This window comes from Excalfactoria chinensis, chromosome 1 (assembly GCF_039878825.1).
Source record: "Excalfactoria chinensis isolate bCotChi1 chromosome 1, bCotChi1.hap2, whole genome shotgun sequence".
Taxonomy (NCBI): Eukaryota; Metazoa; Chordata; class Aves; order Galliformes; family Phasianidae; genus Excalfactoria; species Excalfactoria chinensis.
In genome coordinates this window covers 71,528,013-71,815,270 of record NC_092825.1, presented here as the reverse complement: position 1 = coordinate 71,815,270, position 287,258 = coordinate 71,528,013, and the positions used below count along the sequence as shown (strand labels likewise).

General features: G+C 42.1%; 7 protein-coding genes and 1 pseudogene across 15 annotated transcripts; 5 read left to right on the top strand and 3 right to left on the bottom strand.

The window, feature by feature from the left end:
* The first annotated feature begins 7,443 nt into the window (after nt 1-7,443).
* LOC140249761 (solute carrier family 2, facilitated glucose transporter member 3) lies at nt 7,444-18,167 on the top strand. 2 transcript variants are annotated; one of them, XM_072331879.1, is made up of 10 exons: nt 7,444-7,766; nt 10,645-10,740; nt 11,924-12,084; nt 12,313-12,553; nt 12,701-12,863; nt 13,470-13,657; nt 14,025-14,129; nt 14,530-14,631; nt 14,886-15,083; nt 15,531-18,167. In XM_072331879.1, the coding sequence occupies exons 1-10, from the start codon at nt 7,755-7,757 to the stop codon at nt 15,750-15,752; spliced, it is 1,488 nt and encodes a 495-aa protein (XP_072187980.1). In that variant the 5' UTR covers nt 7,444-7,754; the 3' UTR covers nt 15,753-18,167. The 2 variants fall into 2 exon arrangements, with proteins under 2 accessions (XP_072187980.1, XP_072187988.1); XM_072331887.1 differs by having other exon boundaries at nt 7,607-7,766; nt 10,702-10,740.
* A 16,692-nt stretch (nt 18,168-34,859) lies between these two features.
* On the top strand, nt 34,860-46,599 carry LOC140251503 (homeobox protein NANOG-like; annotated as a pseudogene).
* Nucleotides 46,600-52,110: 5,511 nt separating this feature from the next.
* On the bottom strand, nt 52,111-56,641 carry LOC140257858 (homeobox protein NANOG). Its single transcript, XM_072347525.1, has 4 exons — nt 56,355-56,641; nt 55,684-55,952; nt 54,644-54,733; nt 52,111-54,207 (listed from the first exon to the last, which is right to left on the bottom strand). The coding sequence occupies exons 1-4, from the start codon at nt 56,503-56,505 to the stop codon at nt 53,791-53,793; spliced, it is 927 nt and encodes a 308-aa protein (XP_072203626.1). The 5' UTR covers nt 56,506-56,641; the 3' UTR covers nt 52,111-53,790.
* A 44,256-nt stretch (nt 56,642-100,897) lies between these two features.
* Nucleotides 100,898-113,556, bottom strand: AICDA (activation induced cytidine deaminase). The gene is made up of 5 exons (XM_072358084.1): nt 113,478-113,556; nt 102,205-102,352; nt 101,480-101,750; nt 101,236-101,351; nt 100,898-100,951 (listed from the first exon to the last, which is right to left on the bottom strand). The coding sequence occupies exons 1-5, from the start codon at nt 113,486-113,488 to the stop codon at nt 100,898-100,900; spliced, it is 600 nt and encodes a 199-aa protein (XP_072214185.1). The 5' UTR covers nt 113,489-113,556.
* A 67-nt stretch (nt 113,557-113,623) lies between these two features.
* On the bottom strand, nt 113,624-134,369 carry MFAP5 (microfibril associated protein 5). Of its 4 annotated transcripts, none has more exons than XM_072336271.1 (9): nt 134,239-134,369; nt 126,094-126,156; nt 123,449-123,496; nt 120,743-120,778; nt 118,836-118,871; nt 118,073-118,108; nt 117,313-117,400; nt 116,779-116,852; nt 113,624-116,099 (listed from the first exon to the last, which is right to left on the bottom strand). In XM_072336271.1, exons 2-9 carry the CDS (start codon nt 126,152-126,154, stop codon nt 115,972-115,974), a joined length of 507 nt encoding a protein of 168 aa, XP_072192372.1. In that variant the 5' UTR covers nt 126,155-126,156; nt 134,239-134,369; the 3' UTR covers nt 113,624-115,971. The 4 variants fall into 4 exon arrangements, with proteins under 4 accessions (XP_072192372.1, XP_072192365.1, XP_072192388.1 ...); XM_072336264.1 differs by lacking the exon at nt 134,239-134,369 and adding an exon at nt 126,522-126,644; XM_072336287.1 differs by lacking the exon at nt 118,836-118,871.
* Nucleotides 134,370-140,853: 6,484 nt separating this feature from the next.
* On the top strand, nt 140,854-174,479 carry RIMKLB (ribosomal modification protein rimK like family member B). Of its 3 annotated transcripts, none has more exons than XM_072336232.1 (7): nt 140,854-141,383; nt 142,650-143,109; nt 149,430-149,650; nt 164,534-164,764; nt 166,750-166,836; nt 170,240-170,443; nt 171,815-174,479. In XM_072336232.1, exons 3-7 carry the CDS (start codon nt 149,476-149,478, stop codon nt 172,276-172,278), a joined length of 1,161 nt encoding a protein of 386 aa, XP_072192333.1. In that variant the 5' UTR covers nt 140,854-141,383; nt 142,650-143,109; nt 149,430-149,475; the 3' UTR covers nt 172,279-174,479. The 3 variants fall into 3 exon arrangements, with proteins under 3 accessions (XP_072192333.1, XP_072192352.1, XP_072192342.1); XM_072336241.1 differs by lacking the exon at nt 140,854-141,383 and adding an exon at nt 141,446-141,748; XM_072336251.1 differs by lacking the exon at nt 142,650-143,109.
* A 2,575-nt stretch (nt 174,480-177,054) lies between these two features.
* LOC140251965 (alpha-2-macroglobulin-like protein 1) lies at nt 177,055-244,411 on the top strand. 3 transcript variants are annotated; one of them, XM_072336194.1, is made up of 40 exons: nt 177,055-177,075; nt 183,167-183,235; nt 188,458-188,614; nt 206,141-206,470; nt 214,832-215,154; nt 215,418-215,601; nt 216,802-216,964; nt 217,313-217,365; nt 218,235-218,252; nt 218,760-218,919; nt 219,718-219,802; nt 220,201-220,315; nt 221,157-221,268; nt 221,662-221,771; nt 222,199-222,366; nt 222,743-222,973; nt 223,368-223,431; nt 224,193-224,338; nt 226,197-226,346; nt 226,781-226,897; nt 227,481-227,628; nt 228,076-228,193; nt 230,712-230,937; nt 231,072-231,198; nt 231,474-231,598; nt 232,073-232,127; nt 235,948-236,031; nt 236,441-236,617; nt 236,805-236,886; nt 237,240-237,396; nt 237,589-237,663; nt 238,615-238,777; nt 239,207-239,421; nt 239,604-239,819; nt 241,578-241,702; nt 242,339-242,429; nt 242,884-242,952; nt 243,163-243,265; nt 243,358-243,403; nt 244,093-244,411. In XM_072336194.1, exons 5-39 carry the CDS (start codon nt 215,096-215,098, stop codon nt 243,396-243,398), a joined length of 4,332 nt encoding a protein of 1,443 aa, XP_072192295.1. In that variant the 5' UTR covers nt 177,055-177,075; nt 183,167-183,235; nt 188,458-188,614; nt 206,141-206,470; nt 214,832-215,095; the 3' UTR covers nt 243,399-243,403; nt 244,093-244,411. The 3 variants fall into 3 exon arrangements, with proteins under 3 accessions (XP_072192295.1, XP_072192310.1, XP_072192302.1); XM_072336209.1 differs by lacking the exons at nt 177,055-177,075; nt 183,167-183,235; nt 188,458-188,614; nt 206,141-206,470 and adding an exon at nt 209,547-211,627 and having other exon boundaries at nt 214,844-215,154; XM_072336201.1 differs by lacking the exons at nt 177,055-177,075; nt 183,167-183,235; nt 188,458-188,614; nt 206,141-206,470 and having other exon boundaries at nt 209,547-215,154.
* A 4,643-nt stretch (nt 244,412-249,054) lies between these two features.
* LOC140251986 (alpha-2-macroglobulin-like protein 1) lies at nt 249,055-283,631 on the top strand. The gene is made up of 37 exons (XM_072336220.1): nt 249,055-249,122; nt 249,733-249,916; nt 251,691-251,735; nt 252,058-252,202; nt 252,907-252,959; nt 253,263-253,283; nt 253,367-253,526; nt 254,013-254,097; nt 254,495-254,609; nt 255,913-256,021; nt 256,847-256,956; nt 257,749-257,913; nt 259,637-259,867; nt 261,573-261,636; nt 262,152-262,297; nt 264,906-265,052; nt 266,351-266,518; nt 267,546-267,651; nt 268,198-268,306; nt 268,396-268,621; nt 268,815-268,941; nt 269,080-269,201; nt 269,370-269,421; nt 269,730-269,813; nt 270,401-270,577; nt 271,429-271,510; nt 271,594-271,750; nt 273,424-273,498; nt 273,711-273,864; nt 277,633-277,814; nt 278,233-278,448; nt 278,872-278,993; nt 279,667-279,757; nt 280,420-280,488; nt 280,774-280,876; nt 283,055-283,096; nt 283,510-283,631. The coding sequence occupies exons 1-37, from the start codon at nt 249,055-249,057 to the stop codon at nt 283,515-283,517; spliced, it is 4,320 nt and encodes a 1,439-aa protein (XP_072192321.1). The 3' UTR covers nt 283,518-283,631.
* The last annotated feature ends 3,627 nt before the right edge of the window (nt 283,632-287,258 follow it).

The window sequence follows — 287,258 nt, the reverse complement described above, 5'->3', positions numbered from 1 at the left end:
CAGGGCAAGCCCAGCAGCTGTGCTGGTGGCCTGAGTTTTGCAGCAAAAAGGAAGGCAAATGAAGCAAAAGCAGTCGATGTAAGGGAGAGGCCCACTCCAAGCTTGCTGGTGTCCAGGATGGGAGGGCACAATTGCTGGGGTGGAAAGGAGGAAGGACTGTGTGCCATGATGCTTTCTACCTTCTCCCTGGTGGCTGACAATGTGGAGCTAGACTGGTGATCTAAGGTGGCCCTTCCTAGTTGTGGTTTACCCTTATTCTTCCTGGTCCACTGTGCATGGAGAGGAGCAATGTGTTGCGCTTTAGAGTACTCTTCACATCACTGAAACATACCCAGTAAAAGAAGAGAGCTTGTGTCAATCCTGTCTTCTCTGAGTTGAACTCTTCCAGTTCAATAGCAGCTAATTTTAAACAGCAGCAGTGAGGTGAACAAGGCTGCAGAGCAGAGTGGTTATCCAAAGGCTTTATTACCTTTATTTATTTGTGAATCTCCCTACTGTAATTACACATGGTCTGCCTGAGCCAGTTTTCACAGTGCCCGCTCTCTCCCCCCAGGCTACAACCTTGCATGGAACTGCTGGGAAATACCACGTGATTCAGGCCATGTATCAGGGAACAGAATATATGGCATGATGAGAAATATCTCCAGCTGTAGTATTTGTGAATCTGCAGTTCTGCTTGGGCCTAGTTATGTGAGTGTGTTTTGTCTGAGCTGCTGTGTTAATATACGTATTTGCCTAATGCATGTAATTGTGGGGGAGTGTGTGTGCATAGTGGGTGGGTTTGCCTCTGCATACTGCGTATGTACTGGCTGTATGCATAGCTTTCTGTTGCTAATGTTGGGGTGTGCAAAGTATGCCTAAATGGGGACAAGAGATAAAGTGGCTTACACTGCTGAAATGTCTCCACCCCATGCCATGGTGTGTGGGCCAAGACTGGCTCTATGTGCCAGCAGACAGCATGTCCTGGCATCTACTGCACTTCTGGATTGGCTAGGCTAGGCATAAAATGTACAGGAAGAGTACATCAAACTTCCTGTCATCTCTCTTTTGGGCTTGCTCAGTGCCCTGCGTGGACTTGAAAGGTTTTCTTTTTATGTCTTCCAGAGAAAAATTGTTTCCCATTAAGAAATAACTTCCCCCTGCACCCCCCTTCTGAATATACTGTTTTCTTGAGAATATGAAATAAAGATTACTTTGGAGAAGACTAATTAAAAAAGCCACATTCATTATGCTGCTGTTCAGTGCTCAAGAAAAGACGGAAATGGTCTCAGCAGAAGGCTCAACTGAATTGCAACCATTACTTACTCATCTGTCACCTTCTATTCCTCTTCTGGTCTCTTTATGACTTGATCCCCAACCCAAACACTCTACTGAACCTAGTGTGCTTTCCTATTGCTATGATGCTGGTCTGGACTTTGCTAGGAAAATAACTTTTTAATTTTACTAGTCTGAACTTCTTTTTTTCTCCATTTACAATCATGTTTTTAAATTGAATTTAAATAGCCAGTATGTTTTCATCCATTGCCTCTCAAATTCAGTTTCTTGATCAGGGTAGAGAAAACTATTAAGATCCAATGGCTGTTAAAAATCTTGACATAGATATTTTGGCCAAAGCCCTTTTTCTTTTGTGCTGCAGCCTCCTGGCAAATTACCCCTGAGCTGCCAGCACAGCTCTACCAGTGCCTTCTACCTCCACAGCCCCTACAGCATCTCCATCCTGAGGAGCTTCTGAGCAATTTCAGACAGCTCACCTGTTTCCTATAGACAACAGAAAAAAAAAAAGGAGGACAAAATGGAGAAGAATCATAAAAAGGACTGTTAGTTATAAAAACATTTGCACAGCATTCTCCATGAGTCTCATCCATATACTTAATTATTGCTATTCTTAGATATAGACCATTATTAAAGACTGATAAAGAACGGTATAAGGGAAAAACAAAAACCAAACCAGAACAACAACAACAAAACCAAACAACACAAAAACACCATCATCAACAATAACAAAAACAAATACAGAAATATGAGGCTTCTATCTATGGTGGAAAGCCTGGTTGCCTTTGCAGCTTTAATCAAAAAAAGAATAGGTAGGTGGCTTAGAGCCAAAGAAGTGGATGAAGCATGAAGTGCTATGGGAGGTGGGACAAAGAAACCTCGAATGACTCTGGGTGTTGTCACATCTCTCTCGTAGTGCAGAGCTGGGTGCAGGAAACAGCTCTCACCATGATGCTATTGCTCATGATTTACTCTCCTGCACGTTGGTTTCTGCAGGCATTTATTTATTTATTTATTTATTCCTCGGAAAAGTTACTTCCCCTTTGCAAATGATCGTTAAAGCATTAGGAGCTTTTGACTGTAATAATTTGATTAACAGACTAGGTTAGTTAGGTAGGTTTTAAGAAGCCTCAGGTAGAGGTTAAAGAAGACTTTGGATTAATGAGAGTTCTATGCTGTGCTCTTCTCATTGGTGATTCCACAATTTCTTCCTGTACTCTGCCTGCTTGTGCTTGACTTCTCTATCACCTCAACTAATATCCTTTTTCTCTCCTAGTCTGCTGCTGCATTTTTCTTTATTTCCTCTTTTATTTCCCTGCTATGTTCCTCTAATCTGTTTCTCTTTTTTTTCACCTTACTATGCATTTTCGTTTATTGGTTTTTTTTTGTTTGTTTGTCTTCTGTCTCTCCCTTCTCTCTCTCTCTTCTCACTCCTTTAACATCCTGCTGTCTACAGACCAACCTATTCCTCACCCATCATCTTGTTTTTCCCTCTTATCTTTCCTTCTTTCTCCCACCCTTTCTTAGCTCTTCTCAACAATGAAAGTTACGGTTAGTGGGGGATGCACCTGGCCCCTGCTGGCTCTTCTCTCTCATTTTGTTCTGAATACGCTTTTATTAGAAATACAATAGAAAAGCGCAAAATCATCTCTGAAGGCAAATGATGCATAATAATTCTTGTTCATTCTCCTCTTATCTCCGAAGAATTTGTTCTCCTGGCAAAACAGAAAGAAACATGAGAGGACTGACGGCAATCCTTTGGAATCTGAATACAGAACAAAGAGGGGTGGTAAGTAACTTAAGGAGAAAAAGAGGCTGGAAAGAACTTAATGGAACGTTCCCAGTTGACTGAATACTGAGCAGATGTGACAAAGCAGCTAGGCTAAGGTGAAATTTATTTTGCCAGGATCTTGCTTGCACAGCAAATGTAATAATGCTAAGTTGATTAGTTCCTGCTAATCAGTTCCTTTTCCCAATAAGTTGTGGAGGCATGGATGATATAAAAAATATTTTTTAGCACTCAGCATCCTATGTCTTCTCACTGTACATTCTGAGCCAAGACCTTGTGTATATGAAATGTGTTTGCCAGAGAGAACCATGCCTTTTGGAGCTCCACTGCTATGCTCAAAAAGCCAAAGCAAGGTGCTTCTGGCTGGACCACTTTACAGCTCCAGCCTCTGTGATAAAGTATGAACAGGCTTGCTTATTGTTGGAGTTCTTTATTAATGCTGAGTGAACATTCTCTGATAAAAACATCTGGAAAATGTAGGTTACTTGGTAATGAAACATTATTTGGCATGCACTGTTTTAGTTATGTGAGAGTTCCAAAGGTAAAATAAATGAAGCTTCTCAAGTATACAAGTCTTTCCCACTTCACATTTTTCTATGGGTAGAATACTGGTGTATCCTACTTTGGGGCAGTCAGCATGAAGTTCTGCCTGGCCCTTTCCTTGAAAATATGGCTGTCTGACAACTAGTAACCTGTAGTGGGCTTCCATCTTCATGCAATTAATACACTTGCTCTCTACAACTATCTGAAATCAGGTTGTGGTGAGGTGTGGGATCAGTCTCTTCTCTAGCCTAACTAGAGATAGCACTTAGAGGGAATGGCCTCAAGTGCTAAGGGAAGTTCAGATTGGATATTAGGAATAATTTATTCTCTGAAACAGTGGTCAGGTGCTGGAATGGGCCGCCCAGGGTAGTGGTTGAGTCACAATCTCTGGAGGTGTTCAAGAAACATTTAGATGTACTAATGCACATGGTTTAGTGGGGAAATATTGGTGGTAGATGGACAATTGGAACAGATGATCTTGTAGGTCTTTTCCAACCTTGATGATTCTATTATTCTATGATTATATTCACATACATAAAACAACAACACACACACATAAAAAACAACAACAACAACAACAAAGAAACAAAAACCCAACCCAACCATATTAAGTGTGTAGTTTTAGTTGGTGCAGTATCAGGTATCTCTGCTAAGGAAGTGTTAAAATACTTCCCCCATAGCTACTCAAAGGATGATCGTTATAAAAACAATCTTCATAAAAACAATGTGGGAAGTAGATATGTGTCAAAGGACAGAATCAAAAGTGATAGTTAAGAGGAACAGACTGTGATGCCAACTTCAAAACTAAGTATTTTAGTACCATCAGAATGACTGGAAGAAAACTGAAATGGGAGGGTGGGGTATTTTCTCTGCATTTCATAGGGAAATTTGGTTCTCTGTGATGGATTTTCAGCTTCTGTCTTTTTTACTGCTGTTTACTCCATCAGATCTATAAAGATCATCCAGTTTATTCTGCATCTTGTATCAGAGACATAATTTTCAGTTAAACTTGTATTGCTTCTAAGTTGGACTAGAAGCTAAACATGTATTTAAACTAATTTAATCAAACTTCATGATTAGATTAATGTAATCTTGAAATGTGGATTTCCCAGCACTTGCAACTGAGTCATGTGGGCCAGGGAGAAAATAGGAGTGATGCAATTTGAGCAGATTTTTTTCTGTCCAGAGATTTCCTCTGAAATTTGGAAATGCTGAGACTCTCTTCAAATATAGCAACTTCACAAATTAATCAGTAATTGAATATATGCAGAGCTAATGCCAGAGACTGAGACATCTATGTAATCAGATTCAAGGTGGAGTTTGTTATGCTTGCAATTAAGTGGAAAATAAGCTGAGAACAGGAAAATAAATGTGAGCCAAGATTAGTAGAGGGTGTTAGGGAGCTAGGACTAGATCTGGCAGCCTGGTAGAAGCAAGGATCTGCAGCTCTTCAGTTCCAAATGCAACCAGGCCTGTGTTCCCAGTTATGACATGTACATGAAGAGATATTTACCACATAAATACCTATATATGTGACCGCCCCACAGACACAGCATTTACATGAGCACAAACAGCACCTCAACCTGACATCCCCACTATTCTCCCTGAAACTGAGTAGCATGTTTGTCCACTAGTAGGAAATGTGAGGACTACTCCAAAAGTAATGCATATTCAATAAAATCCTATTTTATTACGTTGGCCTGTGCTGTCAGAGGTGGATGTTGCTGGTATGGGAGTAGTCTGAACCTTCTTGCCAATATTCCTTTACATTCTGATGCCATGTGACAGATGGCAGTAGAAGGGCAGTCTGACAATGCGGTGTCTGGTATGTAAGTGTGTATGTGAAGGAACTGAATTCCTCTACAAGAGAAAAAATTGCATCTGTTGACATTCATCAACACCTGCTGAGTATTTATGGAAACTAAACAGTGGATGTGAGCACAGTGGGTGGTACATTTCAACAGTGGATCACCTCTACTGGTACAGATTTTCACAAGCACAGGATGAAGACTCTTATTCGCCCCAGGTGAAAATGCATAGCTGATAGTGGTGACTATGTTGAAAAAGCGTATTTTGTAGCTGAGGATTTGCTCTGTCCAATAGTGTTATTGTGCCATTTGTATCTGTTGGTGGGAGTTTTCATGGAAAGAAACAAAGTTTTAACTTTTGGAGCAACCTACATACATATACAAATACAGATGCTCAATCCATGCCTGAATCACAGTCTCCCCTTTTGCTGGCACCTGATATTTGAAACCTGAAGCCTGCATCCATACTCCAGCTGCTGGCACAAATGGCCTCACTGGCAGCCATCTGAGACTTTCCTGGTCCTTCTAAGAAGCAGCTCCTCCTTTATATTCATTGCCTTACAGCTTCCTGCACACCTGCGCTCATTTCACCACAGGCACGTGGGCCCCTCTGATCCACAGTCCTACTGCAGTGACTAGTACTCAAGCTCCCATGCATGCACCCCAAATGGGGTGTTCATCACCTAGGAAAAGAGTTAGAAATGAAATTTAATGTCAAGTTAGGACGGACTGCTGGTGAGGTGTAGGCACTGGTCAGCCAGAGGTTTAGATGGGACAAGACCTTATTTTCCCTTATTTCTCCACTTTCCCACACTTGTTCCTCCCCAAATGACCAAGACTATTCCCTTCTTCCACTTCCGATTCTTAGCCTAATTGTAAGTCGTGCGGAACGTGCGTCCCCATCCCGGCTTGAAAGGCGCCCCGATATCGCTCAGGGCGTTGGGCATCACACCTGGACAATGGGGCAGCCCCGGGAGGGGCCCAGTCAGGTGATATTTCCTCTAAGCCCCCAATTCCTTTCCCATCTGCCATTTTGCCCCTCTGGGCATGTGGAGATGAGACTTTGATGTGCTGATGGCTCCGGTGATGGGCCGAGGAGGATCTGGGCAGGGCTTTATTGTGTATTATTCCCTCTCGTCGTTGTCTCTCTGTGCTCCTCTGTGGGAGTGCAGATGAGCTTTTATCATGTAACCTAAGCAAGAGGAATTTGCAGTCTTCCTTTTACACAACAGCGCTTTTGTTGTTATTTTTTCCTCCCCTCCTGGTGGCGTTATTATTTTAACACAAAAAGGCCCGTGAAATGATAAGCGCGCCCCAGATAATTTTCGTTGCCATTGCAAGGAAATGACATTATGACAATTTCCTCTGACTGCAACCTCACACCCCTTCCCCAGTCTGAGCTTTTACCATTCTCAGAACGTCCGAAAGATTATGAATTCAGTGTAGATGGGTGTTGAGAAATATATATATATATATATATAATATATATATTGTACATATATATATATATTTGTCTTCAATTAAAAGTACAACTTCTTCATTGCTCTCCTGGCAGAGACATGGCAATTTTCATTTATTTATTTATTTAAACCTGAAGGATGGGCTGCAAATGAATTTATAATATAGGAGCCAGTTCGATTGGAAAGAGTGCTAGTGTGGGACTAAGCGCAGCAGTAAAGACACACCCCAGAGTTTATCCCCATGGCAGTTTTTTTTTTTTTTTTTTTTAATATATATCTATGCGAAAAACAAGAAACAAGAAAAACAAAACAAAACAAAAAACAAAACAAACAAACAAAAAAAACAACCAACAAACAAAACAAAACAAACAAACAACAAAAAAACACCAACCACGCCCAAGCATCCAGAAGTCTCCTCTACAAAGTACGAGTCAGGAACCCTGCATCGCTTCTGTTTTGCTCGCGTGCTTGTTACCGTACCCAAGCATTTCTAACTATAGTTTCAAAAACAACATTCTCCATGCAATCCAGCGGTGCGTATTACCATCAGCTGATGCTTGCGCAGACCCGCAGTGAACTACAGGAGCTGCCCCGCACCCTCACCACTCTTCCTGCAGCCGAATACCATCCACTCCTCCCTGCACATCCCCCCAACCGCTCCAACGTGGGGTGAACCGAGGGCCCGCATCCCCCGCTGCCGCAGCCACTCCTCCCCCGGCTCCTCCCCTGTCCCCCACCCAGAACGGCCCATAAAAACGCGGGTGCCGGGCGGTTGTAGGGTGCGTTGTCACGTAGACGTTGTAGCGGTGCGTGCGCGTGGGCGGAGTACTGGTTGAGATCTGTTAGGTTGGGTCTGGGTGCTGTTGCCGTTCGCCGCAGGAGATGGCTGACAAGGTGAGGAATGCGGGCGGTCTCCTCGATGGAGCTGATGTAGAGCTGGGGCCGCTGCCCGCCTGTGCCGGGAGGGTCGTTTTCACGGAGTGCCGGGGGCTCTCGTCGATAGTGTGGGGAATACGATCGCGGCTAGCGGTCGTGGTTCATCGCCGCAGCGCTAACCGCCGCCATCGGCTTATGGTGAGGGGAGATGTGGCGGGGCTTGCGGGCCGCGGTTCTCGGCTGGCGGCTCGGCGAGCTCTTGTCTGTTATGGAAGGACGGGGAAATTATCTGGGAAGATTTGATGTCGGCCGTGGCGTTTATCTGTTTTGGTGCGTGCGACTGGCTGTGTGGCGCCGTTCGTGCTTAATTGGCTTCGATCACAGTGTGCCTTTTGTTGGCCGGGTGGTGGTCATCTGCCACAGAGTTAATGTTAGCGGATTCGTAATACTAAAATGAGAGTTGTTCAAACAGGCGTTTCGTTGGCGGCGTTGCGGCTTATGTTAAAACTATCCCTCGATTTCTGGAGGAAAATAGAGACAAGTCCTTTCCCTTTTCTCCTGTAGAGAACGGGAGGAGAGCCTTTGTCGATTCTCGGCCATGAGTGGCCTGTGGGCCCGCGGGTTTGTAGCGTGTCTAGGCGCATCCAGGGAGAGGAGCCGCTGTCCTGGAGCGGGTCGCCGAGGGATTTCTACTCAGCGGGAAGGGAGACTCGTGCTCTCGCCCCTGTGTTAATGGGAGATGGGGGGAGTGTGATATAGCTGAGATATAAGGAGAGAGAGAACTGACGAAAGTCACTCGGAGAGTGGCAGACTCATCTCGAGTTCGGTTTAAAACGTTACGCTCTGCTGCTGAGGTCGCTGCCGGTAAAGGAGAGGGGAGCTGTTGCTGGCTAGATGATTTGCAAGTGCTGCTGCTGAATCCTGATGCTGCTGGTGGTCAGAGGGAGGAGTGTTTGAGCATCTAACCACTGTATAGGCCTCAGCCTTGGGCCTTTACATAAGGTGGGTGCTGTAGTGTTATTTCTGAGAATCTCCATTTTGGGCAGTGTTCTGCTAGCGGTTAACAAATGGTCAGTATGTAAACTGTGGACTCACAGTGGAGTGGCTGGTTCAGGCTGTGTGATATCTTAAGTGGTATGAGACTGGATGGGAGTTGAATAACTGGCATTAGTCAGGAAAATGGAGTATGAAAGGTGATGAGAATGAACTGACCTTGTTATTACTTGCTTCAAAACGGACCATTTAGGCAAGAGGTGATCACAATGCAAGTGTCTTATGATTCCTGCTGCATCCAGAGGAAAAGGGTCAAACTATGACTACTACAAGCAGGGCCCTGAGAGGAAGGATGCTTTTGTGTCAGTTACTGTGTTGGAAGTATGGATAGCTGAACTTTGTTACTGTACCTGCTAAGGGGGATAAGTCTTGTAGTCTTGAAAGGGCTTAGATGTCTTAATTGACATCTGGGTGCTTTGGAAGATCGGTTCTGTGTCAGAATTTCTTGCACCAAAAAGGAAATGGTCACATGATGGCAGATAGAAGGCTTACCTTGTTTGGAGTATGTTCAGCTGTGAATCTTAGCATGAGAATAATCTGCTCAGTGCAGGAATATAAGAATATATCCCTTTTCTCCAGCATTAACCTTATCAGGAAGAGACCTTAACACAAGATATTAAAAGATGTAGCTGAGGGAAACAGTGCACTAATTTACTTTCTTTTTATTGAGGCCTAACTGGTAGCTTTGTGGGGCTGTACTGGCCAGAAGCACTTGCATTCCTGAAAGTCTGGTACGGGTAGCATGAAGACTGTCAGCTTTCTGGAGCCAGTTGGAAAATGGGAGCCTGGAGGAGCTGTGGCAGCAGGCCCCATGGAGTGCTTCATCCTCCCCTGCCAGACTTAGGAGAATAATTGGAAAGCCTTGTTGTACTTTTTGAAAGCTTTTAATTGCTCCTGCAGCAGGAACATGTTATTTCCAAATAGTGACCCTCAAGCACTGACTGTATAAGTTCCAATTCCGGAGTTGCTTTCTCCCTCCTGCCTCCTTGTCTGCAAAGCTTAAGCAAGCTGTCTCCTCCCCACCCCCCAAAACAAAACCCTGGGAAATACCAGATGCTGACAGTTAAGTCTGTCTGTCCCAAGGACTTTTGCAGGTTGGAGCTGCTTCCTCTACAGTGTTGAGTAGTTATTAAGTTAATATATATATTGTGTGTGTGTGTGTGTGTGTGCGTGTGTGTGTATATATATATATATATACATATATATATGATTCACATGTACTCAAATTCCAGGAGCTGTGCTTTGCTATTGACTCAGTGACAAGAAAAATAAATGAGGAATGCTGGCAGCACAGCCTTTTCTGTGAGGGAGGCTTCTGTACCAGGTTCTTTTAGGGGTAGGGTTGGGAAAATTCTAGCCTGGGAAAAGCAGATCTGCTGCTGAAGAGTGCAAGTTTTCTCTGTTAGATAAATGACTGCCAGTGTAGATCTTATGTAGATTTGAGAAGCTGTGTATGGGACTTTTGTCAGTTGGCAGGAGGAAGAGTTTGGTCTTTGTTTCATGACATGTCGGAGATCAGCACAGCTTTTCAATAAAGCAGATCAATCTAGAATAACAGCTGCTGATGAAGCTGTTATTAAAAAGCTGAAAATAGTCTAATATCATGATGTATGGGACCTGATAGGCTTTCCTTCTGATCACAGAACTGTTACTGTTCAGTTGCACCTGTTTCTAGACTCTGTTGGTACCTACCCTCACTGGATAAAAGAACGTTTGTTCAACTTTTGTCTCTTTGTTGCAGTTAGCCCAGTTGTCTTCTATTTATGTTGAAGAGAAACTTATTTAGAAAGCGTGAACTGCCAATTAACTAAACAATTGCATTCTTTTTTTTTAATTTATTCAGAAACTCACTGCACCCCTTATTTATGCTGTTTCTGTTGCTGCCATTGGATCTCTTCAGTTTGGGTACAACACTGGTGTCATTAATGCTCCAGAGAAGGTGAGAGCTGGGGAATGTGTTGGGGAGGAAAATGTATGAATGTGATGGGGAGGAAAAGGAGTATGAAGGAGAGGAGCTGTCAGGCAAATAGTTTTGGTTGTGGTGTTTGAATTAAAGGAAAGAAGGCATTCAAAGGACGGGAAAGTTACTGGGGAAGAGAGATCAGAGAGAATGATTGAAGTGCAGAGTTTTGCTGAAAGAAAGGGATTCATCTGCCATTTCCTGGAATGTCAACTACATCAGGGACTGTCATTTTGTTTCTTAGTAAGCCTTGATCTTCCCCCTGCCCCTTTAGGGCACAAAAGGAGAGGAAACGCAATTCAGTTATTGTGTTTTAATTTCTGCTATGTGCTATTCTGTTCCTAACTCTGACAAATTGAGTAAGGCTTCTGGCCTGTTGCACCAGATCATGAGATGAAGAAGGATATTCTGAGTCAGAATGAACCAGCCGGGGCAGAGAAGATATGTAGAGAGTAGTGTACAGAGATAAGCTGAGAGGGTTGGTAGGGATTACAGTTGATTTAGTTTCTCTCGGGGCCCTATATTTCTCACTTGTTCATTTGTTTTTCTCTGTTAAGTGTCAATTCATAGTCTGTTTAAAAAAAAACAAAAAACAAACAAACCAAAAAAACTTATGCGTATACCATCAGAAAAAAGAAGAGATGAAGAAAATGAGAAATGCAGTTTTCTTGTAACTATGATGTTGTTTTTTTTCTCTCAGGAACTGAGTCACCAATACCACATCCTCCCCACCTCCTGGAATAGATGTCACATCACATGCTGGGGGGGGGGGCGGGGGGTAGGGTCCTTTCTAGCTCATGTCCTGCTGCCATCTGCTGGGGGCTGGCATTCTGAGGCCACATCCCTTTCAGTTCTTGCAGTGCTTTGCTCATTATCAAAGAGGATACCTCAGATCGAGACACAACCCTGTTCTGTGCCATCTCATCTTGTCCTAAGGAACAGTGAAGGATTGTTTGTATAATGCTTCTGCTTTCAGGCTTAACTTGGAACTTCCTTTTTCATTACCTTGATCATTCCCTTGTGTAACTTGCTGCTTTCTACTGACTTTTTTAATGACTATTTTTGCTGCACAACTTGAAAATAAAAAGACCATCCAATTTTTTTCCCAAATTCCTTCCCATGGGATTGGAAACCTTCCTCACCTACCTGGTTTCTCTTGCAGATCATCCAGGCCTTCTACAACAGGACTTTATCTCAGCGGAATGGGGAGGCCATCTCCCCAGAGCTTCTTACCTCGCTATGGTCCCTTTCTGTGGCAATCTTCTCAGTAGGAGGTATGATTGGCTCCTTCTCAGTCGGCCTTTTCGTCAATCGATTTGGCAGGTAAGTTGGGAAGACAAATACAAGTTATTAGTGAATTTGTGCTCTGCAGTGGAATTTCGGTAGGAAGAGAGCAGAGGTGAGAAAACTGTTGCAGGCCAAGGCAGAAGCTGAACAGTAAATATTGTTCTCTCCCTGCTCCCAATATAAGAGTCATGGGTAGCTTTCTCTACATGGTTTTCTTGCTTTGTTAACAGTTAAAGCTCAGCCTTGGTATTTCTGTCTTGGCAGAAGGAACTCCATGCTGCTGGTGAACATCTTGGCTTTTGTTGGGGGTGCTCTCATGGCCTTATCCAAGATGGCAAAGGCAGTGGAAATGCTGATAATCGGGCGCTTCATTATTGGCCTTTTCTGTGGTCTGTGCACTGGCTTTGTTCCCATGTACATCAGTGAAGTCTCACCCACTGGCCTTCGTGGAGCATTTGGAACACTCAACCAGCTGGGCATAGTTGTAGGCATCCTGGTGGCCCAGGTAGGCTTGACAAACTTCGTGGAGGAAAAGGGTATGTGAAAGAAGGCTTTGTGGGCTTGAGATCTTGTGATCTGCCTTTGTCATCAGGAGCAGTATCTTGTCCTCTCATACTCTATTTAACAACTTTCTCTCAAATTTTTGGTGTAGATTTTTGGCCTCAAGGAGATAATGGGGACTGAAACATTTTGGCCACTGCTGTTGGGGTTCACAATTGTCCCAGCAGTTTTGCAGTGTGTGGCTCTTCTTTTCTGCCCTGAGAGCCCCCGTTTCCTGTTGATCAACAAGATGGAGGAAGAGAAAGCAGAAACAGGTAAGAACTTGTCTCTGAAGGGGCAGGACTGTATTATGAATCTGCTCTGAGTTTGAGTGGAAGGTTGAGGTTGTCTTTAGAATCTGTGGTAGACAAGGATGTGATTCCCGGAAGGTACTAAACTTTCTCTCCCATCTTTTAAATTGTACCAGTGTCAGGAGTTGACAAACTTGTAATCCCAATGAACTCCTGGTGGGATTAAGAAGTTAGGAATGGCACCTGGCCTGGTGGGATGTGGCAGTCTGAGCTGCTGTGAATGTCAGCTCCATCTGCAGCAGATTCAACAATGAATCAGGAGGGATCTACCCCTACCACAGAGACCTGGAATTGTCTCTGGAAAGTGTGTGAAGTGAAGGGGTCAAATGTTTGGAGCACAAATAACGTGTCTAGTGTAGAGTTGGTTTCCATGGTGATCACAGCTCCCTGAACTGTGAGGTAAAAAGATGAGCAAAAGCTGCATGTAGCAGCTCTGTCTGTGCAACAGAGCAGGCCCAAGCACTGACTTCTGTCTTCCCATTATGCTTTCACTCAAATAGCAGAATGGGCTGGGGGAACTTAGTGGTTGTGGGAATGTTCCATTTTATGCTTTTGGATTCTTTTCTACAGTTCTCCAGAAGCTCCGTGGTACACAAGACGTATCTCAAGACATCTTGGAGATGAAAGAAGAGAGTGCTAAAATGTCTCAGGAGAAGAAAGCAACTATACCAGAGCTCTTCCGCTCTCCAAACTATCGTCAAGCCATTATGATTTCCATCACGCTACAGCTTTCTCAGCAGCTCTCAGGCATCAATGCTGTGAGTCACCTTTGTCATGTCTATTGGACTTCTGGGTCTATCTGTGCTTCAAGGTAGTTACTTACTATTGTTGAGAAAATTAGTTTTTCAAAGACATCTTTTGTCTGGAAAACATTTGTGATAGTGTAGAGGTTGTGAAGATGGAAGATGGCAATCATTTTGGTCTTTACTTCTCCTGTATATACCCTGGCAGGGCACTAGAGAGATGCATCAAGCGAATGGAACTTGACTGGAATTGTGCTGTTTTATACCGTTAATAGCTTCTATACTACTGAGTGCTTTTTGGGATTGCGCCATTAAGGAATGAGGAATATGCTTTCAGATATTAAAATTGCAATGGTGTCCAACTTTTTGCTTTTCTTCCTAGGTATTCTATTATTCTACAGGGATTTTTGAAAGAGCTGGCATCAAAGAGCCTGTGTATGCCACCATTGGAGCTGGAGCGGTAAACACAGTCTTCACTGTTGTGTCAGTAAGTACAACAGGGCCTTCTTGTGAGAAAAGTGACTTGTCTGCATGGGATCTTTTGAGCGATGGTGTCTGAAGACAGGTAGTTGTGCTGTTGTATAGCAGTGCTTCACTATTGGCCTATAAAAGCAAAGGAAAGAATGTGTTAAAAGTATTGTGGGAAAGGAGAACATATATTTATGAGGGAAAAATGAAAGTAAAGGATGAAAATAAGTGTGTTAGGGGAGGTAGAAGATGAGGGAAGGCAATAAGAAGAGAAATACTTGTACCTGAGCAACCTGATGACTTGACATTGAGGACTACAGGAAAATGGAAAAGAAGTGTAGTGCATGCTGTCTGAGGGAGCATCTTCTGCTTTTGCTACTTAAGTCACTGATTTTCTTATTTTTCCCCTGTGTTTTCAGCTGTTCCTGGTAGAGCGTGCAGGACGCAGGACCCTCCAGTTAGTTGGTTTGGGTGGCATGGCTGTGTGTGCTGCTGTTATGACTGTTACTTTGGCTCTGAAGGTGAGTAATTGGCTGTTTTATCCAGGTTGACTCTAGTAGGGGATCTGTAAGACTAGCAGAAGGCAGAATTTCAGAGCAAGGCATTTATAGTTGGGGCAAGGGCTGATCATGAGCTGTGGCTAGAAGTACCGTTTCCTTATGGCAGGAGCTGTGCCATAGCATTCATAGTACAACTAAGAGAACTGACAATGAACATTGTGCTGTGCCATGTTTGCTTCTTTGGTTGCAGTTAACTATATCTTGTTTCCTTGCAGGAAAAGTGGATCAGATACATCAGCATTGTTGCCACTTTTGGCTTTGTTGCCCTTTTTGAGATTGGCCCTGGACCTATCCCTTGGTTCATTGTGGCAGAACTTTTCAGTCAAGGCCCACGGCCTGCAGCCATGGCGGTGGCTGGTTGTTCTAACTGGACCTCTAATTTCTTAGTGGGAATGCTCTTCCCCTATGCTGAGGTAAGGACTCTGCAGAACACTTCAGGAGAGCTGCAGCATTGTCAAGGGTGTCCAGAATGGCTGAGGAATTTTTGTTTTTAACAGCCTGATCTCTTCAAATTTTAGCTCTGCTTTGGAAAGATGGCTGAACCCCTACAGAACAGGGGTCCCCAGTTCTGTATTCTGATATTGAAGGTTAAGAGTGTGTGTAGCTAGTCTTGTATTCTACTTTGTTACTTCTTGTACTTCTTGTACTTTTAATGTTTGCATTTTCCATTTAAAAGCCTCAATTTTGGTCAGTCAGAACCAGTATTATTTAATTTCAGAAGTCCACACAAATGTGATCTCTTGAAAACTGTCTTTGTGTTGAGGACAAGTCAATGAGGATATTGTTGGAGAGGGAAATTACTTTGCTTTTATTTTTATTTTTTCAAATTAAAACCTCCCTATTTTTATTTCTCACTGCAGAAATTATGTGGCCCCTATGTCTTCCTTATTTTCCTTGCTTTCCTGGTCATCTTCTTCATCTTCACATACTTCAAAGTGCCGGAGACCAAGGGCAGGACATTTGAAGACATCTCCAGGGGCTTTGAAGAACAAGTAGAAAGAAACTCTCCGTCCTCACCACCTATAGAGAAGGACCCCATGGTGGAGATGAACAACATAGAACCTGACAAAGAAGCTGCCTAAGACTCACAACACACTCTTTTCTTTGACTCTTGCATATTCATAGTTATTAAAGGAATGAGCAAAGAAATAATGAGAACTGTAACAATTTCTTTCTCTAACAGCTGCTATTTTCTTCTCTGTACCTACATATTCCCTGTTCCCCCTGTTCTGACAGGCTTACCAGCGTTAAGCAAATCTGATATGGGTGATCTCATTTTCAAATACTGGAAGGTACTTGGCACTCTAGCAAAAATCTTATTCTTTGCCATGAACACCAGGTGAACATGTTGATAATATTGTTACTTTGCTCACCTGTAGTTGCTATTTGGAATTAACATACTTATTTATGCAGTGACCATAATGTAATTTAAATTCTATTTTTGTAGCGAGTTAAAGTTGCCCACCAAATAAGTCCCCTGCCTTTTGAGTCTATTCTGTATGTGCAGTGTTACATTGGAATTTAACAAGCCTACCAAAAAGTCATCTCCTTTTTTCCTTTCCAGTGTGTACATTTTCAGCTTCAGGAAAAGGGGGACCAAGTTGCATGCTTTTTTTTTCTTTTATTTTTTTGTATAGACAAACAGAACATACTTTTACTAAGTTTATTTATTTGTATGTCACTTTGTAAATATTTATTTTTTAACTTGTGTACAAAAATGTACAGATAATGAAGTTGAAGATGTTTGACAAATAGTTATTCTAACAGAAGATGCTGTAGACTTGAGGTGCAATAAAACTGTAAACTAGAAGAAGGAATACTGTACCAAGCAGGAAGTTGGGTGCTTTAGATGGTAGAACAGAGCCAATTGTGCACATCACCTTTTAAAGTTAATTCTGCCTTCTGAATGAATTAATGCTGATGAGAAGCAGTATATTTGTCCATGGAAATTTCTATGCAATTTGGATATTTTTGGGTGGCAGCTTTAAATATTGCTCCAAAATATTATTTGGAAAGTGATATTGCAGCAAAGGGGTGTTATTACTTTACATTTTCAGCAACAGTTAAGCATTGTTCAAGATGACTGAGAGTATTTACTCCAAACCAAAAGGTGACTTATTTTTCTTTTTTGCCTTCTCTTGACTTTTTGGCCTCTCTGCTGTATTCTAGTAAGCCAGAAAATTTGAAGCTTGCAGGTAGTTACTTGAGGTGCATGGAGCTAAAAGTTATTTTCCGGAGCTGTTTCACAATTACTTATAAATACTGGAGGTAAAATTCACCATTTGTGTCTACAAGGGTCTTGCTATGACACATGTATATACATAGAGATGCAGAATTAGAGACGACTAGAGCTGCTGGAATATGCTAGTTTAGCAGCTTGAAAAATTCAGTCTACTAGTTTGGTTGTAGGACAAATGCTTTTGTCCCATGTCCTCTCTGGAAGAGGCAGTTCCTAGCATTGTTTGCTGTTCCATGCAAATCTGTTGTATTACCTCTGTTATACCTAACATGGCAGACACAGGGAGCATTATGCAGTAGGTAATGCTCTCCCCTCTTTCTCATTGCTAGGTGTGTATATACTCACGGTTATGGAGCTAAGTGTAAGCAATCAGTTCAGTTTAGGAAGGGGGAAGAAGTAGTATATGTGATATTTTGGGGACTGTTGCTTCCTGACTGTAGTGTTGAGTTTTGGCTGGTATAAGCTAGGAAAAATAGTGGAGTGGGATGGCTAGGCTCATTATCTTAGGCCTGCATTTTTTTTTTTCTTTTTGTCTTAGTCAAACTCAGGTCTACCTGCAGACTTGCACCAGGCATCTTATAAAAGAAGCAGATTTGCAGCAGCTTAGATAGGTAAATGAAAAACACCCCAAATGGGAGAAATGATAGAAGAACTGGTAATAGAATGCATAGCCCAAGTTTTCTTCAACCTGCTATGAAACTGTTGTCAGGGATGTCCCTTTAATTCTAGAGTTGTCTTTAGCATTTTCTGTAACTAGTGATTTTTTTTGTTTGTTTGTTTGTTTTCCAACCTTTCCTAATGAGAACGAGTTGGAGAGATCAGTAAAATTTGCCTCCGTGAAATACTTGCTGTAATGTTGTTTGAAGTACTTCTATCTTTGCACAATGTAGTCTGATTGCATCCAGATTTCCCCTGCTTTCCATCAGGCTTCTGTAACAGATATTTATTCTCAGAGGTATTGTAAGACTACTCTCACTCCTGACTTTCATATTTTTGCCCAGTTATACAGTTTGTGCCCTTCCTTTGCAGGAAGATGTCTTTTGTATGGACATCTGCTATTCCATGGTATTTCCTTCACAGCTGTGTATTCCATACTTTGCTTTACGGAAGTGTGTTGGCTTGGATCAAAGTATACAGCTCTTTCTCACATGGTATCTTTTGTTACTCTGTAATGGCATTGTGGATGTTTTTGATGGGTTTTATAAGCTTATTGTGATTTGTTTTGTGTTTTTAAAATAAAGATTCCAGGTCTAATTAATACCTGCCATGGGTTTTATCAACAATATAATTCATAGGTGTCCAACATTTTGGCTTGCCTGGGACCTACTGACTGAGAATTGTCTTGAATTATGTATAAAATACACAATACAGTTACTACATATAGGTAATAACTTACAATGTAAAGAGTAGCAATACCATAAAACTAATTAAGTATCTGACCTTGTTTTTGTGAAGCTAATGCATCAGAGTGGTTCAGTGGCAGTGCTGGTGATCTTTGTGAGTTCTCAAGGTGATCATCAGAGGAAATTTTACTTCACCCTTGAAAACAGTTGTTTGCAAATGTGCACAACTGCCCCAAAAGTGAAGACATGAATAAGGTGTGATTGTGAATTGAGAGGTATTTTTTCTGTTAAGATGGTCTTGAAATCTACTTAAAAGAAAGGATCAGATTTTTCTTGTTGAATATCTGATTGCAACTGTACATTCCTTTTAAAAATTCACAGGTACTATATCTGTCTACTGAAAATGGAGTTGCAAATATACAAAAATATTTTTTTATCAGTCTTGAAAACTTTAATTCCTTTATCAACAGAAAGGAGGGCTGCTTATTTTTTCAGAGAACTGTTTAGTCAACGTATCAACATGCATAAAATTATTTGCTAGGATCTGAGTTGGCACTGCATTATGCTTTCCCTGTGCTGTTGTTGCAGTCCAGGTAGGTAGTGCTAGTTGCACACTGATATTTGGTTGCTGTTGAGCAATAGGTGCATGCTCAGGGCTGGGCCCTGCTTGGCAAGGAAGAACGGCTGCCATGATGGTGTGAGATGAGGGCCACTGAAATGATCAGATGGCTGCAGCACCTTCTCCTATAAGGAAAGGTTGAGGGAACTGAGCTTGTTTAGCTTGGAGAAGAGAAGGCTCCAGGAAAACCTCATCATGGCCTTCCAGTAATTGAAGGGAGCATATAAGCAGGAGGGAGAACAGCTGCTTACAGGGGTGGATAGTGATAGGACAAGGAATGATGTTCTTAAACTGAGATGGGAAGGTTCAGTTAGATATTAAGAAGAGATTTTTCAGGCAGAGGGGGTGGTTGTTTATATTTTTCAGCCTAGGTCAAAGGCATGGCTTCAAGGTCTCCATTTTTGAGAAGGTTAAGAGAAGTCTGAAGAGACAGTTGATTGTGGTTTTATATAGTCTGTCTAGTTTCTTCTCTGCTCCCCGTTCAAACTCCAGCACTCACAGAACACTTGGGTGTAATCAGCCTTTCTAGGTGTTATGTTAATCTTTCTAAATTTATTCTGCCCGAAGTCAGAGAGCTGAAGAGTGTAATGGGTTGCCCAGGGCATTCTTTGGGGATTGTCACTTTGGTAGGATATCAATATGGAATTTGGAGGAGAGAACCATTCTCCCTCTCTAGGATATTCTACATCTTCCTATTTTGCAGTATGCTGAGTAATGGTTTGCTGTTATACCTCCCTGCCTCTCGAAGGAGTATGCTGTGGAAAGCAGTACCCTGTATAATGCATGTTAGAATTTTACATCAGTCATTCTCTAATGTACACTGCCAGTCCTTTCATTTTAAAAAGTGGTCAAGTTTTGCCCTTGGTAAACCAGTATCGTTCTGTCCTGATTACATCTTGTCCTTCACACATTTGAAACTGGATAACAAGAGGATGTACCACTGAGTATGAGTAATTTGGAGTTCAGGAGTCATTATCCTGGCTTTTTGTACAGTTGGACATAATGTTACCTTTTTTTTTTTTTTTCAACTGTTAGGGACTGTTAGCTCCCTTAGTTGCTAAAATTTTTCACAGGTGGTAGACAAAATAACAATCATATTAGGCAATTCTTTCAGCAATTTGTGATCACACTGAGCACTCTTGAAGGGCATCCTATCCCATCCCATGGACTGTAAAATATCTGGCCTCTCTAAGTAGGAATGAGCCTGTTTCTGCCCCACTCCTGGCTGCCCCTCAACTTCCCAAGCCATTTTGATACGTCTGGAGATCTGAGAGTAGGCTTTGTTCTACAAGCAGTTATAAAGAAAGCTCTGTGTACTGCAACCTTTTCTGAGGCTGAGGCATCCATTTGTAGTTTGTCTTCCCCTGCTTCTCAGTAGATGCGTATTTTTCTGGATTGCTATGCTGCAGGAGCAGAAAAAGACAAGACTGCCTCATAAGGTTGAATGTGTAAGAGTCTATGAGGCTAGATGACATGCACTCCAGAGTCCTGAAGGAAGTGGCTGATGTGGTTACCAGCCACTCTCCATCATATTTTTTGAAAAGTTATGGTTGTCAGAAGTCCCTGGTGACTGGAAAAAAGGGAGCATTACTCTCCTTTTTAAGAAAGGAACACCTGAGATGTTAGAAGTGGGTGAGCCTCTATCTGTGCCTGGGAAGATCATGGAATAGATCTTCCTGGGAGACGTGTGAAGGCACACGTGAGATGAGGTGATCTGAGACAGCCAACATGGTTTCACCAAAGGTAGATCATGCCTTACCAAGCTGGTGACCTTCAGTGGTGGATTGATGGCATTTGTGGACAAAGGAAGGGCAACAGATGCTGTCTACTCGAACTTGTGCAAAGCCTGGTTCCCCACCACATCCTTATCTCTAAATTGGAGGGAGATGTAGTTGAAGGCTGGACTGTTTGGAGAATAAAGAATGTTCAGATGGTTGCATCCAGAGGGTTATATTCAACAGTTCTGTGTCCAGCTTGAGGCCAGTGATGAGTGGTGTCCCCAGGGGTCAGTCTTGGGATCAGTGCTCTTCAACATCTTTATCAATGATGTAATGAGACTGAGCGCACCCTCAGCAAGTTTGCTGATGACACCACACTAAGTGGTGCAGTTGACACAATAGAAGGAACGGATGCCATTCAGAGTGGTCTGGACAGACTTGAATGAGCGCAGGTGAAACTAATGAGGTTGTGGATGGTGTTGCTCTTGGTTTGGGGCAATTCCAGGTGTATATATACAAACTGGGAGAAGAACAGTCATGTGGATAAAGACTTGAGGGTTCTGGTGAACCAAAATCTGGACATGAGCCAGCTGTATGTGCTTGTGGCCTGGAAGGCCAACTGTATCTTGGGCTCTGTCAAAAGCAGAGTAGGTGACTATACTCTTCTAGTAAGGCCCTGCCTGGAGTACTGTGTCTGGGCCTGGGACCCCCAGCACAAGAAGGATGTGGAGCTGTTGGAGCAGGTCCAGAAGAGGATGATCAAAGGGCTGAAGAACCTCTCCTTCAAAGAAAGGTTGAGTGAGTTGGGCTTGTTTAGGCTGGAGAAGGGAAGGAGAGTTTATAGGTAGGAGGAGAACCAACTTTTTCCATGGTCTAATTGTGACAGGACAAGGTGGAATGGCTTTAAACTAAAAGAGGGGAAAATTATGTTTAGATGTTAGGAGGGAATTCTTAGAGAGTGCTGAGGCGCTGGAACAGGTTGCTCAGAGAAGCTGTGGATGTCTGATTTTTGGAGGCACTCAAGGTCAGGTTGGATGGGGCCCTTGCAGCTTGATCTAGTGGATGGTAACCTTGTCCATGGTAATGGGGTAGGATATAGATTATCTTTAACATCCCTTGCAGACTAGGCCATTCTATGATAATTACAGAATCACTTTTTGTTACCTGTTCTATCCTAAGCAAGTGATCCAGATGGACTCTGAGAGACCTCTCTAATTTTGTTTTTATTACAAAAGCAGCTCTACCATTTTCTTCCTGCACTTTCTTTTCCTCTTGCATACACACTTGCATTCATTGTGCAAGTCCTTCCTTAGTCAGGATATTTTTCTTCCAGAATTCCCAGACTCCCAGCAACAAGGATGGATTGAAGAAGCCTCTTGTTCCTCATCTCTCTACATGCACTAAGACCTTGGGTCTTGGCAAGCAGCTACTGATGCTGCTGTTACTGTCCTTGCAACTCTGATACTAAAAGTCAGCGGAAAGTCACTGGTGGCACAACTGGAACTGTGGATTTCTGGGATACAGGCAGAACTCAGAGGCAGTTACCTGCCTTCCATCGTGGTGCCAATTGAAAGTGGAGAAAAGCAGGCTGCCTGTGCTGAAGGATGATGTATTCCCAGGGTCTGATGAAAACCTTCCACTGTTTGAGAGAAGTCAAAAGAATGCTGTCAGAGAGGCAGTGCAGAGTTGGAAGAGCATGAACCAGTAGTGAAATAACAGAAGCGAACTAAACTGAAGATGAAGCAGGCATTTAGGGAATAGAACCATAGGAAGCCAAGGAAGGATGAAATGGAGCAAATCACTAAAAGATGAAGCACAAGGTCTGTCAGAGACAGTGTTGACTACAGAAGGGAGTCCTAGAGTAGGCAAGAGTTGGGGTTGTTGTCACATAGCCAGAGCATGTCTCTTGTTGTCAGTGTGTCTATCAGTTAGAGCAGAACACAAGAGGCAGTTTTGTGTGATCAGTAGAGGAAAGAAGTATGCAGTGAAAATCAATCAGGTCTCTGAAGGCAGACGTTATCTAAAAGACTCATACAAGAAAAAAGCAGTATGGCTGAAGGGAAGTTAACAGAAGAATCAGAATAGTCTACAGCTGGTGTTAGCTAGCTGTTAGCTGTCCCATTGTGTCACTTGGGGGTTTCCTCAGGGCTAAGTTCAGTATGGGAGCACACTGCCATGAAGCAGAGAAGAGAAGAAAACTCTATCTCCTACAACAAACTGTAGCTCAGTACTTGCAGTATCCCAGCAGTCTTTGTCTCTCTGTTACCAAGTGTCATCCAAACCAGTGTTTTTATGTCCAGCCAAGAGTGCTTTGTGGTTACAAGGTCTGCCAAGTATGTTGGGATAGAAGGAATGAATTGAAAACAGCAGGCAGATTTGGAGTAATGGATGTACTGAAGCCTAATTTTGTTCTATTAGCCAGATACAGGACTTGGCAGTCTGTGGGTAAAGCAAAGCCTGAAGGCAGTCAGTGTCAGTCAGAGAAGAGTAGGGAAACACTAGTGTGCTTGCAAATGTGTTGGATAAGCAAGTGCAGGCTGAGTTTGATGTTTGAAAACAGACAGCAAATCCACTTGTCAATGCAATTGTTTAGAACATGTATGTGACTCTGACAGGTCTAAGATGAGAGGTAGGGGAAAACAGGGACAGAGAGGAGACTGAAGTAGATAGTGAAAGGGCTATTGTTAGGGCTATAGTTGGCTATTTTGGATGCAGCAAAATGCTGTGATGCTGTGCATTTTCTTCTCCAGGCTTTTACCCTGAGAGACCTTGCTGGAAGAAGGGATAGTCAGGTGTAAGCTCAGTAAATAGAACAAAGCAAGTGATGCGGGTCTTATCATGTGGCAGGGCTGGACATCCTGTTAAATATTGTGCCAGCTGCAAGTAGGAGGGGCTAGCAGTGCTATCTCCTAGTCAGAGCGTGCAGTGAGAACCTTGCCTCTGGTCCTGCCACTGTCCTCACTGCACCAGGGGAATGTTATGAGCAAGCTGGATACAAAAAGGCAGTGATCAGAGCCTATAAATAAATATTGACATGGTTTATAAAAATAAAAATTAAAATTAAAAAGTAAGGGGTTCAGAGCTACCCAGGTGTTGGCAGTTGCTGCTGGAAGGAGAGGAAGAAAGACCAACACTGTCTGGGCTGTTCCACCTCTTTCTCCCTAAGTTTCTGCAGATGCAACATTTCTTTGCTGCAATTATTTTGCTTTGGGACTTTCTGGTGGACCAGGCTCCATCTGTATCGCACCTACATAGCTGATGAAGTCTTTTGTACCGTGTTGCTGCAGAAGTTGTACTTGGTTTGATAAATTCAGCACTATCAGTTATAATGATGATCACTGGTAAGGAAGCTGAGTGTGGTGGGGAAAGATGGGCAGCCTTTGGAAGTTTTCAATAAACACATCATAGCCATGTTTTCACAGGGGCAAGGATGCAACACATTTAAGACTGTGTCTTACCAGCCACGTGGACTTAATTATAGATGAACCCACAGGGTATGAGCAAGCAGCTTCTGCAGAAAGTTTCTCACATCTTGCAGACTAAGGATGCTCATTTTTCTGCAAAATTAGTTTTCATAAGAAGACAAAAAGACACATACTTTTCATAGAGGAAAAAACAGCTAGAATTTATTGTCAGCTACATGAAGAAAGAGATCAGGGCATACTGATAATTGCAGAACCTATTAATTGCCTAAAGCTTAGCTGAGTGGTGTGTCAGGAAGAGTCTTTCCATGCAAGCAAAGCAAAAGTCCATTTCCAACAATTAGATCATGCAAAACAAGTTTCTGTTAAAGAAAACTGGCCAAGACAAATGTCTAAGTCCAGTCCTGACAGTAAATATGTTTGCTTTGAAATTTGCGAGGGCCTAAGCATCACTGAAAAACTGTCACTGAAGCATTGAAAGAGAAGTTTTCCAGCTTCCTTATTTCATGCCAGTCAAAGCAGAGTGCTGGAGCAGCAGCACATCATCTTTCCTGTTAGACCTGTTAAAAAATTCTGATGCAAGATTAATATTTACATTGCTCAGATGTACTGATGGTGTACATACATCATGCTTTTATGGTTTTTGTTATTGGCATTCCACATCATAACATCACGTAGTACACTGTGAGTTAAGGAGTTAATGTTCCAGTTCCAAGTCCCTGTCCCAGAAGAGGACTGTTCTCTGTTCTGTTAATGTTTTGGCTCAGAGGGGAAGATAAAACTGTTTGCAGATCACGAGATTCACCTTTTCTCATTCAACTGACCAGCTCATCTCTGTTGTTGCCTCAGCTTACTTAGAGTAAGGCTTTTGGTTTTTGGACACTTTCTCATTTTATTTGATTTATTATCTTCAATTTCAATTCTATCATATTACAGCATGTTATCTTGTATTCTAATATCTTATTTAGTAAATTAGTTTGTTCCTACTCAGATGGTTGCTGCTGTTTTGTTTCTAGGCCCATCTCACTATCCTCTTCCCCTTTTTATTCCCTTTTTTCCTTTCCTGAGTTGTGTTTCCATGGGTCCCACTGGCCAGATGGTCACAGAACTGGGCTGAACCAGTGCCTAAACCATTGACACACTTGGTGGAGAATGTGTTGACAACATAGAATACAATATAATAACAATATAATTGCTCCAAAAGCAATGCCTCCTATTTTACTATGTTGACCCATCATGTCAGAGGTGGATATCGGTGGTATGGCAGTAGAGGTTGAAACTTCCCTGAATATTCCATTACATTTTGTTGCTGTGCAACAGATGGCAGCAGAGGGGCAGTCTGACAAAATGATGTCTGCTGTGAAAGTGCATATAAAGCAAAAGTGTGTAGCTGAATTCCTCCAAGCAGAAAAAATTGTACCCACTGACATTCATTGACACTTGCTGAATGTTTATGGGGACCAGGCATTGAGGTGGCGGGTGATGTGTTTCAGTGAAAAATAAGCCATGTTCCAGTTGTCCACGCATAGCTCTCATACCACAAAATCTCACCCCGATCAGCTCATCAGTGCAAGCTGACTAATGGCTGTGTGTTGAACAGTGGTGTTTGATACCGGATAATTTTCTCTATCAAATAGCGTTATTGTGCTCTTTGTGTCTGTTGTAGGAGGTGCTACTTTCCAAGCCACCTATGTGCATGCTACAATGCTTTGGTTACATTAAAAAATAATCAGAATAAAAAGCCTTGTAGTATTAGGAGGTTTCACTGCTTTCAAACACATTATCCAGAGCAATTTTGCAGTGTGAGCAAGCCTGTATTTTTCCTGGAGTATGGAAACTTCTGAGTAACCACATACGTGAGGACAAGGCAGTCTTAGCATAGGCATTCAAACTGGCTAGAAGTAAAGCACAGAGGCAAGTCATTAAAAAGTAACTTTTTTTTCTCTTTGCTTGGAATTTAATCTTTTGCTAACTGAACTGAGATGTGAGAGCACATTTTCTCCTGCTGAAGGAAGGGTCAAGCCAAATTATTTATTATTTCAAAGCAAAGAATTCCTGAGAAAATCTAAAGCTGATGGAAGGCCAGAAAGAGAAAGAAAAGAGTAAACCCTGCCCAGTTGGATTGGTGGAAAGAAAGCAGGAAGAAAAGGTGAGAAAAAATGTGTGCCTCCAGTGGCGCAGTGGTATAAGTTGCTGCTTGCAACATCAGAGGCCCGGGGTTCGAATCCCCCCTGTGGCATAAGTGGCAGAAATGCTGCTCTGCTACACAGAGGCCTCGAATCCCGGGAGTTGGACTCGATGATCTCTAAGGTCCCTTCCAACTCGCGTGATACTGTGATACTGTGAATTACACCTTGAAACACCAACAGCTCTTAGAAAACAACAGCAGCCACTACAGTCAAAACAAGGAAACAGACAGGACACACAAATCATTCACTGTAGGAAATAATAGAATCATAGAATCATTAAACTTGGAAAGTCCGCAGAGATAATCTAGTCCAACCAGCAGCCCATCACAACCATGCCTACTAAAGAATCTCCTTAAAATCCACATCTAGATGCTTCTTGTAAACCTCCATGTCACAGTCCCCAGGAAGTCCTTTCTGGACTGGAGTCAAAAAGCAATACAGGAATGGGAACAGACAAACTTAGCACTAGATGAACAGACACCAAGTGGATTCACCTGTGCCCACAATACCAAACATTCTGTGGAAGCACAATGTGTTTTTCAGTTTGTTATTCCCTTCTGTTGTCTGCCATGAAAGGGGAAGTTGTGGAAACAAACGCAACAACAAAGCAGTTTTTTGTTTTTCTCTTTATGTGAAAAAGGATGCAGGAGGTGTGGGGTGACTGAGAAGCTTTGGTAGTCAAGGCTGCTTTGTCCCTTGCTTCCCAGCTCTTAGAACTGGGTGCTTTTCAGATAGGTTTTGGAGCTTAACTATGATGGCCACATATCTAATATGTGGTTTGTGGGTGTGAACAATTCAGTTGCACACACACACATAGTGTACTGCTTTCTCTCCAATGGTCAAAGAAAAAAGTGCAAAATGTTCACATACCCAACAAGTTCTTATAATGCAATCTAGGAAGAACTTCTGAGATCAGCATTATCGATTATAAAATGCTGACATTTATTGGAAAGCATGGTAAAAGCTGAATCATTGTCATGACAGCCTTGTACCTGTGAGCAGCTGTGTAGCTGTGAGTCAAGTTTTTCACCCAATTTCATTGATGACTCACCTCTCACACTCCACCCTGCAGGAATCTCTGCAGCAAAGGGGCCAAAAAAACACTGCTGAGCTTGTGGCTCACCACTGAGGTAAAGGATGACTTGCAGGAAGAGAACAAGGAGATGCTAAATTCTTCCAGCAAGAGACCTGAGTCTGTGAGGAATCTTCTGTTATGAGAGCTGATAAGACTACATGCTCCTTGCTAACACTGCTTTAGGTTATTTGTCTCCATCGGAGGCACACCACAAAAGGAGATAAGCAGCAAGGCAAGGTTGGTGGAGAATCCTTAATTTGGCAAATTCAGATCTTCTCTCCCACCCCCATACCTGGGGGACTGTTTCCCCGTTCCATTAGAGTCACTGTAGGCTAGGTGCGGTCAGTGTGTGATCGCCAGCACCAGCAGAGTTTTTCTTCATCTCTCTGTCATCTCCTAGGATCATGGAAGTAGCTAGAATTTTGCTAGCTTCCCCTCCTCCTTCCAACATGTAGTGGCTTTTCTTGACCTTCATGGGCACTTAATATATCCATCTCTCATTCTACACGTTTGTGAGGATTACTGCACACTTTTACCAGGCTGACATCTCCTCCCAGGTTTGGGAAGGACAGAGAGGGCTGGACAGAAAGTGTAGAGGTTGGCTTGCATTACCTTGTTGGCTCTGGGCTCTCTCTTGTATCTCAAGGTCTTTCCTCTGTAACCCAGAATCTCACTTGGTCGTTTCCTCTATGACATGGCATTTTCCCAACTACTTTCTGATGCCCTTATATGCTTCCTGTAGCCCCCTCTTCCTCATGCTGTGAGTTGCTGCATCTGACTGTGTATCAACAAAACTGATTCAATGCTAAACTCCTCCACACTTCTGGAAACCTCTGTATTTTCTCTCATGTTTCAGCCCGTTATTCCTGCTCTTACCCACTTCTCTGCATCCCCTTTTCACTGCTAGCCTTTAGAGCCACTCTTCAGGCTTCTTGTACCATCCTTCCCCAAAGCTTTGGGTGTACATGTGAAGATTTGGGCAGGAGCAGTAACATTAATCCCATCCCAAACTGCATAACACAGGGGTCCTGTTGAGCTTAAATGACTTGCCCCTTAGAGGTCATGGCCCTGAGAGTGCTTCCATTATTGTGCTTGGTATGCCAGATCACCTCACAAGTGTTACTGCTACCTGAGGTGAGATGGCCAGGAAAGATGCCAGGGTGCAGCTACAGGTGGGTGCTGGCCCTACTGGGCCCGATGAGGCACAGGACACGGCTGAGCCCTCCTTCTGTAGCTTGAGGCAGCAGATCAATCACTAGGGCAGTGGGAAGAGCCAAGGGCACCAGTTCCTGCAGTGATCCTGGGAGCTTCTTGACATTTGCCTCTCCTACAGTGAGCACAAAGTAGCTCTTCAGATGCATTCCAAAAGGAGAAATGCAGTTTTTAAAGAACTCTCCACTGTTTTTCCGTGCTGGTATTTTACTAGTACTCTGCTTGTTGTATTCTCAGTGAGTTAACCTCCCCATAAAAAGATCACCTCTAGGCAACAAATTGCTTTCTTCCTCCTGAGTCCTCTCATTCTTTACTCAGAGCGTGATGAGGCACTGCAACAGGTTTCCCAGAGAAGCTATAGATGCCTTGTCCCATTCCTAGTCATTCAGGCTGGATGGGGCCCTGGGCAGCAGGATCTGGTGGGTAGGCAGGGGAGTTGGAACTAGATGATCTTTAAGGCCCCTTACAACCCAAGCCATTCTATGATTCTGTGATTCTTAACAGAGCACAGTACCCACATGGAAACATAAGGTGCCCTCCTTAGAGGAGGGTGCTGACACTGTGTTACCCTCTCTGTAACATGGAAACACACCTGTTTATTTGGCAGCGTGCTTAGAGCATTTATGTCTCTCAGGCATCTCACCTGTAGCAACTATTCCACATTGACAATTGTCAGCTACTCACTCGCCAATTCTTGCAATTGCAACGCAAAGACTAATCTGCACTGCAGTTATCAGTAACATTTTTCAGACAACCTGAGGCTTGAAGAGGAAAATCTTGACTCTGACTACGATAAAGCATGGGGCTGCTCTCAGATATGAACACCATGACAAAATCCTTCCCACTGTGTCTATCTTAAAAAACAAACAAACAAACAAAAAAACAATAAAAACCCACAAAACACTCCAAATCAACCAGCCTATAATCCAAATCAGACCACCACTCAGCCATGCTTCTGTGCCCCCCTACAGTGTACACCCATAACACAGCAACAGGCTTCAGATGTCAATGGATTTTTCTACAGAGTTGATGGCCTAGCTCCTATTTGCTCTGCAGAGGTAACGCAGCTTGCAGGAAGAAGCTGCTTTATTTATTTATTTGTTTGTTTGTTTGTTTTTGTTTTTGTTTTTTCTTCTTATTATTTCTTTTTTCTTGTAGAAAAGGCAACCTGAATGGAGCTGGCAGTGGGAAAGCATTCAGAAAAGAAGAAAAAACAAAACAAAACAAAACAAAGAAACAAAAAATTAAATTAAAAGCAAATCTAACAGTAAACAGAGATTAAATCCACAGACAGCTGAGAAGTAGAGAGGATGAAGCACTGCAGTTCTGGTTGGAATTTGCCAGGCAAGTACATTTGGCAGAGAAAAGCTGCTTTGTATCACTTCTGTGCCTGCTGCTTTTCCTTAGGAGCTTCCTTTGCTTTTCATGGCATACACACAGCCTTATCTGGATAATCTCACCGTAACTGTGCATAATGTTGTCTTTTAGTTCTAAGACAAAAGCTTTCTGACAGTCTGATGTTTCTGCCTAGACACGGTGTGGCAAGTGCTGTACAACAACTGACCTTTTACTGAGTCCATGCCATGCCTCAGTTTACTCCATCCATGAAAATGAGATGATATGGATCTTTGTCAAGTGCTTGCATGCCTGCAAAATTCAAACTATTTCTTGAAATGAACATACCTCAGCTAGTAAACCTGCATTTTTTGTTTGTCCTTTTTTATTTTTTATTTTTATTATTATTATTTTCTTTCATGCTGTGTGTTCTGCACATCCCTTTGGAATTCTTTTTCCCCAGGAGTTTGACTCATTCTCATATTTCTTTCTTCCTCCCTGCCCAAACAAGATAGGTTTCTTTTGCATTTTCTTCTTTGTTCTCTGTGGTATTTGCAACACCCTCCCAGCCTTGTAACACCTGTGAATTCCATTCTTCCTGGCTGTATTTTCCCTGTCTGTGAAGCACCTAGAGTGATGTAGCTTTTTGTTCTGTTGTTGCTGCAATTGAACCTGGTGCTTGAAAGAGGGAGAAAAGGTGGAATAAACTGCTCTGATAATTCAGCCCTGGGGCTGAGTGAGTTGTTTCTTTGATATCAGTACCTTGATCAGAGCTCTGCTATGTTATCTCAGTTTGTCTGGGGGGAGTTAATTCCTGGCACATTTGGTCTGGTGGAATCCCAGATGACAGAGCTAGTAACAGGAAAAGGAGCACACTGCATTCTTCTTCCACTCTCAGATATGTCAGTCTATGATATTTGATACTTTATTTATTTATTTAGCCCCTGCATTTAATGTAGCTGAGAAACCTCTAACTTTCTGCCAGCTGCCAAAAGCCATCACATTCTCTCATGGTATCTTATTCCCCTGTAGAGAAGTCCTACCTGAGTTTCTTCTTCTTCCTGTCTTGTTCTGTGGACAGAGTTCCCTATCAATTTATCTCTACTTGCAGGCCATTTGCTCAGAAGATACTTAGGGAGATTTCACCAATCTCTCTTATAAGACTATGATTCTCTTATAAGACTAAGATCATGAAGCATGATGAATGACTACCATGAAAAGAGTACTAAGAGCCTAGCTTGAACCAAGCCTAATCTTGCTGAAGTCAAAAAGCCTTGGACCTAGTCTAGGTTAAAATCCTAATATCACTCAGAGGTGAATGAGTGGGATGGGTTCTCAGGTATTGATATCTGCACTAGAAGAATGTCTATGGAGATCTAAAGTCAAGCAAACTGGTCTTAAGTGGGAATTCTTTTGCAAATCTGCCTAGGACCAGCTGTAGAAGGGAATCTGAAGAGATCACATCTCTGTAGGACCAAGTGGGGTTTCCAGTGGTTGGGAGTGTTTTGTTTATGTGTGCAATTTGATTAAAATGTTCTGTGTTATATCAAACGATTAAGCATGATTTGAGATTTCAAGGTCTCAAGACAGCTTGGCATCCTGGCAACAAGCACCATTAAAAATCTTCACAGCATTTGACAAAGAGAAGGGGATTTCCCCTATTTAGGTACAAATGTAACTATTAGAAAATCCCTCATCCTCTTACATTTAAAGGAGAAAAATATATGATAGTATTAATAACAGATAAGATTCATTCTTCTAGGGGAATTAGTTATTGTGGATCTGGAGTATAACCTTGTTTTTACTTGATATGCAAACATCAAAGACAAAACACATGCTGATTAGGGAGAAGACCAACAAGGGTGGAAAATATATCTTCAGTTTCTGATTCTGAACTCTTGCAGCACTTTCTGCTGCTGTGGAATACGATATGAGTAGGCACTATTGGAAGTGAGAAACACAGAGGAGCATTAGACTGGCTGAGACATCGCTGTTTCCTGACACTGCTTATAAATGCCATACCCATATAATGACAGAAATTTCTTCAGCTAGCAACCACAGATGGCTTTTAAACATCAAGAGACAGAAAGCAAATAGGAAAAGCTTTGTTAAATATGAATGAAAGTAAGGAAACCCAGCCCTACATCTCAAGAAATGTTGGAATGAGGCTATCTGTGATGCATTCCAAGGTCTTCTCTTCAGCCTAGTTCTCATCACTTTTTTTTTTTTTTTTTTTTTTTTTTTTTTTTTTTTTTTCTTAGCAGGGAACAAGTTTCAGTTCTTTCAGAATTTCTTACCTTAGCATTTGAAAAAAAGTTAAAAGTAGCTGCATATTGTATGCTATGATCTTGAACGTCCTTTCTAAGGATAAATGATTCTGAATATTTATTTGTGGGTTTTGTTTTATTTTTTAGTTTGTTTTCCTTCCTACTGCCTATCTTCAGTACAGCAAAACCATATGTGGCAAAGGGAAAGAAAAACTCCTTTTCTGGTATGGCTTAATCAGTAGAATCTCTAAGGAGGGCGAGGGCCTTGTGAAAACTACCTAGCATGGATCTAACTACAGTCACTCACAAAGCAAGATAAAAGCATAGGAAACATTAAATCACCAAAAAATGGAAAGCCTATGGAGAAAAATACAGCGTTTTAAAAGAATAAATTTCAAGCTGAAGTTGCGATTAAGGAATTAACATGCAAACTAAGTGATTAGTAGGGAGATAAACAAATAAAATATAACAAAATATAATATTGAATGCCAAAAGAGAGTGTACTCAGGCCCTGAGCTCCTTCCTGTCTGCACCTCATGGAAAAGAGATGGTCTCACTGCAGCAGAAATGTGCAGCTATATGACCTGTATGTTGAATGGTCTGTCCATGATATTTCAAGAGCAGCTGTTTTGATTTTCAGGCTCACTCACAGGCCAGTTCTGCAGTTCCTTTTAACTTACCAGTAAGAGAAATGTAGTTGAAGGAAGGAAAGGGATGCCATCCAGAGGGACCTGTACAGGCTTGAGAGGTGCACCCATGTCAACCTCATGAAGTTCAACAAACTCAAGTGCAAGGTCCCGCACCTGGGTAAGGGCAATTGGGCACAAGTGCTTGGGTGAGGAACGTTGGGTGAAGAATGGCTTGAGAGCAGCCCTGAGGAGAAGGATTTGGGCATGCTGGTGATGAAAGACTCAACATGAGCTGGCAATGTGTGCTTGCAGCCCAGAAAGCCAATCATATCCTGAGTTGCATAAAGAGAATTGTGGCCAACAGACCAAGGGAGCCTATTCTGCCCCTTTGCTCTGTTCTCATGAGACCCCACCTGAAGTACTGTGTCCACTTCTGGGGCCCCCAACACAAGAAGGACATCAAGTTGTTTGAGCAGGTCCAGAAGAGGGTGATGAAGACAATCAGAGGGCTTGAGCAGTTCCCCTGTCTGAAGTGTAGAGGAATCATAGAATGTCCTGGGCTGGTTCTTTACTCCCTGAGTAAAGAATTTCTTCCTAACATCTAACCCAAACTTCCCCTCTTTTAGTTTAAAGCCATTCTCCCTTGTCCTATCACAATTAGACCATGGAAAAAGCTGGTTCTCCTCCTGCTTATAAGCTCTCCTTCAGGTAGTGGAAGGCCACAATGAGATCTCCTCCAAGCTAAACAAGCCCATTTTCCTCAACATTTCTTTGTAGGAGAGGTGCTCCAGCCCTTTAATTATTTTCAAGTCCCTTCTCTGGACCTTGACTTAATGAAAATATTTCATTTTCTTTGCTCCAACCAATCTGGACAACAAGAAAAAGGCCATAGCCAAGACTATGCAAGTAAATGGATATGTCTTTGAAGGGTCATGAGGGAGCAGACCTGTGGACCTCAACTCCATTAAACTTATCCTTACCTCCATACAACTGTGAAAAACTCTTTCCTAAGTGTGCACCTGTAGATCTCATATCTGAGTTTTCTGATTTGGTCTGGAAAATGAGATTTATTTAGCTTATCAGATGTCTCTGGCACAGAAATCTGGAAGATTGTCTGAATACTTTTTCAGCTAGCTGTCTGTGGAGTTGGAAGTTCCTTTTCCAATAAATAATATTAATAATTAAGAAAGAAAAGAGAGAGAGAGAAAGAAGAAAGGAAAGAATAAAGGAAGACAAGGAAAAGAGAAAAAAAAATGAAGAAGAAAAAAAGGAAAGGAAAAGAAAGGAAAGGAAAGGAAAGGAAAGGAAAGGAAAGGAAAGGAAAGGAAAGGAAAGGAAAGGAAAGGAAAGGAAAGGAAAGGAAAGGAAAGGAAAGGAAAGGAAAGGAAAGGAAAGGAAAGGAAAGGAAAGGAAAGGAAAGGAAAGAATTGGAAAAAGTATGTTCTAGTCACCAGCTCCAATCCTTACTTGTCTTTTCCTCTTGCTCTGTTCCTAACATCTGCACAGAGTGTGGAAAATGCTGCTACATCAGTGTGGGGGGTGGAGGGAAGAGGATCTTTTCAGACTGACACTCTGATACAAGGCAAAGGTCTCAGAATATCCCACATAAACTGGAGCCTATCTTGGGTTTGACCGGCAAGATAGTGCGCAACTCAGCATCAGATCTACCTCCTATTCATTCCCTTGTGGTGGAGATGGAGCTAGTTTTTCCAATAGTGAACAGCCCTCTTCTACAGGACATCGGTGTTCATGGGATTGTTTTGTGACGGGATGACTTTAGTTAAGCCCGAAGAACCATGCAGAAGGAGGTTTCCTGGGGCTCTGAATCAGAGCCATGCTCGGGTATGACTGAGAGATCTGCAGAATGGCAAGAATTTCAGCCCTGGTGCCACTTGTACTCTCACCCCTGCCCTCTGCCCCACTTTGTTCCCGCCCTATCAAACAGACCTCTTTAGCATGACAAAGAACCTTGAGGAGATGGCAACGGTTGATATTGCAGTCTCAGGCAAGTTATGGTGAGCTATAAGGATAACTGCCTGTCTACACTTTGCTGCTACTGCAGCTTGCTGGTGAGATCTGCCCCAAGAGGTGGTGGCATCTCCTGAAAGGTGTGGGAGCCACCCCTCCACACCCCCCACCTCATGTTCGCACATTTAGCTCTTCCCCTTTACCAGCCATACACCGACGGGTCTGGCATGGGATACCTGGATCTGTACTGGAACTCACTGGGGGAGGCAGGACATGCCCCTGCTTCAGTTGGGCCAGCAGCAGCAGCGGCCAGAGAGGAGAAAAGAGGCAGATTGCAGGTAAGGCAATTCACTTATTTCCTAGAGCTGATGATCTTCAGGATACCTGTGGCCCCAGCTTGCTCACTTGCTTAATAACAGCCTTGAGTAAATATTTTTTTTTATCTACTTGTTTTTTTGTTTTGGTTTTTTTTTTAAATTTAATATATACATGGGTGCTGATTAATGAGTAGTGTTCTAGGTGAGAAGGATGGCCTTGGACAGTCACATCATCTTTCCATGCTGCTTTGGTGTCTGTGAATTGATTCTGTAAATCTCACCAGGCAGTCCAGGCACAGAAAAGTCTGCGCTCCAGGCTCAGGTGGTGTGACAGTATGGTGACCCGGGTTGGAAGGGACCTCAAGGATCACGAAGTTCCAACCCCCCTGCCTGGCAGGGCCACCGAACTTCCACATTTGCTAGAGCAGGTTGCCCAGGGCCCCATCCAACCTGGCCTTGAATACCTCCAAGGACGGGGCATCCACAACCTATCTGGGCAGCCTGTTCCAGGACCTTACTATTCTCCTAGTAAAGAACTTCCCCCTAATATCCAGCCTAAATCTTCCCTCTTTCAACTTAAATCCATTTCCCCTTGTCCTGCTAAGACCCCAACCACTAGATGCCCTTTAATGGATCGATCCTTGATTTTCACCCACAAGCTCTCAACCTGATTATGGCTGTTCCTCAGACACAGCTCTTCGCAATCTATCCACTTCTTAACAGAGGGCAACTCCCCCACCCCTCCTACCCTATCTACCTCTTCTGAAAAGCCTATAGTCCTCAATGAGGGTATTCCAATCATGGGATTCATCCCACCAAGTTTCCATGATAGCAATGTGTACATAGATAGTGCCATGATAGTGTACATTCTCAATTGAGCCACGGTTTCTAGCTCCTCCTGTTTATTTCCCATGCTGTGTGCATTGGTATAGAGGCACTTCAGCTTGGTTACTGGCCTTGTTGCCTTCTTGGAGGAACCTTCCCTAATACTTCCAGGGCAAGTCTGGGGTTTCCCTTACTGCCTCCCAAGGTGACAGCATTCCCACGCGCATCTCTGTCACCTAGTATATCCCCTCCCCCATCATTTCTAGTTTAAAATGCTGCTAACCAGCCCAGCCAGCTTGTTCCCAAGAATATCTGTGGGAATATTCTTCTAGTCAGTTGGCTCCCTTCAGCTGTCAGCATTCCCCCTTTCTCAAAGCTGCATCCCAAGCCATAGTACCAGACACCCTGAGTGCAACCACAATTCGCAAAACTATTCATTCAGTGTATCCATCCTTCTCCTGTTGTGCAGATCCCAGTCATCAACTGAGAGGAAGGAGGAGAACACAACTTGCACTTCTGATTCCTTCGGAGGTCTTCCCAGAGCCCTAAGGTCCCTTTTGATCACCTGAGAACGTCTTTTGCCTACCTTTTTTTTTTTTTTTTCTTTTTTCTTTTTTTTCCAATGTGGAAAACTTAGTAATGGACAATAATTGGAGGGCTTAACCAGGTGAGTGATGTTCCTAGTGACATCTCTCACCTCAGCACCAGGCAGGCAGCACACCTCCCTATGGGACAGGTCCAAACGGCAGATCAGGCCCTCTGTTCCACTCAGAAAGGAGTCCCCTATGATGACAACCCTTCTTTTTTTCCTGACTGATGTTGTAGCAAAATGGGGAGCAGGCTGACTAGCCTTAGGCAACCCTCTCCTGCATGGATGGACTTTCACCAACATCCACATCCCCCAGTTTGTCCAGCTCCAGAACCTCGTACCTGTTATGTAAGGGCACCTGGGAAGGTGGGACAGGCTGTGAGGGGCAGACTGCTTGTTTGCTCCATTGAGAGCCCTTGTCTCCTTGTAGGCAGAAACCCTTTGTAATCCTCATGCTCGCCAGCATGGAGACTCTGATCCACTTCATACCTGCCTTTTCCCACAGCCAGCACTTCAGGTTGTCATCTCCTAAAGACGGGACAGGCCTAAAGGCAGAAGCAGATAGCCATAGAGTGTAAAGTACCACTCTCAAGACAGTCTGCTGGGAGAGCAAGGGGAAAATACACCACACATGTGGCTCCCTGGTTTGAGGCTGAGAAACTTTCTGAGTGTCATGGAGTTATCTAGATCAATCTATATCCATGACATTCCACCCCTTATTCTACATCACTACATCATGCTTAATATACATATACATATATACATATATACATATATACATATATATACAAATAAACAATAATTAAAATGCATTACACACACAGGTCTATATATGTATATATACATAAAATTACTGACTGCACTGCCTCAGCATCAAATTCCCTTGTGGTACACACTGAACATCCCCATCTTTCTGCATTACTCACCAAGTGCACCCAGGTCCCTGGGCAAAAGCAGTTCCATAGAGATTTGCCCTTTCCAGAGGATGGAAGGACCCAAACCCCAAACTGCTTTACCCAGCATGTTATTTACATGTACTACAGGGACCTTATCCCCCTCTACAGTTTGTAAGGGGATGGATTGGCAAGGACCATCATGATTGACAGATCCTCTAGTATTGACCAACCGGGTGGCTTCTGCCAAATGCTTCTTCCAGTGCTTAAATGTTCCACCACCCATTGCTTTCAACAACCCATTTTATTGTTCAATTTTACCAGAAGCTGGTGCATGGTAGGGCATATGATAAATCCACTCAGTGCCATGATCTTTGGCCCAAGTATTTATAAGGGAATTTTTGAAATGTGTCTCATTATCAGACTCAGTTCTTTCTGGGATGTCATATCACCACAGGACTTGTTTCTCAAGACCCAGTATGGTGTTTTGGGTGGTAGCATGGGGTACTGCACATGTTTCAAGCTACCCAGTGGTTGCCTTCACCATGGTAAGCACATAACGCTTACCATTGCGAGATCATGGCAAGATGATATAATCAACCTGCCACACCTCCCCATCCTCCTGGCTTGTTTAATTATGGCACATGTTTCACAGTCATGAATAACCTGTGCAATAGCATCCATAGTTAAGTCCACCCCTTGGTCTCTAGCCCACTTATATGTCACGTCTCTTCCTTAATGACCCAAGGTCTCAGGGGCCCATTGAGCTAGAAATAATTCACCCTTGTTCTGCCAGTCCAAGTCGATTTGAGCCACCTCAATTCTGGATGCTCAATCTACCTGATGGTTGTTTTGTTGTTCTTCAGTGGCCCTACTCTTGGGCACGTGTGCATCCATGTGACACACCTTTACAACCATATCTTTTGTTTGGGCAGCAGGGCTGGAGCACCTCCCCTATGAGGACAGGCTGAGGGAGTTGGGTTTGTTCAGCCTGGAGAAGAGAAGGTTGCAGGGTGACCTCATTGCAGCCTTTCAATACCTGAAGGGAACTTACTCCCAGGAGGGGAGCAAACTCTTCGAAAGGGCTGATAATAGCAGGACTAGGGGAAATGGTTTTAAGTTAAAAGAGGGAAGATTTAGGTTGGATGTTAGGGGGAAGTTCTTTACTAGGAGAGTGGTTAGGTCCTGGAACAGGCTGCCCAGGGAGGTTGTGGATGCCCCGTCCTTGGAGGTGTTCAAGACCAGGTTGGACGGGACTCTGGGCAACCTGATCTAGTAAAGGCGTATGTTTGGTGGCCCTGCTAGGCAGGGGAGTTGGAACTACATGATCCTTGAGGTCCCTTCCAACCCGGGTCATTCTGTGATTCTGTGATTCTGTGTCTTTCCACAGTTCAGCAGCCCAAATAGGTTTACCCCTCTGCTGCCAGTTATTTTGCTCCCATTGCTGTAATCATCCCTGTAAGGGATTTGCCACCATCCATGAGTCAGTATAAAGATAAATCATTGGCTACCTTTCCTGTTCAGCAACATCTAAGGCCAGCTGGACAGCCTTTACTTCTGCAAATTGGCTTTCCGCCTGCAATGCTTCCCCACAATACAACACAATCCATCAGTGAACAGGGCATATTTCTTTTCATTTTCTGGTAGTTCATTGTATGGTGGGGCCTCTTTAGCATGTGACACCTCTTTTCCTGGTGATGATCCACACTTTTTACCTTCAGGCCAGTCTATGATCATCTCTAAAATTCCTGGATGGCTGAGCTTCCCTGTCTGAGCTAGCTGTGTAATCAGTGAAATCCACTTGCGCCAGATGGCATCAGTAGCATGATTCAGCACTGGCAGTCAAGGTGCCAGAAGCTGCATTTCAGTACTGACTACTTCAGAAGCAGCTTGAACCCCCTCATAACGCGGCTAAGATCTCCTTCTCAGTTGGAGTGTAGCACTCTTCGGACTCCTTGTATGTTCAACTCCAAAATCCCAGGGGTCGGCCTCGGGTTCTCTCCTGAGGCTCTTTGCCACAAACTCCAGGTGGGACCTTTCTCTCCAGCAGCAGTGTAGAGGATGTTCTTTACATCCTGTCCTATCCATACTGGCCCCAGGGCCACAGTACCAGCTATCTCCTTTTTAATCTGTTCAAAAGCCTGCTGCTGCTCAGGGCACCACGTAAAATCATTCTTCTGTGTCACCTGATAAAGGGGGCTTACAATAATGCTGTAGTTTAGAACGTGCATCCTCCAAAAGCCCACTATGCCAGAAAAGGCTGTGTCTCTTTTTTGCTAGCGGGTGGAGACATGGCAGTGATTTTGTCGATCACATCTGCTGCCCATCTTGCCACTTTATACCTAGGTACTGAATCTCCTGGGCAGGTCCTTTTACTTTGCTTCGCTTAATAGCAAAACCAGCTCGCAGAAGAATTTGGATTATTTGCTCTCCTTCCGTGAAAACTTCTTCTGCTGTATCACCCCACACAACAATATCATCAATATACTGCAGGTGCTCAGGAGCACCACCCTGTTCCGGTACAGTTTGAACCAACCCATGGCAAATGGTTGGGCTGTTTCCACCCCTGGGGCAAATGGTTCCAAGTATACTGAATGCCCCTCCAGGTGAAGGCAAACTGTGGCCTACATTCTGTGGCCAAAGGAATGGAGAAGAAGGCATTAGCAATGTCATTGGTGGCATACCATTTGGCTGCTTTTGACTCCAGCTTGTACAGGAGTTCTAACATGTCCGGCACAGCAGCACTCAGTGGGGGTGTGACCTCATTCAGGCCACGGTAGTCTACTGTTAGCCTCCATTCTCCACTGGCTTTATGCACTGGCCATGTGGGTCTGTTAAAAGGTGAGTTTTGCTTATCACTCCCTGATTCTCCAGCTGGAGAATCAAATCATGAACAGGGAGCAAGGAATCCCTGTTGGTGCAGTACTGCTGTCTGTGCACTGTCTTTGTGGCAATTGGTACCTGCTGCTCTTTTATGCATAGCAGCCTCACAACAGATGGGTCTTCTGACAGGTCAGACAATATAGACAGCTTCTTAATGTTGCCTGTATCTACAGCAGCTATTCCAAAGGCCCATTGATACCCCCTTATGATCCTTGAAATGCCCTGTTCTGAGGTAATTGATACCAAGCATGGAGCCCCTGGGCCAGTCAAAATAGAATGTTTTTGCTTGTCTTTACCAGCGAGGCTTGTTTTGGCCTCCAACACAGTCAATTCTTGAGAGCCCCCAGTCACTCCAGAAATATGGATTGATTCTGTCCCTTCCTGACTCGAGGGCATTAGAGTGCACTGTGTACCAGTATCTACTAGTGCCTTACATTTCTGTGGTTCTGATGTGCCAGGCCATTGAATCCACACTGTTCAATAAACTCTATTATCCCTTTACCTCCCCTGATTGAGGGCAGGGCCCCTCTATTCATTACCTGTGGTAACTGGAGCAACTGTACTGGTGATTGATCTGTTTTGTAGTTCTCTCACCAGTGCTTGTAGTACAGGAGTAGCTTGGTCATGCCATTTCCTCATGTCTTCTCCGTTGCCATGTAGGTAACGCCACAAGGCAATATGTGATGTCTTACTATTGTTCCTTTCTTGAGCTCAAAAGTGTTTGCGTCTAATAGTTGAGATTTTTGATGATACAGGTGAAGAGGAGGGTTCATCACCTTTAATTCGCTGGATCTGGATTTTCATTAGTTTGATCAGCTCCTTCATTAGACTCGCTTGATGATCCTGATCTTCACTGATCGTTTCTGATACTACTATGGGTTCGTCTCAATTAACCAATTAATTAACCAATTAACACTTGCTCTTCCATTTCATTCAGCATGTACATTACTTCTGAGATGGCTGAAATGGAGACGCAAGTTGAAGGTAACTGTTGTTCAATGTTTTGCAGTGTAAGAGCCAATTCAAAAAGTAGGGGTCTTTTCTGTTGTTCCCCGTACCTTTGAAATGTTGCTGCTAATGTAATGGTGTACCCTCCTGGTGCTGTTTGAGTGAGTTTCTGCCATATATTAGGTGTTGTCCTCACTGTCTCAGGATTGTGGTCTTGGTGTGAATCATTAGGATCAAAATTAAGGTTATACAGCATTGTGTAAACTCCTTTCTTGAGCCTTGAGTCATCATCAGAGGTTGATGAACAGTAATTGAGACTTTCTCCTTATCACTCTCCTCTTGCCTCTTAGTTTTCCCTTTTGCCTTTCTTGGTGCTGAGGAGGGCCCCTCACCTACATATTCCTCTGCCTTCTCACAGTATCACAGTATCGTGCGAGTTGGAAGGGACCTTAGAGATCACCAAGTCCAACTCCCGGGATTCGAGGCCTCTGTGTAGCAGAGCAGCATTTCTGCCACTTACGCCACAGGGGGGATACGAACCCCGGGCCTCTGGTGTTGCAAGCAGCAACTTATACCACTGCGCCACCGGAGACACACACACTCCTCCTCCTCTTCTTCTTTTTTCTGTTCTAGATATGAGGACACCCATTTCCATTTCTTGCCTTCTGCAAGGGCAGCTGACATTGTTACTGGTGCCTCCTGTGACTGATCAGATTTGACTTGGGGATTTCCCCCTTTGTCTTGAACCTCAGCTTGGAAACTCTCTTTCCAGAATAGTGTTATATAGAGCACGGTAAGCACAAACCAAGCCTCAAATAAGTCATACCTCCTTAGATCTATCTAAGCTGCACCATCCCTGACTTAAATACTGGCTTAATTTCTCAGAATCCCACAGGTGTTCAAGAGTGAAACCTCATGACACGGCGAGCCCCCATGCTTCTAAGATTTTTCCTAAACCTCTCCATATTCCCTGCAAGTCAGCATTCTCTGTTTTTGGAGTAGACTTCTTCAGTATAGAATGAATGGCGAAGAGTATATTCAGGGAGACTGATAACATGCTCACGAGTATAAACACGAGCATGATCACTAATTTGGCTTTTAAAAAGCATGCAGCAAACTGAGAAGACAGCCTGGAAACCGGATTGAACATCATATTGTTTGTGAAACTGGCTGTTCCATCATCTGGGATGTAAGTGTCAAAATTCAAATTATACCACATTGCATATAAGTACCAGGCAGCTGCCTCCATCAGTGCCCTTATTTGGTTATATGTGAACACAATAAAACATGATGTTAATAATCAGCCAATATGTTCAGAAGATCATAATTGCTTTTAATCCCTAAAACAGAGCAGCTAGAATGGAAAGTGGGTTTGTATCTGTTAGCTGCTAAAAACAGAAGTGAAAAAAAAAAAAAAAAAGAACCAAAACAGAAGACACTCTGTACAGTGTCCAGAGTTTGGCAGCCTGCCCAGACTACAATCTAATCTATGAAGGTCAAAGTAGCAATGCTTCTGCAGTGTCTGACTTAAAATCCTGTTTTTTTCTTTCTTCCCTACTAACTAACTTTTAACTAACATAGTTTAGTAACCTCTCAGCTTAGGATAAAGAGAAAGGGTTTTGGAAGATGGAGAAGGGAACCCATTCCTCAGAAAGGTATCAGTACTTTGCATTGAGAATGCATTCAGGAGGATGAGGAGGATACTTCCGTGTTCTTCAGACTTACACCTCTCAAGATGGTTAGCAAGGAGTTTGGGAGCCACAGGGATCAATAGTCAGAGGATGTGTACTGCAATAGTACTGCCCATTCACTGTATCTCCTCTCTCCCGAAATGGCAGTAGAAGAAAGGGGATGGACCATGCAACAGGGTTTGTAGAGGAGTATCTGGAAGAAGAGGGAACGAACAGATTTATCATTGGAGATATGTGAGGAAGATTGGTATCAAAGCCATTTTGTCAGAATTGTCTTAAGAAGCTTTCAGCCTTTCACAGGCCTCAGAAATCAGGTTCCTAACAGAAATATGACAGGGATAATCTCTCCTTATCATTTTCCTGTCCAGGCAGACAGAATGACTTTGCATTTTGTCAGCTTTTGTCTGGAAAGTGGTTTGGATTATTTAGGAAGTTTTTCCTTTAGATCTTTATATTGGCTTTATCCTTCAACACAGGCCCCTTTAGGACTTTTATCAAAACAAATGAGAAAGGGCTTGAACAGCTTCCTCTACTTTTGAATTTGGTCCCCTATGACCCTCATGCAGGACTGAATCTTTTTCTCTGTCCTACAGTTCTACCTTTCTGCTCTCCCTTCCCATCTCTGTGTTAAATCTCTTTCCTTTGTTCTTGACAGAAGGTCCCCTAGCTAAATAAGCCTTCTTCATCTGCACACATTTCCAGCATTGAGGCAGCCTGTAGGTGAGATCCACTGGAGTGAGCTGGTATCCAAGGTCTGGCTTTGGTGTTCTACACCTGCCTCCCCCTCCCACTGTCTGTTTTGCCCCATCATGCACGCTGCCAATGTAGTGTCTTGAGATTCCTGGGCAGTTTTGGGGAGCTCAGTTATCAACTCAAAGCTGTGTTTGCAGTCATGACTAGGCTTCTTTATACCACCAGAAAATGAAATATTACTGAGACCTTTTGAAGGAGAATAACAACACTATGAGCCAATGCTTAGCATTTTCCCCTCTGTGCCCTTTTCCACCTCATAAGAAGGAGCTGTGGAGATCCTGAGAGTCTGAGTTGGAAAGCTGCTTACTGTCAATAAGCATGTCTGTGTTCACAGATTCATGAAAATTTAAGTGTGACACAGAACTTTCCTTCAAGTAAGCCCCTTTCAGGTAGACGAGGATTTCTGATCTTGTGACAGAACACATAGGAAGCGTGCTCATACCCATTCAGGTGTACATAATGCCTGATGTGGCTTCTGACATTCTCTTTTTGTTTTCAGATGTTTCTTCAGCTTCTTACAGTTCTGGGAATTTCAGCCAGTTCATGGCAGATTTAGCCACCGGTCAACACTCAGCATCCTCATCCCCTCAACCTACCACTAAGCCTCAAAAGGGCAGAGAACATGGCATGGGGACAGTCAAGAAGGCCAAGAGCTGCACAGCTTTCTCCCAGGAGTAGCAGCAGATCCTGCATTAGCAGTTTCAGAGCCAGAAGTACCTTAGCCCCACCAGATTCAGGAGCTGACTGCTGGCCTGTTGGCTTACCTACCAGCAGGTGAACATAGAGACTTAGGTATATCTGTCACATAGTGGCTGAATAGTCACACAAAACAGTGACAGAATGGAAAAAGTAGCTCCTGGTAATGGGCAGAAGCAAAAGTGCTGTTTAACAGTTTCTCTCCTGTCTATTCATGCCAGAGATCTGAAGTACTTCTGGGGATCAAGAGAGTCAGTAGCACTGACTCAGTTCTCCCCAGTGAGGGGTCAGCTAAGGGGACTGTTGCCAACACTTGTAGCAGAACTACAAATATAGTCATGAATACGGTGTTCGCTAAAAATTGGACTTGACAAGACTTTTCAGTCTTTTCCCAGATATTGATGAACTTCACAGAAATCCTGGCATATGCCAGCTCTCCTACTCTCAGAGTTTTTGGTCTGTAACATACTGAAAGCTATGATGATCATTTCCCAGGTATGATCTTATCCAATATCTAATAACATCCTTCTAAGCACTCTCCCTCCTTGCAAATGTTGTCAGGTTCCTACACAGCAGTCCTCAAGGGTCTCCACATATATTGTGAATAGTGAACTGGCATTAGCTAAATAGACCTTGAGGGTAGGGCACAAATACATGCAGAAACAACTCCAAAATCTGCCTGGAATTTGGATATAAGAGATAAGTGTGATGGCCAGTATGTCCTTAGATGTCCTGGGACTAAAATAGTTGTATATACATTGTACATGCATATATATGCACCCACATGCTGAACTGATTCTGTCAGGGACAGGACTGGTGGGACAATCTGCTGTTTCCTTCAGTCAACGTCCTGCAGTGCCTGTTCTCACAGTCCAGACAAAACCCTGGGGGAAAACATACCTGGAATTCACCCTAGGAGCTTTGAATTCAGAAACAGCTAGATACAATGAGTAAACCTTTCACTTTACTAATAAGCATGCATGTGTGCCCCCGGTGGTGCACGGTGTTAGAACTGCCGCTTGCAACACTGGAGGGCCCGGGTTCGAATCCCCCCTGTGGCATAAGTGGTAAAACTGCTGCTCTGCTACACTAGAGGGCTCAAATCCCGGGAGTTGGACTCGATGATCTCTAAGGTCCCTTCCAACTCACACAATACTATGATAAACAGTGTTTCATAACTTTTCCTACAGTGCAGTGGTCCTGTGGAGGCCTGAGTGGGTCTAATCTGTGGTCACCCATGTCCATGACTGAAACTTATCTCTGTGTCACAATAACTGTCATGTGTCCAAAATGTCATTCCATCTACTCGTCCCAAGGCACAGATGCCTAGACAGCAGTTGAGGCTGCTAGATAGACATCTCCCAGGCAACAACCTCAGGGAACACTGAAAGGGCTTTATCTACTGCTTCCCATGTCATCTGACCATTCTTCCCTGGTTATTGCTGCTTGTAAATCTGACAACATTCACTACTCCTTCTTCTTGCTTATAGTTTCTCTGCTCTCCCTTTGCCACCCAAGGTGAAGATTTGGTTCCAAAATCAGAGGATGAAGATGAAAAAGTGCCAGAAGAATACCTTGTGGACTGCTTGGATTCAGTGCTTCTTGCAAGTAAGAACGTGTGGGCAACTTAACCATACACAGGTATCAGCATACACTGCCTTCTGGTTTGTTCAGTGCAGAGGCACGGTCTCAGCATGATTATCCATGTTCTGTAGATAGCCTGGCAATTGGTTGACTATGCCATTTGAATGCTTCCAGAGAAAGAATGTGTTTCTTATATAATGCATTTGATTCTGTAGCCACCCTGAACTATAGAGGATGGATACAGTTTTCTTACTCTCAATCTCATTGCTGCTGAACAAGAAAGAAAGTGAAATGTGGAGGGACAGCGTGGAGCACCAGAAGATATTAGGTTTGTGGACACCAGCAGAAGATACTACATTTTAATTCACTGTATTTCCCTTTTAGAACAGCCAAGTTCTTACCTGGCTGTGGACCCAAAATCCCACCACTACCCAATTCTACATCTAGCAACACCCAAACAACGCCTACCCCGTCAATTCTGCAGAGCAGGGCAGAATGCTTACACCATTGTGACAAGCAAGGATGGAGGAGTCTATTACAATGGTGGAGGAACCTGCAGTATCCAGCAAACAGTGGGTTTCATTGCTCAGCACAAAGTAGACTTTTATCATAGCTATCCTGGCAGTGTGGAATATTCATGCACAAAGAAAAGTGATGGTAATAACTTTCACCAGTCAGACCCTGTGGGGGCATCACTCCCAGCCACTGCTGGCCACCATCTCTATCATTCCTAAACACTGTGGATGTGAGGAATTTGGGCACCTTGGAATCAAATCTTATTCTCATATCTCCCTTTGTTATTCATGTAAACTCCATCTGAGGGCCATCATATAACTAGAATCCATTTGGGACCCAAATATTTGCTTGCAAGCCTAGCCAGACACGTATACACAGCCCTTCGTTCATATGCCTTTACACATACACAGGTACATACACTTCTTTATTTGCAAATACAAATTCCCTTACTAGACTATCTGACAAGGCTGACTAGTTTATGCCCTAGATTTTCTAAATCACGAATCTCAAAACTTACATAAGTACAGATGTATTTAATGTATACATACCATTACATGGCTGCATATACATAACACACAAAGACACACACTGCATGTAGAGGTTCCGGTCTCATACTTTTCAGTGACATTGAATAAGATTTATCACACACCAGGTATCTGATGGTTAGATCATCAGTTCTGCAATCTAGTCTCAAGTTATATGATTGATAAAGTATATAGCAAAGGGAGATCTGACAAGTTGCTTTCAGAAAAGGTGTTGAGATGATCTTATATGGATCAAAGAAAAATAAATAAACTTTATTCTATCTTCCTTTGTCTCCTCTTAAGAAAACCTAAAATGTTCATTATACATAGCAAATAATTAAATATGTTTTCAGGTTGATTATGTATTTTCCTGTGTCTTTTTCTTTACAATAACATATCACTATTTGAAACCTAAATGGAGCAAAAATAGCAACCACATGCCACTGTTATTGCTGATTTGAATCTGAAACTATAAACAGCACTCTTCTGTGCTATCAGTTGCTTCATGACTGTCAGCAAGGCCAGATATCTAGAGTTTAGGGACCAGAAGGGTAACTCCCTACCTACCTTAAGAACCTCCCCTACCCAGCAATATTTAATAATGGCACTAGGATCAGATACACATGTATCATTTCTAACTTTAATACTGTATAGGCATCTTAAGTACCTCAGAACAGGTATGCATACCAAAGTAAGATCAACAGTAGGGTCATGCTTCTCTGAGACACAGGTTTTCTCTAATACTTTGATAACAATATTTTTTTAATGTGAAGTACTAGTTATGGTTAAAAAAAATAAATAAAAAATGAGCACAGGATGAAGGCAAATATCTGAGACTGGAGTAATAAGATGCATGGTCTTCTGTTGGCAAAGCTGATCTGTTTTCCCATGTCTCACAGTTGTTTCCTGCTACACCCATTCCCTCATGTAGCAGCGCTCTTACCTTTTTGGTTATACAGCTACACTGTTTACAGGTCTGTTCTATAAACTTGATGTGGAAAAACAGAGCTTTTTGAAGGACCAGCTTATATCAGATCATTCCAGAGTTCCATTTTAAAGCACAGCTCTACCACTGCATCTATCCTACTTGTATCAAGTGCCTTAACTCACTAAAGATTTGTTCTTACAACCACTACACTAACAGAGGGGTTGTGATTGATTGGGTTAGCTTAACCAAAAACAACATAAAGGTGGTGGTTAATATCTCAACAATAACAACAATCATTAGGGCTCTGATGTGATTTTTTCATGCCATTCCAATAAATGCTGATGTAGGTTAAACAAAAAAAGAAAAAGAAAAAGAAAAAAAACAAAACAAAACAAAAAACAAACAAACAAACAAACAAAAAAACCCAAGAGTCTTTCCCTGTCACCTAGCAGCAGTTTGCTTGGCTGCATCTTGTGCCTCATGCCAGGCAGAAGTTCTAGTGTTGTGATTTTTAAAAGACTAAGTGATTCAGATACAGCCCCACTGCTAGAGACACATGCTGTGTGAAAGCAGCAGAAAGTCCATTAAACATGAGAAATTAATTTGTCTTGCAGAAGGGGATTCAGAGACAGGATGTGAAGATGCTCTTCAAAACCCTGGATGACATGAAGGTTGCATGGTTACTATGTGAAAGGAAATTCCTTCTTCTTCCCCCTCTCCCCCCTTTTTTCTTTGAAATCCACTGCCATGATATTTTGGATCCTTCATTATGCCTCTTCATATGTTCAATATTGGTCAAGATACTTCTGGCCACCGATGACAGGTCAAGCAAGAGATGCTTAACTGAAGATTTTCAAAGCCCTGTTAGCTTAGCATTTGAGTCATTCAAGATAATTAGATTATTTAATATAACATTTACTAGTGTCTGTAGGGAAGAACCTATTAAACATCACATCTTCTATTCACACTGCAGAGACTACTGGGGCCACGAGCTCAAGGGCTCCAGCAGTAGGAAACTGTCAAGTCCTGTAAATTTCCACAGCTGTCAGAAGCCCTTCCTGATCCCTGGTCTTTCTCAGTTCATATGCCAAGATTCCAGTCGCCAATTTGTATCTTCCTTGCAGCTATGCATCTTGTTTACCAAATCCCAATGCCCCCTAGGGGATGACCAACCAATGGAATAATTGTTTCTGTGAAGGAACACTCAATTTCCGCAGAAGACGAGGCAAACGCAGTAACAAATCATAGCATGCAGAGAAAGCCACATCCATCTCAAAGAAATTTTAACAAAAGGTGTGTTGAAAACTTTAAGCTTTGTTAATATCTCTCACACTTAAGCAATTATTAAGAATGTAGATAAAGGCCAAACACAAGTATATTATTAGGCCGTCCATCAGTGTAAGCCAAGCAACTAACAACGCACCTGCTCCTGGAGCCCACCATGCAACACGCCTCAAATAGAAGAGGCTTAAGAACAAGATGTCCTTGCAAACAAAACTATTTACACAGACACTTGTGAACAAGATGCCTGTGGTTACAAACTTGTGCTGAATCTTGCAAATTCCTCTCCACTTAGTATCTGTACACTCTCATCAAATCAAGTTTTAGTAATAAAGGTCAATAAACAACTTGAACTTATGAACTTTGGACTTACTGCACAGGCTTAATGGGCTAATTAATATTAATTTCTCCTCCCTGGATGGCATAAAGTTGGAGTTAACTTTACATGTGATGCATGATATGAAAGGGGGTCACGTACAAGGGAGAACACATATTAGGCAGACCAGCAAGTCTGTAACCTCCAAGTACTTCAGTCAGAAAGGAAAGGAGGAGGGACAATATGATTGGGATATAGCGATAAAAGGGGGGCTGTGACCCCTGATATTATGAGAGATTGTGAGATCGGGGGGGGGGGGCTGTACCTGTGGACTCTCCCTTTATTACAATAAAGAAAGCTAGAAACTTTCTTCTATCTCCTTTTGGGGTAATTGAGCAAAATTTTCCTAACACACCTGCAGCCCTGTACTTCTAGGACAGAGTTGTGTGAGTAAAATCCCACACACTGTAAGTAAACAGAATGTTCAAGATCACCCAGTGAGACTGAATGTGTATAAGTCTATGAAGACAGGTGACATGCATCCCAGGCTCCTAGAGGAACTGGATGATGTGGTTACCAAGCCACTCTCCATCACATGTGAAAAATCACAGCTGTCAGGCAAAGTCCCCGGTGACTGGAAAAAAGGGAAACATCACTCCCAATTATAAGAAAGGGAAAAAATAAGACCCAGGGAATTACAGCTTGGTGAACTTCATGTCTGTACCTGGGAAGATCATAGAGCAGATTCAGATGGAAGATAGGATAAGGCACATGGGAGAGGTGGTCTAAGACAGCTATCACAGCTTCACCATGGGCAGATTATGCCTGACCAATCTGGTGACTTTCAATGGCAGAATGATGTCATCAGTAGACAATAGAAGAGAAACTGATGTGGCCTACCTGGACTTGTGCAATGCCTTTGATTTGGTTCCCCATCTGTACAATCAACAAATATACAGACTGGTGTGGTTCAACTAGTATTTTACAGACTGTATAACCAGAAAGATTATCACGGTGGAAAGGGATAACTGAAAATAAATGAAAATGCTCACCTATGTACTGGGCTCACAGAAAAACTCCAAAGGGAGCAATCTCCAGAGGGAGATCCTTCCCTAATGGCAGTCAGCCCTTAAGTGGGGTCGAGGAGAGGTGGAGCTAGGTTCCACCCATTCCGGTCAAGCAAGTGAATTGCCTTCACTTGTGCTCCTGTGGCTGACTTAGTGCTTGCCTCAGGTGATCAATCAGTGGTTCAGGCTGTGATTCAACCATTTCCATACACCCATCACATCCTTATCTTTGAATTGAAGAGAGAAGTTTTGGAAGGCTGGACTATTTGGCCGATAAAGAATTGTTTGGATGGCCATATCCAGAGGGTCGCAATCAATGGCTCAATGTACATTTAGAGGCCAGAGATGAGTGGTGTCCTCCAGGGGGAAGTCTTGGTACTGATACTCTTTGACATCTCTATCATTAATAACTTAAGACAGTTTGCTGATGGTACTAAATTGAATGGTGTGGTTGACACAATAGAAGGAAGCCATGCCATTCAGAGTGACCTGGATATGCTTGAAGAATATGCCTGCATGAACCTAATGAGGTTCAGCAAGGCCAAGTACAGGTTGTTGCACTCAGGCTAGGGACTTGGGTGTACCGGCAAATGAAGTTTGATGCTAGCCAGTGATGCATACATGTAGCCTAGAAGGCAAACAGTATCCTAGGCTGTATCAAAAGAGGAGTGGCTAGCAGGACAAGAAAGGTAAATGTCCCTCTCTACTCTGTCTTCATTAGGCCCCATCTGGAGTATCGTGGCTAGGGCCCCCAACACAATATAGATGTGGAGCTTTTGGCGACAGTCCAGGAGAGCTACAAAGATTATCAAAGAGTTGGAGCACCTCTCCAATGAAGACAGCAGCCTGGGCTTGTTCATCAGTCTGGAGAAAAGAATGCTGCAGGGAGACCTTCCAGTATTTAAGGGAGATTATAAACAGTCATAAATTATTATTATAATCCACTTTTTACACACAGGTAGTTTGTGATAGGACAAGAGGGGGGATGGTTATTTACTAATGGAGGGAAGATTCAGATTAGATGTTCAGGGGGCAGTTCTTCATTGAGAGAGCAGTGAGGTGCTGGAACAGACTGCCTAGAGAGATTATTTGTTTTGCCCCTGACAGCATTCAAAAGCAGGTTAGGTGGGGCCTTGGGCAACTTCATCTAATACTTGATCTAGTGGTTGGCAACCCTGACTGCAGCAGGGGAGTTGGATCTTGATGATCCTTGAGATCTCTTCCAATCCAAGCCATACCATGATTGAAGACAAGGCTGACAAAATCCTGTGACCCAATCTTAAACAGCTGTTTTAAAGAAGTATGTCCTTTTTTCTAGTTGCCAAGAAAAGTAGTGGAGTCACTATCCCTGGAGGTGTTCAAGAAATGTGCCGATGAGGTGCTTAAGGACATGGTTTAGCAGGCAGGGTAGTCAACAGCTGCAATTAATGATTTAAGCTTTTCCAACCTTGATTCTATAATTCTACAATTATTCTCACTTCTGGGATAAACACAGTAGGGTTACATTTTACCCCTCTTTCCCCTCTACTGTGAGGCTAACCAAAAAATGTTTTCCTTACAACACTGTTCTGGTAAAAAGAAATGTAAGCAAGAAACACTGTTTCAGCACTAAAATAAAGTCATTTATTTTTAATTCAAGCAAGTTTGTAAAAACATCAAGTAGAAGTAAAGCAGTAGACAACACACATATCCCATAGAACATGACCATGATCACTGCAAGAACAGCAGCAAGCATTCATATTTGTAGTGAAAGTTCAACATAACATAACACGTTAAAATACAGGACTGCAGTACAAACTCTGCATCAGTGAAAAAAATTATTTATGATTTTATCATTTATTTGCTCTTGCCAACTCAAGATATTTTGTATTCTTGGGCAGTGACAGACTGGACTCTCCCATCTCACCACTTAAAAAAGATCCAGTTTCTCACAGGCAGTCACTGACACTGAAAGGGATGATTCAGTTCTTTTGAAAAGCAAAATAAAAACATTTAATTGCCATTTTCATTCTTTGGTTGTCTATCTAGGTTTCCCTAAACTTGTCACCTCCTCCAGAACAGCTACCAGAAGAAGTAGCTGGTATACATTTCCGAAGTAGATTACAGAAAAGATCCAACTAAGCTCTGGAGATGGGATGAAAACATTAGCTTGCTATCTTAAACCTGGGATTAGACAAGTAATTAGGGAAACATCCTGCTCTAGCCCTTTGGATGCCAACTCCACTACTATCCAACAGGATCTTCCTCCCTGACATCCACATTTCAGAATAACTAACCATGAAACAATTTTTAATATAACCTTTGCCTATTCTTTACCTCTGAAAAAGCTGCCCATGGTATTTGTTGCTGTATTCACAAATTGCTAGTGAATCCTGATATACAGATAAGCAAACTATTTCTCAAAACACTGAGGATAGCCAAACATAGCCACTAATCACATTTCCAGCAATGGCATTTTGGTGTACCATCTGCTGCAACATTCAGATTAGGAAAAGCCAACATTTTCTCAGCAGAGAGATTAAGGAAGACAAGATCCAAACTGTTACAAGTAGTTCCAGAGATTGATTGTTAATTATTTGATCAAAGCATTCAGCAGCAGCTTTGGAAATCAAAACGTTTTCACAGCAGTACAGACAAACCTCTCTCCAACTTCTCTTTTTTCCTCCTCTTCTTTAAACTGCTCTATGAAAATAGGAAGAAGGCAGGAGGCAAAGGGTAGGGAGGTACTGACCTCTGCAGGTGGAAAGACAGACTTACTGATCAAACCACCACTTCAGATGATATGTAGGTTTTCAGTTCAGAGCTGAGAGGACCCAGATGAACTTACTAGATGACTGAAGTTGCGGAAGAAAAAGGCAAGACAGCAGGAAAGACTACAGGCTACAAATAGGGTATTTCTTGCAGAAATTAAAAGTCTTCTCCAAGTTTTGGCTGCAAGACACAAGGCAAAGATCAGAGAATCATCCGCTAAAGAGGCAGCGGAGTGGATCTTGGACAGTAAGCACAGATCTTCACCTTCTCCACCACTCCTGACTGTGGCATTGCACATTCCCCTCCATAAATGCAATTTCACCAGTCCACAAACAAAACACCCTTCAAAGGGCTAGCTACACACAGAGATGCCTTTAAAGAGAAACGAAACCCAAAGTAGCAAGGTGCTAGACCCCACCAACATTTAAAGCATAAACTGAGAAGGAGGGGCAAAAGAAAGGAATAGAAATTGGATTTTTGAGTTAAGACCCTAGAAACCCCATGAGACAGAACAGGAGGAAGAAAAAGAACAATACTGAGGTCTAAGTCTCATAACCACTCTGGGTCCCCACGGTATGCCAAGGGGCCTGGTACTGATGCCGTACAGGAGAGCTTGAGAACTGTGTGATACTATCAGAGGTGCTCTGGAAGCTGTAGGTATCTTCTGCCTGCAAGCTGTCATAATCCACACTGGTAGAGTAGCCATGATAGAAGTTCATCTGCTGACTTAATAAACCCATGGCCTGCTGGGTGTTGCAGCTTGTTCCACCTTTTCCAAAGAACCCCTCATCTTCCACAGCCATGAACTGGTACAGGCCCTGCCCATTCCCATAAATCTGGCTGCTGCTGTAAGCCTGGTGTGCACTGGTCACAGCCTGAAGGTTTCTGCTGGCACCAACAGGGAAGCCCTGGTGAAATGTAGGGGTCATATCCAGATACGCAGCTTGATGAAACCCATTCTGAGAAAGACAGAGAAGAGGCCATTCAGGTATTACTAGCACCACACCACCTGTACCCATTGTACTGGATGTGACCTACTTTCTACCTCCTCCAAAATATGGTCTTTTCAGTCCAGTGTCTTCATTACGGATTACTAATATCAGAGATCATAGATCTTAAGTTAAAAATCCTACAATTCAATTCTGGGAGCTAGAGGAAAAAAAACCAACATGAGCAGCTTCACTGGCCCTCTTGAGCTGTTCACTTTCTTTTTTACCAATTCTTAATTAAGTGCAAAGATACCTCAATTGCTAGAGCAGCCTTAAAAAAATATTCTGCTGTAGAATTCATTATAAAAAATGAAATTGGCTTCGACATGATACACTTCTCCTCACAGAATGCAAGAACTCTGACTAGTAGTGGTAAGGCATACAAAGGCAATGGGAATTGTCTCACCTGTGGAAGATAAATCCCTTTATCCACCCACTGACTCTCCTTCTGGCAACGTTTAAACTTCATCCGTTGGTTCTGAAACCATGTCTTCACCTAGAAGAGAGGGGAAAGAACATGGAACTTTAGAAATCCATTCTTAATTGAAGCGTACTATGTATGCCCCAAATTTTTCTTTCTACAACAACATACATAGGTTGCTCAAGAAGTAATACCTCCTGTTTATTTCCATGGAAACTCCAATAGCTATAAAGAGCACAATAATGCTATTGGGTAGAGCAAACTCCCAGATACAGAGCACTATTTTTCAACATAGCACCATTAGCTATGCATTTTCACCAGTGATAAATAACAGCCTGCATGGCACACTAGTTAAAATTTACACCAATACAAGCGATCTGCAATGGCAGCACTACCCATGGCCTCACTGCAAACATCCATTATCTGATTCCCACGAACACTCAAAGTGTCAGTGAATGCCAGTGGGTTCAGTGAGACACGTTTGCTTCATATGCACTTCCATGTCAGACACCATTTTGTCAAGATTGTCCCTCCGCTGCAACCTGTCACACAGCAACAAAATGTAATGGAATACTGGCAGAAAGTTTCAACCTCTGACTTTGAGGTCACCATCCAACATAATAAAATAGGAGGCAATGCTTTTGAAGCAGCCATCATAGTTTCTGCCTTGCTTGTAATAATATACAGAGTTCCATCAGCTATCATCACATAGGTGTAGAATCAAAGCCAGGACTAGCACACTTACAGCTCAGGTCCCCAGTGTGGTTTTTACACTCAACACATCAAATCCCCTGCCTGAAAAACATGCCAGACAAAGCAACTACAGCAAAATTGCTTGAATGGTGGCAGCATCTCATTGCTGGACTGACATCAGTGATTCAAGAATCACTTTAGTCACACATGACTAACTGGTGGGGCAAGAACCATACCTCTGACATAAAAAATATAATAAGAAACACTCCTCCCTGTGAGTCCAAGAAAAGAAAAGATTTGAGACAACTCAGCTTCTCAGAGGAAGATGTTACCTGCTTGTAGGTGAGCCCCAGAGCAGCAGCCAGCTCCCGGATCTGATGTGGGCTGAGGTACTTCTGGCTCTGAAACCGCTGGTGCAGGGTCTGCAGCTGTTCCTGGGAGAAAGCTGTGCGGCTCTTGGCCTTCCTTGCCCCACTATCACCTTTATCCTTAAACTTCTGAAAAGCGGGGTGGTGAGATGGGTGGTCTGCAGTGGGGCTAGTGGCAGAGTCCGGAGTATACTGAATGAGCGTCCCAGAGCTGGAGGAAGCTGGAGAGGCATCTGAGGTGAAAAGACAAGTAGTGAGAGAAAGTCACTCCAGGTAAAAACTTCGACGTTCAGCTTCTGGAAAGCAAATTAAGATTCTGGAGACTGCTGCAGTCTCTGCAGCCAGGATAAACACGGGAAGCAGCGGCGGCCGGCAAGGCAGCCCCGCAGCGTCGCCAGTACACGAAGGCCGCGTTAGGACTTTCGCGACGAGCGTCCGGCAGCAGCTCCCAGCTCCTGCTCACCGCTCAGTTCTCAAAGGGGCAGTGAGGAGTACTGCCTACCTCATCTCGACCATTGCTTCCTGCCTGCGAGCAGCTTTCGGTAAAAGCCCACGGGCACTGACGGAGCACCGGGAACACCGCGTTGGGGGAGGAGAGACACAAGAGGCACAACCGCCCGTTAGGGCCGACGTACCTGGGTGGCAGGGCGTTTTCTGCTCTGCGGTCGAGAGGTCTGCTGCCGGAGCTTCCTCGGCGGACGCACTATCCATGCTGCGCGGAGAGGGCCAGTAGTAGTGCCCGCACCTAACAGCTCCGTAGGACGGCATGGCCAGGTGAGCACTCATGTTCGGGACAGCACCTCCAGCTGTTGCTGGCGGTGAGTTGATTGCAGACGCGCCTACTGCACGGAGATACCCCCATTAGGCGGTGAGGGGCAATGTTTTATGTCCTCCCCAGACTGGCTTTGGCCAAGGGATTGTCAGGACCATTGTCATGTTAAAAGTCAGTTGATTGGGGGGGAGTGGCTTTGGAGATATTCAGAGAGTGGGGGAGGACTAGGACAGCAAGGCCAGCTTTCCCATTTGGTTTCTTGTGGGGGTCAGTTTTTGCTGCCTACACACCCGACCCCCCGAGGGCTGGGAGGAGGGGCCTTGTTTCCACCTTGGGCCTAGCAGGCGTGAGCGAGGCCGTCCCGTGCGGCACGCTGGGCTGTCACCCCCGCCCTCACATTTAACAGTCTTGCTACCCACCTACGCCTCCTCATCGGTCCCCACCCAAGTACAAAGAATGGAGGGGGAGCCCAGAGACCCCCGGGACATGCGGAGGCTTTTCGTGTCTGCAATGCAGACTACAGCCATCATTGTAAACAGATAAGCATTCCTCCTCGCAAGGGAATACAGACTGGGGCCGGCGGGGAGGGCGGTGTTCCAGGATGATGTCTGCATCCCAGGGAAGCAAGCTCAAAGAAAGAGGAGTTGCCCAAGTTTTCTAAATGCTAACCCAAGACAGACAAGTCTATCTTGGAGGAGCACAAAGAAGAGTCACTTCTCAAGCTTCTTTCCTCAGATATTTGTCACTTCTTTTCATGACGTTTGAAATAAGCATGAGCTTACAAAAGAGAAGAGAAAAAAGTTTCTGGTAAGCTCCAGAAAGAGGTGACAATTACCCTGTTGAGGGCAATATAAAAGAGCCCTGCTGAACTTCAGCACTTGTAGCCGGTGACTATAGTCTGCTTGGAGAAGCTAGCTGTTCCCACTGTCCCACAACAGACACCAAACGAAGTATTACTGTTTTGTTTAAGGAAATTAAAAAATGACTGCGGTGATACTATTGCTCAGGGATTATAAAATGTGGAAAACTACCTGAGAGATCCATAAATGAGAGCATGTGACAAATCAAAGAAATTCCCTACTTCTCCTAATGAAAGGACAGGACATGGGCTCCTACTTTTCTAAGAAGAAAAAGGCAATAGATATTGGCTGCTAATCTTCCAGAGGCAAGAGAAATAGGTCCCTGTTGCTTCCATATATTTCTTCCTGGCTTAGTCATGATGAGCAGGCAAGCCTCATGTGTTATGTTTAACCTAATTTCCCTGGAGGTCCTAGGTAGTGGCAGGGAGCTGCTGGCCTGAAGGTGCTTTTGCAGCTTGGAGGGGCCCTTGTTGGGCTCATTTTTTATGACTTTCTAATTTATGGTGATTTAGTTTCTCAGAATCTGGGTAGGGTCTAGGTAGAGAGGTGATTAGGAATGTAAGAGAAAGTTTTTATAATTCAGTGAGGGGGTAAAATATGGAGGCACATGGTATCTTGTCCTGAAGCAAGTGGTGTAAGCTGTAAGTTCCCTGCTTCCCTTAAGCTCTTCCCTGTCCCCACATTTTGGGCTGTTGGTTTCACACACAGTTGCTTGCTTGCTGTTATGGGCCCAGCCAATGCACACACACAAAGGGTTTATCTGTCAAATGTGCAAAACTGTCGTGTAACTCTTGTGGTAGTGGCGGCCCTGATCTGCACAGTGCCTTTGCTGACAGAGCTTCCCTGGAGATATGCATGCTACTTGTGAAATAGTGTCTGAGCTCATAAAAACAAAACAAAACAACAGCCTGTTGCAAAGACAGGGAAAAACACAGGATTTCAGTGTCAGGGAAGTTGTGTTTGCAAACGAAAGCACTTGTTTAATTGTCTCTTGGCAATAATAGCTTAAGGGGCTCCACTTGTTTGCCTCTACTGTGCGCATTAAGTGAAATACTATTGACACAGACAGAAGGCTGGAGGCCATGCCACCCGAAGCTGAGAGGTTCCAGGATGCACTCTTGCCATTCCACAGGCTGCAGACTGAGTCATCAGAGGTGACACAGCTTGTCTAGGGGCACCTGTAGCAAAAGGATTAGTGTTTTACAGCCAGAATAACGCCTCCTCTGCCATCAAATACCCACTCTCCCTTGTTTTATAATTTTTTTTTTTTTTTTTGCTATTGAACTATTTCCCTCCCAAGAGATGGACCTGCTTTGCTGTCTCCATGGAACTGATTTCATTTTTTTCTCCGTAGTTTTCCTATAATCTTTATCTTTTGATTTTCTCATCTTGTCTTTAATTCCCTTTATTTTCACTGTTTTTTTGTTCCACGTGTCATCCTCTAGTGACATCAGTTTGCTTCCTCTCCCCAGCCACACCTCTTACCAAATTATCATACTTACCTTCTGAAATGTCTATGTAGGAGAAATAAGGCTTGTGTGAGTACATAAAATCACGTCTATTGCTGAAGTCAGAATTTATGAAAAGAAATTCAGTTCTTTTCCCCCAAATAAATTTTACATATAATAAATTATATATTTATATACATAAATATTAGGAAGGCAAATCCATAAGTCATACATGCCCAGAAGATGCTATGGGAAGCAAGATGTAGACATTCAAGAAGCTCCCTGAGGTGCTGGGTCTGGGATATATGTCCTGTGACACCATTAAGCTGCAAAGTGGATGTACTGCCCATTAATATATAGAGATGATGTGTTTTTTAAAAACACTAGCTGGTAATGACTCTGGGAGCAGACCCAAATATTCACTCATATTCCTTTTTGCTGCTATTTTCAGGTGGAGCAGCAAATAATTCAGATCTGTTTTGGTCCTATTCTTCCCAACGGATTGAACTTGATTTGTTTTTAAGATGAAGGCTGTGTCACCTCACTCTTAATTCTTCGGTCACTCCCTGCTTTTGCAGTTATCACTTCATTATGTGCCTGATATTATGGAACATTAGTCACTATGTAAACATCATCTGTGTCATTAAGCATATGTAAGTGACACTTGTCAGAAGTATGTCCCAAGGAGCCTTTTCCATAGTTCTTCCAGGGTAGACGTAGAAGCAGATGTCTAAAAGCTCTCTTGGCTGAAACACAGGTGAAATTGGACAAGGGCTGGAAGGTGTTTTCATGCAAATTCCTTCTACAAGGGTTCAACCATTAGTGTAAAGTAGGGTCACGGCTTTCAGAGGGCTGAAGCTCAAACTTGCACTGCACTGATAAAGACAGACCATTTTACAGGGGCTGGGGAAGCAGCAACTGACTGTAAGTTAAACTTTGGAGCTTATACTGCTGGATCAGAGTTCTATGAGTTCCTACCTCATAGCGCTTCTAAGCTCATTTTCATCACTTTTACACTGGTAGAGGTGTCTCAAATTTTATATAGATTGAGCGTTCTTCTGTAACTGACTCAAACGTGGCTCATCCGTGTTTCAGTGAATATTTTGAAGTCCCTGAGAGTTCCTGTATTGTTCATGCTCATGTTCATGGTGCTCAGTTAGCTGCAAGCAGGGATCCTGAGCCTTGCTACTCCTCCGAGGTTTCTGTGGGAGCCATCATGCTCGGTCAAGTTTGTGCATGATGGTGGAAGGCAGGTAGAAATTTGTTCATTGTATTTTCTTGAACTTGTCCACCTTTTCTTGCAAGCATTATCCCTTGGTATTTTTTAGACTGAACCCTCTTCAGCTAACCTTTGGGAAACGTCCTATTGTACAGCCCTTGGCTCCAGACAGCCTCGCCGGCACGGCTTGATCACAGCTAACAGTCTGGGTCGAAAATGTCATGTTTGTGGAAGGAAGGCAGCCAACAAAGAATAATAAAAATTAGACCCTCATTCATATTAAAATACAGCTTTTCTTTCTCTTGACTTTTTAGGGGAGCAGGTCAAGAAAAGGACAAAGCTTCTTCTTTCCACTGGCAACCACGCTGCTTAATCACCTGAGAATTACTGGTTGATGTGATCCATTGTGAGCCGTGGAGAGGCAGACTTGAACAGAGGAACCATGGCATAAAACCTGGAGGCAGGCCGGCAGGAAATGTGGAGTGTCAAAATAAGGTGGAAAGAAAGTTAGTGAGAACACAGATGGGCCTGTTCTTTATCTTTAAACTATTGCTTGCTACACACAGAAATGCTGAAGTGCTGTATTTGTAAGTACTTGTCTCAGGAAGCATTCCCTATCACTGCTTATAAACTCGAATAAGGAATGATTTCCGTGGGGAGTACTTGAGAGCCAGGGATGTTCAGTACTGGGGAACATGTAGGGACTGCATATTGGACAAGAACCTTCCAAATGGCCTCCCTGATCAACTCTCCCTGATCTCCCTCTCCCTTTTGGCAATAGTGATTGTTCTCATAAGCCCAGTTAGACGTCCTCTTACTAAAAGCAAGTGCGCGGTGAAGGCTGTGTTCAAATGCTTGCTTTGCTTAGAGTTTCTGCCATTCACACCACCAGGGGGAGATACCGAGTGCTGTGTTTCTCCTTGTACAAAGACCTCGTGTAATTTAAAAACATGGGATACCTCTCAAGCTCTCCTAAAGGATGTTCTGAATCACAGTTTGTGATTTCTTCCCTGAACAGATTGTTTTATGAACTTATAAATAAAGCAGAGGCTCCTCCTCCCCCCCCCACCCCCTCAGGATTCTTTACTCCTTCTGATGGGGGCAATTTTACACAACCTACTCAGTGGGAAAAGTGTCTGCAAAGTCCATAGCTACCCAGAGCCTACAGTTAGTGGGGCACTTGAGTGGTAAGATGTGCGTTTAATGTTCTCTTGTGTTCACTGTGTATTGTGTGGAACCTCCTTTCTTCCACATCTTTCATCTGAGGCCAATCCCATGTTTCTCAATGTTGTTAAGGGGGATTACATGCCAACTGTACGACTGTAAATATGCTTGTGCAGGCCATAAGTGGGCACACCATATGAGAGTCATTCCCAATACATCACATGAACCAATTAGCACATTCTTCTCGAGCAATTTATTGTGCCTGTTCTGTTACATCTGGATTTTTGAAGCCCAGAAGGTCTCCATAGGAGCAGATCACCTATAAGGTGTCTGGTTACAGGAATGACTGAAAAAGGGTGTTTCTCTTTTAAATCTCTCACAGGTAGGGACAGAGACCTTCACATTGTCTGGTCCTTACCCCCATCGGTCCACCGTCCACCGTCTCCTTTCCTCTAAGACTGGCTCTTGCACACATATTCATGTGTGATTAGCAACTGTTAGAGCCTGAGGCTCCCTGGCTGGCACCCGCTCTACATCTGAATGGCAGCCGGTGAAACCTAGTGCTGTTCAATGGGATCTGCAAGTGGATATTGTCTGGGACTGACGGAAGAAAAAGATTTACCTGCTTTTGTCTAACAATATTTATGTGGCCGACTTTGCTGAGATAGGAAAGATAAAGAGACAAAAGGAAGAACAGTGAGTGACAGTAGATTTTTTTTTTTTTTTTTTGGTTGGATGTGTTGGTTTTTCTTTTAAACAGAATGTCTTTTATTTAGGAATTGCCTTTCAGTACTTAAAAGAAGCTTATAAACAAGATGGAGACCGACTTTTTACACGTTCTGATAGAGGGAGAGTAAGAGGAAATGGTTTTTAAATTAGAAGAGGGAAGATTTCTGTTAGCTTTTAGAATCATAGAATCATAGAATTACCCAGGTTGGAAAAGACCTTGAAGATCATCAAGTCCAACTGCAGCCTAACCAGTACCCCATCTCTAAAATAAAAACCTCTGCTAAATCATATCCCTGAGTACCACATCCAAACGGCTCTTAAACACATCCAGGGATGGCGATTCAACCACCTCCCTGGGGAGCCCATTCCAGTACCTAACCACCCTTTCTGTAAAGAAGTTCTTCCTAATATCCAATCTAAACTTGCCCTGGTGGAACTTGAGGCCATTTCCCCTCGTCCTGTCACATGTCACTAGTGAGAAGAGACCTGCCCCACTCTCGCTGTAAGAACCTTTCAGGTACTGGAAGAGCGCAATAAGGTCTCCCCTTAGCCTCCTCTTCCTCAGACTAAACAGCCCCAGCTTCCTTAGCCTCTCCTCATAGGGCTGATTCTCCAAGCCCTTCATGAGCCTCGTTGCCCTTCTCTGGACCTGCTCCAGTACCTCCATGTCTTTCTTGTGCTGAGGTGCCCAAAACTGGACACAGTACTCAAGGTGAGGCCTCACCAATGCCGAGCACAGGGGCAGGATGACTTCCTTAGTCCTGCTCACCACACCATTCTTGATACAAGCCAGGATGCCATTGGCCCTCTTGGCCACCTGGGCACACTGCTGGCTCATATTCAGCCGACTGTCCATCAGCACACCAAGGTCCCTTTCTGTCTGGGAGCTTTCCAGCCACACTTCCCCAAGCCTTTATGGTTGCCTGGGATTGTTGTGACCAAAATGCAGAACCCGACACTTGGCCCTATTGAAACTCATTCCGTTCACCTTGGCCCATCGATCAAGTCTATCTAGGTCCCTCTGTAGTGTCCTTCTCCCCTCAGGCAGATCAACACTCCCTCCCAGCTTAGTGTCGTCTGCAAACTTACTGAGGGTGCACTCAATCCCCTCATCCAGATTATCAATGAAGATGTTAATCAGAAGCGGCCCAAGCACCGAGCCCTGGGGAATGCCACTTGTGACCAGCCGCCAACTGGATTCCACTCCATTGACCACAACTCTCTGGGCCTGGCCATCCAACCAGTTCTTCACCCAGCGGAGCTTGTGCCCATCCAAACCACGGGCATCCAGCTTCTCTACCAGAATGTTATGGGGGACAGTGTTAAAGGCCTTACTGAAGTCCAGGTAGACCACATTGACAGACTTTCCTTCATCTACTAAGCGGGTCACCTTGTCATAGAATGAAATCAGGTTAGTCAGGCAGGATCTACCATTCATAAACCCATGCTGACTAGGTCTGATCCCTTGGCTGACCTTTAGTTCATCCATGATGATACCTGAGATTATCCTTTCCATAACCTTCCCAGGCACCGAGGTGAGACTGATGGGCCTGTAGCTGCCAGGATCATCTTTCTGGCCCTTTTTGAAGACGGGCATCACATTCGCCAGCCTCCAGTCCACAGGGACATCCCCAGTCAGCCAAGACTGCTGAAAAATTATGGACAGTGGTTTGGCAACGGCATCCGCCAACTCCCTCAGCACTCTAGGGTGCAACCCATCCGGCCCCATGGACTTATAAACATCCAGCTTTCGAAGTAGGTCCACAGCCATCTCATTGCAGATCATGCAGGGCTCGTTTTGTTCCCCCTTCCCATCTACCAGTGTAGGGGGCTGTGTTCCCTGTTTTAGGAGGAAATTCTTTACTCAGAGTATAGGGAGGCACTGGAACAGGTTGTCCTGAAAAGTTGTGGATGACTGGTTCCTGGAGGTGTTTAGGGAAGGGTTGAATTGGGGCCACGGGCAGCATGAGTTATTGGATAGCAACCCTGTCCACAGCAGGAGGTTAAAAATGAATGAGCTTTAAGATCCCTTCCAACCTAAGCTATTCTATGAATTAAATTGAGTGGAAGTTGGAGGCTTGGGAAGAAGATATAACATTTGCACTGAATCAAAGAAATTGACGTGTAGAAACTTAACAGCAAAGTTTTGATACTGTTAAGTCAGGTATTCTTTATTACTGGCACTGGGAAGCACTGGGGATATTTCCGCCATAAGTGCTTCAAAGATTAGATGATTCAGAGTCCATTATATTTCCGCAGATAGTACATACTCATCAATTATGTGTGAAACAATTAACTTATACACACCTATCTCAGATAGTGATTGATGAGGTTTCCAGTCTTCTATTCCATGGTCTTTTCTACTGTCTAGCATCCTTTTAGCATCATGGCAGTCCAATTGACAGTCTTTTACTTCATCCAGTGGTCTTCCTCGCTTTCTTCCTCACTTGTCCTCTAGATGAACTTTCTCCATTGATGCAGTACGAGAATGCCTATTGTAAGTAACTTATAGGTACCAAAATCATAGCATTTTCTCACTCAGAACTTGGCTATTATTTCTGGACATCTGTTCATCCTTGGATTGAGATCAGTTTTGCAATCTGTCTTTTAATGATATATACTAGGTTGTAGAAGAGAGACGGGAGTATCCTAATGTCTGCTTGTTGCATCCCAACCAAATAGCAGTGTAAGATAATTCAGCCTTGTGTGGAGACCCTGGCTTTCATTATTATATTTCATTTGCTGAGGGTCTCTTGTCAAAACTGAATAGCTTTAAAACACGTTTTCTAGTTAATAATACTACATCCATATTATTCACAACATCTAAAAGTTATTACAGTTTTGCAAGCATAATACAACAATTCAACAACAATATTTCTAAAAATAACCTACTAAAATACATGGTATATCTACTTTTCAAAATCAGTTATTTCTAAAAACACATTACAAAATATACTGCGGCATGCTTCTTCAAATCAGCATCATTAGTGATGTAAAGGTAAAAATGATCTGTTCATCTCCTTTGGACTGTCCAGAAAGAACTTTTTACATCAGGAAGTGAAAACACATCTTTGTGGGCAGCAAAGAAATAAAGAGACTGCATATTTGACTGGGTGTCTTCTCAGGCTGCAAGATCAGGAAAAAGCACAGAATCATACAGTGGCAGAACTCCAGAACCTCAAACTAGTGTGTGAGAATATAAGAATGCTTCCTCAGAACAACTCAATCTTGAAGGAGGAGGAGGAGCAGCCATGACTATTGGGAACAATATCTTGCTAAAAATTCCTGTTCTTAAGTCAGTTGTGAACAGCATGCAAACTCTGGGGCTAAGACAGGCCTGAGAACACCTTATCTTAATTCCACTCATGACTAAATCATGCCGCTATAGTTGTAAACAAGCTATTAATAGTGTCAAAGCATCTGCAGATGCAAAGTAACCTTTCAGAGTGTTGCATACTTTTGGTGCAAATATGCAGGTCTTGGCCTGGGATCCATCAGGGTCCTCTGACAAGCCAACACCTCAGTTATCTTTCTTCATTTACTGCAGCTGCCAGACGTCTCCACTGCTGCAGCAGAAATGATCCAGCAGGATACAGTTCATCTCAGCCACTGCAGCCCACAGATGGTGTGTTAAAATAAACCACTGGAAATTTCAGTTTCTGTCAGTACCCAACTGCTCTATAATCCCATATGCTGGCCAAAGCTTGTGGTGATCTCTGATCTGCCTGCTAGCTGCACCCGCTGTGGGGAAAAGACAGTAGTGGTGCACTGCGGAGGACATTAGGTGGTGTGTTTCCCAGCACAGATCAATGATTAAAGCCTACTCCTGTTGCATGGATCATGCCTCTTCTGTGATTTGATACCTGGAGGATAGGTTGTACACCAGCCACTGATTTCAATGCCTGTTTCCTGAACATGTCTTTCATGGACATAGCTTGAGACAGACATGTGGAGCATTTAAACATGTTCCTTGCAATGATAAATGATACAATCAAAGTAATGCCAAGGCATAGGGCTTTTGACCACTGCCCTGCTGTGACCACCACTGGGCTTGTGGTAGTCGTGTCTCAGGGAGCTGCATTGCCTGCCTGTCCCATCCCCCAGCCTCTACTGGAGATGCAACAGAGTTGTGTCAGCTTCACTGGTCTGTGGCCCTGGGAAAGAGGTGATGGCATGGGGAGGGAAAAATCAAGGGACTGGAAAAGGGAGAGGTAGCCAGATGAGGTCAAGGTAGGATGTCCCCTTATGTCCCCTTCTTCCTGCACCTCTTGAGATGCAAGATGGTGCAGCACAAGCCTGGGTGCAGACACCTCAGTATAACCCTAGAGCTATGGGAAGCCATGTTCAAGGCTGTGTGTGGAACATGACCCACTTGACTGGCACATAGTGAAAAATATGCAAGTAAATTTCTTCACAAAATACCCAGGGTTGGAGAGGCTCACTCTTAATGCACCAGTGTCTCTTGAAACAAGGGGTTGATAAATACGGAGTGTTGCTCTGTGTCATTTCTTCCCATTTCTGAACAGAAGTCTCCAGGAGATCTCAAGCTGGTGACTTCACAAAGAAGAGCTACATTTGTTAAATGACAACAGTGGCCAAGGATCCTGAGGTCTCACCATTTCCCCTCAGGATACTTTCTATTCTCACTCCTTGCTCCAGTGACCTCTTGATCACCAGATTGCTATGAACATCACAGCAAGGCACCTACGACATGAATCTCTGTAACAGCTGCTCCATACTGATAGAGTGGGACAGGCTTAAACTGGAGAGATCTTCACAAAGTTGGTCCTCACTTCCCATGTACAAGTGACTCTTTCAAATATGTGTAAGCTCAAGCTGAACTGCAGCTGAAGGACAGGATGACTTAAATGTCATAAAAATGAAGAAGTGTGTCTCCTCTAGGAAGAAGGACCACTAAGTATTTATCATATAGCACTTTCAACTGTTCTCACATGAATAAAGTCTTGAGTGTTATGAGCTTCCTTACTTTGCTCATCTCTCTTTTTTTCTACGTGTTCCTGACAGGATTGGCTGCTGAAGGCTATTCCTGAGAGAACAGATACATCCAATGGACATCCAGAAAGTGTTGTGAACCCAAAGAAGATTAAAGCCTTCAGCTTAGATGTGAGAAGTATTTCCTTCCCATTCACTACTTGCCATGCTCCTCTGCTATCTTCTCTGCACATAACACAATGAGAGCCACATGACACAATGTACCCAGCATTTTCTTCCCCTCACTCTGAATCAACTGTGGCAAGAAGCCAAAGAAGCCAAGGAGGCTTTCTTTTTGTCTGGTTTATCTCTAATTTCTCAGATTGTTTTGCTCATTCTTATCTCACTTACCTGTATTTCCCTCATGATTTTCCTGTTCATTATGCACTCCAAGTGGCCTCCCATTTTAAATTGTTTTCTTAATTTCTTTTCCTTTATGACTCCTTCATTTCCTTTATGATGTGATTTCCTTTATCCATTTCTGTGGTACTTTGAGTTTATTTCTAGCCTGGAGACACAGCAGTGCATGCAGATATGAGAGATGAGATGGCTATAACAGTTTGGCTTTTCATTGGGAAAAGTTGTTTGGACAGAAGCAAGAAGTTTCTTTGGAAAGTTTTGTTTTGTTTAGTTTTGTTTTGTTTTCCCCTTATAAAGCTTTCTTCAGGAGGAAAAGAGGGAGATTCATTGCATAATCAATGATTTCAAGCTCAGGGAGGTTAGATTTAGCTTAGATAGAAGGGAAAAATCTTTTACAGTGAGTGTAGTGAGGCACTGGAACAGGTTGCCTAGAGATGTGGTTGATGCCCCATCCCTGGAGACTTTCAAGGTGAAGCTGGATAATGTCCTGAGCAGCCTGATCTAGCTGTGTTGTCCCTGTTCATTGCAGGGGAGTTGGACTAGGTGGCTTTCAGAGGTCTCTTTGAACTCTAAGGATTCTATGATTTTAAACCTGGTTCTATGACATCCAAGCTGAATGCCACAAACTATTAGTTGCTTTGGAGGATAATACAGTATGTAGGTGAAAAGATCAGTGAAATTTTGGCAGGAATGAGATGGAGGGACGCTTTTTCAGTTGTGAGTCAGACTAAAACTGAAATCATCATGGTGATGCTTTTTGAAGTCAAAAGAAAGCTTTCCTGGTTTATGTTGTATTTTACTATGTCTCAGGACAAACTAGGTCTAGTGAGAAGGAGAGGATGCTTACTTGTTCCTTGCCTCATAAGGTGTTTTGCCCAAATTGGGATTCTTTCATTGTACCAAAACACTTGGCCCTACTGCACTCTACACAGCCACAATGCCCTAGGGAACTTCTCTGTCACTTTATCTCCTTTCATTCATCTGCTGTGGCTTAAATTTTTCTTCTGAAGACAGAGATCCAAGTAAGGAGATGGACACATGACTGACTTGTGAACAGATATCAGTGAACTGAAACTGTGTGGCTTCGTTGCCTCTGTGGTTGTTCATTTATTTGTGTCTGAAAAGAAGCCTGCAGATAATATAGTTGAATTGCAGGTAGGCTAGCAGGACAGGCAGGTTTACCCCAGAGCTATTCACTCTGATGCGCCAACAGGCTGTCTATCGGCTAGAGTGAGATGGGACATTTTCAGGCTGAGGACAAGAACAGCTGAGGTTATTAACATGGCAAGGCAGATTGCCTATGGGTTGTACCTAGTGCAAGACTATCCTATAGGATAGGGATATTGAGTTTCCTCAGCTTGGCAACTCAGGCCTCATTCTGCCATGCCATGGATGTGAAAAAAGCTCCTTGTGTTGAGAGGCTACAAATGTCTCCAAGAAATTCCTCTGGTAATGGAACGGCTTTGCAAATGGCTTTCTTTGCCTCTCTCTGACTCATGTTCTCCCTTAATGGAAAGAATTTCCCTGTCTGTCTAACTGAGGTAGAGTAGCTGAATGACAGTATCACCATTCAGGGTAGTCTTGTAGCAGTGGAGTTTCTGGATGGCACATAGTTGATACAGGAAAGAGATATCTCCTTTAAGGAGAAATCTTTTATCCAGTTACACTGGTTAGGCTTAAAAGAGGAAATTACATTCCTCACTCCCTTTTTTTTCCCCCCCTCAAACACCACCTTTCAAAATGGAATCTACTTCACTGTGTTCAAGGCCAGGTTGGATGGGGCCCTGGGCAAACTGATCTAGTAAACTTAGAAGTTTGGTGGCCCTGCCAAGCAGGGAGTTGGAGCTTCATGATCCTTGAGGTCCCTTCCAACCCGGGTCATTCTGTGATTCTGTGATTCTGTGTACTCCCAATATCATCCAATTAAAAGTCTCTGGAAATCACTGGGACAGCATGTATCCTATAAAGCAAGGAAACAAGCTTGATAACATGACATCAACAATTTTCCTTGGGGTATTTATTTGTCTATTGTTTTTTGTGGTATGAACTGTCCCTCCTGTTCTTTGTCCAAGAAGCCTACATGTCAGATAAGTGGCTGTGACATAGTATGAGACTAGAACAGCTGGGCTGTAAGGAAGGTCAGCAACTTGACAGCAAAGGAAAGCAAAGTCTAAAGTACTACAGAGAGATGCACTAAGGAGTGCTGTTGATTTGTGATATAAAGATTTTCATGACAGTTGTTCATTTGTATGCATTCTCTTGTCCTATTCAACTTTGGGAGATGATAAATGCTCCTTAGCAAAGTCATAAACAGAAGATGGTGACAGAAAGCCATAGCTGTTGGGAGATTTACATCCAATATATACATAAGAAACATTTCCTAGTATTTGGCAAGCTTTTAAAAAATGTTAATGAATCATGTAACTGTAGTTATGTTATGGTTTCTATTTCATTGACTAATCAAGATAAAATGTGAATAGCAACATATTAAATGATAAATTTAATCAAAGCATAGAAAACCTTTGATTCATATGTTCTAAACCATTCTAGGATTCTGTGACTAGGCAATCAGAGCAGGCCTCAACAATTAATGCTGGGCAAATGTAGTGCTGTCAGTCATCACTAGGTGCCACAGATTTGTCTCAGCTCATGTGTGGGCCTATGGCAGTATCGAGATAGGATGCTGCTGACTGCCCCCAGCTGTGATTTTTTGCCAGAAAACATGTCACTGGCATTTCAGATGGTACTGAGCATGGCTCTTGCTGTGCATTGCAAGGATGTAAGCCCATTTCACAGATCAGATCCTTAGGCTGCTTCCTGAATGGCACTGAAGAGATTGTGAGATTGTGTTTCTGAAGATGTTGGTGCTAAATGGTGCTAAAATATGAGAGACTCTGCTTCAATGAATAAGTCCAGATCTTTGGACTTTGGGATTGTGAAAAAGCACACACACAAAAAACCCACCAAACAACCAAACAAAAAATCTGAGTAAGTAGTTTTCTGACATGTTGTTTTTAGTGAAATGGAATGAAATAAATTTATAGTTAAGTAGGTCATTGCAAATCTGGGAAATCCACTTTTTGTGACATCAGTGGAAATGAAATATTCCGTGCTATTGCAAGTACTATGTCCATTTTAAATCACAGCAAATTCAAAGTGTAACTGTTGAAGGATCTAAATGTCATATTTTAGTTTTTGTTTTAGGATTATCTATTCCACACAGAGTGGCCATCTACTTTACTGTATCTAGAAGACAGTGGTCATGAAGTGTTGCTAACTTTCCTCAGTTTTGTGCAATACTGTGCACAGTCAGCTTGACACTGAGGGTCTTGAGTACACTGGACCATGCTAAATATCCTTGATGAGAATCCTCAGGATGTGGAAATGGAGGCGGTAGTGGGCATAATGAAGGACAGTGTCCAAGGCCCACTACTCTTCTTCCTCTGTACTGTCATATGTATAGCTCTGCTTTCTGTACTATGTGCTTGAGAATATAATCTTTCTCTGTCTGCTTTTTCCAAGGCTAGGTTATTTTTGCAAGACTAAAATAAATATTCATTTTTTATTGCCCATTTCAGTCATTAAACTCTAAAGCTACTATAGGGTCTGATTCTTTTCTCATTCATTATGACTAATCTTTTAGCACAGTGAAAAGAATTACTCAGAGTTTTGGACAGATCTAACCTAAAGACAATCTAGCTTTACAAAAACAAAAAGATGCCTACCTGTAAATCTAGCACTATTCTGTTAAGTCTAATTTGTTAGATGCATCCCCTTGTTTACATACAGATTTTTCAATCTTAGAAAAACGGGAACTGATGCTTTCAAGACTGTCTTAAAGAAGAAGAGAAAATGGATTACATTAGCTGTTTCGGGGGGAAGAAATGAGACACCTCTAAGCACAACTTATGAAGTGAATCAAGTGAGGGATATCAGGAAAAACTTTACACACACGCCTACACACACACACAGAGGCCAACTCAAGTCACCACTCATGAGTGAGTCAGCAAAGCCGAGGTTGGGCTTAAAAACAGCTCTCTTTCCTACCAATTTCCATGTCAGGCACTTAGGTGGTAATTTTGCTTCAACATGCAACAGTTCTACTTTGGGCACATGGCTTCTCATCCCTTAGGAAGTAGCTGACCCTTGCTATGACCTAGCACTACTTGGCAAAACCTACTGTGATATGGTCACAGAAAGCAGTGGCTCTGGACTCTGAATCAGTTGTTCACATTCTGATTATCTAAAATACTATTCTTTTTGAGCCGTATTTGCCATCAATCTGTGGTCAAACAGTAAGCAAGTGACATCATATTCAGTTCAGTTCTTCTCAGATTCTTCTGTGCTCAGAGGAGAACAAGGAAATAAAATGCAGAATATTAGGCTGTATCTAATGTAATGGCAAAAATAAACATATTGAATGAGATTGGACTGTCCAAGTTTAAACAATTCATCTGAGTACTATTTCTCAAGAGTAACAAAGAAATTACAACTTAGGAATCAGAATCAATCTTTCTTGGACTGTCAGAGACAAAAATCAACTCATGGAAAGTGAGAATACTCTTGTTGCTGACATAGGTGACGGGACTATTGCCATTTGATCATGTGACATATGCATATGAGACTGTGGAAACGGTCTAGAAACTTGGAGGTTATGTTCTTTGCTTGGGTTCCTTGTTCTTATGAACAGAGAAGAAAATAACCTGAATCCAGTTCCATGTAGAGTCTTCATGGTCACTGCTATAACTTTATGTACTGTGGCTTTTCTGTTCCCTATATTGGGCATGGGACATCTTAGTCTCCCATGGACTGAAATTTGCACTCAAACTCATTACAGTTGTATTATAATCCAGCAGGCAGTTCAGCACTACACAGTTGCTTGTTCACTCTTCCCAGAGGGGTGAGTATCGGAAAGGTGAAATTGCTAGAACTTGCAGGAAGAGATAAAGACAGTTTGCTAGGTGAAAGCCATGCGTGTAATCAAAGCAAAATAAATAATTGATTCACTATTTTGCATTGGTGGGCAGCTGTTCAGCCACTTAAACAAAAGCAGGGCTCATCTCATGTAACAATTTCTTGGAGAGACAAACACCACTTTGAATGTCTCACTCTTCCTCCTTCTTTACCTCAGATTTTATTGCTGAGTGTGATGCCCAGCAATGGTATGGGACATGTCTTTTGTCAGCTGGGGTCAACTGTCCTGAATCTCTTCCCTCCCAGCTCCTTGTGCACCCCCAACCTCCTTGCTGGCAGTGAGAGGAAGAGGAATGCTAGCTGTGATGGAGGGACTGTTTTCACAGTAACATAGAGCCTAAATCATGAAAATTTTGGCAAAAAGGCCCGTCTTCTGCAGACCTTTTTAATGGTTGTCTACCTGTGGGTGGGTAAGGTAGATAGATTTTCAGCTTATTTGTGATTTTCTACAGGTTAAGTTTAGTAAGCAGCTAAGCACCAAGTCACAGAGTCATAGAATTGCTTGGGTCAGAAAAGACCTTCAAGATCATTGAGTCCAACCACAACTTAACCATACTACCCTAACTCTAACAACCCACCACTAAATCGTGTCCCTGAGCACTACATCTGAATGGTTTTTAAACACATATCAGGGATGGTGACTTAACCACCTCCCTGGGGAGCCTATTCCAGTGCTTAACCACCCTGTCTGTAAAGAAGTTCTTCCTGATATCTAACCTAAACCTCTCCTGGCACAACTTGAGGCCATTTCTCCTCATCCTGTCACCTGTCAACAGTGAGAAGAGACCAGACCCATTCTCGCTGCAATCACATTTCAGGCATTTGAAGAGAGTGATAAGGTCTCCCCTCAGCCTTTTCCCAAGACTAAAAAGCACCAGTTCCTTCAGTTGTTCCTCAGAGGGCATATTCTCCAAGCCCTTCACAAGCCTTGTTGCCCTTCTTTGGACCTGCTCCAGCACCTCAATGTCCTTTCTGTACTGAGGTGCCCAAAAGTGAACATAGTGCTCAAAATGGGGCCTCACCAGTGCCAAGTACAGGGGCAAGTCCTGCTCACCACACGATTCCTGATGCAAGCCAGGATGCCATTGGCCTTCTTGGCCACATAGGCCCACTGTTGGCTCATATTCAGCCAACTGTCCATCAGTACACCAAGGTCCCTTTCCATCAGGCAGCTTTCCAGCCACTCCTCCCCAAGCCTTTATGGTTGCCTGTTGTTTGGTGACCAAAATTCAGGACCCGACACTTGGCCCTAATGAAACTTGCGGAGGTTGCCCTGGCCCACTGTTCCAGTCTACCTAGGTTCCTCTATAGTGCCTTTCTACCCTCTGGTACATCAACACTCCTTCCAAACTTAGTGTTGTCTGCAGACCTACTGAGGGTGCGCTCAGTCTCCTCAAGATCATCAGTAAAGATGTTTAATAGGAGTGACACCAGTACTGAGACCTGGGGAACACCACTCGTGACTGGCCACCAACTGGATTTAACTCCACTGACCACAACTCTTTGGGTCCAGCCATCCAGCCAGCGTTTCACCCAGCAGAGTGTTTACCCATCCAAACTATGGGCAGCCAGCTTCTCCATTAGGATGTTGTGGATGACATTGTCAAAGGCTTTACTGTAGAGTCTGGGTAGACCACATCAGCAGCCTTACCTTTGTCCACTAAGCAGGTCACCTTGTCATAGAATGAAGTCAGGTTTGTCAAACAGGATCTGCCATTCATGAACCCGTGCTGACTGATCCTGATCCCCTGCTTGACCTTTAATTGATCCATGTCTCCTAAGGTTATCTGTTCCGTAGCCTTCCCTGGCACCAAGGTAAGACTGATTGGTCTGTAGTTACCAGGATCATCTATAAATGGCTGGATCCCCATGCCTGCCCCAGCTCACATTTTGGGAGAGAACTCAACAGGCAAAAGCTGATGGGCTGGTGTCGGGAAAATTTTGCTCAAACAGGCTTGTTCAATCTTTATCCCTAAAAAGAGACAGAGGAGAGTCTTCAGCTTTATTTATTAGAATAAAAGGAGGGTCTACTGGGGACATTTTCCCAGTAGGATCTCCCAAATTATTGGACCTTGCAGATTCCCTTTTATCTTAACTTCCTATTTGCACTGTCTCACCTCCTTTTCTCATTATCTGAAGTACTTGGAGGTTATGGACTTCCCAGTCCACCTAGTATGTGTTTCCCCTTGTATGTGACCTATTAGGTCTGTACAGTAAGTCCAAAGTTCATAAGTTGTCTATAGATCTTTGTAACAAAAACCTTACCTGATACGAGTGTATAAACTGATTAGAAAGCAATTTGCAAGCACCTTGCACCTTCTGTGCAGCACCTTGTGAGCAAGGGCTTCTTGATTGCAAGTCTCTGCTTAAATGGTTTTATTAGCAAGGGCATCTTGTTTGCAAGCCTTCATGTAAATGATTTTATTTGCAGGGACATCTTCAAGCTTATTTTATGTCAGCTGGGAAACAAGAGTGAAGGAAAACAGAACAAAAACTAACAAGAAATCCCTCAAATAATTCAAAAGTGATCACCACTAACAGTGTGTGTGGTGTCTGCAGAAGGACTGATAAGGATAGAAAACCATAGTCCAAAATACAGATACTTTCAATTAAAGCTTTTTTGTTTGCTTGTTTTTCACACTATCTCGTGAAATGTATTTGATCCACTTTGCCGATTTCTATAGCATCACCAGTTAATATGAAAGAATTGTATCATAAGGGTATTGGGTTGTTCTGTTTTGGTAAGAAAAAACAATATTGAAGTAAGAACACAGGTAAGTCCTTCCCACTGCCAGTCTTCTCAGTCTTCCCTGGGTTAGGGCTCTACCCCCATACCCTCATGGCTGGCTTATTGTTCAGAGTCCAGTTATCTTAATCTGTTATGCTACGTACAGGAGTTGAACAAGAGTCTCAGTAGATTATGCTGCCATGTAACCTGCAGTTAGGGGAAAGGACATCAGAAGTGCTGAAGGGGGAAAAAAAACATTGGTGTGTGTACATATAGGTCAGATTTTTAAACTCATATACTTTTAGGGTTGAGTATTTATCTACAAGTTTGTTTTTTGTGTGCATTATTGCACGTCATGGAGTTATTTCTAGATCTGCATCCATGACAGGGGGCACAGGCCTGGAGGAAAAAGAAAAAAAGAAAAAAAAAAAGAAAAAAGAAAAAAAAGAAGAAAAAAAAAGAGGTCTGGAGAGGAGAAAAAAGAAGGTGTTAACTGTTTACTCAAGTCCAGTGACTAATGAGTGGGCCGGTGCCTAAGGCCAGCAGGGAAGGTGTGGGGAGAAGGGTAGGGAAACAGTAGATGGATCTAGAAAAAGCCACAACAACAGTGATCTGAGGAGGGATGATAATTTACTGAATCCAACAAAACCAAACAAAATGAGAGAGAGTATTCACTGCGAGGTTCTGATCTAGTAGACTACAGGGGAAGCACGTGCTTTTCTCTGCAGGGAACCAAGTGTGCGAGAGGGAGAGCAGCTCGTATCCTGCCAAGAGCTCCATTTTTGTTCCTCTGGGCCTGAAGTCCTCTGGGAGTGCCACTCCTCCTCTCCTGAGAAACAAAATGACCCAAAAAGGCAGTCCACAGAATGAGAATGTTTACTCTTTAACTCCCACTGCTTTACATGATGTTATGAAGTGGAATACTGACAACAAAAAATCACAAAACCACGACATTGCATTATGAGGAAACCTCACTGAGACCTTCTAGTACTTGAAGGAAGCTTATAAAGAGGAGGGAGACAGACTTTTATGTGATCTGATAGTAATAAGACAATGGGGAATAGTTTTAAACTAAAAGAGGGGATATTTAGGTTAATTAAAAATTATTTACTCAGAAGCTGGCGGGGCACTAGAACAGGTTTCCCAGAGAAGCTGTGGATGCCCCATCTCTGGAGACACTCAAGGATGGACGGGGCCCTAGGCAGCCTGACCTAGTGATGGTTTCCTTAAATTGGCAGTACACAGACTAAATTTGACAAAATCTGTGGTTTTTCTTTCTGTAAAAAAATGTAGGTATTTTCTGAGAAAACTCCATTAAACATAAACATGTAGTGAATTTTCATTTTTACTGTCAAATCCTCAAGCCATGGAATCTAGGCTTGTAGTTAACACCAAATTTGCCATTATAAACTGAATTAAGAAGTCAAGTTGTAAGTGGAGGTTGAGACCTAAGGCCCTGTGGCATAAGCCCTGAAGTTTTAGTCACATTTATACTCTATCTTCCTCCTTGCTTTCAGACTTCCACATACTGATTGTCATAATTTTCCCATCAATCGTTCAGCTAAAGATGTAATGCAAAAATGGGAATCAAAATTCAAAATTCAGGACCTGTAAAATCCTCAGAGATTTGTATAATCTTGGCTGATTCAAACCTTTTGTTTTGTTTTGTTTTTGTTTTCTTTTTTTCTTTTCCCCCCTTGGTGCCTGTTCTAAATTTCCTTCATATGTATTCCTTTTTTTTCCTTCCTAGCTTAGCTGTAGTTCTTATTTTCTTTCATAAGATTTCTCTTTACTTTTCTATGACTTCTATCTATGTCCAACTTTGTGGGGTTTTTTTTTGTTGTTGTTGTTTTGTTTTTTTGTTTTGGTTTTGTGTGTGTGTGGGGAGGGGGTTAATGAAATTGTTATATAACAATTGTTATTATTATTATTGTGATGCTGGAGTCAGTGCTACCAGACATACAACTTGAGTTTCAGATGTTGAATAAGCCAAGTGGTATTTGAGAAAAATTACTTGCCATGTGCCCCAAGACATACTTGTACAGTGAGATGATATGACTAGTTGACACTGATACTGTAATACTGTCAAGTTGCAGGGCTGTCATGTCAACATTTGTTTCCCGAGAGACATCTGTATGAAGCTGGCTTTCTGTCACTCTGTCTAGCTTTCTATTACTTGAGTATATCCTGGAGTCCTCGTGCAAAGTATTCTCAAGAATCTCTGAAGTTTCTGGATGATTTTTTCCAGTAACTCTGGTCATATATATATGCACAACATGGCTCTATGACCACCAAAACAAATATTACCATGAAAGTCTAGGGAACCTGGTGGTTAGAGGAGTCATTAATTGGTGTCCACAATGTGTGCCCTTTGCAGTTAATGTTCCTCTGAAATGCATATTTATTTTTGGGAAATGTGTATATGAGGGTAGTGGTTATTTTTTTTCCAAAATTCATTTGCTGGAGTAGATGAAACATACTCAGATGCTACCAATAACTCAGTGTTTTACAACCTTCACATTTATCTCTAACATTACCTTAAGCAACTTCTATAATGCATGAAAGCGACATGGAAAATTGGAAAACATATATTCATTATGGCCATTTGAGTAAATATGAGGCTTAGTCAGCATGCATCACGGAAGTGTTGAACAGTATTGATGGTGAAATGTGGCATGACCATAACTGGGACTTCCACTTGAAAGGCTTCAGATGACTGAACTTTGTGTTTCCCCCCCTCTGCATTGCCCGCTGTAACTGTGGCAAACATCAGTTTTCATTGCTGTTACATTCCTGTCATCATTTGCTTGGAAGATCTGATGGGCTGTGTATGTAATAAAAAGTAGATGCAGCATGTCTTGGTTGCATCTCAGCAAGCACAGTAAAATAATGTTTCATTGACAAAGCATAAGGACAAACAACTGGGATGGAGGGAAACACCTCAACTGATGTATTTGTTGCTTCGATGTTATATAGGCTCAAAAGGTTATAGTAAGTGGAGTTACATCAGGCTGTTGACTGCTCACTAGCAGGGTTCTGCAAGGTTCCATTTTAGGGCCAGTTCTCTCTGATGTTTTCATGAATGACTTCAGTGCAGGAGTGTTTTGAGCAAGGATGCTGCTGATACTAAATTTGGAGAAGCTGTTGACTTCTTTGGGGGTGGAGAAGCTTTTCAGAGAGATCTAAACAGATTAGAGAGCTGGGCAATCACCAACTACATGAGGTTTTAACAAGAGCAAGCACCAGATTTTGCACCTGGAAAGGGTGGCTATACATGCAATTCTGGCTATACATACAGGCTGGGGGATGAGATGCTGAAGAGCAGCCCAGTTGAAAGAAATCCAGAGATCTTGGTCAACAGCAAGTTGAACATGAGTCAGTGAGTCAGGCAGCCAAAAATGCTAACTACAGTTAGCCTTGATGCACCTCCTGGGACACATCAATCATGGCATTGCTAGCTGGTCAAAGGAAGTTATTGTCCCACTCTACACTGTACTGATGCTGCCTCCTTTGATCACTGTGTTCAGTTTTGGGTGCCACAGTATGAAAAGGACATACAATTATTAGAGAGTGTCCAAAGAAGGACTACAAAGATGGTGAAGGGTCAGTGGGGAAGAGGAGTAGTTGAAGTCCTTTGGTTTGTTCAGCCTAGAAAAGAGGAGACTGAGGGGAGACATCGTCACAGCCTATGACTTCCTCACTATGGGGAGTGGAGGGTCAGGCAGTGATCTCCTCTCCCTGGTGACCAGCAATAGAACCTGAGGGAGAGGCATGAAGCTGTGATAAGGGAGGATCAGGTTGGATATCAAAGAAAATGTTCTTCACAATAGGATGGTCAGGCACTAGAACAACCTCTCCAGGAAAGTGTCCATGGCACCAAGCTTTCCAGAGTTCAAGAAGCATCTGGACAGTGCTCTCAGACATATGGTATTATTTTTGTGTGGTCTGTGTGGATCCAGGAATTGGACTTGGTGATCCTTATGGGTCCCTTCCAACTCAGGTTATTCTGTGATTCTGTGATTCTGTGAATTCTACCCAACACATTGAAGTCAGCTTCTTGGAAAACTGATTCAATGGCTTGCCATTCATTTCTTGCTCCACCACCTGGGTCCTATCTACTACCACCTGTGGAAAATACTCTAGAAAAATTCCAGAGTTCCAGAGGAGATACTACAATGTGACCTTGGAAATATACACTGCCAAGTTGTTCAAACACCTGGACATTTGTAACTGGCATCATCAGGAGCCTGATGATGGAGGGTATCATCATATGTATTACGAATCTTGATGTTAACCCAGTACTCTTCATCTTTGTCTGGATGTAGATCAAAAGATATGGTAATATCTCCACTATCAGCTGTCATGCCTTGTAATAGACTGGCACTGGGAAGGACTAGTAAATGCACAAACACCGTTCCCTTCTGCCTTATTTCTTCCCCAGTATCAGCTTCTGGCTCAGCATGGTCATTTCCTCTTGCAAAATCTGAACAGGGAGAATTATGACATTCTCTAGCCATCCATGCCTCTATTTTATACAGTGTGGAAATCTGACAGTAAGATAGATCCTGTCTCTCTTAGCATGTATGTGCACATCAGCTTTCTATTTGCACCCAGTTGCATTCTTGATAGCTGGAGAAGAGAAGGAATCAAATCCAAATAAGACTCTCAGATGATGCATCACAAACTTCAATTGTGTCTTTCGCATTTGTGTTTTTTATATGTATTGCATACCTGTTGATGTTTGGTTGTAAAATAATCTAGGGAATTAACTCACAGAAAGGAGTGTACATTGGAAGATAGGAATCTCATGTATGCATCTGGGTACTTTTTACTGTAGTGTACAGTTATGAAACCTAACAATTCAAACAAAAACTTCATGGACATTGATTATCTTGAGGTACTTATCCCTGTGATTATAACACCAGAGCACTGATAGAAGCTCTGGCTACTGTATCAACACTAAGATTAATATGAATCTGTTAATCTTCATAAATGTTAGAATGTTCACATCCCTGATCATAGAGGTAAGTCAGACAGATTCATGAGTGAAGCAAGTTTATTGTCTTACCTGGAGTAGCTGTGATCAATTTCAAGGTGCTAAAAGATATGCCTGAACAACCCTGTTTGTGTGTTCCGCTTCCCTTTTCAGTACATCCCAAAGAAGCAGCCTACCATTCATATTCCTTCTTTCTTGGTAAAGTTTCTCTGGCCTTAAGCTCATATGTGGCATGGGTTGCCTAAGCTACCTTAGTGATCTTTGTGTCTGGTAATTCCCCTTTTTAGACACATTGCTATTTGTATAGTTTTGGTTCCCCTTTCCACTAACTTATTTGTGTAGTTGCAGGTTATTGTTGTCTCCTTGCATGAATACCCTCAGATGAATATCTTTCTCCTGACCTTAACTGATCTTACTGAGAAAGGTCTGACTTACTGATACTTCTAAAGAAAGAATGTGGCATGCCTTTCAGCTAGAATGATCGTATGTCTGTTTTCTCAGATTACAATTACTGGTGGAAAATATTGTTGTATACCAGCATGGAGAAGATGGTTATTGGCCCTTGAGCTTCACTCATCTTTCTCCACTGGGTAGAGCTCTGTCATGTTATTTTGGTTAGTAGAGTTTTGAAGAAAATGCTGAGAGCAACAATAATGTAAAGTCGTAGGCAAATGTAGTTTGGATCATTGCAATGATGTTAGCAGAAACTGTAGTAGGAAAATTAGGTGTGAGTTTGGTGCTGTATAAAAAGACAGCTGAGCAGCAAGATGTTGCCAAGGACTATGCTGATACATTGTACCTTTCTTCATAGCAAGGAATGGAGAAGAGAGGTAGAAATTCTCAAAACTTTATACGAGGTATAGGGTAAATTGTTTCCACATTTTACATTACAATATGTTAGTTTGCATTTTACTGAAATTATTTGATCCCAAAAGCTCATTTAGCTTTTGTGATGTGATTCAAGTGAAAGGAAAGATAGTTCTTGTTTGAACCATTTACTGTGTATAAGTATGTAAAAGAAGGACTAAAAGAAACAGCTGGATAGCAAAAACGGTGGAAAAGATACAGAGAACTGCATAATACAAACAGGGATCTAAAGAGTAGAAGAAAAAAACCTAACCTATGTATAGGATACTCTCTCTGCTGTTTCTGACTGAGGAAAAATTAAGCATTAGACTTTAGTTTCATTCACTCCAAAATTTACAGGTTTAAATATGTCAGGACCCAGTCTTTCTAACTGTCTATATAAGAACTGAAGTGACAGGATATGTCACTGACATGCAGTTGGTCAGCTAAGCTAACCTCTCGAATTAGTTAATGCAGTGTAACCCTTTAGGAGATACTTTCCCTTGTCTTTGAGCCTTCCTCAGTCTCTTCATATCTGAGTTTAAATAGTTTAGTAGGTCATGCACAAATGGTGTCGTGGTTTTGTGGATTGTTATTGGTATTCCACATCATAGCATCGTGTAGCATACTGGGAGTTACAGAGTTAATGCTGTAGTTCTGTGGATTGTTGATAGTTTCAGGTACATGGTTCTCAGAAGAAAGGAGTGAACTACAGCTCCCAGAAGACTTCATTATTATGTTATTTTTTCCATTCAGAGGGAAAGATAAAATTGACTGGAAGTCAGAATACCATCTCTTTCCTTGCAGGCATATCAGAGTAAGAAGTTCAGTTTTCAGAAAGTCCCTCCCTCTCTTATTTATTTGATTTATTAGCTTCAATCCTGATTAACTTCTATTTTGCTAGTATAAATAGTAAACTAAGTTTGCTTACCTCCTCATATTGTTGCTGCTACTTTTTCTCCCTTTTGTTCCTTTCCTTTTCTTTCCCATTTATGGCCAGTGGGCCTGCTGTCCCCCTGTCATGGAAACAGATCTAGAGATAAAAACTGTGACAAATAAATAGCATGTTGCTTAACAAGGATCTGGACAGAACTGTCTGCCACGTGCCTGTGTGTTATAGCAATTAGCAGAAGATTTAGCACAGTTCCATCGGCAGCCATATAGGATGAATATGGCCTTTAGGTCTTGGTTTCAAATAATCCATGCCTGTCTGTGCCCCCAGAATACTTACTGATTACTATGGAGTCCTGCTGGCTGGGAAGCCTCTATTGAGGCATTCATGTTGAATATCAAACATCTACTCAATTTGCTTAAGCCAGACATAAAAAGGTGAATGGGACCCCTTACCAGTAGGTCTGACTAGTCAGTAACTCCATGCAGAAGGGATGGAAGGTATATATTCTCAGTCCTTATTTACACCCAGACCCATTATAGAACCATAGAATTACTTGGGTTGGAAGGGACCCCAAGGATCATCAGTCTCCAACCCCTCTGCCACAGGCAGGGCCACCAACCTCCAGATCTGGTACTAGTCCAGGTTGCCCAGGGCCCCATCCAACCTGGTCTTGAACACCTCCAGGGACAGAGCACCCACAGCCTCTCTAGGCAGCCTGTTCCAGCAGTGCTCTCTCTGTAAAGAACTTCCCTTGACATCCAATCTAAACATTCCCTTCTTAAGCTTCAAACCATTCCCCCTTTTCCTACTGCTGTCTACCCTAGTAAAAAGTTAATTCCCCTCCTATTTATAGGCTCCCTTTTAAATATTGGAAAGCTGCAGTGAGGTTTGCTCACTTTCCGAGATGCAAGAGCACACTGCTGTCTCACTTTCAGTTTTATACCCACCAGGACTCCAATGTCCTTCAATGAGTTCTTCTCCCAGTTTGCATATTTATCTGGAATTACTTTGACGCAAGTGCAAAACCTTGCACTTTGCTATGTTGAACCTCATTAGGTTCACACAAGCCCACCTTTTGAGTTTGTTGAGGTCCCTCTGGAAGACATCCCTTCCTTTTAACATGTCAACTGCACCACTCAGCTTGGTGTCATCAGAAAACTTGCTGAGGGTGAGACTTAAGTCCATCATGGGTGTCATTAATGAAGATGTTGAAGAGCACTGGTTCCAAGACAGACCCCTGGGAGATACTGCTTTTCTCTGGCTTCCATCTGGACATAGTGCCATTCACCACAATCCTCTGTCTTTGTCCTTCCAACTAATTCCTTATCCATGGAATGGTCCACACCTAAAATCTGTATATCTCCAGTTTAGAGATAAGGATGTGGTGGTGACCATGTCAGAGGCCTTGCAGAAATATGTCCAGGTAGGTGACATTAGTCACCTTCCCTTTGTCCACCAATGTCATCACTCCATCATGGAAGGCCACCAGATTGGTCAGGCATGACCTTCCCTTGGTAAAACTATGCTGGTTGTCTCAGATCACTTGCTCTTCCCTCATGTGCCTGAAAATGTCTTCTAGGAGGATCTGTTCCATGACCTTCCCAGGCACAGAGGCTAGGCTCACTGCTCTGTAGTTCCCTGGGTTCTCCTTCCTCCCTTTCTTGTAAACGGGAGTGACGTTTCCTTTTTTCTTGTCTCTAGGGAATTCACCTAACAGCCACAACTTTTCAAGAATATGATGAAGAGCAGCTCAGCAATCACATCCGCCAGCCCCTTTAGGACCCTGGGATGCATATCATCTGGTCTCATAGACTTGTATACATAGACTTGTTCTACCTTACCAGGCAGTGGGGGGAGGAGGAAAGGGTGGTTTTCAACCAGTTCCAACTAAGATGTTCAGGTATGTAAGCTCCCAGGACATGAGAAATATGAGAATCCTGTCTGCCAGTGAAGACCTAGGCAAAAAAACTCATTTAGTACCTCAGCCTTCTCCATATTTGTTGTAACCAGTTCTTCTTTCTCATTTACCAAAGGAGGTATGATCTCTTTGGTCTGCCTCAGGTTCAGAGGCTGATGTTGAGCTGGAAACTTTGGGTTCTTTGGTCATGGGGCAGTTCACTTGTCCCCTACCTCACAGGGGGCAATGAATCCTAGTTCATGAGCCAGTGGGTCTTATCAAAAGAGCTTTAAACTAGCTACAGTGGGAAGAGGGGACAAAACAGGGCTCACCAGAGATGAGCCTAGGGGAATGTGGTTTGAGCTGGGGGTGAGGCAGATGACTTGGCTGAAGTGTGTCTACACCAATGCACGCAACATGGGCAACAAGCAGGAGAAGTTGGAAGTGATTATGTGTCAGGCAGACTGTGACCTAGTTGCTATTACTGAAACATGGTGGGACCACTCTCATGACTGGAGTGCTGTGATGGATCATTACAAGCTATTCAGAAAGGATAGAAGAGGAAGGAAGACAGATGGTGTGGCCCTTTATATTAAAGACTGTTTTGATGTTGAAGAGCTTGGGGATGGGAATGATAAAGTCGAGTGTCTGTGGGTGAGGAATAGGGGAAAGGCCCGCAGGGGTGACATCTTGATGCGGGTCTGTTATAGGCCAAGTGGCCTAATGAGGATGAAGAGATGGATGAAGCATTCTATGAGCAGTTTGCTGAAGTTGCATGATTGCCAGCACTTGTTCTCTTGGGAGACCTCAACTTCCCTGATATATGTTGGAAATATAATACAGCACATAGGAAGCAGTCCAAGAGGTTTCTAGAGTGTATGGAAGTGTATGCTTCCTTATGCAGCAGATACAAGAACCTACCAGGGACGGTGCCCTCCTAGACCTGCTCTTCACTAACAGTGGAGGGCTGGTAGGAGATGTGAAGGTTAGGGACTGTCTTGGGCAGAATGACCACGAAATTGTAGAACTCTCTGTTATTGGAGATGTCAGAAGGGTGACTAGAAAATCTGCTATCTTGAATTTCCAGAGGGTGGACTTTGAACTGTCCAGGATGCTTGTAGCACAGGTCCCTTGGGAGTAGCTCCTTAAGGGTAAAGGGGTCCAGGAAGCCTGCCCACTCCTCAAGATGGAAATCTTAAAAGACAAGAACAGGCTGTTCCTGAATGCCATAAGGTGAGCCATAGGGGAAGAAGACAGGTGTGGATGAACCAGAAATTATTGTTGAGATTCTGGAAGAAAAAGAGATGAGTCTATGTCCTCTGGAAGAAGGGACAGACTACTTGGGGAGATTAAAAGAAAGTTGCTAAGGTATGCAGGGAGGAAGCTAGGAAGGCAAAAACCCAAACTGAATTCAGATTGGCCACTGCAGTAAAGGAGAATAAGAAATTCACAGTATCACAGTATCACAGTATTGTGCAAGTTGGAAGGGACCTTAGAGATCATCGAGTTCAACTCCCGGGATTTGAGACTTTCTGTGTAGCAGAGCAGCACTTGTACTGCTTGAGCCATAGGGGGATTCGAACTCCAGGCCTCTTGTGTTGTAAGCAGCACCTTATTTTCTTTTGTAAATATATCAGTGGTAAGAGAAGAACCAAGGAAAATTTCCATCCTTTAGTTGATGCTACAAGGAATGTGACCACTGAAGACAAGGAGAAGGCTGAGGTCCTCAACGCCTTCTTTACATCTGCTTTTAATAGGCAGACCAGTTATCCTCAGGGCACTTTACACCCTGATCTGGAAGTCTGGGATGCTACACAGAACACACCCCTGGAAAGGCTGTTGATGTAGTCTACCTAGACTTCAGCAAAGCCTTTGATATGGTCTCTCTCATCCTTCTGGGGAAACTGGCTGCCCATGGCCTCCTTTATATAAAGAACTGGCTAGAGGGCTGTGCCCAAGAGGTAGGGGTTAATGGAGTTAAGTCCAGCTGGCAACCTGTTACAAGTGGTGTCCCCCAGGGGTGAGTATTGGGGCTCATCTTGTTTAATATCTTCACTGATGACCCAGATGAGGGGATTGAGTGTACCTTCAGTAAGTTTGCATATGACACCAAACTGGGAGGTGGTGTCAATCTGCCTGAGGGTAGAGAGGCCCTGCAGAGGGATCTAGATAAGCTGAATTGCTGGGCTGTGGTGAATGGGATGAAGTTCAACAAGGCCAAGTGCCAGGTCCTGCATTTTGGACGCAGTAACCCCATGCAGCGCTATAGGCTTGGGGTTGAATGGCTGGATGACTGTGAAGGGGAAAGGGACCTTGGTGTGTTGGTTGGTGCACACCTGAACATGAGCTGACAGTGTGAGAGTGTGCCCAGGTGGCCAAGAGGGCCAATGACATCCTGGCCTGGTTAAGAAATAGTGTGACTAGCAGGAACAAGGAGGTAATCATCCCCCTAGTCAGCATTGGTGAGGCTGCACCTCAAGTATTATGTTCAGTTTTGGGCTCCTCACTACAAGAAAGACCTAGAAGGCCCTGGAACGTGTCCAGAGAAGGGCAACGAAACTGGTGAGGGGTCTGGAGCACAAGTCTTATGATGAGCGGCTGAGGGAGCTGGGATTGTTTAGTCTGGAGAAGAGGAGACTCAGGGGAGACCTCATTGCACTCTACAACTTCCTGAAGGAAGGCTGTAATGTGGAGGACTTTGGCCTCTTCTCCCAGGCAACAAACAGGACCTGAGAAAATGGCTGCAAGTTGTACCAGAAGAGGTTTGGATTAGACATAAGAAAGAATTTTTTCTTTCAGAGCGTGGTCAGGCACTGGAATAGCCTGCACAGGGAGGTGGTGGAGTTGCCGTCCCTGGCGCTGTTCAAGCGGCATCTGGATGAGGAGCTACAAGATATGGTTTAGTGGCTTATGGTAGGAACGCTAATAGGAGGATAGTTGGACTAGATGATCTTGTAGGTCCTTTCCAGCCTTGTGATTCTAGGATTCTGTGATTCCAGGATTCTATGATTCTATGAGTGGGCTGCCGTTCTAGCAGGAGTTTATATTGCACAGTAAATTCTGAGGTGTTACTCTGCTGTATGTACCCCATTGCGGGTGTCCGGTGGCCCAAGGGCGATTCTCTGGTGTTCTTATGGTGGGTCAGGGTGAACTCTTGGAAATGATGGTGTATTTTCAGAGTCAGGATCACAATGACAATGTTAAACTTTTAGCATTTAGTCACATTTCTTTCCTCTTGTTAGGGGCTTCCTCCATTGCTTTCAAACTTTAAAGGCTTGCAAGCTCACTTTGTGTACCACATGTTACTTACAAGACTGGAAAAGTCAATCTCTGACAGTCTTGAGCCTACAAGTTTCCTACTGTCAGCACAGAAAGCTCTTATGCCTAAAATGCTGGGTCTTCAGAAGGTCCATTCTGAAGATATAATCAGATAATCAGAGCAGTACTTTTTTTTTTTTTTTTTTTTTTAGAATTTCTGATGAAGATTACTTTCATGATTCAGAAAATACTTCATATTATTGTATTTCAGTTATGTTATTAGATTACTGCTTTTATTACAGTATAATACAATTACACCACAAATTACTATGGTGCTTTTTTTTTTTTTTTTTTTTTTTTGTGTGTGTGTGTGTGTGTGTGTGTGTGTGTGTACATGAATGTTTTATTCTCTCTATTTTTATGACTATGTAGCAACAACAGAATAAAAGGGAAAATGTAAACTCTGTGGAAACGTTTTTTTTTTCTTCTCCAGATCCTGTGCATGAATCCTTCCTTTGTAACTCTGTCCTAGCTGTTCATTGCAAACTGGGAAGAACTGTGAAAAGCCTGTTCTTTTCCATCTGGTAGCCTTGAGTGGAACAGTGAGGTAGAATATATACAAAGCTCTGTGGAATCTCTGAAGGGAGAAGACAAAAAGAAGATACAGGTATGTTGGGCATTTCTACAGTTTGTAGTTTGCACTGGAAATAATGCAAAATATCTGAATTAACCATGTTGGGAACACCAAGTTTCATGATATCCAATGCCTCCAAACAGGAGACCTATTGTGTCATCCCTCTAGGCTACCAGGGAATATGCTGCTGCTGAGACCTGAAACATGACAGGCAAAAATGATTATGTGAAGAATAAGGCAGAGGCTAGTGAGAGTCATGCTTCTCTCTTCTATCAGATAGACGGTATCTGTTGTCCATACCAGGGCTTCAAGATATCTAACAGATGATTAAGAGAGCAAAAAAGCTGTAGGCTGAGGATGCAAATGCTGTCTGAGGAGTATCTAAAGTTGAGTAAAGGTGCCTTGAGGAATGTCTACTACACTAACAAAATCAAATTATTCCAACAAATGTACAGCATGGCAGAAGTTTTCCTTCCATCTTTCTGGGTCCTGAGTAACATGCTTTCCTTCTGACTAAACCAGTGTCAACTGTTTTTTTATTTGGAGAAATCAAATAATTCGCACAACATATGTTCAAGTATACTGAAATCCATAACCACTCAGCAGTAAAAATTCACTGGGCTGCTATGGCATGTGACAGTTGACTTTGAGCCTAATCAATCATACATCTTCAAAAATCTGCAGTTATATCTTACTCTGAAACTTCATTATGCTATAAATATTAGCTGAATCCAGTGTAAGTATCTAGAAAGTACAGTGGCATAGAACTATAAAATATGTAAAATCTGTGGCCAGTACAAAATGGAAACCCTTCACAAAAACGTTTTAAGAAAATCTTCAGCACCTGAAGAATCATGCCTGTCTCTTGACATAATTCCTCAAGCACTGTAAGAGTTTTGCTCACAGGTTAGCTTAGCACAGAGATGATTTTACCCATAGCGGTGTGGAATACACATTTGCTAATTCACAGGCCTCCAGTCTTGACACTGCCCAATGCTAAGCAAAACCTGACTCCATCTTCTTCACACCCTTTTCTTCAGGTATTCATATACAATAATCAGATACACTTGGGATTTAGCTTTCTGAACCTGAATGACTGGACTTGAATTACTCTATATTCCTCCCAGGATACCCACCTTTGCTTTCAATGTCTATATTCTTTCTTTTTGTGTCTGGGTTTGGCCAGGAACTCCTTGTTCATCCACAGAGGCCCGCTGGCATTTTCTTCTAGCAACATCTTTCTTAGGATGCACGGCTCTTGAGCTTGGAAGAGGTGAACCTTAAATATTAATCACCTTTATTTATTAACCTTCAGGGCCTTATCCTGTGGTACTGTTCCAAGTAGATATTTGAAGAAGACTGCTCTCCTGAGACCAGGGTTGTGAGATTGCTTTTTACTCTCTTCTCTGCCTTCAGGATACTGAATTTCACCATCGTATGGTCACTGCAGACAAGGCTGCTTTTAACCTTTAAATTTTCAACATCTTCATTGGTGATGAATATAAGGTCTGGCAGAGCATCTTCTCTGACACTTGGAGGAGGAAGTTATCTTCAGTGCATTCCAAGAACATTTTGAATAACTTAAATTCTGTGTTGTTTCTCCAACCACATTGTTTTACATGACATGTATTCCAATAGAGAATCACCACAAAATTGATCTTAATCCTATAATGCAAACATGGTGACCAGCTCCAAATGAATTGCTTTTACTGCAGTGTCATTTGTACAGATGTGTACAAAACCATCTATAAATCCTGAAGCTTTTTTCCTGGCAGTCAAAGCCCATTTCAGTGCTGGTACTACAATTAAATTTTTTCCTGCAGTCAAGACAGAGGAACATTGTCTTTAGAGCAGACAGAAGAATTACTCTTGACACACAAAAAGGTAAATTATTCTTGCTCCAACTTCAGTTCAGCTGCTTAGCCCCAGGCCAGAGAGAACTGGATGAGGGTGGGAAGTTAGCAAAGTGTGAAGAGCTCTTGTCAAGTATACAGCAGAATAAAAGAGGACAAAAATGATTATGAAGGCAGAAGGAAACAAAAACACATGGGGCTTCTTGGTTTATCAGACAGCTGGTTGCAGTAGTATGATTCTTTCCAGACTGTGAGTGTTGTGGTTAAGCCCTGCAAGCAGCTAAGTGTCATTTGTTCACTCCCTTGTCTATGGGAAAGAATCAGAAAAAAAGTATAATGCCTGTGCTGGAAGAAGGGCAGCTTGACAGAAAAGAAAAGGGGGGAAGGATGGAAAGAGGGAGAAAACGAATACACAAAACAAATTATGTACAATTGGCATGGTTTGGCATGGTTTGCATGACAAGGAGGCAAAGTGACCCATCCAAACCATTTCCCAGCAAGCTCCTTACATGTATTAGAGGGACTTTATCTCCCTCTACAGTATACAGGGAGCTGGATTGGGTCAGTTCATCTCAATAGGTAGATCCTCGAGTACTGACAGCCAGGTGGCTTCTGCTAAATGCTTCTCATGGTGCTCAAATATTCCATCACCCACTGCTTTCAGCATGGTTTCTGACAGTCTAGTATGTATCTCACAATTTTACCAGAAGCTGGTGCATGATAGGGGATCTGATAAATCCACTGTATGCCATGATCTTTGACCCAAGTATTCACAAGAGAATTTTTAAATGAGTCCCATTATCTGACTCAGTTCTTTCTGGAGTGCCATGTTACCATAGAACTTGTTTCTTGAGACCTAATGTAGTGTTTTGGGTTGTGGCATGAGGCATAAGTGCATGTTTCAAGCCACCCAGTGGCTGCCTCCACCATTGTAAGCACATAATGCATACTATTGTCCGGTTGTGGCAAAGTGATATATAATTAACTTGCCACACCTCTCCATATTTATACTTTTGCCATTGCCCTTCCTCCCAGAGAGGTTTCATCCTCTTGGCTTGTTTAATTGCGGTGCACATGTCACAGTCATGAATAACCTGTGCAGTAGTGTCCATGGTTAAGTCCACCCCTTATTCTGTAGTCCACTTACATGTTTCATCTCTTCCTTGATGGCCTGAGCTCTCGTGGACCCACCGAGCTAGAAATGATTCACCCCTGTGTTGCCAGTCCAAATTTATTTGAGACACTCCAATTTTGGTATCTTGATCTACCTGTTCATGATTTTGTTGTTCCTCAACAGCTTGACTCCTGGGCACACAGGCATCTACATGATGCCTTTACAACCATATTCTCTATTTGGGCAGCAAAGTCTTTCCACAGTTCAGCAGCCCAGATTGGTTTACCCCTACTTTGCCAGTTGTTTTGTTCCCACTGCTGTAACAATCGCCACAGGGCATTTGCCACCAGCCATGAGTCAGTATAAAGATAAAGCATTGGTCACCCCCCTGTTCTTCATCATCTAACACTGTTTGGACAGCCTTTACCTTTGCATATTGGCTTTTTTCTCCTTTTCCTTTGGTAGCCTCCGCAGCTTACCTTGTAAGTTTCCATACAGAGGCCTTCCATCTTTGATGCTTCCCCAAAATACGACATCATCCATCAGTGAACAGGGGATATTTTATTCATTTTCTCACAACAAATTGTATCTTGGGGCCTCTTTAGCACCTGTTACTTCTTCTCCTGGTGATTTTCCAAGTTTTTTACCTTCAGGTCAGTGCATGATTATTTCTAAGATTCCTGGACAACTGAGGTTCTGTCTTGGTTTTATAATTTTTGTTATTAGTATTCCACATCATCACATCATATAGTGCACTGGGAGTATCAGAAGAGAAGAAATGTACTACAGTTCACAGAAAACTTTGCTGTTCCATCTCCATTTTCTGGTCAGTGGAAAAGATAAAACTGACCAAAAGTCACTAGACTTTCTCTTTTTGATTCCTAGGGGATCAGAGTAGGAACCTTGGTTTTTGGAAAATCTCATTTTATTTATTAGTTTCAATCCCAATTAACTTGTATTTCTGCTATTATAATCAGTAAATATTTTTTTTTCCCTCAAAATGTTGCAGCTATGGCTTTTTTGTTTGTTTGTTTATTTGTTTTTCTTTCCCTCTTCCCTTTTGACTTTCCTCCCCCCTGCCCTTTTTTGGACTGGTAGGCCTGTGAGCCTGCTGTCCCCCTGCCACAGACATAGATAGATTTAGAGATAACCATGACCCATCCTACCTTGTTGTGTAATCAGTGAAATTCTCTTACTCCAAGTTGCATCAGTAGCATGATGGATGGAGTTAACATTTCCATTAAGCATTCAGTTTAGCACGGGCAGTCAAGATGCTAAAAGGAGCTGATTTCAGTACTGATTACTTTGGACACAGCTTGAACTGCCTCATATGTGGCTAATATCTCCTTTTCATCTTGAGTGCAGTACTCTTTGGATCCTCTTTATGCTTGACTCCAGAATCCAAGGAGTCAGCCTTTCCTGAAGTCTTTCCTGAGGCTCTTTGCCAAAGACTCCAGTGGGGCCTCTGTCTCCAACTGCAGTATAGAGGATATTTTTTACATCATGTTCCTATGTACTGGCCCCAGGGCTATCTCCTCTTTAATTTTATCAAAAGCCTACTGTTGCTCAGGGCCCCATGTAAAGTTATCCTCCTGTGTCGACTGAGGAAGGGGGCTTACAATGAGGATGTAGTTCAAAACTTGCTCTCTTCAAAAACCTACTACACCTGGAAAAGATCTAGGTTCTTTCTTACCAGTGGGCAGAGACATAGATTTAATTTTGTTGATCACACCTGCTGGGATGTGACAACATCCGTCTTGCCACTTTATTCCTAGGAACTGAATTTCCTGTGCAAGTCCTTTCACTTTGCTTTGCTTAATAGTGAAACCAGCTTGCAGAAGAATTTGGATTATTCACTCACCTTTCTTGAAAACTTTCCTTGCTGCTCCACACAATAATATCGTAATTGTACTACAAGTGCTTGTTAGTACCACCTACACTATTCCAGTGCAGTTTGGATCAACCCACGGCAAACTGTTGGACTATGTTTGCACCCCTAGGGCAAATGGCTCCAGGTACAGTGAATGCCCCTCAAAGTGAAAGCAAACAGTGGCCTACATTCTGTGACCAAAGGAATGGAGAAGAATGCATTAGCAGTGTCAGTTGCAGCATACGACTTGGCTGTTTTTGACTCCAGTTCATACTGGAGTTCTAGCATGTCTAATACATTCAGGCCATGGTAGTCTGCTGTCAACCTCTACTCTCTGCCATTTTTTTGCACTGTCTATGTGGGGCTATTAAAAGGTGAGTGAGTTTTGCTCATCAGTCCCTGACTCTAGTTGATGAATCAACTTACGAATGGGGAGCAAGGAATCTCTGTTAGTACAGTACTGCCATGTGTTTTTTTGTCTCAGTCAGTACCTGTTGCTGTTCCACTTGTAGCAACTCCACAACAGACAGATCTTCTGATAGGCCAGGCAAAACAGACAGCTGCTTAGCTCCTTCTGTGTCTAAAGCAGCTATTCCAAAGGCCTACTGATACCCCTTGGGATCCTTAAAATTCCCCCTCTGAGGTAATCAATACCAAGTACATACAGAGCCACCAGGCCAGTGACAATAGGATGCTTTTGCCAGTCTGTACCGGTGAGGCTTATTTCTGCCTCCAACACGGTCGACTCTTGAGAATCCCCAGTCACCGCAGAAATATAAATTAGTTCCGCCCCTTCATGACTCGAGGACATAAGAGTACACTGTGCCCCAGTGTCTACCAGTGCCTCTTATTTGTATGGCTCTGATGTGCCAGGCCACCAAATCCGTGCAGTCCAATATGCTCCATTATCCCTTTTCACACCCCTGACTGTGTGCAGGGCTTCTCTAATTGTTACCTGTGTCATTCTTCTCTCATGAGTCACAATCACCTTTACAACTTTTGCTGTGTTCCTCAGTAACTGTAGTGATCAACTTTATAGAGGAGATCACGTTGGTGATTGATCTGTTTTGTAATTCTCTTACCTGTGCTCATAGTACAGGAGTGGGTTTTTTATTCCACTTCTTTGTATCTTCTCCATGTTCGCTTAGGTAACATCACAAGGCAATATGTGAGACAGACTTACTATTGCCACTTCCTTGTGCAGGAGAACATCTACTTTTAATAGGTAAGAAACTGGATTATACGGATGGGGAGCAGGGTTCATCACCTTTAATCAGTTTGATCAGCTCCTTCAGTAGACTGTATTGATCATCCTGACTCTCATCATGTGTCCCTGATGTCACTGCAGGTTTACTAGGTTCATTGGTTTCATCATGATTAAGCAGTGTAGATGGGCCCTCCATCATACTTTTCTGATTACTCTCCATTTTATCTAGACTTTCAGTTACTTTCAAAATGGCTGAAATGTAAGCTTTTGTATGGGCTAAATATTGTTCTAAGTTATGAAGTATAATAACCAGTTCAAATAATTGGTCTTCTCTGCTCATTCTCATACATTCCTGCTAGTGTACTGGCATACTTTCCTGGTACAGTTCTTGTTAACTTCTTCCACATACTTGTTGTAAACCTGATTCTCTCTGATCCATGTGTGTGGATAATGAGGAATGAACATAGGGTCAGATAATATTTCCACTATGGCTAGATCTTTCAAATAATTGATACCTTTCTCCATAGTAGTCCATTTGTTCACCTCATAAATCAGATCTACTTTGAAGGGATATTTTTCCTTTACAGCTAATATTACTTTCTTCCAGAGGGTGAAAGCCCCATTCAGACATCTAGTGATCCCTCTGTCAATGGCTGAGTTCTTAGAAATGCTTCCCAGTTGGCAAGCTTCTCTACCATCTAGGAACAAATTATTGGACCCAGTGTCCTAACATTGAAATAATCAGGTGTCAGTAGACTCATTTGTGTGCCATATAAAATCTTCTCTCTAACCTCTAGTTCCAGATGTTTTCAGAGGTTGAATATTAGTAATTGTGATATTCTTTATGAGTTGATTAAAGTAGTACCAGTCCCAAGTAACAGTTGTTCCGCTTGCCACCTGCCCTGATTTTATTGTACAGCATAATGCCATATGGTATGAGATATCCTTTTGGCTAGTTTAGGTCAGCTGTCCTGGCTGTGTTCCATCCCAGCTTCCTGTGGACTCCTAGCTTCTTTACTGACAAGGTTGTGTGGGAAGCAGAAAAGGCCTTCACTTAAAGTGAGCACTGCTCTGCAACAACTAAAACATCACTAGGTTACCAGCATTATTCTCATTCTAAATCCAAGACACAATATCATACCAGCCACTATTAAAAATACAACTTTATCCCCACCAAAATCAGGATGATGAGGAATGTCTCAGTTATTACTAATAGTAGGTCAGCACTAGCAGGAGTATGAGATGGATATGCAACATTATGAATTCTGGACGTGTCCTGGAAACTATTGGACTTTTACCTGTTATAATGTCTCAGGGCTAGAATTCATTAGCACTTGGAGATTTTTAGGGAGCAGTGTGTGCCTGTGTAGGGTTGTCTTGCTTTGTATCCCTTTTCAGCTGTCTGTAGCTGTGTTTTTGTCTCTCTGAATCTCAGTCCCCTAAAATATATTTTCATTTGTTATTCTCTGTAATAATTTGCCCAAGTATTTGTTTGTCCCTCCTTCTCTGAGAGGTTAAGCAGTCCCAAAAGAGAAGGAGGAGTCCCAAAAGAGAAATCCAGCAACATCAGATTCCTGAAAGTGAAATCTTGGAGAAGAAAAAGGTGAGAGTGCTTCTCACTTGATACACTCCCAGGCTCCAGCTCTCTTTAGATCTTCCTGCACCAAATGTTGTTTCTGACTATTCAATAGCCATTTCTGAAGTGTAAACAACTACATTACTATTCTTGGAGAAAAAGAGAAGAGGGATCTTGGAGCCAACTGAAAGCAGAGACAGCATTTTATTTACAGAGACATGCCCATTTGCTCACCAGCAATTCTGGTCCATTAAGCAAGAACTTTGAAGTGGTTATGGTCCTAAGATGGATAGGTCTATCATCAAGCAAGAGGAGAGATGATGAAAGTAGAAATTCTGAACAGGCAAGTGTGAAAGCCATACTCAAGGTAGAACCTGCACCCCAATCTGTCACAGGCTGGTGCTGTAGCCTGCCTGAATTACAGTTGATTGGAAATAGTCTCTTACTACAGCCCTGCAACAAGCTGTAATGAGGCAGAGCTCTCTAGCATCCCCATCCAAATAACAGGTCACAGTTCTGCCACTACTCATGTCAGCTCTGGACGTTACCATGTCATTCAGTTACATAGAAGTACCTGAATTAGCTGTAGTGCATGACCTCATCTTATGAATTAGTTAGAGTTTGTAATTGTTTGTGAAAGGTTCATCCCTTCCCACTGATGGCAAAAGACAAACTTTCTTATGTCCACTTGGACACATGCCAGTTCAAAGTTGAGTTTTTTGCACCAAACTGCCAGAGTGATCCACTGTATCACTCCTTTGCAACTATTGGCATGCTAAGCTCTAGTGGTGAGTCTACCACTGCCAGATAAAATTACAGAAGAGAGCTGCTCTAATTTCATTTTCTTCCTCTTTGGCTGGTTCCTAACTGTGATTAGCAATAAGGTTATAACATGGAGACATCAATATCCTTCTTGCCCCCAAACTTGGTTGCCACCTGCATATTCCAGTGTGAGGAGTAAAGCCTAGTAGACAGGAATATTACCTCTCTTCAGGTAATATTAATTCCAGACCTTGGAAATTCACATCGACCCTTCAACTGAAATGCTTAAGAATAACAGTGGCAATGACAGCAGTAATGTTAGTATTTTAGCTATACTTGAAGCCTGAAAGAAACTTTACTTATTACAAGAGTGTGAGAGATTTAAACGTCAGTTGCAGCTTGCTTATCATAGAATCATAAAATCACAGAGTCATGGAATCACAGAATCATAGAATGGCAAGGGTTGAAAAGGACCAAAATGATCACCTGGGCCAGGCCCAGAGAGCAGTGGTGAACTGAGCTAAATCCAGCTGGCGACCAGTCATAGGTGGTGTTCCCCCGGGGTCAGTGCTGGAGCCTGTCCTCTCCAATATCTTTATTAATGACCTGGATGAAGGCATTGAGTGCACCCTCAGTAAGTTTGCTGATGCCACCGAGTTGGCTGGAAGTGTCGATCTGCCTGGATAGCTGAGCTGAAGCCAATGGGATGAGGTTCAACAAGACCAAATGCTGCATCCTGCACTCTGGCCAGGCAACGCTACAGGCTTGGGGTGGAGTGGCTGGAAGACTGTATAGAGGAAATGGACCTGGGGGTATTGATTGATGCTCAGCTGAACATGAGCCAACACTGTGTCCAGGTGGTCAAGAAGGCCAATGGCATCCTGGCTTGCATCAGAAACAGTGTTGCCAGCAGGAACAGGGCAGTGATTGTCCCCCTGTACTCAGCGCTGGTGAGGCCACACCTGGAGTACTGTGTCCAGTTTTGGGCCTCTCTGTAAGAAAGACATTGAGGCCCTGGAGTGTGTTCAAAGAAGGGCAACAAAGCTGTGTGCCCCCAGTGGCGCATGGTGTTAGAACCGCCACTTGCAACACCAGAGGGCCTGGGTTTGAATCCCCCCTGTGGCGCAAGGGGTAAAACTGCTGCTCTGCTACACTAGAGGGCTCGAATCCCGGGAGTTGGACTCGATGATCTCTAGGTCCCTTCCAACTCGCACGATACTATGATACTATGATACTATGAAAGCTAGTGAAGGGTCTGGAGCACAGGCCTTAATGAGGAGCGGCTGAAGGAGCTGGGATTGTTCAGTCTGGAGAAGAGGAGGCTCAGGGGAGAAGTTTTTGCTCTCTAGAACTACCTGAAGGGAGGTTGTGGTGAGCTGTGGGTTGGCCTCTTCTCTCCTGTAAGTCATGATAGGATTAGAGGCCTCAAGCTGCATCAGGGGAGGTTCAGGCTGGACATTAGGAAACACCACTGAAGGAGTGGTCAGGCACTGGAATGGGCTGCCCAGGTGGAGGCACCGACTCTGGAGGTGTTCAAGGAACATTTGGATGTTGTGCTGAGGGACATGGTTTTGTGAGAACTAATGGTGATGGGTGGATGGTTGGACTGAGTGATCTTGTAGGTCTTTTCCAACCTTGGTGATTCTGTGATTCTAGTTTCTACCACCCTGTTATGTGCAGGGTTGCCAACCACCAGACCGGGCTTCCCAGAGCCACATCCAGCCTGGAGTTGGGGCATTCACAACCTCTTCAGGCAACCTGTTCAAGTATATCACCACTCTCTGTGTAAAAAACTTCACCCTAATGCCCAACCTAAACCTCTCCTGTCTCAATTTAAAATAATTCCCCCTTTTACTATCACTATCCACCCACATAAACACCTTTACCCATTCCTGTTCATACTCTCCCTTCAAGTACTTGTCACACTTTCGCTCCTGTCATTGTAATCTGGTGGCTGATCTTTCAGAAATCTTTTCTCCTTTCCTTCCAGAGGCTCTGCTTATCCCTACTAGCTTGTCAGAAGAAATGGCATCTTCTAAGCCAAGCCTCCTACGTTTGTTCTGCTAACCAAATCTGATTCCCACCACAATGAGTTTTGACTATTTATGTAATTAAATACTGTTTGTTTTTTTTTTATTTTTTATTTTTTTTATTTTTTGCCCACAGATACACCAAAGGGTCAATACAAAGGAGGTGAGAAAAAAAAAACAACTTGATTTCAAGAACAGTGGTGGGCACAAATACCTCTAGGCTAAAAACCTTTGATCAGACATGCAGCAGGAGACCAGACTCCATGACTTTGAAGCCTCTTTCTGTACATGTTCAAACATGCAGGGGACTGGGAAGGGGATAGAAAGAGAAAGGAAGAGAAAAAGAGAGATAAACTTCCCCTCTATCCTCTTCCCTCCCTGGTATTTGGAAGGGCCTGAAGCTTGTATTTGCATTGTTCAGTGGTGATTTGTTTTTTATTCTTCCAAAGTGATGTCCAAGAATGCTGTTTGCTGACCTGCTGTAATGCTATGTTCAGCTGTGTGAATGATGTTCCTGTTCTTAAATGGACATTCTGGGAATTTTTGAGAATTGAAATCTAGGAGCCATTTGCAGAGAGTAGAAGTATCTCTCCAGCCAATGCCCTCCTAAGGGGTGCCACATAGATTTTTACACACAGTACTAATAATCATCCAATCCCCTATTTGTCTGATTACCAAAAGGTCTTTCATATAGCGATGTGAACAGAAATACAGGCTTACATTCAGTGAAGATGCTGGAGCTATCCCCAGTGCATAGCCAGCACCCTGGGCTCCATAAAGCATGGAGAAAGCTACCCAAACTTTGGACACCCAGCCATGGAGTTTCCTAAAGGGCAGACCTGTTGACCTGTTGAGAATTTTTTTTTTTTTTTTTTTTTCTAGGTTTGCTGATAAATTCTGTTGTTAATGGTACCTATTGTTATGATGAGAGTAACAAGAATGCAAACATGGATACTGTCACAAAAAACATGGTTTGTGGTATCAGTGTACAGTTATTTGGATTCTGTCTATGCTTTGTGCATCTCTGCAAGTCATGAGATGTTGGAACAAGTGAGACTACAGTTTCAGCTAGCAACACAGGCCCTTTCTCTTGGATGCTGTATTGAGGGACATGGCTTAGTGGGAGCCATTGGTAATAGGTGAACGGTTGGACTGGATGATCTTTTAGGTCTTTACCAACCTTGGTGATTCTATGATTCTATGATTCCCTGTGTATTGTCCATCCCCCCTGAAGGAAAATTCCTTCCAGAAATCTCAAGCATGGCTCCTGTTTCCCACAGCTCAAGCAATGAGATTCGAAGAACAGTCTTCTCTTCAGATATTTTTCCCAGGTGCATGCCAAGGAGAGAGATACCCAGAATAGCATATCCACTATTTCCATAAGAAATGTGCTATGAATATAAGTGATAACCAGTATATTAGAAGTAGTGATATGTTTCCTATATACACAGTCAAAAGACAAGTAAAAAATTATTAGGTTGAAAAAGTAACGTTACTACATTATAGTCATCATCCTGGAGTTAATGCTGGCAGACACACCTAATTCATTCGAGGTTGAAAGAATTTATAATGCCAGCTCAAGGAATGCTTTGTAACAAGTGATAAGAATTAGTATGTAGGAACAGTATAAAAATCTTCAAAAAATCTTCGTAGTGGGAGAGCTAATGTCCTGTAAATAAATCACATAAATTAGCTAAACAATCAACAACTCATTTAATGTGCTTTAGGTTCAGAAGAATCAGCTTGGAACACAGTACATGTTTCTTTTGCATTCATTCATTACATTTATTCTCCTATTGTATAACCTTGTTTCAATATACATATCTTTGAATTAATGTTTGTTTGATAGAACTTCAGAAAAAAATAGTATCTCAACTACTTTATTAGAAAATGCTCCTTTTTCTAATTGTTGTCCAGCAGTTTCATTCTGAAGGACAGTGGTGTTGGATAGGCCAAACCAGAAGCTGGAAGACAGAAATCATTTTTTGAACTCTTCTACACTTCTTGCTTTGCAATATATGTTGATTCAACACTTTTGTGTGCACTTCAGTCAATTAAGAGTCATAGTTTTGGAGGATGAGCTAGTAATCAACAGATGAAGCATCTTGAGCAACTTTAGTATTTACATGACTGATTTTTGGTAGTATTTCCAAAGCAGTTATGGCCTGAAGAATTTATCAATCTTGATTTTCTGGGTGACACTGTCAACAGGTCAACAATTAACAGTTACAAGGAAAAAGCATAAAGACAGTCTAACGGGATAGTTCTGGTTTGCCTCTGTAGAAATCAAATGGGATAGATTACACCAGTCTTCTGTGTTGATTTTTACTTTTCTCATGAACTGATACAAAAAAAAATGACAAAAAACCGTACTCTTGCAAGACTTTAAAAAATATAAATAATACACTATCTAACAAATATATAACACCACATCTGCAAATTAATGCTTTGCAAAGATCTCTCACTGCTATTCTTGGTCCAAATTCCTCAAAATGAGAGTGCATCAGAAGTCTGAAGTTGTAGGAAGCTTGTGCTGCACCCAGCTCTGACAGAGCAAGAGGCACTATGGGTGAAGAGTGATGCACTGTTTTGCTGTTGGCCTGTCACTAAGGAAGTGTTGGGAGGAGCAGCATGGGAACATCAGCCATGCCCAGAAAGAGGAAAAGGATGGAGCAGAGAACTCACAGCAATCATGAAGGAAAAGACAGAGCACCTCCAGAGTATGAGACACACTGTTAGTCCTGGTAAAGCCTGAGGAAGTTAAACTGAAGAGGACAGTCCACCTGCAATCCAGGGAGTTGGGGTATACCATGAACCAATATCTTCAACTTAGTAAAGACTGTCCACAAAACCAGACACTAATTGGGTCCCTTAATGAAGCAGGGCTGGAAGAAAGAGAGATGTAAAGAAGGAAAAAGATAAAGATACACTGTGAGGGAGGGAGCTGAATATCAAAGAACTTGTGAAGTCTTCTTATTGCTGATGACTTCCACTTCAAAGTCCCAGAGTTTTAAAGGCATCTCGTAAATCGTCTACTTCATATAGTGGCTGCAGAACAAAATATAAGTGATATGTCATTTATCAAGTAAGCAGGAGCCTATAAAGATGGGGAGGGACAAAAGAATGACATGAGATGGGAAAAGAGGATGAAGTGTGTGAATATGAACAAAGTTAGGAGAAATAGGCATAAGCAGCATGAAAGGTGATGACACAGGAAAGAATGAAATGATGGATAGCAGAGATGAGTAGTAAAAACAGAGAACTATTACAAGGAAGAGAGGAAGAAGCTGAGGAGAAGAGGCACTGGAAGGAGAGGAGAAATTGGTCCTTACCAGAAGGATCCGTCGGAGTTTCCTGGACAGGTGGACGGAGTTTTGATGCAGCCCTTCCCAGGCTTTGAATGTCTTTTCCCTGTTCTCCACAAATGTGTTCCAGCAGTAGAAGAAATCTGTGCAAGGTACAGGGGCATTAAAGCATGCTCAAGATTGCTCCAGAGAGGACACTGATCTCTTCTAGATTCACTAAATCATCATATCCTGACATAGCTTTCCGTTATCTCTCCCCTGACCATTTTACCTTTGAAAGTCATGATGGCAATTTGGGCCCCAGCCCGGTGCAGGCGTCTCAGCCCTTCAGGCTCAGCCTTGCGATCCTCACAGAAGTAGAGGCGGGCAGTGAAAATGCGCAGGGTCAAGTTTGGGTAGGCACGAAGGAAGTCAGCCACATGTCGGGCACAGTCATAACAGGGGCTCCAGGAGGTGAACCATGTGATGCGGTAGCAGCGGTCAGGGTCCAGGTCCCAGTCTGAGATGTAGCGTAGGAAGAGAACCTCCACATGGCAACCCATCTTCATGAAAGAGGAAGAGGGGCAAAGCATGAGACATGAATGAAGTAGACTATAACGGGAGCAAGGAGGGAAGTTTGTGCTGAGTGATGTGTGAGAGGAGAATGAACAAGGTGAGAGAGAGATCTTAGGGTCAGTGCACAGAAGAAGGTGATGCAAGTGATGACTAGAAGAGGAATGTGTAGGGGCAAGGTAGAAAAATTGAGGTACTGTTAAAGCAGTAGGGACCATATGGATGTCTTGCTAGTAACATACTTGTGCATAGCGCAAGATACAGGTCTACCTGGAGGCTGCATCCCACAAATATTATATACCAGCATAGTATCCATTCTTGTGGATGCATGTGCTAGAGGAGATGTTGCTGCTTGCAGCTCTTCTTCCCCTGCTGCTCCATGTGAAAGAGCTGCATCAGCCTTAATATGGATATGAGAATAGGATGCCAATGTGCTCTTCATACCTTGTTACGCAGGTATCCAAAGTCCAGGGAGCATGATGTAGCACTGTCACGGCGCTTCACAACATAACAGAGGTAGGTTTCACGACGGCCTTTGGCCCAGCGCAGGTTCTTGAAATTGTAGAGGAAGAGCTTCCTCTTCATCAAGAGGCTGAAAGAGAAGACGAGAGAATGTATATTATCCCCATTCTGGAGTCAGCAGTTGGTCATACATATGTTGAGGGCTCAGCAACAAAAATATCTCCATCAAGTTCAGACCTCCCATTGTGAAAAAATAATAATAATAATAATAATTAAAAAAAATTATATATATATATCAGTAATTTGCATGCAGTAATTTAGGGTAAGGGTGCAGATGTGACTGTGGGGATGAAGGAGGTAAGGAATCATAGAATCATAGAATCACCAAGGCTGGAAAAGACCTACAAGATCACTCAGTCCAACCATCCACCCATCACCAATAGTTCTCACAAAACCATGTCCCTCAACACAACATCCAGTTGTTCCTTGAACACCCCCAGAGTTGGTGGCTCCACCACCTCCCTGGGCAGTCCATTCCAGTGCCTGACCACCCTTGCTGAGAAGTAATGTTTCCTAATGTCCAGCCTGAATCTCCCCTCCCACAGCTTGAAGACATTCCCTCTAGTCCTATCACTAATGACACAAGAGAAGAGGCCGACACCCAGCTCACTACAACCTCCCTTCAGGTAGTTCTAGAGAGCAAAAAGTTCTCCCCTGAGCCTCCTCCAGGCAGAACAATCCCAGCTCCTTCAGCCGCTCCTCATTAAGGCCTGTGCTCCAGGCCTTTTCCCTCTGGTAAGCTGGCATTCAGCAGGGAGCTGGAGTCAGTGTAAGAGACGTGGAGCTGAGTTTTCTGCGGGTCTCCAGTAAAGTGTGGGAAAGGGGAATTTTTATTTGTTATGAATTTCCTGATTTGAATATGAGAGTTTAAGCAAGGAAAATTTCTTATATAAACACTCTTTATCTATTTCTCACACCCCTTCTGTGTGTGGCAGATCCTCAGATAGTTTAGGAAGGACAACACAGACAATCATATGGTAAATAAGTGGGTATGATGAGAGAATTGCAAAGCTCTTACCTGGGCTATATAACAAGAGCAAAAAAACAGTAAAGTTTTCACAAAAACATTTGCTTTCAAAATGTGTCTCATTTCCTTCTTGTAGTCCCTTTTCTTCCATATTCCCATTTTTAATCCTTTCAAAAGTCTTATTCCTGCAGAGCAGTATGGTGTTGCAAAAACAAGTGAAGAACAAGAAATAACAAGAAGAAGAAAAGAACATTTGGGCCCTTTCATTGTCAGGACAAAGTGAAGACTATATAAGACAATTTTGAGTCATGAGCCACTTGTCCACCTAGAAATATTTGTTAACATCATTTCCTGTTATCTCTGCTCTCCAGAATTGACCATTGCTGGGGATTTTTATTTGGAATAATGACCAGTATGAGAAGAAAAATGAATGAACAGGTATTATGGGAGGCAAGTGAGAAGATCTGCAGCTATGTACAAAGTGGTGGTTACATATGCAACTCCTGTAACATAGGAGCACATTTTATAGTTCGAGAGAAAGCAACAAAGACACAGGAGCTGTGATTATACACAAGCAATGAACAGGAATCTTCTCCTCAAATAAAGATTCATGAAGCAATCCTGAAATCAGAGCAAAAGCCCCTGAGTGTGTGTGAATGATATGCAATTATGCAGAGTAATTTAAAAGCAAGTAGAAGAATGCAGTGCTGGAACAGTCTATGCTTGAAAGCACAAGGTGAGAGCAGCAGAAACAGAATAAGATTGAAACCTGATGCAAGAGGGAGAACAGGTTAAGAGTGGGCAGAGATCAAAATGCTTAAGCAGCATCCAAATGTTCATCTTTCTGTTATATTTTCTTTTCTGTTTCTAGAAAAGAAAGAGAATGAAAGGGAACAGAAAATAGTCACAAGAAAGAAATGACAGGAGGGGAAAAGAATGCAGGCTAGTTTACAGTCAAAGAGAGAAACAGTGGTGGGCACAGAGAGCTGCAAGGTGTAAAGGTAGAACAGGGTGGGGATTTAGATAACTGAGTCATATGGAGAAAGGGAAAAGGACAGTAAACACCAAATGGACAGCAATTTAATTAGAGACAATTTATTCTATCAGAAAGAAATTGGAGGTGTTCATTTTACCTTTCCATATCAGCTGGGTTCTCTCTTAGAAGACTGGGTTGCACAGAAGTTGCTTCACAGGCTCTGACTGTTCAGCCCTCTGGTGCACAGAAATGTGGAATGCTCTGTACTTCCCTTCCCCATTCACCCCTATCTACTCTTGCTGGGTTTCAGACTGTGTCTGAGGAGGAGTTAGGAGAGTCCCTGGAGCTGTATGAGCCAAAGGGCAAAGGGTTAAAATGTGAAGAGACACTAGTTCTGAAAGATGCTCTGCACTCATTGGCTGCGTCTCCTCATTGCACTTGCCATTGGGACCTCCCACTTTGCAAAATTATTCTGAATTGATATCAATAACATGACGAGGCAGGAAGCATTGTCTAGTGGTTAGAGGGGAGCCTGGGAGTTGTGTACCACTGACATGAGCGTGGGCAAAACCACACTACCCCTCTGGGCCTCTGCTCACACAGCTGTGCAGTGATGATGGTAATGCTGAACTTCCCTACCAAGGAAGCAGCAGGGGTGGCGTGTGACAGTGCCCTGTGAATCCAGGTAGAAAAGGCTCAGGGAGCACCAAATTGTTGTCCCTTCCATTTCACCAAAACTGAAGAAGAGTGAGAATAGACCTACCTAGCTCTTGGAAAATGCATAGGGGTGGTGTGCAGAAATTGGGCATGTCACCCCTGTTTGACGCTTGAGTGCCATGCATTCTGGGCTGTGTCAGCAAGAAAAGAGCAGGCACTAACTCAAATCACAAAACTATGCAAAAAACCCAATGAGCATGACTCAGGCCCCAAACCTACTGAGCATGCACAGCTGGAAACAGTACTGGAAGCAGAAAGCTTGGGATGGGGTGCAGAATTTCTCCTCTGGGTGTCTCATAGTAGCACTGCCTTCACACATCAGGCATGTGGTTACATGCAGGTGTGCTGAGGCTTGCTCTCACCATGTGCACTTTCGCTTTGCTAACAGTTTTCTCCTCCTCAGGCTCTGCTCCACTGTAGTATGTCCAAGGCAACCATCCCCTCTGCAGGGCTGAGGGACAGTCAAAGATAACCTCCAGACAGGCATGGGTGCTGAGGAGGCAGGTAGGGACTATCCTGCTCCATTTCAGGTAGGGGCTATCCTCCTCCATTACTTCCTCAAGCTGGGCATGACTGTGAGCACTACAGCCCTTTTGTTTACCTCATGCTAGGGTAGTTCTTCATTTTTTTCTCTGCTTGATTTACTTTCTTTATTAATTTTACCGGCTTTTGGCTTGCTGCTAGAACTGCGTGAAGCCAGTATATGCAAAAACATGAGTTGACAAACCAGAACAGACTACTCTAGCCCAGTACTTTAAGAGTGGCCAGTAATGCACACCTCAAGAAAAGGAGAACTCCTGGATGTTCCAGGACTGGACTGTCCTACTCCTTGGGTAAATGTATTCCTAGCTCCACAGAAGTAGCGGTCATCATAGTATCATAGTATCGTGCGAGTTGGAAGGGACCTTAGTGATCATTGAGTCCAACTCCTGGGATTCGAGCCCTCTGTGTAGCAGAGCGGCACTTCTACCACTTGTGCCACAGGGGGGATGTGTCTCAACAGACACACAGTTTAGCAGCTTCATTGCCAAGGATTGTGGCAATTATGCTCTTTGGAGATCTGGCTTTTAGTGTTTGACCAAAGACAGAACAGTCTGTATTCCTTATTAATCCCTGTTCTGCATAACAGACTAATAGAGGACATTTCTGCTAATAAAAAAGCTGCTGCCTTTCAGTCTTTGCTCTAGGCAGAATCTTATGACAAATATCCCAGATTAATCTCAGAGTCATTTTATCCTGCCTTCATGTTAATTTTTCTTTCAGTACACAAAGAGAATGTCTATTACACATAAAAAGTAAAAAAAAAACAACAACACTCCCTTGGAAATTTTCTTCTTAATGTCGATTAATTAAGGTGGCTTTGGCTTTATTCTTGTTCTGATTCCTAATTTTTATATCCAAACATTTATAGAAAATTTGGCAGATTTTTATTCACATTAAAAGGAGTGAAAAAGAAATCTTAATGGTCAGCTAGATAATACCAGTAAATAAAATTTGTGAGATTTATGTGTTGATTCTCATAAAATCACAGAATAGCCCAGGTTGGAAAGGATCATGAATCTCCAACCCTCCTGCCACAGGCAGGGCCACCAGCCTCCACATTTAATACTAGACCAGACCGCCAAGAGCCCCATCCAACCTGGCCTTGAACACCACCAGGGATGGGGCATCCACAGCCTCTCTGGGCAGCCTGTTCAGCACCTGACCACTGTCATAGTAAAGAACTTCCCCCTGATATCCAACCTAAATCTTCCCTCCTTCAACTTAAAACCATTTCCCCTTGTCCTGCCATTATCTATCCTGGTAAAGAGTTTACTCCCCTCCCATTTATAAGCTCCCTTTTGATACTGAAAGGCCACAATTTGTTCAAACTGTAGCCTTGCTGAACAAGCCCAGCTCTCGGCCTGTCTTCATAGGAGATCATCTTTGTGGCCCTCCTCTGGACACTCTCCAATAGCTCCCTATCTTTCTTGTACTGGGGGCTCCAGATCTGGATGCAGTACTCAAGATGGGGCCTCACAAGGACAGAGTAGAGAGAGAATCACCTCCCTATCCCTGCTGGCCACCCCTCTCCTGATGGAGCCCAGGATACCATTTGCTTTCTGAGCTGCAAGAGCACACTGTTGGCTCATGTTCAGTTTTTTATCCACCAGGATCTCCAGGTCCTTCTCTGCAGGGCTACTCTCAAGGACTACTTCTTCCAGTCTGTATATATGCCTGGCATTCCTCTGGTCCAAGTGCAAACCCTTTTGAGAGGGAACCTCAGCTCCTATGCTGTTCTTATGGCAGGAGATGCAACCTTTCTTGCTCATTAGCAGAGATCACCTATGATCTGGTTAAAAACATGTTTAGCAAACAAGCATGGAAAGATCACTGACCCCTGATCTATTTGCTAGTCCATCTTCCTCCCTGGCTGTAAATTGCCAAATTTTTTATATCTGGTGGGGCTTCTTTCTGGGGGGAGTGAATATACATGAGGAGAGATTTTGACCATGCTTGTTCTTTCCTTTCTGCTCAATGCAAAATTGTTGGGAGAATGGACTAGATGTGAAAGAGAGAAAGGGTTTTTCAAATGATGATTCAACTGATGTTCTGATTAAAGCTCAACAAGGTTAAGCAAGGCTAATGTGGAAAGCTAGGAAAGTTTTCTGTATTGGTGTGTTTGGAGTATTATTTAGAAAGAGACACTGGTCCAGCTTATCATGATTACATAATGATGCCCCAGCATCCCTTCAGGCACCTTATACTCAGGGATTTATTCCCTGCATTAAAATGAGAACATCAGAGAATTAAAAGCAGATTGAAGAGTGGAGTTGGGGAGGAGAAGGAAGGTTAACATCACCAGAAAGCAAAAAGAGAAGAAATCAGAGAGCAAGAGTATGGTGAATAATCAAAAGTAATGATCTAAACCCAAAGCGGAGTAGAAGTTGCTTGTTTAGTCAACAGGAAGTTGTGTGCTGTTGTGTACTGATATAAATACTTTTTCCATTCACCTCCTGCTCAGAAATCACATTTTGAATTGACCGCCAGCATCAACAGTTGGTTATTTCTTACACTGAGCATAAAAACTGCAACCACCTGCTTCCCTTGCCTGAAGCGAAATTCTCAAGCAAAAAACTTTCTCTTCTTGAAAAGTGTTAATGCACCATAGACACAAACTTGCACAGGTGCCTCAAACAGGGCAAAAGCAGAGTTCCCTGTAGCTAGATATAAGCAAATAAGCAAGTTAATGTGCTTATTTTTTATAAGCACATTACATTGTATTCTGTGTTTATTCCACAGAGATTAATTTTCCCATTTCGAAAGATAGATCCAACACAGAAGTAAAACAGTTCTGTCAGGACCACTCCCATTGCTCCTGTTCCAGGTGTGAAAAAAATCAGCACTACATGTGGAGGCTGTTTGTTCCGTGGGGCAGAAGGCCTAGTCCCTACATCTGCCAACTCTTCCTATGATGCATCTGTAGACATCATGACTGGGAAACATGTTTCAACAGTGGTATGGCAAAACACTGCCTTTCATGATGTGGAATATACAGTGCCACAGAGGTATAGGCAAGCTCTGAGGATCTGCGTGAGGTCCGCTTGGATGTGACTCGGAGGATTGTGCATTAGGTAGGGGTAGGCTGCAAATGAAAATCTAAAGCACTATGAGGCAAGTGCCACTGAAAAGGCATCATGTGAAACTTTGACCTCCACCTTGTGCACTACTGCATGCTGCATGCTTGTTGATGATGCAACTGATGTAGAACTGAGGGCTGGTTGCTGGGTGTGCACTAAGATCAGAATTTATTATGCATTTGGCTTTCTAGACTCAACCTGCAAAACTTTTACCTAGAAGCTTGTCATAGTTTATTTTTACTCTACTGCTGAGTTTGTGTTTCTGATGGAGGATGAGGCAAATTAGAGTAAATTTGTTGAATTGAAAACATGTTTTTCAACTTCAGTCCTTTGAGTGCCTCTCATTCCTTCCCTGTAGCTCTCTGCTAGCCCAGCCTAATGAACTGAATCCTGCCTTTATGACTCCATATTTTTCTCTAACCTCTTGTATATATCTTATAATTCTTCTATCATGCCACCAGGTAACAGCAACTCCATCCTTTGCAATGAGTGACTGACACCTGCTGGGATCACTAGTTGTAAAAGGAAAGGAACCAGGTTGATTGAGAAGTATGAGAACTACTGAGTATCTTCTGCACAATACATGCAGGTTAAAAAAAAAAAAAAACAAAAAAAAAAACAAAAAAAAAAAAAAAAAAAAAAAAACTAGAGACCAAATACATGCAGTAAATGTTTGACACTTACAGTGAAAAGAACACATAGTCTGCAGATCAAAGGAGAATATACCTTCCCAGTGCTGAGAGCTGAACCTGGGGAAATAACTACCAGAGCTGCCTGCGCCATAGCAGTGCATGTAGCTCCAGCCTCAGGTATGTCTTGCCTGTCTGACTTGGCTTTTGACTCTAGTGTTTGGACCTGGAGAAAATCCTCTTTTTGCACAGGGTACTGCAGGTGACATTCCACTCTGCAGCACAAACTCTTGGCTGGACACCCCAGACCCTGCTCCTGGTCATATATTTACCTTAGTGCAAGTCACTGGCTCCATATCTCAGCAATCTTCTGCTAGTCACAGAGAGGAACTCAATTTTGCACCGCAGTTTTTCACAATGAGAGTCATCTCTTCACTGTGGTTGTGGTTTCACACACCATAGTTGTCTCTTACTAGCTCCTGTTTGTGCAGTTGCTACAGCTCGTTCAATTCACTGAAAAGAGAGCTTGCACCTGGGACCTGGGTAGTAAATCCTGATTTTTATTTTCCTTTTGTTTTTCAGTAAATTTTATTTTTGGGAAAGGCTGTGACAAAAGTACTTCATGTTTCTTGGCTTGCAGTCATATGTTGAGAATTCCTTGCAGTTTCATAAGTTTTTCTTGGCTGTTAACAAAGGGTCACTGTGCCCACTCCTCTCTGGTTTCTTTTCTGTGCAGGTACAGGGATGGGTAGGACACAGGCATATTTACATTAAAGGAACTAGCTTGGTCCAAATCACTGACAAGACTAAAATAAGATCAAAGATTTGAGAGGTGAAAATCTATCCTGAAGTAATGCTCCTAGCATTGCTCTCAGTGAAGACAAATGGCAAAAGGAGCTGGAAGAGACTAGGAGGATTTCAGTTGCCTTTCCTAAAACAAACTAGAGAAGTTACAAAGATACCAGCTGATGGACAAAGTATCTAGGAGAAACAGAGTAATTATGATGCTAAGTTCAAGAAAAGATGATGAGAAACAACAGGATCAACATTCACCCTGCACCATGCATAAAAGAAATTATTTTGAACCCTTCTTCCACAGCAAGAATAAAACTGAAGGGTAAGACTAGACTTGGAAAAAAGCATGCTTAATTTGTAATTGAGTTAATCCTTAATAATGGCAAACGCTGCTTGTTATAGTTGCTCTGCACCCCTTGAATACAAGACAAGAGAAACAGAGAGCTGTAAGCATTTTCCAGGAGGTACATTTTCTGTCAGTCTGACTTCAGTGCTACAAGGGAATAATCTAAGCAGTAGGTTTCACTGGAATGCTTTGAGCATGGAAATGTTTTGTAGGTACAACATACCCATTGCAAGGCATAGCATGCTGACATGTATCAGTGCAAAACCACAACCTTAGTCAAGACATCATGTTGGTGGCCTGTTGGCTTTCATGTTCAAAATAACTGTTGCTGCTGCACTTGCCTGCTGGTACAGCCTCTAAGGTGTCAGTTAAGAAACCAGAGAAAGTGGCAGGAGGATCCAAACCCTGCAAACTGTCATTCTCCAGGTGAGCTGATTATGAGACTAATGTCTGCCTACTGGAAACACAAACAAATGATAATACGTGACTCCAAAAGGGAGCTGAGATCTAATTAGTATACAGAAACAACATCACCAAGCTGGGGCTCAGTAGCCTGGACAAGGGCAGCAGATGATTTCAGCTCCTTAAAGCTCAACAACATCAACAAGAACAACAAACAAAAACAAAAACAAGAACAAAGGAGAAGGTGCCAAGAAGGCAGCAAAGACCAGAGAGAACCTGACCCTTGATTGACACATAGTAGCTGTGACTGTAAAGAGTATCCCAAGGAAAGCCAAGAAACTGGCAGCCATGATGTCCAAGAAAGCAATCTAAGTCTGATCTAGTCTAAAAGACTAAGGAATATGAAAGTTGGCAGACCAAAAAATGCAAAGATAACATCTAAGGCAAAACAGTGAAAGTCAAGGCTGCCAAATGCAAAGCCAAGAAACTGAAAGTGGCCCTGGTTAAGGGGGCAGTGCATGAAAAAATACTGAGCACAAGCAGAGTCCTGCTTCAGGGACACAAAATTTCTCAACTAATTAATTCATTTCAGTCAGGTTTTGCATTTATTTATTTGTTTGTTTGTTTGTTTATTTTCAAGCAGGTCCCCAGAGGATGAAAATTTATCACAATAATTAAAATACCTTTATTTGAAAGAATACTCCTTGCCAGTTGTTTAAAGCTCAGCTGACCTAGGCTCTGAGCAATATGATTAATTCTGGTTAGCTCTTCTTGCTGTTAACACAGTTTAGCCAATGATCTTAATTGGGTTCTCAATGAGAACCCACATGTAAAAAAAGGGTACATTTGATGTGCATTTATTCTTATATTTAAGCAGGTGAGTTCCTGTGTTTCTTCTTACTTAGAAACATTTAATATAGATATTTATTTATATAAATAATATTTATAGCTTATATAATTATAGAATCATAGAATTACCCAGGTTGGAAAAGACCTTGAAGATCATCAAGTCCAACCACAGTCTAACCATAGTACCCTAACTCTAACAACCCTCTGCTAAATCATATCTCTGAGCACCACATCCAAACGGCTCTTATTTCTTTGTTAATGTCTAATTTGTGACACATTGTTTTTGGATGGAAAGTAAAATCTTGTTAAAATATCAAAAAACAAACAAACAAACAAAAAACAAAACAAAACAAACAAACAAAAAAAACAGTCTGAAAGAGCATTTAGTCATTAAATTGAGCTTTGCTCTGTGGATTACTTTTGCCAATTACTTGTTTGATATATGACAACAGATTGGCGAGAATTACATGCAGCTTGCATTTTAACTGTATAAGGTATTATACAGTTATAAGTTAACTGTATTGAAAACATTTTTATTAAAAGAAAATCACTTACATGAACAACAAAAGCATAGAAACTTAGAATGGCTTAAGTTGTAAGGGAACTTAATGATCATCCAGTTCCAATGCCCCTGCCTCAGGCAGGGTTGACTCCTACTGGATCAGACTGCCCAGAGCCCCATCCAACCTGACCTTGAATGCCCCCAAAGATGGGGCACTTCTCTGAGCAACTTGTTCCAGTGCCTCACCACCCTCTGAGTAAAGAATTTCCTCCTAACCTCTAAATTAAATCTCCCCTTTTTTAGTTTAAACACGTTCCACCTTGTCTTATCACTATTAGGCTGTGTAAAAAGTCAGTCTACCTTCTGCTTATAAGCTCCCTTTAAGTACTGGAAGGACACAATGAGATCTCCTCAGAGTCTTCTCTTCTCCAAGCTAAACAAGACCAGTTCCCTCAAACTTTCTTCATAAGAGGTACTCCAGCCCTTTGATCTGCTGGCAGAAATACACTGCAAATGCAAAAGAGATGCTCATGAGTCAGAGCCTGACCCTACACAGGGTCAGGCCTGTGCAGATGAAAGCTCCATTTATAGACACTCAAACTGAGGTTGTTTTTATTACAACAGTATGAAATAAGGACTCAGTAATGTTGGCCAGGAAGAAGCATAGACTGTAGGGGATAGAGTTGTGCAAGAATGTGCATTGTGTGCTTCAGTCTTGAAGAGTGATAGGATGCTATTAGATGCAGTTTGATGGGTAACTTGGGCCACTGCTATTTTTGTTCCAAAAATACTATCTAGATGTAGTCCTCTTGACTACTTGCACAAGAACTGACACTGCTCAAAGTCCTCCATGCTCTGAGTGCTCCTTCTTTGTAACTGAAATATGATGTACAGTTAGCATCTGATGAATGTACGTGAAAATAAAATAAAGATGATTTTTCTGATTTTTTTTTTTTAACCTAGATGTATACTATTTAACATAGTAAATCAGTTCTCCGTATTTCTGAGTTAAATATCACTACAGAACAGATTTTTTGCTTATATGTTGATGTATCACAGTTCTCTTACCATCTTACCACCATACCACCTTACCATTTTACTTGGAGACAGTAATTCTTTACCAGTAAGTCATGGTTGGAAGACATATTTTCAGCACACATCTCATGGACTGGGAGGAGTTATCATTGTGCTCCCCAACTATGAACTGTCAGAAAAATCTAGCACAACCATTTATGGGAAGTATAAAAAAAAAAAAACAAAACAAAAAAAACCAAAAAAACAAAAAAACAACAACAACAACAAAAAAAAAAAAAAACAACACAACAAAACCAAACCCAAAAAACCACGCTGAGAATAATTTTCTCTATCTGTAGAAAAAATAATGAGAAAGACCTGTGATTCATGAGTGAAGCAGGTAGTGGCTCAGGAGTGGCAGGGAGTAAAGAGGTCCAAATGGCAGATTTGGGCTGGAGTCAAGTCTACCCACAAAGCTGGAGGAAACACAGCTAGACACAAATAAACTCAGACGCATGAGATTTGCCAAGAAAAACAGAAAATAAAATTTCTTTTAATGTTTTCTGTGTATTATATGGACTCAAGCATTAAAACAGTGTTTTCCTGGGGAGGAGCACCTCTTCCTATACCTGCTGAAAGCAAGCAACAGAAAGATTTCCAACTGTTCCCCAAATTGTATGAATATTTTTATATACTGTACAGCAGATATGTTATGCAGTTATATATCTATATATCTATATATCAGTTTATATTCAACTCTAAATACAGGGTGGAGACTTGCCCTATTCCAATTTCCAAGAGCTCCTTCTAACTTCTCATTTCCATCCTACAGGGTGGCAGGACACGAGGAGGTGTCTTCATAGGCATCCCAGCATAGAAGTCAGTGACTGCAAATTACTTGATTAGCTTTGATATAAAGTTCTTGGTGCCCTTCTCTCTACAGAAACGTGCACTCAGTATAATTTCCACCTCCATCCCTCATCTCTTCAGCCTGGAGTACTCAAGAAGAGCATCATACATGAGGGCTATGCCCTTATGTATATATATGCAGTTACTGCATAACTTGAAATTCTTTGTCTTATAAAATGGATGAACATTTAGAGATTTAGCTGATTTAAGCTATTTAGCCAGTTTTGACCTTATGTAGAACAAACATGCTTCTGCAGGTTGTCCTTCCATACATGGAGGATGAAATGCAGCTTTTATGTGCATACCGCAGAAATCCAAGTATTGTGGAGAGGCTCTTGCATTTTTTTCTCCTCAATTTTCTGAGAATTCTGCCTCTGCACAGAAAATTTATATTGTGTTACTCTGGTTGTTCAGCAGACCACTGTTCCTGTCAGGCTGAATGGTACTCAGTTCAGTAGTAGAGTACTTTATGTTGCGAGTGTGAATACATGCTGTAGCAAACTATCTGTTAGAGTTAGGAACAGCTCAGAGATGATCTGCTGCAGTGACACAGATGCTGAGATAAGATGCTCTACAGAACAGTTCTCATGCTACCAAAAGTCACAAAGAGTGATCAAGACTCTTCAGACAGCTCTTCACCACTTCCCCTATCCAATTTCAGAACACTGACCATATATATACCTGGAAATGTTTTTTGTGCATCTGGAAAGTGAGGTTCTGTAGCAGCCAACAGACATCCAGTGCTGCCAGAGTAAATTATTTTCCCAAGGTTGGCCTGCCTCTATGCTCATAGAGATATACCTACCTCCCCACTATCACCTGGTTCTGTGCAATACAGCACACAGAGAACCTGCAGGAAAACCCGAGGATCCCAGATAATGATTCTTCTACCACATATCATTCCAGTTTGTGACTCCTTTCTGTGCAGAAGACAGCAGGTCAGGAGGTAGGAACTCAAGTGAAGATAGTGAAAGTGGACTCAGCAACTGGTGAGTGTAGCTATAACTAGATAAAACCAGTCATCAGGACAAGTTAATTCATTGTCTCTTGCCCTGTCCTTCACCCCAGAAGAAGTAAGTCTCCAGTTCTTTAAGGACACACATGTTTTTTGGGCTGTCTTGGGCTTAGGAACAGAAGTAGCCATACTTCATGTTTCCTGAAACTTGCCTGAAATGGGTATCAAGAGTTTTCTTCAGTGGAAAGGGAAGAGCAGAGGAGAGGAGAGAAAAGGAGAGATGAGGAGAGAGGTCTCTCTTCTTGAGGACACAATCTTCTTGAGAAAAGCATAATGCCATGTTAAATCCAGAATTCTTCCTTTTGGTAGTATACATGTGAGGGAGGCAATGGGCTTGTAATGAAGAATTTCCCAGAGGTATTTATGAATCATCTGCTGCCATACAGGGACAATAAGGTTTGCCTTGGGTGGAGGACAGCTCATCTCCCAGTTCTGTCACTTCTCTGAGTCCAGCAGACAGAGCAAACTCAGTAGCTGTGGAGGACTGGAGAGGGACAGTATGACTAAGCGTATCAGAACTCGTACTCATGTCATGCATGAAACCTAGGCCAGGGCATAAAGCGTTGTGTATAAAGTCTTGCATTCTTCCACATGAGACACAACTTAGGGCATTTCTACCATTGGAGAGGACACCCCATCTTCATTCATGTTTCTCTGAAGAGATACACAGATACAGATACAAGGACCTCTGGGAAACAAGCCTGCCAAATAGGAACTGAGAGAAAAGGGGAGCATCCCACATCCTCAGCAACAGGTTTAGAAGACAATTGCAGCCACCACGACAGATAGGGAACTATGTGCACTGCAGCACCTGAAGAAGAGTATGTGGGAGAAGGCAGAGAAGCAAGGAAATGGTGGAGGAATCACAAGAAAGAAGGACTTGTCTTGGGTTGTGGACAGGGAATGATGATTTCTCCCTCTTCTTTTTTCTCTTCTACTTTTGGTAGCTCACAGAGCATCAGGCCTCCTGCGCTGCTGCTCCAGGATCTGTTTGCAAGGGAGATGGAGATGTGGGAACTGCCCAGATCGACGGAGACGTCGAGAAGGAAGGCCAGCCAGCTGGCGACAGATCTCATCTGAAGACAAAGCAGATTAATACATGCTGACAGATAATCAAAGCTTCCTTCAAATATGTCACTACCAGAACATTTAGGACTATATCCTTCACTGTGTCTGCAGAAACTTATAACTGCTGAATCCTTGTATACAGGAGGCAAGTGAATAAAACCTTAGGGTTTTGTTGTTTGGTTTTTTTTTTCATTTTTTTTCATTTTTTTTTCCTGACTTTATTAATGTATAATATATATAAAAATCACACATCTTTTGCTGCAACAGCAAAGACTACATAAGAAATCTAGATCGGATCTCTCTCTCTCTCTCTCTCTCTCTCTTTTTTTTTTTTTTTTAATTTATGAATAGTAATACTGAGAGTTACTCTTTAACCTCAAAGGAATGTGAGTCTGAGTGTCTGAGTAAAGAATTCACTGGGGTTAGCAGGGTATATGAAAACCAAGAAAATTTAAGACACAACTAAGAGCTCTCAGAATTTTTGGTAGTATAATATCTGCCTCCCAGTGCTCTTCATGGCAAGTGTACTGGATGCAAGCCTGCACTGCATTAGAGTTCCCCCAAAATTAGTCTTGGGAACACACTACATGTGGATTGGGGCTGGGAAATGTTAGTTTAGAGATAGTATCAGATGGCTGCAGTTATTCTTCTGTTCCCTCCCCTAGGCTATCTTGTACTGTAACTCACCTTGCATGACCTCATTTTCCTTGCAGACAATGCGAGAGCACACCTCCTTGTTTATTACGTACATGCGACGCACACTGTGGGATCACCAGGAGAATACCAAGGACAACAGAGAAAAGCACAGGAATAAAAAGAAACAACAAAGAGATAGGCAATAAACACAAACTCATGCTTATATTCATGATAAGGAGGAAAATCCTAAATCTTTTTGGAATAATCAGTCCAGAATAAGGATATTGTCAAAAGAACAAAAAAGGAAAAAAAAAAAGAACCTTTGTCAAGTCTTCACGGTATGTAAGTGTAATGGTATGTAAGTGACTTACACAAGGATTACAATACAGGCCACATAGTAGCTCCTTTGTGCTGCTCAGATAATGGATATTATGCTGTTTTAATTAATCACTTTTAAAAGGCAGCTCTGAGGGTAGGATGGTTCCTTGAAGGAAGGTGCAGCTTACAAAGGAAACAATTGCTGAACTGGATATGCCATTTCTGGAGGGCTTTTAGAGCTTTTCTTGGAGATTACTATTTTCTTACCTGGTAACACAGAGGTAGCTGATACACTGCTTTACTGGTTTGTGAACAGAGTACAGGCGTGTGCAAGGGAACTGCTCCTCACGACAATCTGAGAACACACGTAACACACAGAGGTTCAATCCAGCATCACTGGCAGGTGTATGCATTCTGGTCGCATATTGTTTTACTAAGCACTGTCTTCCAGGCTTCTAGCGAAAGCTGCGAGCATCTATTTTCCATTCTCATGTAAGAGTTGGGAATGTTTTAGAGAAAAGAAAAATAAAGCAAATATTCTGGTCACCTTGCCTCATAAGATAAAAGTAAGGGAGAATGAAGTACAAAACAATCCTACTGGGAATCCTTGACATGGAAGGATTCTTTGAAGTGGGCAGATACAAATAAACAAAACATGAATTGTAGTTGCTCATTTAACATGTTTCTAATAGTTCTACAGTCTTGCACTTTGAGATACAAACCTGGTCAATCAGCCCCATCGTTGGGGTTAACTATGATGAGTTTTCTTAAATTTCCTTCTGAAATATCACTCAGCATGCCTGGTCTTGTGATCTGCCAATTCTTCCCACCCTGGGTAAGCCACCCAGTGAAAGATTTCCATTTCTACTACAGCCATCATCCAGTACTCTTAATGCAAGGAACAGGATGAAGTGAATTTTCCAGCAGCTCTCAGGAGACAAAGTTTGGTGCTCAGCCAGCATCCACTTGGAGAGGTAACAAGGTGGCTGAAAGTGGGTTAGTGAGTAGGTGCAGGCAGCAAACATACCTGATGAAGCTGTTGTAGTTTCACTGTCAGACTGAACTGAAAGACAGAAAGGTAGTGAAATTAGTGTGCCTTACTATTATTTCTTCCTTGACATTGGCTTATTCAAAACAAAAACCTGGAAAGCTCTTTTAGAAGCCCTCTTTTGTAACTTCTGATGTGAAAAAAGAATTTCTTTGTTACTTGCACAAAGTAAAAAACAAGTACAAACCCAGTGTGAATCTAGTGTCAGCTATCAAGCCAACAATGGTAAAAATCCATCCAGGCTTTACCATAAACACTACTGTTCAAAATCACACTGTAAAAGGCATTCTGACTTATAATTCAAAAGCTTGAGTACACACTGCTGTAATTGCCATCCATTTAGACAAGCGAAGAAGCCTGTGACTGGCTCCTAGTAGCTGGACCAGCAGGTTCTTTAATGCCCAGGACAGGAGGTTGGTTTTATTGTTCCCTGTCATAAACCAATCCACCTGTACCACAGTAAAACAGTACATTTTGTTGTTTACCCAGTGACAAACTGGAAAGGGGCTCAGACTTGCCAGGTGCAAGTTTTCATCAGTGGTAATAGAAAGCTCCTGCACACTCCCTGTGTCAATCAGAAGCACAGATGATATACACGGACATAAAGAAAAGGAGTCTCCTGGGCACTGGGGGTCCAGTTAGGAACTTTCAGAGAACGTGGAATTCTAAGTGTTCAAGGGATAGAGTGAGGAAAGGGAAGATGAGTCTGCAACACTCAGCTGTGAATTGACAATAAACTCACCAGGACTGAGAATAACAGGTGGTGTTACAGCTGCAGCTGGAAAAAGAGAGGGTGTTCTGAAAGATCTGAGATTTCAGCCTCTTCCTCCCTCCCTCAGTTCTGCCAATGGCTCATCTCTACTGACTTGTAGACATCACACATGCTGTTCATAGTATCATCAACAATCTGACTTGTCAGATTAATAGCAGGCTTCTGTGATTATGCTGGGTTTTCTCCAGTTGATGGGATGCCACAGGGCAGAGATGGATTCCATGGCACATCCTCTCTGAAGAGTTTCTTCTTGATCCCTCCACAGTAAGTATTTTGAAAGAAAATTTTTCTGTCAAGGCCTCATATTTAGCCTTTTCAGGTTCAGAAGCAGGTTAGCCACAATCACTTTGTTGCGGACAGAGAATGCATTTATCTATCCTCCTACAGACTGTCCAGTCTCACAGGCAGAATGTGAGATTCAAATATGTTGCAATCACCTTATGCACATCAGTGTCAGAAGCGTTTTGTCAGACTGCCCCTCTGCTGCCATCTGTTGCACGGCAACAAAATATCATCATCATAGTATCATAGTATCGTGCGAGTTGGAAGGGACCTTAGAGATCATCAAGTCCAACCCCTGGGATTCGAGCCCTCTGTGTAGCAGCACGGCAGTTCTAACACTTGCACCACAGGGGGGATTCGAACCCGGGCCCCCGGAGTTGCAAGCAGCAGTTCTTCCACCTTGCGCCACAGGGGGCACACACTAATATAACATAATATAATAATATATAATAAAATATAACAGAAATGTAACAATATTGGTGGAAAGGTTCAACTTCCACTGCTGTATCACCAGCATCCACCTATGATGTAACAGGCCAACATAATAAAACAGCAGGCATTACATTCAGAACAGCCCTTGTAAAATATATACTATAGAGAGGATAACAAAAACATGAAGCCAGTGGGATATTTGACCTTGTTTTTGTCAGACTAATGTATCACTCTGGCTCAATGGCACTGGCTGCAATTCTTTATGAATTATCAAAGTGCTCATCAGAGATTTTTAGTTAAGTTTTACTCTTCCTGTTTTTCATCCTTGACAGCAGTTGATCACAAATGTGCGTACTGCCAAAAGTGACGACATGACTAAAGAATGACTGTGAGCAAGGGATATTTTTCTCTGTTTCTCTGTTAAGAGAGGTTTTATAAAGGTCTAATGAAAAGCATGGCCATGTATTTCTCACCGTTCACAGGACTGTGTTTAGGCAGTGTATCAAAATGCAGAACATTATTTGCATGAACTTGAGTCAGCACTGAGCTGCGCTCTCACCGTGCCCTAATTTCAGCCCAGACAGTGCCAATCATATACCGATGTTTGATTGTTGAGAGCGACAAGTGCACACCCGGCCACTCCAAGGGGAAGAGCCGCCACCAGGGGGTGAACCACAGGGCAAGCAATACCAGGCCGCAGGTAAGGTATGCCTGAGTAAGTGCTCATCTGAAGCGCCGCCATTTATCGTATTGTTCACCTATATCTTGCCACTCCCCAGTGACATTAGCTACAGGTACGGCAGGAAGGACAGGTGAACCTCGCCAACTTCTCTCCCTTGTCACTCACTTTCTTCCTACAACTTCCTCTGGAAGCTCAAGCTGTGTAAGGTTCAGATTTCATGGCTTCTTACAGTGAAATCAACTTCAGACAGTTCTGAGTGCACCAGGTGAAATCAGCAATTCCTTGGATCATTAGCTACCTTGATTCACTTCCCTGCATGGTGCACAGAGAAAACTTGCTGAGTGCCATAAATTCTGGAAGAGAGCTTTCAGATGTCAAAGGTGGGGAAGAGGGTCTTCTTATCATCTGGGACTATGTAAGTGGGAATAAAGTTGAACAGGGGAAAAAAGAAGCCTGGAGTTGCTGAGAGGTAAGAACTTACCAGGGGTGCTGATGAGATTGCTGGTGTGAACATCACCTGTAAAAGAGAGAATGTCACAGAATCACAAAATCTTAAGAGATTGGAAGGAACCTCTGGAGAGGTTAATTATAGCACTTAACACAGAAAAGCACCCAGGTGGGTTTTGAATATTTCCAGAGAAGGGAACCCCTCAACCATTTGGGGCTGCTTGTTCCAGGGCTCTGTAAACCTTGAAGTGAATAAGTTTTTTCTCATGTCCTCATGGAATTTTCTATGTTCTAGGTTGTTCCCGTTGCTCCTTGTGCTGTCAGTGGGCACTGAAAAGAGCCTGACCTCATTTGCTTGACTCCCACCCATTAGATATTTATAAGCATTGATAAGATCTGCCCTCAGTCTTCTCCAGGCTGAGTAGACCCAGGTCTCCCAGCCTTTCCTCCTAAGGGAGATGCTCCAGTTCCCTAATGATGTTTGTGGCCTTTCACTAGATTATCTCTAAGTTATCTTGAACTGAGTAGCCCAGAACTGGACACAGTACTCCAGATGTGGCCTCACCAGAGCAGAGTAGAGGGCAAGGATCACCTCCCTCAATCTTCTGGACACATTCCTTTTAATAAACCCCAGGATAGCACTGACCTTCTTGGCCACAAGGGCACCCTGTCTCATGGTCAACCTGTTGTCCACCTGGACACCTAGGCCCTTCTATGTCCTGAGAGAGTTTGTCTTTACTTTTGTTGTTCCTTACATGACAAACTATAGCTAGCTGGAATGATCTTGACTAGTATGGTAGGCTCAGGAGACAGTGAGATTCAATCCAGTAGGTACATAAACATAGTGAACTCATTCCACCCTTATCCACTGCTTTCCTCAGTGAGTCAACTGGAATTGGAATTCTTCATGTTCATGTTTGGCTGCGGATGTCCCTTGAACAAGGGAGTGGGACTAGATAATCCTTAAAGGTCCCTTCCAACTCAAGCAATTCCAGGGGGCTGCTTCAAAAGTAATGCCTCCTACTTTATTATGGTGGCCCAAAATACCAGAGGCAAATGTTGATGGCATGGCAGTTGGGGCTGAACCTTCCCACCAAACTTCTGCTACATTTTGTTGTCATGTGGCAGATGGCACCAGAGGGGCACTCTGGCAAAATGGCATCTGACATGGAAGTGCAAATGAAGCAAATGTGTGTAATTGAATTCCTCCATGTTGGAAAAAATTGTACCCACTGATATTCATTGATACTTGCTGAATGTTTTTGGAGAGTGAACAGTGAATGCTAGCACAACTGAGACAGTAGGTGGAGTCATCACATCAGTGGTGACAATGATGTGAAAGACAAAGCCATGCTCTTGACAGCCACGCAAATTTTTATGAGTACAGCATGCAAGCTCCTGTTCATCACTGGTAAAAATGAATATCTAATAGTGTAAGCTATGTAGAAAAAGCATGTTTTGTAGCTGAGAATTTTCTCTATCAAACAGTGCTATTGCCCTCTTTGTATGTTGGATTTTCTATGAAAATAAATAGGAGGCATTACTTTTGGAGTGACCTATGTATGATTCTATGATGTGACACTAAACTCTTACTGAACTCCAGCTTCAGCTTCAGCATAGGAAGTTCCGCACAAATGTGCGCAAGAACTTCTTTACAGTGAGGGTGACGGAGCACTGGAACAGGCTGCCCAGGGAGGTGGTGGAGTCTCCTTCTCTGGAGATATTCAAGACCCGCCTGGACGCCTACCTGTGCGACGTGGTGTAGGGAGCCTGCTTTGGCAGGGGGGTTGGACTCGATGATCTCTAGAGTTCCCTTCCAACCCCTATAATTCTGTGATTCTGTGATTCTGTGAACTCGGGTTTCATAGTCTGATTTCTCAGATACAGCCACTGTGGGCATCATGATTGGAAGACAAGTCTTTTAAAACCAAGACACTGATGGCTCCTGAAGCAGTAGGACAGACAGCTAGAGTACTCACTGCATGTTAGGAGCAAGGAGTACTCATTGCATGTTAGGAGCAAGGTGACTCTGAAATCCAGACTGTATGGATTCATCAGCAGATAAGTTTCTCTGAAGGGCAACTGGTGGCAAAGCTGAGGTAGGTGTGATGGAGGGACAAAGTGTGAAGGAAAGGGGAGCTTGGCTGACATATTTTGTATTGGCCTCTGGATTGTTTTCCAAAAAGAGTCATGGCTGTGAAATGTCTAAAAGCTTAGTCAGTTGCTTCAGTTTGAAGAAAAGTCAGGCTCTTGTGGTCCCTCTAAGTGCTAAAAGAAGATGCAAATATACATTTATTTTATCTTATTATGTCACAGAGATGGAAGAAGTAAGGTACAAAGGGATAAAGCAATTAAACCCCTAACAACACATTCAGCGTGAAAATCATTTAATATCCTTTTGTAGCAGTCTTGCAGCTAAAGTATAACACTTACACACCATTTTGCTCAGGATTTTCCTGAGCAGTGGTGAAGTTGACCCAGCTTCTCACTGCTTAAGAAATGTGATCTTACAGCCTTTGACATAACTTCATGCAAAGTGTTCAAAACTCCAACATTACTTGTAAAGAGCACATAACATTTAGCAGGTTATTTTAGAAGCCTGGTTTAACTTTCCATTAAAGACAAGTTACAGTGTCAGAGGCAATTAAAGCAAAGAACACCATTTGCAACTAACCAGGCTGTAGCTATATAGGACAACAAAGTCACATCAGCAGTATATTAACATGCCAGTAATATTTACCAGTTACACTTTCCGGTTCTTGTCCATTGACCATCCATGGAAACCAGCCTGCAAGGAGAGGAGAGTGAAGAAAGGACAGCGATTTCTATTAGAATTCTTCATGAAGTTTGTTATGAGATGCTTGTTTGCCCAGGAGACACCACCCACTGCTGAAGGGAGAAATGCTCTCCCCTTTGCCTCAGCCCCACTGCTGGCTGTTTTTCTTCTTTAAAGACATTCAGATACAGTGAATCCTGATTCTCCATCCACTGCTTCCACCAGAACTGAAGGCTGGGCAGAGTATGAGACTGTAAAAACCTCCAAATCTACCTGATTTTGCACTTCTGCAACACTCCTTGGTGTATTTTGATAACAAATTTCTCCTTGCCTCCCTGCTGAGGTTGGTCAAAATCTCTATCTGTATTTTAAAGAAAAAAAGAGGAAACTGACTCATAGAAATTGTTTGCTTGTGGTCACAAAGGTGTGTCATTGGTGTGGTAAGCAACAGGTTGCATGCCTCTTTTAGTAGATAATTATCTGGTTCATCATCCTCCCTGAATACTGAGCAGAGTGGAAGATCTTTTCCACACTCAGGAAGGCTTGACTGCGTGTGCTGTGTGGCAGAGGAGTAACTGAAATAGACTGCTCATTTATCCAAACATAGGGGGTGAAAGAGCTGCTTCCTCCAGCAGCCAGGAATATGAAAATATTTCCTGCTAGAGATGGAGAGGGAAAATGTTTGCATACTTGGGGATGGGTTGAAGGAAAGAGTTGGCAGGAAAAAGACAGTGCTCTGGGGCACTGCAGGGATGTGTGCAGGACCAGCCCAAAGCACAGCACATCCTGCTACATCTTATGGACTCAGCCTTTAGCTTTCTACCCTTAATGGGAGTACTGCATCAGTAAAGACCATCTGGTCTGGAGTTTTATTCTCAGTTCTTCCTCATTCCAAGAACCATTACTTGCAGACTGCAGAAGGACTCTTGGGACTTCTATTTAATAATATTCTGTGGCATAAAAGGACTATTCTGTTCCACACCCAGCTGCCAGCAAGGGCTCAGCTGCTTGTTGTTCATCCAGGGAGAGCCAGATACATATGATTTACATACACAGGGTAGTGGAGCCCCACACTTTTCCAGTTCTGGTTAGTCTCTTAATGGTAATAAACATAGGCAAACGATCTTCACTTTCTGGATGGCTTCTGATAAAAAGCAAGGACTTGGGTTCTGACGTAACAACATTTTTTTAATTTTCAAAAGACGAGTTTTACTACACTGCAAGGTTTTACTTCCCCCTGAAATATGCTTAGAAAACTGGATCAGTTCTAAAATGACAGGATGCAAGTGTTCTAAAGCCTCAGAGTACAAGGAGAGCAGACAAAAGAGGTGAATTTCTAGATAGATTTTCAATTACTTCAATTTGTATTTGTTCCGGTAATCAATTCACATGCTTGCATTTTATTGTCCAGGTTGCAGTAAATTCATCCTTGAGGCCTGAGAAAACTGTAACCCTAACTCACCAATCTGTAGATGAACCAAAACTGAAAAAGATAATGAGAGACCAGATGGTGGTTACTGTTATTGTCCAAGTTAATACTAAAACAAAATGCAGAAAAGTAAGAAATCCTCATTTAAAGTCTTCTGTGCATTACAGACTTTTTCTTTTACTTTCAGGAGCCAGCTCTTGGATGCCTTTCCTCCTAATTCACAGTCACAAACATGACATCCTCTTTGAGATAACAACTGTGCATGCTTACAGGAAAAAAAAAAAAAAAAAAAAAGTGTTATTGGGAGCAAAGCTGAGCTCCAGTGAAATCCCCATGCAGTTACCAAACAACAGAAGAAGTCCATCTCAAGCCATCTCATACAGTGTGAGGGGAGTACTGATGAAAGTAGATTGGAATGACTTGATTTGGATATAATAGGCGCAATAATCTGTCTCTTACGTGCAGTCATTCTGAGGTGAAAATTTCTCCACTCACTGCAGTTAATCTTTTGCTGTCTGTCCTGAGAATTCTGACTCTCATGTCTCATGCTGATCTCTCCTATATTTTCTTCTTGAAATTTGATCCCACTTGTATTTTTGCCAAAGATACACCAACAAAAGGATAAAGCAACAAAACAGAACAAAACCAAAATCAAAGTGAAAGCTAGGTTTTCAAAACAGCAACACAAAGATGGACAAAGCTTACTGGCAACTAGAAGACCTGTGCAGAAGTGGGGGCACTCTGGCAGTAACCACTGGTGGCATTCACCTTTTCGACAGAATACATTTTGTGGAGTATTGGGAAATGCTCTGCAGATCATGCAGATACAGGTTGTCATCTATATGAAGTGTAGCACAATCTATAGCATAAAACACAGCTAATTCTCCTTGTAAACTCCAGACCTGGATGTTCTGCTTACTCAAACATTCATGTTGTGCAAGCTTTGGATCTCTGTCTTGTGAGTCTCACTATTTACTTGGGGGGCTGAACAAATCCCTAGTTCCTAAATGTTTCCTTATAACCCTGTATCTACCTTTTCATTTCCTGTTCAATTCTTCCCCCTTCACCATCCTTCTACACGTCTCTGTCTTTCTCCTTAGTCCGCTACACTTTAGCCTCTGCAGGACACTCCATGCAGCCAGGGTGGAGAAGAGACCCTCCCCTTGGAGTACAGACTCACCAGCTGGGAACAAGGAGAAAGCTAAGAGACACAGTGCTGTAAAGGTTGCAGAGGTCTTCATCCCTGTGGACAGGAGGAGAAAAGGGTCAGAAGAAAATCAAAGGTGAGCAGAGATATTCTCTCTTGTAGCCTGGAAATTTTGCTTGCTGCCTCCTCAAGACCATTTGTTCTTCCTAGCCTCTCTCCCACCCATCTCCCTCCTAATCTGACCAGTTTCCCAGACATTTCTGAAACATTTTGGACTGAATGTAAAACTCCATCTGCCTTCTTCCTCTTTCCACCTTGTTTCAGCCTCCATCCCTTTTCCTATCCAGGTTGCTAAGCCCCCTTCACATGCAACCCCAACATGCAAAGAAGTTATCTTCTGCTTCCTCTCTCTCCCATTTTAACACTGATTTAAGAGAATACATAGGATTCCCATCACTTACTGCTGCCCTTGGACTCGGCTTGTTTCAGCAGCAGATGTTCTGTCTTTCTCCTTTAGCAGTTCCCCTCACTTTGGCTATTGGGTAAATTGAATGCAACCACACCCAGAACATGCTCTACTTTTGATTGTCTTCAAAATACTTTTTTTTTTTTTTTTTTTTTTTTTGAGGGGGATAGAAGGAGGGGGGGAAGAAAGAAAGAAAGAAAGAAAAAAGAAAAAGGAGAAGCCAGTGAGATGGTGGGATGTGGTGTCATCATGCAGCTGGAATGAGGGGGGAGGGGGGGTAGTGTGGAACAGCAGCCCACACCCTCATTCCAGAGTTTATTATACTCCAAAGGGAAACTGCTCCTCCCATTCCCCCAGGATGGCCCAGCACCAGAGACAGATTCTTGTGCCAACATTACACATTCCCATTTTGCTTTGTCCTCCCATGCAGTGCCTTCGCTCTCGCTTTTCTTCTACACGAAGCCCTGTTTTCCCACTCAGTTGTTCCCTCAATCCTCTTTTTTGACCGTTACCCTGTCTCGCCCTCGTACACCGACAATATGCAGCCCTCTCTATATTTTCCAAAACGACATGCTCGGCTCGCCACGGTGACAGGATGGGTTCTAGCCTCCCCCTAAGTTCCTGAGGATTGTAGTATTCCAGATAGGCGGCCCTATCAGGCATGCGCTGCAAATGATGCTGGCCAGGAGAAATCCGAAACCGGTTAGCCAGCGGGACCCGAAGCCAGAGCGGCGGACGGGTCGGCGCACTGTGGAACGATAACAGGGCGGATAGGGACGGAGGGACGGGTAGCTGGACGGGAAAGGACGTTCCCACTGTGGCGCAAGGGCGTGCGGAGTGACGGCGAGCACAAGGTGGCCCCGGCCGTGAGATAGAGGGCAGCGCGAGCTCAGGCGAAGGCTCAGTGCCGCCATCCCCCCGCCCACCGCTCTCAGATAGGAGCCAGGCCGTCAAGTTGGCAGAAACAGTGATGACATCAATCGCCGTCCCGCGCCGGAGCGGGAGGAGTGTTCTTGTTCCCAGTCCTCGGCAGCGGGACGGGGGCGAGAGTTGGGAATTGGATGGAGGTGCGGATGTGATAGGGACGGGGAGCAAGGATTGATAATGAAATGGTGAAAGGGATGGAGATGAGGATGGGGCGGGGATGGGGAAGTGGTAGGGAAGGGGATGGGCATAGAAGTGGAATGGGAGTACCCCAGGGTGTGAGGGTAGGGATGTGGATGGGGATAGGGTGGGGATGGCAGTGGAGATAGGAATTGGCATGGGGGAGAATTTGTTAATAAGGATGGACATGGGGAGGGGAAGGGAATGGGGATGGATATAGGGATGGGATGGGGAAGGGGATGAGGAAAGAAACTGGGGTAGGATGGGGATAGGGTTGGAGAGAGGGATAGGGTTGGGGAAAGGGGTGAGGTTGGGGATGGGAATCATGAAAGGGAAGGGGGTGGAAATGGCGATGGAATAGGAGATGAGGATAGGAATAGGGATGGGAAATGGAGATCGAGATTTGGAAGGGGCTGGTAATGGTGCTGTCAGTGTGGCTTGCCCAGTTCTGGGGTTGTGTGCAAGGGGGACAGAGAGCAGGTGCTGGGCAGGGGTCAGATCTGTAGCACCATTGCTGTTCTGGCCAGTCTGGAAAGGATGGGGAGCATGGAAATGTTTGCAAAAGAGAAAAAGTAGCAAAATGAGGGGAGACATGAACGGACTGCAAAAGGAAAAGTGAAGAAGGAGGTGTGGGCCTCACTGATGCCATTCTTCATTCCTTATGCTGCTGCTCCTCCAAGCACACTGCATATTACAAATGAAGGGAGCAAGACAGGTAGTCCCACTGAAGTTCCCACTGACTCACAGCCCTTCCAGTAGCAGCCCTGACATCTCCTGCCTCCTGCTGCCTTCCCAGGCTAGGGAATGGCCCAAGCTCCCTTCCTTTACAGCAATGGAAGATGGGAACTTTGCAAGGGAAAGATGCAGCCTTTAAGGCTTACTCTTGTTCTCAACAAATTGCAAACTAGGAACAGTGCATAAATGGAAAAGAAAATCCTTACTATGTCCTAGCTGCCACAAGAGACCCAAAATGTTACCTCATGCAACAGAACTGAAGCCAGCACCTCTTACCTAAGAGCAGCTGAGCAGAGCTTGTGGCAGTGCTTGCAAGAACTGACTGTAACTGCTTGCCTGCTTATTCCTGGGTCTCCCAGGTCTCAGATGAAAAACACAAGTGGTGGGCGGCAGCAGGACATGGGTAGGGGGAACGGGAAAAACTGGACATTTATTACCCTGCTCAGCAGGGCAGTTGTGAAGTGCAGCTAGATACTGTTTCACTGAAGCTAGATACCACCTGTCTCACTTGCAAGGACTGTCCAAAACTCAGTACCCTCAAGATTCCAAAACGTGATTAAACAACCAAAATAAACTACTGGAAGCTTTAACAGCTCATTAGCTAGAGGAAAAAGCATGTTTTGTAGCTGAGAATTTTCTCTATCAAACAGTGTTATTGTGCTCTTTGTATTTGTTGGAGTTTCCATGGAAATAAATAGAAGGCATTACTTTTGGAGTGACCTACTTTTTGCAGATGAAGGCTGCGTGAGTTCTGAAATGCATTTATTTGAAAACTTTCATTGATGCCATATGTTGTTGTCTAGCATGTACCAATGTATCACTATATAGCACAGACAGCAGAACTTAGCTCGGGTCCTAAGCAAGGTATCTGCAGGTTACTTTTGAGCTTTAAATCATTTTTCATACTGGAGGATTGTGTTCTCTCTAGGCCGATCAGTGTATGTTAAGGGGACTGTTGTTAGAAGCACCCCTCTGTTTTTAGAGCTTGTTGCGGATGGGTGGATGCTCATGGCGTAGGAATGCAGCTCAGTATCTTATACATCAGGCAGACCGCAATGAAGGTAAATGACTGCATCCTGATGTATTTACTCTCTCCGGACACTGGAGGGAGCTGCAGCATACGAGCGTGGCAAGCCACGTTTTCTCTTGCAGTCCAAGCACGTTCTTGGGAAGTGGTTCTGTGTCTGCAGGCCCTTAGCTGGCATGAATGTTCTTTTAGTTCTCCCATTTTCCACTGCATTGGACCCACAACTCTTCAACCGTTTTGATTTAAGGGAATTTTGTTATTTTCCCCCCATCCCTGCTCTGTGATATTCACAAAAATGGCTAGACAGCCCACAGTGTTGGCAGATAAGAATAATTAACATAATTTTAAACCTTCCTTTCTAATCCACTTTACTATCTAATTCTTTTCATGCAGCTGTCCTCCAACAGAAGTACCTCGGGGACATTTGCAGCAATCTGGCAGATGACTCAAGGTGAAACATTCTGCCCTCTGAAAAGTCAGGCCTCAGTGCCACAGAATGATGGGAAGGATAAATGTGCTACAGTAAATTGATACTATAAATCAGTCAATCAGGAAACTTAAGACTCAGGCTAGAGCGTTAGAAAGCAGGTGTTTAGTATCAGTGCTGGATGCATAGGGGCTATCCTTCTACTGTGCATGGCTTGCACAAAAGATCTTCAGCTTATATATACTACATGTTTTACATATGCTGATGTTTCACAGAAATATGTTACATATTCAGTGACTAATTCCAATCAGGACCTCGTATTTCCTCAGTGCAAAGATTCAGCAGAACTTGCTTATCTGCTTGCTTCAGAGACACAGTAATCTAAACAAATTAAATGTTTCTGTAATCTAAACAAATTGCAGGGCAGGGGTTTCTATCAATGAACACTAGCAAACTTAACAAAATAGTTGCACTAATGACTCATAAGGGAGATGTGTTGATATCCATAACATGTGCCCTAAACTGAGCTGACCCCAGCACCTGTATGTGTTTACCCAAGAACAGATGCAATGACAATGATTCTGAAATAAGTTCTCTTATTTCAAGTACTTGTTTCAAGTATGGCATGAAGATGCTATAGAAATGGTAGCATGATATTTTGGATAAGACACAAAATCACTCTGTCTGTCTCTGATCTTTGTGTATCCTCACAGTAAGTTACATCTGAGTAAAAAGAAATTAGCGAACAGCTCTAAGATGTTCAAATGTATCATTCAATAATGTAGTACTTGGTGGTTATTTGAGCTGGGGCCAGTGAAATGAATTTCCTTGGAATGCACACTGATGACTTCTTGTTTCTGATGGACTCTACATCTAACACCTGAAACTATCCTGCAGCTGTCTTACTGGTGTAGCTGAGGTCATCAGTGGAAAGGAGGCATGAACTCAAAGCTTGATCCATCTGTCCCCACTTTTAAGAGGTTCAACTCTGACTTCATATCCAGCTCACTGTAGAAGGGGGGACACCACACCTTTTATTGAGTGACACTCATATTTTAAGCTGTTTGTGTCTACAAGGATAAGGGATTCTTCATCCCTTTATTTCCAAACAAGCAGGTTTGTCTTGCAGTCACATGATACCCTAAGAGAGTCCATGAAACTAATTATTACATGCTCAGCCCCTCTGAATTATTTCAACACTTGTGAATAATGAGAATAGGCAATCAGCGACCTATAGGCTGTTTGGTGACTTGTCCTTGTTATTTAGGCTTTTCATGGCCAACAAGCCTGCAGTGAGGAGTTGCCAGGATGTTCCTTCTTCCTTGCTGTGCTTCGGCATTCCATTTTCTGCTTTTTCTGTAGTCCCTACTACCAGAAACACCTTTCCTTTCTGGTTCCTCATACTGTCTCAGGGTCAATGTTCTCCTGGTTACTTCACGTTTCCTTTGGGAACTCCTCTTTCTTCATGCAGCTGAGCTCAAAAATGGCTTTTCAGTGTCCTTTCTCCAAAACTCTTCTCCCAGGGAGAAATATAACACTTTAATTGCATCAAACACACAAGTCTCTCTTGCAAGATTTTGAATCAAACAGAAACATTATCTTTAATTAAACCAGTGCCAGTTTTAAGTACAGATACGCTAATGGCCACAAGTTAAGTGACAGTAGCAGTTTTAGACATTGATTCCTCCTTTTATTGCTTCACAAGCCCTGGAGCAATGTTAGCAGGATGAATCCTCCCATTAGAGAGCAGTAATTAGAGCTGGCTAAAGAAGTCACTGCCCTGTTCACACCTCATCCACAACCAGCTGTTTCTGTAGCCGCAGGAGGAAAGGATCTTCTCTTGAAACATCTCCTGAACTGTTTCTGTAAACTGACACATATGTGTACTCAGGACTCCAGACTGTAAGTGGTTATTCTGGTTCTGCTCAACAACCAGTCTAGGTTGTGAAATCATCCTCAGGCTGCAAATGAAGCAGTTGTTAGAAAGCAGGAATGTTTTAAACTTGCTCACCAGGGCTAATCTGGTGGTGATTAAGTCACATCCGAGCTTTCTCATCATTACTTGGGGCCTTAGTTGAGGCTCAGACTTTTGTACGATTTTATTGGCATTTAATAGTTCTAGTTTAGCAGTAGATGGGACAAATTTTGGCAGTTTAACTTCCTCTAGCAGGCCAAAGCCAGGGTTTGGCCCAACCTTCTCCCCAAGCAAAGCAGCTTCAGAAATCATACACTCAGCAGGCCACCATAGTGTTCAAATGCAATGGCGCTGAGATACATACTGTCCTGGGATACTAATATAGCCTCCTGATTCCAGTAGTGGGAATCTGGGAGAACACTGGCTGCTATGAGATACAATGAATGCAGAATAGCCAGCAATGCCCAGATTATACACTTCTGAGTTAAAAATAAATAAATAAATAAATAAATAAAAGAAAAATATACCCCTATAAGCTCTTAAAATCAGAGATGGGAACAAGTGTGATGGTTTCATGCTTTTTGTAACATCTAGAAAAATTTCTATTGTTAAGGCTTTTGAAAAAATCTGTCCACATCCAAAATACACAAACTATTCAAATCCTTTTTGGCGTCAGTAGTGACAGTACTTACCCTGATGCTGGAAGGGGGTAAGAAAGGAGAACAGCAATTGCACTGTATAGAATAAATGCAAATGATGCTACCTGTCATCAGATAAACTGGTAAGAGTTTATAATATATGAAAAATTAGGAACCACCACCTTTCAGGTTTTTACCCCTCTGTTTCCCATCTCTCCACAGGGACTGTAAAGGCTGGTTTATTTAATTTTTTTTTTAAATCCTCAGTTATGTTTTATTCCACAATTGACGTTATGGGAATTTGAGCAAACAAAGATTTTAGGCATTACAGCAACTACAATAAACACAAACTGCTGTCTCTTCTATAGGTATAGCAGGGTTTGACCAGGTTACTCAGATTTTCTAGTCACTATTCTGATTTTTCAGCAGCAGACTGAAACCAAGACATACGATGCTAATAAAAACATCCTAATCTGATATGCATACATTTAAAGGGAAAGGGACTGCACTAATTTAACTAATCTCAGCTAAAACAGCACCAATAGTAGACCATTCTGCACAAATGTAAACAAGATATCTGCAAAAAGAAAACAACACAGGTGACTAACCCACAGCAATTTGGTAATATTTTTTGCTTTTCTTCATTGATGCAGCTGCCCTAAGACCCACTTTGTAGTTAAAAAAAATAATCAATGATTCATTTATTATTTCCTTGTTTGTAATTGTTCTCAGAATAAAAATGTACTGAATTTCAGTTGCGTGCAGCTGTACAGAATATTTGCAATGATATCAAGACACATTTGGTTTGCCTGTTTATAAATGCTATTTCTTTGTAACAACCTAGCCTGATTAGCAAGCCTTTGGCTATTTACTATATCCTTTAGTTCCACTTCCTCACCTGCCATCTCAGATACCCTTTCCAATTTCATCCTTTTTTCCTTCTACTTATTTATTTATTTTTCCCCCTATAATTAATGTTTTTTCTTCCTGTCTTTACCTCCATATTTCTTTCTTTGTTTCTCTCCTGTGCATGTCTTTTTCCCCCCCTCTTTTTTTTTTTTTTTTTTTTTTTTTTTTCTTTTTTTTTTTTTTTTTTTTTCCCCAGCTGTGTTTTCTCCCAGTTTCTCTGTCTGAGATTTTCCAACTCTGCTTTCTCTCTGTCTCCCTGGTTTCTGTTCAGTTGCCTTCACTGAAACGTTGGCAGAAATATTGTTTTGTCTTTGAGGCTAAATAAGTAACTGAATAAATAGCTAGAAGCAGACAGGAGGTTTCAGTTGCAGAAGCTTCTGCGTTCTCATGGCATTTCTTCCTTAGCAAAGGAGACAGTCATGCTCCTGCCCAACCCAGCCCTGCATGGGTACTTTGGCTGGGAGTGACGTATCGCACTGCAGCAAGGGCTGGGAGCACTGCAGGGCGAGGAGGGGAGGGACAGGGAGTGAAGGGAGAAGACAGGTTGCCAGTATCAGGACTGGAAGGGGAGTGGTGGAGAGAGAGGAGAGAGAGTGTAGTATGGGAAAGGGGGGCATGTCTAGGAGGGTGTGTGTCTGTGGGCTGCACCATGCTGGCTCTGGTTGAGCAGCCTGGAGAGACAAGGTCGGAAGGGAGGCTGAGCCAGCGTTTGCAAAAAAGCAGCACAGGCAAGGCTGTCACGGGGCACTGGGGAGACAGGTACAAAATAGAAAAGCAAAGGGAAAGGAAAGAGAGGGAGAAAGGGGGGATAAGGGGAGAGAAAGTAAGGCTTGGTTTGCTCAGCAATGGTAGAACACAGCTCTCAGAATCTGAATTCCTTTAGAGCTGGTAACAGGGGAGGCAACATTGAAATGCAGAAACATTTAAAAGGTCAATCAAACAAAGCAAACTGCAAACCTTATTGAAGTTCACTTCTGTTGTACTCCAAAGGGTGCCTCTGGGCAGCAGTGAGGTACATTAGTATCTCTGAGACTACTGGTAAGCATGTTGGCAGCATCTGGCTTCAGCAGCTTTGTTGCCATGTGGATTTTGGCAAGGAGGGTGTGCCCTTTTTTTGGGCACCACGGGGAATGTAGTCAATGTCTCCACAGCAACAGCTACAAGCACTGAAATGTAACTTGTCATTCTTGCCTTGTGTTTCTCCTCTTCCTCTTTCATTTTGTTCTCTATGCTTCTCCATATGCTCATTATTTGCTGGCCAGATTTTTCTTTGTTTCCACATAGCTTCCTTTCTTCCATCAGTATCTTTCTCTCCATCACCCTCCGCCCTCTCTCCTTTGGTGGACTGCTTCCTGCTGCTCCCAGACCCAGCTCAGTGTCAGGTCTCCACTGCACCTTGCCCAGACCGGGGATCGCAGGGCTGTGGTGCAGTGCTTTCAAAGGGAGCAGGATTGACACACAGCAGGGCTACAGCTCAGGACAAGAATGCCTGTCTAGCTGCAGGAGGCTGTTCTGTTACAACCTGCCAGAGAGACTCCTCTCTGACATGAAGCCCTTTCCCTCTTCTTTCCCCTCTGGCTCCTGCTGTCTGCCTCTCCAGTCACCTCCCTCACCCCTCAGCTGGCATTGTGCTGTACCAGCTGTGGTTTTCAGCCATGCTGACCCAGTTCTGCCTCCCTGCAGGTCTATTCCATCCCCACAGCTCCAGCTGCAAAGAGAGAGGGGAAAGGGGATCCTGCACTGTGGGTAGCCCCAGGGCACTATGTCTGTCGTGGTGCACCTCCTGCCAAGGGGAGAGAGCCAGAGCTGAGATACTTGTGCCTGCTGCCCTTCATCTCCTCCACTGGCTTACTACAGAGCACATGAGTTAGATGAAGCAATTGCTTTTCACCAGTGTGAGAAGAAAAACATTTCCTGTAATACTGACTCATCAGTTCTGGACACAGAATTGCTGGGCACTGAAGGAAACTTACACCCTGTGGTGTAAGTGGCAGAAATGCTGCTCTGCTACACAGAGGGCTCAAATCCCGGGAGTTGGACTCGATGATCTCTAAGGTCCCTTCCAACTTGCACGATACTGTGATACTGTGTGAAAACACCAAAACGACCAGGAGAAACAGCATGCTCTTTAGACTGATAAAAACTTCTCCTTCAGGCTAAATGTACCAAAGTGCCTGCAAGGTATAGCCACCCTGTGGCTGCATCATAACCTTCCCAACAGGCACTGAAATTGCAAGTCATCACTGCAACAGCATTCATCAGAAGAAAATGGGGACATAGAAAAGGGCAGAACAGGGATGAAAAGGGGGGAAAGGATCTGGAAATGAACAAAGGGTGAAAGAAAGGAAAAAAACAGAGGAAAAATGGACAGGGTGAAAAAAATAGCTGAGCAAGAGGAACCAGGCAGACAAATACAAGAGATAGGAAGGAGAAAGGAAGCGTTTTCCTTCTGAATTATCACATCCCTCAAGGGTTACCTTTTCCCCTACATCCAGCTCCTCAGTGCTGTTTCCTGTTTCTATGCAGCCTAACTGCACTTAACAAGGAAAGATGTACTGCTCTCTTTTAGAGCTGGTTAAGCAGCAGGGCTTGAAGCCTACCGGCTCCTTTGTTTCCGTGTATAACTGCCTGTATGAGCTGCTTTGTGTTTTTCTGTTCAGACCATGCCCAGGGCAGCAGAAGCCCCTGCCCTTTCCATTACCCATCACTCTGATGCATGCTTTCCCCCACCAGCTCCGGGCGGCGCTTTCCTGGCAGGAGCTCCCTCAGCACTGCTCTTCAGGCTTCTCCAGTCCTGATTTCAGGCTTTGGGGCACAACGGGGTTTCCGCTCCCCCTTCGGGAAGAACTGTACCACGGCTTCAGTCCATCTCTTGCCCTTTATTTTGCCTCAGCGTTCACACCACAGGAATTATTTATCGCCCGATCAGATTGCTTGCTCCCTCCCTACCGCTAAGTGAGGAAATAGAGAAAGCGTAAGAAACGGGAACAAAAGACTAACGGCTATATACCGGTCCCAACCCGTAGGCGCCTCTGTCGCGTAAGCATTTTCTGAGCTCAGACAGCGATCCCCCACGCAATGGGGAAATGGAGCGGAGCGGGAGACCGCAGCGTAACCTCCCCCGCCGCCGGTTCCAGCCGGCTGTTACCGCCAGCGGAGCAAGCTAACAACGGAGAGACCGCTCGCAGGGGCGGTCCGCAGTCGCACGCACTCACACGCCTCCTCTCACTCGCTCTGGGCCGAGTGTGAGCGCGCGTGCTCCGCTGGCGGCGGTCTCGAGGCACGTCGAGCTGTGGATGCTTGCAGTCCGTTGTACGCATCGCGCGGTTCTCAGTCTTTCCAACCTGCCGTCTGCCTTTGCTTGCCTGCCGCGGCTGCAGCTACTACGGGAAAAAATGCAGCTCGTTCGCTGGGAGCACTGCGCGCAACGAGGTGTGGTGCGGCCAGTGGGGAAAGGGCAACCAGCTGGGAGTGTGGGCCTCGGCGTGGGCGCTGCGGAGGGGACTTGCTGGGAGGCAGCAGTGGGTTTGGTGTAATGAGGGTGGGTTATGTGTGGTGTGGATCAGTGCTCAAATCTAGGTGCCCTAGCCTTCAAAGGGGATTTGTGGTGCTATTTGTCCCAGAGGTTGGAGCTGTGAGTAGTTGGCTGCATCGGGAACCTGGAGCTCATGACATACTCATGTCACTGTGAATCTGTTCCCTTGGCTGCAATCTCTGTTTCTGCTGTCATACAGTAGCTAATTCAGAACAAGAACTTGTATAACAGTTGGAACCAAAGGGAAACTGTGGTTTTGTGAAATTCAAGATCATTTTGCAAGATTTTGTATGGTTCTTATTTGACCTTGTATGAAACAAGAACGATACAGCTATTTTTTCATTGAAAGACACTCCAAAAGTTGTTTTCCTTCCATGGGAGCATCTGAGTCCATGTATGAATCCAAGCATTCATGTGTGAACAAAGGCATTTTTACCACGCCTTGTATTTTTTATTTATTACTGAGCCATCCAAGTGGGTAGCAGAAACATTGCTGCAAGGTTTGGCCAAATTTGTAACCATTACAGACACTGGGGACATACAGGCTTCTGTATGCAGAAAAATCACAAAAGAAGAGCATCAGGAGTGCTTTAGTGTGTGGAGGCATCCATTCTTTGCTGATAATGCAGTTCATTTCCTGAAGGGTAAAACTAGGTGGTCTTCTGGATCACTGACGTTGAGGGTACTAGCAAATGGTTTCCTTCTGCTATCAAACATTGAGAACTTTGTCCTGAGAGCAGATCTGTAGGTGACTCCATCAAACTCAGAGTTTGTGCTTGAGTTCAACTCCAGCAGCTCAAGAAAAAAAATCATAAAGGTAATCAGTGACTGCATTTTGCATGCAAGAGAGCTGAGAAGGCAAATGATAGCTGGTGGAATAAGTTCTTGCTAATAATCCTTAGATCCATGTGAAATATTTTGAACAGTTTGAGATCTGTTTTAGCATCACCAAGCTGCACTTGCGGAACAACTTTCTTTCAGATGTGTTATAACCAAACACATATCTCTATGTACTGAAATATACATTACAGAATTTCTCAGCTGTGCAGTTCTTTCTATGAACTGCTGATTATATCTGGGATGCAGAGGCACCTGCCTTGAAGCTTGTTTGCTTAAGGGAATATAAAAGAAAAAAAAATATGCTATGTGTCTGCTATACATCACTATAGTTATAGCTATGTAAATCCTAATGTGCACATTCCCTTCTTGCTTTATATTGTTTTTAAAACAGCAAACATTAATCTAGAAGAGTTCTTATTCTGAAATGCCTGCTAAATGTGTCTCGGTTACACACATTTTGAGTATAGTAGTAATACCACAGTAGATTTCTGTTACTAAATATTATGTGTGGACAAATCTTTGCACTTCACAATGTGAAACTGGAGCTTTTGAAAATGAACTTGAAGGATGTGTGAACTCTATTCCACAAAGCTTAGAATACAGTAATTCTGCCAAAGAATATGTTGTTTTGCTAATATACAATTAAAAAAAAATACTGTCCAGCATTTTTGTGTTTTATTTATCTATATTTATTTATCCCAGTTGCCTACATTTGTCTCCTCTCAAGCAGTTTTCTTTGGCGTTTAAAGGAGCAGTGGTGTGTTCTTCCTGTACTGTTGAGCAGAGTCAGGCAGGTGGAAACCTGGAATTCAGAAGTGATCTCTGGTTTGCAGCCACAGACTGACTATTAAGGAGCAAGAAATATTGGCAAGCCACTTAAGCACAGAGGAAGGCAGTGCTTCTGGTGATGTTCTGAGTAAAGGGGGATGCTGGCCACCAATGTCATCCATGAAGTAGCCCTTCCTATAGCCTACTCAATAGGCAAAAAGTTTTCAGAAGAGCTGCCTGAATCGTGCCTGGGATTTGGGGAGTAGAACTAGTATGTTTGCAGAGGGAAATGAACAAACATACATATCCTTCAGTAAACAGTCTTAAAAATGCTCGGTGATGTTTGTGTTGATAAGTTTTAACTGTCAGTTGTAACACTGCAGCAGGTGTAACGAAATAGAAATGTATGATACTATGATACGTCATTCTGCGATATGACTGAATGAACATTGCATCAGATTTTAGGACATTCTGTAATAGGGATATATACATCAGTACTGTGGAAATCAATTCCACTGTGTCAGTTAAAGATAGAGGGTGCTGCATAAGAGATTTGGATGGCACGTCTTTTTTCTGCAACTGCAGGTTTTACGGTCTGTCTGAAACAGTTCTGGATGCATCAAGTGTAGACAAATTACACTGGGGAGATATGGAGTATGTAAGTGTCTGCCTTTCAGTTGGGAGAATTAAGGTGGTTAGGGTTAATTCTTAGAAGGCAGAGGAGAGCAGGTTGTTTACTTGTTAGATTATTAGAATGAGTGTTAGGGAGCATCACATTTGAACAAGTGGATATGCCCCATATTTGAAAAATTGAGAGTGTAACATGTTAAGCAACATATATATGCTGTTTTCCTTAGACACAGATGTTATGTGTTTTATCCAGAAATTATTAAGTTAGATGAATAAGAATTTCCTACAGGACAAGATCATGATATTAAGTTGAATATGTCTTGTTTGTGTGTTGAAGCCTAGTGAAGTCACATCTGGATTACTTTGTCCATTATCAGGCTCCTCAGTGTGAGACACATGGACATATTCAACAGGTCCAGCAAAGGGTCCACTTAAGATATGGTAGATAAGGACTTGGAGCATCTCATACACACAAATTCTGCAAGAAGTGGGGCTGCTCAGCCTGGAGGAGAGGAGGAGGCTCAGGGGATCTCACCACTGTGTACAAATACACGAAGGGAAGGAGTGCAAAAGGTGTAAACAGACTGCTCAGTGGTATTCAGTGAGTAGTCTATTTATTGTGCACAAACTGAAATACAGGAAACTTCATTTAAAAGGTGGTTTGTTTCTTTTTTTAATATAATTATTTTTAATGTGAGGGTGGTCAAATCCTAGGAATTGTGGAGCATCAATTCAACTGGGTGTGAGTGTTGACAGTCAGCTCTTGCTGACCCTGGTGGGGGGCAAGGGGCTGCAGTCAGCAGCTTCCAGAGATAGGAAAGAGAAAGGGACATTGATACATCAGGTATGCTGCGTCAGCATGACTGGCATGGATTTTTGGGGCAGCGTGCTGACACCATGAAATGTACCCAGCATGTACTAATCATCATCATAGTATCATAGTATCGTGCGAGTTGGAAGGGACCTTAGAGATCATCGAGTCCAACTCCCGGGATTCGAGCCCTTCTGTGTAGCAGAGCAGTGCTTCTACCACTTGCACCACAGGGGGGATTCGAACCCGGGCCCTCCGGTGCTGCAAGCAGCACCTTATACCACCGGGGGCACACAATATATGTCTTGTAGTGTGGTATGGAGGAAGCTGAGTAGGTGTGCTACAGAAACCAATAAACACGGTGTTGGTTAATGCACTGAATGTGTCATACTAATTTGTTGCCAGCAGTTATTCTTTTAGACAAATGATAGCAATATGGGATGATGCAGCCCAGGTGACAAACTAGTTATGTCAAACATAATGATGTATGGCAAGTAGCATGTAGGATATGTCACACGTTTATCTGCCGTAGGAAGGACAGGGGTTTTGGCTCTATGTGCCATGTGAAGCAGCAGCTGCGAAAAGCGTGACAGTCGTCATATCTGCCACCTAACCTTCGCTGCTTAAACTGCACCGTGCTGCCAAGTACCCTGCAGTGGCAAGGTGATAGAGGCATGTCCACCGTGGGAGCTAGCAGCTGGAGCTGTGGAACTCAGCAGCCTGGCTAGAAGTACCTCGCATAGCTGCGGGAGAGGCTGGGCAGAGCCGCGCCGCTACCGCCTCAGGCCCGGAATGCAACGCTGCGAGCGCGCTTTTTGACCGCATATCTGGCCCGGGATAGATGTAAGCGTAACGAAGGGGAAGCCGCCACCGCCACCTGGAGGTGGCTGTCGCTAGGCCGCGGAAGCCGGGGGGCGGTGAGAATCGCCGCAGGCGTGCCCTTCGACGGGGCGGGGCGACGGCCGGGCCGTGTGGGTGCGGCAACCGCAGTGGCGGCCGTTGCGCCTGTGGGGTGCGCGCGTGGTGATCAGCGGGAGCGCGCGGCCTGCCTTCCTGCTGCTTCCTGCTGCTCCCGCCTCCTCCCGTCGCTCCGCCTCGCCCTCTTCTCCGCGCTCGTCCCGGCCATAGGCGGCCGCTAGCGCCGCCGCCGCTTCAATTCATCCGTCAGTCGGGTGGCCGGAGAGAGTACGGGAGTCGGCGGAGCCCGCTCTCTGGCTGGAGCAGTGACCGCGGGGGTTGGAGGCGCGGGGAATAGCCGTCTCGGGCCGTCCTCTCTCCCCAGCCGCGGGGAGGAGGGAGGCCGAGGAGGGAGAAGGCGGAGGCTGAGCCCACTCCCCTTTAGGACCGCGCCTCTGAGTGACTGCTGTCCGCGAGGAGGGGGAGGAAAGGGGCGAGTCTCTCTGCAGTCCTCATCGCGCCGCCGCCTGCCCAGGCCTCGGTTCGGTCCTGCGGGCGGCGCTGAAGCGGGCGTCGGAGGGGCGTGCGGGCCGCGTGAGCTCGAGCTCTGCAGCACACGGGGTGGGTGAGATGCCGGGCTGAGTGGATATGAGCCCGGGGGTGGGGGTCCTCTGTGCCTGGGGGTTGGGATCGTTCCGCCTTGCCGCCTTGCGTAGCGTAGTGCCTGTAGTGATTGTGCATCCTGGGGCGCTGTGCCGGGCAGCGCTGCGAGCTGCCCGCGCCTTTCCACCGCGCCCTCGGCGAGCAGGCCAGCTGAGGCACCGGCTTGGTGGCTTCACGACGCCGTTCCTTGGAGAAAAGCGGGGTCTTTCTATGCGAGGTGCGTGGCTGCACCTCGTGCTTCCCTCTTCCCCTCCGTAAGGCGGCGAGGGTCCCGCACCCCGCGTTTTCTGTGGTCGGATCGTGCTCGGCGCGTACGTGTTGGGGTAGGTCTGCTCGCGTCTTGCCTTCCTCTCCGTGCTTGCGCACCCTCTCTTGCGCGCCTTGTGCGTTCACACGCGCTAGTGTGTATAAGCAGCCACTGAGGTGGGGCAAAAAATCGCTCCCGTGTGCCTGAATGCGAAAAGCTGCGTTTGTTGGGGACAGCTTTTCACGTGATTTAGATGGGAGCGAATGTGTGTCTGTTATTGAGACTTAGAATGAAATCTTTACAACTAGGTTTCTTATCTTTTTTAATGTTCCCCTCCTTCCCTCCCCTCCCCACCCCCACGTTTAAAGAACTAATTTAATGTTGGTGGTTTGACGGCTTAGGATCTACCAGGATATCCATCTTAAAAGCATGTAGTTGTTATGCTTTAATTAACTCAGTGATTAAAACAAGCTTCTAAATTCTTTTTTTTTTTTTTTTTTTGTTTCTCTACTTATAAGGGACTGTTGGAAAGGGACTTTTAATGTGTAGGATTATGTTTCTGCCCTGTAATATACTTTTCTGCAGTCTTCATATTTGAATTCTAAATGCTCTTGGTGGGGGGGAGTGTTTAAAGAGTCCCACAAATAAGCATGGATGCTTTTCGTAGATTTTTAAAACAATTCTTCCTGTTTTATGTGTAGATACAGGTTTATCTTTAAGAACACATTTCTCAGTGAATGAACATACTGCTTAAGTTGTATCTTTTTTTTCCTTCCCTCTTAAAATGGGTGTATGTGATATTGTATTTCTGGAAATCTTTTGAAGTTGCATATTTTGCCTAAGTGGTTAATCGGATCTTTCTCTTTTGGTTCTGCTTATTGTCTTGCATAATGCCTTTTCTTCCTTTGAAATTTGTTTACTGTATGTCTTTGTATGTTTGTTTATGTCTAATAGGGATCTTTCTTTTTCTTCCCTAGGTGTTGGTGTCTTTAGATTAATTTAGAGATTTAGTTCTGAGCAAGTTGAGACGCAAGGATTACATACAGAACTACTGCTTTCCACCGGTGTTCTTTTTCCTCTTTCCCACAGGGGAGTACAGGTTGGGAATTTAGGCCCTCTCTCTCCCCCACAGAAATCTACCTTAGTCCTTAAGGCATCATCTAGACATTGTCTAGTTATAGTACCAGGAGAACGTTATTCCTTGCTTACTGTGGGAGCTTTATTAGTATATCTGGAGTGCAGTGTAGAGAGGCATCCGGGAGGCTTCTTGCCCTCCCTTTTTGAGTAATAGGGGATTCAGGAAAAGGGGTGCTTACAGAGACACGTGACTGCGTTAAAGGAGCCAAGACTCAAGAAGCACTTGGCACACTGAAGGAAGCACCCGCCTATCTTTTGGCATCTCTTTTTGTCTTCTGCTCCTTCCTCACTCAATTTCGGGTAAGTCTTTTCAGTCCATTCATTGATGCAGTGCATGTCTCCCTTCCCCCACCACAGGCAGTAGGAGAAGCATGCACAGACTGAGAGTAGGGTGGGGGAAGGGAGGAAGGAGTACAGGCTTGCATACATAGATCAGGAGGAGAGAAGTGTGTGGTACCACAATGCAGGGGAACCTGGACAGAGATGGAAGAACCTCTCTTTCAGAAGAATAGCTGATGTGGGAGGAAATTGATGTTTTATTTGCATGGGCGTGCACACGGTGGAGGGGGGTGAAAAATATGTGAGTCCATTGTAGAAAAAAAAAAAGAAAAAATGCTAAGATTGAAGTGGAGAGGTAGCTGTTCTTGATGACTGTCAACTGGCAGATGTTGCCTTGTGGGGTAGATTGGGAAGGGGGCAGATTATTCCTTGGAGGTTAGGACCTAGGGTGTGTGAATGAGGAGTGTTACCACCTACTTGTAAGCATGAATATATGTGAGGAAGGGCTGGTGGTGTGCATGCCCACATTTTATAGGCAGTTGTGCCTGGAAGGATTGCTATACTAGCATCTTTAACATTACTCAGTGCAAAGGTAGGGAAGAGCAGGTGAGCGCCACCATTAGGAATACATTTGCCAGTCAATGGGAGTACTGGAAAAGAATAAGTGTGATTAATACATTTCCATATACCCTGACTCTTGCAGTCTACAAATCTGGCATGGGAAGGAAGGTGAATATCAGGCTGTGCTTTCAGGGAGGTGTGTTTGAGGTTTACCTGCTTGCAGTGACTTTAAATTCTAGGGTGTATGTTCAAAGGGTGGATGATGATGCATCAGGACTTGATGAGTTGCACTGCAGCTGCTCAATTTATTATATAAAATGCTTTTAAATAAATATGCTAGCTTTTAAAATCTTTCACTTTTAGAGATCTGTTCTTTCCAAAGACGCTCAAACAATTATGTGGCATTTTTATGAAAACTAGTCTCTGGTAGGCAAAATAGGAATTTTCCTTGAGGTTGTCCTTAAGCATCACCATGGAGGAACAGTGTCAGAAATTGACACTTTTGTGGGCCAACCTAATAAAATAAGAGGCATTACTTTCGAAATAGTCTTAGTTGTATCTAACTTTTCCATTGCAATTCTGCCTTGAGTTTCCACCATTAATATAACTTAGGTCTCTCTATTGAATATTTTTATGCCTTCATAGTCTTAAGGTGTAGCCTCCTAAACAGCATTCTAGAAACTATTGTAATGGTAGAGAAAACTGGTTTGTCAGAAGTATGTGTATAATTTCAAGTCTTAGCTTATTCATGATAAAAAGTAAAACAAAATTCCCTTTTCCAGCTCAAATTATACTGTTCTGTAGGAAGAAGAAACACTGAGGCATGTGCATTAATGATAAATGTGATACTACGCTGTTCATGGTGAGATTAGTGCTTGGAGTTAATTTTTTCCTTTTGCTTTATTTCCCATGGCAATCATGACTGTCACTTTTTGCTCTTACCTTCTTATCTTCCTTGAGATGTGGATTTTGATCTAAGATGTAGTGATTAGGTATGCCTAGTGGTAGGCTAAAACTAAGTTTTACCTTTCTAACTGTTGAGACCCATAATCTGTTAGCTGAACAGTGCTAAGCTGTAACTGAAGCCTAGGGTCTCAGACAAGGACTAAAAAAGAGGTGATTTTGGGGGGGGGATGATGATAATAATTGTTCCAATAACTTGTTTGTCAGATCACTGTGACAACGGTCTACATCAGATTACAAGTTAAGTAGTTGAGATATATAGTACTAAATAGCATCGATTTCTAATGCTGCCAAACATCTGAAATTCCATTTGTAATTTCCATAGGGAAGAAACAACCAAAGTTTATGAAAAGTATTGATTATTTGCATTTTGAATAGAAAGGACATGGGACAATCTTTTTTTATCTGTGATACCTCAAACATCACATATTTATCGATAATGCGTGAATAAGTTAGTATATCCTAACAGTGGATTCCTTGTTTCACCTTTGGGGAGAAAACATCATGATCAAAGAGAAACTAGTCGATTTTTTTCTCCTTTAGGTTTTTGATGTTGCAGGTAGGACAAGGGAGACCAAATCTCTAATTCCTGGAGACAGGTCTTAAATATGTCTATGTTAAGAAGAGACTCCTTCAAGGGGAATAGGGTGGTTTTCAGTTTTCCAGGTCTGTCTGGACAGCTGATATGATTGAATGAATTCCTTGCCATGCCGGTACAACATATGCTGCTATGATGTAAAGTAGAAAAGAAGCACAGTGACTACATTTGTTACAGCATCTGTCAAAGGTGTATTACAGATTCAAGGAAAACAGGAGGAAATAAGTTTGCATATGATAGGCAAGGAAGGAAACTGCTATGCGAATGCCAAAATGAACTTAGCTTAAGCAATTCCACAGCTCAAAGTTGAGGTTCCATCAGTTCTCTTCATAAATCTGTTCCACTCAACATCTCTTTGAAGTGGATGCAGCAGTGACAGCTTGGCTAGTCTGAGTTTGCTTTCTGTTGTAGAGCTTAGATGCCACTGTTTTACTTATAATCTCTTTTATGCAGTTAAGTCTATTTCTTTCTTTTGTTGCTTTTCATTTTTTTTTTTTTTAAATCCATTAGTTACTGAAAGGTAAAAGAATTTGAACTGTTCATGTTGTAGAAGACATGTAAGCATCTACTCTTCCCTTTATGTGTACTATGCTTACTTTGCAGTTGATGTTTGCATGGATTAGAAAATATTTCATGCATGCCCAGTATCAGGCTGTGGCTTTTAGATTGAAATAGTCAGAGTTGGTTTTTGTGCAAAACATACTGGACACCATATCCAGATCAAGAGCATAATGTTCTTGTGCATCTGACTGTAAGGCAAGCTTTCTTCTTATAGACCATTTTCTTAAAAATGTGGGAGGGATTTTTATGAGGTTTCACTGAGTAGTGTAAATTAAAGATTATGTGTTCCATGAGAATTCTACAAAATCAAGGTAGAGATTATAAGGACAGGCTGAAATTGGTAGATAGAGACCACTCTTAAATTGTGTTCCTATGAGTGATGAGGATATTTATTCTAGTGGAAAAAAAACGGTGTTGGTTAAGAGGATTCTATATTTAGGATTACTTGTTTCTGCTTTGGCCAGTCTTAGAGTTTGCTTTAAAGTGAATTTCTTAATCTTTATCTGCAAGCTTAAGGTTGCTTCCTACCTACCTTACGATGAAATATGAGACTTAACATGTACATTTTTTAAACTTCCTAAGATTCAGAAGAAGTAAGACAGAGTGTTAGGAGAGCGATAAATACAAATCCAAGGCATTTTTGGACTGACTTGGTTGTTTAACAGTATAGTTAAGATACCTGGATAATTCTTATGATGCTGTAGCTCCTCTAAAAAAGTACTTGAAGGAAAGACAGGCATATGCTGTTTTTCATCTCATTCCTTCCTTTCCTTGTCCTCCTGCTCTTGCTTCTGCCTTTCCTCAAACTCCTCATGGTTTCTCTCTGCCCCTTGCTTCCTCTCTCCCTTTCTTCTGGCTTTCCTTGCCCCCTCTCTCCCTTACCTCACTTGCCTTTGCCTCCTGTGTTGTTACCCCCCTCCCTCATAATTTTTGTCTCTTTCTTTCTCTCCCTCCCTAACCTCTCTCTCCCTCACTCCCTTCCTCTCTTGTGTTTTGTTTCTTCCTCGCTCCCTTGTGTTTCTTGTCTCACTCTCCCTTGTTCCCTCCCTCTCTCTTGCTTCTGCCATTCCTTTCCCTTGCTCCCTCATATTTTTTGTCTCTTTCTCCCTTTTGCCCTCATGTTTTTTCTCCCTCCCACTCTCCCCCTTTTTCTCCATTTCTCTCTCCATGTTGTCCTTCTTCCCTCCCTCCAGCTCTTTTTTTTTTCCCCCCCACTCTGGCTCTCACCTGCCCACCCCTTTTTGCTTGCCCACCTACTCTCTCCTTTTTTCCCCTCTCTCTCTTGCATGCCCTCCCTGTTTTCCTCTCTTCCTCCCGCCCATCCTCCCTGTTATCCACTCTCACCCATCCTCCCTCCTGTCTTCCTTGTATTTTGCTTGCGTCCAGCCTTCCTCCCTGCTTACACTGTCCAGCCTCTCTCCTCTTTTTCCTCCCCAGCCTCCCTCCCGCACCCCCAATTTCCTCTCTCTACCTCCCTCCCCCCCGTTTTCCTTTCCCTCTCTTTTTTTCTTTCTTTCTCTTCCCCCTTTTTTCTCACACTCCCTCCTGTTTGCCCTTCCCCTTTTCCTCTCTTGCCTGCCATCACCATATTCCTTTTACACTCACCCTACCTCCCACCCTCCTTGATTTCTACTCATGATTGCCCTCCCTTCCCTTATTCATTTATTTCTCTCCCTCCTCTCCCTCCCTTGCTCTGTGCCTCCTCTCCCTCTATCTCTTCTCTTCACTCTGTTCCTTCTCTCCATCTCTCCCTCTCTCCATTCCTCCTCCTCCCCCTAAGGATGTAGTGCCAGAAAGTTTTCTGTAAACTACCAGCATACGAAGAAATCCATTGTTGAGAAAGCCAAAAGTGAGGCAGGATCTGTCAGTAGTCTGCTGCTGCTAGCCCAACCCTCATCTTGCATTTTTCACTTTCAGCTGCTTTGAAGGGGAAAAAAAATAAAAACTGATAGAAAAGATATGCTTTGCAGTCTATTCTCTCTTGTGCCCTTTTCCGGAGAAGGAGTAAATATTCCTTATCCTGTTGTTGTTTGAGCATCTTGCCTTTTGTCTAGTTTCTGCTTTCTTTCAGTGTATTAGTAGGAAGAGCTTTAGTCCTTGGATTTATTTTTCTTTCTAATTCAACAAAGCAATGGAAAACTAGTTGTGGAGTTTTCAGAGATTGCTTTTTGCCATTATGGCTCTTGGTATTAGGAATAAAAGTGACCACTTAAAACTTCTTTTTTTCTTTGTTGTTATTTAAGAAATAGGTTTATTAGTAGAGAAAAAGAATGAATTTTTGAATTTAAAAACAAATCAGTTTGTTCTTGTGATTGCCAAATTACCCTTTATCCTCAAAACCTGCTGCAGAGGCTTCATGCGTGAATAACAGAAAAAATAAAATACCTAATGGAAATTCTTTGAAAAGTGAAGGTATTTGTACACCTGAGGTCTTGTCTGCACTTGTATCTCCTGATACCATGTTCTGTCATTAGGACTACCAGGCAAACTGCCTGGTTTGGTCCCACAGTTCAATTCAGGCAAACTGTATTGGTGAAAACAGTGTTTTTTATCTCTTCATTTAACAGGAAGATTTAAAATGTGTGGCAGAAAACAGCTCTGATTTTCTCCAGAATTCTTTTTCTCCATGCTATGCTGCTTCCTGGTGGTTGTTTTGTTGTAATTGTTTGCATGCTTAATACAGACAATTGCGTGTTTTTATTTATTTATCTATTTATTTATTTATTTTTGTTCTATTTTGTTCCATTTGTATTCCTTTAGTTGTTTTACGACTCTTAAAATATTTTCAAATGTAGTAAAAAAAAAAAGCAATCCAGGTCCTCTGTTCAAATCAAGAGAAGCACTACCTTGCTCTTATCACTTCTAACATCATTGAAGTTCTTTAATTTGAAGCATTCTTTCTATATTTGGTGTTAAATTTGTAATTGCCGTTTATGTATAAAGGTTATTTTCCCTTTTGTAGATAGTATCTTTAATTTTCTGTAGGCTGTGTATATTCGTATTTAATATTCTCAACAATATATTGATGCTCCTTGTTCCATTGGCTCTCCACTAATGTTTTGGATGATATCAAATATTTCTCAGTAGATGTGAAGTATTTGTAAGACTGAATCAGTCTTTAAATAATACTATGGAAGATTCTGTTTTAATGCACTTTTGTCTGGGATATTTTCCTATTATAAAGATTTGGTGTAATCTGTCTTCTGTATACTATAAAGGGATATATCTATTCTGTCACAGGTGTTTTAATGGTACTTAAGGAATTGCCCAAGTGCTTCCTTACAACTGTAAATAGCTCTAAAAGATGGAATTGTCACCTTCAAAGATGGCCATTCAGAATGTTTTCATGCCTCTTAGTACAGTCAGGAAAAATGAATGGTTCTGCTGCTACCAGTAATTATGTTAAATTTATATTTCCTATGGATGAAACTAGGGTAGGAGCTGAGACTAGCACTTAGTAAGTAGCACTGAATGTAAATGGATTTATTTCTGTTGTTACTTGAATTACAGATTAGGCATACACGTTGCTTTCCCACTTGGAGGTTGCAGGTCTTTTGAAAAGAGCTGACTTGTACAAAGGCAGTAGAACTCAGGACAGTGGGGAACATGAACATAGGAGCCTGTGTACTCTAACAGTCTCATCTTCTCCACCATCTAGAAGTTCCATTGAAAAGAAACCTTGAAGGTTGCAAGAGAAGTCCAAGATGTGCAGTTCAGTTGCTCCCAGATTGTGGTTCTTAACAGACCGTCGCATCAGAGAAGATTACCCTCAGCAGGAGATCCTGAGAGCATTGAAGGCCAAGTGCTGTGAAGAAGAGCTGGATTTCCGGGCCTTGCTTATGGATGAAGTGGTGCTGACAGTTGAGGACGGGAATCTTGGTGAGGATAAGCTAAGGCTGGGAATGTGCTGAAAGGCTACTTACAACAAGATTGTAAAATGGAATATGTATTTTTTATTAATGAATTCTGTGTATGCCAGACTACCTGTGTGTCATCTAAATAATGCAGATGCACAAGATACCATATTCTTCAGCATTAATTGTGCTAATCAAATATATCAACTTTACCTATTTGCTTTAGAAGTACATTTGCCTTTCCTTCATAGAACAGATAAAAGGTTTGCTTTAGCTTATTAATTCCTGGATAAGGACTATAAGATTTTCAAATTAAGACAAAATTTCTGAGTTTTATTTTTTTTATTTTATGTTCTGGCTCCAAGGTACCAGTCACATTTGAAATAAAAGGGATTTTCAGCTCATTACAAATCGTTAGGGAACTAGAAGTAATAATGTGACATAATTGAGCATGCTACTTTGCAGGTGTGTATTTAGAAAAAGACAGTGAAATATACAGTCTGCGCCTCAGGATAATTTGAACCGTTTTTTCAACTTCCAGTATTTTAAACTAAATTTTAACACTTATATTTTACTATTAGCTTATTTCTTCTGAGGCAATTAAAAATGAATAGCAAAACGTCAAGGTGTGCTAAAAGCATTAAATAATATGATTCTTTTAGATAATGAGCTTATGTTATAGGTAGTATATATGTTATAGGTAGTAAATTAAGGCCATCGTCGAACTGTCTAATGCTGTGTTTTTATAGTTTTTTAGTTTGGATTTCCTACAGGAAGGAGAATGCAAGTGATGTTGCATCCATACCTCCTCCATTCCTCTTCACCATGTATCACTCAGGGGAGGGAGGAAGGAGTCACGTTCCTGCGGGTTGTGTTAGTATTATTCTGTGTAGGAAGAAAATATGCAGGTATTCAGTTGTGAAGAAGAGGTTGCCACATTATTGTATGCCTTGTTCCTTGAGGAATCTTTATAGGAGATAAATCTTAATTTGGCTTGGGTGAAGAACTTTGGTCAGCTTTTGTACTGTAACATGAATCAGTCAGGCATAAAATGGAAATGCTTGGGGAAATGGGATTTTTAATTCTTCCATTACTAAACATTCATCTTGTTAATTTGAATATTGTTCTTTTTGTCAGTTTATCTACTATTCTGAAATGTCTGTGGGTTTTATCAGAGACTTGAAATTCTGCAGGATGTCTTCAAATCAGAGAAACTTGTCAGGAAGTCTGAGCATATTTTTGCCTAGAGTATGCTGTTCATTGGACAGTATGTTCTGTTAAGGTGGCCATCCAGAAATGTGGCTACAGACTTTTAAAACTCATAATAGATCCTTCAGCTTTTCAGCATTGTTTTTTATTTCCTGTCTTCTGCCTGTTTTGGGGGAATTAAATATGTCAGGCATGAACTGTCGGCCTTTCTGCTCTTTTCCATGTAATGATGCAAGAAGAAAAGATAAAGTATGCAAGCTGGAGTTGCTGAGAAGCATATAGTACAAGAATGGGAAAAATTAAAGAAATGACTTGAAAGAGAATACAGAAAAAATTATTTTCATTCAAGTGTTCATTCAAAACTATGTAAGTAACTTTTTTCAAAAGGAGTAGGATGAAAATGCAGAAAAACTGTGGACAGGAATTTCCCTATATTTGATCTGGACTGGCTTTTGTAGAGATTTTTCTTATTGCTTGAGAGAGATGAAAAATTGCACCCCTTAATTTTCCAGTTTTCTTTGTCCCGGTGTTTGTCTACAACTGTAGATACAGATTTCTGCTTGAAGACACATACAGATGTTTTGTTTCATTTTCTTAATTAAACTGGTAAAAGAGTACACCTAGAGTAAAAGGTGTCTTGTAACAGAGTTGAGAAGGTGATGCATTCTGCATCCTTTTTTGTACACTTTTTGTTACCTATTGTTATGAGAGATCCAGACTGAGAGAAATGTTACGTAACACAAACAACCTCATGAGGAGACTGTATCTTCAGTGGGTAATAGCTGCTTTTGCTCCCAGTTTTCTTCTTGTTTGTGTTGAAAGTCTGGCAGTAGAGGTCTCAGACTTTGAGGATAAGTACATGTAGAGGGAGTCCTCTCTACTCTGCCATTGTGAGGCCCTACCTAGAGTACTGCATCAGGGTCTGGGGCTCCTGGTGCAGGAAAGATGTGGAGCTGTTGCAGGGGGACCAGAGGAGGGCCATGAAGATTATCAGAGCTGTGTAGCACTTCCCTTATGAAGACAAGCTGATGGGAGCTGGCTTTTTTCAGTCTGGAGAAGAGAAGGCTGCAAGGAGACCTCATTGGAGCTTTTCAGTATTTTAAAGGGAAGTACAAACAGGAGAAGAATCAACTTTTTACTTCAGTAGATAGTGACAGGACAAGGATGAATGTTTTTAAGGTTAAGGAGGGAAGGTTTAGATTGGATGTCAGGGGTAAGTTCTTTACAGAGAGTGGTGAGGTGCTGAAACAAGCTGCCCAGAGAGGTTGTGAATGTTCTGTCCCTGGAGGTGTTCAAGACCAGGTTGGATGGGGCCCTATTCTAGTACCAGATCTGGAGGTTGGTGGCTCTGCCTTTGTTAGGAGGATTGGAACTTGATGATCCTTGGGGTCCTTTCCAACCCAAGCCATTCTATGTTTCTGTGATTCTATGAAGTAATAGATTTTTACATACTCACATCCGTTATTTGGACCTTTAAATCTAGACTATTTCTTAATTGTTAAAAGAATATTAACTTTACAAAGGCAAGTTGAAAATGGAAGGGTGCAGTTTAAAATTTCAGCATGTCTTATTTTTTGAAATAATCATCAGTGATATGTGTAGTCTTGCTGATTGTTGGAATAATGGATAAAGAGATCAAAGCATAGTGCTTTAATAAGCTTGAAATGACTTGCTTCTTAGAGGGATTGTGGTAAATACACTTCTTAACTTATGAAGTGTTAGTAGAACGGCGGGACATGTGCTGAGACTAAAGCCTGGTACTTGTATTAATTCAGTAGCATATGCCTAAGCAGTAGAGTTTGTTATTGTTAATATCACTGAAGGCCAGCGCCAAAAGTCTGTAAAACTTCAGCAACTTTGTGACTCTTCCAGAATCAGTTTGTCAGAAAATGAAGATTTATCATCTATCCAATGCAGTAAGCAATCATAGCAGTAACGACTCAATCACTGCTTTACTGTGTGGATACTCAGACAGGTCAGCAGTGCAGGTCTAGCATGCTCTGCTGGTTGCTTCTGCAGATAAAAGCTGGGATTTCCCAGCATCTCTAGCACCTCCCTGCTCTACTTCTACTGAAAACATGATGAACCTTTAACACCAGGGTCTCTGAGTCTTCTGGAGATCTGTACAGACCTTTGCATCTGCATGTGAGGTGCCTCAGTACAGCATGAATCCAAAAATGATTGTATATGCAAGTTAAGAAGAGTAGAATTAGCTTCTCCGTTGTGTTCAGAAGGAAACATTAAACTGTTATCAAAAAGGTAGATTGCAAATGAGCTTAAGTTAAACAAATAGGACGGAACCATAGATGCTTTCAAAAGTGATCTTAGTAAGTGTTTCACCTTGCTAGCTTACTCAAATTGTGCGGTTTTACTTCCTTTACATATCTCTAAGGCAGGAACTCAGTGGAAAGTATCAGCTGCATAAAACAATGGATGTTTTTATTTGGTGGGCTGAACCTTCTGAAATGGTTAGTGACTCAAATACACAGCAGTATTGCACAGGAACGGGGCAAAAGTACACAAATGGGCAGAAGAGGATGGTGATGTTGCAGCTGTTGTGATTTAGACTGGCTCAGAATATGATACAGCCATAGCCTAAGTCTTTTAAAAACAAAATTCTAAACTAGTGTAATGATAATTCTGCTCCATTCAGCAGTCTCTTTAAGTCTTGCTGGTGTTGCTTGACTTGTCTTTGGGCTTCCTTTCTTGCCTTATGTAAGTTCATCTATCCCAATACTCTACTCTTTTTTAGGATTTGGCATTTGTGGAAGTTGAATGGACTAATGCAGTCAAACACTAACAACTCTGCTCAGCTGATTAACAGTTTTCTGCTGGAAATAGCCTTATGCATTTTGTAGTAACAGAATTGCTACATCTGATGTACAGAGCAGAGGAATTAGTCTGTTCTTTTAGACAATGTGTCATATTTAGATGAACATAATTAAACATTCAAAGCATACTTTAAAACACAAATTCACTTATGGGAAGGATATTTGATAGTATCAATATCATTTTGTTTCGTTCTTGTTTGTTTGGTGTGTTCCTTTGAAGCATTTGCTATTTACTGCTGTAAGGAAAACACTAGGTTATTAAATTAGATTGCTCATAGCCTAGTCTAGTTTAGCAGTTCCTGTGTTGATTTTTGAAATAAGTAGTAGGCAATTTATCAATTTTAGTGTGACATTTTCAGACATGCATCTTAAGTCCTGTTAAAATGTGTAATTTTCAAATTCATATTTGTTTGCTAATGTAGTGGTATCCACAGGCTTGGAGAATTCAGATCCAGAAAGTTCAGAGCTTGTGAACAGTAGTGGGTGGTGAATGTGTTAAATCCAGCTGGCACCCGGTTATAAACGGTGTTCCCCAGGGGTCAGTATTTGGGCCTTCCTGTTTCATACTCTTATGGGTGACTTCTACCCTCAGTAATTTTGCAGGTGGCAACGAACTGGGAGGAAGTGTTATCTGCCTGGGAGTAGGAAGGTCGTACAGAGGGATCTGGACAGTCTGGATTGCTGATCTGAGCCAAGTTGGATGGGGTTCAACATGGCTAAATGCTGGGTCCTGCACTTCGGCCACAACAACCCTAGGCGGTGCTACAGGTTTGAGCAGAATTGCTGGAAGACAGTGTTGAAGAAATGGATGTGGGAATGTTGGTCAGTGCTCAGCTGAACAGGAGCCAGCAGTGTGCCCAGATAGCCGAGAAGGCCAATGGCATCCTGGCTGGTATCAGAAATAGCATTGCTAGTGGGAGCAGGGAAGTGATCATCCGTCTGTGTTCAGCTCTGATGAGGCTGCATCTTGAATACTCTGTTCAGTTTTGGGCCCTGCACTGCAATAAAGACACTAAGGGCCTGGACCAGGGTCCAGAGAAGCACAGCAAAGCTGTTTAGAGGTCTGGAGTATAAGTCTTATGAGAAGTAGCTGCAGGAACTGGGATTGTTCAGTCTGGAGTAGTGGCTCAGAGGTAGACCTTATCATTCTATACAACTACCTGAAAGGAGGTTGTGGTGAGGTGGGGATCGGCCTCTTCTGCATTACTAGCAGTAGGACTAGAGGGAATAGCCTCGGGTTGCACCAGGAGAGGTTCAGGTCACATATTAGGAAAAATTATTCTCTGGAAGAGTGGTCAGGCACTGGAATACCAGTGTCCAGGGAGGTGGTTGAGTCACCATCCCTGGAGATAATCAAGAAACATTTAGATGTACTGAGGGACATGGTTTAGTGGGAAATACTGGTTGCAAGTAGATGTTTGAATCAGATGATCTTGGAGGTGTCTTCCAACCTTGGTGATTCTGGGAGTGAACTGGAGTGAAGGAAGCCTATAGAGAATAATCTAAGAAAGAGACAAAATTCATTCAGTGGTTGTTTTCTCTTTCAGAGTAGAATGCTCTTTTTCTTCTCACTCATGGGGCTTGGCTGAAACATTCTCCACAGACGTACCTTATCTGAAGAGAAGCAGATTTTAAGAACTGTTGGTTGATGAAGGACTGCCTAAGTAACATTTTACCTTCATTGAAATATATAAAACATACACTAAAATTCTTTGCTATCTGAATAGCTAAACTAGTAAAATTTAAGATGACTGAAATAATAACAGTTCCAGTTGCACTTGTTTGGAATTGCCTTTTTTTTTTTTTTTTAACATTGTGCTGTGAAGGGCAATAGTTGAGAGGAAAGGGAAAGTTGCTTTTGTGAACTTTTAACTTGGAAAGATACTGAGCTTAGTTGGGGAGTCCTACACACCATAAAACAAAGTGTGAACGTTTCCCAAGAGTTTTATGACATTTTTGGGGGAAATATAAAAACAAGTAATCAAGATATGTGCTTAAACAACAATATTTAGAAGATAGTTCTTTTAACGGTATAAAGGTTGCTGGTGTGCTTATTCAGGTATTTGGATTTCGTATGTAATATTAGCCAAACGTAGCTTAATTCTTTAATCTTGCAAAATCTGTTTTTTACTTCATGCTTTCTTATCTTTCATTTCTAATTTGGTCTAAACTACTAACAAACAGTTGTAGTTCTTGATTTTTTCTTTCTTTTTTTTTTTTTCATGCTGAGTTAGATAGCATTGAAAAACAAGCATGGGGAAATAAAGATATTTGAAAGATTTCTGCAAAGTATGTATGTAATAGAGAGCTGAGGAAAGAAGGGTAAGGTTAATAAGTAGCTGAGTTTTCAGTGTAACGGTAAGAGTAGCATTCAGTCAGCTGGATCAATGATAATGGCTTTTACATCTACATAGTAGTTCTTATATTAAGGTATCAAGAGTCTTAATATTTATGAATCATCTTTAAGTCACTTTGAAGATTGTCTATCACACAGTAGGGAACATAATCACCTCTTATTCCTTCTGTCTGTTTCAGCAGTCCCCTGGCACTTGGTAGTCCAGCAATGTACCTTATTGTAGAAGTGTTTCTTGTGCTGTGCAGCATATTGCTCTGGGAGTGATGCAGCAGAAGCAAGTGGCCTTGGCAGGGTGCCTTGTTGAGCACTGCAGAGTTGGCCTGTTTCCTGCTATGAACAACAGTCACAGCAACCATTACTTCCGCTGCAGACATGAAAAATAGGTTTGTAACCAGAGGAGGAGCACAAAAATGGTCCAAGGAATGGAACACCTCTCCTTTGAGGACAGGCTGAAAGAGCTGGGGCTGTTCAGGCTGGAAAAGAGAAAGCTCTGAGGTGACCTGATATCAGCCTTCGAGTACCTAAAGGAGGAGTATAAGAAAAGAAGGAAACAGACACTTTATCAAGGTCTATTTTAACTGGACAGGGTGGAATGGTTTCAAACTAAAACAAGATAATTAGATTGGATGTAAGGAAAAAGTTTTTTGTGGTAAGGGTATTGACACACTAGAATAGGTTGCTTGGAGATGTGGTGCACACCCTGTCCCTGGAGACATTCAAGATCAAACTGGATAGGGCTCTGAGCAACCTGATCTAGCTGTAGATGTGTTTTTTTTATTGTAGGGAAGTTGACCTAGATGACCTTTAAGGGTTGCTTCCAACTCAAATGATTCTAGGTTTCTATGATTATTCCATTACAAGAGTTCTTTTATTTTATTTATTTATTTATTTATTTTTAGTTTGAATTCCCAACAGAGTTTACCTGCACCTATGACTGAATTTCTTAAATTGCTTTCTAAATTTCACTATGGTTGGAAAATCAGGCTGTGTATTTTCTTCCCTAATGTTTTGCCCGTAAAGGGAGGTACTTTCAGCTTGGAGAAGTTTTCAGGGTTTTTTTTTCTTTTTTTTTTTCTCTTTTTTTTTTTTCTTCCCCATAGATAGGATTGAAAGAAAAGACATTTGCCATTGTACCAAAAATTGAGCTGTGAATGAGTGCATTGTGGATTGTATATCCTGCTCTTTCAGCCAAGCCCAGGAAAATCACAGGGAAATGCCACAGAATATCATGCAATAATATAGATTTTTAACTGAAAAATTTATCTGTACCAACCTCAAAGATCGATTTGAAAGTTAAATCCAGCTTTGACATTTGATTAGATTCCTCAGGATATATCCGGACAGCTTTTGAAAATCTCCACTAATGAAGACAAATGAAGGCTCAGTGGCAATCTGCTGCAGTGTTTGACCATCCTCACAGAATTAAAATGTAGTGTAATATGCAGTCACAAGTGCGTTTGCAGGTTGTATCTGTTGTGTAAAGCAGAGCAAAGCTGCATGTCATATGCTCCATTGTGTGGAGTACACACCCTCCTCACTTTCACAGTCTGTCTTTCTGTGAGAGTGTTTTATCCATTCACTTAAGCATTCCAGATGTGCAGTCTATTTGATCATATTTCTGTGCTTCCCAGTGAGATTGTATCTTTTCTTCTGCATGTGGCCTTCCTCCTTTTTTTTCCCCACACTGAACAAGTGCATGAACAGTGCCTAAGATGAGCTTCTGCTTGCTTTGCTTTTACAGAGAAAGTGTGCTCCTGGGTATTGTACTCTTAGGGATACTTTTCCACATCCCTTGACTGATTTTCTTTAGACTGGTCACTGTTGCATAATGACTCTGGTTTAAATCCCACCTCATTATCAACGTACTTTGTCAGATTTTCTCTCTTTAGCAGTCTCCATTCTTCAGAAAGTATATTGGGATGATAAACGCCATAACATTTCTTGTGGCAACAGTTGTGAAAATGTGTTGCTTAAGAGGATGTTTATGCTGCTCAAGCCTTTCCCCTTGTGGACAAGGAGGAGTTCAGTACCTGTGTTCTTGTACCTTTCACCTAGCATATTGTTATGCTATGAATCTAAAATGTGTGTTTTAGTGCTTTTGCTTGTTTGTCATGCTTGAATGAGGCTGGCGTCTGGGTCTTAGCAGCAATTTTGCAGTCAGTTTTTTTCTTACCTAGCTCTGTGGGAGTCATCAGGTATTGTACTGTTAATTTAGGACACAAGAACAAGAGGGACAATTGGAAAAAGGGAAATGTGGCTGACAAACTTGTTTTTACGAAGTTGGAAGGAGGAATAATGATCATGGAGCTATAAATGCAAGTAGAAGAAAAGCATGCTACAGACAATTCTATAGTCTCTGAATGACATTATGCTAACATTTTAAGCTGTTCAGATGATTTCTGCTGTTGCTATGATCCATGCTTGCTTGTTGTACTGAAGTTTGTATTGATCACTTCCTTTATTGATCACTGCTCACAGTACCCATGAATGAAAGAATAGTTTTGTTGCTGATATCAGATGTTTACCTGCTCACCAGTGGGTGCAGTGAGTGCTAGTGAATGGTTTGCATGGATTATGTGGGGCTGGAGAATTGTACTTGCTACAGCAGCGGTTGTCTTTGTCTTTGAACTACGTTATTATCTGATTGTCCAGCAGTCTTTCCTAATGGTGATTTCTAAAAAGGTGTTCATTTCTCCTCTTTTCTTGCTTGAGCCCACAGTGTGTAATGCACAGTCAACTATTAAATCAGGATGAAACATTTAATTATCTTCAACTAAGCTGTACGTGATTATTAAATACTGCAGAACTTTAACACAAATATTATGCAGCATCTTCTGCCTGACTGATATTGGAAGGGTGAATGAACCGGAAATAGAATGTGCTGCTTTGAGAACAAGAGTGAGTCGGGATTTGTAAGCAAATTCTGTGATTCTCGTTACAATAGCTGATTAATTGGGAAAAAGAGTTACTAGAATGTAACGTCCTCAAATGGTAACATTTTTTTAGTGCTGGGAGGCTAGTCTGTTTTTCCCAGCTGAAGAAATTGTATTTGTAATAGCCTGTTTATTCAAAATCGGTTCATTTGGGAAGTGTTAGCAAATCCAAAATGTTTGGATTGATAAATTGGTATAGTGAAGTTGAGAGAGCTGGAGATTAGCATACTGATCTCTGAGGTGGAGTTTGAAATTTTTCTTGGGCTATGAGAATTTCTTGTCCCCTCTTAGTTCCTTTTAAGGATGTGATAGACGCTGTTGTATGTTTAGTGTTTTTGAAAATGTAATTCAGATTTTATATTTTAGAATGTTGCACACACATATAGTATTCCATTTTTATACTGCTGATGTATGTGTTCCACATGCTTGGTCTGTCTGCAGACTGAAACAGTTTTTTCCTGTTTTTTTGAATTATGGGTTTGATTATGGAAACTTGTTTACTGACTTTTTAAAAAACATACATAAAAGTACTAGCTAATATGGTATTTCTCCCTGAGAAAGTTTCTTTTTCCTTTCTCTTATGCTTATGTCCTTTGGGTTTCTTACTTGGGCTATAACTTCTGATGTTACCAGCTACTTTCAAATTTTCATTTATTTTAGAGTAATCAATTAATACTGATTATTCAAATTTAGTAAAAAACAGAATCAGTATCACTGTTTTGATGTCAGGTATCAGTAATGAGACTTATGTGGCATCCTTAGTGGTTCTTCTAGCACTTGTGCATTTAAGCATTTAGCTTTGTATTGTACCATTTTATTTAATTAAAGTTAACCAAGCTGTGGTTCTTATGGTTGTGCTGTACTTGAAGACCTGAATTTGAATCCTAGGTAATCCTTTTTTTTTGTTTTGTTTTGTTTTGTTTTGTTTCCCCAAACAGTAATTTGGAATGAAAATAGTTTTATCAATTTGATTTTTACTGAGGTTTATATTTTGTTTAAAATGCTGATGCTGCTATAATGAGAGATGTAAAACCACCATAAATATTTTTGACATTCTCAGCAAATCTTTTCTATTTTATACTAAATCTTTTCAGTTTTAGATTTATCTCCTGAAACTAGGTTCCTTTTGTGGGAAGATGCACACTGTAACACACCTGAAGATATGCTTGTTCGTTATGAGTAAATTGGACGTGAGATGTTGCTTCACAGCAATAGCTGTTAATCTTTAGATGAGCTGATGATTGCAGATTTTGGAAGGGCATTGCTTAGAGCGCAAGACTGAATAAAGCAAGTTTAAAAGTGTCCAGTAATTTAAAATGCTGCTTGGATGTGAGTTAAGGTATTCAGAAGCTGTACACTGTTTCCTGAAATTTTATCTTTTATAGTCATTCTTGAAAGTTCTTATAGTTTCTAAGGTGCAAGAAGGCAGGCTAACTTAATTGGACAGTAGAAGCATCAGTGCTTATGGATTGCAATAGATAAGAGGCTCTAGTTTAAGAACTGACATACTCTGTATATGTGATTGATTTGCAGAAGTGTATTTGACTTGCTTTACCAGATGTTGTCATTGACTGTATTTGCACAATTGCCTTGTCCCAGTTGCCTGGCAAGACTAATTGTGAAACCACTGAGGCTTAAGGTCTAGTGTTTTGCTGCGTGTTTTGCTGTAGGATGGCTACAAGGATGTAATCAGTTTAGGAATCTTAGCTGACAGACAGCAACTTTTAAAGTCACTATAACTCTGTTTTGTTAGCATGCCTATTTTTGAAGTATTTCATTTGGAATATGTGATGCCTAAATAATAACTCCTAAGAACGAGACTTTGTAATTGAGGAATTGAGTTGAATTGCATTGAATTCAAGAATGTCCATTTTTTTTGGCTTGCTGGGGCTTCATTGTGTGAAGAGGAATTGTCTTAGGCTGCATGTAAAATAAATAATATAGTTAATGTTTATAAGTAGTAAAGTGTATTTTAAATATATATTATTTATTAAAACACTAAAAAAGAGAAATAAAAACCATAAAACTAGCAAGTTGGATACATATGACTGATAAATTGTCATAAGGATGAAGACAGAAAAAAAGACCTGCCTGGATGAGTGAGGACTGGTGAATTCCAGAGTAGTTTTTCATTTCTATTTTTTTTTTTTTTTTTAAGGCATGTGCATCCAACCTAAAATTGCACTAAATCATGTTGTGGAGAGGAAATTATCCTTTGTATCTTGCTATGCAAGTAAACTCTACTATGTTATGTGTTAGTAACTCAAGGATTTTCTGAGGCTGTAGATGTGCCTTCTGATCTTGTTGCTAATTGCAGCAGAAGTTTTTGCTTCTTTCTTTCATTCATCTTTGCTGAAGTTTAGCGCTATATCTGTTTTCTGTGGACTTAATGAGTTCGTGTAGTGGCTTCTGATCTGTTTGGATCTCAATAAGCCTCTTCAGTAGAGATGAGTTGCTTGGTTCTTTCAGCTCACATGTTATTCCTAGGGAACTGCAAGCAGCAGGAGTGGTTGGGCCACCTGATGATTATTAATTAACCACATAGTTACTGTGTGCTGCTTTGAGTTGTCCTAGAGAGAAACTTGAGGCTTGGTGGAAGTTGGAAGGATGTGATGTAACCAGGTTAATTCCTGTTTGATTACAGTTGTCACTGCAAAAAAACTTACTTTGCACTTTCATCTTAATACTGTGGTATTTGCTGTGTATAATCTTAAAGGTCTTTCATATTCCATTTTGTAGGCGTACATCTCATGGGGAAATACCAAAGAAAACTGAGTGAAAGAAAGGTCTTGATCGAGTGCAGGATTCGCATGTGTTTTTATAAAACAAAGTGTGATATTCCAGCTCAGGAGTCTTCTACCTCCTAGGGCTGAAGAATAACCAAATGTTTTGTAACTTCAGATTTATTTTTTTTTTCCAAACAGTAGTGAAATGAATGTTGTTAAAGTTCATAATATTGGATTATCAGTGCAATTTACCTTTCCTTACTACAAAAGACTTTACAGCTATCTGTTTTCCATGTCTGCCATGTCATGGACAACATTTGATGAGGCCAAAGAAATGGTCCAAGTTGCTATTGTTTGAGAGACTTACACATAGTCTGATCTTCTGCCTCCTGCTTTTTTTTGTGAGATCTGTGCATTATCTGCAGGCAAAACACTGTAGTGTGTCTCTTCCTATTTTATTTTGTTTTGTTTTATTTTTTTATTCTCTCCTTTGCTTTCATGAATTGTTTCTCTGGAAGAGAAATTATTTGTGTGTATTAATATGTTCTGTGTTACTGTTTTCAATTCATCATAGTGAATAAATGTTTTTTTATCAACCACTCATCAATAATGACCATTAACTGCTGGGTATCAGATGGAATGTTGAGTACAAGCTTGTTTTTCAAAGTGGCAGAATCTGACTCCTTTTTGCTGTAATAAAGTAGCTTCTGTTTGCAGCACTGTGTTGCTGGGAGGCTGCTGCTAATTTTTATGGCATATGTCAGTGGTGACTCAAAGTACACATTTCACTGAGTAGCTCTTCTGCTTGTTTGTAAACTGTCTTCTGTTAGGAGAGGGGGAGGGAACAAAATTGTCTGAAGAGTATCCAAAGAAGAGAAAATACTTGTATTGGGAACAAAAGATCAGATTGTTCTGTTGATAATATCACTTTACTTCCAGTGTCACTCAAGGGGAGTGGTGGCCTGACTGAATTTACACCAGCCTCTTTGTCAGGTCTAACAGAAGAACCCTACATTTGTACTGTTTTCTTCTTTAAACTTCAAACTCCAATGTGCAGAACTTCAGCATGTGATATAACTGGAAAGAAGAATAATAAAATAGTCTCAGAGAGATTATGAATTAGAAAACTGAAGTTTTGGTTTACAGCAGAGATGTACAGTGACAATTTTGGGAGTCTGTAGAAAATACAGTACTTTATAAAAAGGGTTGCTTCACAGCCTGCTCATGAATCAGAGCATGCATACAATTACAGAGCCAAAAAGTGGATGTAACTGAAAGTAAGCCTTAATATATTTTCTACATGTGTAAATGAAATAAATGGAATCTGACTGACAAATTAGAGCATTTTTCTTAAATCTGTGCTATTTTTCTGATTAAATAATATGATAGACCATTTGCTGATATTAACAGTCAACTCAGATTTCTATCAGACTTTGTTTTTAATCTTACTTGAGCGATGCTTCTGTAAGATGGTGTGTGTATGTGTCTGAAGCCTGCTTATTTAAACACGCAAATCATGTCAGCTGCAATGCGGCATTGCTTGGTGCTAATGAGGTTAACGTCCAGAGTATCCATCTGTTTGTTTTCTGATCTCTGTACAGTTTTGGTAATGTGTACTGGGTTGGGGTTTGGGGGCGGGAAGAGATTTCTATTGAGTATGGCTTTATTTTGGCTCTATGTCCTCCTGATGGTTGGGCAGTATATTTCTACTTCCATTTAGGGAGTTGAGTGTTTATTTCATTGTTTTTGTTGCAAGCTCTAAGATACAACCTAGTAGGAAAAAGAAAGCAGGAAGTATGCATAGTATCCCTTGTCCCCAAAGGATCGCTTCAAATGTACTTTTAAATGAAAACCTAAAGAAAATATACTTCCTGACAGTATGTGTGTCCACAAATTGGGTAGGTGTATTTGAAAATTGCTTTGGAATATAGCTAATAGGTAATTATTTTGGGATAAGTGTAAATAGTTAGAATAGACCTTTTGTAAGGATAGAAATGCAGATGAACTGTGATTTCTCAGCTCATTTTTTTTTCCTCGTTTTTAACCCATAAGTTGCTGACAGCAGTGCGAACTGTGTATTTTACATTCAAATCAGTTGGTCTTAAAAGCAAGTAAAATGAATTTAAAATACTTGTCTTCCCATTTTCAGCTGCCAGACAGTCCTCATCAAGCTTGATGTCTTCCCAACTGATCCTGTCATATTTCTGTGCTTGCAACTTTCCTTTCTGTGTGTTTTTTTTTGTTTTTTTTTTCTCCCCAGTGATGCTGTTGGTAAAACTGTAGGTCACAACAAAGTGATAGCACTGGTCTTAGTGATGAAGCTGCCTTTCCTTACAGTTCCTTCCTCAGTGTTACCTAGTGCAGCCATGCTAGTTGATAACGTTATTTTTGAGTGTTTATTTGTTATGATGTGTTAAAAATGTTCCTTTTTTAAGGGTCATATTTAATCTCAATTACTTTGGTGATTGTGTGACATGGTTCCACAAAGAGAGGAAAAGTGGGCCTGAGAAAGGCAGAAATGGTATCATTTAGGCAAGACATATGTGAGAGGCAGGCACTTCCTGAGTTATTGTTACTGCTCTTGTCATTGTAGTGTGCAACTTATGTGCAGAGGAAGGTTGACATTTCAACCTAGCAAGAAGTTTTTCATCCTGGGAAATGACCTAAGATTATGTGCTCTAATACATTGTAAAAGACTGTGTGAAGCAGTATGACTGACAAGATGTGTGCTGTTCTAATGCTCACCATTTACGTCTAGTGTAATCAAATACAGGGTAATGTTTTTTTGTTTTTTTTTTTTGTGTATATGTCTCCCTGCACCTGATCAGGAATGGTTTTGTTTTCTTTCTTCAGGTCTTCGGGTGAATGGGGAGCTTATTACTGCTTACCCCCAGGTGGTGGTCGTCCGGGTACCAACACCTTGGGTCCAGAGTGACAGTGATATCACAGTACTTCGCCATCTAGAGAAGATGGGCTGTCGGTTAATGAATCGTCCCCAGGCCATCCTCAACTGTGTCAATAAGTTCTGGACGTTTCAGGAACTTGCTGGTCATGGTGTGCCCCTTCCAGACACCTTTTCGTATGGTAAGCCTTTGGAATCAAATAAAATAGTTGCCTGCAGAATTAATCTTTTTATAGTGAGTCAAGTTTTGGAAATCCTTAGAATTAAGTAGTGAGAAGCTGATTCCACAGATAAGTGTTCAGTAACTAGAAAAGGTATGGTGGTCAAATGGTGGTTTTGACTATGTTAGTTAGCTGTGATATTTTATGACAAGTTGTTTAATTATGACTCTACCTCCCAGCATCTAACTTAGCTGATTACTTCTAAAACACTTTGAAGTCTTTCAGTTGCTTAAAACAACAGGCAGAAACTTGGGGGACTGAATGTCACAGAATATTGAAGATATCTTTTGGTAAAATCTGAAAATATGTCTAACATATATAAATAAAATCATTCGCAAATATATTAGTTGTTATGAAAGGCTAGAAATAGGACAACCTCACATGTTCAAGTACTTATTAACAGTTCTTTGAGGTTTGGTTTCCCTCCATCACTTAATTACTGATGTTCTGGTTCCTGTCTCTGGAGCCTTTGGTTCCTTACGGAGTGCCAGGTTAGGAGAACCTGGTTGTTTGAGCTACTGTGGTTTTATTTTTGTTTTAATTAAAATACATTAAAATGTGGAATGCACCTCTTACCCTTCCTTTCCTTTTTGGGAAACATTAGTGCTTTCCTCTCCTTCATGCAGTTACACTGATAGACTTTTGTAATGAAAACTTGGCAAAAACTCAAACTTGATAAAAGAAACATTCATTCCTTATTAGATACACTTGCTCTATCTCTTTAAGAAATGAATGAGTTTTTAATTCATTGTGGGGAAAGGGAAACCAAGAATGATGGTGTAGTTGGAGAACATCTGTTTCTTCCTAAATCCCTGCCTGTCTTTTAGTTCTTTTAATGACCGTCTCTGGAATTTGACAGAAGTGTTACCTTTCTTTTTTACAAAAGTATCAAGGTATCAAGGAAAGTTGGCTTTGCCAAGAAAAACAGGATGTACTGAACTACTATGACATGCATTAAAATCTGTGGTGGAGTAGTGCTGGTTGCTTCTGGCTTTCTGACCAGTGTCCTGGCTTAACTTCTGTGCTTTACTGCACATGGTTTTAGAGGAGTCTCATCCCTTCATTTGCTTAGTTATCTAATTTCTTGTACTGTGGTCAACCTCCTGTGAAACAAAAAACTCAAATAAAATTAAAGTATCAATCATGAATGTTAAATGTTACTCTCTAAGAGTCTTACAGATTCAAGGCAACAAAAAGATGGAAGTAGTAATTCAAGAAATAGGGAATGAGAGATGCAAGAAACTTAAGCCTTAGAAAAGGAGAAACGAGTCACAAGATTTGAATTGTTATTGCTGTCAGGATTGCGCCTTGACTTTGTATTCCATGCTGTTTTTCTGGCTAGTAGTTTGGATGGAACTGTTCCTGGTATTGTCTGTGCTATTTTCCTGTTAGAAAATTCAGATGATAAAGTAGAAGGGCTAAACAGGAACAAGATGGAGAAATCAGGGGACTCAGATTTGAAAGACTGGATTGAGCTTTTTGGGGTTGTGATGAATGGCCATTGTCATTATAAAAAAATTGTTAATCTAAAAGAGGTTTAGATTAGATGTTAGCATTAAATTCTGAACTCGGAGTGGTGAGGCACTGGCACAGGCTGCTCAGGGAAGCCTTGGAGGCATTCAGGGCAGGTTGAGTGGGGCCCCAGACAGCCTGATCTAGGGGTTGGCAACCCTGTCCACAGCAGGTTGTCTGGAACTGAATCTTCAAGGTCTCTTCCAACCTAAGGCATTCCATGATTGTCAATTTGTCTTACATTCTAGGGGGAATAGAAATAAGTAATGCACAAACACCTCAGAATTCTGACCAAATTTTTCTGAACTGTTATTTTTTTTTTTTTTTCTGCATTGTCGAAGTTGGAAGAATGAGAGAATTATATCACAATTAAATCCCTAGTTTGGCTTACACCAGGCTGGTGGCATATAATATTATTGGTTTTCTTTTACCAGGTGGTCATGAGAATTTTGCCAAAATGATTGATGAGGCAGAAGTGCTGGAGTTCCCTATGGTGGTGAAGAACACACGAGGTCACCGAGGTGGGTCTGAGGTCAGAGGTGAAGGCAGGGAGTACTCTGAGCAGTATTTGAGATCTTGTGTTGTCAAGGGGTATTGTTAAGAAGGTTTTTTATTAGGTATTGAACTTTTTTTTGCAGTACTTTTAAGTTCTGCTAGCCTCCAAATTTTGAATGCTTAATAGTCTGCAATACTGGGAAACAGTACATTAGTGACTTTTGCAAGGAGAGCTTTGAATTGTAATGATGGAGGCCTACCTCCAGGGATATAGAGAAGTGCCTACCTGGATTTTAGGGATGTTTCTAAACAGACATAAGAAATAAAATTTTAGTTCAACAAACCTTAATTTGACTTTTCTTTCTAAATGGCTTTTTCTATAGTTGGGATTCTGATTTAAATATAATCTCATATGCAGTTTGTCAAACTGAATCTTTTTCTTTATTTGGAAAAAAAATCTGACAATACTGGTGGTAGTGCAGCAGGTTCATGTGAAATTTTTCTGTTATCAGTCTTTTGTTGAAGTGTTAAATCTAAAATACTACATAAATTCATTTTAATGGTAGATAATAATCTACTAAAGTAAAAAGGTTTGGAATAAATTTTAGAGGTAATTTATATAGGAGATCAAGCTCTTTTTAATCCACTTTGAATAATACTAGAAGAATCTGAAACTGATATAAAAGCACATAAACCAGGAATTACCATAAACTAATAGAAACATACCCACATGATACCACTTCTTCCTTCTTACTGTGCCTGTTTATTTCCACACAGTTATTCTGGTGCATCTCTTCTGAAAGATGATGTAACCATTTAGTAAATTAATTCAGGAATGATTATTAGCTAAATCTAGACTGGTTATGTTTATTTGGATTAATTGCTTCCTTGAATTACCATTTATTTTCACAAATTCTGCACTGACGTAGTGTAAGACTGAGAGCAAAGGGCTACTGCAGTAGAAGATTTTGGCAGTAACACCTATTTGTATGACCTTAAAGTGCTTGCAGACCTTTGGAATCTGTGATGTTGGAATTTGACTTTTCAGCAAGCTGAATTTCACAAATGTGGAGTAACTGAGGTACTGCATTGAGTTTGCCTTGACATTGCTTCTTGTTAAGATCTAGAAATAATTGTAGAGTTTGTAGCTATTGACTTTTCTTTTCCATTTTTAGCTAGAATTCATATGAATCTCTGCTTAAGGCTAGTGCATCCTAGGCTGCATTAGGGAAAGCATTGCCAGCAGGTAAAGGGAAGTGACCTTTCCCATCTACTCAGCACTGGAAAGGCCGCGCCTGGGGTGCTGAATCCACTGTTGGACTCTCAGAACAAGAGGGACATGGAGCTACTGAAGTCCAGCAGAGGGCCATGAAGATGATCAAGAAATTGGAGCACTCTTCTGTGAGGGTAGACTGGGAATAGAAGGAACCATTGAGCCTAGAGAAGAGAAGGCTCAGAGGGGATTTCACCAAGTCTACAATTATCTAAGGGGAGTGTCAAGAGGATAGAGCCAAGCCCTTTGCACTGGTGCCCAATGCCAGTCTGAGCATTAGTGTACACAAACTAAAATGCAGAATGTTCTCTCTAAATGCCAGGAAGCACTTACATGGTATGTGGATGACTGATCACTGGGACAGGTTGCCCAAAATGGTTGTGGAGTTACTTCCATGAAGACACTCAAGCTATCTGGACATGGTCCTGGGCAGCCTGCTGTAGGTGCCCCTGTTTGAGTAAGTGATGGGACTAGATGACCTCCAGAGGATCCTAAAGCATCAATTAATTCTGTAATCTCGTTTACAAAACTTTACATACTGTACATACCATACATTTTAATGCAAATTTATCATGGTGCCTGCACTTTCACATTAAGAGAGTTAGGAAAACTTCTTCAAATTAATTTAAGATGGGCCATTTTCAAATGGTATTTAAAAATGAGACAAATGTGTCCACAGGTGTTGTTTAATGAATGAAAGTCATGCTCACCTAAGCCAATTTTCTGTAGTTTGCTGCTGTTTCAAATGTGCTATTTTTATTTTGCCAAGATTTTGTGGTGATGTAAGTAGTTCTCCTCCAAAGCATCATTAATTCTGTCCAGTTTTAGGAATACAGTAGAAGTAACTGCCTGTAGGAAAGCTTAAGTTGGGCATGGGAGAGATCATGTGGAAGATTTTGCTTTAATGTCTACCTTTAAGTCTGCGTTCTGGTGTTGTGATTCTTCTAAGAGATTCCATGTTCCTCAAGTAGCATTTTGTGCTGTGTAGAACTTAACCCCTGAGAAAGCAGAGGCTTCTCCAGTTGAGCTTTGGAGCACTAGCTATAATTCTTAGAACATTATTTCTGCTAGGTCTGCTACAGTTGCATTTCTGTTAGAATAGGCAGTTTATAAATCGTATTTTAACATTAACATTACAACATAACTCAGTGACAATTCTGCCATAAAAAAAAAGTAAGTGTAGCCTTATTGCAAAACATATGTTTAGTATGACCTGAATGAGTCTTTAACAAACTGGGAGAGGAGTTGGGAGGAGTAGCTAAAGGTGGAAATGGATGACTTCTTGTAAGACTAGAAAAGAGATGGAAGTGACGGAGTCTTCCTTGAATGCTTTTCATTTGTATTAGTAAAATCAGAAGAGAACAGAGAAGTCTTTGGTGTACTGTAGGAAGAAGGATGAAGTGACATATCTGAACTTAAAACAAATCTTTGCTAAGGTTGCTGGCAGAAAAGCCAATAATTTCTGTAGAGCTAGAGGTTTTTTTTTTTTTTTTTTTTTTTCAAAATTACAGTGCATACCATTTACTTTTATGTTTTGTGGAATGCTTAGCTAAGTTTGTCTTGGATAATTTGGAGTGTAGTGTTTTGTTCTGAACTAAGTTGCTTCACTGCTAAACCTTGAGTACTGGGAAGAGCAGCTTTCAGCAGCTTCCTAGTAGTGAAGCAGCTTTGCAATAACACACTAGTTACCTAAGTGCTCCTAGCAGGCTGTTGTTTAGCAGTTTCATGTGATTGGTTCTTGCTGTATGAAACATGTAGGCTGTGGGTCTAATTAAATGTCTACTGCTTTTTGTAGTATTTTTTTTTCCCTTTTTCTCTCATTAAGGACTTGTTAACTTTCCTGCCCTAAAAAAGAACTGAAATTACAAAAACAACTCTTTTTATTTAAAGCTTTTTGTTTTGTTTGTTTAATTTTATTTTTTGTTTTTACACTCTTCTCATGGCTTCTCTTATTCTCTCAGTACTTGAATGCTTAGAGGCACTGAAGAACTGGATTGCTAATGTCCACAGAAGAATTTGTAAATGCATAAGCTACAGATGGTGCATATGAGAATGAGCAACATGGTGGTCTGAGTTTTTACTTTTTTGTGTTGTCATTGACTCAGCACAAATTATTAGCTTCTTCCAATCCTACAATCCATGCTTTTCTTGTACAGGCAAAGCTGTGTTCCTGGCACGAGACAAGCACCATTTGGCAGACCTGAGCCATTTGATCCGTCATGATGCCCCATACCTATTTCAAAAATATGTGAAAGAGTCCCATGGCAAAGATGTCCGTGTCATTGTAGTAGGAGGCCGTGTGGTGGGCACCATGCTCCGTTGCTCTACAGATGGAAGAATGCAGAGTAACTGCTCACTTGGTAAGAAAAGCTTTGGTTATAGTTTTGATCAATATATTTGAATCCAGAAAATGGACAAACCCAGTTGCAATAAGCTGAAAGTTTTATTTTATGTTATCTGTGCTTATCTTTGGATGTTTATGGAGGAAACATGAGAGCAAGATCTAAGTGAAATATGCATCACACAAACCTATAATCTCTGCCCAAAGTATTAGATAGAACAGATGGAAGGGAATGTGAAATTCAAAGAGTACAAACAGAGCATATGATGTGATGGAGTAGAAAAAAAACAGATGATGGTAAACCAGAGAAAAAATGAGACCACCAACTGGGAAGAGAGTAGTATACCAAGAGAAAACAGTTTAAGGCAGCCAACAGCTGAGTTGTGTTTTACAGCTGCTTGTGCTGCCTTAAGTTTCCTCCCTGCAACATTTTTTTTCCCTAAAAGCAATGTCTGTGAGGAAGTTTACTACACTGATTGTTGTATACTTAGATCTGTGTTTCTGCATTGTTTTTTGTAGGACAGGAGAGGTTTCTTAGGGTGAAAGGAGAAGGGAGGGATGGGGTTGCCTGACTAGTAATTTAATTGAAATTACTGAAACTGACTCTAGCAGGGATTGGAAGAAATGTCTTAATGTCCAGTACACTTTTAGTAAGTCAAAATGCATTACAGATTTTAGTTACTAGTTTTTGATGCTGGGGAAATGCAGCCTGAAAGATTTTTCTGCTAAATGTTTTTATTGTTATTTTATATTTTTAAGCTTAAGTGGTGTGATAGCTGAAGTTTGTGTGGTTAGAAGATGGCCTATGTACTAGGCCAGCTGAAGTACAGACAGTGTTCCACAATTCTTTTGTTAGAGACAGTAACTTAGCAAGCTGAGAGAGACACAAGCAAATGAAAATGTCCTAATCCTCTTCACCCACAATTACATTTGGCAGATCTGTATTCTCATCAAGAATTTTGGTTTAATTTTGCTGGATGATTTATTGTGATAACTTAGAAATACATATAGAAAGCCTCTACCTTAAAGGAGGACGCAAGGGTATGTATAGAAAGCCTCTATCTTAGAGGAAGAAACAAAGATGATTTGTTTAGTCATCTTTTTAATTCCCCAAAGATAGCAAAACTATATGTCATCTTTCTTCACTGTTTTTATTACTGTTTTTTAACCAAGTCATAGTCTTGACTTGCCTTTCACAGAATCTTTTGAAGTCCTTCTAGGTTTCAAGTTATTAGCAGTTGTGGCAAGAAGGTTGCTTTTTTGAGTTGTTCTCAGCCCTATGCTTGCAGGCTTGCTTTGGATCTTCAACTGAGGTGCACCAGCCAGACAAGAAGTATGTTGGCCACCTTTGTCCAGTTTAGACACTGAGGTTTTTTTCACTTTTTTCCAGGTGGTGTAGGTATGATGTGCTCACTGAGTGAACAAGGCAAGCAACTGGCAATCCAGGTGTCCAACATTCTGGGGATGGACGTGTGTGGCATTGACCTACTGATGAAGGACGACGGTTCATTCTACGTCTGTGAGGCCAATGCAAATGTAGGTTTCATTGCCTTTGACAAGGCTTGTAATCTAGATGTAGCTGGTATCATAGCGGACTATGCCGCTTCTCTCCTAACCCCCGGTCGCTTGACGCGGCGCATGTCCTTACTCTCTGTGGTGTCCACGGCAAGCGAGAATAGCGAGCCAGAGCTGGGCCCTCCAGCTAGTGCCGTTGTCGACAATATGAGTGCTAGCTCCAGCTCTGTCGACAGCGACCCTGAGACCACGGAGAGAGAGTTGCTCACCAAGCTCCCGGGGGCTCTATTCAACATGAACCAGCTATTAGCCAATGAGATCAAACTTCTTGTGGAGTGATGCTACATGTAAATAGATGACCAACAGAACTCTCTTGTAAAATTTTCTTTGAAACCAACTTGCAGTGCTGTTTATTAGAGAAACTCAGAGAAATGAGGAAAGGAGGATCAATCAAGAGAGCAAGATTAAATGTGTTCTGTGACTGCTGCCTCTGTTTTTTTGCAGAACATAATATTGTGATAATTCTTCAGCACTGTTGTTGTAATGAAGATGTTTAATTTGCAGCCTAAATGGGAGTTTTATTTGGATGCTGCTTTGGTTCTGCAACATATTGCAGTGCATGGGTGTTCACGGGAAAGCACTGAAATATGATTAACTGGAAGATTTTCAGAAAGCTCTGGCAGCTCTCTAGAAACTTTTGTGAATTAATGCAGCAGTTAGTTCTCTTCTGCTCTCTAAGGCCCGATCCTGTAAATTGCTGACTGCCTTTAATCTCAGTGAGAGTTGAAGGTGTTACATGCCAGGTATTTAAAACTCCTGGACACCTACTGTTCCCACTCTTGTGGTAAATTCAGCATAGTTTTGAAACCATCTGTTTCAGACCTTACAGGATGTGGCCCTTCAAATGATGAGGCAGAGGCGTGTCAGTTGCCCTAATGTGAGCTTCGGTACAAGTTTCAAATTGGTGCCATCTTGATATTAACTGGCAGATATGTGTCTGTTTTTCTTTATAAGGCATTTGAAAGAGGATTTCTAGTACCTCAGATGTTTTTCACTTCAAATCCTGAGTTTGGGAGGTATGCAGGGGAATTGGTCGTATTATATTGGTGGCAGAAGTGACACGTTCTACCAATTTTTTTGCATGATTGGAGGAGTTAAACAGCACTGTAATGTTTGGTATACAAAATAATGTTTAATCCAATGTGAAAAGAAATTACACTAGTTTAAAAAAAACAGTGTGCACTGGCTTGTATTTGTTAGTGTTTTAGTCGTTTTGAGAGAGATCTGCAATGTTATTAGTTCCTTTTTTTTTTTTTTTAATACATGCTAGTCCAACACTCCCTTCTCTATGCCTGCATCTTTAACAGTGGCCAAAGTGAAAACACTGCAGACTATTTGTTAAGAAAACACTGAGCTGAAGTCTGTACTATGGGTTTTTAGTTTGTTTTTACGTTTTTTTTTTTGTTTTTTTTTTAGTGGGAGGTTTTTTTGTTTTGTTTTTTTTTGCTTTTTATGGGAGAAAAATGTCATAAGGCGTGGAGAAGCAAAAAGTGATTAGAAATCTAGAGGTGCATTAGAATAAAGTTGCAGTTCATACAATACTTAAAAGGCTTACTTTTTCCCCACTGAGAATATTTAAAAGCTGATGTCAGAAATCCAATGTGAGAAGTTCTCAATTTTTTTGCAAATGTGCAGCAAATTAATTAAGAAAAAAAAAAAAGGAAAAAAAAAAGGAGAAAAAAAAAGGGAAGAGAGCTCAGCCAGAATAATAATAATAATAATAACAAGTATAACCTAGGTCCATAAACATTTAACAAATTGGTTCTGTACTCTTATGTGTATGTGGTGTGAACGCACACACTTGTGTGAGTTTGTGAACGCGCATTTGCTTCGCTTCATTTTGGGTTTTGTCTATTTAGATCCTGATTTTTTATTTTTTTTTTTCCTAGGCTACCTGATTTTTCTTAGTTGTTCTGGCTGTGCATTTTCTCGTTAGCCTTGAGATGTTTTGGGTAACACATAACCAGAACAGAGATACTGAGTCAGTTTTTCAGTCCCTATGTTTCCTTCCTCCTTTTCTTCCACCTTCTCCTCTCTCTGTTCTCATTCCATTCCCAGTTTTCTGGGATCATAAAGCCCTGGAACTATATATATATTTATATATATATATATATATAAGATAAGCCTCTTTTTTAAGTACACAAAGTAAAACGTTTACAATTGAAAAACAATCTTGTGAAAATAGGGTTTGTTTGGAGGGGGGTTGTGTGTGTGCAATGCTGCTGTTTCCTGGATACTTTAATGAAGCATGTCTCATGTACCCTCTGAGGCTCTGCACTGCCCACCTTTGCAGCCCCTATTCACCTCTGTGCTGCTCTGCTGTTTTATCTTCACTTGGACCTTAAACACAACTCATGGACACTATGCAGAGAGTCTTCAAGAGGCAATAAACAGAACAGTATTAACCTGCTTTCGTGGAGGTTTGATCATGCTTCTTTGTACAGTTCTTTTTTAATTTTTTTTTTTTTTTTTTAAATTTTGAAAGGAATGTAATAAAATGGCTTTTTTCTTTTTTTTTTGGTAGAATTAAATATTATTATTAAAATCAAGTGTAAGGTTGCCTTGTGGTGTTAAGCAGGAGAAGCGGGCTAGCTGGTCCAGCAACAAAAGGGACTTCAGCAATCTGGATATTTTCAAATCTTTTCTTCCTAAGCCGTCTAGTGCACAGGTTGTATCTGAAGAATATAAAGTTCTTTAACTTCTATGAAGAGCTGCAGAAACAAAGAACATGAAAGCTGATATTCTGGTCACTAAGCAGTACACTGTCTTTCAGAAACTCTTCTCCCCCTGTGTGTTTATCTAAGGGGAATTTTGGATGTTGGTTCTTTTTTTTTTATTATTTTTTATTGGTAGGTGCTTGCACTCATTTTGTAGCTGATGGGTCAGTCTTCACATTTTCAGCTTCGGCTGAAAAGCACATGTGGAATAGAAGCAGGGAGCCAGCATATGCTAGCTGGTATAGTAGGACTTCTGTACTTCTGTTGCAATAGTATCTTTAAGGCAAAAGAACAGATAACTGAACAATCTGGGCTGTCTTTTAAGGCTCCATTCTATTTTGTGGAGAAATGTTGTGTTACACAGTAACTTTACATTTCTCTCACCCTTTTAGAATATCCAAGTAACATTTAACGTAATAAAATAGATGTAGTAAATAACCATGATATTTTTTTTTTTTTTTGACAAACAGTGGGTTGAGAGACTTACAGTTTGGTTCCTTTGTGGTAAGATACTCCTCTGTGGTTGCTGCTTCCAAAGCAATTTTGGAGATAAGTCTTTGCACGGTGATCAGGAAAGGAAGCAATATTTGAAACGTTGTATATGTTTGTCTACATAGGTTATTGATATTGCATATGAAAACCCCACTTGAAGGTTTACTGGTACAAATGGACACACTCATCTGATGTATTTACTTGCTATTTATTCGTTGCTTCTTGAAATAGTGAAATGTACAAAATGTTATGGGGTGTGGAGGGGAGGTTCTTGCTATTACGTTAAGTAAAAAAATGTATCCAAGTGTGGCCCATTGTAACCAGGCCAATATTTCCCATTGAAGGTGAACTTAACAGACCTCAGCTTTATATGCTGTATTTCCTTCATTTCCAAATGCTGAAAAACACTTGCTAAAGTTTCGTACAGTTGCATTAAAACTACCTGCATATTTGAGTTTGGAATTTTATGTTGGATAAAGTAATCAATATACAGCCACATTATAATAGTGTTAGTACATCTTATAGTGATAGAAATATTTCTGTGTTTCTTAATTCTGAAACAGCCAGTTAGAAACTCTCTTGCTTAAGTATCTTACACTAAACACAACTTAAGTATCTTACACTGATTTTTTTTTTTTTTTTTTTTTTTTTTTTTTTTTTTTGTAACAGTGGAGACTTTCTTCTGTTCAATTTAACATGTTTCTAATTGATGTCTTGCTATGTCAATGTATGGATTGTATCTTAAGCTTTGTATTTCATGCTTTGGTGTGTTTGATAAAAATAATCTAATTCAATGTTATAGCACATCATTCATAATGCAATAATAGAAGGTCAATGCTTGATGAGTATGTGGACTGTTGAAGCTTCTTGTTCTGAACTAGCGGTCCCTATTTGTGCATTTTCTTCCACTTTGTGAGCTATCTTTCATGTGAGATACTTATTCAGGAAGTATCCTTTGGAGCACCAGTGTACTTCAGATGCAAAGGATACTTCTTAAGGAATTATATTGGAATTCAAAATCCAACACATGACATCAGTGACATTTGCTAAATCTTGTCTCCCTTTTGTTGTGGGTATCTGTCAGTTAAATATATAAGTGACTCTATGGGCTTTAGAAAGACTTCGTGAAAACAATTTGCATGTACTATAATCTCACGGCTCACTCTTTTTGAGAAGGTTTATGGGCGTTATGGCTGGTGCAAGATAAACGACCCACTTCTGTTCTCTCTGTGGAATTGTAGGTGCTCAGACAGGTAACCTCTGTTGCTATTGCCTTTTTTAATTTTTGAATTTTTCAGCGTTATAGGAATTGCTTTAAAATGAACACTGAAGGCTTCATAAACCTTCATAAAGTGTTATAAACTGCAGTATTTATAAACCAGATTTTCTTTCTTTGTTTAGTGGGTGACTTTTGGAGTATTCTGATGGTATATCTTGCTGTTGGAATCTCCAAGCCTTTCATATTTCTGTTTTTAGTTGAAAATATTTTATTTATTCGTTTTAATTGATAGCAGAAATTTGATGCATGAATTTTGGATGGGTTTTGTTGTTGCTTTATTCTGTGTGACTTAATCTCCCTCCTTTGTTTTTTTTCTCTTTCTTTTTTTTTCTATTTTTTTTTTTTTTTTAAACAGAAATATTTTTTAACAGTGCACTTTCTTACTGTTCTCTGCAAAAATTTTCAGGAACCAAAAAAGTCAAAACAATCCAGAGAAAACCTTTCCTTCTCCCCTTTCTGATGGCAAGAATGAGAACTTAAGAAAAGTATTCGAGAATGTTCCTTCCTAAACTTTTCCTCTCAGTAATGCAAGTGGGTAACATGATAAACATGGCAGTTTGGTGACATCTAAAACCGCCCTGTTGTCAGGTAAATTGACTCTTTTTCTGGTCTTATTGTAACCTTCATAAGTTTGGTAACTTGTCTGCCTTCCTCACTTGTCTGCCTTCCTCTCTCCCCATTTTCCCTTTTAGTCCTTTTTGGTCAAACTTCTCGAATGATATTTTCGCAGCATAATTTAATTAAAATTCTACTTTTCTTCTTTATTTCCTTTTGTTCTACATGTTGACCTTTAAGAAATCTGTCACTGCCCTTTGCTTTACTCAGATGAGACAAAAATGAGGACAGGATAGAAGTCCTCTCATGTTGATTCCTGTAATACCTTAATTTCTAAATTCAGCAGAGCAGAATCCAGACAAGGAGACAAGGGGGGCTGATTTTTTTTCTCATTATGAAGGATGAGGCTTAGGAAGCTGGGGCTGTTTAGTCTGAGGAAGAGGAGGCTGAGGGGAGACCTTATTGCCGTCTTCCAGTACCTGAAAGGTTCTTACAGTGAGAGTGGGGCAGGTCTCTTCTCACTAGCGACATGTGACAGGACGAGGGGAAATGGCCTCAAGTTGCACCAGGGCAAGTTTAGGTTGGATATTAGAAAGAACTTCTTTACAGAAAGGGTGGTTAGGTACTGGAATGGGCTCCCCAAGGAGGTGGTTGAATCGCCATCCCTGGATGTGTTTAAGAGCCGTTTGGATGTGGTACTCAGGGATATGATTTAGCAGAGGTTTGTTGTTGTGGTATTGTTTCGTGGTTGTTTTTTGTTTTAGTTTTGTTTTTTTTTTTAAGAGATAGGCTACTGGTTAGGCTGAGGTTGGACTTGATGATCTTCAAGGTCTTTTCCAACCTGAGTAATTCTATGATTCTATGATTCTATGAGGAATGCACTTGTCTTTAATGATAGAGGCAGTTGTCTGCATTGATCTAAGAACTTGTACACTTTATCCTTCTCTGTTAACTTCTTTCCTTATTCTGAAACCACTTCAAAGGTGGTGAGAATTTCAAGTTTTTTTACTTGATGTGTAGAGGAGCTTTATACACAATGATAGATATTACGTAGTTGGAATACATGACTTCATACAGGCTCCCAAGTTTCCTGTTGTGCTAATTTATTTCCCACGATGAGTAAAGATTTAGTGCTCATTTCAGATGTTTTTTCAATTTAGGTTGTTCTAAAAGGAATGTCTCCTGTTTATTTCCAAGGAAACCACAACGGATGTAAAGAGCATGGTAACACTAACTCATAGAGCAAATTCTCAGTTTCAAAATGCTGTTTTTCAACATAGTCACCATCAATAGTCTGTCCAGTTTCCAGGAAATCTGGAAAGATCACCTCTTTCTCATCCCAAAGGTCTGTGCATCTTGAACTTATTTGTCACATGGTGACAAAATCTTGTGGAATACTGGCAGGAAGGTTCTGTCTCTGCTTTGTACCACAAACATTCACCTCTGATGTTGTGGGCCAACTTAATAAAATAGGAGGCATTACTTTTGGAACAGCCTTAGTATGTACATTAATTACTATTATCATTAAATAATCTATATTTCTTACTGTTAGTATATATTTTTCTGGAACATAGTGAACTTATCAACACTGCCATAAGTTGCATCTTAGGTTTAACGTGGGAGGAATAATTTCAGTGCCAAGTTTTGCTCTCAATTGTGCTGAGAATAACAGGGAATTTCTGTGTACATCAGTGGTGTGATATTCAGTTTCACTGGTGTAGTTGAGTGTACAATTTATGTCTTTAATTTTACTTTCTAGATGATTTTGCAGACCTGTAATGTATTCATGTTTCCATTGCTTTTTCTTTTCAGCCACACTTGCTTCTTGCATCTCAACACTGGCAGGCTTTGCCTTTATTTGTATATATTTTTGTGAATCAGCAGCTATAGGATACAGTTGTAATACCTTCAGGCATGTGGTGGTTGGGTCTTCTTGGGGGGGAGAGCCTTGTGGGTTTGTATTAATGTGTAAAAAATATTTTTTCTTCAAGTTTGTTAAATTCTCATTAGCTCATAATTTGGTATTTCTAATCCTATTTCCTATGTGTTACTCAAAGATTTTCTTGGAAGAAATGCAGTACTAGTTCTTTGTAGTGTTTGGAAGATAACGTTTTTGGGAAGATTGGTGAAAATTTATTGCATTCCCCAGAAATTAATTTTAACGTTGCTTAAAAGATGATTTTACAGATTATGCTCCTTCTTGCTTATGGAATAGCAGCTTTCAGAGCCTTCTGCTGATTCCCATTGTTTTGCTTAAAGCATTAAGAATCTTGTAGAACATGAATAAAACCATGACACCTTAGACAAAGGATGATGTTTATGTGAGTGCTAAACAAGAAATTCCTCCGTATGCTCTTCTGCCGCAGCAGAGTGATGAAAGTGTTAGGTGGCAGCAGCAACAGCAGAAGAAACTCGTATGACTGTGACCTGGGACATCTACAGTATTAGGAAAAATGCAAGAAAAAACATTGCAAAATTTTAACTGGGGGAAGGGGGGTTGAGGAGAGACAGAGTCCATGAGCTGTCCCATTTAATGCAGAATCTAATTTACTGAATTGAAATAATTAAAAGACTGTCTGTAATACAGTAGAAATGCAGGTCTGTCTGATTTGGTATTTGGTTACCTGATGTCCTTGTTGCGGTCTTTGATTCCACATTCCATATTCTAGTTTCCCCATTGTTTCTCTAAGGTACAGTACTTTCTTTAAAAAATTAAACTTACCTAAAATTGCCACATCTTTAGTGTACTGAAAAGTAACTCTGGAAGGAATCAATCTGACTGTCTCACAGGAAGATAAGTTCAAGTTATGTATGCTGTTGATGACATGTTTGTTCTAACCTATTTTTGAAACCAAAGAATTAATGTGGAAGATCTGCAGGCTTTGTTTATGGATTTTTATTTTATGAGAGGAAAAAGCATCCTTACTGCCAGACAGTAGTTAACCTTGTGGGCTGACAACCAATCTACATTTTAGGTACTTCCTTTTTTTTTTGCCCATCTGGGAAAGCTACCTTTTGGGTGATTCTTACATGTACTTCATATTCTTACAGTGTATATATAGTATTTCACATCAAAAGTTTTTATATCTGGTGGCAGAGGCATAGTTGTCTCAATCGTATGTCAGAGTATTGGTTTGTCAGCAGAGATAGAGATGAGGCTTCAAAACAGCTTTTGCTGATCTTGAGCATTCCAAGCTTTTTGTTGTGAGAAGGAAACTCACCTGACTTGTCTGTACATAATATATCGTAGGCATGCTAGCTCTTGGGAACTAGATATCAAGAAAGATAGTTGAATGTTGATACAGAGCTGTTTATATGGAAACTGTAGCAACTGTCTGCTAGAATGGATAATCATGTGAATTAAGAGGTGTTACTGAACTTGGTCTAAATTACAGTAATTCTTGCTAAGAACAGTTGGCCATCTAGGCCTGAATCACAGAATGGCTTGGGTTGGAAGGGATCCCAAGGATCATCAAGTTCCAACCCTCCTAACAGAGGTGGGGCCACCAGCCTCCAGATCTGGAACAGGCTGCTCAGGGCCCCATCCAGCTTGGTCTTAAACACCTCCAGGGATGGAGCATCCTGAACCTCTCTGAGCAGCCTGTTCAGCATCTCACCACTCTCTCTGTAAAGAACTTCCCCCTGACATCTGATCTAAACCTTCCTTCCTTGTCCTTAAAACTATTCCCCCTTGTCTTGTTGCTATCTACTGAAGTAAAATGTTGACTCCCTCCTGTTTATAATCCCCTTTTAAATACCGGAAAGCTGCAGTGAGGTCTCCTCACAGCCTTCTTATCTCCAGGCTGAACAAGCCCTGATCCCTCAGCCTGTCTTTGTAGGGGAGACTTGAACCTGTAAGCTTTTGCTTCATAGCAGTTCTAGAAGGCCACAGTATGGGCATAGAAATGTATATAAGCCTTTTTAATGAGCAGGGAGATTGTTTTATGTGAGTTAGTCAGCTATTCAGGAAATACTTTGGGGGGGAAGTAAGAGTACTTTCCCAAATCTTCCGCAGTTTTACATGTGATTGTTAATACATGATGGTATTTTTTTCTACTACATAAAGCATAGCAAAGCACTACATTCTCTGCAACTCTCATCTAGTGTAGACTTGAAGAGGAGGTGTGAACAGTATTTCCCATTCTTATTATAGACTTCCATGGGCAAGGAAGGCTTGGTATATACATGAAAGGAGGAAAGGACAAGTTCCTCTCTCTGGAGAAGTGGAGTAGGGCTTAGGTTGACAGAAAATTTATCATTTACAGTGAACTTAAGCAAGACCATTTTGGGAATATTTCTGTGTTTCCCATATGTGCCCTTTAGAAACAGTCAAAATGTTAGTAGGTTATACAGTCTGGATAGTATGTCAGCGTACTAAACTCTGCCTAGGTTGTGGAGGATAAAAGGCTCATGATATGTAAATTTCTGTTCCTCTACTTTGTTACTTAGTGGCAGTAGTAAGATGCAGTTACATATAGTAGTTTGTCTCAGCAATAGATTTGGGTTTTGATTTGAAAAGAAATGCAGTTGGGGAATTACATATGTCTTTCTGTTGTCCATTCCTATGGGAAGCAGAATTGTTAAGGAAAAGCAGTCAAAATACATAGGAACTACAAGGCTTTATTCAAAGTCAGGTCTCACTTGGACACTTGATGTTGGGAAGAGGGCATTTTGGTCTGTCTTTTCATAGGAGAAAGTGAAGAAGCATTTGAGAGGGGGCTTTGAAAGTGCTGTGTACAAAGCAACTGCTTTTGTTGCTTTCAGAACTCTGATGTTCTTCTGTGCACATAACTTACTAAAAAGAGTGTTTGCTGCTAAAATGGTTCTTAGAGCTGAGGTTGTTTGAACAGGGGCAATGGATTTGGAATACTCAATAATTTACTGTATTCGTTGCTGAGAAGCTGAACATGAGCCAACCATGTCTGCTTACAGCCCAGAAATCCAGCATCAAAAGCAGCATGACTAGCAGAGCAAGGAAGTGATAATCTGTCTATACGCTGCTGTCATGAGGCCTGGAGTACTGTGCAGGGAGAATGGCAATGAGGATGATCAGAACTGTAGTTTAACATACAACATGTACAAATTAAGGACTGGTATATTTGTTTTTGGTGGATTGCTCTACAGTTATATTTTAGCATAGGATTGGAACAGGGATGGAGTTTTATTAGAGGTCATTGGAAATTTTGTGAATAAAATATTATAATCAGAATTATATATATATATACTGGTAATTCATTACATTAATGGTTTTTGGGGAATATTTGTTATTTCCAGAATTAAGATAATACCTCTTGTACAAAATGACACTTGCTGGAGACAAAAATAATAATCCAGTTGTTGCTCTTTTGTCTCTGACACTTTTGCTGAGCATATTTTTTGTGTGTGGCGGACTAAGCTTCCTTGATACTTAGTTAATCAGTATCATTCAGTAGTTACATCTTGGGGAGAAAGGAGCTGGGCAGGTGAATAAAGTACACAGTGTTATATGGATGAAACAGGAAGGTGCCATGAAGAAGGGAGAGAAGACTGTGGCAGAAGCTATATACAGGTTCTATATAGTGTATTCATCCATTCAACTCTGTCTTATCAGTGTAGTGGGAGTCCAGAAGTCAAGATGACTCAGTTGTACCAAAATGATGAATGGGAATGTTGCATTGACTGTGCAGCTATAAATTTAAGAAGTGTGGTTTGTCCAAAGATGTGTGTATAATTTTTCTTTCTTTTCCTCACTAATAGTGTGCAAAGTACTGTCTACTGGTTATTATTCTCTGCATTCTGTCTGCTCAATGGCATTGTGTACTAAGAAAAGAAAATGTATTTTATGAATTTCAAGAGGGAGCATTGAATGCTAGTGTTTATATTTTCCCATTAATCTAACAATCAGAAGGTCAACAGTAACAACACAAATATTTGTTGCTTTCCCCACCCATCCTAACAGCAACATATGGGAGGAGTAGTGCAACTGTAGTATGTAGGAATTTTTGTGCATGCCTGAGTGGAAATGCTTGTTTACTAAATAACAAATATGAAAGTATTATCTCATGAGATAGTACACAGGAAAAGGTGCAGTTTTACTTTGCTAAACTTTTGCACATTTTTTCCTCCACATAAAATATTTCCACAGGAATGTACTGCTTGTGAAAGATACTGGATCGACAGTTATGGAGACTGAGCTCCTCTACCTGCAAAAAAGGTAACAGTAACTAGATTTCACCTTTAGAACACTGCATTGTGCTCCTTGATCTGGAAAGGCCTTTTCCAAGGTCAGAAGATGAGTTTGGTACCCATGGCTTATTCCTTGGTGCATCTCTAATGCAACTACAAAGGAAGCTGGGTAGTTGTTAGTTGCAGAGATCTTTTTTATGATGACTGCTTGAATTTCTGATACTCAGTTTTGGGGGAAAGTAACATTTCAGCGATTTATTTCTCTAGGGTTGGTTTGTTTGTTTTTTGTTTGTTTTTTTTCACCTGCAGGAGCTGTATTCTCCCTCTTTTGTGGACACCTGTTTCTTGATAATGTCCCCTCCATACTGGAGGAAATAAAGGATTAACCAACTGCAATGTAGAATGGGATGATGTCCAGACTTGGATTAACAGTCAAAATGAACACCATCTCACGAACATCAAGCTCTGAATAAAAGTTATGTGTTTGAATTCATGAGAGTTTGCAGTTCTTCTTGGTGTTTTCTGTAACAGCCTTTCTTCAAATGCTGGTTAACTTCAGAAGTCTGTTGATCTTGCAGTTTTTATACAGCTGAACCAGAACCTGTTGGATGTTTTCCATTATGTTAGCATTCAGTTCCTTCAGAGATTTAATTCCTAAGAATTCTGAAATCCTTTCTATTAGAAGTTCTCCCAAATGCCTTGGAAGCCTTTGATTGGGCCTTTGGTTTATTAGTCATGTTGCTGAGAGTACAAGTCTTTTGTGAGGTTTTCAAGGAAAATCATTCCTTCCTGATAACATTGGTGACTGCTAGAGCAAAACAGAGCTGTACCTCTATTAACATACTGGAGATTCTTTGTTAAGATAATGTATGTTTGGATCTGAGCCGTTTGGCAGTTATGGACATGGGCATGTCAATTTTTATGTACTTTTTTTTTTCTGAAAAGAACTAATCTTTAAAACTATGGACTATAGATCTTGCCTGTATCCCTTTACATTTGTTGTTAGTGAAACACTATAAAGAATTAGACATCTATCAATACTAGTTCTATACTCTCATTGCTTGAAGCATGTATTTCAAAAGAAAATAAATCTGTAGGTTCTTGGCTCCTGCACTCATTTATGCTATCCCTTCAGTGAGAGGGATTTGCCTCCTTTCAGTCCATCTGTTCATGTATCTTGCTTAAAAGCTCTAATTAAAGAGCCGTGGTCAAGAATGTGCTAATAACATGCTAAATTTTACTACTTTTTGTCTTTCCTTTGTTTCTTTGAGTTGTCAGTTGAATATGTATAATACATATGAATACCTAGTATGTCGGTATTCATAATTTGCACATTACTTTTTAGTGTTAAACAGTACAGTGGAAACAGCATGATAATGTCTTCGATGTTAGTACTGACTTGTGCTGTGTTTGTTAGGAAGAGCTGGTATAAACAGTTCCCTTTGCACTTTTGTTGAATTTCCTCTTAACTCAGATTGAGTTTTAGTGCTGGCTACAGAAATTGAACATTTTCAGAATTCCTGTATGCTTAGTGTAATGAGGTTTTAGAGTGGAGTATGTTTGTATCAGGACTATACAGGGAGAGAGGTTGTAACTTTGTTTGCTATAAGCCTTTGAAAACCTCTGTAACTTGGGCATTCCCAGTTGTGCAAGATTTAAGGAGACAGCTGTACTTTTGTCACAATCTTTTTTATTTTTCTGATCATTTTGTTTTATTACCTCGATTGATTCTCCAGCCTGTTCTTTCCCCCTCTTTCTCTCCCCCCTTTCTCTCTTTCCCCAAGTTGTACAACTTGGTTTACCACTCTGTTTATCTTTAGGTTGTCTCAAGCTCTAGGTATCGGATTAAAACTGCTTATCAAATCATCTTCCCTTCCACCGTTATGTTCTGTTTTGTGGCTGGCTGATATCGAAGGGTGTTTTCCTGGCTGTGTCTAGTAATAATTGCCAGTTCTTTTTCTTCCACACCAGGGATCTGTTTACTCCCAAGTTCAGGGCTTCCCATTGACAGAGACACTATGTGATGCAAGGCTACGTAGCGTGTAAGAAACTGAATGTATGGCTTCATTCCATTTTGTGCTGCTAGGACAACTGCTCTTCTTTTTCCTATTTATGTGCTACCTTCACATTCCTCTATTATTTGCCTCCCAGTGGTAATATCCAATGCAGCAGTTTTATATTGCCATTTTCTCTATTGGTTGAGGCATCTGTAAACCAAATGTTTTCTGTTGTTGTGCCCTCAGAAAGGTGCATTGCATTTGGCGAAGGCTTAAAAGGTAGCTGTAATACTGAAGATGTATTTATATGCATCTGAAATTTGGAAACTTTACTGTGTCTTTCAACTAATTTCTGGATGGCATGTTTTTGTGCTGTTCCTTCTGGGAGAGTGTTCCCCTTCAGGATTGCTTCCATTCTGATTTGTACAGGCTGTTCCTGATATGTTTTCTCAACTTGCTTAACTGCTCAGACTAAAGACGGAAGTCTTTTTTTCCCATTCAGAATATTGTTGTTCTGTTTCTTTAAATGTGGTTGAACAAAACAGGAAAGACTTTTTTGTCCACTGGGGCCAGTTTGGAACAGGTTACAGAAAGTAGCATGTTCAGCAAAACCCCATTCAGCTATGGCAATGTTGAAGGGATGTGTTGGCCTAGTGACTGATATGTTTTTAACTGCCTCTCTATGCTCTTATTTCCACTCCCATGGCTTGCCTTTCTGTAAGAGTGAGAATAATAGATGGGAAATGATAGAAAATCCAGGTACGTTTCCTCTAATACTCCAAAGTTCCCATCAGCTGTTGTAATTCCTTCCTTGATTGAGCTCTACCATTTTCCATAGAGTATCTGCAGGAATCACTGCACTACTATCCACCAGATGCCTAAAGTTTTTACTTTTTTACATGGTCCCTTACAGTTACCAGGTGGAATCTCAATTCCTGCTTTAGTGCTTGCTATACTGCTGCTGCCACTTTAAAGTCCCTGCAATTAGAATACCGTCCTATATATCATCCTGAGGAAGTGTGGTTGTCTATAAAAGTTCAGTGAGTCCAGCATAAGCAACTGTAGGAGAATGTTTGTACCCCTGTGTGAGTCTGTTAAAAATATCTTGTATTCCCTCCCAGGTGAAAGCAAACTTCTGTTTATCTTCTTCCTGCAAGGGAACCATGAAGAAATGTCCTTTATATCTAAAGCTGTCATCCATGGCTGCTTGCAAAGTAGCTGTTAAGTTGGCAATGTTTGGGACAGCTGTAGCTATAGGGGCTGTATTAGCATTTAGGTGCCGACAATTGATTGCTAATTGCTACTTCTCATATGCTTTCCAGACTGGCCAGACAGGCAAGTTATATGGGGAGCGAGTTCTGGAGATAATTTGTCTTTTCTCCCAGTTTGCTGTAACTTCAGAAATTGCATTTCATACTGCAGTAGTAATAGAGTATTGCAGTACGTTAGTGATCTCAGATTCAGGGAGTGCAGGGGCTGTGCAAACTGTACACACTGCAGCACCCCTGCTCCTTTGGGAGTAAAGATTGTTATTTGAGCCAAAAGAACATACATGTGCTGCCTTTTGGCAGGCATTAGATTCACCCACTGAGGATATCAAATCCTAAAATATTTTCATGATGGTCTTTAATTGCAAAGTGAGTAGATTATGCACATTTCTCACCTGGGAGTTATAAGTTGACCCTAGTGGATTGACAGCAGCACTCGATCCATTCACAACAGTAATCTTAACCCTTTGCCATCCAGTTCCAGACACTTCTCAGCATCTTGCTATGTTAAATTTGGGCTCCCATGTCTATTAGAAATTTCACCAGTTGTCTTTGAAGATTGGTCTCCATAAATATGAGCCGTCATAGTTTATCCATTGATATGTCTTCGCTTGCCAGACAAGCAGACCCAATTGACAGCCAGCCATTAGCTGGTTGTTCTGGTTTTTTTGTTTGTTTGTTTGTTTGTTTTTTGCTTTAGGCTCTTCAGTTTTTCTCTTAGGAAATGAAGGGATTATCTCCCTTTCTCTGAACCGGTGTTGAAGGAGCTGACATACATTTCTTTCTTCTGCTACTACTCAACCTGTATTACTATGCCTACGTCATTTCTGGAACACTTCAGTCAGACTCAAGATAGTGCTAGTATGCTGACTATGCATTGCAGCTCTGGGAATGCCCAGAGCTAATGCCCTTTTCCATAAATCACTTCTCCATCCTTGAGATCCTGTTAGGACATTTTCAAATTTATTTCCTTTTGGTAATTCTGGGTACCTCTGTTCCCTGTTCACAGATCTCACCTTATGATCTCCACCCCAGAGCTTTAAACTTTGTCTGCTAGTACACCCTTCCAGCCCATTTCATGATTGTAGTTAACAATGCCATGCATTAATTCTTCCCAATGTAGTGTGTTCATTAAAGGTGTTCTGTGTACTTGTAATGAATTATGTTCTGTGTCTCTTGATCATGTCCCGTTTTGCTGCTAGAGGTGGTTTAAGGATAGTTTGGGCTCCTCTAATTAGTGGTTTAAGCATTGTTAAATCTAATAGAGCAGATTATGGCACCTCATGGGTCCCTCCTTCCTGTAATGCTTATTTGCAAGTGGCTTTTGTGAAGGCTGTGAGGTGCTTACTTAGAGATTTAATGTGAATTCCAAGGGTTTCTCTTCACTCCATGGGGCCAATCCCTGGAAGCAACATGGCTGATGATAGAGTGAGGTGTATCTACAGACCCAGGTCTTAAATTTAAGAAGACTCATGGACCTGAGTGTAGCTATTTGCTTCATCCCGTCTCTCCATAATATGGTCTCCATCACTTAAGCATACTTGCCACAAGTATTCTGTTTTTCTCTTCTGTATCTCTCTTGCAACTTTGTCAGTTGTAATGTATCCTAGGGGATTGTTCTTATAGTGCATTGTGGCCAACCACCTTGGGTGATATAGATTGGTTTGCTTAGCAACATGGATTACTACATTAGTTTAAGTACCAGTGTATTAGTTTAACAAAAGGAATCGGTAAGTAATAGTTCTGAAACTTTCCGGTTTAGCTTTAGTGGGTGAACAGTCTTGTTTTTCCTTAATAATTTTGCACTGGGGACAAAATGGAATACTTTTATCTTCTGCCTCAATGATTTGGCCTCACAAGAAGAACCTGAACTGTGAGAGGGTATGCTTGCTTGTCAAGTCGCCTGATGCGCATCATGAGGAATAAAGGATTGTTGCTTTCTAACACGACAAAGGGAGTTAGAGAGTTTTCTTCCTGGATTTCAGATGACAATTTTAGCAACCCAGATGGGACAGTGGGATTGAAATCTCGTGGACCAGAGGACCAGAGTGACCTCTGTTCAGCACGCATACTGAGTGATTCTCTGGGAGCTCCCCCAAATACCTGCTCCATCAGAACCAGCCACAAGTTGCCTGGAATATGGTAAGGCATTCATTTTTATTGCTTCCCGTAAAGTGTGACAGAAGTCTGTATCACGTACAGAGAGTGAGGGTAAAGGGATCCCCAAGTAGGTCCCCCCACATGCAAGCAGGGAGACATCCCAAGTGTGTGGCAGGATCCATGTTTCCTGGAAGTAACACAGGAGCTTGAGACCAGCCCTGCAAGAGAAACAGTTCAAGTTCCTTTTCAGGGAGGTACTTGAGAGACTCAAGACCCTCTGAGTTCTGTGTTTCCCGGAAGTAAGACGGTGAGGGGCTTCTTGAGACCATTCCCCCGAGAGAAATGGGGTTCAAGTCCCTCTTAAAAGGGGTGCTTGAAAGATTCAAGACCCTCCAGGTTCTATATTTTCCCAAAAGTACGGTTGGTTTATTGATAATTGTGTCACATTATGGTTGCTGGCATTGTGATTTTGTATGTGAATATGGGTATGTGAGTATTACTGTAGCAGCAACAAGCTTTTTATTTCTTTTCTCATTCCCTGATGTGTGTCTGTGGTGTATCTGCAGTCTGTGTTAAACTTTGGTTTCTACTTTTGTAGCTGCAGCTGTGTGTGTGTGTGTTATGGTGTGTGAAGGAAATTAACACATTCCAGACGTTCTAGACATGGTGGAGTCAGTTGTGGAAATTGCAGAGGAAACTTGTTGAAAATTGTAATAATGGGTGGATTGGAGAAATCATTGCAATTACTGGTGAAAACCTCAGGTCTGTGAGAAAAGAAGTGCCCATCTTTCTGGAGGATACTGGTTATGGCCTTCCCTGGAGGAATTCTGTGAGCAACCATGCCTTGAGAGAGATGGCAGACTCAATCACCTAGTAATTTGAGAAGGGACAATTGTCCAATATAAAGTGTATTTAGATTGTAGTGTATTTAGGTTGTTGTGATAGGTTGCAGTTTGCACTGGGCCAAAATAGATGAGTACTGGAACAAGAAAACACTGTGCCATCCCTCTCAGAAGGCTCTCAGAGTGCTGAGAGAGAGAAAGAGCCTGGGGAGAAACACTTGCAAACTCTTGCTGGAAAATAGAATTGTTACCTCAAGAATGGGGTGGAATACACTGGAAGTTGGAATGTCCTTACCTGCAGAAGTCTAGGAAACCTGATATCCCAGTGTTAGCATTAGAAGTCTCTGCAGCTGGAGATAAAACTGAAATAGAATATTTGGTAAACACTATTGGTTTTTGTATTTACCAGGGGGCATTGAAGCCCTTAATTGGTTAAGATTGGTTGGAGGAATTAGAGAGAAAAATAAAATCTTAAAATTGGGTCTTTTATAGGCAGGAAAGGTGCCTGGAAGGTGGTTTGTAATGATGAAAGTTTTGGGAGATGGAAAAAAGAAAAAGAAAAAAAGAGAGGCTAGGGAGAGGCGTAGGCCATGAAAGGCACAGGAGTGAATGGAGAGGAAAGCAAAGAAAGGAGAAGGATAGAGACAGAAGATTATTGGCACTGGCCATACTGCAGGGAGCTGAAAGGGGGATTACAAGGGGGAAAACATAAATAAATTAAAAATAAATACAGAGGTATAACAGCAATGCTGGAACCCAGAAGAGAGAATATAAGGCCAGAAATCTCAGTACTAAAACGTGATCAGTGTAGAAAATGTTAGAGATTTGGGCACAAGCGATGGGATTGCCCACAGAAAAACAGCAGAAAAGATCCAGAAGATCAGAACTACATCACTCAAAAGCCGTGGATACAATGGCAATAAATACGGAATGAAGGGGACCAGGGGTGATACTGTAGCCAAACCCCTGGTTACAGTAATGCTAGAGAGTGAAGATGTAAAATTTCTTGTAGATACAGGTGCAATGTATTCAGTTATCAATACATGTAAGGGGCAGTTAAATGATCAGACAACTTCAATAATTGGAGCTGGAGTATGGCCATTCTTCCATCAATTAAAATAGGAAAACTGTATACATACCAATTTCTATATATGCCTAATTGCCTAGTGTCATTAACAGGGAGACATAGTAAACAAACTTTAGGCCCAAATTACATTTGGTAAAGGGCAAGTCAAAATGCGTACTTCAGAAAATAAAACTGTGGAGGCTCAAGTTCTTATATTGCAGAGATCATTCCCTACTGACTAGACATTACCAGAGGACTTGGAAAATGCCATAATACCATGGATCAAAGCATCAGAGACATGTAGACCACCGAAATGAGCTCAACCAGCAATGGTAACTATCCATCTGAAGCCGGGAGCAGCACTGGTAAGACAAAATGTTCTTCAGAACTATAGAGCTTGGAGCCTTTGCTAGAGTATTTTAACTTGCTTAATGGCCACGCAATGTCTTAAAAGGAAAAGTGGAAAACCTAGTGTGGACACTGGGATGTGGAAGTCCTTCAGAGTCCTCAAGTTTGAAAGCCCATGTTTAAAAGCTGTAGCAGCTACAATCTTGCTTATACAGGAAGACAGAAAATTGACTTTGGTAAACAGAATAACTGTATATTCCCCGTATTGTTACTGCAGTACTGAATCAATCAAAAGGGAAGTTGTTGGTTATCTCTGAGCACAGTCATAAAGTACCAAGTGGTCCTGGTAGAACAAGAGGAAATAAAATTAAAAGATATGAAAATGTTTGTTGATTGGTAGCAGTTTTGTGCAAGATGGCGTAAGAAGGCTGGGTATGCTGTAACAATCAGAGATGAAATTACAGGCTGGAACTCTGGCACTGCCACCCCAAGCAGAGAAAGCGGAACTCTCAGCCTTGTTAAGAGCACTGGAGTTAGCAAAAGGGAAAAGTGCCAATATTTGGACAGACTTAAAATTTGCATTTGGGGTTGTGAATGTGCATGGTGCTTTCTGGAAAGAACAGAGGCTGTTAACCTCCTGGGGAACACCGGTAAAATATGGAGAAACAATAATAAAACTGATAGACCAAAAGAAATAGCTATAAAACACTGCAAAGCCCACTAGTCAAACAACAATTTTATCAATGTGGACAACTGTGCAGATACAGCTGCCAAAAATGCAGTGGAAGGAGCTTTCCTCCAACTAATACCCTTGAGATATCAAGGACTGATTAATGAACATCCAGAGTACTGGACATAAAATGAAAGATTAACTTCCTTTCTAAAAGCTAAGGAAAACAAAGCAAGATGGTGGGCAACTCCAAGCAACCAAATAATAGTTCCCCTACCAGTAATGAGGAAAACAGTAAAGAATAATAATCAAACTATATGCTGGGGATCAGGTGCCATCATCAATAATCTTAAGACTCAAATTTTAAGTGTGTGAATGGGAGAAACTGGGAAAAGCATGATGAAGTGTGAAGTATGTCTCTTTGCATTCTATGGATTATATTTCAGGCAATCTCCTGGAATTACAAGGAGAGGACACAGCCCAGGAAATTATTGGCAGGTAGACTTTTCTGAGCTCCCATGACAAGCTGGCTATAGGTACTTACTGGTATTGGTTGATATTTTTTCAGGATGACCAGAGGCTGATTCCTGTCGCACCAGTGAAGCAAGGGAAGTATTAAAGATTATGCTAAGAAGTGTTATATCTAGGTTTGGGGTACCAACAGGAATATCATCAGATAGAGGTTCACATTTTGTAGTTGATGTTGCTCAAAACTTAGGAAAAATCATTGGAATAGCTTGAGATTTACATGCTCTTTAAAGGCTGCAGTCTAGTGGAAAGATGGAAAAAATTAATCAAACTTAAAACAGCAAATTAGTAAAATCTGTTAAGAAACTGACTTGAAAAGGCCTGAGGCTCAACCTGTCATCTTACTATATGTTCTGATAAAACAACATGGTAAAGAGAAAATTAGTCCTTATGAAACGATGTATGGAAGACCATTTCAGGTATTGGTGGATAGTATTAATGCAAACCAATTAGGTGAACTAAAACTAAGAGAATAAGTCATCTGTTTGGGGAAAGTCCTATCCACAGGTTTGTGGTTTCAGTGGCACCAACACCTCTGGAAGTCATAGCACATTGGTTCCAACTCGGTTAGTGGGTATACTTATGGATTTGGAGCTCCAAATCACTACGGGAGAAGTGGAAAGGACCGTATTGAATACTACTGACAATGCACACTGCTGTCAAGATGGCAGGAATAGACTCTTAATTGCATTACAGAAGAACAAAAAGTGTCCAGCCCGCAGTGGCAAGTAGAATAGACTGCACTGATGAAACTGAAATGAATGCAACTTGTAAACAGGGAAACAAAAAATCATACTATGAACTTGAATGTAGTTATTGAGATGCAGTTACTTTTAGAGTATAATGTGATTGTTTGTCTTATATTAACTGCATTGATTGTTTATATTAATTGTTTTGGGAAAAAATACAACACCTCTTTTGCAGTACTTAAGGGTTATATATTCTGTTTGTCTGAAATTATAACAATAATTTTAGCAATGCTTACGTATGCTTATCAGTTGAATGCATGGGATCAAAGTAAGCACATGAAACTTATGAAGAAGGTGGCTGATGCTAGCAATTCTAGTTCTTATAGGGATTAGTACATTAAGTACCAATGTATTTAACAAAACTTTCCATTTTAGGTTTAAGGAAAACCAAGACTGTTCAGCCACTAATAATTTTGTGCTGGGGACATAATAGAATACTTTTATCTTCTGCCTCAGTGATTTTGCCTCACAAGAAGTGCTGGAGTCACAACAGAATGCTTTTATCTTTTATCTCAAAATGTGCAAGGACATTTTAATTGGGTTCCACATACGTTGTTTTTAAAATTAGCTCACTGTGGCCTAATAAGCAATGGAAACCTTCCAAACGGGGGAGGAGTGCATGGAAGTGAGTCAAAGGCCTCATCTGGAATACTGTGTCCAGTAATGGGCTCCCCAGTACAAAAAAGACAGGGATCTCTTGGAAAGAGTCCAGCAGAGGGCCACAAAGATGGTGAAGGGCCTGGAGCATCTCCCCTATGAGGAGAGACTAAGTGAACTGGGTCTGTTTAGCCTTGAGAAAAGAAGGCTGAGAGGGGATTTGATCCAGGTTTATAAATACCTGAGGTGTGGGAGCCATAGTGGCGAGGCTGGTCTGTTTTCAGTAGTGCGTGGGGACAGGACTAGGGGTAATAGGCTGAAACTTCAGCATAGGAAGTTCCGCATGAATGTGCGCAAGAACTTCTTCACAGTGAGGGTGACAGAGCACTGGAACAGGCTGCCCAGGGAGGTGGTGGAGTCTTCTTCTCTGGAGATATTCAAGATCTGCCTGGATGCCGAGCTGTGCGATGTGGTGTAGGGAGCCTGCTTTGGCAGGGGGGTTGGACTTGATGATCTCTAGAGGTCCCTTCCAACCCCTACAATTCTGTGATTCTGTGAAGCTGGTGGTGAAGAAGGGGGAAGAAGTAGGTGGGTACTCAACTACCCTAAATACCACTAAGCATGTCCAAAGGGGCATTAACAGATATCGATGAGACCTTGAAATAGAGTGAATGTATATGCCATTGTACTGCGTTGGCCCTTCCAGGCCCCCTACTTCTTCCTCGAGGGGATCTCTGGGTCTTCAGGCCCTGTTTCTAGTGCTGCAACAATAACAGCTGATATAGTTCTTCCCAATTTCCTTGCTCTCATCTCTGTTCCTCAGGCAGTTTTCCAGAACCCTCATCTCTCTTCTGGGTCCTGACATCCCTGTTACACCTTGTTCATCTCTGCCTTCCTCAGTCTGTGTCTTTCAGATACCTTTTTTACTTTCCAAACTTTCACATTTACAAAAGCTACAAGATTATATTTCAGTTCCACCTCCTCCCCTCCGGAGGCTTCTGGTGCTAACACTGGGATTTTGGGTTTCCTAGATCTCTGCAGATGAAGGCTGTTCTTGCTTCCAATGTCTTTCCCCCCTTTTTTTGTTTGCAAGTAACATGCCATTTAGAGCAGGAGTCTCTGGCCCTGGCTCTCCTCTCCCAGAGTTCTGCTTAGGAGCCACAGCTGGGAGAGGGGGGGCGAGGGGGGAGGACAGTTGCTGGCACGGATCACAAACTGTAGTATCTCAAACTCGATGCTTTTCCTTAACCCTTTCACCATTTTTTCCACAGTTCCAGTATTTATACTCTCAATTACGCTTTCACATACCATTAACAATTACCATCATTTCATATACCATCAAAACAGTTTGTCCCACTCCTTTCAAAACCCATGAATCAAACTAATACTGTTTCTATAACCAAGAAAAAGAAAACTGTTTCAGACTTTTACTCTTCCTACTCATCACCTTCCTGCCAAGCCCTACATGGCAGTAAAATGTTACAGTGACTGTAAGTGTCCTCCCTACCATGGCTACTGTGGCAGGGCCTTGTTAACTTTCAAGCAATCACAGTTCCTATTCATGCTGAAACAAATTACCGGTTTGTTGTCTTCAGGACTGATATACAGTCTTCCTGCCATGCACTCTGCATTGCCTAACCCAACTCACAAGTGCCTTTCCCCAAGGCCTTTACCACTTTACCAAAGAACAGAACCAAATAGAACCAGAGAAAGATAGACTTAGGAAATACCTTCATCCAGAGCATTTTGTCTGCTCCTACAGTGATCCACCTGAGAGTTGGAGTCCTTCCCGGACAAGCTGCTGGTGGGCCTCCTCTCAGTGGGTCCTGCAGTCAAGCAGAGACATTCCTGCCTGGCTTGCCAATTTGAAGTCAAGAAAACTGACTAAGTAACTTGATATGACAGTGAGCTGTGTGAAGCAGATATGCTCTTTATTATAGCACTGGGTGCATGAGAGATCACTCCCACCAAATATGCACACTGAAGAGAGAAATGACTATATGTTTAAAGGCATAGTATAAACATATTCATTACATTCCAAGGACATGGGCATGAACAATGGGATGTGTTCTTGCTGTAAATTTCTAACTTTTTAAGGGGGAGAGTAGCTCAAACTGACTTTCACTGATGTTATGTTGAGCTGAGGTGCCTGTTTTGCCATCTTTAACAACAGGTCATCTATTCATCTTTCTTATCTTCACTTAACAACAAGTTTTGTGGCCACCACATTTTGTTCTTGAGCTTATATTTATGGAAGTCTCCATCCTTAAGCTTATATTGTTTGGGTTATGCAAAAGGCTGTTCTCACAATGTGGAAAAGCTTTTCTTGTTCACTTTTTTTCTCCCTCACAATTTCACTATTAGTACCATCATTTACAATTCCAAATATGCCATCAATTGTGTATACCATTAAACTCAAGAATCTTTCTTGTGTGACTGGGTAATGGAGTCCACCTGCTTCCCCAGGGCATAGTATCAGACTGAATTCCCTAGACAAGAGCCATGACCAACATCTCCTAGCAAGACAGTAATTTTTAAACGAAAAATACAATTCCATGAACATCACATTCACAACGCAAACATTTAACGATCACCAAGACAATAAAAATTATCAGTACAGTTTCCACAACTAAGAAAACCAGTTCAGACATATACTCCTTCCACATATTTTCCACTCATCACTTTTCCTGCCACTTCTCTTTCCTGACAGTACAGTGACAGTACAGTACAGTACTTTTATTCCAGACTGCAAATGTCCTACCCAATATGGCCACTGTGCCAGGGCCATATCTAGTTAACTTTCGGACAGATTGATGATCTCTATCCTGTGCCAAAAATTGTGGTTTTGGTGCCTTCAGGGCTGATACATGGCTTTATGGCTGTTGTACTCTGTGGTGCCCACCAGGCTTATGAGTGTATCCCCAAAGCTTTATTCAAAGACAGAAATCCAAACTCAAGGAATACCTTTGTCTTGTCTGTTCCTACAGTGATCCATCTGACAGTTGGAATCCCTTCTAGACAAGCTGACAGTGGGCCCAAGGAGCCTGCCTCTTAGCGAGTCCTGCAGCTGAACAGAGAGTGCATGCACTCCACCAAACATGCATGCTGAGGAAAGCAGTAACTACATATTTATAGGCATAGTGTACATGAATTCACTATGTTTCTGAGAAATTGCTTACACATGCATTGGATTTCCGAGAACTTTTTAACACGTTGCCCTACCCTCCTGAGCATGTGTGTGGGGAGGGTTACTGGGCCCTATTGGTGGTTGTTGGTCATCCTCGCTGTGAACTTCTTATGTTCAGGTGGTTGTTGCAGCCCAGATTTGTTTCTGCTGGTATTGTGCCGAGGCATCTGTTCCACTTTCTTGTCTTTACATGACAGCAAGTTCTCCCAGCCTCTGCATTCTGCCCTTAAGCCTGCATTTATGCAGGTGTTCTAATGTCTACACAAGTTATGTGATAAAGTTATTTATTGTTCCTGATTCACCTGACATTGCACTTCTCTTTTGCATAGAAAGAGTGTTCAGGATGGAGATGTCACTGAACTGATGAATGAGAAGTATTCTTAGAGCTTGCCTGTTGTGTTTGTTCATTCTGTTTCTTTGTTGCATAAATGGTTTTAAAACAAGCACATAGTGCCACAGTGACTTACGTTTGAGTGACATATTTAAAGGTGAAAGATGTGTGCAGAAGTCACTTCTAACTGTCTATATATATAGAATGTACAGGATAGAAGATGACATATCTTACCACATCTTAATGGATCTAGTTTATCTGGGGGCAAATAAGTCAGTTTTGGTGGGTGAAAACATATCCAAGAGGTTTGAGTTAGTTTTCTTGAGTTTGTGTTTCCCTCTACTGGATTGTAGTTAAAACAGCCAACTTCTTTTTTTGTTTGTTTTTGTTTGTTTGGTTTGTTTTTTGTTTGTTTGTTTTGTTTTCCCTTCATAATCAGTCTTCTGAAGTAACTCCTTCCTTGTACTTCCAGGTGAAACATTTGAACAGTCTTCTTCAGTGGCCACATCAATAGGGCTCATCAACTTATTTTGTAAAAATATCTTTAAATAAATACAATAAATAAATGTGAGCTTGAAACAGTAAGGAAAAGCCACAAAGACATTTAGAAATATTTTAAGCTGAAACTAAAATATTTCCTTGAAATATTAAATATGAATAATTCCAGTATAATTATCAACAGAAATAAAATTGTTGTAATTGGTTTTATTCTCCGTGTGTCATGTATTAGCTGAAGCTTTCCTTTTAGGTGAAAGTTACAAGTAAAACTACAGCTAGGAAAATAAGAACTGGACATGGGAAGGTATGAACTGATATGTCAAAAAGGGACATGCTTTCAGTCACTGTGAAAGTAATGCAGCACAGGAGCAGGTATATGAAGGGGCTGTGGAATCTCCGTGCCCAGACACTGTTCAGATTTAGCTGGTCTGGAGTAACTAGATGTCAAGTTGGCCCTGCTTTAAAGCAGTGAGTTGGACTAGAATGGCTTGCCTGTGTTACTGTGTGTGATATGCAGGATAACCAATCTGGAGCCTGGGCAGACTGAAGAGATGAAATAACAAAAATTTCAAGTCTTCTGCTTTTATTTATCCAGGGTAAGATAGTGACACTTTGCTAAGGCTCCAACTAATAATAGTTTCTGAAAATTCATATTACTGTCTGGCATGATTCGCTAGTGTGGTTTATAAAATATGCCTGCACATTTTTTATACTGCATGCTAAGATTTAAAAAGTAATTAGGAAATTACAAGTGTAGCTGTCTCATAAGTCCCTCTTACCAATTTTAATTTGTAGAACTGCTGTAGATTAAAAATAAAAAGGAAACCAAGGCCCTGGGTTGCATATTTAGTAACAGTACTGATTTCCTGAAACTTGGGTGAAGTTACTGCACACATATGTTTACATAATTAGAAACATGATGCTTCACATCTTCCTTAGTGGCAGCAATGGCTAGTAACTGTGATGTCCTATATAAGATTCTAAGATTATATAGTTTGAATAGACAGCATAAAATCTTAAAGTGTGCTTTTTCTACCTTAGCTAGATTTTTATGCCTACAGTGATCAGTTTTGCAGGTATAAGTTCAAACTTACAGCTGAAGAAGAGTTGGTACGAAGCTACTTCAAAGCATTTTGAAACACCATTGAAGTTTTAAGTAGAGTCCAGTTTTAAGCCTTTACAGCTTTCCTGCTAGATGTTCCTCATCTGTGTATATAATGTAGATGAAATTGCAGTCTAGGTGCAGTGCTGGGATCTTCAGAAGTCATGCTTCATGTCTGAGGCTCAAGAGGATGAAGTCATGGGAATGAATTCCAGATACTTGTCACCTAAAGTTTTGTTATGCTATATTGAGCATCTTGCTATCTGTCTTAATAGGACAAGTGTGTAAGATTTGCTGACTATGACCCTCATGTGGCACAGCAACACCTCTTAATCCAGAATTGCCACATGGAGGAAGAAGAGGAAAGGGTGTTACTTCCTTCCAAGGTGGGACACTTGCTGTGAACTTTCATCTCTGTTTACACCATTAAGGCAGTGGTTCTAGAATTCTTTTTTTTTTTTTTTTTTTTTTTTTTTTTTCCCCACTTACTAATTATCTTCACAGAGATCAGCTTTTTTGGGCTTGTAGCTCATAGGAGATTCCTTTTACCTTTTCCATCAGAAGATGTTCTTCAAGCCATTTATTGCTAGTTAATAGCAAAAACAACCTTGGAAAGTATTCTGAGTTCAAAAAAAGGAGGTGGTATCAGAAACGCAACAGACTCTTGGAATGAACGAGGACCTTGGATGAGCAATCTTTGTAGCTTTGATGGGTTAGCATTTCAAGGGGTGCTGTAAGAGATTGTTGCTTCAAGAACTTGGGGTTTTGTATTTTTGAGTTGTGAAGAACCTTTCTTTCCAACATCCAGAAGCTTTCAAATAATAGGACTTGCAAACTGATATAAGTTAATAAGATACTAAAACAATCCTTTAGGATATCTAGCAGCTTTCATGTTTCTGATGGTTTACTTGATCCTACATTAGGCAGTTTCAGATGTCAGTAAAATCAGATTATTAAAAGTGCCAGTCTTCTAGTAAGAATCTGCAGTTCTTCCTTAGCCTTTCTATAAGGGCAGGAACATTTTTATCTATGAAGTACATTTAAGCTTAGTAATCCTGTGGTCATCAGTGCCTCTATTAGTATCATTTTCTAAATTGTGGAGTTATAATCAAAATCAGTTTCCAAACTTTACACAGCTGTTTGTGAACTGAAAACCATTGTGGCTACTGTGTAAGTCTCTTACTGCATTTGAAAAACAAATATTTTGTGAAAGAGCTTAGATTATGTAAGAGCCTCAAACAAGGAAGGGGAATGCAACAATTTATGTTAAAAAGTTAAACTGTTTTGAGAGCTGAGCATCCTAAATAAAGTAAGTTCTCTGGCTGTGCATCTCTTCAGGGAGTGCAAGCAATTGTCAGACTGTCTGAGGAAAAGGTCATTTGTTTCCCACAAATGATGTCAGTTTATCATCAGTTTAACATTATTAAGAATTGTGTCCTGTTAAAGGGGTTGACTCTACTAATTTTCAGCCGTAATACAACCTGAATTACATTTAAAATTGTTTTTAAGAGGATCCATACTACCACAAATATTCCATAGAAAATCCCTGTCTGAGGTGAACCTCCTTGCGACCAAGGACAAGAACAGAGAGCACTTGCTTTTGTTTAAATTCATGCAGTTGGTGTTTGCCCAGTTCTCTAATTTGTCTAGATCTGTCTGCAGGGCTTCTCCAAATTTAGTATAATCAACAAATGTGCTCTAAACAGCTTCTAGTCCTACATCCAAGTCATTTATGAAAACACTAAGGAGAACTGGTCCTAAAACAGAGCCTGGAGGAGCCCTGCTTGTGACTGGCTGCCACCCTTTTGGCCTGACCCATCAGTCAGTTGCTCACCCATCACATTGTTTTTATCTTGCTATTTTCTGGACATTTTGTCAAAAAAGCTCTTGTGAGAAACAGTATCAAAAGATTTACTGAAATCCAAAAAGATATAATCAATTGGTCAACTAGATGGGCTACCTTGTCATGAAAGGAAATTAAGTTAATTAGACAGGGCCTCCTCTTCATGAAACTGTGTTGGCTGTGACCAATGACTGGATGGTCCTTCAGGTGTTTTTTAATAACTCTCATCATAATTTTCTCCATAGTTTTACTGGGTACTGAAATGATACTGACAGGCCTATAATTAACAGGGTATTCTTTCTTGCCCTTCTTGAAAATTGGAATGTTTGCCAGCTTTCAGTCGTATTGAACTCTTCAGATTCCCAAAACCACTGAAAAATAATTGAGAGGCTCATGATGTCACTGGGAGGCTACCCTGGGATGAATCCCATTGGGTACCATGGACTTAGTGCATTAAGGTGAAGCAGCAAATCCTGCAGAAGTTTGTGGTTGGCTGGGAGCTGATTGTTCCTGCAGTGACAGTCCTCCAGCTTAGGGCACCTGGGGTGCCAGAGCCTATCAGCAGTGCTGAAGATGGAGGCTAAGAAGGCATTAAATGTATCTGCTTTGTCTGTGTCCCTGTTTGTAAAATGATGATTCTCACCAAGTAACGAACAGATGTTTTCTCTGGTCCTACTTCTGTTGTTAACACACTAAAAAACAAAATAACAAAAAACAAACAAACAAACAAAAACCACACCTTTTTAGTGTCTCCCACAGTATTGGCCAGCTTCAGCTCTAATTGAGCTTTGGCCACACTATTTTTCACTGTGAAAAGGCAAACAGCACCTCTGTAGTCTTCCCATGTTGCCTGACTTTGGTTCCAGAGGCTGTACACTTTCTTTCTCTGCCTGAGCTCTAGAAGAAAATCCTTGTTCAGCCAATCCATCTTTCAGCTCTGCCTGCTTGTCTACTGATGTTTTGGAATTGCCTGTTGCCTGTCCTCTCTAGAACTGATACTTAAAAAATAACCAGCACTGTTAGACTCCACTGCCTTCAAAAAGAGTATCCTAGGGGGCCTTACTAACTAGTTTCCTGAGCAGCCTAAAACCTGTTCTCCCTATGTCCAGGGTTCAGGTTTTGGTGGCAGTTTTTCTTCTATTATGAAAGATTTTTAATTCAACCATATCATGATCACTATGACCAAGACAGACACCAATTGTCACCTCAACCACAAGATTTTCTCTGTTCACAAGCAACGAGTCTATGAGAGCACCATTCTTCCTTGTCTCCCTTAGACCAGGAAGTTGTCATCAACATGTTTTAAGAGTCTTCTGGACCTGTTTTGATCAGCTGTGTGACATTCCTGGTTATTGTCTAGCAGATTAAAGACAAGGGCAGTTGATCTAGAGTTCTTTCTTATTTTGTTTACGAATAATTCATTGGTATCATCATCCTGGATGAGTGGTCTACTCCCACAACACCTGCCTTATTTACTTGTCCTTTGTCTTTACCAGAGGCTCTCAACTGTGTCATAACTGACAGTTCAATACAGTCCAGCCACTCCATTACATACAGTGCCATGCACCACTTCTCCTGCTCTGCATGTCTCTTCTGAAAAGCCTGTAACCATCCATCACAGCAAGTATCTTAAACAAGTATTTTGAACAGTTTTCACTTTCAGTAACTCTGGAGTGTTTGCCATTGTCAGAACAGCTGAATGTATTTTAAAATATAATGGAGGTGCATTTGAGAACAGTATCTCCTTGTCACGTACTAGTACCATATTATTCCAGTTTCTCTGACCAAGCCTTTGTTGCCTATGTTCCATATCTAAGTCTTCAGGTCTTTCTACAATTGACAGAGTCGTTGTTTAAACCTTTATTTTCTTCTTCAGTCTGATATTTAACCATGAGGGATACTTTTTACTGGCTGTATTTCAACTTACAAACCATATGTCAGTTTTTCCAGTCAAAGTGTTTTCTTCAAATCAATGAAATATTGTCTGATATTTATTTAAAAAAAAAAAAAAAAAAAAAAAGTAAAAAATTAAAATAGGTGCCAGATTTTCATGATTAAGAAGACTTATAGAAACCTTTGATTTTTAGTGATATTTTTTTCCTTGTGTGCTTGGTCATGCAAAACTGGAGCAAAACTGTTCTATCACTGTAAAGTGATATTCTAAGCCCACATAACTCACCCGAATAAGTTCCCTAAGCAGACTTCTTTATATACCTTCTTTTAACTAAATCAGAATCACAGAATCACAGAATTATCAAGGTTGGAAAAGACCTAGAAGATCATCTAGTCCAACCATTACCAATACTTCCCAGCTAAATCATATCCCTCAACACAACATCCAAATGTTTCTTGAATACTCCCATGGTTGGTGATTCCACCACCTCCCTGGGCAGTGCATGCCAATGCCTGACTACCCTTTCCGAGAAGAAATACTTCCTAATGTCCAGCCTGAACCTCCCCTGGTGCAGCTTGAAACCATTACCTCTAGTTCTTTCACTGATTACAACCTTCAGGAAGTTATAGAGAGCTATAAGGTCTCCCCTGAGCCTCCTCCAGGCTGAACAATCCCAGCTCCCTCAGCCATTCCTCATATGGCCTGTGCTCCAGACCCCTCACCAGCTTCGTAGCCCCCCTCTGAATGCATTCCGGGGCCTCAATGTCTTTCTTGCAGTGATGGACTCAAAACTGAACACAGTACTCGAGGTGCAGCCGCACCAACGCTGAGTACAGGGGGACAATTACCTCCCTGTTCCTGCTAGTAACACTGTTTTTGATGCAAGTCAGGATGCTGTTCACCTTCTTGGCCACCCGGGCACACTGTCGACTCATGTTCAGCCGAGCATCAACCAGTACCCCCAGGTCCTTTTCCTCAACACAGTCCTCCAGCCACTCTGTCCCAAGCCTATAGCGCTGCCTGGGGTTGTTGTGGCCAAAGTGCAGGACCGGGCATTTGGTCTTGTTGAACCTCATCCCGTTGGTTTCGGCCCAGCTCTCCAGTCTATCCAGATCCCTCTGCAGGGTCTCACTACCCTCAGGCAGATCGACACTCCCTGCCAATTTGGTGTCATCTGCGAACTTACTGAGGGCGCACTCAATGCCCTCGTCTGAGTCATCAATAAAGATGTTGAAGAAGACAGACCCCAGCACCGACCCCTGAGGAACACCACTCGTTACCGGTCTCCAACTGGATTTGACTCCATTTACCACCACTAGCATAGAAAATGTGGATCAAAGACTAACAAAATGGACTGCACATCCAATTGAAATGACTTGTGCTGTAAGTAAGCAGGACCTTCCACAATATGGCCCCCAAAGCAGTATAAAGAGATGCTGCAAACCCTTACCAAATGGCTGATGGGAGGGTAGACTGGGATGTTAGCTCATTACTGTATATTGGATCAACACTTACAGACACTTTAGAAAAAGGAGCTACCTGTTGATCTTTTAGCATTTTTCAACACAAGGTCCCTCTTTTCCAAGCTGAAGAAGCCCAAGTCCCTTAACCTTTTTTTCATAGGAGAGGTGCCACAGACCTTTGATCATGTTCACTGCCCTCTGTTGAACCTGCTTCAACATGTCCATATCTTTCTTGTGCTGGGAGCCCCAGGCATGAGTGCAGAACTTCAGGTAGGGCTTTACAAGAGCCAAGTAGAAGGAGACAGTCACCTTCCTCTCCCAGCTGACCATCTTTTGATGCAGCCCAAGATGTCATTGGCCTTCTAGCCTGCAAGCACACACTGCTGGCTCATGTCTAGATTTAGACTCACCAGGGTCCCCAAGTCCTTCTCTGCTAGTCTGAATGAATTCTTCTCCTAGTATGTACTCTTATTTAGGATTGCTGTGATCTAGGTGCAACACCTTGCCCATCTTCTTGTTGAACCTCATTAGGTTTCCATTCAGTTTTGAATGGCTGCCAGAAATTTTAATGTGAGTGATTGCCAGGAATTAAAATTCAATGCACTGTTCCTTATCATCATTTTTGGGAATATTTCAGCAGAAACTTTCGATAAATTTGGTGTGAGGAAGACATATCCCCCTTAAAATAACACACAGGACTGTTGAAATCTGGTCAAAAGAAAAGAAAACAAACAGAAAACAGATTGCTATAATGGAGAGAACTGAATTTTACAAGAGGTGCTATAATTTTGCTTAAGGTTACCAGATACCCTATCTAAGAAACACATTTTACATGGTCTGAATATATGCAAACACACCGTATGGTTACTAAATGTGCAGACTAAACCTTAGGCTTTCTCAGAACACAAAATTCCAACCATGATTATTGGATCTCACTAGGTAATCCCTTCAGTAACAGTAACTGCTGGCCCCTCATTTGTAAATAGGGTATATTTGCCTGTAGGAACAACTTTATTAGTCACATTTCTCTAGTTCAAAAAGAGGAGCTTTCTTAAGGAATAAACTCTCCAGTGGTTCTTGAACCCTGACAGACATAGGGCATGAACCACTTCACTAGGAAGCCTGTTGGAGTGTTAGAACACCCTCATGGTAAACAAATGTTTCCATATGTCTAGTCTGACCCTCCCCATGTGCAGCTCTGTGCCATTCCTGGCTTGCTATCAGTCCCAGGAGCAGAGAGCCCAGCACCTCCCTCTGATTCCCCTCCTCCAGTAGTTGCTGAGAGCAAGGGTTTTGTTTCTCAGCCTCTTTCAGACTAGGCATCCTAAGTATCTGGCCACTCCTCCCAAGACATGCCTTCCAACCCTTCTATCAGCTTTGTTGCCCTTCTCTGAATGCTTTCAGGGACCTTAATGTCATTCTTGTGTAGTGGGGCCCAGAAGCGCACACAATACTATAAGACCACACTATTAGAAGTAGTTTTTGTTATCACAGAAGTGTGATGTGTTAAATCACACAATTGGACTGCTGCAGTCAATGACTAGTCAGAAAGAAAGATAAGGAAAGAAAAGTGTGGGTGTTGCAATCTATAAAAAATGAGAATGATTTATGACTCTCTTTGAGGAACAGCAATACACAGGTTGAGTTTTTGGGTACAAGTTACAGAACAAACAAACAAGGGAAACTTTGTGGTTGATGTCTACTATGAGCAACCCAATAAACGAGAGGCTGGAAGAGTTATTTCTTCTACTGCAGGAAATATCATGCCTGTATGCCTTGATCCTGCTAGGTGATTTCAGCCACCTGGACACATGTTGGAGAAGCAACACATCAAACTGCAAGCAATCCAGGAGACTACTGGAGTATGCTAATTTCCTAGTACAGGCGATAAAGGGCCCAACTATAGGAGATGCATTGTTGGACCTATTGCTCACTAATGCAGAAGAACTTAGGTCAAGATTAGAAGTAGCCTGGGATACTGCAATCATGTCCCAGTAGAATTGTCAATCTCAAAAGTGCTGGAAGGATAGAATTAAGAGTTGAGTCCCTAAACATCAGAAAGGTACATTGTTGATCATTTTGAGTACTAGTGCATGGGATCCCTTGGGAAACTGCCTCCAGAGACAAAGGAACACATGAGAGCAGAGAGATGTGAGAGCAGAGTGATGTTTAATGGTGTTTTTCTTAGGGTGCAGGCTCTCAATCCCAACATACAAACAGAAAATTACTGGTCCTTAGGAATATCCCTCACCAGAAGAGATACCAATTAGAAATATCATGACATTAATGATACTCTGTCATTTAGCTATAGCTGCTGACATATAAATGCTCTGTAAGAATGACCCATGTGTCCTTTTCCTCCCCTTTTTGTGTGTCTCAGTTGTGGAGACTAGGTACCAAACACAAGTAGCCACTTTTTAAGTGACAATGTTTTCCATTCCCTCTGATAGCAATTACAATGGCTATGAGCAGCGTTTCAGAGCAAAGACCACCTGGAGAACTTGGAACTGAACATGCAAGATGAGAGATCTGTCACTGGGTCACATATTCCTGCACAAACTGGGAACCCTCCCTTAATGCTTTACTTCAGTGGATGCAGAAATAAAGAGATGATATTTTGGACGAGACAAATATGAGAAAATGTAATCGGGGACAGTGAGATTGCCTCTCAAGGGTATGATGAAGATAACTGAGAAGATCTTTGTCTAGAACATTGTCAGTTTTCACAAGAATTCTGCTGTCAAGTCCATTTACATGCTAGGACAAGAAAGTAAGTCCAAGTAAGTAAGTAAGCTGTGGCATCATTTGTGAAGATGATGTTCCTTGCAGTGTGCAGACCACTGTATGTCTCCACTAAGATAATATAACCTTACTTTGGTCCAAGATTTTTATCAAAGAAGTCACACTTTATTTATAGTTCATATTTCTACCAATACTTCAGGCTTGTTCCTGAAAAAATAAAATTGTACCAACCAACTCTACATTTACCTTGATGCAGACTTGTCAGGTCTATAATCATTGGTTTTAAGTCACCTCCAGGAAACTACATCCTGGATTTCTCCTTATTAAGTTCAGCAAGGACTGGATAAGAGTATTTCTGATCTCGCCACCTTCATTGCTCTGGATTATAAATCTGTTTTAGAAATCATAGAAACTCATTTGGGAAATGTTTATCACCTATCAGATGACCATCATTTTAATCTTGCTAATTGTATCCAAGCTGCTCAAATCACCTTTACCTAGAGGACACTTTCAACTACACTGAAGACATGTAATCTCATTTTAGTTACTGGGAAACAACTCATATTCTTTCTACTGAAGGTAGAAAAATTCTATTATTGAAAACAAAAATTGTTTAGTGTCTTTCTGCAAGACCTTATGAGGTTTTTATTTGGTGCATTTTGTAAGACAAAACTATTATTAGTTATTAAATCAATGGCTTTGAAAGATGACCTGAATTGAAGGATAATTCAGATGCTTCCAGAAAACATCCATACTGTTGGCCCTTTCATGCCTTAGGAACAAAATGCACTTCAAACCCAGTTAAAATCTCAGACCCCTTCTGCATTTAGTCCTGGAGACAATTAAGCATAGACCCATTTCTAACCCAGAAATAACTGGCTTTGAAGAACTCCGTGTCTCTGGCCTTTTGTTACTTTAGTTCAACTCTTTCCTTTTTTTGACCCTCTGGATCACTTCAGAGAACCAAGTGAGTGCCTAGGAAATAATTAGAGACCTTGACAAAAACAAAACAAACAACAACAAAACAAAACAAAAAAACAAAAAACAAAACAACACCACTGCAACATGGAGTCCCTGCTGTCAACATGAAAGAGAGCAGTTTAAACTGACTTTCCAGATAGATCAGTCAAATCTGCATGCTGATGAAGTGTAAAGAATGATGGCAAGAAATTTTATGGAAGGAATGTTTTTAATCTTGAGGTTTCAAGGAGCAAATGAAAGTGAATTAATAACCTACTGGAGGGTCATACAGAGTTTTATTGTCTTCTTGCTGGACTCAAGGAAACAAACAGCAGCAGCAATGATCTAAGGAGGAAAACTTACTTTACTAACTGATATTGGAATGCAAGATAACACAACACAATCTAATTGAAAATTGAGGCTAATAAATCAAGTAAAATAAGAGAGAGAGTTTTCTGGAAACAGAGAAGCCTACTTTGAAATTGAAGGTGCACAGCTTGGAAGCACACCCACTGAATGATCCACCACATTCCACCTGAATCATGGGGGATTTATCTTTCTTCCCATACTAGACTTGCAGATCAGGGTGTACAGTACCTTGAGGTAACTGATCTGACTTTTAAGAAAGATTGTAAAGCAGGCATTGACAATCCCAGTCTTTTCTATATCCACAGTGATCTCATTCCTCACTGCATCTAGTAGAGGATGGAGTTTCTCCTTGGCCCTCCTCTTACTGTTAATATTTTTGTAAAAAGCTTTTTGTTCTCTTCTACTACAGTGACAAGGATGAAATATATTCAGCAGACTTGCATGGCTTTTGCCTTTCTAATTTTCTCCCTCCATATTCTAACAGCTTCTTTGTACTTTTCCTGAGTTGCCCATACCTTGTTCCACAGGAAGTGCTTCTTTTCCTGGATCTTCAGAAAAAGGTTGCTGTTTATCTACTCCAGCCTTCTTCCCTGCTGGTACAGAGGGACAGCCTGCTTCTGCACCTTCTTGAGGAGTGTCTAGCCTTCCTAGACCCCTTTACCCTTCAAGGCTGAATCCCAAGTGACCCTCCTTACCAGTGTCCAGAATAGTTCAAACTCAGCCCTCCAGAAGTCTAAGGCAGCAGTTTTACTGACACCTCTCTGGACTTCACCAAGGATAGAGAACTCAGCCATTAATCACTCTGCCAAAAACAAATTGCAGCCTCCATATCTCCCACCAGTTATTTTCTGTGAACAGCAGGTCTAGGCATTCCTACCAGCTATGTCAGGTAGTTACCTTCCACACAAGTTTCCTAGATTGCTTTTTCTGTACTGGAGAAGCTGAAGTCCCCCAAGGGCTGATGGTCATGCAACTTCTGCTGGCTGCTCATAGAATGCCACATCCATCCCTTCATCCTGGTTAGATTGTCTATAACAGGCCCACACCAGGATGTCAGCCCTATTGGCCCTTCCCCTGATACTTATCCATAGAGACTCAACCTTGTCATTCCCAGCCCCAAGCTCAACATCATCAAAATACTCTCTAACAGAGAGAGACATGCCACCACCTGTCCTTCCTCACACCTATCCCTTCTGAAGTGCTTATATCCATCTGCTGCAGCACTCCAGTCACAAGAGCAATCCTACCACGTTTAAGTAATGGCAAATAAGTCATAGTTTGCCTGATGCACAATGACTTCTAACTCCTATTTGTTGAGCATGCTGCGTGCATTGGTGTAGATGCACTTCATCTGAGCCACTTCCCTTACTCCAGATTCCAGGCTCATCCATTGTCCACCTGGTCATGCAAGCACTGTACAGGACAGATCAATGCTGACCTTAAACAGTATACTCCTCAGTGGAAGGTGTGAGATCTGGTCTCTCTGCTTAGTAAGTGTTAACTTCTTAAACAAAGTCAGAGATGTATCATTATCTTAGAGACTTAATGAGTCAATAGTTAAATAAGCAAACTTTGTCAGAGAAAAGACGTAATCAGTCTAACTTTTCACAGATTTTGAAAACTTTGTCAAGTCTGCTGAAATTATTAGATGACCTTATAATTTTACCTTTTAAAAACATATGGTCATAATTAAATGGCTCTTGGAGGATACACAACACAGTGGCTTGCTGGTATTTTATGCTTAAGAATGGAGAAGGAATTCTGTGAGGTAATGATCTATCATGTCTTGTCTGCAATGTGAGTCTTTTGTTCCTTTTTTCTTGGCTTTCCTGCATGATTTTGCAGAGGTATGTTAGTATGTTCTCCTTCAAAAGTGGTGGTTATCTCTCTGAAATTGATGAGTAAGTATATTGACTGCTTAGTACTGGGGTAAGGTCATTTTTCATACTTGTCATTGATTTTCTAACCCTAAAACACACCTTTTTGTGATTTAATCAACCAGCTTGATTTCCTCAGCTTTCTAAAGGTAGGTTCCTACAAACTCTTCCTAAGCTGAGAAGATTTGCAGTATCTTCAGTGAGAAGAAGAAATCCACAAGAGAGAGATAGGCTGTTAGTTCTTGCTGTGGTTTAATCCTGACATTCAGCTGGGATGTGAAGAAGATCTAAAAGGTCTACATACAAGAACTTATGGGCTGAGATAAAGACAGTCTGAAAGGTAATGCAAAACTAAGTACGTAAGCAAGCCAAAAGAAGGAATTCATTCTCAACAGCAGGTATCTGCTCAACAACTTCCAGGAAAGTGGGGTTCATCTTGTGTAATGGGAAGACGAACATCTTCATTCAAAACATAGCCCTTGTTCTCTACCCCACCTTTTATTGCTGAGCATGATGTTGGGGTGAAGAATCAGTGGTATGATCTCCATTAACATTGTTTCTGGTCATTTCATGCATACAGACAAATCAAAATGGAACCAGGTGTGGCCATGTTCAGGTACCAACAGTACAAGCTGTCATACACATTTTGCCCTAGATATCTGAAATTAACCTCCAAAATAAAGCCACTGAATATAGCAGGTCCTTAAATTTCAGCTTGAGCCTGTAAGCTTACAAGCTGAGTTTTGAATCCTGGAGTTGCAAAAGGATCTGGGAATTATAGAATGGCATAGGTTGGAAGGGACCTAAAAAATCTAACCAACTTCAGCCCCGCTGCTGCAGGCAGGGTTGCCAACCACTAGATCAGCTGCCCATCCAACCTGGCCTTGAACACTTCCAGGGATGGGGTACCCACAATTTATCTGGGCAACCTGTCATAGTACCAGACTCTGAGTAAATAATTCTTTTCCTAACATCTAATTTCCTATAATCCTTAGTTTAAAGTAATTCCCCCTTGTTTTTCTCATAATCAGGCCATGTAGAAGTCAGTCTCTCTCCTGTTTACAAGTTCCCCTCAAGTATTGGAAGGTCACAATGGCATCTCCCTGGAGTCCTCTCCAAGATAAATAAGCCCAGCTCCCTCAACCCTTCCTTATAAGAAAGGTGCTCCAATCCACAGTCATTTTGTGGCCCTCTTCTGGATGCACTCTTATAGCTCTGTCATTTTTGTGCTGGGAGCCCCAAACCTTGACACAGTAATCTAGCTGGGGCCTCATGTGGGTAAAGGGAAAAGGACAATCACCTCTCTTGCCCTGCTGGCTGCTGCTTTTGATGCATCTGGTCTTCTGAACTGCAAGTGTGCACTGCTGGCTTCTGTTGAGCATTTTAGCCATCAGGACCCTCAAGACTTTCTCCACATTGCTGCTTGGAATAAGTTCTTCTCACAGTCTATATGCATACTTGGGATTGCCCCAACCCAAGTTCAACACTTTGCACGTAGATCTGTTGAACCTCATTAGGTTCCACTTTTCAAGACTGCCCAGGTCTCTCTGAATTACATCCCTTCAACTGTACCAACTGCAGCATTCAGCTTATTGTCATCATCAAGCTTGTTGAGCGTGTACTCAATCCCACTGTGTATGTAATGGATAAAGAGCAGTCCATATATCTCCAATTTAGAGTTACGTGGGACCTTATCAAAGGCTGTTAAAAAGTGCATGTAGACAATATTGATTGCTCTTACTTTGGTGGTAACTAGTGAGTAATCTTCCTCGTCTTACCTCAACATATGACCTTTTTTCCATTGTATTTTTCCCCAGCTTTCTGAGGAGAGGGAGTGAGAATGAGAGTGAGAGTGTGCAGTGGTGGACTTTAGCTACCTATCCTTGTGAAACCACCACAATGCCTCTGTTTCTTCAAGGTCTATGTAGTCAATCTGTCTTCTCTTTCATATTGTAAACCTTGAAGGAACATAGAAGTTAAGTTCTACAGGTAATCTAAATATTAGTATTTGTCCTCGGGCATGTTTTTGTTTTGTTTTGTTTGTTTGTTTGTTTATTATTATTATTATTATTATTATTATTATTTTAATGGGCACCCTTCTTCCTCTATGCTAGGATCTGGTTTCTTTTCAGGGGCTCAAGAGAGAAGCAAGTTCAAGTCAGTGTCTTTGATACTGTTAGAGAATTAAAAGTCAACATCTTAAATTTCAGACAGTGATGATTTTTGGATATCTCCCACAGTAGGAGTGATTGCCCATGGAAAAGGTTGTTTTCCATTTTGTTATAAGTTCTCTTTAAGTAGTGAAAAAGGCTTCTGCATTTGTCTTCAAATTGCAGGTCTCAGTGTAGAAGCCAAGCACTGAGAGAAGCGTACAACAAATTATTGTATGTTACCTTCAGGCTTTCTGACCCTGCCAGTTTCTGCTTCTTTTGATGTATTTGTCCAGGTGTGTTCTCAGTTCCACGCCTGGCCTTAGTGTAGTGGACAAATTCTACTGCCAAAGCAGCAGAAAGTGGGTGTAGTGCTCCACCTTGGTTTTAGAGACAAATTCTGAGTACTCCCGAGTCAGGTTGCATAAACATAGCCTCTGGCCTCAGGTTTTACAAACCCTACAAGAATTGTGAAAAATTCTTAATGTAAAAGTATATTTCACTGTCAGAATACAATGCTGTCAGATTTCTTTGTCTTCAAAAAAGATGCTATGCTGTACATATAAATGGTGTGTGTGTGTAAGAAGTGAGTTTGGAATGTCAGTGATCTGGATCATCATGTTTGTGGTTGCAAATGAAAGGGTGCAACAATGGAATAGGCCCCAGGCCTGTTTGCAGATGGTGATTAGTACATAGAATAATAGAATCAATTACAAGGTTGGAACTGAGGAGTGATTCAGTTTATTTGATAGCTGATCCTGCAGGACTAGCCTTGTAACAGATGTTGCTCTTATTTAAAAAGAAAAAAAGAAAAATCAAACTCATAGCATGATTTGAGTTGGAAGGGACCTTAAAGGTTATCTAGTTCCAAATCCTCTTGGCATGGGCAGGAACATTTTTCATCGTTGTGCCAAGTCCCATACAACCTAGCCTTGAATCCTCCCAGGAATGGGTCAATAAGTCTCCTGTCAAAGTGATGTGCAGATATCAGTGCTTTCCCAGTACTCTTCTCATAGAGAGCATTAATACTATTGCCTCTATAATTTATTAAATTGATCATTAGTAGTAATCACTACTAATACTAAACTTATATTAAACTAGTTAGATTAAAACACTACAGTGATTTCCAATGTATCATCATGCTTAGTCCTTATTCTGAACCATGAGTTTTCTTCCTTGATGATATGTGTGGCCTTTGCTAACTTTTTGCTCTTCCTTTCCATTTTTTATTCTAGCAGTCTATGGAGGGCAGGTATCTGGTTTTGTGTTGCCACTATGTGTGTCCCTCTCTCCAGATGAATATAGTGTATTTTCATAGATAGATCCTTTCCAGAACTAGAAACTGTGCACAGTCTTGCTGTACTGTATGCATTTCAGAGACTTTGGTCAAGTCTGTGACACCTGTGCAGATGTCAGTCACTGCCTTCAATGCATGTCCTTCAAATGTATGTTGCTGTGACCAAGAGCCAGATTTGCCTAAGTCAAGAAAGGAACAGAGAACGCACCTGGGCAAACACTGTAGGAGGAACATGGTGGGACAGGGTCAGAAAGCTCTCCCCACTGCTGGCTTTTGGACAGCTCTCGCGAGAAGTCTGCCAACATTTGACCCCCTCTGGCTATGATTTATTGTTTTGGGGCAGACCTGACTGGTGTTTTCTCTATGAAAATGCCAGATTTTAGCTAAAGGGTGATTTAAAATTTTGTCTGCTGTTCTCAGTGGCATGACTTTCCTTCACAAAGATGGGGAGAATGAGTCCATTGAAACAGAAAAGATGAAAGTCTTTCTTGCCTAGGAGCCTAGCACTGATTTAGACTGACTGAAGGCTTATTTCTGAAATCTGCTGAGAGAATTGATTAAGCTAACTGGCAAGAGTCTAGATGAACCATGAAATATACCTGAGACTAAGATAGTACTAGCACCAACTGCTTCTGTGAATAACAGATAGCCCACATGATGCATGGTTGCTCTCAGCTGGAGACAGAATAAAATGGAGATCAGTCAAATGGAGATCAGTCTTTCTAACCTCAGCTGGAAAGAGAGTATCAAGAGGCTTGATAGCCAGTATCCCAGATAAGCTGGAAATCTGGAAAGCCTGATTTTGCCAGACTAAGATCCCAACTGCCTGCTTAAGTAACGTCATGTTAGAACCTTCCTAGTAAGGATTATGCTGCATCAGCATTACTTAACACTGCTGGGAAATATTTCCAGGCACAGAACTACAGCTATTTGTACTACAAGAACTGTTCCTGTTACATTTCAGCTCAACCTACTTAATGTTGTCTCAAACAACCAGAGATGTAGCTCATGGGTTAATGTAATCTGCGTACCACTCACAACAGACACTTTATGTTGTGATGGTACTCTTCTGGAAGCTGGGATGCAAAAGCAGTGCAATAATCTACTATTCCACAGAGGTTGTCATCAGTGCTAGATGATGATAACAGCCCCAGGGATTAAACAATCACTGAGTTCTAAGGTGATTCACATGTTCAAAAACAGAGCAAAACCAGATGACGTAGAGATACTTTAGCCTTTCAAAACTAGCTAAGAATACTGAAGAACTAGTTCCTGAGATACTCTCCTTGCTGTTGGTACTGCTGCGAATGGATGTTGCAGAAAAGCTAGTGAAGATCTCAGTTTCAGTGAGTGTTTTCATTTTACTTATGTGCAGAGAGAGAAAAGGCAAAGTTACTAAGCTAATTAGTGGTTGATGGCTGATGGTGGTCTTGATACAGTGCTTCTTCATGTACATGCAAGGAGTTTCTCCATGTTCTCAACCTAAACAGCCTGTGGAGATACACATGCCCATAAATTTATTCAGAGCTTCCCAGCCCCTATCCTGAATGACAACACTGCTTAGGGTGTGCAGGGGTGAGCTCTTGCTGTTGGCTGCACAGCAGCAATCCATCTCCAGCTTAAACAAAGGGACACAAGTCACGGGTGATCAGGACCTGTCCTGGGTCACTGATCAGTGAAGTTCTGTGGCTCATTTATTTATTTATTTATTTATATGAAATGCCCATTTGGTCTAATATCTCCAAGGTGGCCTTGCAGGGTTGAGGGGAATGTTCCAAACTGCTGAATGACAGCCAAAGCATCTGCTATTGGCTAAGGAACACTTGGCAGAGTACGCCCATTTCTACTGCTGAATGAATATAATCTCTGGAGAGAGAAAGAGATGGAAAGAAGCTAGCTCATCCCCAAATCCAAATCTCCATTCAGGATGTCCTAGAAAGAAGTTAGCCCCTGAAAAGAAATTGGTGATTTCAGAGAAAGATTGGAGACTGGACAGGCAGAGCCCTCAAGATGGTGACATCCATATTCCTGAGCCTTCTGTTCCACACTGCAACTTCTTTTCACCAACTGTGAGTAATGCTGAATTTTTGTTTCATTTTCCTTCTGTCTCCAGCACTCTAGGTAGGCTGGCTGAATTCCACATCATCAGCTATTCTTCTTCCTGCTCTGTCAAATCAATCCAAAAGGCAGCAGAGTCATTCATGTTGTTTCTCATGGCTATGAGTTAAAATATGAATCATCTTTTTTAGGGGTCTACCAGGAAGAGACCTTATGGCCAGGTATGCTTCCTCTCTGAGCCTTCAACTCTGATGTCTTCTTTCCTCTGTCCCAGATATTACCTGGTGGTGATCCCTGCAGAACTTCGTTACCCATCCGTTCAAGTTGCCTGCCTTCATATCACCTGTTATGAAGCTAAGATTCAAGTAAAGCTGGTCCTGGAGCGCTTTGCAGGACATGATCTCTTAGTACAAAAAGACATCCAAAAGGAGAAGACTTTCACGTGCACTAAGTTCTGGGTGAGCCACCCTAGGCAAATGTCATCTCTTCAGGAACTGTAAAACCAGAAACTGTAAAAGCCAGTGCTGACAAGGAGAGGTTCTACTTTGCTTTGGAGTGAGCCTGCTAGGAATAAGAGTAGATTGTTCCTGCAGATGTGAAGCCCAGGACAGCACAGAATTGCCCTTTCTTGAAGGCAGACCTGACTGGTGTTTTCTCTATGAAAATGACAGATTTTAGCCAAAGGGTGATTTAAAATTTTGACATTTGCCCCTCTTGAATTCAGAATCTAAGTTTTCATTTGAAGTCACATGTGTTAAAAACAACTATACTACTTGTTTCCTTCTCCTCTATTCCAGACTAGATGAAGCAGCTTTAGCCCTTCTTCCAGGCTTGATGGATCCCTAGGCAATCCGATCTAGTGGGTGGCAACTCTTCCCATGGTGGGGATTGGAACTAGATGATCATTAAGGTCTCTTCTAATCCAAGCCATTCTGATTGTCTGAAAGACTTATGCAGCTTGAGGAAATGGTGGTTTGCACAACATAATGTACAGTTTCTGTAGGACCTGCAGTCAGGAAGCAGCTCAGCTCTCAGGAGCTACTGATCAGCAGTTGGATGGAAGTGAATATGCTTGTTATTTCTAAACAGCATCTTACAGTTCATTCATTGCTGGTGAGAATTTGGCTAAGATCTATGATAAGACAGTCACACCTAAGTAATATCCCTTCTATTATATACTGTATTCTGTTCTCAGGCTGCTGTGGTCTTTTGTTGCATGAGCCTGGAAGACCCTGTGGTTAGCTCTGGCATTTTGATCTGGCTTTCTTACTTATACATGTTGCATAGTCTTGAAAGCCTAGCATTTGAAGCTATGTCAAATAGCTCAGTGTCTCTCCTTTGATTCCGTGCTGCCATCTCCCACATTTATGGTATTTTTTGTTTTAATTTTCCTGACACTCCCTTTCCTGTTTCCAGAGATGAAGTTACTTAGGCAGTGGGAAAAATGATGGAGTTCATGATATGCAAAGGCCTTCTGGTTGAGTGTAGGACTGATTGAGATCACAATAACATCTGAATCTAGGTATTGAAAGGGATGCCCTGGCACAGGTGGAGAGTAACTGGTTAGCTTTTTCATTTCTACTTTACTGTCAATTCCTGCTAAGGGCCTCCAGAAGTAATATTACTTGGTGGCTGCATTCTCTTCTTGCTTTGTCCAGGTTGCACCTCCAGCTGATGGCACAGAGGAGATTGCCACTGTCAGACTGATTATTACAGGCCAAGGGGTCAATATTGAGGAGAAGAAAAAGGTCCTGATCCACAAGGCGAGCAGTGGCACCTTCATTCAAATGGACAAGCCCATCTATGAACCAGGGGAAACAGGTGAGAGCTGTGTATGAGAGCAAGCATAGGTCCTAGGCTTTTTGCTGGTAAAATTATATGAAAAGACAGCAATTGGTTGAAAATCCTGGAAGCCCCTAGCAGAAGTTTTTGAGAAGACATCTCTTATTGAAATGATATTTTCATTGGCTGTGGTGTCCAGCCTGTGGTGATTGTGTAGCTGTAGGAGACAGTAGGTCATTACCCATGCTAGCTTACATGGGAGAATGTGCATGTAAGTGTTATCAGATGCCTACAGTGGAGACAGGACCTGAGTAGGTAGAAGGAGTGTGGGTCTGCAGGGAAGGATTGAGATATGACAAATATATTTCCTGATTTCCTTGTTTTCAGTGAAATTTCGTATTGTGACTCTGGATGAGGACTTCAATGCATTTAATGATTCGGTAAGTCAGCCCTGCAGTCTATGGAAGAGGCTTCCTGTTCTATGCATTAATCCTACTTCCTTTCTCCTCTGCTTATTTGCTAAAAGTTCTAACTGCTCCTTGTCCCCTGCATTCATTCTGATGAATGTCCATAGGAGAATAGTAACTCAGGTAGCTGGGCAGGTAACTCAGGAAGAAGGGAAAAGTGTTCTTTCTCCTCTTGGTAAAATTGTTCTTCAAGCACAAGCATGGCACATAGTGATTTACGTGATGATGTTGTCATATGAGGAGTGTGTAGTTTGGAAGTTGGAATGTCTGATGAGACATTAAGAAAAAACTTTCATTTTGAAGATTATCAGATATTGAAACAGGTACTCAGAGAAGGCTTTTTTTTTTTCTCTTTTTTTTTTTTTTTTTTTTTTTCCTTAGAGATGTTCAACACTTAACAAGAGAAGGCTGTGAGCAATCTGTTCTAATGAGATAAACTTTTGCCAGGGCATTGGACTAGATGACCTCCAGAGGTTCCTCCCCAGCTACAAGATCATGTACTTCTGTAACTCCTTTGAGATATTGCAGATGAGCCAAATCTGTATTGGTTTAAGCAGTGAGTTTTCCTGATAGAGAACTCTGTCAGGAAGTAATTAGCATGTGCTAGGTGACCTTCAGATTGATCTTTCTTTTCTCTCTTTCCAGACCTTACTGTAATGAATGACACCGTATTTCTCCTTTTTGGTGACATCTGCATTCTTTATATTGTTCATCAGTGCTCTGAATTTCCAAGTCACTATTTTCACATCCTTCACAAAAGGCTCTGCCTCTGAAGTACCTTGTATGTGTTGCTGGCACTTATTTCTCTCTTCTAATGTTTTTCATTTTTCTTTCCCTCCCAGATTTCCCTGTTTCTCCAGGTGAGTGATGCTGAAATCTGGTGTTACATTAATGTTGATGGCAGCCATTTCACTGGGCTATTCATTTACAGTTCATGGCAGATTTCATGTATCTGTAAGTAGAATGGTAGAACATCAAGATTACTTAATCTAATATGCTACATACAACCTCTGTGCCTGTTTTTGCACTTGATGTTATGCTCTCAGTTATTGGAATGGAAATCTGAGTTGCTCCTGAAGTACAAAACTATAGACAGATCATTTTAGACCTTTATGTTAACATGTTAGAACTGTAAAGAATATTTCCTTGAGATCAGCAGTTAGAGAAGTGTAGAAGGGGATTCGGATGCTGACAGCAGAATGTAGCACTATATTATCTTCAAATAACATGCACTATGACTGTACTCTGTCAAACCTTGTTTCCTAGCTATCTTTTTAACTAGCACTGAAATCCTGAAGATGATTTTCTAAGGACTGTGGATCACTGAGATGCTAGAACAATTGCTTCTTTCTCTCTTGTGGGTGTAGGACCCCAAGAACAATCGGATAGAGCAGTGGCTGGATGTGGTTCCCCAAGAAGGCATTGCAGATCTGTCTTTCCAGCTAAGTGATGAGCCTCTGCTGGGGACATATGTCATCAATGTAACCAACAGGAAGATATATGGCAGCTTCACTGTTGAGGAGCATGGTATGAGTACATGGGGGATGTGTATGAAGTGCAGAGATAACTTTACTCTCTATTCCAGGAATCTAAGTTTTTATTTCATGATAATCATCCTGTGAACAAATGAAGAAAGCAATAACATCATAGAAAAGAGTCTGAGCTGATGCTAAGGAGAGGATTGCTTTGGGACCTTCAGTCATCATGTAGAAGCAGTTCTGTGCAAGCCCCTAGACCTTTGACACAGCTGATTCCTGTAGATGGCTGTATCAGACAAAAAAAGTCACTAGGATGGGCTTTTCAAGAGAATATGAAGTCCAGTGCCACTAATTTTGTCATTCCCTTATTAACTCTTCTGGGAAGTTACACAAATAGCTGAATTTGAGGGATATGGACACAGAATTATAGAATCATTAAGGCTGGAAAAGTCCTTTAAGATCATCTAGTCTAACTGTTCACCTACCATCAAGATTTCCCACTAACCAATGCCCCTCGGTGCCACACCTATGCTTTTCTTGAACACCTCCAGGAAAGGTGACTCCACCACCTCCCTGGATAGCCTGTTCCAGTGTTCAACCACTATTTCAGAAAAGATTTTCATAACATCCAACCTGAAGATCCTCTAACATCTTTGGATTTTAATTTGGAAAGGAATCAGGGGCTAGATTCAAATTTGTTAAAGAAATAATGGAAATATTCCCTTTCATGGTCTAACTATCTTTCTTCTCAATTTCCAGTACAGTCTGTCTTTCATGATGATTCTCTGGAATGGCTGTCCTTGGCCAGTGTTTCCTACAGTTGTCTGATTTTTCTTTTTCCTTACAGTGCTGCCAAAATTTGAAGTGATCTTTGAGGCACCAGTGAAGATTCATGCACTGGATGAAACTTTTCCACTTTGTGTATGTGGCAGGTAAGGGTTCTACTTGGAGAAGTGGGCCCTGTTCTAAAACTTGACCACAGACAGTTCAGGTATCATGAGACTCAGAGGAAATTTATTGCATTTCAGTTACATCAGGCCAGAATATTCCATGGTATGTCTTTGAACCTTGATGCAAAACAAAACATTCCTAAAATTATCCTTCTTGTAAGTTGATTTTCCAGAATAGAGTAGTCTGATACTAATTTTATTACAGGGCTCTTGATCTTATATCATGGCAGTGTTCTAGCTTGACCTAATAAGGTCAGGCCTGTACATTATGTTTGTGATATATTGTGAATAGTCATGAATAAGTATATCTAGGCTACGAAAAGCAAGCACTAGTGTTTTCACACTTTGTGTGAATATCTTTTCATTGTTCTCCTAAACAGATACAGCTATGGGAAAGCTGTCCAGGGAATGATTTATGTGAGCCTTTGTCAGAAGATATCTCAGTTCTTGCCCGGTGCTTCAAAATCTGATCTCTGTCTGGAATTCAGAAACCAGGTAAGCTGCTTAGCAGGAGCTGAAAACAATTCAGTGATATTTGTGGCGAGCCCCAGGGTAACACAAGGCTGCTGAAATGCTAGCTGAAACAGCAGTGGTGTCAGAACTTGGTTTTGGCTACTTGATCACAAGTCTGTTGGTGCTGCCTCTTACTAACTGTATCTGCTATGATATTGTGTATACCAAATGCCCAGTCCACATTCTTGACTGCTATCTGCATCCTGCCTTGTTTTCCTATTGAATGGATCTTCTCTAATTAAATATATAATAGCATCTAGAAAACCAAACCCACAGAAGAGAGGATACTTCTCTGAAGAAGTCTTCCTCTTACATGGGCAACATGCTAGTCATGCTGATTCCGTTGTCAGACACGAGCTGGTGAGAAGCCCCTATCTCGCGAAACTACATGACACTGCAGGAGCTGAGATTTGCCATGCTGAAAGCCATAAATGTCATAGACTTTGTGCAGCCTGCTTGGACCTTTTCTCTTGCCAGTAGATTTGCAGGGGGAAAAAAAAAAAAAAAAAAAAAAAAAAAGGATCAAGTTCTGCAGCCATGGGCAGCAGCTAAGCCCCAAAATAACAAGATCTTAAGACTATTAGAATGCCACATTTGTATATTCCACTAGCCTTCAGGTGTCATCCTTTCCCTTTCTCATTTTCTGTTTCCTGCCTCAGGTCTTACTTTCTCTATTATGTTTTACACCTTCCCTGGACCTAGATGTCTTTGATCTGGTGCTTATTTTCTTATTTGAGCCCTGCATTGCTGTTTCTGCCCCATTTGGGTAATTTCTGCTATAGATACCTTGATCAGACCTGTTTTCTTCTCTGTGGAATTTCAGACAGACAAGATGGGTTGCTTCTTCACAAATGTGACCCTACCCTTCAGCCGAGACTTGAGGTACTATCAGGACAGCATAGTTGCAGAGGCCTCACTGTTGGAGGATGGCACAGGTAATTCTGGAAATATCTCTGGGAAGAGGCATGTGAAGCTACACTAATCATAGCAAGAATGCCACAGACTTTCAGACTAGCAAGAGCTCTGAGGTTTTTCAGACCACTGAGGCCTGCCATCTGATTTCATGGATATTAGCAGAGCCACAGACTCCTGAAGACACATTCAGGATGTCTGTGGTCTAATCTCACATAGTAAAACTTAGAGACCTTTCTAAGAAGATGATGTGAAAGAGACCAGATACCCAGAGCCTTGGACAAATCATTTCCTTGGTATGAAATATATATGCATGTATATATCAGTATTACCAGTGTTCTACAGGCACACTGCTGACAGGTGCTTGGTTTCCCTGGTTTCCTCCCTTATGTTTCTGTCTTACTGCTTTCATTCAGAGATACAGGTCAATGCTTCCCACAAATTACTCATCTCCAAGATTGACGGGATGGCCTTGTTTGAGGATGTGAATTCTTATTATCACACTGGAGAGATGTACAAAGGGAAGGTAATTCCCAGTTATGGTCTTTTGTATAAGAGAGCATTTGTAATGTCTTCGCAGAGTCTGCTTTTCCAACCCCACCTCTAGCAAGGGTTGGAATATTCAAAAGTGAGAAAAACATCCAAGACTTTCATTTGTCAAATAAACCTTGAGTAGTAGCAGCTCTGGGCATGCACTGGGGGACGTAATCCCAAGCATTGGGAATTCCAGCAGCCAGGAGGCCTTTTGCAATGGAGGGGTAAAGAGTGTTGGGCACAGGTGAATCAACAGGGTAGTTTACATGATAATGGGAGGTTACTGGTAGCAGAGTTGTTAGGGACTGAAAGGGTGACCTTGCTGCTAAAATACTGCAGGAATACTGCTACTGGCTTGGAGGAGATTCTGTCCACTGAACAGTCTTCTGTGCTTCTGTCATTAACCATGGTATTCTCAGATCAAAGTCATTGACTACAAAGGCAAGATGCTGAAGTACAAAAAAGTTATCCTAATAGTAAGTTTTGGTGAGCAGCAGTTTCAGCAGAAGTACATCACTGGGGACACTGGAACAGCTTCATTTAGCCTAAACACAACTACCTGGAACAACACCTCAGCCTCCCTGGAGGTAAGTGAGGAAAATTCTGTATCATTACCTATGAAAGCAAGGGGTAAACATGCTTCTCAGTGGGTACTGCCCCAAAGACTTGTCCCCCATTCCTTTCTGAGGGACTAAAATTCCAACTCAAAACACCTCAACATGTTGTGGATCTTGATGCTTATTCTCTGAATCCCAGCAGCTTTCTTCATGAACACTTCACACAGAGATGTGTATGATAGTGTTGTTAAGAAGTGGCCTGAGCTTTCGAACATGCACCAGCTGGATTGATCTACAGCAAAAGACTGAAGAAATAATCTGTTGTGTGTGTTTTGTCGTTGTTTTTTTTTTTTTTTCTCTTTTTTTTTTTTTTTTTTTTTTTCTTTCTCTTTTTCTCTCTTACCAGGCAAGTGTCCTGCATCAAGATTTGGATAGAGAGCCTGGGACAGTTGATTTGAATTACCAGAGAGCTTCTCATTTCATACGTCCATTCTACAGCACCAGCAAGAGTTTTCTCAGCATTGTCCGTGTGCCAGAAATGATGCCCTGTGGTAAAAAGCAGGATATCCGGGTGGACTTCAGAATTTACCAGGAAGACCTGGAACATGGGCCCAAGCGTGTAATTTTCTCCTACCTTGTGAGTTTTTGGAGAAGTGCTAGTAGCAATGTCTCATGACACAATATCAGAATTCTCCACAGGTTCAAGCCTGATACTGGATAGCTTTGGCTTGGCACTTAGGTAGCTCATCCAGCTATTGTGGGGCTGGATCCTAGTTTTAATTCTGGGACTGCAGTAGCATCATGAAAGGCAGCATCTTTCTTTTGGGTTCTGCACAGATGCAAGGCAGGTATTGACCTTGTCTGTCCTCTGGCAAGTCCCTTGAACTTTTCATGTTACCTGAGTGTAAGTAAAGCTCCTGTTCCCCTCACACACCCCATTTAGCCTCCAGTCTCAGGAATACACTGGTCTTCATAGTGGTCTCAAAGACTACATAACTGGCATTCCATTCCCTTTTTGTATTCTTTCTTAGGTCATGGGGAAAAGTAGAATAGTCCATGCAGGTCAGAAGACTGTTTGGGTTGGGCTGCCAAGAAGTAAGTGCACTCCCCTGTTATATGTCTAGTAAGCATTCAATGTTCTGTGGCATCCCTTTCTATCTGGACATGTGGTATAAGCCTCTCTACAATTTAGAGCTTGCTCATCCTTCTTCTATCATGTCCACACATCTTGTATTTCTAGCTTTCACATTTCCCTTTTGTTTGGTGTGAAGAGAACAATCCTCAACATTACCTTACCTGCAGGCTCATTTTCAAAGAAGTCTCCCTTTGCTGCCCTTCCAAAGGGCATGAAAATATAACTTTTCCCTCTATCAAAACTCTCTTGCTTTGATTTGCAATTGTGCCTACAAATAACCTTTGAGTAGGTAGGATGCCATATCTTATCATTTTGATGATTGTTGACTGTTGATTGACTGTTGTCTTTTATCTTTAACATAATTATAATCTAAATTATATGTACTTTGAGCCAAATACATCCTCTTTGATGATAAAATGGGAGATATTTTATGATGGGAGGCTTTGAAAGATACCTGAGATTCTCATTCTTTGTATAATTAATCTTAAACTCCAAATAATCCTTTCATCTTCTCAAGGCAATAAACACATCTTTTGTAGGTCTTGAATACTAGGTCTAGAGATGTGCTGATTGGTTTCAGTGGTCTTCAGAAATCTCTGTGGTCCTGAAATATCTGAGGGAAGTAATTAAACAGACAAGTACAGAAGGACAAAAGCTAATCAGAGTCCCTTGCCATTACCAAATTTACTTATTTATTTTGTTCCCTCTCTTTTCCATCAAGTGCTGGAAGGCTTCTTCTCCATCCCTGTTACCTTCAGCTCAGTCTATGCTCCAGCTCCAGCACTTATTGTTTATGTTATCTTCCCTAATGGAAAAATCATTGCTGATTCTGCTGTCTTCAGTGTCTCCATGTGTTTCAGAAATAAGGTAGGATTTTTGTCAGAGGCTACAACTAAATGTGAGAGAGTAAGCACGGCTGCTGCAACTAAATAAGAGACTAAAGAATGCATAATTTGTATAGCTCTATGTGGCTAAAACTATGGGGTGCCGTGTCTTGTTAACTGCACTACATGTACAGTGGAGGGAGTTGCAGTGTACAGAACAAGTATGTGCTGAGCACTGTGGGAACTGCTGTGGGATACAAGACAAGTGCTGAGGGAGCTGACAGATGTGATTGTGAAGCCACTCACTATAATCTTGCTTGATTAGGGCAAATGGGAGAATTCTCCAAAGACTGAAGGAAAGCAAATGTCAGTGTTATTTTAAGAAGAAAAGGAGAACCCAGGAAACTACTCACTTTAATCCCTGGGAAGGTGGTGGGACAGCTATGCCAGGAAACCATTTCTGGACACATGAAGGAGAAAATTGTCAGGAGTAGTCAGCATGGATTCAGCAAGGAGAAGTCATGCCTGACCATCATTAGCAGCTTCTACAGTGAAAGCACCAGCCTGATGTTTGAAGTTGGAGCAGTGAATATTGTCTTCTTGGACTTCAGTAAGGCCTTTGGCACTGCCTCCCATAGGAACCTCATAGAGAAACTGTTAAAGTATGAGCTGGATGAGTATACAGTGAGGTGAATCAAAAACTGCCTGAACAGTCAGACTGCTGGGTAGTGGCCAGTGGTCAGTTTTTTGGCTACATTAGGCAAATTATTGCCAGCAGGTCAAGAGAGCTGATACTCCTTCTGAAGGGAGGATGCAAAGAGGACAGAGGTGGGCTCTTTTCAGTGGTGCCTAGTGCCAGGACAATTGCCAAATGGCACAAATTGTAACACAAGAAGTTCCATCTAAATATCAGAAAGCATATATTTACTGTGCAGGTGATGCAGCTCTGGCGCATATTGCCAGAGACGGTAGAGTTCCCTTGTTGCAGACTGTCAAAAACTATCTGATATGTTCCTAGGCAAACTGTTCTGGGTGGCCCCAGTTGAGCAGGGTGATTGGACCAAATGACCTCTACAGGACCCTTCCATCTTTAACCTCCTGGTTGTTCTGTGATTCTCTGTTGCAATGTTGTATCGGCAGAGAATATCTGTATCTATCTATCTCAGCGGGTTTTTATAGCAAGTGCAACCCAGTAAAGGAAAGTCTACCACAGGTTATTATTTTGACTCCCATGAGAGCTCACAGCTGCTTTGCTACTGAAGCAGACAATTAATTTTGTTAGTACATCATACTGAAAAAGCAGCTGACAATGGCTGATGGAAGAAACAAGTTTTAATGGCCATTCACAATACTTTAGTGGTCATTGTGAAGGGAAATGCTTTCTTGGCTGTGTTTTGCACTCCAAAGGCTAACTTCTGAGGCCTGGCATTGCTCCTGCTCCACAGCTTCAAATCTTCCAGGGACAGTCAGATTCAAGCTAGGATATGAACTGCTGCATGAGTCTGGGACCAACTCCACAAAGAGCCTGGAGAAAAATATTATTTTCTATGTGGAGCTTCAAAAGGAGCAGATAGCAAAGTATGTGAGGTGTGTTGGTTTGCTGAACAAGGAGTGCCATGTAATGTCTCCAGTGCTGTCACCTGTTCACAGTAATGGTAGACAAGATGGTTCTCCCTTTCTGTTTTTCACATGACCAGTCATTTTTCCACCTAGAATCCCAACACGATGTTTTCTTACATACTTTTTAGGAGTTCTTAGGAAATCCCTCGTTTTTTCATTCAAATCATGTCCTTGGAAATTCTCTTCATGTAGGGACCTTCCCTCCTCAGAAAGCGGTAGAGAGGCCAGCAACAGAAATGTTACATATGTTTTACCTGTGTTTAAATGTTCTTCACATCCAGGCAGAGCTGAGCTTCTCAGTACCCAAGATTCTTCCTGGTTCAGAGGTTAATCTCCACCTGCAGGCAGCACCTGGGTCTACATGTGCTGTCTGGGCTGTGGATCAGACTGCCTTTTTGCTGAAGCCAGGAAAAGAACTCAGCCACTCCATGGTGAGTGAGTCTGCTCTAACTTCTTCCCCTTCCTTTGCACTGACAAGAAGAGCAATGGGAGAAAGAGAGACAGGCTGTTGTATCTTTTCAGAGATTGTCTCTTGGGGAACTCAAAGCTAGAAGGATCAAGGTTTTCTTAGTGTGGCACAGGTAGGGATTAGGAGGCATCAGTTAAAGAGATTGAACGCCACTCAGTGCACCAGAAGTAAATCCAGACCCAGCTTTGTTTGCTCTTACTCATATTCATTTCAGCAGATTTTGCTGGCTCTATCACAAAAGAGCCAGAGAAGGATAACTTTGAGCCTGTTCTTTCTGTCATATGTTCATGCATGATAGCCAGGAGCAATTCAAACTGGCCTTGGGTATACTACACAAAGTGAATGCCAAGTATTATTTGTGCTGACTTTTTTCTTTTGCTTCTCATGCTTTCCCAGATCTATGGACTCTTTCCATCTATTTATAACTCTGGGTATCCTCATCAAGTGTCTGAAGATGACAATTCCTGCGGGTTCCAAAATTCTGATCAGCCTGATGTGTTCGCAGCATTCAGGGTAAAAACAGTTGATTTGTAATTCATGAATTGAGGAAACTGTGGCCCTCTGACTTTATCAATAATGTAGGAATGTCATCACAGATAGTTGAGGAAAAAAGTTCAGTTTAGGACCTTATAATCCATTTGTTCTTTGAATAAGCAACTTTAAGTTATTGACCAAGGGAAATTGTGTGGTTACTGCACCTTTATTGCATGATTTTGGGTGCCAAGTATTATTGGTTACTTTAGTTGGATTTCACGTAGTATTTGTAATCTCCATATTATGAGCAACTTGGGTTGCCCAAGACTAATCTGGTAAGAATTTCACTTTGCAGGCTGAGAAGGCACAGTGCCCAAATAACCATGCATTTGAAAAGGAAGAAACTTTTCTGACACTCAGAAGACCTTGTTTGCTCTATGCTGAGGATCTGAAGGATTCTCTCCTAAACTGAAGCAAAAGAATATTTTACCAAGCCAGAGCTTGGTTTACCAAGCTGAGTTTCTATGCATAAGGGGAGAATAAGGCACAGGATAAAGGGCAGAGAGAGTAGAAGTATCCAGTGCTTCAGTTCTATCTTTTTTTTTTTTTTTTTCCCCTGCAGGAAATGGGATTGAAAATTATGTCCAACACCAATATCATGAAACCTAGACTGTGCCTAACTACTCAGTCAACAACTATGATGCAGGAAAGAGGGTTGTTCACTTCCAGACCCATGTTGATGTTTGCTCAGCCCCATGAGGAATCTAACAGTAAGCACCTGACAACTATTTCTCCTTACATGGGATGCAGAAAAGGTGAACGCAGTCCTGTGTTTGAGCTAAGAGGCAGTACTTCCTGTAACTGTACATGGAGGAGACACACTCTCTGACTTTAAAGCTGTTATGTTGTTAGGCTTTATGGGAATTATGGCTTCTGGTTCCGAAATGTTAATGAGCTGAGCAGATCTCAGGTCCAATTTCTGAGATGATGGAATATTTGCCCTTACTGTGGTGCCTATGAACACAATTAAGGCCCAAAGAGGCTCTATTATATCAAATACAACAAGAGGTTGAAAAATTTGGGCTAGCATTTTCAGTTCCAGTGCAGTGCTCCCCATGACCTGACTGGATGACTCACAGCCTGAGCTAGTATGGACGCCCTCTACACTAAACCAGGGCCTGAGGACTTCATGGTAGCTTGCTGTTTGTTACTTCCAGCAGGACATCTGATGACAACTTCCTGTCAGCCTACTATGTTTTCACCCGTTTCTTCAGCTGAAGAGAAAGTGCACAAGTATTTCACAAAAACCTGGTTATGGGATTTGTATTCTGTCGGGTGAGTAGACTGAGTAGTGAGAGTCTAGTTTGGGTGGCCTGGAATGGCAGCAGATACGACCAGATTATAATCATAAGCTACCAGGGAAGACACCAACGTACATATATTATGGGTTTCATACCAGATTGTTTCTTGTTGGAGCTGATGTCTGCATCAGATATATTTTGCTGTAGATGACCATGCAGAGAAAGTATTCATCCAAGGGAGGTGGCTGGCATGAAAATACAACAAAGTAGGCATGAAGTGATAAAGCAGCTTGTTTTACATCCTGCAGTCTGCTTGTGCTAGCTCTGTGAATCAGCAGTTCACAAAGTAGGCTCATGGGATGTATCCTGGGACAAAGGAGAAGGTGATCTCCACAGAAGCCTTCCACAGGAGCTGGGATTGTGTCTTGTGAGAAAGGCTGAAGTTTCAGTGAGTGTGCAGGTAGCCTCACCAACACAAATGAGGGAGAGAAAGTGTTTGGGTCTGGACAGAGTGTGAAATGGGGGGCTGAACAGGCAAGCACTATATGAATTCCAGGTGCTCTAGTGAAGAAATTTCCACTAAGCATCTTTATTGTCCTTCCTTCACAATGCTCCCTATGCTTCCAGGACTCCCCATGAGCCAGGAAACAAATTAGTGTTTTCCAGTTAGGAAGAAGGAGCAGAAGTGGTGTGGGAAGCCATTTTCTGCTGAGCTTCAAGACAGGATAAGCTTTTGGGGATTTTTCTTCTCTGGACTTCAGAATTTACTGTTTGATGTCTGGAGACTGGCGTCTGCTTAGGCCAGATCCCTCTCTCCCACCTCTACCGTCTCATCTGCTATCTATCTCCTTCCACTATATCCATCTTTTCACTCACTATCAGCAGATATCTCCTATGTGACTTGCCCACTGGTCTGATCTGAACAAAGTTCTCTCTTATTGTATATGCCTTGCAAAAGTGCATTCTTTAGAGGAAAGCAAATGTTTCCAGTTGATGGAGTCAATATCATAAGCTTTAATAAGTGATGGGTTTTTTTTTTTTTTGTTTTTTGTTTTTTGTTTTTTTTTCCTGTGTGGGAGCAGCCACAGAGTACTCTGATACTCTTAGAAGTTGTGATGTGAGCACAGGCCAGGTCTCTGCCATATCTTTCTATTAGAGTCCAAGATGTCAGTGTTTCTTGAAAAGGTGAATGGCAAAATCTGTTTCTTTTGATAAGTTTTGTTTGTCTTGGACCACTTCTGTTGCTCTTCTGGATCCTGTTCTTCATCCCTAGGCCAAGAAGAACAAAACTGCTGACAGCTGTAAAGCATTTTCATATGTGCAAAGGGCAAGTGCTGCCTTAGAAAAGGGCTGAGTATGATAATGGTATCTTCCAGCCATATAACCTACTGTCAAAAGTGTTCTGTTGTTATAAGCATCTGAGGCAGCAGTCTCTGCCTTTTCTAGGTAAGGTCCACGTAAAATACAGAAAGAGCTAAAGAAGGGCATTAACGGAATCAGTGAATCAGCATCAGAAACAGTGAATGCCTACTGCAAGATATTCTAGGCTAGTCTGGGGACTTACTGCATAATGGTCTGCTAATGGATGGAAGGTAGTAGCAAGTCAGTAATGCACTGGATATTAATACAGAAGCTATTGGTGAAGGCATTGTGAAGTTAGAACAGTGAGGATGAAAGAGTGAAATACCAAGGGGAGCTTACTTCTCACAGGGGACTGCATGGGGGACAAAGCTGCCAAAATCAAACACCTGAAATAGATATGTTTAATACCTCTTCCCTTAGCTACTCATGAATGATGTACATATTTTGCTCTGAAAGTAATGCCTCCTGTTTACTTCCATGGAAATTACAACAGATACAAAGAGCACCATAAGAACAATTGATAGATCAAATTCTCTGTTACAAAATGCTATTTTTCAACAGTCGCCATCATTAGCTGTGCATTTTTGCCAGCAATGAACAAGAGCCTGTGTGCCACCCATAAAAATCTGCACCAGTGATACTGACCCATTGCTACTATTGCTGCTGAAGAAATACGCCACCTAACTCTTCATTGAGCTTCCATCCACTCTTTGGTCTCCATAAATGTTCAGCAAGTATCAGTGAATGTCAGTGGGTGCATTTTTTTCTGTGTAGAGGAGCTCAGTGATACACCTTTGTTTCATATGCACTTCTGTGTCAGATATCAATTTGCCAGATTGCCGATCTGCTGCCATCTGTGGCAGCAAAATGTAATGGAATACTGGTGGGAAAGTTCAGCCTCTGCTGCCATACCACCAGCATCTGCCTCTGACCTTGTGGGCCACCATAATAAAGTAGGAGGCATTACTGTCACAGCAGCCCTCCTCGTATTGGCATGTCTATTTCGTCTGAATGATGCGTCTTGTGGCTCTTTGTCTGTACTGCAAGGGGTACAAATTCAGCAGGCGTTAGCTGTCAGACTGAGGTAAGGGAATGGAGTGTACTGGGGACAGTGGCATAGACTAGGTCATCTGTTGTTCCATACAACAAGATTCTATTAAATGCTTCTATTGCTGTCTATTTCTCTTTAGTCCCGGTGGAAACCAGATTGTCACTGTCACTGTGCCTAACACCATCACAAGATGGAAAGCTGGGATGTTCTGCATGGGACATGATGGCTTTGGACTTGCTCCATACTCCAGTCTGCTTGTTTTCAAGCCCTTTTCTGTGGAGCTCACACTTCCATCTTCTGTGGTCCAGGGTGAGACCTTCATCTTGAAGGCCACAATCTTCAACCACCTGCAGCAATGTATGAAGGTAGGTGAGCTCTGACAGTCTTTGTAAGAAAAATGGGGTATGGTTAGGTAAGAGACAGCTGAAGCCCCTGACTTATTTTAGAAAGCATGTAACATTTGTCTTGTTACCATCTGTCATCCCTGCTATGCCCTTAGATCCAAGTGACTATGAAGGAATTCCCAGACTTTCAGCTGAAGTCATGTGAGGGTTGTGTCTACAGCAGCTGCTTATGTGCTGGAGAAATAAAGACGTTTCTGTGGAGTGTCACAGCTGAGCGACTGGGTGAGAAAAAGGAGGTGGGGCTGAGGAGTTGGGAGGGAATGGGGCCAAGGTGAGGATGCTTTATAAGGGCTGAGTGAGGAGGTTGGGTTATATGCCCTGTTAACCTATGCTGCTCATTTGCATTTCTGCTAAAGTCATGGATACTCATAGCTTAGTGCTAGGAGGTACAGAACCTCCTGTAATTAGGGCTCCAATCGAAATTTTTGTTGCAAACAAGTGACTTGTTATATTAATGGGAAGCAGTGTTTTTTGCACTAAATGTGTCTTATTTTCAGGGCTCATGAACTTCACTCTCAGCACAGAGGCCATTGCCACCTCACCTTTGCTCTGTGGCAAAGAGATACCAATTGTACCAAACCAAGGACAGAAAGATACAATCACCAAACTCCTCTTAGTCCGGGTCAGACAACCTCTTCTGTTACTTAGACCTTACAATGGACTTTGTACAATTCCTAGCTTGGTGCAGAGTAATTCTAGGAGTTGCCCCTTGTTATTCAAGGTGTAAAATTAGAATCTAATGGCTTGAGCTGGGGCCTTGAAATTTTGGAATTATATAGATCTTCTCCATCACACCAACTTCTGTTCTTCTGTTTGTGGCTAGGCCTCTAAATAAGTATTCATACCCCTTTATGTTCTTCCTACTTAACTCTGCTGAATCTTGCAACATTTGTTTCACAGGCATTCCTAAGTTAAAATATTCTGAAAATTTATTATCTGAAATTAAAATAATTAACTATATTTATATTTATTATTATTATTATTATTATTATTGGTGATAAAAAGTAGAATCTCTATCTTGGACCAAAATTTTCTATTTCTAATCCACTTTTTCTCTCCTATGTGCTCATTACTGCTACTGTTAAATGTTCAACAGCCAGAAGGAGTGCTAGTAGAAAAGGTTCACAGTTCCATCCTGTGTCCCAAAAAAGGTAAAGAGATTGTTTTCTTTTTTTATTCTACTCATCTCACCTTTCCTGGCAATCTCCTGGGTCTTTGCAGTTGCTGAAGTGTTTTACTTTGTCAAACATGATCAAGGTACAGAAGCATACTCTAATTGTGTTACCGTCAGGAGCTTCCTGGATAAGGGTGAGGAGGGATGTCAGAGCCTTTAGCATCCACATTTCTGATACTAATATAACAGCTTGAGGACTTTTTTGCCTGTAGTAATAATCATACTACTGAACAGGGTGAGGCTGGAGGGTGTGACTTTGGATTGCTGCTCCTGTTTTTGAATTTTATGGTGTATTTGCAGCTTTTTTTTTGTGAGCACTAGGTGCACTGAGAAGGCATACCTGCAACTGATATTTAGAATCATAGGGTCACAGAATATTTAGAGTTGGAAGGGACCTCTGGAGGTCATCTAGTCCAACGCCCATGCCACAAACAAGGACACCACAGCTAGATCAGGTTGCCTAGAGCCTGATCCAGCCTCACCTTGAAGATTTCCAGGGCATAAACCACATCACTAGGTAAACTGGTCATTGCCTCAGCACCCTCACTGTAAAGGACTTTTTCCATATATCTAACCTAAATCTACTCTCAGAGCTTGAAGACATTTCCCTTTGTTCTGTCACCACAGACCCTGCTAAAGAGTCTGTCTCTTTCTTTCCCGTAGCTCCCCTGTAGATTCTGGGCTGCTATCAAGTCACCTTGCAGCTATCTCTTCTCCAGGCTGAACAGCCCCAGCTCTCTCAGCCTGTCCTCATAGGAGAGGTGTTCCATCTCTGGATCATTTATGTGGCCCTTCCCTGGACATGTTCCAACAGGTCCATGTCTCTTCTGTACTGAGGACATCACATCTGGACACAGCACTCCAGGTGAGGCCTCACCAGAACAGAGTAGATGGGCAGGATCACCTCCCTTGACCTGCTGAAACTGCTTCTTTTGATGCAGCCCAGGATACAGTTGACTTTCTGGGTGCAAGGGTACACTGCTGACACATGTCCAGCTTGACATCCACAACTACCCCTAGGTTTTTTTGCAGGGCTGTGCTCAATCCTTTTATCTTCCAGTTTGTATCGGTAATGAGTGTTGCCTCAAACAAGGTGCAAGGTTTTGCATTTAGCTTTGTTGAACCTCATGAGGTTCACCTGGGCCCGCTGTTCAAGCCTATCTTGGTGTCTCTGGATGTCATCCCATCCCTCTGATGTGTTGGCCACACTCCACAGTTTAGTGTCATCAGCAAACTTGCGGAGGGTGCACTCAAGCCCACTGTTGATGTCACTGATGAAGATATTAAAGAGTATCAGCCCCAGCACTGACCTCTGGGGGACACCACTCAGCACCAATCTCCATCCAAACATCGAGCCATTAACCACCACACTCTGGATTCAATCCTGCAGCTACTTCTTCATCCGTTGAACAGTCCACCCATCAAATCCATATGTTTTCAATGTGAAGAGCAGGATGTTGTGAGGTACCATATCAAAAGCCTTACTGAAGTCAAGATAGATGACATCAGTGGCTCTTTCCTTGTCTATTGATGCAGTGACACCATCATAGCAGGCTATTAGGTTGGCTAAGCAGGATTTTCCCTTGGTAAAGCCATGCTGATTCTCCCATATCACCTTCCTGCCTTCCATGAGCCTTACTGTAGCTTACCCTGGCACAGAGGTGAGACTGACGGGTTAGTAGTTCCTGAAGTCATCTTTTTTACCCATTTTTTAAAATTGGTATGATATTACCTTTTTTTTCCTCTCAGCAGGGACTTCGGCTGATTGCTATGACTTTTCAGGTATCATAGAGAGTAGCTTGGCAACCACATCAGCCAATTCTCTAGGACCCTGAGATGTATTGCATTGGACCCCATAGACTTATGGATGTTCAGGTTCCTCAGGTGGTCAGAATCCTGATCTTCACTTACACTGGGAGAGATGTTGCCTCCCTGATCCCCTCCTACCAGACCAAATGTTTGAAGGCTGTGCAGTGAGTAGTTATCAGGGAAGACCAAGGCAAAAAAAAATGTTACGTATCTCAGCCTTCTCCTTGTCTGTTGTTACTAGACTATCTGTGTCACTCACTAGGGGGAGTATGCCCTCCTGGACTTTCCTTTTCTGGTTGAGGTACCTCTAGAAGCCTTTCTTGTTCTTTTTGGCATGCCTAGCCAAGTTTAGTTCCAAGCAGGGCCTTGGCTTTCCTGAACCCATCCCTATACAGTCTTGCAGCTTCCTTATACTCTTCCCCTGATACCTGTCCCTGTTTACACTGCCTGTACATTTTCTTCTTGCTCTTCAGTTTGACCAGCAGGTCCTGGTTCAGCCACACCAGTCTCTTGCCTTCCTTTCCTGACTAGGAGCTTCTCCATCCTGGGGATGGAGAGCTTTTGAGCCCTGAAGAAGGCATCCTTAAAGATGCGGCAGCTCTGCTCTGCACCCTTGCTCATGAGGACAGTTTCCCAGAGTGTTTTGTTGACTGTCTCTCTGAAGAGCTGGAATTTAGCTTTCCTTAAGTTTAGCTTTCTAAGTTTACTCTTCACCTGTCTCATGTCCCTCTGGAGTGTGAACTCAACCATCATATGGTCACCACAGCCCAGTCAGCCTCTAATCCTGATGTCACTGATCAGTTTATTTACCTGTGAGCAGCAGGTCCAGTATTGTATCTCCCATGGTGGGGCTGTCAATTTCTTGACTCAGGAAGTTATCCTCAATGCACTTCAGGAGCCTCCTGGATTATCTACGGCTCACTGTGCTACTTTTCTAGCAGATGCCTGGGTGGTCCCAGTGGGATGAGTCCTTGCAATTGCAATGCCTCCTTTAGCTAGAAGTAGAAGACCTCATCCACAGGATCCACTTGATTGGATGACCTGTAGTACACATTGATCACAAGGCTCCCTTTGCTGCCTCAGTCTCTAACAGTTTCCCAGGCTTTAGACTTGCTCATGACTAATCTTTAGGGACAGCTCTTCACATTCTGTTCCTTTCCTTGTATAGATAGCAACACTCCCACCCCTCCTTCCTTGCCTGTCCCTTCTGAACAGCTTGTAACCAGCAATAGCCACACTCCAGTTGTGGGAATCATACTACCAGGTTTCGGTGACGACAACTATATCATGGTTTTCAAGAAGCACAGGAGCTGGAAACTCCTCCTGTTTGTTTCCCAAGCAACATACATTGTTGTAGAGGTACTTCATCTGAGCAGCTGGTCTTGTCACTTCATTAACGGATAACTCCTTAGTTCCTTCTATGTATTTCCCTTGAATTTCCCCATTCTCAGCAGTCACTGTCTCACCACCATGGAGTTCTATGCATTCTGTATGCTGCTAGCACCTCTCAGTGCAGCAGGTCCCTCAAGGCCTCTGTCAGCACCCTGTCCCTCTATTATAGTTATGCCTTCCCACACCTTATCATGGGAGGGCTCACTAGCTCCCCCCGCCCCCTTCACACCTACTTTAAAGCCCTCCTAACAAGCCCTGCTTGTTTCTCATAGCTTTTCCCCTTAGCTTTTCCTTTGAATGGAGTTGGGGTAATTTATGTAGAGGAAAGCAGATAGTTGGCTTTGACCATGGAGAATTTATTGAAGATACCCTCACCCTTTTTAGAAGGCTGTTAGGATAGCACAGTCACAATGGAGTTAGGTGGGCAGAGCTGAGGATGGAATGGGATAGGGTTTGTGAAGTGATCTGCAACCTTTCTGACAAGATAATGGGATGTTAGCAACATTGTGAACCACTTCCTGGGATTTTTAAAGCTACTTTTGTAAGCAACTATTTCTTTTGTCCTTTCTGTCATACCTTATACCCTCTGGTATCAGGGAGTCCAGCAGAGGAGTCTGTGTCCTTAATGTTGCCTCCAAATGTGGTTGAAGGTTCAGTGAGAGCTACTGTCTCGGTAACTGGTAAGGAATTTAGTTATGATAATACTTTTCCAACAACTATTTCTCTGACTATAGCCCTGAGAAAGCCCAAGTCCAGAACACTCAATACTCTTTCTTGTTTCTGAGGTTCCAACTGCCTTGATCTTTCCATATATGTAGCTGAGATTCCTGGTTCCACATAACCGAAAACACTCATAAAGGGAAAGGTTGTTCTGTGTACGGGTTCCTCTGGCAGGATGGGAATATGTGCAGCCCATAAAGAGGGTGCAGTGAAACTGATAAGCTGACTGACCAGAGCTGCCTGCACATGGTTGTGCTGGGGCTGCTTTATCTAGTGCACTACCAGGAACTGGTCACAGGTTGGAGGAGAAGAATATTGAGCCCCACAAGCTACCTACTGAGTGGTCAGAGTGCCTATGTTCTGTTTCAGGTGACCTTATGGGGACAGCACTGCAAAACTTGGACCACCTAGTACAGATGCCCCATGGCTGTGGGGAGCAGAACATGGTACTGTTTGCACCCATTGTCTATGTGCTGCAGTACCTGGAGAAGACAAGGCAGCTGACTCCTGAGATTAAGGACAGGGCAACAGGACTCTTGCGCAATGGCAAGTACAGCAGATCCACCTTACTCTTCTGCCTTCCCGTGTTCAACCTAGTAACAGTCCCTAGTGCCTACACCCCTTATTCCCTGAGTACTCCATGACCATTAATGTTAACACCAGTCCCTTTCCCTGCCCAATAATCTCATTGAAAATACCAGTCTGAACACTGTCATCCTAACCTACTTCTCAGGGTACCAGATACAGCTGCAATATCAACATCCTGATGGTTCTTTCAGTGAATTTGGTACCAAGGATGAGTACGGTAATACTTGGTAAGCCCTGGGTTCTCTCCTTTCTGCCCTTCTACTGTCTGACAGCTTTGTTTCCAACATGGAATCCCTTTTTGACCTATTGGACACAAAGTGTTCCAAATGTTTTATGTGCAGCCCATCAATGTCTAACTACTTTTGAGATGAAGGATGACACCAAACTGACAAACTAGGAATAGCCCAACAGTAGGTGAGGAGGGACTCAAAAGTTATAAACTCACACTTCTTTTCGTTTTCCTCATTTACTGCTTATTTTCTTTCTTTTCACTTTTTCTTACCTCTTGCTCATTCACTCAGTCTCTTTTTGTTCCTCTTTTCCTTCTCTCATGCCTTTTTTCTGTTCTCTCTCCAATTAGGCTGACTGCATTTGTGGTCAAATGCTTTGTCCAAGCCAAGCCATACATTTTCCTGGACAACAGGAGCATCCAAGCTGCTTTCAATTGGCTGGAGTTTCACCAGCTTCCAAATGGCTGCTTCAGAGATGTGGGCCAACTTTTCCACACAGCCATTAAGGTAGGACCCAGAGAATTTTGGAAGGAAATCCAAAGCAGTTCTTGTCAACTGTACTGGTAATTGTTTTAGCTCACTTTTCTGTTTTGTTCTGCTGTCTTGCATGGGAGAAAACCAGGGGTAGGTGTGATGTTTCCTGAATAGTTTCAGGTCTTTGCGTATCACCTTTCCTTTGGATATTTATGCTTTTTGTAGGGAGGTATGGATGGGGAGGTTCTCTTGGCTGCCTATATCACTGCTGCATACATGGAGAGAGGAGATACACCAGAGGTAAATACAAGGATCCTTTACTATGCTTTTACTTGAATTCTGAAGAGCTTAGTGGAATCACTGAGGCAGGAAATAGAGTACCTTGGAGAGGCTTGTGAACAAAGTAATAGGCCAGGAGATGATGAACTTACCTCTTCTCAGGAAGAAGCCTCGACAACCCCTTACAGAGGACTCTGTTGGCAGGGGAGAATACGAGGTTAGACTACTACAAGGGAGGAGCCACTGTTGTCATCTATCTGAACTTCAGTAAGCCTTTGACAGAGTCTCCCAGAGTATCCTTCTCTCCATATTGGAAAGATATAGATCTGATGAGTGGATGTCTGATGGATGAGGAACTGGTTACGAGATCATACCCAGAGAGTGGTGGTCAATGTTTCAATGTCCAAACAGAGATCTGTGATGAGTGGTGTCCCTTGGGGGTGAGTGCTGGGACTGGTGCTCTCCTTAATCAGTGCACCTTAATCAGTGGCACCAACAGTGCGACTGAGTGTACCCTCATCAAGTTTGCAGATGACATGAAGCTATATATGGTGCTGTCAACACACCCAAGAGACAGCATGCCATCCAGAGACATCCTGACAGGCTTGTTCAGTGGGTCCAGAAGAACCTTATGAGGTTCAGCAAATCAAATTGCAAAGTGCTGCACCTGGGTTGTGGCAGCCCTTACTATCAGTACAAGCTGGAGTATGTAAAGACAGGGCACAGCTTTTCTGAAAAGGACTTGGGAATACTGGTGGATGGCAAGCTGAACATGAGACTGGCTGGGGACTCTGCTTGGGGGTGCTGAAGTGATACAAAGGGAAAGTGCAGAATGACAGTGATATAAGAGTGAATATATGGGTTGTTTTCTATGCTAGTGCATACTAATGCATCCTTCTGCTTGTGTAACTCAGTGTTTGCACGCCTCGTGTGTTTGCATGTGACCAATATCAATGTAACTCTTTTCTGTAGAGTACGGTGGTGAGCAAGGCTCTGGGATGTATCATTCCTTCTCTTCCCAAAGCTGCCAGCACTTACGCACAGGCCTTGCTGGCCTACACCTTTGCCCTGGCTAAGGACCTTCAACACACACAAGAGCTGCTTGACACACTTGATCAAAAGGCAATCAGAGCAGGTATGGGAGCCTTAGTGCCAGACAAACTTCAGAAAAAGGACAGGTGACCTTTCTGAGCCCGTTGGTTACACGCAACCTAAAAAGACCATACCCTTACTCATTACCCTTTAGCAAAGTGCTAAACAAAGCAAATTGGCAACCTGCCTGACTTCTTATTATTTCCTGACTGTCAGGACCAGCTAGGGGGTAGCTAGCTAGTGGGTAGCTAGTTAACGTACCTGGCAAACAGGAAAATCAAAAAATCAGATGCCTGGGAGGTATGCTGATTATTGGCAAGTTACTTTTTTGCTATCACCTTTATAAATGGGTCTTCAGTGTGTAATACAGAGTACTGAGTATGGTCCTTGCTCACACACCACTGTGCCTTCTAGGCCTCAAGATTTCTTCCCTGATACCCTTCAATGTCATCTGCCTCCTTCCTTTTCCCAGGTGGGCAGATCCATTGGAGTCAGACCCCATCCAAGACAAACAGTACTAGCCCTTGGTCACAACCACTATCTGTGGATGTGGAGATGACAGCTTATGTCCTCCTGGCCCTGCTCTCCAAGCCAAATGTCACAGAGGCTGACTTCACCACAGCCTCTGGCATTGTAGACTGGCTCACCAGACAGCAAAATGCCTATGGAGGATTTGCCTCAACACAGGTAACTCAGGGCTGGAGAAGATAACAGTGCCTGAGAAAGATCTCTGCAGAATCTATGCAAGTGTGAAAAAACAGTGTGAATGCTTTGAGGAGAAGAAAGGTTTTCAGGATGGTGATTCCAAGTGTTTTTGGTCCTTATTGCTGTGGAGCAAGTGTGTAAATCTTATTTTTCTTTCTTTTCAGGATACAGTAGTTGCCCTGCAGGCCTTGGCTAAGTATGCAGCACTGACACACAACAAAAAAGGGGTTGCAGAAGTGAGGGTGAGGTCCCAGAGAGGCTCTGGGAGGAAGTTCCAAGTTTCCTACCAGAATCGGCTTTTGGTGCAGGAGATGGCACTGACAGAAATCCCAGGAAAGTTCTCAGTGCAGGCCCATGGCAGCTGTTGTGTCTTTACTCGGGTAAGTTACCCAGTTCCCACAGACCTTTCTGTGTAAGCTCTCTACTCATCATCAAAATTAATAGTCTCAGTTGCAGTTCTTTACAAGGAAATGTGCTTTAACTGTGCTTTACTTCCAGCTTATTGCCAATGCAGCAAAACTCCTCCTATAAGGAAACTGAGACATAATGTGTCAAAAAGTGCTGCTTCTGTGACTCTTGGAGTACTGGAGGATGGAAACCTTGCATAGTGGTTCCACTGCTGTATGTCTAACTCACTTGGTCTCAAGGGGAAGGGAGAGGACAAGCAGTCTCAGTTGGAAGGACCATGGAATGTTTCAATCCCGAATGACCTTTATTTCTAGTGCTGGGATGAGTGTGCTCACTACATCTATTTTATCCAGTTAGCATGGTGCATACCATACCAGGCCCAGCCAGCATGGGTTCATGAAAGGCAGGCAGGTTGTTTTTGACCAACCTCATTTCCTTCTATGACAGGATGACCAGACTGGTAGATGAGGGAAAAGCTGTTGATGTAGTCTACCTAGACTTAAGCAAAGCCTTTGACATCGTCTCTCACATTATTCTCCTAGGGAAACTGGCTGCCTGTGGCCTGGACAGGTATACCCTCCTTTGGGTAGGGAACTGGCTAGAGGGCCGTGCACTGTGGGTGGTGGTTAATGGAGTTAAGTCCAGGTGGCAACCTGTTACAAGTGGTGTCCCCCAGGGGTTGGTACTAGGCCCCATCTTGTTTAATATCTTCATTGATGACCTAGATGAGGGGATTGAGTGTACCCTTAGTAAGTTTGCAGATGACACCAAACTGGGAGGTAGTGTTGATCTGCCTGAGGGTAGGGAGGGCCTTCAGAGGGATCTGGACAGGTTGAATTGCTGGGCTGAGGTGAATGGGATGAGGTTCAACAAGGCCAAATGCCGGGTTGTGTACAATATAACAATAACAATAACCCCATGCAGCGTTATAGGCTTGGGGTTGAGTGGCTGGATGACTGTGAAGAAGAAAGGGACCTGGGTGTGTTGGTTGGTGCTTGCCTGAATATGAGCTGACAGTGGGTCCAGGTGGCCAGGAGGGCCAATGGCATCCTGGCCTGTATAAGAAATAGTGTGACCAGTAGGTGCAGAGAAGTAATCATCCCCCTGTAGTCAGCACTGGTGAGGCCGCATCTTGAGTACTGTGTTCAGTTTTGGGCTCCTCACTACAAGAAAGACATTGAGGCCCTGGAACATGTCCAGAGAAGGGCAACTAAACTGGTGAGGAGTCTGGAGCACAAGTCTTACGAGGAGCGGCTCAGGGAGCTGGGATTGTTTAGCCTGGAGAAGAGGAGGCTCAGGGGAGACCTCATTGCACTCTACAACTTCCTGAAGGGAAGTTGTGATGAGGAGGGGCTTGGCTTTTTCTCCCAGGCAACAAACAGGATCTGAGGAAGTGGCTCCAAGTTGTACCAGAAGAGGTTTAGATTAGACATAAGAAAGAACTTTTTCTCACAGAGAGTGGTCAAGCACTGGAGTGGCCTGCACAGGGAGGTGGTGGAGTCGCTGTCCCTGGCAGTGTTCTAGATGAGGAGCTATGAGATATCGTTAGTGGCTTGTGGTAGGAATGCTAATGGGAGGACAGTTGGACTAGATAATCTTGTAGGTCCTTCCAACCTTGTGATTCTATGATTCTATGATTGAGGATTACTACTGTCACTGAAAAAGGATGATAGATGATATGGAACTTATTATCCATGTCTTATTCTGTTGTTTTTTTTCTCTCCCTGCAGACGGTGCTGAGATACAACATTCCCTTCCCGCAGGTTTCCAAATCCTTTGCCTTACAAGTGAAAACCAAACCAGACAATTGCACTGAGGATGATGTACACTCCATTACTCTCTATGTCAATGTCAGGTGACTTTGAAGACACAGCTCATAGCCACACTTGGGGCTAGATATGGCTGGAGAGCAGAGTAGTACTTGGCTGCAATGGAGGAACCCAACAGTTGCAGCAGAAGGGCCATATGGCAGATGGAAGGGGTGGGAAAGAAAGATAAGGTGTCTCTGAAGAAGGGAAAATGGGGAAAAGTTTGAAAGTCTTTTGTTCTTTCTAGGGAGAGGAACAGAAGTAGTCACCTCAGATTAAGGGTGCTTACAGCAGTGCAGCCATAGTCTACCCCATATCACAGAATCACAGAATTGTAGGGGTTGGAAGGGACCTCTAGAGATCATCGAGTCCAACCCCCCTTCCAAAGCAGGCTCCCTACACCACGTCACACAGGTAGGCGTCCAGGTGGGTCTTGAATATCTCCAGAGAAGGAGACTCCACCACCTCCCTGGGCAGCCTGTTCCAGTGCTCCATCACCCTCACTTTAAAGAAGTTCTTGCACACATTCGTGCGCAACTTCCTATGCTGAAGTTACTATTATATGAGTTACTGCCTGGCCACAGTTCTGGCTGCACTGCCTGGTTCAGGGTCCTGCATGCAGGGTAGTATGATGGAGGGAAGGGGTAACTGGGTGAGACCCTTCATTTGATCTTCTCCCTTAGGTACACTGGAAAGAGAGCCATTTCCAACATGGTGATTGTGGAAGTGTCCCTGCTGTCTGGATTTGTCCTGGCTGCAAGATCTGGGATGTCTGTAAGAAGCCTTGAATCAGGATGATGATGTTATGTCAGTTGGACCATCCACACCCAGTGGGAGGGGAGACTGCATAGGAATGTGTTGCTTGTCTCTGTCTTGAGCAATTTCACCATCTCTTCCCTTCTGTCACACAGAAAGATTCTTACTGTTGTCTCTTACCTTGCTCCTTGAGGACAGTGATCCTTCTGGCTCACTTGTCTTAGTATATCAGTGTATCAGTATATACATGTCTCAGTATATCTGCACATAGCCTAGGCTTATGTCCTTGGGTTTTGCAGGAGGTAAGGGGCCCAGCAGAGAGATCAGCCTGAAGGGTTAAAAGACCCAATTAAACTTAGAAGTATGTGAATAAGAATCTGCTTACACAGGCTGTGCAATCCCTGTTGGGATTTCTCACACTTCCTTTTCCAAAAGGACCAACTAAACTGCCACACCTGCTCTCCTGTTCTAGCCACATCATTCACATCCTGTGAGAAGAACAGAGAAAACCCAAGCAGGTGTTGCCATCTACTTGGACAAGGTATGTGTGTGTTACTATAGAATTTGCGAGAGTGGAGGACACTGAAAGGGCTGTGTGGATAATCGTGGACTGGACTAGCAGATCAGAATTCATCTTAAAGTCCTGCCTTTGACTTTGCAGAGTTGTTACTGTCCATCTTCAGAATCAAGTTTAGGTGAGGAATCAGATGAGCAGCTCAAAAATGAACTGTCATTTGCCTTTCTCCCTCAGCTGAGCCATATATCTGAGACATATGTCCTGCATCTGGAAAGGGAAATTGAAGTGACCAACCTGAAGCCAGGACATGTCAGGGTCTATGACTACTACCTTCCAGGTGAGTGTGGTACTATGGGCTGCTAAGGCTCTTTGGGTATTGGTGCTTGGCTTTGTACAAAGATAAATTCTGTCTTTCCTGTCTTGTTGCAGAGGAGCAGGCCCTTGCTGATTATAATGTTTTCTGCACCTGAGGTAGGTATGTACCCCACAAAGATTTTTTTACTCTTCCCTTCCTCAACCACTATACAGATCTAGTAGCCTCATTATGTTTCTTCTCTTGCTGCCTAAGAAGAGTCTTGCAAACCCCTGATTCAGCATGTTCCCTTTATTTGGAACTTCATCTGGAATTTTCTGAGTCTCCAGGGATTTTATCATCTGTCCTCTGTTTTCTGGAGTTTGTCATTGCTGTATTGCTCTGTAGGTGGGACACAAAATGATTAACACATGCTCTTGGTATGAAGGACTAGTCATATGCATTTTAAAGATTTTCCAAAGGATATTTGGGCTAGTATAGTGCATGGGCCAGCTAAGTGACAGTACTTGCAGACAGTTTGCACTGTGACAGAAGAAATTCCAAGCAGAATTCAAGGTATTAGTTTTAGTTTACACTACTTGGGTATGGAATAGAATCTAAGAATATCCCAAATTAGAAGGGACCATAATGATTGTCAAGTCCAACTCCTGTCACTGCTGAACATCCCACCTTTTTCTGGGAAAAGGCTGAATTAGGACAAGGGCATTTAATTAAACCAGAGAAACGCTGTCCTTGAGAATCCTTAGTGAGGATACGACCTCCATAATAGCCACTAGTATCCGAGAAGTAATAACTTTGGTTATGTTGTTTTCTCTCTGATATGATCCCTCTTTTTACTCTCCTTTCTCCAGGGACATGGCCTGCTCTCTTACTGTCCATTGTTTCAGCCCACAGGAGTTCTACTAGTGGGACGTGCCCTAGGGTGGAAATCACAGTTACTGGTATGCTGGGGCATGCGTCACCTGGAAAGTCATATCTCAGTGGACTTTGACATTGGTGCTGGGGAAGATCTCAAGATGGATTTCAGGACAAAACCCAGCCTCATGCCGCTCATCTTGTCAAGCATTTTTGGGTGTATTCTTTTGGGTGTCTGATTAACTCTGATTGTTATAATCCAGGGATTTTCTTGCTTGTAAAAAGAAGAAAAATAAAATATAAATCATAAAGCTGGATTCTGTGGTGTGTATTTGTATTTTATAACAGAGTATATGTAAGCTACACTTTGGAGGAGAGTGCAGAAGCAAACTTATGCAGAGACAGTGTGGTTGAACTGTATACTTGGCATTTATTTCTTCCAGCATTTCTTTGGGCCCCAGCAACATCACGCAGACACCAATAGGGGTTGAGGACTCCGGCTCTCCTTGAAGACTGATCCCACTAAATATTGTGTGCTGCACACAGATGCAGCTCAATAGTAAGGTCTTGCTGATAAAAAGCAAGAACTGCAGTCCATGAAGTCTGTATCTTGTATCAATATGTAAAGAGCACCACTGGCTACAGCTTTGGCTCTTGTGGTGAGGGAAAGACAGCACTCAGCACTGCCAATGCAAAGCACAGGCAACATATGTGATAAAAAGTCCTTATAATATGGAATAAAGACTTATTGGGAAAGCAGCTACTGCAGTGGTCATACATATGTGTATATTGTACCTACTCCTTATTAAGCTCAGGAGGTAGTTTACGATTGAATATATTATTGCAGAAGGAGTTCACACCAAACAAACAAACACATATAAAATGCAAAAATTGCAGGTGGTGACATTTTTTAATGTGCTATCCATTGCAATCCCTATGTCCACTTTATTACAACTCTTCCAGTTCCTTCAGAATATTCTTTTTCAGACTTAAACTGTAAACTTAAACCTGTAGTGTCTGGCTCCTAAGGAGCATTTGGTAGGAGGTAGCTGTGTTTCAGAAAACAGAAAAGAAAGAAGTAAAGAGAGAGAAAAAGTAACCACCAATAAAAAATACTCTAATTTCTCTATGGGCTAGCCTTTACCTCCCCTGAGCCACAGATAGCAGACACTGCACTCATTTGTTTATCCTTCACAAAACTGAGAGTTTTAAATGATTAATCCTGGAGACTTAGTGGTGTGCATGCTTCCATCTGCCTTGTGATCAGATCAACTGATTGTGTCCAGAGACACAAATCCAAGCCTTGTCCAGAGGAGGGTAACCAAGCTGGTAGCGGGGCTGGAAGGCATATCACGCAAGGAGAGGCTGAGGACACTTGAGATGCCCAGTCTGGAGAAAGCTGAGAGTTGACCTCATTGCTCTCTGCAACATCTTGAGGGGAAACAGAGTGAGGTGCTGGGCTCTGCTCCTGGGAACTGAGGACAGGACAGGGGAAACACAGAGCTGCACCAGGAGTGGTTCAGAGTAGGAAACATTTCAAACGCACACACTTCCTGGGTGTCTCCTGGCCAGGAGTAGCTGGTGATGGTACTGATAATGGGAGATGGAGTTGGGGCTCAGTTGGATGAACTGTGCAGAACAGGATTGTGACTTTGTTTTTGCTGCTGCAGCTCTTATTTCATGCTACTTTCATTGTCTGTGAGTTAGATCGGGTTGTTTGTTCAGTATATGAGTTTCTGATCAGTAATAAGTCCAGAACTTCAACAATATTTGAACTCCACTCCCACAAAACAGTAGGAGCCAGGACTCCTGGCTTTGACATAGTGAAGCCGTATGCTGTTAAGAGGGATCTGACTGTACCCTGAAACAATTGTGGGTCTACTGTGAACAAACAAATGTCATATGAGATTGTTTAGCAGGCACTACCTGTACTTTGTAAGAACCACAGAAAGAAATCAAGGGCAGCCTAGTTGCAAGAGTGATTCACTTTCTTGCTCTGATCCCTGTTGTTTATCCAGGTGCACTTTCACCTTTTTTTCTCAGCCATTGGCACCACAGTCACTTAGCTGAAAAAAGTTCTCAAAACAAAATAAATATATTAATAAACAAGATAAGATTTATATCTGCCCATTCTGTGAAGAAAAATGTATCTATCTTTTTTTTTTTTTTTTTTTTTTTTTTTTTCCCTTTTAATGCACTGGTCTTTCCAAAATAAAAAAGACAATATTCCTAGGACCTGAGTATTTAAGAGATTAGTGTGACAGCTGAGAACAAATCTGTGATGTTTTCTGATATGAAAGGGAAGAAATTCCTTAATTTTGGGAGTGTTATAAGAAGCAGAATTTATTTTGAATTGTGCTTCCATATTCAGGTAGAAGTTCAGTGTAAACAATAGGTTAGCAGGTTTAAAATCGGCACGTGGAAGAAGTTCCCAATCTAGATATCATGTTAGAGCTGCTGGAACAGGTTCAGATAGGGGCCACAAAATTGATCAGAGGGCTGGAGCACCTCCACTACAAGGACAGAGTGAGAGAGTTGAGGCTTTTCAACTTGGAGAAGAGAAGGCTGCAGGGGGAAGTTATAGTGACTTTTCATTACCTGAAGAGGGCCTACTGGGAAGCTGGGGATGGACTTTTTAGAAGGGCATGTAGCAACAGGGTGAGCAGAAATGGTTTTAAACTGGAAGAGGGTAGACTAGATATTAGGAAGAAATTCTTTACTGCAACTTTACTCCTGCCCTTAAGCCTCTGGACAGATCAACTCATGGCTCCATATATGGCTCTGCCAGTTCCCTTAATTCACCATGAAATAAGGGAAGAATTTTAGCACTATAGTTTTTTCTGTTCCCATGTAATTTCATAAGCAGCCATCTTGGCGATGCAGAGCCATGGGGAATGCATCTGAAATTAGACTTGTTTTCTGTCCTGCTAATTTTGGCTTGAACTCAAAACCTTGTTGATTTCAGAGAATCAAATATGTTCCCAGATCAGTGACAGAGAGTGCTTTAAACCTGCAGATTATCTGAATATCGGTGCTAGGTTAAAGGCATACATTCTTGCTGCGTTACTTTGTTAGCTAAAAGAGTGGATACCAAACACACATACAAAGACCATGCCAAAGTAAATCCAGGAAACTGGGATCAAAGGGTGGGCAGGCAGAAAATTCATTCTATACTGTGCACCTTTGATTATGTTCTTTAAAAATGCAGCTAGGGCCAGGGCAGGATGAGGACAACCACCTTCAAATGAAGTTGTATCTAGAAGGCAAATAGGTTCAAGCCCTGCTCAGTTCAGCTGCCATTACTCCCATCCAAGAAAAGTTAAAAAAAAAGGTTGCAGTGCCTGGTAGGACTTTGGAGGAGATAGGTGTTGGTGTCAGTGTAAGAATACCTTTTGGCTGGATGAAGATGGCAGAAAGCTGAACAACTGGCCTGGAGAGACTTGGTAAAATATGTGGACCTTAAAATACATTGCCTTCTTTGGAAAGCCCTTACAGTGGAGACATAAGGGGAGCTACCAGTGGGTAGGTAGGAGCAGCCCTGCAGAAGGTTTCTGTGCTCAGGAAGATCAGACTTGACTTGGATGGATGAGTAAACAGAGGTGGTAACAAAGGGAAAGTAGGTGAATTGAAAGATTTTGAATTGAAGCATGGATGAAAAACTGTGTGAGGGGAAGATCACTAACAAAGCACAGTAAGAGTACTAAGAATCATTTAGCTGGGTAAAGAACTACCTAGATGTCTGGGCTCAATGGAGTCAAATCCTGATGGCGACTTACCACGGGTGGTGTTCCCCAGGGGTCAGTATTGGGACCTATCCTGTTCAATATCTTTATTGATGACCTGGATAAGGCCATTGAGTGTACCCTCACTAAGTTTGCAGATGACAGCAAGTTGGCTGGAAGTGTTGATCTGAGGGATCTGGACAGGCTGGCTTGTATCAAACAGTGTTGCTAACAGGAATAGGGAAGTAACTGTACCTCTGTACTTAGCACTGGTGAGACTGTACCTTGAGTACTGTGTTCAGTTTTGGGCCTCTCACTATGAGAACACCGAGGCCCTGGAACGTGTTCAGAAAAGGGCAACAAAGCTGATGAGGGGTGACAAGCTGACATGTGACAAACCTTGTGAGGAGTGGCTGAGGGAGCTGGGATTGTTCAGTCTAGAGAAGAGGAGGTTTAGCGGTGACCTTATCGCTCTCTACAACTACCTGAAGGGAGGCTGTGGTGAGGTGGGAGTTGTCCTCTCTCACATATAACTAGCAACTGGACTAGAGGGAATGTCCTCAAGTCACTGCAGGGGAGTTTCAGGTTAGACGTTAGGAAATACTTCTTTTCTGGGAGTGCCATCAGGTGCTGGTACAGGCTGCCCAGGGAGGTGATGGAGTTGCTGTCCCTGGAGGTGTTCAAGAAGCTTTTAAATGTTGTACCAAGGGACATGGTTTAGTGGGAAATATTGGTAGGCGGATGATTGGACTGGATGATCTTCACGTTTTTTTCCAGACCAGTGATTGTATGATTCTGTAATTTTTCACAAACTATGGATAACAGTTGCTTTGGCACTCATACAATGCTATAGCCAGAATCCAGGCCAGCTGGATAAATAAGCTTTTCTCCTAAGTCTCCATCAGCCTGGATTAGATTTCACCTGCCTCACATCTCCCCCATGGTTCTGTAACACCCTATCATCTGGAATGCCATCTGAATTTAAATGTGAATGGAGAACTGTACTGTGTGGCCTTTACTCTGCCCTTGGTGGAAATAAGTAAATATTAGCTAGTGTCATTAGCCTGGTTGATGTAATCATATAACAACTTCCCTCCCCTCTTTGGACTTAGGAGCGTCTGAGGGGTATATTTACGATTTCTCCTGAAGGGTATATTTAGGATTGCTCCAGCCCATCAGTACAGGCAGTTCTCTGTCCTGTGAAGATCTTGGCAGCTGTCTGTCCCAGCCCAAGCAATGGGAGCACCAGTGCTCCTCTTAGCCTTAACTCTATTCCTAGTCGCAGATGAAGCAAGCCTGGAACTGTGAGATCATCTCCTTTTGATTTTGGGGCACTTTGTGGAAGGGATTGTACTGAAAGATACAGTGCTGAGATGCTGCACTATTTAGTATCACAGAGCTGCATGGAGGGACTCTTGTTATAAGGAGACTGAGCAGAAGCAACTCCTACTGGAGTCTCAAACACAACTGTAGGTGAAAACCCTGGTGTTTGCCACTGAAGAAGCAGCAATGTCAGTGTAGCACTGCACTGCATACACCAAAAACCTATAGAATCAAGAAATCTTCCCTTTGTTCATCCTTTGTTGGCAGAGGTAAAATCTGGAGCAAAACTGAAGCCTTGGTCACTGAATTTTCAGTGACCTCACACCACCATTATGTTTCTGTGTACTTGCTATTGAGCAGTTGTGTCCTGGCTAATAGAAAGATGATGACAGTCTTATAAGAGAAGTGATCTATTTCCATACTGGGCATATTGCCATTTTCAGGTATGGAAAGGGAGCTGCATGACAATTCTGTGGCCTTTAGACATTTCTGACCTCTGTTTTCTACCTGCTCATGAAAGCAGCAGAAATGGATTCTGGATGGTTTACCTCAGCCTCTGAATGTTTCTGAACTTCTTTTGCTCTCTTCTAGTCAGTACATAGTGGTGTTCCCTGCTGTGATTCACTGCTTTCAAGAGGAGAAGCTCTGTATTCACTTCAGTTCCGTGGCTGAGACTGTCCACCTGGCTGTCACCTTGGAGGTGGAAAATCAGAATCAAACACTGGTGGAAAAGGATGTGGAGAAGCCAGGAACTTTTGAGTGCATCAGTTTCAAGGTGAGTGTAGATGCAGTTGCTGACTGCATCTACAGTGGATGGTCTTACTCTCACTTCAGACAACAGTGCTCTCTTGACATGCTGTCCTTCTCTCCCTTGCCATGGGCTGCAAACAGGCGAAATGTATTTTCCTACCAGTTCTAAGCAAAATGCAACAACTCAGCGAAACAGGGAATCTTTCATTGTGTAAACAAAAAACTGTTCTTTTGATTTGTATTGGTTCATTTCACCCTACTTAAAGGTTGCTGGAAAACATTGACTGTTTACTCAGTTGTCACGGGTTAACCGAAAATCTACCTGCTCCCATGACAGGGGGGCAGTTGGCCCGCAGGGCTGCTGGCCCAAAAAGGAAAGGGAAAAAGGGAAAAGGAAAAGAAAACAGTGGCAACATTCTAAGGAGGCACACTTATTTACTAAATACTATATCAAAATACAGGATAACACAATATAATACAATATAATTGAAATTAAGGCTAAACTAACGAATCAAGTAAAATAGGAGAGAGAGTGTGAGTCCCAAAACCAAGAGGCCTACTGTAGCTCTAGACGAAACGGCTGGAATGCTCCCACATGCTCCCCCCTGACTCCAAGGATTCCAGAGAGCGAGTCCAGCCCCAAAGTGAGATTATATAGTGTCCTTGTCCCATGACTTATCCCTGACCGTGATGTTCTCTGGGATATGTAGTATTCTTCTGTGAGCTGCACATTCAGTAAAATTATCCATGCTTTACATGATGTTATGATGTGGAATACTGATAGCAAAATTACAAAACCATGACATCAGTGTTTAGACCATTCTAATGCTTGAAAAATCATAGCGCAAGTTAACACATAGGAAATATTTTCTATTCATCCTCACTTCCTCAGAATTCTGTCCTTCCAGTTCCAAGAGAATGATTTACTCCAAAGCTGTATCTGTATGACAAGTTGTAGTTGCTGTCTACATAGACATTGAGCTTGCTTTATGTTACCTGCAATTGGTGGTGATGGCACTAAACCCACAATGAACTGGATTTCACCTTGGAAATCCAGATATTCTGGTGGCTTGACTTCCTGTCACTGGAACCTTCCTGCTACTGTTAGCTAAACTAGCCACACTGAGGCTGTGACATAACTGCAGGAACTTCATTTATGTCTTAGGAGAGCCATGGAGATCTGTCTGGTGCTGAGACTACGAACTTTCTCTGTCTTCCTCAGCACTGTTCTAAGTCAGTGTGGCTATCTTACGGATTCAGCAGAAGTCTAGAAGGTGCTGTAGCCACTTCTAGTTCTTACACCAATAAGACTATTATTAGTAAAGTGTTTGGTGCCAGGCCATAGGAGAGAGCAAGACCTGGTAATGGAAAGCCAGCGACATTTGTGGTTAGAAACAAAACAAAAAACCAAACCAAAACAAAGCAAAAGCCTTTATCCTGCTAAGCTCAGTCTTTCTGATAGTGGGATGTCCAAAGTTTTTGCCTGACCACTATCTTGTTTCCCATAACTGCCTTGGTCAGCTCCAGATCTGACTTCCCTATGGTTTTTCTTCTTTGTCAAAAATCTTGCATTTTGGTGGATTGTAAGAATAACATGTTAGATTGTTCACTTTTATGTTCATGAATAAGATGGTGATTGCTTCTTCTCCCGTAATATCAAGTACATTAAAGACAGAATCATGTAGTGGATTTTGGACTCTGGAACTTGAGGATTGTTTAAGTGAGGTAATGTTTCACTTCTGGGTGGAGATGAAAAGTCTCTGAAACTTTTTTCTTTTTTCTTATATCAACCAACCTAGGTGCCAGAGTTAAATTCCTTGGAAGCAGATGCTTCAGCTACACAAGTAAGACAACTCTCTTGGCTGTCTCTCCTCTTACAAACAGGAATTCCATCTGTCTTACATTTGTTGAGCTATATTCAAGGGAGGAGGTGCAGGGTGGGAAAGATTATAAGGGAAGAGGAGGAGGGAACAAAATAGAAACACACAAGCATAATAAGGGGAAAGGCAAAGAAAAAATGAGGAAACTGAGGAATATGGAGTAGACTATAACTAAGGAAAGGGAAGTGGAGGGAAAGAAGGAAGTTGAAGATTTTAGTGGGAGAGGGATCTCGGTTTCTTCTTCAAGCTACTTGAAGTCTTAGTTGTTTCTTTTTCAATTTGACAGTCAGAAGAGGTGGCATTTCTTCATGTCCTGATACACAGCAGTGATAACGTACTCTTTGAGGGTTACAAGAAGGTTCTGGTCAAGCCACAGAAAAACATAATTCTGATAGAGACAGACAAGGCCTTCTACAAACCTGGAGAAACAGGTGAGGAATGAAGGTGACATGGAAATGGGGAGGAATGATCAAAGTGGCAGCCATATTTGATGGGAAATCTTCAAGTGCATTGAGCTGAGATTGTTGGAACTAGTTGAAAGCAGATCTCTTTTTTAAGGATTTCCAGGAATAATGCGAATCAGAATGCACTCTTGAGGGTTATGCTGTATCAAATGCTCAGCCTTCTGCTCCTGGGTGTCATTGTGGGGAACTATGTCTTGTGAGACCTAAAAGGAAAGCCAGAAGTCTCCAAAACACTGGAAAATCTACTGTCATTTTTTGAATACTTGTTTACCTTTAAGTAGAGTTTAGAGTCAGTGCATGGATGCTGTGTGCTTAGCACACCTCCAAGTTCTATAAATATGGAGACTTGCCCCAGAGTTTTCACAATCTGGACAGACTGCAGAAAGACAAATGCCACTGATTTGTACTCTATTATTATCTTTCCAGGTAAAAATAATGATTTTCTACAGCATGTGTTTGCTTGTATATCTCCTTGGCAAATTTCTAGGTGGGATGGGGTGGGCAGATGTTAGAGAATAGGTAATAAAGAGAGCTGTTTGGGGGAAGACCAGAATACTGCTGAGGTAAACTAAGAGAGATACAAATAATGGAGCAGAGGAAAGGAGAAGAGTATTTGTGCAAGGATATATTGCACTCAGAATGCTTTATTCTCCTTTTCTTTATATTTCCAGTGAAATTTCGAATCATAAGCCTTGATGATGACCTTATGGTCATTAAAAATGAGGTGAGTATAACCCTGTGCATTTTTAGAAGAAGGAGTCTAAACATGATACACACTGAGAGGCTCATGTAAGAGACTTCTTTCTGCATGCCTGTTAAATCATAAGGACAAATGATCTTTGAAGAGAAACCACTCATCTGTTGGCCTCTTGGAGAAAGACTGCAGTGTAGACTAGAACAGGAGGTTCTAGTTATGTCCTCCTTGGACACATAATGCAGGATCTGGAAAGAGCAGAACTTTTCTGGTGTATGTGGATGCTGTTTAGGTCTACACAAAACTGAGCTTGTTTCTCTCTTCTTTTTACAGTATCTCCAGATATGGTTGCAGGTAAGTGGCAAATATCTGACCACAGGGAGATGTCTGTCTCTGCCATTGTGATTTGGTGGCTCTGCATGTTCTATCCCAAATAGGATCCTGAATATAACCGCATTGCTGAATGGCTGAATGTAAAGTCAAGACATGGCATTGTGGATCTATCCTTTCCCCTGGCCTCTGAAGCAGCCATTGGGGAATATACCATCTCAGTGCAACAAGACACAGCTCAGAAAACATTCAGTGTTGAAGAGTATGGTAAGACTTCTTAGACAGCAGAAGTGAGAGAAAAGCATTGTGGATAGCTAGAGAAAGACAAGGGGAAAGGCTGTAGTCTAACATGTTGTTCTAGCTGTTGCTGGGCCCTGTGATGAGCTCCTGCTGCTGATCATTGTTTCCTTCTTCTAAGCCAAATATACTGTTCAGTCAGTTTCTGTAACAGGAGCAGCATCATATCTTAACTCCATTCAGTTGCAGTGACATGTAAGAATAAAACCCTGTGCTGTTTACAGTGCTTATGGTTGACTGAGTTGGAATAGAAAGAAATTTTTTGTGGAATTGTAGCAGCAGAGGGAGGCATGGGCAAAGGACTAAGTGCTGTCACAGCATGAGGATGAGTAAATGGGAATATTACAATCTTTCCCCACATTTAGACTGTAGCTATAGCAGAATTTCTAATTGGTACAGTATCACTTTTTTTCCCCTTTGTCTGAATCTTTCCATCTCTCATGCATCTGTTTGCAGAGCTGACAAAGTTTGAATTAAAGTTTGAGCACCCTCCCTTCATCAGCACAGAGGATGAGGAATTTCAGCTGAAGCTATGTAGCAAGTAAGTACCATTGTTATCTGTCCTTGGGCTCCATAATCACCTCTAGATTTTTAGAAGCAGAGAAGTGGTCTGTCAGTACAGTGGTCTTACATTAACTTTTGTTGAGGGAGACAAATCACTCCGTTGAGCTAGTTGTTTTTTACATAAGTCATGATGCTGAACTATACTAAGGTTGCTGATTAGAGGGCACACACTTGAGTTGGTGGCTTGAAACACATTCCCAATGTACAGTGCTTGAAGTGAGATACAAACTGATTTTAAGGGATGATGTTTCTGAGCAAGCAAGATACAACACTCTCCCAGGCTCCACTTAACCCTTGATTAGGCAGGGGACTTGGTTCAAACTTTCTGCTGAAGCAGCTCATCTGCAAGTGTGTTCTTCTCTCTTTTGACACAGATATACCTATGGAAAGCCTGCTCAAGGGAAAATGACTATTACTTTTACCACAGTGTTACAGCTTGAAATGAATGATTTCTCAAATTCTTCTGAGATGAGAAAACAACAGAGCTGGGTAGGTGAACAAATAAGAGAGAGGAAAGTATCACCTGATGAAAATGTCTGTTGGTCTGTCTGTCCCCTTAATTTGCCTAATTGCACCCCTAATGCACAGAAACCTGTTTAACCTGGTTTCTTCCACTTGTTAGATCTAATCAGACAATTTATCTTCCCATGACTCTATTCTATAAACACTGTTTCAGCTGCCCTTATCTGACTCACTGTTTCAGGAGAAGGTGTAAGCTCTTTAAAAATAATAGTGCCTTTGGTCTTTCAAAGAGTCTGTATGATATTATGTAGAATCAGATCACTAATCTAATCAGCCCTGTACCTGGTCCCACCAATAAGTGTGGTATCAGAGCATTAAGTCACAGACTCAGTGCACTATTTCTTGCTCTATTCATATAGTTTATAGATCATCCAAAGCTTACCAGTGTCCTGTCAAAGATTATGTCCAGTGTTAAGTTACACTTTTTTGCACATTTATGCTCATTATATGTTTGTGGCTAAGCTGCGTGCGTAGTTTTTCTTACAGCTTTCAGATGAACCTTTTTGAGCCTGAAAGTCACGATAAAACATTTTAAAATATTATGCCATCCAGCAACAAGTCAGAATAGAAAAATCCAGATGGATCACTGCATTTTTAAAGTAGCGATTTATCTCCATCTGAAATGCTGTAGTCTCAGCTGTGCTAAATGCCAAATGAGTGCCAGCTTCCTCTCACACATCATGCAGTAAGCCTTGCAAGGTTCTCAAGAGGACTCAACAGACACAATTATAAACACCGTGTCCACTCTAGCTTTCATGACAGGCTGTCTGTACCCAGACTGTCTAATGCTTGGCACAGCTCTTGAAATCTGTAACTGGCTGGATGCCCACTTTTGAAATGGTCACATCACAGAGACAGTTGTAATTGGGTTGCCATCATATCAGCCTATATTCACAAGGGCCATGAGGTTTTAGGGAAGAGGCTGCCTGTAATTCAGACAGACAGAAACTTGGTCACTCTGGTGCAGGATCTGGGCTTAGTGCAGTCTCCTTCTGAGTCTGTTTTTGACATAATTAACCATTGTATGATTTAACTGAAGAACTTTTTTAATGCCACTTTTTTGGTGACTTTAATCCAAGTGTGTGAGTTTCTTCTTTTGCTGTTATCCATGATGGATTACGTGCATGGATAAGGTATGTATGTAGTTAGAGGTTTTGAGCTTCCTTCTGTTCCACAAGTATTTAGAAATATTTCTGTAGGACTACCCACTGTACATGAAACAGCTCCTCCAGATCACACTCTTTCTCTATCTGTGTTTTTATTTCTCCAGACAGACAAAAATGGCTGTGCTAAATTTGCAGTAAAGATAAAGGCTCTGGAATTAAATGAATCTGACAGCTACATAGATGTGATAGGAGAAATGGAGGAAACTGGAACAGGTACTGGAGAATATACGAAGAGTTTAATTACTTGTAGCAGACTTCTCCTTTCTTTGAGTTTTTTTTGTTGTTGTTGTTGTTTTGACCTTCCTACAGTAGTTGAATTCCTTTTGAACTGAATAGTCTTCTGTCATGATGATGGTCTTTATTCTAGTACTTCTGCTATCTATTATTACCAGATTTCCCAATCCTCTCTACCCTTCATCTCCACTAGCAGGTAGATGTCATTTTAGTGATTGCCTGAATGAACACCAAGGTGTTTTTCAGCTAGTTGCAAAGCCTTGGAAAGTCATGGAACAAACCCTCACAGTTCTCCTAATTGTAGTGCAGGATAGTGACAGGCAGTTTGTACCTGGAATCTCTTGTCCTCTCTTTTCCTAAACCTCCAGCAAGGCTGCTGATGTACACTCCTGCTGTCAGGAATCTCATTCTTCTCCCTTTTAGTCTGCCACAATACTGACTATAAGGAGGTAGGTTCTCAGCATGAATGTTAATGTCCTATTGATCTGACAACTGGAGGTGTCCATTTTTTGAATTCCACACTGTGGGTGGGGTTCCTCAGGCCACTGGTAGGCACCTATGTTGTAGCTGTCTATAACTAAACAATGATCTGATTTCTCTCAGTCAACAGTAAAGAGAAATAGGTGCTTATGCAGCCCATCATAATGCAGATGTCCCCAAAAGACTGGAGGAATTATACACTAGCAGAATGTATTTTCTCTTCTAAATTTAAATGCTGTATATGACTTAGAAGTATGTTCTTGTCTTCTGCTTCTTTAAGAACACTGCTGGAGTTCAATAGATTTTTTTTCTCTCTCCAAACAGGAGCACAGACTAAGGATTTTTCTAGAATTTCTATTGTGACAAGAATGAAATCTATAGAGTTTATCAATCTCCATCCCTTCTACAAACGTGGACTACCATACACAGGGCAGGTAACACCCATGGGTACTTCTCTGAGAATACATCATAGGTTTTATTTTCTGTTGGCAGAAGGAAACGATCTTTAGGAAAGTAAGTGCTGCTCTGCTGGTATCCAGCAACTGTGATTGAAGCCCTCTATAAAATCAATTTCTTCTCATCATCCTAACCTAGTAATTTCCCTGGACAGGAATTTTAGGGCCAGCTGCAGTGTCCTCAAGGCTCTTCAGGAGCAGCTCTTGAAACTACTCTATGTGATATAAGGGATATGGAATGGGTGTATTGGAAGCAGGAAGATATTACTCCCTGCGGACAGCCATCCAAGTGGTAATGGCAACTTGGCAAATCACTAAAGCTTAGTGTATCTATTCCCTAACAGTCATTTCTGACTCAAGTTTCCAGGATGATGCTAGGACAGCTGTTCCACTGGGGCAAAAAAACAATTCTATCTGGGCCAGTATGCTCCAGCATGAAAGAAAGCAAGAAACAGCAACTGTTAAGTTACTGGAGACAAGACAGTTTCTAGTCTTCTAAGATCTTGGAGCACTGTCCAAGAAAAGGCTTAGGATCCAAGTAAATTTCCTTTTCCACCCCCATGTATGTGTATTATTTGGCTGCACTACCCTTTATTTCTGGTTCTTAACTGCTGCACACAAATTCATATTTTATTTGGATCCTTCCAATCTAGCTGAAAGAAATAAGGATTTAGAAAGACTAATGATAGAAAAAAAAAAATAATATTATGCACTGACAGAGTCTTGGAGTGTAGCACAATGGAAGTCTTAACATCCTACTTTTGTCTGCAGATGTTCTGCCACAGTGATGGCACTCCCCTCCAAAATGAAATGGTCTACCTAACACTTGATGTAAATGATAAGAAAACACACCTGTCATTCCTCACAGATGACGAAGGGAAAGTCCACTTCTCATTGGATACCACCAGCTGGAACAGCTCAATGGTTTCATTGAAGGTGAGCATCAGCCACAGGAAAAAAGACCAGTGAAGTAAGGAGGAATAGTAAGGAAAGTGGAAGATATCTAAGGTGTGAGGCTCCTGGTCTCATCTGACTCTATCAGTAGAAGCATTCTTAATTACTCTCCAGTTCCATCTTCCCCAAGAGACAGGTGACTTTGCTGAAATAGTTTAGCTAAACACTCATGAAAGATGCTCTGCTGTCCTGAGCTGCAGCATAATCCTAATCCATCTTTTGTATTTTCTCTCACTTTTAAAGTGAGTGACTTCACTTAAATCATTCTTTAATTTGACGACTTCCTTAGACGAAATCTTTCCTTTTTCTCTGGGATGTGCTGGAGGTGGCTCAGCAGAACTGGCAGTTGACATCTATCTTTGCTGAAGCCCAATTCAAGTGGCTGCCCTCTCCCTGCAGCAGCACATATCTTATTCAGGCTCAGCTTGGCAGGTAGCCATTATTGACCTCCCTTTCAAAACCACGTTTTGCAGCACTTGTATCCTCTTCACAACTTCTGAATTCATTGTTTCCATCCTGGCAGTACATGTGTACGCCCACTATCTGGATTCTTGCAGATGGTATGGGATTCATGAGCCTGCAATGTACCCTTGCAGCCCAGAAAGCCAGCCATCTAGGCATCATCAAAAGAAACATGACCAGCAGGTTGAGGGAGGTGATCCTGCCCCTTCAGTCTGTGCTGGTGAGGACTCATCTTGGGTACTGCATCCAAATGTGGAGTCCTGAGTACAGGAGAGACATGAACCTGTTGGAGCACAACCAGAGGAGGGCCACAAAAATGATCCAAGGAGTAGAACACCTCTCCTATGAGACAGGCTGGGAGAGCTGGGGCTGTTAAGCCTGGAGAAGAGAAAGTTCTGAGGTGACCTGATAGTGGCCTTTTGATATTTAAATGGAAGCTACAGGAAAGAAGGAGGCAGACTCTTTAGCAGGGTCTGTAGTGATAGAACAAGGCAAAGTAGCTACAAGCTCAATCAGCAAGAGGGCTGATTTAGGTTGAATATACAGAAAAACTCTTTTGCAGTGAGGGTGGTGAGGCACTGGTACAGGTTGCCCAGAGTTGTGGTTGATGCCCTCTCCCTGGAGACTTTCAAGGCAAGGCTAGATCAGGCCCTGGGCAACCTAATTTTGCTATGCATGTCTTTGTTCATTGTAGGGGAGTTGGACCAGATGACCTTTGAAGGTGTCTTCCAACTCTAAGGATTCTATGACTTTATGACTCTATGATTTTATGTTTTCCCCTGAGGCAACAGTCTATCCATAGTGAAGTTCCCTAATTTTGATTTGGCTCTGTAATCTTTTTGGGCAGTTTCTAGTTTTTGTACACAGGCTCACAGCTATTATTCACAAAGCCCTAGATTCTCTGCAGGGAAGTAGAGCTTCATCATGCAAAGGCTATTTTGTTGCCTGTTATACTTCAGGGCATCTAATGAGAAATACTGAGAGAAAATTTGGGTGTTATATTCATGGTAGATGGTTAAAAGTTGATGTTGTGTCTCCTTAGAAAGATACAGAAGGAAAATTGTGGACAAAATATTAAAACATAGATTTTTGCTAAAACTTCATGTGTTACTGACTTCAATATTGAGCTTACACAAAATAAGTTTTTGAACATACCAGATATGCAATCTGCCAACTAGCACAGTCTTAGTGTTTTCAGCTGTCTTAAGCACTGATTGCTTTTTCATGTTTTCATACTCTGAAGGGTACCTACTATCTTGAAAATGACACCAAGAACAATTATGGGCAGAATGCAGAGATTGGGGAGAGCTTCCACTGGCTGAAACCTTTCTACTCTGAGAGCAACAGCTTCCTTGAGATCAAGGCCAGGAATGATGTGATGCCCTGTGATCAAGAGCAGAAAGTACAAGTGGACTATGTCCTTAATGAGAATACACTCAGCTCTGGAACAGACCACATTGATTTCTACTATATGGTAAGCAATGAAGGCATCTGAATCTCAGGGCAAGACCGTACTGTCTTTTATCTTTTTCAAAATAACACGTAGATAATATTTGGAAGGGGTGAAGTTATCCGAGGCCAGTAAAACTGTGTTTTGTTCTGCCCAGTGCTCTTCTTCTTTATCAAATACACAGACAATGGCATCGAGTGCACCCTCAGCATGTTTACAGATGACACCAAGCTGAGTGGTGCAAACGATACATTCAAAGAAAGGGAAGCCATCCAGAGGGACCTGGACAGTCTAGAGAAGTGGGCCCATGATAACCTAATGAGGTCCAACAAGGCCAAGTACAGGGTACTGCACGTGGGCCAGGGTAGTCCCAGGTATTTATACAAACTGAGGGAAGATCTCCTTGAGAGCAGCCCTGTGGAGAAGGACTTGGGGGTCCTGGTGGACGAGAAGCTGGACATGAGCCAACAGTGTGTGCTTGCAGCCCAGAAGGCCAACTGTGTTCCATCTGGAGTACTGTGTCCAGGCCTGGGGTCCCTAGCACAAGAAAAAGGTGTAACTCGTGGAACAGGTCCAGAGGAGGTCCAATAAGATGACTGGAGGGCTGGAGCACCTCTCCTATGAAGAAAGGTTAAGCAAACTGAGCTTGTTTAGCTAGGAGAAGAAAAAGCACAAAGGAGGGAGATATTATTGTGGTCTTCCAGTACTTGAAGGGAACATATAAACAGTAGGGGGAATGACTGCTTACAAGGGTGGATAGAAATAGGACAAGGGGGAATGGTTTTAAACTAAGAGAGGGAAGACTTATGTTAGATATTAGGAGGAAGTTTTTCACTCAGAGGATGGTCACATACTAGAATAGGTTGCCAAAGGAAGTTGTGGAGCTCCATCCCTGGAGGCAATCAAGGCCAGGCTGGATTTGGTTCTGAGCAGCCTGTTCTAGTGGCAGGTGATCCTACCCCTGGATGGGGTGTTGAAACTAGATGATCTTTGAGACTCTTTTCTACCCAGGCTGTTCTACAATTATATGATTTTCCTGTTTTCTAGATCCTGTGCTTTCTCCTACCCTCCAGTTGCTTCCTAAGGAATGTCTTGGTCTAACCTTTAATGATAGATGACTGCTATTTAGTCTAGTAGTTATTATCTTTACATGGGTAGCACTGAAAGGCTGGATTGGTTTCTATCCAATAGAATGCCTCAGACTTCCATCTGTGTGAGGCAGCTGACCTCTCCATGTCTGTATCTGTACAGGAAAAAAAAAAAAAAAAAATGAAATTGCGCAGGATCTTGATGTACTGCAGAAGTACATGTGTTGATGAAGTCTACTTACAGGAAAGTGAGTCCAAAGGAAAAGTCGGGCTACAACTTAGCTGTGATGTTATGATTATATGTTACTGAACTGGGCTCATTTGTAAGGTCAAAAAGAATTGTACCTTAGTAATGTGAAGATCAGACTTCACTGGTGCTTAGGAACAGATGCTAGCACCAGACTGAGATGTACTTCTGGCTACATAAGTAGCTACTTCTCATGGCCTAACAAACACCTCTAAAGTCCCTTCCCAGAGACGCTATCACCATCTCTGCTGCAAAGCTTTTTAGGGCACATCCTACCAGAGGAGCTTCTATGACAATATCTTTCAGACGTTTCCTTCTCTCTTCTTTCATTCTATTTACATTCTCATGCTTGCAGAATTCAGGCCCTTCAATGGCTCTTCTCTTTGCTCTTCAGGTGATATCCAAAGGCAGGATCCGTTTCAGTGGAAAGAAGCAAGTGCCAATCCCCCAGCATGAGAGTGAGTACAACCTCATGAAAATTAAGTGCACATCTCAGGAAAGTGTGACTGCCAAACAATGCCAAACACTGCACATTAACCAAAGGCAGGGGCTAGTGAAAGAATTGTTAGGGTGCAGTCCACCTCATTAGGTAAACACAGTTTCCATTATCACTGGTGAAGTGGCCTTCTAGGTGAATGTCATTCTCCAGTCTTGTCTAATTGATCTAATTCCTGACCTTATGACTTTGCTGCTAGCTGATATCTTTGAGAAGATACAATATTTGTGTAGTTAATCTGTGAATATAAAGCACAGGATGAGGGAAGAGAGACATTTTTGCCAACCTGGAGCCAAAGGATTAGCTAATATTCTAGGATTATTGACAATCTGCAACCTATGGCACTGTATAAATTGTTCCTGTTTACAGGTAGAGAATAATGAATTCCCTCTTTTGATTTCTATCTCCAGTCAGCTGATTCTGAATGGCATGGATTCAAGTGAGTGCTTTTCCTCTCTTCTTTCCTGTGTTGTACAGATCTGCATGGCTCCTTCTCATTAACTCTAACTATTGGCAATGACTTCCTGCCTAACATCAAGCTTCTAGTGTACACAATCTTCTTGGATGGAGAAGTGGTGGCTGATGTGGAAGAGTTTCAAGTAGCCAAGTGTTTTAGACACAAGGTGAGCAGAAATGCAAAATGGAAGAAGAGGGCAATCACATCACTGATATCTTGTGGCCTGTTATCGTTTCTGGTTCTGTTTTATCTTTAGTCAAAAGGTACAAATTGGATACCTACTAAAACAGATGTCCAGTATATTTTTGTCTGGGAAACAAAATAAATAACCTCCTTTTTCTCTAAATTCCTAGTTTTGCCCTCCCCTACACTGAGTGGCAAGCCCCTCCCAAGGAGTAAATCATGCCCCCTTGAACATTGCTTTCTCCATACATTCCCCAGTGATTTGAAAATACAGTGTCCTCCATGTTCTTCCTAATGCAAAGAGAATTCTGCCTTCCTAGCTACTGAAGAATTCTCACTGCCTAGGCAGTCTTGAGTCAGCAGGAGGTGGCTGTAAAGAGGAGGGGAATTATGACTGGGCTGTGTGCCCCAGCAACCTTTCCAGTGGTTTTCCAGGATGGACTCTCTCCGCATCTCTTCCCTACCCTTATTCTCTTTCACTCTGCTGTCCATACACCTAAGACTCACAGAGTAGCACTCTCCAGTGATAAGTCACAGAATCACAGAATTGTAGGGGTTGGAAGGGACCTCTTGAGATCATCGAGTCCAACCCCCCTGCCAAAGCAGGCTCCCTACACCATGTCGCACAGGTAGGCATCCAGGCGGGTCTTGAATATCTCCAGAGAAGGAGACTCCACCACCTCCCTGGGCAGCCTGTTCCAGGGCTCCGTCACCCTCACTGTAAAGAAGTTCTTGCGCACATTTGTGCGGAACTTCCTATGCTGAAGTTTCAGCCCATTTCCCCTAGTCCTGTCCCCACGCACTACTGAAAACAGACCAGCCTCGCCACTATGGCTCCCACACTTGAGGTATTTAAAAACCTGGATCAAGTCCCCTCTCAGCCTTCTTTTCTCAAGGCTAAACAGACCCAGTTTCCTAAGTCTCTCCTCATAGGGGAGATGCTCCAGGCCCTTCACCATCTTTGTGGCCCTCCACTGGACTCTTTCCAAGAGGTCCCTGTCCTTTTTGTACTGGGGAGCCCAGAACTGGACACAGTATTCCAGATGAGGCCTCACCAGGGCAGAGTAGAGGGGGAGGATCACCTCCCTTGACCTGCTGGCTACGCTCTTTTTAATGCACCCCAGTATGCCATTGGCCTTTTTGGCTACAAGGGCACACTGCTGGCTCATGGCCAACCTGTCGTCCACCAGGACGCCCAGGTCCCTGTCAGCAGAGCTCCTCTCCAGCAGGTCTTCCCCCAGCCTGTACTGGTGCATGCAGTTATTTCTACCTAGGTGCAAGACTCTACACTTGCTTTTGTTAAACCTCATCCGGTTTCTTACTGCCCAGCTCTCCAGCCTGTCCAGGTCTCTCTGAATGGCCGCACAGCCTTCAGGTGTGTCAGCCAATCCTCCCAGCTTCGTGTCATCAGCAAACTTGCTGAGGGTGGTCACTATCCCCTCATCAAGGTCGTTGATGAAGATGTTGAACAAGACTGGACCCAGTACAGACCCCTGGGGGACACCGCTAGTCACAGGCCTCCAGCCGGACACCGCACTGCCAATGACAACCCTCTGCACTCTGCCAGTCAGCCAATTCTCAATCCACTTCACCGTCCACTCATCTATCCCATACTTCCTCAGCTTTGTTATAAGGATGTCATGGGGGACCGTATCAAAAGCCTTACTGAAATCAAGGTAGACTACATCTACCACTCTCCCCCCATCCACCCAGCGTGTGACATCTTCATAAAAGTCCACCAGGTTGGTCGAGAACGACCTCCCCTTGGTGAACCCGTGTTGAGTACTCCTGATAACTTCCTTTACTCCCAGTTGCCTGGAGATGGCATCCAGCACAAGCTGTTCCATCACCTTCCCTGGGACAGAGGTGAGGCTGACTGGCCTATAATTACCCGGGTCATCCTTCTTGCCCTTTTTGAAGACCGGGGTGACATTGGCCATCCTCCAGTCTTCAGGCACCTCCCCAGTTCTCCAAGACCTCTGAAAAATTACAGAGAGTGGCTTAGCAATAACCTCCGCCAGCTCTCTCAGCACCCGCGGGTGCACCCCATCAGGTCCCATGGATTTATGGACATTAATGTTTCCTAAGCACTCACGGACCACCTCTTCCCTGACTAAAGGGAAATCTCCCATTCCCCAGATTCTCTCATCAACCACCAGAGTCTGGGATTCCTGGGGGAGAGCCCTTTCACTAAAGACTGAGGCAAAGAAGGCGTTCAATATTTCCGCCTTCTCAGCATCCCCCATTACCAGAACACCCCCCTCACTTAGTATGGGGCCCACATTCTCCCTAGCCTTCCTTTTGCTGTTAACGTACTTAAAAAAGCCTTTTTTATTATCCTTTATCTCCTTAGCTAGATTCAGCTCCAGGTGGGCTTTAGCCTTCCTGGTTGCATCTCTGCAGTCCCTGACTACATTCTTATATTGTTCCCAAGTGGCCAGACCCTTTTTCCACATATCGTGTACTTTCTTCTTTCTGCCGAGCTTGCACATGAATTCCTTACTCATCCACGCAGGTCTCCTGGCACCTTTTCCCGACTTCTTAGTTACAGGGACTTAGTTATAAGTGCCTGATCTCATCTCCTTTTGCAGGTGGAATTGGACTTCTCAAGAAAGCAGGAAGTCCCAGGGTCAAAAGTCAGTCTGAATCTCAAAGCTGCTCCAGGATCCCTCTGCTCTGTCCAATCTGTTGACAGAAGTGTCCTCCTGATGAAGAATAATACCCTAACAGCAGACACAGTGAGTGCAGCCTGCCATGACTGGCACCCTAATGTCTGCCTGCTTCTGTCTCCATGCTTTGGCAGGAAAAGGCCCACAGGCCATTCCTGTACCCAGGTGCATTATTATGTGACTGCTCTGGCATTCTCCCTCCTAGGCCTTTTCTGAGTAGTTATGTGTTCTTCGTGTTCCTCATGCACCTGCCTTGTGCTTTGAATCTCTATCTGGAAAGTGATGGAAGCTGCACAACACTGCTGGGGCAGGTTGGAAGAGCAGCTTCAAAGAGATGCTGGTGCTTTCTGCTTAGAGGGAAAGTACTTTCTTCACATAAACCTTCCTTTCTGTTCTTCTGTCTGCTACAAGGCAGTGAGGCTGAACTAACCTTAAATATATATGGTTTGAATTTTGGTTAGTCCTATGTGAAGTCAGGAGCTGGACTCGATGATTACCTTGTGTGCACTTTCCAAATCAGAATACTCTATGATTAAAAAATAAGTTTTGTTCTGGTAGGCCCCTCCTGTCCTTCTGTCCCAAATACTGCTGAATTATAACTGTATGACTACTCAGGCTGAGCTCTCAAACAGTAGAAAACAGTAAGTACTGTTTTAGAAAACAGTAGCCAGGGGACAGAAACCATAGTGGCCAGGAGGTGACTGGTGAAAAGTGCCCCCAGATGCATTTTGAGAATCATTTTGAGAAAATTTGAAGAAACTTATCCTTAAAGCAGTCCCGTGGTTCAACTGAATGAAATTAAGACTTATTAGAACAAAAACATTGCAAGAACTGAAAATTCAAACATATATTCACAGTGTATACCAAAGATGATACAATCAGTATGCCTCATACAAAGTTGTAAGGTAAGTTAGAGCAGGCCAACCTGTTACAAAAGAGCCTCATCCAAATCCAGAGGGACTTGTTGCACCTGTAGGTAGGCACCTCAGTGTGATCAGGTGTTCTCTTTCACAGGAAGCTGTTCTAAGGCACAGCACTTACTTCTAACGGAAATAATAAATAATATTCATGACATTTGTAAGTCAGATATGTCAATGAACTCAAACTGAGATGTGTCCTATCCAGATTTTACTTGTTAGAGTTAAAAGGCTTGAACTGTCAGAACTGTCAGGTGAAAATCTTCAGACAAAGAGCTTCTTGCCTACATCTGCTCCTCAGGCCTCACGTCCTTAAGCATAAGATGGGTCAGTGCCAACTTCTTCATCTCTGCATCTTTATTAAGTATAGGGCTATAGTCCAACTATTTGGCTCATTCACACCGTTCTGTTGGTTAGTTCCTCATAAAGACCTCTGTTCTTCCTTTGCAGTTGTATGAGAAGGTCTTTGATGACACTTTTACAATTGGAGGACGAGGGTTCCCTTATCACCTGGAAGATTTTGATGCATACCCTTGTCTGCCCCAGAAATCCGGTCTCATTAAAAAGATGGGTGCACCATGGTACCAAAGTGATGCTGACGTTTTTAATTTGTTTAAGGTGAGACTCTACACTTGTACCAAACTTTTCCTTAACAGTGATTGCCACTATGCCATCCTGAATGCCTACAACTATTTAGTTACTTGTGTCATGTTTTTCTCCAGTGTACCTACTCTCACTTGGAGATTATGGGGAAAGTTAAAATTTAGGAGTAAGCACAGTGCATTCCTCATGCTCTGTCCAGTCATAGAATTATAGAATGGCATGGAAGGAACTTTAAAGATCATCTTGTTCCTACCTCTCTGCCATGGACAAGGTTGCCAACCACTAGATCAGCCTGCCCAGGGCCCCATCCAATCTGACTTTGAACAGCTTCAGAGATGGGGCATCCATAGCTCTAGGCAATCTTGCAATATCTCACCACACTCTATTTTTTCCTAACATCTAGCCTAAATATCCCCTCTTTTAGTTTAAAGACTTTCCCCTTTGTCCTACTGCTATCAGATCAGGCAAAAGGTCAGTCAGCTTCCTGCTTATAAGCTCCCCTCACCTACTGGAAGGCCACAATCTGATCTCCGCAGAGCCTTCTCTTCTCCAGGCTGAACAATCCCAGCTCCCTCAGCCTTTCTTCAAGTGAGAAGTGTTTCTGTCCTTTGATAATCTTTATGGCCTTCCTCTTGACCCACTCCAACACCTCCCTGTCTTTCTTGTGCTGAGGGCCCCAGACCTTAATGCAGTACTCCAGACGGGGCCTCACAAGGACAGAGTAGGAGGACAATTATCTCCCTTGTTCTGCTGTCCATGCCTCTTTTGATGGAATCCAGGATACAGATGGCCTTCCAGGCTGCAAGCACACACTTCTGGCTCATATCCAGCTTCTTGTTGACCAGGACCCACAAGTCCTTGTCCACAGGGCTGCTATCAATGCCTATGTATATGTATACAAACAAGCAGCAGTTTGAAGTGTTTCAGCTACCAACAACGGCCTTATGAAATTTGCTGTGATGTGAGAATTTCTCAAAATATTTTCAACATTCCTTATTGCCTGTTATTTACCACTGATTTGCCCTCTTTACTGTTTTCCCAGTTACTGCGCATGAAAATAATAACCAATACTAAAATCAAGAAACCAGTTTCCTGTGTCCAAAAAAACTTTGAGAGAAAGATGTTGTCTAACATAGACAGTGTTGTTGGTAAGGAATTAAAATTTCAGACTCATCAAGTGATGGGACTCTCCTCTCCTAATCCTGGCCAGGCTGCTGCTGAGATAGCTAATTTCCACCCTGCCGTGCTCCTCTTTTTTGTGTGTATAAAAGAAATTGTGCTTGTGTCTAGCTTAGAGAGCACAGTTAATCAATAACAGTTAAAAGCTCTAATTTCTGTCCCTTATTAAGCTGCCCTTGGGTTCTGTGGTCATCACAGAAAATGTAGCTTGCTCTCCACAAGTATTTTCACAGACTACTTAAAATGGTGTGACTCTAATTAAGTATTCTGTCTCCTTCTGTTTCCACACCAAAACTTGATGAATTTGTCATTCTGAGCCTCAGACCAAAGTCCATTCAACTCTCTCTCCCTAAAATTGTGTTCCCTAAGATACAGATACTCTGACATACTCTCACTGAAAAGCTAACCCTGTATACACAGATAATTTATGGTTTGTGCTAGATTGCCTACGAATGAAGTAATTTCACCTGTCGTGACTTATACTGTTTTCTGATGTATTACTTGCTTTGCTGCAGACAGTCATGTTGTTCATGACAATCTTGTACCTCAGTCAGATGACACAAAGAAGTCCAAACCACGGACATATTTCCCAGAAACTTGGATTTGGGATTTGGCCCCTATCAGGTTGGTAAAAGCCTCTGCCTGCCTTTTCCAGAGACCTTTGGAAACTTCTGACTGCTTCTAATCAAGTTCTCTCTCTCTTCCTGCTGTAGTGATGAAGGTCAAGCATCTCTCCAAGTTACTGTACCTGACACTATTACAGAATGGAATGCCAATACCTTCTGTGTTGGTGATACTGGCTTTGGGCTTTCTCATTTAGCTACACTTAGGGTCTTCCAGCCTTTCTTTGTAGACCTGTCACTGCCATACTCTGTGATCCAAGGAGAGATTTTCAGCCTGAAAGCCACCGTCTTCAACTACCTCAAGGACTGTATCCAAGTGAGTATTTCCCAAATCCCATATCCTATGTTAAAACAAGAGCACAAGCCTAAAAGTGAGATATTAGCTATATACTGGTATCTGGGACACAAAGTACAGTCTCATCTTTTGTGACTCACGATGTTTGTTCCTTCAAACAGTGCCTGGTGCTAATTCTGTGCCAATGTATGTTTGTATACCTCAACACACTCAGGTGCGCACCACCCTCATAGAGACTCCAGAACTAAAGGTGGATGTCTGTCCAGGCTACCAGTTCACCAGCTGCCTCTGTGACAATGAAGCAAAAATCTTTGTGTGGAATGTGACAGCCACTAGACTGGGTGAGGTTAAGCAGAGGGATGTGTGGTAGGTAGTGGGAGGAGATGTGAAATTTGCCTGCCTCTGTGTCTGGTCCCATCACCTGTATGTACAGAACTCTGCTGCAAGTGCTCAGTGATGTACTCTTGTGCTTCTTGCAGGCAAAGTGAACATCACTGTGAGCACTGTGGCAGAAGATTCCCATAATCTGTGTGATAACAGGGTTGCTGTGACACCATTGCAAGGAAAGAAAGATACAGTGATAAAACCTTTGCTTGTGAAGGTTAGTCAGACCGATGATGGAGAATACCTGGGGACAGTGTGTTATTCCATGAAGCTGTTAGTTAGCAAAAGGAAGTTTAGATCTTTCTTGGAAACAGACAGGTCAACAGAGGCATGGAGACTTCCTTTCCTGCCTTCTCTTTCTGAGCTATTCTTTCTCTACTTGCAGCCAGGAGGTATACGGCAAGAGAAGACCCAAAATGCCTTTCTCTGTGCTACAGGTAAGGAACATAATTCACTGACTGCTATCAGGATGGAAGGGATGGACCTACTGCAGGTACCGAGAGGTGGGGGGAATTTGTCCAAGAACAAGAACCTGTGGTGCTATCTGTGGCTGGGAGAACAACCACTGTTGTTTCTTCATATCTATCTTCTGCCTGGCAGCATTTTCTATATGAAGCACGTATTTTTGGGTCTCAGCTTCTGTGACTCAGTTTCACACTCAGTCTCATGTAGGCTGCTTTGGGGTGTCTCAATTGTGTGTGATAACTTTTCCATTGAGTAAATGTCTGTCTTTTCCCTTCCTTAGATAACACGGTCTCTGAAGAATTCTCCCTGTCCCTGCCTGCAGAAACACTGGAGGGATCTGGTCGAGCCACTTTCTCTGTGATTGGTGATAAAGGCTTTCCTTGCTCTTGGGTCGTAGTGGGAAAAGCTTGCACAATGCTTTGGCCTTAATGTTGCGCCAACTCAACTCCTCATAAGATAAACTGGAGAGTGTGATGATGGCCTTAGAAATGTATATCAAGTAATCTTTTTCAGCAGTTATTCCTCTCATATGGAAAGATTTTAGGTGATCCCCAGGTGTCTGGAGAAGAAGAAGCAAAACAGGATATCTCCTCTTGATGTCTCTCAATCATCCACCTAAAGCAACCAAGAACATCCTTTCAGCTTATCATCTGGGTTGCTTCTATAATTCTTTTCTTTCCTTGATACTCTGGAATGACAGTTCTCTTAACATTTCCTCAGATCCCCTCAGGTTTTTTATTCTCTGCCACTTCCCAGAATGACACATTCTTCCCTTGCTGTTCTGGACTTATTCAGGAGGAGCTGGAAGAAATCTTATTGTGATATTACATGCATCAGTTTCATGAGGAGCTCTTTTTCAGGATTCCAGTAGAGCTTAGAGAATGCAGGAGTCCCTTCATTTTATACTGCTGAATACTTTTCTTTCTCCTGATCCTCCACCTCAAATTTTAGGAGATATCATGGGTCCAGCACTTCAAAATTTAGATCATCTGCTTGAGATGCCTTTTGGTTGTGGTGAACAGAACATGATTCAGTTTGCACCAAACATCTTCATACTCCGATACTTGAAGAAGACTAAACAATTGGACCCAGAAATTGAAGTCAAAGCACTCTATTTCCTAAGAACTGGTAAACATTGTCTTTCCTTCCATTCTGAAAATAATATTTAAAAAAAAAAAAAAAAAGAAAAGAAAGAAAGAAAGAAAAAAAAGAAAAAAAAAAAAAGTGCTATAAATCTAGATTGTGGAGCATTTGTTTAATGGGTGTGTGCAAGATGAGAGTAGAAGCAATGCCAGAGCTGTGCCAAAGAAAGATATCACTGAATATAAGGAAATGGTTTCAAGAAAGGTAAAGCATCTTTCTGAAGAATCATTATTTCTATTTCTGAATATTATTGAGGTACTAAGCCTACTTTTCTCAGGAGGGAGTAGGTAATTAATGATCTGCACTATACTGTGATGCCTGTATTTCACTGTGTTAACAGTCTGATGCAGATACAGTTCCTTGGGGAAACAGGGCAACAGTTGAATGAAGAGTGACCATAGCAGATAGATAGTTTAGTTAGTGTTTGCTTATGTCCAATATCATTCAAATTTAATACAGTGCTAGTGTCCTATTTTGCAATGCACATCATATTAGGATTTCTCTTAGTCCATTCTGAGAAAAGCCTTGTTAGTGACTCCTACTGATCTTTCTATTCACAGTAAGGTCTCAGTTAGGGTTGCTTGGGGAGTGTGGAGAGGTGAAATCACTTAGCATGCCCCTACTCTGCAAAATCAGCTCGTAATGCTGAGCAGCTGTTTCTTGTTATTCTGATGCTGTGGGATGACTCAAGGCATTGTGGTGTAGTAGGTTTGGCTCAATGTCTCTGTAGGAGCTGGTGAAGTCTCTTGCCATTAAAGCCTTTTTCCTACACTAAAAGCACAGTTTGAGATGGTATGTTTTCACTCTGAGAGTTGCTTTTGCCCCTGTCTTCATAGGTTACCAACGTCAGCTGCTCTACAAACATGATGATGGCTCCTACAGTGCTTTTGGGAAGTCTGACAACCAGGGCAACACATGGTGAGTGGCCAGAGTTGGTGCTGTCATCCCAAACCTAGAATCCATTCTATTATCTGGCTGTGACATCTGTACTCTGCCCACAGGCTGACAGCTTTTGTGGCCAGGTCCTTTGGGCAGGCCAGCTCTTATATTTACATCAATAAAGATCACGTGCAGGATGCTGTGCTCTGGCTGCAGAAGCATCAGTTATCCAATGGTTGCTTCCAGAGTGTGGGGAAACTCTTCAATAATGACTTGAAGGTATGACTAATGGTGATGGAAGTAGGAGTGGTAGAAACACAATATGGGGATGGGGTCACTTCCCCAGGCTCTTCTGCTGTGCACAGTAGCACAAAACATGGTTTAACTCAGCCAAACATCTTCCCAGAGCAGAGTGAATCATAGCCTAGAACAACATACATTTCTTCTACACGAGTTTTTAATCTCTACTGGGCATTCTCATTTATTCTCTAGATAAATGGCACCATGACTGATTGTGCCAAGACACATGAGGGGTACACAAAGAAAATTTGTGTTCTGTAATACTTGTACAAAAAACTCTGGCTGGATTGTCCCTCTTCTCATGCATTATGATCTGCAGTAAAGACTCTCCAGATAGGCTTTGTGCTTTAACACGGAATGCTCTGAAGACACGGTTGTCCCTTCACTGCCCACCAAGTATTACTTTTCCTGGAGCCTGGCACTCCCAGATTGATCCCTGCACTGTAGCTGGAAATGCACAATGAACATGCCCTGATGCTCAAGTACTGAACATCTGCATACAGTGTAGCAGTACATGGGTTCATGTGTTCTGTAAAGGAAGAAATAATCAAGACCCGTCAGACTGCAAAGTCACCCTACTAAACACAAGGCACATCACAGAATCACAGAATTTTGCAAGGTTGGAAAAGACCTAGAAGATCATCTAGTCCAACCATAACCAATACTTCACAGCTAAATCATATTCCTCAACGCAACATCCAAACGTTTCTTGAACACTCCCATGGTCGGTGACTCTACCACCTCCCTGGGCAGTGCATTCCAATGCCTGACTACCCTTTCCGAGAAATAATACTTCCTAATGTCCAGCCTGATCCTCCCCTGTCGCAGCTTGAAACCATTCCCTCTAGTTCTATCACTAATTACACGAGAGAAGAGGCCGACCCCCAGCTCACCACAACCTCCCTTCAGGAAGTTATAGAGAGCTATAAGGTCTCCCCTGAGCCTCCTCTTCTCCAGGCTGAACAATCCCAGTTCCCTCAGCCACTCCTCATAAGGCTGTTTGAAATGTTTGAAATAAAACAGGAAGATATGCTAGCAAAGTAAAGGGCTACACTTCTCCTTTTATTATTATTGTTATTATTTAATTGGATTCAGTACAAACTAAAACCAGAGTGTACAGATAGACTTTATCCTTGTCTGACTTCCACTCAGTTCTCAACACGGGCTTTCTATTTCAATAGATCTTATGGGGCACAACAAATTTCCCTCTCTTTGCACTTTGAAGTTTCTGCTATCAGTGTGAACAGTGCCTCAGAGCATCGTTTATGATGCAGTTGTAGAGTCATCCTCCTCTCTGAGGATGCTGGCAGAACTTCACTGGGAATGCTTGTCCTCTGATGGGAAAAGAGACTCTTGGATGCCTATTTCCCCTTGTTAATCTGTAGCTTCTCACAATCAACTGATTTGTATACAAACTCACATCTTGTATACAAATCCTGCATCATAAAACCTTTGTTCTGGTGTCCACTTGTAACATAATAAAAACAACAACAACAACAACAAAACAATTTACCACCATATCAAGAATGTCCACAGGCATGCAACTATACTCTGGTAGTTATGTGATCCATAGGTAGTTTCAGGAGTTAAACAGATCACCTAACATTTGGAGGCAAGCAATGTTCATTTTTGTCTGTCTGTGTGATTTACAGGGTGGTGTGAATGATACACTCTCTTTAACAGCCTATATCGCTGCTGCCCTTCTGGAGCTCCAGTTGGAGAAGAATGTAAGTAATGTTTGAACTCTTTTAGGACCTTTTAACATGGATAATATGTTCTTACTGACATTGACCTGATTTGCAGCAAGCAGAGCATCTGCCATTCCCAACTAATCTTAGGGCAACAATTGTCACTGAAAATGATGCAGGTCTTGCAGGGAAGCTGTAATACTTGAGGACGGTTGGTATACTGGGAAATTTTCTTTCAATTTCTTTCTCAGGATACAATGCTGGATAATGCCCTACGCTGTCTTAAGAATGTTGCATTTGAAGAGACCAGCCTTTATGTCAAGGCACTGATGGCTTATGTATTCACATTGACTGAGGATATGGAGATGAGACAGGAGCTCCTGGATAAGTTAGAGAAAGAAACTGGTAAGTTATTGCCTTTCCAAGACTTTGGATTCACAGAATCACAGAACTGTAGGGGTTGGAAGGGACTCCTGGAGGTCATCTAGTAGAATCCCTCTGCTAAGGCAGGTTTCCTAGAGTAAAGTGCAGAGGAAAGAGTCTAAATGGGTTTTGAAAATCCCCAGGGAAGGAGATTCCGCAATCTCTCTGGTTACCTTGTTCCAGAGCTCTGTCAGCCTCAAGGTAAAGAATTTTTTTCTCATGTTAATATGGAATTTCCTGTTTTCCAGTCTTTGCCTATTTCCCCTTTGTCTTATCACTGGTCACCACCAAAAAAGACCTGGCCCCATGCACTTGACACCAGTCCTTTAGATATTTATGTGCACTGATAAGATTCCTTCTCAGTCTTCTCTGGACTGGAGTAATGAAAGCATTCAGTAACTTTGCCTTCTCAGTGACCCCCATTACCAGGGCACCTTCCTCATTCAGTAGCTGGCCCATATTTTCCATAGTCTTCCTCTTGCTATAGAGATATTTAAGAAGTCCTTCTTGTTTTCCTTGACCTCTCTCACCAGATTTAATTCCAAATTAAACTTCCTTGTTGCATCTTTGCATGTCCTGACAGTATTCCTATATTCCTCCCTAGTGGCCATAGCCTTTTCCCACATTTTGTATGTTTTATTCTTTTATTGAGATTTTCCATGAGCTCTTTGCTCATCCATGCAGGTCTCCTGCCATTTTTGCTTAATTTCTTACTCTTAAGGTGGCACTTATCTTAAGCTTGGAGGAAGTGGTGCTTGAAAATGAACTAACTCTCTTGGGCTCCTTTATCTTCCATTGCTCTAACCTATGGGATACCTCCAAGTAGGTCATTGAAGATGTCAAAGTTGACTATGCTGAAGTCCAGGGTTGCAGTCACAGAATCACAGAATCACAGAATTGTAGGGGTTGGAAGGGACCTCTTGAGATCATCAAGTCCAACCCCCCTGCCAAAGCAGGCTCCCTACACCATGTCGCACAGGTAGGCATCCAGGCGGGTCTTGAATATCTCCAGAGAAGGAGACTCCACCACCTCCCTGGGCAGCCTGTTCCAGGGCTCCGTCACCCTCACTGTAAAGAAGTTCTTGCGCACATTTGTGCGGAACTTCCTATGCTGAAGTTTCAGCCCATTTCCCCTAGTCCTGTCCCCACGCACTACTGAAAACAGACCAGCCTCGCCACTATGGCTCCCACACTTGAGGTATTTAAAAACCTGGATCAAGTCCCCTCTCAGCCTTCTTTTCTCAAGGCTAAACAGACCCAGTTCCCTAAGTCTCTCCTCATAGGGGAGATGCTCCAGGCCCTTCACCATCTTTGTGGCCCTCCACTGGACTCTTTCCAAGAGGTCCCTGTCCTTTTTGTACTGGGGAGCCCAGAACTGGACACAGTATTCCAGATGAGGCCTCACCAGGGCAGAGTAGAGGGGGAGGATCACCTCCCTTGACCTGCTGGCCACGCTCTTTTTAATGCACCCCAATATGCCATTGGCCTTTTTGGCTACAAGGGCACACTGCTGGCTCATGGCCAACCTGTCGTCCACCAGGACGCCCAGGTCCCTGTCAGCAGAGCTCCTCTCCAGCAGGTCTTCCCCCAGCCTGTACTGGTGCATGCAGTTATTTCTACCTAGGTGCAAGACTCTACACTTGCTTTTGTTAAACCTCATCCGGTTTCTTACTGCCCAGCTCTCCAGCCTGTCCAGGTCTCTCTGAATGGCAGCACAGCCTTCAGGTGTGTCAGCCAATCCTCCCAGCTTCGTGTCATCAGCAAACTTGCTGAGGGTGGTCACTATCCCCTCATCAAGGTCGTTGATGAAGATGTTGAACAAGACAGGACCCAGCACAGACCCCTGGGGGACACTGCTTGTCACAGGCCTCCAGCCAGACACCGCACCGCCAATGACAACCCTCTGCACTCTGCCAGTCAGCCAATTCTCGATCCACTTCACCGTCCACTCATCTATCCCATACTTCCTCAGCTTTGTTATAAGGATGTCATGGGGGACCGTATCAAAAGCCTTACTGAAATCAAGGTAGACTACATCTACCGCTCTCCCCCCATCCACCCAGCGTGTGACATCTTCATAAAAGTCCACCAGGTTGGTCGAGAACGACCTCCCCTTGGTGAACCCGTGTTGAGTACTCCTGATAACTTCCTTTACTCCCAGTTGCCTGGAGATGGCATCCAGCACAAGCTGTTCCATCACCTTCCCTGGGACAGAGGTGAGGCTGACTGGCCTATAATTACCCGGGTCATCCTTCTTGCCCTTTTTGAAGACCGGGGTGACATTGGCCATCCTCCAGTCTTCAGGCACCTCCCCAGTTCTCCAAGACCTCTGAAAAATTACAGAGAGTGGCTTAGCAATAACCTCCGCCAGCTCTCTCAGCACCCGCGGGTGCACCCCATCAGGTCCCATGGATTTATGGACATTGATGTTTCCTAAGCACTCACGGACCACCTCTTCCCTGACTAAAGGGAAAACTCCCATTCCCCAGATTCTCTCATCAACCACCAGAGTCTGGGATTCCACTACTAACTGTCTTGTTTCTTCCACACATGATCCTAAACTCTACTATCAGCCTCAGCCAAGGCTGCCCCCATCTTTCATAGTGCCAATCAGTCCTTTGCTTGCAAGAATAAGGTACAGCAACACATCTCTCTTTGTTGGCCTCTCCCCAGCCTGTGTCTGAAAGTTATCTTCAACGCACTGCCAGAACCTCCTAGACAGTGTGTTGGGCTTTTTCTTGCCACAGTAAATACTTACATGGTTGAAGTCCCCCATGAGAGCCAATGCCTATGATTGTGAGACTACTTTCAGTTGCCTGTAGAAAGCCTCCCCAACTTCCTTCTCCTGATCAGGCAGCTTAGTAAACATCCACAACAGTCTCTCATGCTAGCCTACCCCATAAGGTCTCAACTCATCTATAATTAATTCCTAGATAGAACTCAATACATTTCTGTTGCTCTCTCACATAAAGAGCAACTCCACCACCTTGCCTTGCTGACTTATCTGTCCTAAAAGTTACATAGCCATCCGTGACAACATTCTAGTCATACAAACTTTTCCACCATGTCTCCATGATCACAGTGACAACATACATATGGCTCTGTGACAACATACAGACACCCTCCTATTTATTCCCCATGCTGTGCGATTGGTCCCTACTCTCTTAAAGTCAACCTATGCATTCTCCACTTAGTGACTGTAATGTGACCTACAGTTACAATCCAGGAGCTGATATCCTCACAGCATATCACCGAGGAAGCAGTTCCCGGATGCATAGGAATAACAAGTGTGGCTTCCTCATCATAGGTTGGAATACGGCATATGAAAATTAGTTCATCTCTGTCACTACTAATAGGACATAGCTTTGAGTATACACACAGCTGAATAAAACCAGGACTTCACTTTATAAAGAAAAAGCCTGTGTTCGGAATCAATCAGTTCCTAGCAAAACTGTTTCCTAGAAGAATGTGAATTTGGGGTCATACCTGCAGCCTGGATCTCTCCGTGCTTCCAGAGGAAGATTTGGAGTCTAACATATTTTCAGAGAACATAAATCACTGGAGAGATTGCCTTCTGTATTCTGAATTTCTCCAGAAAGTTGCAGGCATTTCTGGTGTGGTAAAGGAAACTGCCAAACTGCCACTCCTCCAGATATAGAAGGGTAGGATGAGCTAATGTTCATAGGGATCTAAAGTTCTTCTCTTCCACTTTTTTTTTTTTTTTTTTTTTTTTTTTTCTCTATGCATCAGAAGAGCATCTGACATCAGGTTCCCGTACTGAAGAATCTTCTTCTATGATTGAGATAGTAGCCTACATTGTTCTGGCTCATGTTTCCAAACCAGACTTTGCTGTCAATGAAAGTGCAGTCAGCAAGCTTGTGCACTGGCTCAGTAAACAAAGAAATTCTCTTGGGGGATTTGCTTCCACACAGGTAACAATCTGGAGAAAGTGATGAGGGAAGAAGAGAGATACTGTACGTAGAGTGATATGCGTGTATCATGTGTGTACATCTCATTCCAAATCCAAATTCTCTGCAGCGAGGCGTACACGAACCCTGCTTGGGAAGGGAAGTGCTGAGGGGAAGGGTTGGGTTTGTTTTGGTTGTGCGTGTGTGTCTCTGTGTGTGTATGGTATAACTGGGATCACTCAGGACTAGGACTGCTAGTCCCAGGGCTTGCCAACATACAGAAGTCATCCAGAAGCCTGTGAACTTACTGGCATATGCCTTGGTGTATCAGAGTATGATTCATAGGCATTAGATATGTATTTTTCCCTGTCATGCCTGATTTAGATTGCTGGATCTTGTACTGTTTTACTGCATAAGATAGTGCCTTTCTCTTTACCTTCAGGATACAGTTGTTAGCCTGCAGGCCCTGGCTCAGTATGCAGCCCTGATTCCTCATGAGGTCAGAGACGTAAAGGTGACAGTGAAAGGGAAAGAGGCTTCTTCACTAGAGTTCCATGTACACAAAAATAATAAGCTAGTCTTGCATCAAGCATCTCTCCTTGAAGTCCCAGGGATGTACACGGTACAGGCAACTGGCAGTGGTTGTGTCTACGTACAGGTGAGTACATATAAGAAACTGCTGTTAAGTTTTGCCACTAACTCTTTAAGTGAGATTTTGATCTAAACAAATGCTATAGCCTCAGGTTCTGTATAAGATTTGGCTTCCTTCTGTTCATGGGCAGTGTTTTAGCTAAATGTGCTTTCTCAAACTTTAATTATTTTTCTAGTAAAAACTGAGACAGTGTTGGACTGAGTGAGACCATGGGTTACAGATATCTGAGCCTTCAAACCTAGGGCTATATTTGGAGTCAATGTGAGACCCTATGAGCTCAACATAGAATGTCTGGACAGAAAGAACAGCTGGAGCCAGCTGTGTCAGTTATTTGTTATCAGTCTGTTAAAAGCTGGAGGCACAAATAGAACTTTGGATCATGCAGGAAAGTTTTGGGGTACTTGACAAACCTGTTTTCTTTTCCGCCAGAGCACTCTCTACTATAACACCCTGCCAACAAAAACTGAAGTTGTCTTCCTCCTGAACGTGGAAACAGTAGCGCGAGAATGTGATGATGTCAGGAAACAGTTTGACATCCATATATCTGTTAGGTATGGGATTCTCTGATGCTTTTCCTTCACCAGAAAGCAGTGAGAGCTCCCACAGTATCACCAGAACCCCCTAAATATCTCCTATTTTTGACAAACACTGGGACAGACTGCCTTCTCCTCTGTAGACTCAAAGAAGATCTTGAAATGAGAGCTAAGGCCTGGGAAATCAAGAGAACATATTGGCAGTGGCTTCCATAGCCCAACTATGTCAGCACAGAGCAGCACAGCAGTTCCTAGAGCACTGGCAGATGAGACAGCAGTGTTCTCAATAACAGGAGTTCCCAGAACAGGGAGAATTTGGAGGCATGGACTGAACCAGTGTGTCTTGATTTGTATTCTCCATGCCCTACTATCTTGAAAAAGAGCAGTGCCAACATTTTCCTTTTATTGGGTGAGAAGACAAGAGAATGGGAGACCCATCCACTCTCAATCTATAATATCAAAGATGACTTCCATCTCTGTACAGGGCAGTGTGTACATTTGCTGCACAGTCTTTCTCCACATTGAGTGAGTAGCTGGGGCAATGAGATTTCTTTCCCTTTCTCTATGTAAGCAGCTGTGCTTTCACATCACTTAGAGCAGACCAGAATTTGGACTACAGTTTATCATGATCTTCTGAAAATGTTGTGATGAGTTTCCCATCTAAAGTGTTTCTCTCCTGCCTTTTTTTCAGTTACACTGGGAACCGGGAAACCAGTAATATGGCCCTGGTGGAGGTGGATATGCTGTCAGGGTTCATTCCTACAAAAAAGTCTGTGAAAGAGGTAAGACTTTTTCCTCTGGCCTTCCCTGAAGATACGAAGATGTACTTTCCAGATGTATCTCAGCCAGAAATACCCAAACCTTTAAGAACTGCTGGAGTATAAGAGTTACTATGAAGTTATCTTACTATAAGTTAAATAAACTAAGCAAGTGCAGATACAGTGGACAGTTCCACAAGTCAATTTTCTACTTGCTGAACTGATTGTGTAGTTTGTCATATTTAGCATTAAGAATCACTTATATGAGCTGAAGAACACCTCATTAGAACTATCTGATGTGCACTGAAATTTCTTACTGTTGTCATTTGGACGGATACTCCATAAAGCGTTGCTGAATCCCATGGAATTATTCAGTGACATGTTTCATTGTTCTAGGAGATAACTAGAAGATCCATTATATTTTCCTACTTAATGGCATTACCTTTGCTACAAGTGCTTAAAGTAGGATCATAGGTCAAGAACATTTGTTCCAAATCTAGGAAAGTCTTTTGTGTGCTCCTAGCAAATACAGGCCCTTACAATTAGAGAATACGGGCTCTCCCTTGACTAGGCTAAGTGTCATAATCTGCAGTTGTGTGCTGACAAATATCAAGCTACATTTGAGACATCAGGCAACACTAACGAGCTGATGCTAAAAAAGCTCATTCTCTTGTCTTCCTGCATAGTTGGAGAATGTACTCTTGGTGAAAAAGACAGAGATAAAACCAGACAAAGTCATGATCTACCTGGAAGAGGTAAGAGGAAGACCACAGAGATCTGCTCAGTCAAGTAGTACTAAAGTAGCTGCTGCACAACAGAAGTACTTTCAGTCTGTCATGATAACAACAGCACTATTTTGTGTTGGGACTTTAGAGATCAGAAAATACAAATCTCTCAGCTAGTCATACAACTCAAAATTGGCAAAAGAGAAAGAGGATGAAAGAACCTGGGTAAGGTGGAGAAGGAAATTTTTGATGCAGAGGCAATAAAGTTGGAATGCAGATGACTTAAAGATAGCCAGTGTCTGTTCTTTCCTCTAGCTGGATAAGACTTCTGTGAAACTTAACATATCAGTGGAACAAGATAATGAAGTACAGAACCTGAAATCAGCCACAGTGCGTGTCTATGACTACTATAAACCAGGTGAGATTTCACAGGAATAGGTGAAGAGTCACTGTCTTACCTCCCACTCAAACACAGTGCAGTCTATGTCATTTGTACTACTTATGTCCCTTTGTCCTGTGTACTACCTCCTTCAACTTCAGGCTTGGGTTTCCTCTGTACAGAACTTCTATGTTTAAGTTTCAGAATCACTTTCTTTTCTGTTCCTTGAAGTGAAACTGCTGGACAGTGAGATTATGTTTTGGGGTGGGTATTCAAAACGAGTCCTCTTTTTTTTTTTTTTTTTTTTAAATTGTTCTAACTCCAAGCTAGGTCTCTGTGGAAAGAAGGCTTCTCTGTCAACTTACCATGTCTTGTTCCTTGTTCCACTCCTTAGCTCTCTTGAAAATATTTAGACATTTAGACATAAGGTGACATACTGCCACCTTAATTGATCAGAAGGCAGAATTAAGTTCTATGCTTTTCAGGTAGAGTGTAACAGTCCAGCCATCCAGTAGGTTCTGTCATGTCCCAGAGGATAATAAGAAAATACTTTCCTATTACCTGCTACCTTAAGACTCACGTTAGAGTTTTAGAAAGCAGGCATTATTTATTTTTGGCACTGCATGCATGGTGCATCAACTCTGCCTACCACGTATGTCTTGTACAAAGTATCTGCAACCTATATACATTACTTGTGTTACATATGCAAATGTTTTCCCAGTCAGTACATACATGTTCAGTACTTCCCCCAAAATCATTAACATAGGATTCTGCCTCCTTGCACATGATGAGACTTTTGTGGTGGTGGTCTTCTGGAGTTTCTGGTCAGCATCAGTAGTCTTCCTCATTGTGTTCACTGATTGAACCTGGTCTTCGCTCATGCGCAGTTAGCTTCTTACCTTGAATGCAGAATACTTCCACAATGGTTTAAGAAAACTATTGTCTGATTTAAAGCAGAACTTCCCTTATATACCTGGTACAAAGAATGGACTCTTCCAATTATCTAAACAAACCACAGGGCTATCCATTAATGAGCATTAGCAAGTTTAACAGTATCACTAAAACTTGTATCTTTCTTAAAGCTCTAAAGGACCTATTAGCCCAGACATCTTGAAGTTACTGTCAACTTCTGTCTCTCCATGTTCAGTATGAGACAGCACACAGAATAGCAAGAATTATTTGAAAAGAATTTGAGAGCAATATTCAAAGGTACCACTAGAGATTTAGAAAGCTGGACCGTAGGTCTACATGTTGTATACTGAATTCCTTTCTTGCTCTCCCTTCCCATACCATTTCAAGAAGAAGAGGAGGATTCTTAATTCAGTCTTTGCAGAGATAAGTACTATAACATAGTATCTATCTTTGCTATCTCATCCTCTACCATAATTTTTAGCTAATTTTTGGGATATACTGATTATCAACAACAACAACAACAACAACAACAACAAAAGACTACTGGGAAAATCTATTGAAAGATTTTCTTTTTTAAAAAACATTCTTCTATTATGCAAGTTGCTCTGAAAGTAATGCCTCCTATTTATATCCACGGAAACTAAAACAGTTACAAAGAGTGAAGTAATACTATTTTATAGAGCAAATCCTTAGCTACAAAATGCAATTTTTCAACATAGCCACTGCCATTAGAGGTGCATTTTTTCCAGTGATGAACAAGAGCTTGCAAGCCACACATAAAAAACTGCACCAGCAGAAATGACCTGCTTGTCATTGTCCCTCACCACGCTAACATGCACTATTTGGTCTCCATAACCATTCAGCAAGTGTCAATGAGTATTAATGAGTGCATTTTTTTCTTAATGGGGAAATCAATTCCACACCTTTTCTTCATATGCACTTCAGTGTCAGATGCCATTTTGTCAGTCAGCCTCTCTACTGCCCCTCTGTTGCACAGAAACAAAATATAACAGAATATTGGTGGCAAGGTGCAACCAATGCCATGCCACCACCTCTGACACTGTGGGTCAACATAATCAAATAGGTGGCATTACTTTTGGATTATCATACTGCATAATAGGATATTTCATAGCTGGAGTGGAGACAAATAAAGGAAAATTCTAGACATTTTTCTGTTCCTATATGCACACCCTAAAGAGGGAAAAATAAGGAGAGTGGGATGGTTGTGTTAAAGAGAAAGAAGCTTGGCATTATTTTACCATACAGTTCTGCATCTCACCATGCATTTTTGTTTTGCTCCTACAGATGACCGTACAGCAAGAGAATACAATTCCCCTTGCAACTCAGGTTAGTGTTAACAGGCTTTCAAGATGGGAATATCTGAAACAGCTGGGACTGAGAACTGGCTGTAAGCAAGAAAAGCAGCCACCTCTGATCTTTATTTAATTCCATCATGTGCTGATCAGACTGCAGACTGATTTGGAATCTACTCTACTAGCTGGCGACACTATTTCTAGTCCAAATAGACCACAGACCAGGGCTTGAATATACCATGGAGATTTTAAAGGATCCATTTTTATTCCATTTCCATATATCCCCCATGTGTGCAGTTCTCACAGCATCCCAAATCCAAATGCAACTGGAAGTGCCTATGTCAGTGACAAAAGGATGTTGCAACTCTTTCTTTACAACTTCTTGGCCCTTGGTTTTGTTCCTAAATATTCATCATGCACTATGCCTTATGCTTTTTTGTTCTGCAGTTGTCTAGATGAAAGATTCTGACAAGAACACCATGGTTCTGGAACCAATAATCTGAGTTTCCTGCCTTCATAAGGAAAACACCATTACTCTGGCTCTCCTGCTGCACACACTTCTGCTCTGTTGGATGCGCCCTCTTTCATTTTGTGCCCTTATTTCCTATGTGAAACCTGACTTGATACGCAGTAGTTTGAGATCAAGTGAAATAAACCATGTGAAACCTGAAAAGAAGGCAGTGACTTATCAGTTTAATAACTCCGCACAGAATTCAGCATCTGGGGGGGGGGGGGGGGGAGGGGGGAGGGGGGGAAGGAAAAAAGAAAAAAAAAAAAAAAAAAGAAAAAAAGAGAGAGAAACATTTCTTAGATGAGATTTACATATTTTTCTTTTGGTCATCATATTGGTTTAAGTATTCATCTCCTCCCTCCAACCCAACAGATTGTTTGCAATCAAACTCCAACAAAAAAACAACCAACCAACCAAAAAACAAAAAACAGAACAAAAACCCAAATATTTCTAACTTTGATCATGGCCCTCTGAGTCGTCTTTTTGTCACAGCTGAAGAGGAAGAACAGGCAAAGGGAGTCCAAGGGAGAACAACATTACCAGTTCTCCAAATAACTTCACAATGGTGATGTATGAAGGGAGGCCATTAGGCCAAAATAATCCTCTCTAAATTCTCTCTGTGTTGTGTAGCCTCTTGTTTGTTTCTATTTCTTATGTCAAGCAGGAGTATTTTAGAAATTCATTGAGGACATGATCCTTCAGAGCACACTTTCAGGTCCCAGTTCCATTCCAAAGTCTCCAGGATTTCCTTTCAGGGCCAACTGCCTTAAAAAACAGTCTGCTGAGCCATACAAAAGAAGGGTTAGATATAGATAGGTCTGTGGAGTTCCTTTTTATGTCTGGTTTGTCCTTTTTTAGGGAAGTAAATATTAGTGATCTTCTTTTTGAGATGTAGTTTCCTTTCATAAAAAATGTAGAGCAAGATACGGTGATGAACTCTGCTTGCATGTAGGATAACCTGCTGTAGAGATTTCAAGCAAACAGATGACATTAATAGTTGTTACTATGCAGTGAACTGCCCGTGATCTTCCCTAAGATATGTCTGTTTCACTTTCCTGATGGCATGGCAAAAGGAGTACTGATCTCCTTACAGCTTTCCCTATATACCTGTGTTGCAGCAAGATATTAATGTTAGCTTAGAGAACCTCAGAAAGCTAGCAGATCATACTATGGATAGAGAGTACACTAACAACTGTGTTAAAGACTGTTGTCTGTCACCAGCTTGTAGTACCAGGACTGTGGTACTGTAGGATGGAAGCAGTGGTCATATTTAAGGCTCTGTGGCAAATGCTGGGGAAAGCCATTAACCTCTTTTGTGCAAGGTTTGTTATATAGACTACTGTGTTCAGTGCTGATTCTCTCCTAGTACAAAATACTGATAAACTAAAAAAGAAAGAAAGGTGGTCATGGACTAAAGCACAGTCTGGAAAAGAGAAGGCTTTGTAGGGGACCTAGTAGCAGCCTTCCAGAATTTCCAAGGAGGTTTCCAAGAAGGTAGAAACTGGTTCTTTATGGTAGTGTGTGATGGGATGAGGAGAGACAGCAGACATGAAATGAGACATTCAACCTGGATATAGTGAGAACAGGCAAACATTGGAAATGGTTGTTCAGAGAGCTTGTACAGTCCCCGTCCTTGTAGATTTATCATGACCTGACTGGGTAACACCCTGAGCAACCTGGTCTGATCACAAAGCTGATTCTAGTCCAGGAGGCTGGACTGCAGACATCCTATGGTTTTGATACAGGTAGGTTTGCTAAGCAATAGGCTTACATTAGCTTAAGAACCAGTGTGTTAGTTTAGCAAAAGGAATCCATAAGTGTTATTTCTGAAACTTTCCTTTTCTGTTTTAGTGGGTGAACAGTCTTGTTTTTCCTCAATAATTTTGCACAGGGGACATAATAGAATACATTTATCTCCTGCCTCAGTGATTTTGCCTCATGAGAAGTACTGGAGTCACAACAGAATGCTTTTATCTTTTGCTTCAAAATGTGCCAGGACATTTTCCTTGAGTTTCATATACATTGTTTTTAAAAGCGGCTCACTATCACCGAATAAGAGATGGAAATCTTCCCAACTGGGGAAAGTGGGTGGAAGTGAGTCAAACTGATGAAGCGGATGGAGAAAAAAGGGGAAGAAATAGGTAGGTACTTGACTGCCCTAAATACCACTGAGCAAGCCCAAAGGGGCGTTAGCACATATCTATGAGACCTTGAAAAGTAAGAATATGTATGCCAGTGTACGGAATCAGCATGCAGGCTCATGTTCATCACTGGCTAATAGTAGTGGTTTTGTTGAAAAACAGTGTTTTTTAGTTGAGGATTTGCTCTATGAAATAGTGTTATTATGCTCTTTGTATGTGTTTGTTGTGGTTTTATGATTTTTTGTTATCAGTATTCCACATCTTGTAGTGCAATGGGAGTTAAAGAGTTAATGCCACAGTTCCATGGATTCTTGATAGTTCCGGGTACTAAAAATGAAGAACTATAGCTCCCAAAAGTCTTCATTGTTCCATTTCTGTTTTCCATTAAGAGGGAAAGATAAAACTGAGAGTTGCAAGACTGCCTTGGATTTTTTTTTTTCTGCTTGTCTCTGCAGTGTGTGCTCCCTAGCCATCTTGTCTACAGCATTATAGTAAGCCTTTCAGTTTTGGACACCCTCATTTATTTGGTTTATTAGCTTCAATTCCAATTATATTACATTATAATGTGTTATCCTGCATTCTGCTATCACATTTAGTAAATTAGTTTCCAACCTTAACTTGTTGCTGCTGCTTTGTGTTTAGGCCCATTTCCCTATCTCTTCCTTTCACCACCTTCCCTCTTTCCCAGGGCATGGTTCTGTGGATCCCCCCACCCCATTAATCATGGAACTAGGCCAAATCAGGCTGAAACTGTGACAACATTTTAGTTTCCATGGAAGTAAACAGGAGGCATTACTTTCAAAGCAATGCAGGTAAATTTCTACTCTGCTTGGCAATTCCAGAGGGACTGCAGTATCACTTGAGGCAGAGCATGGAAATGGAAAAATCCTTAGAAGGTACCCAGAAGTTGCCTACCCAGAACATCCAACCCCTGTCCTTTCCTGGGGACAAAAATGTAGGCCTCCTGGCAGTGTCATGGTGCACAGTCTCAGCCTTCAGATGAAGCAACCTTTTTGGATACCAATAAGCAGTTGTCCAAGAAAGCCCACCCAGGACAAAGAAGGATGATCTGCGATGGAAGAAACTTCCCTGGAACACTGCAGTGATGAGGAGGTGATACTGTGGCAGCACTTCCAGTGTTGGGTCTGTCAGGCTAACAGCTTCCTGCTTACACAGGGAAACCATGCTACCTCTTTTCTTTCCTCCTGTTTGACTGCCAACTCTTTCTGGCATCTCCATTAATACTGTCAAGAATAGCACTAGTTTCATGGGAACACCACACTGGGGCAGCAGCACAAGGGTTCACAAGGGACCTCACAGGAAAATGCTGGAAGCAGAGAGATGAAGTTCACCTGCTCAGTGTACTGCTTTGTCCCCATGCTGCAGTGCTCAGATCCATACTGCTCCATCCCTGACCTTCCATTCCCTCAGCCCCTCTCCAGAGGGTAAGCAATCTTGCCACCTTGTGTCTGAATGGGGCAGGTAAGTAAGGAGATGAAGTGTGCAAAGTGCAAGTACAGAAAGATGTTTTCAGGGCATGGTTT

Excerpts from the sequence above, each read along its gene's own strand:
- LOC140251965 (XM_072336194.1), top strand. The coding sequence starts at position 215,096 with ATGGTGACATCCATATTCCTGAGCCTTCTGTTCCACACTGCAACTTCT. Across the intron at positions 226,347-226,780 it reads AAGAACTCAGCCACTCCATG|ATCTATGGACTCTTTCCATC; the intron begins GTGAGTGAGTCT and ends ATGCTTTCCCAG. Across the intron at positions 242,430-242,883 it reads CTGCAAGATCTGGGATGTCT|CCACATCATTCACATCCTGT; the intron begins GTAAGAAGCCTT and ends CTCCTGTTCTAG.
- RIMKLB (XM_072336251.1), top strand. The coding sequence starts at position 149,476 with ATGTGCAGTTCAGTTGCTCCCAGATTGTGGTTCTTAACAGACCGTCGC. Across the intron at positions 149,651-164,533 it reads AGTTGAGGACGGGAATCTTG|GTCTTCGGGTGAATGGGGAG; the intron begins GTGAGGATAAGC and ends TTCTTTCTTCAG. Across the intron at positions 164,765-166,749 it reads TCCAGACACCTTTTCGTATG|GTGGTCATGAGAATTTTGCC; the intron begins GTAAGCCTTTGG and ends TTCTTTTACCAG.
- AICDA (XM_072358084.1), bottom strand. Across the intron at positions 101,352-101,479 it reads TGCCATCATGACTTTCAAAG|ATTTCTTCTACTGCTGGAAC; the intron begins GTAAAATGGTCA and ends TACCTTGCACAG. Across the intron at positions 100,952-101,235 it reads AACTCCGACGGATCCTTCTG|CCACTATATGAAGTAGACGA; the intron begins GTAAGGACCAAT and ends TTTGTTCTGCAG.
- MFAP5 (XM_072336271.1), bottom strand. The coding sequence starts at position 126,154 with ATGAAGACCTCTGCAACCTTTACAGCACTGTGTCTCTTAGCTTTCTCC. Across the intron at positions 118,109-118,835 it reads ACCTGTTATTCTCAGTCCTG|TTCAGTCTGACAGTGAAACT; the intron begins GTGAGTTTATTG and ends TCTGTCTTTCAG. Across the intron at positions 116,853-117,312 it reads AGCTACCTCTGTGTTACCAG|TGTGCGTCGCATGTACGTAA; the intron begins GTAAGAAAATAG and ends GTGATCCCACAG.
- LOC140251986 (XM_072336220.1), top strand. The coding sequence starts at position 249,055 with ATGGGAGCACCAGTGCTCCTCTTAGCCTTAACTCTATTCCTAGTCGCA. Across the intron at positions 269,202-269,369 it reads TAAAACCTTTGCTTGTGAAG|CCAGGAGGTATACGGCAAGA; the intron begins GTTAGTCAGACC and ends CTCTACTTGCAG. Across the intron at positions 278,449-278,871 it reads GTGGTTGTGTCTACGTACAG|AGCACTCTCTACTATAACAC; the intron begins GTGAGTACATAT and ends CTTTTCCGCCAG.
- LOC140257858 (XM_072347525.1), bottom strand. The coding sequence starts at position 56,505 with ATGAGTGCTCACCTGGCCATGCCGTCCTACGGAGCTGTTAGGTGCGGG. Across the intron at positions 55,953-56,354 it reads GAAAACGCCCTGCCACCCAG|ATGCCTCTCCAGCTTCCTCC; the intron begins GTACGTCGGCCC and ends TTTTCACCTCAG. Across the intron at positions 54,208-54,643 it reads AAGGGATTTATCTTCCACAG|AATGGGTTTCATCAAGCTGC; the intron begins GTGAGACAATTC and ends TGTCTTTCTCAG.
- LOC140249761 (XM_072331879.1), top strand. Across the intron at positions 14,130-14,529 it reads CAGTCTTCACTGTTGTGTCA|CTGTTCCTGGTAGAGCGTGC; the intron begins GTAAGTACAACA and ends CTGTGTTTTCAG. Across the intron at positions 15,084-15,530 it reads TGCTCTTCCCCTATGCTGAG|AAATTATGTGGCCCCTATGT; the intron begins GTAAGGACTCTG and ends TTCTCACTGCAG.